Genomic DNA, 212,469 nt, shown 5'->3' with positions numbered 1-212,469 from the left:
TAATGGCAGTCAATAAGTGCTAGATAAAAGGTAGAAGAGAGAGACAGTAAATAACCTACTGTAAAAATGTTTTTAAAAATTGTCTTAATTGCGAAAAGAAGAATTCCATTTCACAGTTCTAACAGAGCAATAAGGAATTAGTCGTCTTTTGAATGGTTTCGTCTTGACGTGAAAATTATGTGGCTTAAAAAAAGTCTTTGTGAATTTTATTCTGTTTATTAGTTGATATGTTCAAAGAAAAAAATAATAGTAATGTTTTTTCTTGCAAGCTGTTTTTATTTGAAGAAGCATCATTAAATACCTACAAATAATAAATACTTGGCAGCATAACAACTGGAACCAAAACGGTGGTATCGTGACAACCCGACTGCAATGTATGATTTCCCGTAATGCCACTGCAAACCATAAAAATCATAAAATTCATGAATAAACAGTGTATACTGTCTTAACATTTGAACATAGTGCTTTAATGTAGGCCAAATGCTAAAAAATACAAATAATGTATATAAATTTTACTTGTGTATCAGCAAGTCAATATCCTATAGCATTACAGTGAAAAAAAAATGCCAAATGGAAATCATGCATAATAATAATGAATAATAAACAAAGTTAATGTACTTAATTTATGAATGTAGTCAATACCCTTCGGCATTTAGAGAAACATGCTCAGTTTTTAGCATTAACTAACAGATACAGATGAATGCATGAAAAAAGAAAGTGTTATGTCGTGCATGTTGTTGGGGAACTACCACCAAAGAGGCCGTGTGTTGATTCCGTATAGTTAGTTGAAATTTCCAGTATTAAAAACCTAAATACAACATGATCAAAGCAGATATCGGCATTATTGCAGTCTCCATTGAGTAAAAATCACTCATTTTTATCACTGGGAAATTTTACAGCATTGCTCCGGAATGAACGGATGCATGCTCATGCTTACGCAGTGTTCACTGGTTGTAAAGCTGCAGAAGGCAGCACGAAGCTGTCACCATAAAGTAAGCCCATCAAATTTAATTCCGAGAATGTGGGTAACCATGTGCATGTGTAGTGATCTGAGTCTGACGGAGTGCACGTTTGCGAATGCACTCGGCATATGTATAGTATTCTACTGCAGTTGTGTCCTGAGTGAAAATCATGGAGGACTTTGGTTTTGCTTGATTTGAATGAATACATTTGCATGATTAGCCGGCAGTACACTTTGGTTCAGCTCTCCAGAGAATGCAGTGTTCCCTATTGTTTGTCTGTACGTCATGCAGTGTATAGCAGATTATTGCGGGGACATTACTTTTTACTGTTTGCATTGCTTGTTTATGAATAAAGTCCTCATACATTGTTGAATGTCTCTGAGTTGCTGTAACTTGTTTGTCAGTCAACAGTAAAGTACAATAATACAACTAGAAGAAAATAAAGTCTCTCAATAAAGGCAGTTTCTTTTCTTCTACATACTCATTTACCATCACTGGAGCGGTGATTTGCAGGTCATGTAAAAAATGGATTCATCAGCAAATTATGAGAAAATAAAACTCTCTTACAAGGAAAACAAGTGCAAAGTACAAAGCTTGCAATCCGACTTGTCAAAGGTAATGAATCATTTGGGACAAATAACCCGAACATAAAAGACCACCCATTCATGCGTTACTAATGCTCACCACAAAATGTTCACCAAAATGGTCAGTCATATTTAACACACCCTGGGCAGTATTGGTGGTACTCCTAAGAATTAGATGAGAAATTGGCAAAAAATAAAAGGATCCAAATTTGGAGATAGATATATACACATTATACATACATTGACTTTATTGAAAGGCCTGCAGTAGAATATTCAAACCATTAAGAAGCAGTGGGATATTAATAAAACAATAGGCTCATTTATAAAACCTATTTAACCTAGCTCTATCATTCGCAAGATCTGAAATAATGCAACCTGTGTAACGTGCATACCCCCTTAACAATGCATGTCCTTTCAGTTCTCTTGCTGTGATGCCTGCTAGTATTGATATGGTTGATGTGAACAAAGCAAGGTAAAAATCTGGTGACCAGATGCAGTACAGACTATTAAATTGGCAGGTTTAAGTGTCATGTGGAGATAAAATGGAAAAAGTAGAATGGTGCCAAGAATCCCACAAGGAAATAACTGTTGGCAAGCCTGTTTAGTCAAAGCCAAAGAGTAGCTGCCACAGAAGTTTGATTAACAACGTGAGAAAGGGTGAGGAGCCAGTGGCCGTGAGCTTATTCATCGATGCAAGTGAGATGAATTAGCAATGAGGAGCAATAAAGACAAAACCAAACACTGAGCAGAGTTGAAAGGGAGGCTGGAGAAGCATGAAAACTGGAAAAACTGGAAGCTGATGAAAAATGCTGGTTGGGAAACAATCGTCGGCAGGGGGGAACGGAGGAGAAATTAACACTCTGATATCAGTCGGCGATGAGGGGGATGGAAATTTCTACAGAAACTCACGTGTGGAGACGTGAATGCTAAAAACAAATCTTTTGCAGATTCAATGCCCGTCACAGTTGTTTGGGTGCCCTCCCTAAATTGGATGAGCAGTGAGGTGGACGTGCTAACGAATGCGCCACCTTGCCACCCAAAGCAACTATTAACATTAAAAAAATATCCAGTTACAAAGGTTCTTCAAGGATACTCTGAGGTGTTGCGATGCTCATATTATGAATATATTTGATTTCCCTGTGCACACATACTGTAAGATTGCTTCTATTAGTTCTTGTTTAATCACTGATAGGATTTGTCATCATCATCCTAATAAAATTCCATCCGTGTGCACAAGCTTATGTTTGCATATTTAGATCGAGAAGTGATGTCAGCTTTTTTTCTGCGGCCCACCTACTTGTCATGCTTTATTACCTATAAAAGCCTTATAAAAGCTCAAGGCCTCACAGGCTTACAGTGTTTAAAATAGCTTTGCAGTCTGAAATTGTCTCATGTCATCTCCCAGCAAAGTCATGCATTTTTTTGCATCAATCTACCCGATTTACTTTTTAATGGACTGCATGTTTTCTGCAGAAATAGAACATCGAGGACAAACAACTGTATCTGCTATACAGGTAAGTGCTTCATAATTGCTTACACATGCATGCGCATGCAAACACGCACACATACGCACACACACACAAACCATACTTGTATTCCTGATGATCCGACTTGAGACCCGATAACAAAAATTTTCATCCGGTACGCTATATTTAAGTAAGCTTTGTCATCCATTTATTCATAAAATGCTTAAAATGTATGCAGATAGAAGGAGTGCCTATTAAAAATTCAGATACAACAACGTAATGTTTGTTTCCGTTTCTATCACAACATTGGGACCATTTGTAACAGCTCTGGGAAATGAGCCGGTGTTGCCTACACGTTAGACGAAGAAACCACCATGCTTCCAGTAACTCATAATAAAGCTGTTGTAGAAATGGAAATACGGTAGGACATTTAATGAGATTTACTGACATATTTTGTGAGAATTTCAAAGCATCACAACATCACTTTAGCAACAGTCAGCAATGGCTGAAACATCAGAAACAGGACAGCTGACCACAAACACAATTGCAACCTTCAACTAAATCTCATTATCTTCACCAGCAGGCTTTAGAGGGTTTCTCATCCGGACATTGTCAGACCAGGTGAAATAAAAAGAGGTGAGGCAAACACAATAACTTCGTAACGGCTGCCTTGACGTCAACAAATGTTCACCAACAAAGTGTCGTTCCTCATGGGGAAGTAAAGCATCTGAAATGTTCAACTCCAAATTTGGCATTGTGATATGCTGGGATATCAGGGTACAGATGCATGTATAATACTTCAAATTAATTTAATTTTATTTGATTGCAATTCATTTAATTTTAACAATGAACAAAAAAATTTAATATAAAGAAAATTGGAAAATTGACCGGTGTCACTCTACATGTTAGGGGTTAGAGAGGTCTATCTCTTCTTGAAATGAACTTTATTGACATAGGGCATTCATTTATTTCACTAGTCAATAACAACTTGACAGCAGTAAAGGGCATTCATTTATTTTACCAGGCAATAACAACTTGACAGCAGTGCTTTACTGACTGTATGTTTTGTATGTGTTTGACAATGCAGAGAATGATCACGTGTTATATTATATATATATATATCATATTAGTCAGAAGAATAAATTACTTCAGTATTTGGTATTGAAGTGACCATATACAACTGTGTACTGTATAACTATCATTACAAGGTGGCATTTTATTGTACCCAAACAAACGCTTAACAAAGTTTTAATTGTGGTGAAGGAATTGGGACAAAATTGGGACAAAAATTGTGTTTAAGTACATATGCATAATAGGTCCAGACCAGCATGAGAAATCAACTCTGGTCCATTTATATTGGACTAAACAGTGCAGGTATGACTACACACTAAGACAAGAATGCAGAACAAGAACTCATGAATTCCTGCTCCCCTTCAAAGTACACATAACCAAGAATGTTTGGAACACCTGGTTGTTGTTCATGCTCTTTGGGGCGTGACAACCATTCGCCGAAGGTAAAATCGAGTACTGTATTTCAACATGTTACTAACATTTGAAGTCAATTTTTAAAATAAAATAAAATCAAAATGTGTTTTCCTTTTGTCAGATCATTAGCGTGGAAGGAATACAAGAAAAAATCCTCTTCAGGTGTTTTCCTTTAAAGATTCCACTGAATAATACAATAGATTTGTCATTAAATTCATGAAATGTATCTCTTTCTTTGGTATTTGGGTTTTTGTTTATTCTATTCATAGCTGTAATTACTATTGATATGACATTTCCTTCTCTGCAAGTGGTAGCGCCTCATTTTTCCTATGTTGCTCTGCCACCTGAAAGAGCCGCTCCGATAATGTCACAGATATTAATGGGCTCTCAGCAGGAGAGCTGTGGAGATTAGATAGATGGATATAGAAGGAGGAAGAAGACAGAAATAAAAAGATGAAGATGGAGCAGATGCTCTGTGGCTTTGATTCCCTTCTCTCCAGAAGAATCATTTTGTCACTTCCTGCAATTTTGTTTCCACTCTTAATCCATTGGAATGTTTGATCCTGTTTACTTTTATAGCACACACTCACCCCACAATGGCCCAATTCTCTGTTATAAATCCTCCATTGCTGGAAGCAGTTTTCTTCACAGCTGTTTCCTCTTGCCAAAGGCTCCTTTCCTTTGACAGCACTGATGCATACAAGGCTACTCTATTGGGTGCACGTGTCCCTCAAGGTCAATTAATTAAAATCATTTTGAAATAATTGGCATGCATACGTCACAATGTCCCAAAGACATACTGTCTGGTGAAAAAAGTAGCAGCCATGGCCTTCACTAAGGCTGCCAGTGACCTTGGACATCTATTTTTAGTTTGGGGGAAGAGTGGAGAAGATAAAAAACAAAATGCACAAACACGGACACAGCATGGTTTATTTGTACCGCACGTCACAGCTCTGTACAGGTGTGGTTGAAACTAATGCATTCAAACATTGAAATACTAATACATAAAGTTATGCAAGTTAACAGATGGATTAGAAATCCTAATGTAGTGTGTAATGTGCTGCACATGTCACGCTCAACAGACTAATTACATAACATACACATTTTACATAAATGTGTGTGACATATTTATTCTTAGGCTGCATTCAGTCACAACTCAAATGAAATCAGATTTTTGCTCAACAGATCAGAACCACATTTGGGAGATAGTTTTATATTTGATTAGGACAGGATGCATCTCATCCTGAACCGCTCCAAAGATACAAATCCGTTTTGACTGTATGTGAAGTGTGAAGCGGTAAAGATTGGAGCATTTTGAATGAATTGAAAACACCAGTCCTTGGACAGAGGATGAAACACATTGCCTCTGTGGGGTGGTAGAGCCATAGAAGCAAAGCTTGAGGACATGTTTAGAAACCATTCAATTTATGAAAGTATTTCCTGTGCTGCTGCTGTCGCATTTATGTATGTATATGACGTCAAACAAGCACTACATTTGCTGGACAGCGCCTCCATTGCAACATTGTTGCTACAGGGGCCAAATCCCAATTGAACACTGATTTAGCAGGGTGGAAAACTCGGATTTGAGGGGGAATCTGATTGGAATCAGATATGCCTGCAGTCTGAACACAGCCAAAGAGCCAAGAAAGTATTGTGCCGCTGCATGCAAGTGGTAACTATAATAAATAATCCAACACTTTTATTGGAAAACTCGACAAATAATAATATTTAAAATGTCTGCGATTAATCTATTAACAATTAAAAGGCAGACATCAACAATATCACTGCCCATAATTTTTTTATTTCAAACACTTTATTATTTACATATGATATTAAGTCGGTCATAATAATTTTAAGGGGTGTGCAAGACCTATCCTTCATTTTGAATGTTATCATTCACTTTGCTTACCCTTTAATTTATTTCAGGACAAGCATAATTGTGACAAATTTATTGAGTACAGAAAGTGACCTCAACACGCACGCACGCACACACAGGCACTGAGTTTAAGTCCTTTCTATGTGTCAATGCTTCCCTCTAGTGGTTCACCAACGTTGATTATAAAAAAAAAAAAGAATCAAATTCATGTAATTCATCTTTATTGTTTGAAGTCACCAAAACCTTTCTGAATAACTACATCCAACAGCATTCATTGTCAATGAGACATCAACACCAAAGTGACGCCATGGCGTAAGAGCAAAACTACTGTTCATCCATGTCCATCTTAAATAAACGTATCTCGCCACAATCCGTGTAAAGCACAAACATTGCACATGAACTCATTACAGCATATAGCATCAAATCTCTTTCCTAAAACGAATAATTGTGTAAAGACCACAAACACACTTTCTTTAATAATTAAATCAAATAAATGGACAAAGACATGGAAATGGTTGCTCTTCAACTTGTCATATAGAAAACACTGGGTGATTGAATGCAAACATTCCTAGGGTTGTTGGTATTTTCTTCTTGGTTTATTTAGTTTAGTGTTACAATAAGGTGATACTTTGAAATATTCAAAGCTCACTCATAACCCTCCAATAAACGTTTATCCTCATCTTGAAGTGTAAAAGTCATGCGCAGGCCTGCGTTGTAACAAACTTTGTTAATGTCAAATTTCAATTGGCAAATATTTTAATGTAACTACTTATTACTTATTATCCGATGTGTGTGGTGCAAGTTGTAAAAGTTAGACAATTTATTGTTGAGATTATGATTCATGATTTAAGATAATGGATGCTATGGTTGTACATTTAATATAGGTGACTTTCTGTACATAAAACAATTTCCTTTAGTAACGGAATGCTAAACATTAGCATTTTTGCATTGATTCTGCTAAGTGCTAATTGCATTTGAAACTATTTAATACTGTAGGTTAATCTCTTCTGTTCTAGTTCTCTCTCCTGGACATTCCTTGCCATGCCTTGCAATCCAATATACTCTCTTTTAGTGTATACTTTTGGTATTCGATGACAAAATATTGTACATATGGGCTGTTTTATTTCGACTTTGCGAAAAAACTATGGCTATTATCTCCTTTGGTGACTATCTGGCTGATTAGGAGCTCTTTGCTTTACAGAGTACTGAGGATTCGATTCTCCTCAGAAATGGTAGGAGTCAATATTTTGACTATGACATTCTTGTACAAGTGATTGTATTAAGATGACTTTGTATGGCTCTTTGCCTTATCGTGAGAAAATGCAGAGAGGAGACATTACAAGCCTTTTCTGCTGTATGCTGGTCAGAACTCCACTCCATTTTTTCATAATATACAGTGCTCCCTCGCTAATTTGTGGTTCAGTTATTGCACTCTATTCACTCTATTGTGAATTTTCATTTATGAACATAACTTTGTGTTATTGCAGTTTGACCTCACTATTTTGGTGCATTTTCTTGCTATTTTTATACTTCTTTTTCAAGGGGAAATGTGTTTTACAAAAACCAAATCCATGAAAATTAGACAGCTTGTTGCCTATAATCAGCAAAAAAAAAAAAGAGAACCTCAACTTTGTGGAAATTTACTTATTGCAGGTGGGCTTGAAATCTATCACCCACGAAAAGTGAGGGAACACTGTAATCGTATATTATGTGGTCTTTAAGCTAGTGCTTAAGTAAACAATAGGATGAGATGTTGAAATGTGTTCATCCTTCACAAAGTCAAGGAGTTTCATTCAAAAAAATCCATCATAAACGCACTGAACAAAACAAATCAAACAACGCCAAGAAAAGAATCTCTCCAACACTACTTGCATAAATCTCTTCAATAAATCCTCTGCTATATACAAGGATACATTAAAATGATACATGTACAGCTTGTCCAGTACCAAAAGGTGACTTGAACACTTAGTGAAGGGACTAAATATCCAAGCCAAACAGTCTCCTCTTTCAGACAAAATAAACAACAAAAAATCAGATGTCCTTCCACAGTAGATATCTTTGAAATAAATACATTTTTCCCCCTCCCAAAACTTCTTGTATTTTGTCTTTTCAAAGCTGACCTCACACGGAAATGTTTTATCGATCAATCCTTGTAGTAGTAAAACAATTCTGAGTGAGATTTAAGTTTGCATCTGTTTGTCTGGTTGATAATTCATTAGCAAATGACATACAGAGAGCATTGTGGGTAATTCATGTTATCATTGTTCAGAGAAATGAAAGAGAATGAATATTTCAGTACAGAAATGCGGACCACAAAGCTGCCGTTGCTCTGTTTTACAGATTTTTTTTTGCCTTGAAATACAGTGAGTGAATAAAAACTCGCATTACAATAATCAATGCACAAATGTAAAGACAAGAGCACATATCTAAAACCAAAAATTGACACAATCAAGACCTATTTTTTTTTTCTGTTTTTCTTTTGATTTCTCTCACTTAAGTTTAAATACACAATAACCAGCGGCAGAAGGTTCACAAAGACATTTGGACTCAATTAAAAAAGAAAGAAAGAAACACAGTTTTATTCCAGCCAGGTTTTCTTGGCTGTATTGTGGACTTCAGAGTCAAGCCCTGGATGGTCCAGACGAGTGTGTCACTTCAGTGGATTAGACTACTGGTCTTTGCCAGTCCACGACTGGACTGGTGATGGAGCAGCATGATTGTGCTGTGTCATGCTGGCCATGTGACGTCTGTTGTGAGAGGCACTGCTTTACGCCATTCACGCTCCATATATGTAGTAGTGTCAGGGAGGGAGTTTCCTGAACCGTGTTCACCACACAGGAGTCAAGCTATTTCAATAGTGACCCCTGGTGGGCCCTGTGAGGTCAGGAGCTCAGGGAGCACAGAAATATGGCTGCAGATCTGCAACCAGGTTTTGGGAAACATGGAGCGAATCGGTTTTAGCAAAGGCTAGATGATAAAGGCCTTGAGGCTGCGGGTCCAGCAAGCAGAGCTTGGCAGATGAATAAAGGGACAAAGTGTGTGGGAGGATTTGAGTCCACTGGTGAAGAACAAATCCAGACAGGATCCAAAAAGAGAGAGCGGCCATATTTCCACCCACACAGACACCTGCAACCCAGAAAGTGACAGTGTAAGTCATTATTCTTTATTTTCAATCATTATTCTCATGACATATTGTAATCAGATTTTGGTGTAGGACAAAGACACATTCAAGTTAAACAACAAGAACTTAAGATTCACCTTCTCAATGACTGTTTGCCCAACATGAAGCAGGTCAGTGTGATTATAATCTTTGTGTTTGTAGTGCCATAAATAATCTAAATGTTATGCCAATAATTACTACAACTCAACTCGACGTTGTTGGGTTAATGGAGATTATTTGTATAATAAAAAATAACTACACAAGTTAGTGCTTATTTTTGTGTTATTTGTTGAGCCATGATACACCTAATTGCCAGTATAGTTGAACCTAATTAAAAAATCAATACAATACACTAACTGATCTATATTCATGAAAATGAAAATGGCACAGTGGGATCACAAAACTAAACAGCGGTATAAGTAATTATGACTTGCCATAACATTTGAAGAATGACAATAACATTTAATGCGTGGTATAAAATTATGTTATGAAAAGAAACAAGTTCCTTATACTGTACAACCATTGGGGCTCGTGTTTATGGAAATACAGCGATCCCGCATTTTTTTGTGGGAGATGCGTTCCAGATCACCAGGTGGTGAGTCCATCGGAAGGGGGAGCCATATTGTCTTTTCGGGTCCGTTCCATGGGTGCAGGCCACCAGGCACTTGCCATGAAACCCCACCATCAGGCTCCAGAGGGAGGCCACGGTGACCCGCGTCTGGGCAACGGCCAATATTTTTACCCGTCATTAGCTGTCTATGGCCATGCTATGTTTGGTACCTCAGCTCGGACCGGTTTGCCATGGGTAACCCTGCCAAGGGTGTGAAGATCCAACCATCTTAGCTCCTAGCATATCTGGGACATGCAAACCCTTCCACCACAATAAGGTGACAGCACAGAGAAGGAGAATTCTTGACTATGATTTGACAATTAGTCGATCTATCTGATAAGACAAAAAATATATATATTTATCGGATAATATAGTGTACAGTGTATATCAATTAGTCTAAATCTTGGTCTAAACTTAAAATTGTTTTATCTTGTTTTACCTGACATAAGGTACTTTGAGTAAAGTGGCTGTGTAAATTAATTTAATCAAGTGAGTGTAGCAAGTCTGAGTTAGAGGACCTTTCTCGTGCAATCTATTTTAAGACCTTAAGAAAAGACTGATGAGACATTTACATAATGACAATATCAACCAGACAGACACTTAATGAGAGCATATGGTTCCATCAAAAGCATCAACAAACAGTAAATAAATAAACCTGAACTAAGTCATTGTCACTCAGGAAACATGACAATGGTGACATGATCATACTCACAAAGCCACTGATTGTTTCCATATGGGGAGGGTAGTGAGGCTGGGGTGCTTCAGCAGATGGTTTCAAGGTGTCGTGAGCTCTGCTGGGGAGAAGTAGAAGAATTGATTAATTCACTGCGCTCACAATGCTCCTTGCATCAAAAACACAACAAAATGTGTGTCTTACGGGTGGATCATTCCATTGGCGTGGAAGATCTTCCGGCTCAGGAGGGTAGGACATCCAGGATGGACTACGGTATGAAGATGGAGGCGACATGACAAAGTAGTCTGAGTAGCCCGGGTGGTTAGCTGATATAGCATACACTGCTGTTATTGGGTTTCCTGTGACAAAAAGACACTCCATTTTATTCAGAAATAAAACCATTGTCACCATTCAAATATGTTTATCTGTGTCATTTTTAAGTAATAATTAATAATGAATTTTTAAGTCCATCCAAGAATAATCAACAGCAGAGGAACAAGAACGTACATATTGTTCAGGTGGATGTTTTTTTCCTCCACCTATCATCACTGGTATTTTCTGACATTTGTAATTATTGTATTTCAAATGTGATGCAGTTAACAAAATGACAGCATGCATTGTTTTTTTAAAATACTTGTTTTTCTTTTTCATACTTGTCTTACCTGAGTAGGTGCTGATGGACTGATCAACAGTAACAGCAGGGAAGGTGGTCCTAGATAGTGGCAGGTAGGGAGCGCCATTGTGCTCGTGGTCCTGCAGATCTGAGGCCTCAGACACCCGAGGCTTCAGGCTCACATCGGGAGTCGAACTGGAAAGGAGATGTTTACCTGATTTATTGCTGTGAGGTATCTATTGTGTTAGTTATAGTGGTAAATACGTACAATTATGATATTGTCTTTTTTTCCCTGATTGTCATGACTTGCATTAAGCAGCACAATTCATGCATCCGTCCATCCATCTAAAGCTTGTCCTCATTAAAGTCTTTACCAAGTGAAGCGTACTGTGCATGCTAGACATAAGGCCATTAGCAGAACAATTCAATCTCATTCCATCTTAAAATTGCACACAAACTGTTAATAAATTGTGTAAATTGTAAATACTGTCCGCAACTTCATGGAGCAGCACAGTAGTCAAATGTTATTTCGAGTGATTTCCTTTCCTACCTGCCTTCCTGATCCTAGAGGAATTCATTGGTTTATGGAATGGTTACAATTGAGATTATGAGCTCCACATGGCAATAAGTGAGCAGGCAATTAATATTAAGCAAAAGGCAGGGAATCACACAATGAGAGCGGTAACTGTATTTTTCCAGGCATTTCACCTACAGCCTGAAAAATTTAAAAATGCTTCTGTATCGATCGCTTAACCATAAAAAGTAGAAACTATAAAAATAAATAATATGAAATCTTATTTTCTTCAGCTTGTGACAACATAAGCAATATCTCATTTTTTCCACCAGATGGCAATCTGCACATTAAGCACTCCGAAATAGTGTTCATGTGCTCAGCAAGACTTCTAAAGGATGAAACTGCTTCTCCAAATGATGCACACTAACATATAATGGAGCGAGGTGTCTGCAATGGTGGGGGCAGGGAGGAAACCAATTTGAATGATGCTGCTTAATATTCTGCACCTTTTTTCCACTCTGCTCTATACGATACTGTATCGCATATGTATACCGAGCAACCCTTATTTCCTTGAGTAAAGTAATACCGTCTCAGTGAAGGTCCTGGCGGCGGTCCTGGTCTTGAAGGGACCAGCGGTGGGGGAGACCCAATGCCCATATCGGGGAGCTGTGTGAACCGGAAACCCTGCATATGCAAAAGTATCATTATTTGCATGACTTTTTAAGTACAAGTTCTGTTTTTCATAAACATATGTTCTTGTTGATTTATGACAGGAACATCTAGGCAAGCAGAAGAATATTTGGTGTAAATGTACTTGTTGGTAGTGCTCCATCGGTTGTTTTAATCTCAGTAAAGCCTTCACCTTGTTAATCAGCTGTTGGCAACACACTTACTGGTGGCAGAAAATGACATTTTCACGTGACCACGTTTGGATCCAAATATCCTGCCACCAATTCTTGCATTAGCCATAAAGTGTGAGTTCAGTTCCCTGCTCGGTAACAGTGCAAATAGGTGTCAGTCTCTCAATGTGCCCTCGATGCGATTGATTGACACCCAGTCTGGGATGTTATCTGCCTAATCCTAAAAGGGATAGGCTCCAGATCACCTGGATGAGAGACAGCTTTGAAAATGGATTGATTATACTGTACGTTCTCACCGGTTTTGGCAGGCTACACTGATGCAAATCCTCATAGCCCAGGCTTCTTTGCCTGCTTCCACAGGGATGGTTCATGGTCCCAGGGGCACTCGTCACCCCATCACTATAGTGGCTGGAGTGGGATGGATTATAGGCGCTGCGAACGTGGTGGTGGTGATGGTGCCGCCTACTCGGAAAAGAGGGAAATGTTTTAATCTCCTGGGTTTCAACTTGCGCTCCAGTATACTAAATGTTAAATTTAAATTTCAAATACTTTGCTCTCTGCATATATTTACACAAAAAAGTTCAAATCCAGCCTGAAGCCAATTTCATATTTTGTCTTCGCTGAAAAACTTCCAGACGTGCTACATGATTTGCATCACTATGGAGAACAAAAAACATTATGTAAAGCAAATTTACTTAGTAGGAGGGGAAGGTGGGTCATGATCCGGGGGAGCCAGGCTGAAGGCGTTGCCAAGCAACATATGCATCTGTGTGCGGACATCGTCAATGGATGGCTGAGAGCTGAGTGTGGAGGAGTCAGAGCCGCGGTGAGCTTTCACTCCCAGGCTACCATTTCCTGTGCCAGTAGAGCCACCTCCATATCCAAGAGAGCTCATAAGATGGTCAACATTGGTTTCTTCAAATGGCTCAGGTTCACCCTGCAAAGTGCAATGGGGGTGACGGGATCAGTATTCATGACACGCGAGATAAATGTTCTGCATTCATTATGTCAGCCTCTAAAAAGCACCAGTCTTTTCAATTACAAAACTTTGATTAGTTTTTCCAGTTAAAAATTGTAAATCAAACCACATCAACCAGGAAAGGTCTGGTATGTGTGTAAGGTCACGCAACAGCTTTAATCATTTACATCAGTGTTTCCCAACCTTTTTTCATTCACGGCACACCTTTTCATTTGAAAAAATCTCGAGGCACACCACCAACAAAAATCTGTTACACCGGCTTCTATATTAAAATCAGTTATATTACAACAAAAGACGTAAAGTTCTATTCCTATATATGTATGGAGAGTCGAATAATTGAATAAAAATAAATACTAAATATTCTTTAAATTGTATTTCTTTTGTAAATGAAAGTGACAGTTTTTGAAAAAGGATTTAGACTGTGTAAGGAATAAACTATTGAAAGTGATTGTGATCAAAATCCAAAAGAATCACTATGGCTTTGTTTACTGTTTTAGACTAGCTCTATAAAATATTGTGACATTAAAAACAAAGTCACTTTTAAAGACGCTCTGCTGTTCTGACAGCGTGTCACTGTTAGTAAAAGACACAGCAACTAGTGATGTGCATTCCAGTTCTTTTAAGTGAAGCGAATCTTTAGAATCAGTTCATTCAAAAGATCCATTCAAACGAATCGTTCAACGAATCGTCCCCCCACACGCACACACTGAACAGGAAGTTGCGTCACTGACTCGAGATTTGCATTTCCGGTTCATCGCGTGAACGGATCAGTGAGGGAACGGCAAACGAGTTAATGGGTGAACTGCCTTCCCGTGCATCAACGAATCAGTCAGTGAATGTGTTGCGTCTCCCTCCTGGCGTGAGTGAACTATGTAAGCCAGAATGTAGATTTATGATTCGCCAAGGAAAGAAAGAACCACTCACCGAAACACCACTTCTTTTATGCACGTTTTCTCCAAGCTAATGGCTTACTTTATTGCATGAAGGGATGCACCGTTATGCAACAACGGGGAGATTGTGCTTCTCTTTGGGTAACCTTGATTTTATAACACTTGCAGTAGTTTTTAAATAACCTGTATGCATATATACGTCTAAATATTGTTATCCAATATATCTACTGCAACTTCACATTGAATTCCTGGTTTGAAATCTACTTTTATTATTATTATTATTATTATTATTTTAATAAACATTTATGTTGAAACTTGTCTGGTGTTGTATTCCTTGGTTTTATATTCGCCAATTAAAACATAAAAATCAGACATTTGGTTAACTGCTTTATATGACAACATGTGTAGGTACACCTCATGGACACTTCAATATTACACCCGGTAAAAAAAAAAAAAAAAAAGAATAAATCAATAAAGGGTGAATTGCACAATAAAAGCTCATTCTCGCACGGGATCGAACCAAGCTCTTACTGAGCAAGAGCCCATGATAAACATTTATGTTAAAACTAGTCTGGTGTTTTATTCCTTGTTTTTATATTCACCAATTAAAACATAAAAATCAGACATTTGGTTAACTGCTTTATATGACAACATGTGTAGGTACACCTCATGGACACTTCAAAACTACACGAGGTAAAAAAAAAAAAGAATAAAAAAAGGGTTAATTGCACAATATAAGCAGTTTCTCACACCTGGTGTCGAACGCAGATCTTGCCGATCGAGAGCCCATGTCACTAACCAGTCAGCTGTATCAACATGACAGGCTATGGTCGTATGTACTGTTTTGTACTAGTGATGTGCATCACAGGCCAATAGGGAAAAAGCTTAAATGAAAGTGAAACGTGCCATTAGGGAAATATCATGGTCAAAGGTCACAGATGTCAAGCTCTAGTCCTCGAGGCCGCGTTCCAACATGTTTTCCAAGTGACCCTCGTTAAGCGCAGGTGCGTGAAAAGTTTTAGCTTCTTTCACGTTCAAAAGGAGCTAAAAGTTTTCACGCACCTGCACTTAACGAGGGAATCACACGGACACTCCATTAGGTACACCGCCATTTTCAAGTGTACCTAATAACAGGCCACTTTATTAGGGAAATATCATGGTCAAGGGTCACAAGTGTCAAGCTCTAGTCCTCGAGGCCGCGTTCCAACATGTTTTCCAAGTGACCCTCGTTAAGCGCAGGTGCGTGAAAAGTTTTAGCTTCTTTCACGTTCAAAAGGAGCTAAAAGTTTTCACGCACCTGCACTTAACGAGGGAATCACACGGACACTCCATTAGGTACACCGCCATTTTCAAGTGTACCTAATAACAGGCCACTTTATTAGGGAAATATCATGGTCAAAGGTCACAGGTGTCAAGCTCTAGTCCTCGGGGCCACATTCCAACATGTTTTCCAAAACTCACCTTGTGTATTTCCTAATAAAGTGGCCTGTTTTTAGGTACACTTGAAAATGGCGGTGTACCTAATGGAGTGTCCAAGTGATGTCACAGCTCAAACAGCCAATCAGGAGGTGGGGGTGAGGGCGGGTGTGGCACTTTTCACTTTCACTTAAGCTTTTTCCCTATTGGCCTGTGATGCACATCACTAGTACAAAACAGTGCATACAACCACACAGTGTTGAAACGGCCGACTGGTTAGTTACAAGGGCTCTTGCTTGGTAAGGTCTTGGTTCGATCCCAGATGCGAGAAAATGCTTTCATTGTGCAATCAACCCTTTATTTATTTATCCTTTTTTTTTTTTACCTCGTGTATTATACCTATTGAAGTATCCATGAGGTGTACCTACACATGCTGTCAAATAAAGCAGTTAACCAAATGTCTGATTTCTATGTTTTAATTGGCGAATATAAAACCAAGGAATAAAACACCAGACAAATTTCAACATAAATGTTTATTAAAATAATAATAATAATAAAAGTAAATTTCAAACCAGCAATCCAATGTGAAATTGTAGTAGATATATTGGATAACAATATTTAGGTGTATATATGCATACACGTTATTTTAAAACTACTACAAGTGTCATAAAATCAAGATGACCCAAAGAGAAGCATAATCTCCCCGTTGTTGCATAACGGCGCATCCCTTCATGCAATAAAGTTAGCCAGTAGCTTGGAGAAAACGTGCATAAAAGAAGTGGTGTTTCAGTGAGTGCTTCTTTCTTTCCTTGGCAAATCATAAATCTACATTCTGGCTTACACAGTTCACGCCAGGAGGGAGACGCAACACATTCACTGACTGATCCGTTGATGCACGGGAAGGCAGTTCACCCATTAACTCGTTCGCGAACGGAAAAGTCAGGATTCGTTCCCTCACTGATCCGTTCACGCGATTAACTGGAAATGCAAATCACTCACTCACTGACTCGTTCACTCACAGATCCGTTCAGTTGCTGAACGGAAAATGCAATTCACGACTCGTTCGTGAACGGGAAGTTACTTCATTTTCTTCTTCGTTTTGATTTACGGCGAAGTGGCACCAGCTTCGATGCGCATTACCGGCACCTACTGGTTGAAGTCATATGAACTGAAACTTTAGGAAGTGATTCGTTCACTCTCGTTCACTGAAAACAAAATCGTTCTTTTGAACGAATCGTTCACTCACGAGCCAACACTAACAGCAAGACACATAAACTGAGTATGTGCCGATGCCACAACATTAAATCTCAAGATTCTCCGATTTGCCACGCATGCACGATTAGCAAGTGGCTGACCTGTGGTTTGGCCATCCTGTTTACAATGCGCTCGGTATTTAAGTTTTGGACAATTTCCCACGCCACAGCTGAACATCTCTCACGGCACACCAGTGTGCCGCGGCGCACTGGTTGGGAAACACTGATTTACATGGTGGTGACAAGATTGCCTAGTTTTGAGGAGTAACGTGTTCTATATTATGTTTATGGACTTGTTTCTTGAGCCTTTCGCCACTTGGTCATGTGACAAAAAAATCATTTATATATATATATATATATATATATATATATATATATATATATATATATATATATATATATATATATATATATATATATATATATATATATATATATATATATATATAAATTAGATAAATATCTTTCCAATTTAAACAATATTTGTATCAATCAACATCATCCGATTCCTGATTGCTTATGATCCTTGTTTGTAAATTCAGGTTTAGAAAATGCAGTTTTGAAATGTGTGCACGGTTGATCATTTCTTTGTTACAGTGATTCTTATTATCCCTGGTATCTTCTTGGGGGTAATGGCCCCCAGTGCCTTGACCACGAGAGGTGCCAATGTTGCCTTTACTCTCCACATTTTACCTCTAGCTCTTAGTATTTATCCAGCCTTTTGTCTTACTTGTTTTCTAGATGTTGCCATCATTTGGTATTGCTACATCTATCACGACTATTTGTCCACCACGCCTACGTCAGGTTGGTTGACTATCGCCAGTTTGGATCTGAAAGTTCTACCGGATCTTAGCCTGCCTTTTTCTCAACCACCTTTGTGTATCCCGGAATATCGGTACCATATATGGATTAGAGCTCCCAGAATTGAGATGGAAGACATCTCAATTCAGGTAGCTCTAATCTGTGTCTTGCATAGCAGAAGCATATGAACCACAGAGTGAACTATTATGTTCATATATCACACACAGAGACCTAAATGCTCGCTGTTCTCCTTGGATAGCACTCAAATAGTGTGGCATATCCAAGTCTATGAACTCAGTCACACATCTGAACCCATGGATGAGCTGTAATCATATGCAGTCATTGACATTCAGCAAGGTCGCGCTGTTGCTATAGCCAAGAAGCAGCAGAAAATTATTTCAGTCACTCACTGCTGCTAGCCCCAATCTTTTTGATGTTCCTCTCTGGCTTCTGTTCTCTAGTTTCTGCCACATGACCTTTCAGGCTTTTTTATTTTTTTTTATTTTTTACTTTTTATTCTTTATTCATTTGGTTCCGATTTTCTCTCCAGGTTTATTCAAGTTAATTTAGTAATATGTGCTCAGAGAGTCACAGAGTCAGGGTGAGGTTTAAAGAAGGTTAGTAAGGATTAAAGTCATGTGAGAAGGTTAGTAAGGATTAAAGTCTGCTGTGAGAAGAATGTTATTTAGAGCAAAGTAGCTTTACTTCGCTGCCACCACCAGACTTTTCATCGTATCACACACTGTGTGTATGAGTCACTCATCGTCAGTGTGGTTTAAAGGTCAGACTTGAGTCTCTATAAATGTACCTTGTAACAGAAAGATTTTAAAATAGCGAGGCATTCAGGTGAAAATTCAAGTGAGTCACTGACATTTTTATACAATTAGGCCATTAATAAAACACCTGGATCACCTTTTATCTAAATAAAGTATGGACCTAGCTTCCTAGAATGACTCATGAGCTTTCTGCACACTCACATCGTAGCCGTTGTTACGGATGCCTCTTCTTGCTCTCTCTCGAAGAACCAGAAGGTCCATTTCTGTCTCCACGGGGCTGGGGCTGCTCAATGATTGCCTGCTCCAATAAGTGGGCTCCCTTGGGTGGGAGTACCTGACGGACACGTGGAGGTGGACAAATAAAGGTTAGGTGACTTGAAATGACAAAAAAGTATAAGCAAAAAGTAAAAGCAATTCAGAAGTGCAAATTACAACATTTTTCATAAGTTCATTCCACATTGTACTGGTTATAGCCCTTCTAACGTTGACAAATTTTTGTCAGCTTAACATTGTCCATGAAAATAATAATCTTGTAATTTAATACACAGAAAAATATATAATATATGACGTGTGTATCTGTTAAATACAGACGTTCAAAGATTGTGACAAACAGTAACTTCCTCATGAATTATGACACTATTTTACACACAACCCAAACTCTGCGTTGCGTGCATAAAATAGTTATTGTTGGTTTTTTTGTTTGTTTGTTTGTCTCAAATCTGCAACATGAGTAACATAAAACAACTACAGTCTGACGGTTGATGGACTCATGGAAGTCTTGCCAGAACTTCACATTATTATTAGTTCTTCACAATACCTCATCCTTACCTCTTATGACATCCAGCAAAGGAGGCTCTCTTTTCCTCTGCTGTCATTGGCTCTTTGACTCCGTTGTCATGCCGACTATGCCGGCTGTGACCATAGCCGTGGCTGCCACCCTCCGAAAGGGAGAACTCTCCGTAACCCTTCCTACGGCCTTTCTGGCGTAGTTTGTTTCTGTAGTGTTCAATGTCCGACTTTTGCTTCAACCCGCCATGATTGGCCTGTAGGGGATATGTTTGACTCTCAATAAACTAGTAACAATAGTGGCTCAAAGATGTAATTTATAAAACAAAATGTGCCCTAAACATGACAATTTGCACAAATATATTCAAATCATGTAGAAATTAACTATAGTATATAAATGTAACTTGTGTAATGCTAATAAAATGAGAGCAAAGGAGTCATCAGTGTCACTTGCTGTAGATAAGTGTAGGTGCGATGGCGGATGTGAGGCTGAAGAGTGAAAGATGATAGACTGGATGGGAGACTCATGACAGAAAGAAATTTAAGTGGAAGCAGAGTGTTTGCTGCAATAACAACTCAATTTGTCAGGAGTGCAAGGCATCCTGGCGAAGAGATGTGATGATGTTAAAGTTCAGGAAAGTACATAATGAAATCTTTTACCCAAATTCTATGGCAATTTCAAACACATAAATACATTTAAAGAGCAGGCTTGAAACATGGGCCAGATTGGTTCTAAATGTTCAAGTTTTTTTTTAGGAGTGGATTTATGTTCGTGTCACATACCCATTTCCACAGTGTACATGTGGGTACAACAATATATCAAAGTGTGTCTTTGGGGATTTCCAGATATTGGACAAGAAGGCCTCAATCACGATCTCAGTCTCTCTGCTCATTCATCCCTAAAATGTTCGATGGGGTTGAGGTCAGGGTTGTTGTGAATATTTGTGCATGTAGACTCACCTCGCCATTCACGATCACAGAGTCTTGGCTGTGGGAGGAGGATGAGGGGTAGGAGTAAGTTGGCTGAGCTGTCATGGGTTTGATGGTGATGAGCCGTAGAGAGCCTGTATGATCATCGTATGGGTCTGTGGAGGAGGAAGGATGAAGGTTAGCTGTCCCTTAAGGCATCTCTGATGCTACAGTCAGAAAGACAGAATATGTTGCCATATTATTAAACGCATCAATTTGTCTGTGTTTAATAATAGTTATGGCAGAGCATCAAAAATAATCATGTATGTTCGAAGTCTGCTTTATGCACACACTTGGCCAACTTCAAATAAAATATATACATATATATTTATTATTTATGCTTTTCTGATTTGTGCTTTCAAAAAAATCAATTAAATGACTGATCACGAGAAACTGATTCTGAGAATTTTGAGATAGACATTATCTTTTGTTACCATATACAACAAATGCCAACATTTTGAATTTGTCAAATGCGCAATGTTGAAAATGAATTACTATTCATACACAGACTTAATATTTACGGAATGAGCTTTTAATTCCAATAAAATATTTGGACATCCGAGTCGATCTGACCATTTAAATTCAACAGTGTTCCAGTGAACCGAGTCCACCATTTTATGTTATTTACGCTTTTTGGTATGCCAACGCACCACCCTTTCAAAAATGTCATTGACTGGTGCGCATCATTAATAATCGTACTATTTGTGCAGTAGCCGTGGGATTGATTCCCACACGGTGACTGCTTGTCACCAATGTGAGTGTGAAAAGCTGTCTGTCTCTATCTGCACTGTGATTGATTAAGTGACAACTAAGCCGGGGTAGAGTCTCCCTTTCATCCACAATCCGCTGGGACAGTTTGTAGCTTTTCCACAACCCTGAACAGAATAACTTGCTGGATGGTTGAAAGCGATGTGATGTGGTGTCTAGCTGAGGTCAATCTAGTCTTCACCATCCTAGATGACAATTCACAGTATATGGAACCATAGCTGTGTATGTTGTAAAATCTTTGACGTCATGGGCTTCGCAGCATTAACGGTAAAGTTTATGTGCATGTTATTGCAGGCATCAGCAGATGGACAACGTTGTAGTTTACTCGAACTCGGATGACTCATTGCCTGACATCATCGGGCAGACGGCTTCATTGTAGGGCTAAAACAGTCTGCCATCAACTCAACCTCAAACCCACACAACCACAATTCATCTTGGCTGCAACGCTACCATGCGTTTATTATTTGTAGCTCCTCTTGCGCTTTACTTCAGTGACGACTGAGGTTAGGAAAGGTGAGCAGAAGAAATTGTGAATCAGAACATCCACACAATTTGAACATATTGTGGAGTCTAATTTTCAAGTTTTTTGATGAACTAGGAGTACAAGGTGTAGAGTTCATCCAGCAACATTGCTGCACAATATTAGTTGGCTTGCACTGCAACAACGCTCTTGCTGTGCTCAGATTTTATTTCGACTTTATCCATCACTTCATCTTTGACAGCAATGTGTTTTGTTCACTAATACCCCTCACCCCATTTCCAACCCGACTATATCGTTACTTCTAACCATCCCATCTTCTCTGAGAAAATGAGACAGTTACTCATCCTCTACTCTCCTCTGTATTCATTCATTTGCTTGTGTAAACACAATAAATCACTGTGAAAACCAGAAGTGTTGAGGCATAAGTGATGAAAAACAACAGTGACTAGGAAAGGCCCAAACGTAACCTATTTGCCAGTCAAAATATTTTTCCTCCACATTGGCAGCTCCACACATCCGTGTACAACAAACAGTAACCTGACTATATTGTTTTGTTGTCGCGTGAATGCAATTAGTTTCATAAGCTTTGACAGTGACAATTAAATGCTTCATCTCATTAAGTCATAATTTGCCATCGAAGGCAGTTATTTGCACTCTCTGTCCAGAGAGAATGCATTTTTAAAGTCATGGTTGAAAATTAATTCCACCACATCAGCCGGCCAACTGGACATTTGCCCACTTTGCCCGATGGCCACTCCAGCACTGCCTGTAGGGCCGCATTATGGAATTAGACAACAGAATTGTATTATTACAGATAAAGTAATAATGTTTCCTTTGATATTACTGTCAGTGTGTGTCATCACCGGCAAGCTGCATGATTCAGCATCAGACTGAGTCACTGTATGCATAATTTTCTTTTGATCATATTCACTGCAGGAATTATCCTTTGGGCGAAATGTCATCGAATGAAGTGTAACAAATGTGTGGCATGAGATGGGTCAGTGTACCCAGTGATTACTATATACTTTAATTAGCAACCTACTGCCTTTGGCAGAAATACTGGAGCTAAAGACTTCCTCACCATCTGTCTCTTTTTAGCTTAATCTCCTTCATTTACTCATCAGCTTTCCACATCTCTGTTTCTTTCTCACCATTGGCGCTCCTTTTGTGCAGATCCTCCTTGCCATTCTTGCAACTGCCGCCAGTGGCTGTCTTTCGGGCCGAGGAGCACTTGCTGGTGTTCAGCTTCCCGGAGCTGTTACTCGACATTGAACCATCCTCGCTTGGCAACCGCCTGTAGTATCCATGGTAACAGAGAGGGTTGCGGAAGGCAGGGGAGGAGAGGGTTTTAGAGTCTCAGCATGTACGGTACACAAACAAGGCACATAATGATGGAAACACATTAGAAAAATGAGCCTTATAGGTCCTTTAAAATATTTGAACAGTTTAATGGACTAGTAGTTATAAAACGTGATCAATATTCAGCATTAATTATGCAGACCTCATAGACAGAGTCGAAACAGCAGAAAGTACAGTGCGAAAGCTATAAGAACAATTAATTTCACCAACAAGTTTTACTAGTCGGGTTACAGCCTTTTAATTATCCTTTTACGCAGAATTGTTTTTATGGCATTATTTTGAAGGCAAACAATTATTGAAAAGCTAAATGCAAACAAAAAAGGCCCAAAGTTCAGATGGTAATGTTTAAAAAATAATATTCACAATGCTGAAAAACTACGTACAAAAACATTTGAATACTATTACAGGAATTAAAAAGATTTAGAGAATATAGAATAGTTCTTCTGACATTTTTATTACTAAGAAAGCAAGTGTTGGTTGCATGAAAATGCAATATTGATGTGTATGTCTGTCTGTCTATCCTCGGTATGTACAGGCAGTACACAAATTATGAAGAAGCCTATGTACTGCTGTACTGTAAGTCAAAAATAGACCTTTTGTATTTGTTTATGTTCTTTTCCCTTAGAGATACCTGACATGTGAACCGTGCCCCAAAACACATACATGCACTCAAGCATGCACGCAGGCACACACGGACTCAAGCACGCACGCACGCACACACACACACACACACAGCCTTGAGCCATGTAAGCCACAGTGGGTACACAATGTGCCAGGCCCATCTCATCTACAGGTGGTGTGACGTGCACATATTCTGTAGATCAGATATCAGTAGACATCAGTGCCACAGGCGAGGCTAACACTTTGAGAAATACACACAAACACACACTGTGGTCTGTGTTGCGGTCGATACAAGTGGAGTTCCATTTTCAGTCACATGGTCAAAGGCAGCTGAAAGTGTGAAAGAAAAAATATACATGCATGGTCCATGCAAAATTTTCTTGGAGAATACTGGACAACATAGCAACTGAATCAATCATCATTTGTCTGTAAAGTTTATCCTTCCTTTTTATGTGCCTCATACAAACTAATGGAGAATAAAACTATTATGTTAACCTGATTGACAATTTCATTGAAATAATACAGTATGCACTGCTTTTCGCACAGGGGATCTAAGTATAATCATTATTTGAATCATTAATCTCTCCATTCCAACTGTAAGAATGACCATACCAAAATTGACATTTGACAACCTTTATTAATAGGAAACATCATCCATCCATCCGTCCGTCCGTCTATCCAAACCCACCAGCAGCTTCTCTTAGAGACTCTCTGAGATGACCAGCAATGAAATAAATGCAAATTAGATTCCAAAAGCTTTGGCAAATGATAATGTACAATTCTCTGTTGTTTTCCACGTTATCAATTTCTCATTATCAAGCGACAGGTAAACGACCTCACTCTGACTTCAGAGTTGTCGAGTGCTGTCATTGCAGTAATCATTGCCTCAATCTTTTCACGAGCAAATTTGGTGCCTGACCTCAAGGTAATGCATATGCACAACAATTGAGTATCCATTGCAAATGAGCAAATGCATCTCCTTGCGCAAACCTGTGGCCCCCTATGGCGAATGAAACGCGGTATGCCTGTTCTGCATTTAGGGAGGGACGAGCCTTTTTCAGCACATGTCCCTGTCTCTGCAGTTGCCAATTGACCCAGAAAAACCTAACATTAAATCCACAACAACGTGACGTTTTTGCTAGAGTATCTGAACTAACTTAGCATTTTAAATATGCATGTCCTTATGTCAGTCACATTGACCCAAATGATGTTCTTAGCATGTCCGGTGCCTCGTGTTCCTAATCCAACCTGTTATGTGCATCAATTAATCTGCCATGTTGAGTTCCGGCTCCCAATCTCCACTGTGATTATACTGTGAGAATGTTAGACAGCTAGACAAAAAAAGAAAGCCGTCTACAGATTGACTGACTGTGGATAATATTGTTTTATCATGAAAAACATACTGGATCTTCTTTGTTCCTCCATCAAATTTAATGTGACTGTAAGTAATTTCCATTTATAAAGAAGTCCCCAAATACCATCTTGATGATGTATCATACCATTCTGACTGCAGCATTTGCTTGAGGATTTGTAATTGCCTCTCTATATAGATGGTGGAAAATGTTTTCCCGACATGGTTTGGTAAAGCTGATTATGCCAGCCTTTTATACGGTCATCATTGTTCCACTCCCTTCATGGTGAAAGTCAGGGTTATAAATATACATGTGTTTTTTGTCCTCAAGGGGTGAAGCACGACTAATCTCACCCCGATGCATTTTCGTTTAGTGGTGTGTAAATATGAGACTGATTTGTGTGCATGTTCCTCAATTTGCATTTTTGTAAGGAGGCGAAAATGCATCTCATTTGTGGCTTCCTTTTGGAAAGAGCAATAGTAAAACAGGAACATGTAGCAAAGTTTTATCTCGCATTCCCTGAAGACGTTAAGCCGCTGAGGAGCGAATGTTTGCGAAGGTATTGAATGATGTGTTTTCGTCAGGGCTCGTTCAAGGTCGCAAAACTTCTCCCAATATTCTCTCGATGGTTGCCTGTAAATTTTCTGCATTCATACATAGTGCATTTCAGATTTAATGAAACACATCACAAACATTTATTACGTTAATTTTCATGACTGCTATCTATCTATCTATCTATCTATCTATCTATCTATCTATCTATCTATCTATCTATCTATCTATCTATCTATCTATCTATCTATCTATCTATCTATCTATCTATCTATCTATCTATCTATCTATCTATCTATCTATCTATCTATCTATCTGTTTGTTCCTGTCTCCAATTTCAATTAGATTCAAATCTTCAATTATCTAATCATGATATGCTTTTAGTATGTGAGAGGAAGCCAAAGTATCCATGCGAGCACAGATTGAACGCCACAAAAGAGCCCAAGGTAATTTTGTCCACCAACCTACACTCTGCTGCACTCTGTGTAGACAGTATTATAAAATTATAAAGTGTGGTAGTCTGTATAGTAAAAGAACATTTAAGTTACATGCAGACTCTTTGTAATATTTAGGCACGCGGTAATATTCTCTTGGGGGGGGGGGTGCATACACCAATTTATAACATGCCTTAAATACAAAAATACAGATACAATCACACAGGCTCAATGGGTTATTTGGTTATGCAGTTAAAGGAGACGAAAGGGGGATGACGGGTGGTGCTCAAGCCTTAAAACAAACTGAGCTTCTCTTTGCCAAACTGTAAATGGAAAAACTTCGCGGAGAACACACACAAAGACACTGTCGCAGTAACCACCTCAGAAAAGCTAATCATCTGACAACATTTAGATCCAGTACATGCATGTTTTCTGTTGTCTAAGTATCTGCAGACAGCCTCTTGTTAACACTTGACTTATTTTTAAATCACATCAATCTCTCTGATTTAGCTCAGCATACTGGAGGATTTGCCTAGTCTTAACAAACCCTGATGTCTGTTTCTGCTGAAAGGTTCTGGCGTCAGTAATTCTGTTGTTCGAACACAATAGCAGCTGTTTTTGCATAGCACATCAAGCTGAGAACAGTGCGTGTATCATAGGACAGTTGTTTACTTACCCTCCTTTGTGTATGTCAGCAGATGGTGGCCTCTTGTTGGCAGTGCCGTCCTGGTACACCTTCTTATCCAGTGACATTGACAGCGGGGCATCTCGCACAGGCAATCCCAGAACCAAAGTGTCCTTATTTAAAGAGATGGTCTCATCACCAGTGCGACCCATGTGCTTCTTGGCATAATCAAAGCCCTGAACAGGCTGACAAAAGAAAAGAAAAAAAACAAGAATCAAACACAACCTTTTAAACCATCTCAAAATTAATATTAGCATGGTGACAGACTAATTTCTTTTTTTGCGGGTCATAAAGCAAACAGAAAGCCAACAAAGCCAACATGCTGTGCAACAACAGCTCAACAACAGCCCTAAACTGATTCATGTTTTGATGGGCAAAGCATGACAAATCACAAGCATCCAGCTGATCAATGTCCTGTCAATTAGTGTTTCACACTAATGCATGTTAGATAGCAGCAAACTATCCAATGACCTTTTGTCATTACTCGCAAACGGGTTGGTTGACCTTGGTTGTAATTTCATGGATAAGATGTAATGAGAAGTTTGGTTCTTTTCATGAGTTCTACTACTGGCTTGAAAAACCAAGTACCGTGTTTTCCGCACTATAAGGCGCACCTAAAAACCTCAAATTTTCTCAAAAGCCGACAGTGCGCCTTATAATCCGGTGCGCCTTATATATGGACCAATATTGAGCCACTACGGCAGGCGTGTCCAAATATATGGACTTATATATGGACAAAGTTTTAGAATGGGCCATTCATTGAAGGTGCGCCTTATAATCCGGTGTGCCTTATATATGGACAAAGTTTTAAAATGGGCCATTTATTGAAGGTGCACCTTATAATCCGGTGCGCCATATAGAGCGGAAAATACGGTACGCCAAATTGAAAATGAAAAATGAAAGCTTTGTCGGTGTCACAAGTGACAGTAGACACATTTATGGAGGTAAATAAACTGAAGGTCATATAATTTTCTTGTTATTCAGATTTCTTTTTAATTATTACTGAAAGACTCAAATCATGCATCTCAACTTTTCTTATCTGTCCCAACATGCACTTATTTGCAAACGCTCAGGAACTATGCAGAAATGTGACATTTCTTCAAGAGCAGAGAGCACTCCACTCCATCCCTTGAGAGTTCACTCTAGCTCAAAAACTCTCTTGGGCATGACAAAAGGTCAAGCAAGGAGAAATAAAATAGATGTCACTGAACAGATCCAAGGTTTGTGATGAAATTTAAGCATTTGGAAGTGCTTCACATCGTTTGCTTCACTTGTGTGTAAAATCTGTCAAATCATAAATTGGCCGATGCACCAATGGCTTATCTGTGGCTTTTGGGACTGGCTCACAAGGCTCACCCTCCATGGATATACTGTATTTAAAAAAAAAAAAAAAAAAAAAAAAAAGACTCTTATGAACTAATGAATTCTGGTGTTTTTAGGACACCGAGGTGCCCCTGGGCGATTCATCGAGCCCACTATTTGCTCTGGTGCGTAACTCCTGCGTGCACTTCTCTGTTTGTGTAATTGTTTGTTCAATGTAACGTAGATTTAAATAAAATGATTGCACTTTTGACTATGCACAGCAGTATCTGTAGAGCACTGTGATTTTAAGCAAAAGCAATCTTGTAACCTACATTACTGGGTTAAGAAAAGCTCCAACAAAGAAAAGCTACTATTTCAAACTGGAGTCGAACTAATTGCAAAAAAAGTGAGGTAATACGACAAAATGCATACCTAAGTAGAACCTCAAAGTAAAGCATAATTTCCATGACAGAAAAGGGCAATTGGATGGAGTTTCTGTTCCCAAATGGCATGGCAGACATAATAAAATATTAGAAACAGCATGATGCTTTACAAATTTAGCACACTGGAAGTCAAGAATGAATGCATCAAGAGAACAAAGAGGAGAACACAGATTTTCCTAAAACCTCTAATGCGCAGACACATTCTTTGCACTGCTGCATTTCTCTGCCCTTACAGCAGTGAAAAAAGAAAAGGACCGTCAGATCATTTTTATGTTGCACAACAAAGCAGACGAATCCCAGATTTTTTTTTTTTGCCTTCCTTTTCTATTTCGAGCGACTCTAAAATGGGCTGCCTAATGTATTTGATGATGCATACTAAATCCTGAGAGCATGTGAGGTTAGGCAGCGTGGGCATCAGGCTGACAGCATTGTTAATAATTCATCCGTAATACACACCACTGTGCCATAAGCCAGCCTTAAAACACATGGCTAAGTGTCAGGGAAATTGATACACACTCATGTAGACACATGCACACATTGATGAGAGCACTCACAACGGCATGAATATACAGTTACGGTTTGAGTGTTTGCACTCGACTAGCTTAAGTGTTGTGTGATGACTTTTTTGTGTGAAAAATACATGGAGATTGCAGACATTCATTTGCTTGAGGTCTCTTGCTGTTCACAGGTCAATCTTTGAGTGTTTATGAAACAAACGAGCAGTGGGCAAAAAAAGGAGGGACAAGTGTGAAGTTAAATTTGTCCTATCAAGCAATGTTTCCATTAACATACAACATATTAAATGTATAACCACTATTTTCTTTTCTTAATAAATGAAAAATAAAACTGGATAATAATAAGCAGGTTCAACCCATTTTAGTTATCCAGTAAAACAGTTGCTTTAAACTGACAAACATGATTAATGAATGAAAAATTACTTAAATTAACTATTTAAAATCAGACAATTTTTGTTCAGTAGAATTATTCATTGATTCATGTATTCATTTTCCAAACTGCTTAGCCTCACGAGGATCACGGGCATGCTGGAGCCTATCCAGTCAATTGCAGGCCACATATAGACGAATAACCATGTATGTTTTTAGTATGTGGGAGGCACAAAAACCCGTGCAGGCCACGTTAGAACATTCAGTCCACTTAGAAAGGCCGAAGCCGTAATCAAACCCTGCACCACTTAACTGTAAGGCGGCAATTCTAACCAGTGCACCGTTGTGTTGCCCAGTAGAATTATAAAAATCAAATGAAAATAAAAACAACAACATCCTTACAGGCAAGCAATTTCTTAGACTTCTACATCTGGTAACATTAAGTAAGGCCCATTCGTTACATTCTATTTCCTGACTTTTTTGCTAGTCTTGTGATTTCATTGTGCCCTGCATAGAAGACAAACAGCGCCAGATGCATTTTAAATATGCATCTTGGAAAATTCCTCCATCATCAAGTTTCACTTTTAATTAACACAGTTAATTAATACAGTGAATTTATGATATTTCCTATCCAATACAGTACAAATTGGAGATCAACCAGCATCTCAGAATAGATTGCGGTCAACCTCATTGATTCCACTCTATTTTAAGATGTAGTGAAATATAGTAAAAAAAAAAAAAAAAAAAAAATAAACATTAGTATGATATGCTTTTGCACGGCCAACCTATTAAGCACTGAATACTGGCAATGATGAATACATCACTGAGTGAACGATGCGCACAGTAAAAGCTGTCATGCATTACACAGGATATGGATTGGTGGAAAAATATAATGGATGATCATAACCTTGAAGAAGACATCTGACATTTCATGCTGTGTTTTCCACTGAAAGCTCTGTCTCTTTTAGTCACGCTGTGCGCTTTTCTAAATTAACTTTACCTCCTTGTTTTTGAACACCTACTGGACCAGAAAAGATGGGCCAGCATTTCTGAAAGGCTTTATATTAAATGACGGAGCTACTGACCACACAGCGTCAGCACTGCTGCATGACATGTTCTTGCATTCCTTACTTGCACTTATCTTCAAGCCTAATTTAAACTCAGATAGCAGCTTGATGAGATGCAGCAGATGAGCTATTCCCCCGGCAGCTATATTGATTTAAGTTTAGCACGAGCAGGACCGAGAGCTGAAGCGCTCCGCAAAGTTACATGCAGTAAACACGTGGTCACACACTCTTCCTGTGACAAGCTTCTGTGTCAAATAACAAACTATAATAATAATAACTGTGTTGTCCCATATTTTGTTGGTACCTTAGATATCCCCATGACAACCTCCTTTCTGAAACCTCCAGAGCTGCAAAGAACATTTCGCATGCCATGTAGTATTCGGATTGGTAAATTAGCTGCTTAATCATTGTGTATGTATAATATGTATACAAATATATGCCATAGTGACCTTCAGCTACAATTGGTCGACTGATGTATACATGCTTGTGAGATCACTACACAACTTTCATTACAATGAAACGTAATTAAGGGTCAATGACAAATAAAAAACGTACAATTCAGACAGGCAGCAGCCGCATAGATATCAAATCATAGCGCCTTTACTGCCATATTGAAGGGGGACAACTCTGATGCCCCAATTATACAATTGCGCATGTGACTTGTATCATAGCTGCATGTCTGATGTTTGTATCAACTCAATCCGCGTCAAAATCGCTAAAGATTTGCGTCATAATGAATGGAGCCAAACACAAACACTAGCTACTGTGTATCTCTGGCTCTGGCAACTAGCTCCCAAGAAAAAGAACCATTCAAGATAATCCATCCAGCATTTGCCGCCAGGACTATTTATCACTATGAGGCATATGCAATAAACACATTCATTTTCTGATTCACCTTGTTATACCATGAAAAATATTAGTACTAGCCTGTTTCAATGATGAAGGAAGTGATGATTTCCCACAGTGAATTTTTTTCTGTGAAAAGATTATTACTCGTGCAAATAATCTGAATTTTTAATCAGCTGTCGGTATTTAATTTTCATTTGCCACTACTAGCTCTTCCTGTACCAAATATCTGTGTGGAATGATTATTTAATTTGAGCATGCAAGCTCCAGATCGAGAATGAACGATTAATACATCCGAAAATAAATTGCTATATTGCTCTGCAATGTATTGTAAAACACAAAAGGAGTTATATTAGTAGATGAACAATTGAGAATACTTTTACTTTAGAAATAACAATGCACTGATTTAGGACCACTAACTAGAATGATGTGAACCGTTAACTCTAATGATGCTCTGCGTTTGTGTGCGTGCGTGTGGCCGTTATCGTAGCCACCAAGTGCAACTTTTAGTGTAAATACTGACAGTCAATGTTATGCATGACAGTTTATTGCTTCCAATGTGGAGTGACAGACTGAGGGAGAAAAAGACACACCAAACTACCGTATTCCTTATTCTTACTGCAAATCATGCCAGCCTCGTCTCAGATTTCACTTTGGGTAATGAGGGTAAGATATACTGACATAATTACTATATTAGCTTGCACCATTATTACAAGAACAACTACTAACCTCTCTACCTGTAACTTTGTAAGCTTTTATCTTTCGCCTGCAGAAACTGTCATCCCTTCAGGGGCTGCTTAATTTATAATGAGTAATTAAAAGGACCTTCTAGGAAAAAGTCTTGAATCAGGGGCATTAGCTGAAGCCAAGGTAGAATAAAACAACTGTGTTGAAAGGAAAGGAAGAAGCGAAAGGGCTAATAGGTGCAAATCAGTCGAGGGTGGTGACACAAATTTGCATCATTATTTAGAGCCTAGTTATTAAGCTTCCATTTTGTTGTTCATGTTTATGAGCATCGTTAAAAAATGGCTGGCTGCAGTCAGAACTAAAGCCATTAGGCTACTTTTACAGATTCCGTGTTTAACCCAGCCTGTTGCCTCAAACCTGGTAACTTTAAATCTTAAGGAACAAATTTACAGCCCCATTACAGTCACTTTCACATTTCTTCACGGCCACTTAACATTGTCACATGTCCTGGTGATCTGTCATGGTCAGTGAGGGGGATGGACCAAGCCATGATAAAACAGCAGCCACATGCACAATTTCACCCAGAAGCAACAAAAGCAGCCCAACATAGCAGTACACTAATCATTCATTCATTCATCTTCCGTACCGCTTATCCTCACAAAGGTCGTGGGCAGTACACTAATCAAATGACCAAAACATTCACTCAGCCAGACAGTGTTCAACTAATCCTAAATCTCAGACAGTACCTGGTGGTGGTAACTTCCCTCTCGTCGATATGAGGTCTGAACAGCAAAAAGTTGAAGGGAAAAGGTCAGGAAGAGATTAAAATTTTTTATGACAGAATAAAACGGAAAATACAAGGTCAGGTGAAAGGGATGAAGGATAAACTTGAGTAGACCTGTTTTCTTTTGTTTATCTTGGTTTTGTTTTTGGCAGATTCTTGACATTGTTGTCAATTAAATAAATACTGCATCTGCTGATGTGGTGACATCCCCCGTCCCACACACACGCACACACATGCACACTACCACTACCACGAAACTTATCTCCGCCCAATGGCTGAAGAGCTGCCATATTAAACAGATGCGCCATTTTCAACAGAAGCACAATCATGTCAAAGTTAACATTAGTTTCTGACACCCGGCACATATTTGACTATTTGAACCAAACCCAGAAATTTCAACCAGAGTAGATGTGAGGTGTGCTGTCATTCTTCACCCTTTGTGCATTTTGATTAAAGAATCTCACCTACCTTTAATTTAGGCTTGTGAATTCTTTTATATTGTGAAAAACAATAATACACTTCTGTTTTTAAAAAAGTATCCAGCTATCTGTATTCATCCATCGACTCAGCCATTCATCCATATGTAGCTATCCGTATTTTTATGTGGTGGAAACATTAACTTAAATGTAAGTGTCAATATTGTGTCAGTTCCACCTTAAAAACAGTTTAGGCAGTCGTGCATTGGACTTCACATAGAAAAAAACAATATAGCCAAGTCAAACCAGTCAATAAAATCTATACAACCCACACCGTACATTTGAAATAAAGGATTTTTATTTAACCTCAAATGAACATGTTTGATTGCTATGATTTTAAAGGGCGAATATAACCCAAAGGTTCCCTTGCAGTGCAGTGATCCTTGCTCTTCTCCTCTCTGCTCATTAGTCTTTGCAACATGCATGATTAGCACCGACCAAGGGCTATTGGGCAGCGAGAAAAATAAATGAGCCAAGACCCACACAGATGGGATTCAATTTTCCTGTCCTGAAGGGACAACTTAACACAATCACTTCTCGGTGTGACGTGTCACAAATCCGGGTTATGCAATATTTATAAATTGGGTACTGAAGCATATTACAGCAGTGATGATAAAAAAATCTTTTATCATTATGAACCACCCCCAGAGTAGCTTCATCATTTTTACGAAAAAAGGGAACAATATGAAAATAACAGCTGGCATATGAAGATGAGCCTGACGTACCTTGGAGCGGCTTTTGAAGGTCCTGAAGGCCCCAGCTTTAAAGATGACCCTGTTTCTCTTACACAGAATGAAGACCACCATTCCGATTACCACCATCAGCAAGAACAGAGGTGTGAGGACAGCCATGAGCCACAAGTTGCTCTGCGGCATCTTCACCACAGCTGCACACAAAATAGAAGCCATCATTAGGGTTTGAAACTGGACTAACGTCAAACAGGAAAGGCAGCACCAGCAATTAGCTATTCAACTGATGACCAAGAACAGTTTAGAGCACTATGGTTTTTACCCAAGTGAAAGTGAACCATCCGTGGCTGTGTATCTACCATTGGCCCTACCTAAGAGTAGAAACATTTATACATTCGGACAGCACTGTGGCACGTATCTGCTTTACAGCTGGAGGGTTCTGGAGTTGAATCTCACCTAGGATATTTCAAGTTGGCCGTGTTTGTTCCAAGTACTGCATCACAGTCCAAAAACATGCACGGTAGATTAATTGGAAAATGGTCCAAAGCTTTGTGCACCACTGAGTATAACAATGTTGTGTAAATAAGTGTTTGTATGTTCTTGAAAAGTATTAGTAGTCCAATTAAAATACCTGGTATTACCTTGGCAAAGTATAAAACTGAAGTATTTTGCAAAACGTCAGATGTCCGAATACAGATACTTATCAGGACTTTGTGAAAGCAGTGTGAATGAGGCAAATGACATTCCTCACAAAGAGAAGGGCAGATTGTTGGTAAGGCTCCAGTTAGCTAATTATAGATTCTCGGAGAGTGAGGGGGAGAAAATAGGTGTGAGGGAACATGAAGTGCTCTTCAGATACTTCAGTATGAACAACATTCAGCAAACATGAACAACACAATCTCCCCTAAAAGCAAATCAAAAGCAACTTGAACAACTGCTGAAACTGTTGAGTTGTGATGCAAATGAGCCAAACAACATACTTTTGTTAGCTGGTAACATTTTCAGATGAGAAGTGCCTCAACAGTGAGCACCAAAAAAAAAAACCAGTGCAGTCTGTGCTTTTTGAATATCGAGGAAATGTTTTACTTCAGAACAACCCTATAAAAAAACCATACAAGAAGTTACACAATGCGTAGCTCTCATTGTTTATAATAACAACGGATGTCCAAATTTTAACAGCATAAAATACAGCAATTCAAAAAATGTATTTCTATTCATTAGTGCAAATGTTGAATACTACCATTAGTATACAATTAGTATACTTTATTTTCTTAGTACTACTCAAAACTATCCACAAATTCCAACACCCATGCACAGCATAGCATTGATTTTTCTGTGCCTGATGAACTGTTAAAACTGTCAAAACTTGCAATTAATTGTTCCCCAAACACTGTTGTTAGTCCGTATTGTTAGCTTTTAACGCTGCCTTAAAAATCTTATACACCGTAGAAGCTTTTTTCTCTATTGATTTAAAACATGTAAAATATGGACGTTGATCATTTTAACTGTTACTCATGTGTGTCTTTGATGAACTAGCTTCATTGCACTAACTTTGAAAAGTCCTTCTATACATAAACAGTACATACTCAGTACAAGGTCAAACATCCTTCAAAGCAATGAAGCCTGATAATCAACAACAAAATGGTGTTCTGATTTAATTGCGGTTGGCACACCCTCCATTCAATTCCGTGCCACCGAGACATCTTTCAGATTCTGTTATGAGTGTGCCCTTTCATTGAACCCTCTTTACTTCCAATACACACTGTGCCAATGCACATAGTTAGGGCAGGCTTAACTTTGTCCTTAATCATTTTTGAGTTCCTCCCCCCTCATCTCCATCTGTTTATGCTCATGTTAAATTAATGTACAGTATGGTCCTAACACAGCATCTCTCTGCTGTTGTTTTGTGTTTTCTACCAAACGACCCAAAATCCTGCCACTGGCTTCAAGTTAGAGACATTCTTCATTTGATGTACATTTCAGCAGAACTAAAGTATTTCTTCTGCGTTTCGTCTTATTTCAGCCTCTCAAATGTGAATAAGTATTGATTTGCTTTGTCCTCTGTGAAAGCAGATAAATTCCCTTTGCGTTTTTCAGTAAAACAAGACATTCATAGACATGAGCTAGTTCTTAACAGCTTGACATTTCTGTTTTTTTTCTGATGATTCAATTCAAACACCACACAGAACCCAATTGGAAATTTGAAATACTCTGAAGCCCACCGAATAATAAACGCATGAGACTAGGGTTGATTATTCTTAAATATACAGTATAGCTTTCACAACCAAAATTAGAATATGTGATCATTAGGATGTTAATAAGTCCAATTCAAATGTTTTAAACTGTCATATAAACGTGAATTTATCCATTAGCAAAACCTTAACCTTTGACTCACAGTCTTTTTCACTCAAGCGTAAAAGCCTCACACGTAACCCTTTAATGTTTATTTCTTAATTTGTCATAAATTTGCTACATTGTCAAGATGTAAATGGTTTACTCAACTTACATTTCATGTTTGGAAAAAATATGTGAAAATTGTTTTGCCTCTTGGAGGCATTATACTGCGTCTGTGTGTGTGTGAGTAGCGTGTTATACAGCTCAGTTTTGTGTTTTTAAAACATATATTGTATTGCAGTACTCCATAAGTACTGAAAAGTAATCAACTTTTATTATTTTAATCTAACAATACTACTACATTGTTTTCAACAGATAATTATTAACTATCAAAAAACTTTTTTAAAATAACCCTCTCAACTCTGAAATAAATAAAACCAAAACTTACGTTCAGCCTGCACTTGCACAAAGTAACCCAGAGTCAGTGCCATGGTCTGGGAATCCAAACTGCTCAGCGTCTTAGCGGCTGTGGTTCCAGTGATGGGTGCTCCATTCATTTGTGCGTAATACGTCATCTCCGCTGGGTTCTTGGGACCAGGCAGCCGACGCATGCTTACCATCTGAGAAAGGACAACAAAGGGAAAATCTTGCATTATTGTTTGTTATCTACAACATGGCCACACTGACAAAATCCATGTCTTTGTTTTAATTAGATTGAACAAGTCAACATTCAAAATGGGTTTTCTGTTTTAGGATAGCAATACTTGAAGAAGTCTCAACTCAGGTGCTTTGCTGGAAGCTGCTATTTATTTTCATGAGAAGCGAGAGAAAATTGTATATGTACACCACTGAATTGTATAAGTCTGGCAGTTCAATTTTGTCAACAGGCCCTGTGACATTTGCTGGATGTCCCTCTGTGCGCATCTCCCTCTTTTGTCTTTGTCGCTACGTAACTATAAAATCAGTCATCTGTGACTTCCCATAAAAGCTTGAGTGTGTGTAAAGCATAACACACCCAGGAGAAGACAATTCTTATCGTAATTTGCACAACATGCAGCTGACAAAATTTACAATGGACCTTTGAGGTCCATTTATCCACCAGCTTTGAAAGAGTGGCATAATTTCATCTAGCTGATTCACAATGTGATATATATATGTATATTTATGATGTACAGTATACTGTCAGTATTCTGACATACATTAATAATACAAATATTAATATAGTCATTACAACAAACATGGATCAAAATTTATTTACGGGGATGGGGGGGGCTTCCCCTTCCATCTATCTATAAAAAGCACTTGCCAAGTAATTATGAGTAATCAGTAGAAATCTTTATTTTGTCCATTATACAATATAGTATTTGATGTAGCTATTACAAAATTAACTTGAATATCAATATCAGCACTCACCTGTACGGTGTAGCCCCCAACAGTTGTTGCACGCTTGGACCGAAAGGTTTGAGAGCCCTGCCGACCAGCTACATGGAAGAGCTCAGCCAGCCGCTGTTCCATCAAGCTGGCAAAGCTGTGGTAGTTGGCCTCCAGAGAAGACTTGTCCACATCCTGGATCACTGAGTGCACACGCACAAGGATAAGGTGTGGGTTTAGGGAATAAAGGACACTCAAGATATTTATATAGTATATATCCAACAAGAGTTAAGTCTATGTACAGACACAAACACACTTCAGCATCATTCACACTGGGCCCTGATGTGATGTGAAGCGATCTTTCCCTCTGACCAACCTGTGAATTAAACATCAATAGCATTTTCGCTCAAATAGGGCAACTAAAGACACGCTGCGCACTGTAAAGTGTAAGCCAGCACGCAAGAAAGGCCTTGAGAGAGGTTGTTAGGACAAATCACTTTTTCACTCTGTCCCATTAGGTTATGCTGAGTAGGTTTTTATTTGGTTTTGCTCACGTTGCGTGTTAAAATGGCATGAACTGGTGAGGTTGTGCTCGGCCCACATTCAAGCAAGCTGACATCTCACCCACAGCATCTGCTGAGGCTGACTGCACCTTAAACACTTAAAGCCGTATACAAGAAATGGCTATTCAAGGTACTGAATGTTTGGCTTGTGTATGAAATACAATTTGCATGCACAAATATTTGGTTAATCCATTGAAAAATCAAGTTAAATATTCCGGGCTGGACAGAATATCTGTCTTGCAAAACATTGTAACTGCAATGTACATTATTGTTATACTCACAAAAACGTTTTGAAACAAGTCTGGGAGACGGGGCACTTACTGAACAAATAAAAACACAACCACACAGCCAAAACAAAATAAAGGACAACCACGATTAATGGAGTTATTGTCGGCATATTGACGGCTGTTGAATTTAAATTGTTTGTAGCGACCAGCTCTCAAGACACTTTGTAAATGGCAATTTTCTTTCTATAGTTTAATGTTCACTTAGCAATGTTTGGGTGATTTTCTTGGTCTTTTTAAATGAAAAAGAAAACATGTGTTTGTTGGTTTAGATAGAGAGAGATGATTTGATTTGGTCGAATATACAAATTGCAGAATTGTTTATCCCTGAAAAAAAATTGACAATATTGTATTGTGCTACACTCTCCTGGTTCAAACGGAATTTTCATAGGAGTTCGAATGTGACAGAACTAAACCCAATTTAACCAACATACAAAATGAATGCAACTAAAGAAAGAAGGCATAAAACAGAAAGGAAAGCCAGTAGAGTGTGACATAAAAAGTTGTATACAGCACAGTTTACCTGTTATAACCCAATAGCTCCTGGTTGCAGTGGACGTGTTGAGATTGTGGTATTCAAGGGCTGAAGTGAGAGGAAAAGCAGACAGTTAAACAACGTCAAGTAATTCTTGATAATAAAACTTGAAACTGGATTGTGTGGAATTGAGTCCAAAGCTATAAACTATAGTCGGTCGCAATCTTCAAATCTTTACCTGAATATTCCAGCAAGTTTTTGTACTGGGCTGAATGAGAGTAAATTCAGAAAAGGATCGGTATTTTTGAAAACAAAAACATCAGCATTTTATTCTGTTCTTTTTACTTTTGTGTTGGTGTAAATTCCCAATACAACTTTGAATTCAAACTCTCTTCTCTGCTCAATTACACACATCCTTATCATAGAAAAGAAGAATTCAAAGATTCTTGATCTTATTCTTGCTGTGCCCATTCAATTTACGGAATGGATTAAATTTATGAACCAATAATTCACTGTAATGTACAGCTCTCTTTGGAATATCAGTCAAAACTGCAAAATGTGTTTCTGCAAAGAAAGAAAGCCTCAGTTTTGTTTGTTTGTTTGTTTGTTTGTTTGTTTGTTTGTTTGTTTGTTTGTTTGTTTGTTTGTTTGTTTGTTTGTTTTACAGGCATATAACGGTAAACAATTAAACTTAGCATTTTTCTGGAATTTGTACTTACTGCAGTGTGGTGAAGCAGGACTGCCAACAACAATGTAACAGGTATTTAATCATAAACTAGGTCATGAATCATTCACTGCCCTGCAGTGGACTCAGTGCCTCTTAGCAGGCATCCTCCATATGCAGAAAAAGGCTGTCTGAGCCCAGCAGCATACCGGGAAAAAGAATGAGTAGAATACCAACTGTTATGTAATAAATATAAAATTTGCATAATTACAGCAGTCTTGCATGGGTCCAGTGCTCTGCTACAAAAACAAGCAGAAGTTGCCTCATCTTTTTGGCAACTACATTTTAATAGATTGACTCGTGTAAGAGACCATTTAGCCCCATATTTCAACTCCAGTAGTATCAGTACACTGCTAATAGTTACATATTTCTCAAATGGCAATTTCTCCTTCAAAGAATATGACTCCTCAAAGAATATCACTAGGTTTAGCGCATTTTCCCCCCTCAGGATTCAAGCGTTGCTCTTAACTTATGTTCTCCTTGGAATGTGGTGTGCAATAAAATATTAAAAGATAAAAGAAAACATGTAGTTTGCCTAAACTCTGTAAGATCCTTTTTGACATATACACATACATATAATATGATTATTCCACTAAATATACAGTGGAAGATAGAGGCTTGCACATCCGCCTCACAGTGAATACGATTGGCTGGCATTTCAGTTTGCACTTTTTCCATAAGAATTCCGAAGCTTTGTGCACAAATGATAGCTCAAATAATTACCAGCTCATTTTGATCCCTTACAGAGGGCCTCAAAGTTTTACAGCATTGACGTGACAGGAACCTAAGTGATTACAGGGCCCTAATTCAACAATAAGATTTTTTTTTAATTGATTTGGGAATTTCTTGTATGTATGTGGTAATCTGAATAATGACAATGCAGCAATGTGTGTTTACGTACGCTCAGCAATGACCAGAGGGGGGTAGAACAGAAAGTAGCCCACCAACTCAGCAGTGAGTTGGTTCAGGAGGCCGCTCGAAATGGTACCGTTGAGTTCGGTGTCCTGGTTCTTGACCACATACACCAGTGAGACAGATGGGGAGCCCGGTTCCTGGGCCACACTTTGGATCTGTAGATTACCATACAAATTGTCATTGTAAGGTATGTGACCTGCCATGAATGCACGTTACTGACATTTTGTCTTGGTCTCAATGAGCCACTTTATAATTTACAGAGTGAAAGTGAAACATTGTACAGAATGTCTATGTTGTCTATAAAGATTGCATAACAAAGCTTCGGTCATACTTCCCCCTAAATGGAACCTTTGTAGTGTTTAGGAAATAATGAAACTGAATCATCACAGTAAAGTGGGCTGTACTAGGAATTCCCATCAGATTGCGCCATGCATGTAAATATTTCAGAAGATGAATAATAAATGCTTCCTATATCCACCACTGCTGTCCTATGTATGTACTGTACTGCATATCCATGTCAACCAGGGGATAAGTGATAGCGGACAGAAGAAAGTGGAAAAAGAGCAAAGAACTTTGACTGGTTTTACGAAACAACAATACTATAGACCTGTATTGTCCAGTCAAATCAGAGAAGTTGCACAAAACTTTGCTTTGGTTTAGATTGTTATTGCCAGTAAATTACCGTATTTTTCGGACTAAAAGTTGCTCCGGAATAAACTGCACAAAATGCACAATAAAGTGATCCATCCAAACTATGAAAAAAAAAACGCGACTTATAAAACTACGGTAAGACAGATACTTGCACACTCACATAGTGATTAAGGGAAACCGGCATCAACAAAACTGTACCATTAGAAAATGTTCCATATGATGTTTCACGACATCAAATATCTGATTTGCATGCGACAGTCACGTCTGTGCGATATTAGGCTAAAACCATGCACTACCTCCACAGTGAGCTTGCTGTAGGTCTCAAGCACTTTGTCCTGAGCTTCGTCAAAGGCACTCTCCAGTCTCTGCTCAAGCATCTGGACGAAACTGCAAGAGTAGACGTTGTCTGTGGGGCCAACAAATCTCAAAACTGCAGAAAGAAGACGAGAAAGTGTTTGAGTATGTTGTATGGAAAATGTTATAATTTGGTGTGAACTTTTTCATGTTATGTAGTGAGACGCTGTTTCTTCGGCGTGTTAGAGTATGCGTGTTTGTGTGCACGTGCGTATAAAGAGAAGAAACCAAAAGGCTTGAAACTGAAGCAGGAGAAAGACATCAGACATAGACAAAAAAACAAGGTCACATGCAGCTAAAATATCTCGCCAAGTATCTCTTTGCTTGATATCCTGTTGTTAATCACACAGATTCTCTTTTTGATCCCCATCCCAGTAGATTCCATGCACAAGCTGCTGTTTGGCATGGACAAATGTGTTTTCTTAAGAAGCTGCTTGGTTAAATAGCCAATTTTACTTTGCTTTGAATCACGAGAGTTTTCATTGGATTTAGGGTATCAAAGACTGAAGGGGAACAGACATAATGAACAAATCCTATTTCTATCTCGGCTTTTCTCTTCCCCACTTCTCTCTCTCCTCTCTCCCTCTCTCTCTCTCGCACTTATATGAATTCATATAAATATGTATGCATGTGTATATATATATATATATGTGTGTGTATGTATATATATATATATATATATATATATATATATATATATACAATTAAGGAAAAAATTAAGGAAAGATTAAATAGTCCACACTGCCCAATTAAGAGTTTTCGCAAGTGTATGTTGCGTTAACACACACATTTTGGATTATAATAGGTGTGAAATCACCTGTTTTCAGCTGTAGGTGAATACTTGGAGTGGGCAGCCATGTTGCCACAGGAATCAGAACTGCTTTAACCAATGGTGTGTGCTGCCTGATGTCAGACAGCAGCCTGTCAAAGCCATAAACACTAAGTGCTTCAACCACAATAGAGGAAATATAGACGGTTTTGACACCAGTCACATAGTAAACCAGTGTCACGTTACGTGGGTTGCAGTCATCATGTTCCACCTGTAAAAAAAAAAAAGCAAATGTTTTTACAATTTGCATAATGATCAAAAACTCAGGTTCTGCATATTTTTCAGTTTGCACACCACATTTACAACAGAAAAGATAAAGAAAGTATTTCTACTGTCGTTTTCCTTTCATTATTAAAGACTTTAAAGACCGCAGGCAAACCCACAAATAAATCGAATCACTTCAACCCTCACAGCTACTGGCTATAGACATGCACGAGGCATGCCTAATGATCAGTTAGCCATTTTAATACTAGTTATACTGGGTTTAGTAAAATATTTTTACAAATGGCATAATTCCTGTGCGGTGTGCGTCTCTAATTCCTCAAACGCTTTCATTAAAATATCACCTAGACAGAAAAGCGTTTTTGCCAGTATTGTATATGTTTATTTCCATGTTCAAATGTGCTACTTGAGATTCTACTGCAAAATGTTTGGGGCCAACCTTTTTTTCACCAGCTATCACGTCAAAGTAATGAACATTTTTAATGATAACTAGTGAACTTGTCAAACATGAAGGTAACAGTAAAACTTGTATTTGATTTTTTTTTTTCTGTCTGTCGACTAATGCAGCTGTCGGTACCCTCTCCCCTTTCTTTTTGATTAACATGAACCGCCAGTAAAAAAGTCACACATAGCTTTGAAATCACAGCTTTAATTGTAACACCGATATCCCGCCTTTTGAGTGTGTTTAGGAAATATCGAGCCAATTGCCACGTAGTGTTTTCAAGAGGTGTAATGTTAAGTATGGTGGTTACTTTTGCCCTCGACACTGTTAGAGATTCCACAAATGCTGCCTTTACTTGTCTGTCTCATGCTGCAGGTCAGAGGAGACCTGCAGGCTGCAGCACTTTGGTTTGGCAGCTGGCCCTCAGCACTGCATGACAACTAATAGGTGGCGGAAGGGTGAGGAGAGGGCTTGTGTGCACCGCGATTCAGCCATGGGCACATTTCTCTCTCCACAACGCAAATACTGTGAATGTCCATCAGATATCAAAATAGTTTGATTGATTACATAGAGGCATATTTTTATTTTTTAATATTGATGATTAAAGAAAGCAAAAAAGCTCAGGCAGAAAGGGCAATTATCCCATCCATCCATCCATCCATCCATCCATCCATCCATCCATCCATCCATCCATCCATCCATCCATCCATCCATCCATCCATCCATCCATTCATCCATCCATCCATCCATCCATCCTCTGTACTGCTGACCTCTTTTTTTCTTAGATTTATAGACTTACTAGACAAAGATGTAGTTCTGGCGATTAACCTTCAGACCCAAGTGATTGACTTTCTAGTAGAAGTGAATATGTAAGACAGACTGACCTGTGCAAAAGCAGTAGAGTCATTCAGGGCTTTCTGCAGGGCGTGACTTAGTCCTTTCACTAGATTCTGTTTGAGGACAAGGTCGAGTCGGTTTTTCCGAACCTCAATGGACATAACTGTCAAAGAAGAAATTATTTTGTTATTATTTGCATATTTTGTTTTAACACACAGTCTGTAGCCAAATTTTATCTTTATTATCTCAAAGTTAGGCTTGAGTGCGTTGAGTATGAAATGCCAAAGTATTTTATGTACACTAGAAATTACAGTCACCAGCTTCAGTTTTTTTTTAATGTTCTGGGAAAACGTGTCCTTGTTTTGTGCATGTTTTAATTAATCTGAGTGGAGGTAATTACATCTTGGACCCATAGGTACACCAAGTCTGAGCAGCTGAAAGGGCATTGTACCTGTTCGTCATAACTTCATTATAATTTCTACCAGAAAATGGTTAAAACCTGTCTCCGTGGCGGATATTAATTGTTTGCCCACGGGGAAAATACTCTAATCTGACTTTTGAAAGAACTATATATTCAGCAACATATAATCCACATCTAACATGATCTTACTTGAGCGTGTAGATCACAGGTGTCAAACTCAAGGCCCGGGGGCCAGATACAGCCCGCCGCATCATTTTATGTGGCCCACGAAAACAAATTGTGCATCAAATTCGTGTTTCATTACTAGAATTGCAGATTGTCTTCACTTTTAATAATATCTATTTTTTTAAATATTTGACCAGTTTTTACTCATCTGATTTGAGAACGAGTTATTTGTCAGTTTGTTTTGTAGGTTTTATTGTATATAATATGAGGTGCTCATACATTTATTTGGGTTGACAGTCATAATGGCCCTCCGAAAGAAGCTATGACTACAATGCGGCCCGCGAAAAAAATGAGTTTGACACCCCTGGTGTAGATGCAAGACATTATGTGAAGCTTAGATTATTATACAAAATTAAATTCAGCGGTAAAAAATCAAGTTCTTTACCTGTTTTGACCCAGTACTTCTCAGTGATGTTGCATGGTAAAGGACCTTCTTCTGTAATAGTGCTGCTTGGCTGCTCTGGAGTTGCAGTTGCAAGTGGTGTAGTTTGGGCTGGGATCATCACTGTCGTTGGTGCAGTTGTTGGTGTAGTTGTTGCTAAGGTGGTAGTGGTGGTGGTGGCGTCGGTGATGGTCGTGGTAGGGGCGGTGGTTGTGTCTGGAGTAGTAGTTGCAGGTGTGGTTGTAGTTATTATTGTTGTGGGTGGAGCAGATGTGGTAGTGGTTGGGGTTGTTGTAGTAGTTGTGGTGGTACTAGTGGTGGTGGTAGTTGGAGGCTGAGTCAGAACTTCTGTGGTTGCTTCCTGGCTCGATGATGGCTGAATGATTACAGCGTCGGTGATATTTGAGGAAACTGTTGCAGTGACATCTGTGGTCACCGCTGGTGCCGTAACAGCAAGTGTGCTCACAGTAGAAACGGTCACTGAGGACTTTGTTGTTGTCAGGGTTTCCACCTGAACGCTATCGTCGGTCAAGTTGTTCAGGTTTGTGGCCAGTGAAGCCACGGTAGACACCAGAGTCGTATTCGCTCTCACAATGGTGCTTGAGGTGGTGGTGGTTGACAGAGTGCTTGTGGTTTTTTTTATAGCCGTTGCGTTACGAGGGGAAGTTCTGGTGCGCACCGGCATAGTGGTGTTCCATTGATGGGTGGAGAAAGGGCTGGTGACATTTGCTGGAAGTGTGATGTCATGGTCACCCACTGTGGACAACAGAGACTCAGGAACTGTGGGGAGATCCCAAGCTGGCAAGCTACCCATTGACACCTCTGTAGGCTGAACAGCATCTGCATCAAAAACAATTTTAAAATCTGCTTTATTTCAACATTTTTGAGATATCTCGTTTACAAGGAGCAAGTGTGCAATGCATAATGCAGCTTTGGTCCAGACCAGATGGCAAACAAAGTACACATGTGCACAGAGCCTAAATTAACTGCCGAAGCTGGTGTGCATGTAAAAATCACGAGGATCAGTCCTGAGGCTTTATTATTATAAGGATGCGGGAAATGCACCAAGATTAGCATATTTTACCCCCATGGGAAAGAAGCAATGCCACTTGAATAAAATGTAGATGAAAACATATGCAGGATACTCTCATCGAAAAACAAATAAATCTCATATTTGAGCAAAAAGAGAAGATGAAGATGTGCTTATCACCATAAAACAAATTTTTGACACTATAAAATCCACTTTCAAAGTGGAAGCCCCAGATGAATTGTAATGGAAAGGACTGAGGCATTTTATCTCTGAACACAAAATGCATGCCAATGGAAGGAAAAGAAAATGTTGGGAGGACAAGAAGGTTCCCTGCAAGGTTGGTTTGCACTCTGACTATCTTTTGTTAAGTGAACGCTGTTTGAATACAATTTGAGGTACTCAATGTCAGACAAAGTCAATCCAGTTTTTTATAATACAAAATTATTCTGAAGTGACAATCATTTATCAGACTCGAAGTCCATTTTGACCTTACTATTGGCTCGGGTTATATTTAATAGCAGTACTTGATTATTTTTTCAGTATTTAACAAAATAAGACAAGAAAATCATTAAATTCTCACAGTGATGAAAATGTTACAATTCCTCGACGTAACCGCCATTCGTCACTTTGTGTGAATTCAATTTCATCATTTTCATCTCAACCCCCAAGCAGTTACCATATAGAGCGGCCCTCAGTGACATGCTAGAGGGGTCGGGGTGTCGCAGGAGACAAAAGGGGAGCTTAGTCAGATTGTGTGACATCCAATTTCCTACTTGAGCATGATGCCCAATTTAGATTGTTTTGTGCTTGTACATTAAAGCCTGCGAGCCGACCTGTACTAGTGTGGACTCAACGGGTGGCAACAAAGGAGCAATGGCCGAACTAGTTCAAATAAAAAATGACATTTTTCCAACACCGCAGATGCGGTATATGAAGCTGCACCATGTCATAATTTATCCATCAAGCAAGCGAGACTAATATGTTTCGGATAGTTTGATCTCGGCACTCAAATGACAGTTGCTATATTTGAAAAAAATTTAAAACTTACCTAGACTGGAGATGTTGTTACTGTCTGAAGAGCCGTTGCTGACATCAATAAGAGAGATGACGTCTGGCTTCACTGTCTGAACGTCTAAATGATTCATGGCTGGAGTAGATGATAAAGATGTGGACGGGGAAGTTAAATTGGATGCTTTTGTTGTGGAGCTCAAAGAGGAGGAGACTTTGGAGGAGGAGGATGATGGAGAGGAGATTTTGGTCCAAGCGGCCTTAGACAGTAGTCCTAAAGGCTTTCTTTCTGCTGGTGGATCTGTTGTGTCGGCCACCATTGTGAGGACCGCCTGCTTTCCTCCATCCGCTTGCTTAAGCCAGGTAGGTGAGTCTCGGGGTGAGTTTGGCAGGCCTTCCACCTTTGTGTCTGCCCATTGACCTTCATCTGCTCTCATGATGCTTGTTTCTGGGAGGACCATGCTGTCTCCTCCGGCAGCCACTCTATGTTTTGATTCGTTCCACAGTGCTATTTTGGAGGGTTGTCTTGGGTCAGTCTCTTCCATCACGTCTTCCTCCCCAGTCCCCCAGGTGGTCAAGATGGACACCGTGGGATCCGATAGTAAGTCACGATGGTCAGTCACATCTGCAAGAAATACAGAAATGAGGGCAAAAAAAAATTGTTATTTTCAAAGGTTTGAGATTTAGGTTAGGACTGAAGCACAATTTTCTTTTAATCATGTGGGATGAAAAACAATTTTTTAGTTTGAGTTCTTCGGGAATCTCAACAAGACAACTGCCCTTGAGCACAGACAATCACAATTAAGCAATACGTGTTCATGCAACTCTTTTCTCTCCACTGCGTAATACACATTCATGTCAAATTGCTTTGAAGCTCTGAAAAGCAACTCTGGAAAAATAGTTAATAAGAATATCTAAACTAGGTCGCTTAGCTTTTGGAGGATAAAGCATGAGGAATTAATTTAGATGTTCCAGACCGAATGTATCATGCTGAGGGAATAATACATAGATAGGCTACACGAGCAGTAGATCCATACACACTCACACAAACACACACACACAAACACACCTAATTATGTACAGTAGATCGTAATCTGATATGTTGTTATGTTCATGCCGGTTTCATTTTCCTAGAAGATGCAGAAGCGCACAAGCTGTGCTTCAAAAGAAAAATGTTGGTGTCATATACACCCTCCCAATGAAGCAAGCCGATCCTTTATATGGGACACAGACTCATTTGCAATGGTAACATTCTCAAAATGTAATTTTTTTTCCAATATTAAATTATAAGTACAACACACAAGGTTGGGAGGGGTCTTGGTAAACTGAGGTGTAGGAGAGGGGGATGGAGGGTTGACAAGATTTTTATTCAGGCTTGTCGAGTCTGCCAAAAGATCTAGCAGATACTGTTGTAGTGGAAACCAAAAATCTTTCTTCTTTTGTTGTTATTTAATTGCAGAATGAATGTATACAAATATTTGTTTTTATCAGAATCCTTGCAGTCCATCCATACATGGGGCACATGAAATGGCAAAGAATATGATCATTTTTATAATTACGCCTTTGTGTGTGTGTGTGTATCCGTGTGTGTGTGCATGCGTGTGCATGCTTGCGTGTGTGTGTGTGCTGCCCTTCCCCACTGTCTGTACACCTGCTCCCGAGTGTGTCTCTTCTCACCTGCACCTTATTATCACTGCATATTTTACATCATGTCTCCTCGCCATTTTTTGTAACTACACATCATGTTCCAGCATTCCTTGTTTTACATCCAAGTGAGCTTTCAGCCCATTTTGATGATTAGCAATGTTGTTTGCCTCACGTTTTGGCTACCTCTGCCCATCCTCATTGACCATCCTTTTAATGTCATCCAACAGTGTCTTTGTTTTTAGCTGATTTTTGCTTCACATCTTGCATTTGGGTCCAAACTTTTATGCTCATTCAAAATACCCGCGATTGTACTGCATAAATTATTCCCTTGTATGACATGCCGAGTTCTGTAATGTGGTGGCCAAGCATTCAGTGTGTATATAATATACACATAAGTGAGTAAGTAATAAAATTAGTGTTCGGTAGATAATTTCTTTATCGTAACAGTCTTTGTTGGAAATAAATCTTAGTCTTTTGGAAATCCTGTTTGTTCCAGTTTAAATGATGCTACATGCATTGGAGAGATTAGCTGAGAGTGTGGTTTGCACTCTTGAATATTTTTTCCAAATCTTCTCTGCCAAGAGCAAACTGCTTATTTTTCTGTTGCCTTGAGGATTTGGATGACCCAAGTATGAAGAAACAAGACGTATTACGAGTAAGACATACAGCATATTTAACAGTTTGTTAATTTAGCAATCAGGAGGCGCATAAAAATCATACAAAGCCTGGCACTGCTTCCTCATGCCTGTCATCAGCCTGGTCACACACCGCTGTAGGATGGCATCCATTTTTCAACGAGCATTTGGCGCAAGTCAATCAAAAGGCTTGTGATGACAACATTTACAATATTTCATAATTGTCGAACAGAGTTAAGGTAAGGACTACCGGCAGGTCATTTCTTCCTCTGCACTCCCGAATTCTAATCTTAAAAAAACAAAACTCTTTGTGCAAGTATTGTCTGTGTAGGATAGCATTTGGTACCAGACAGTGGAGATATGGATTTACTACCGGCACTGATATTGCTGATAAGCCTTGTTTTTCCACCCCGCACCCTGACACTGCCTCCACCACGAGTTGTTTCTCTATTATTGCAACAATCCGGATAGCGTCCTCCATATCTTATCCACATTTTGACTCTGTGATCTAACTGCTGTGGGCAGAATCTCCACTATTTACTGAACATGGCGCTCATCCACGTTTAGGCTCCAGTGCATATGTTTCTGAAACCATTGCAAACAAGCTTGACAGCATCAGGCAGTCCTTCTGGCAACACTCTTGGCAGCCCTATGAGACCAAAACTTGACTGTAGCTTGACTGCAAATCAGTATTCAGCCGACAGTTCCAAAAGGGATGTTCCAACATTTATACAAGTATCTACTGCTTAGCCCACAAATGCCATGTTCCTCCCAAATTTGAGGAGAAATGACCAAATTTCCCAATGATAAAGGATTTTTATGGCCATGAAGTGTATACATGTGTTCTTGTTTGTTTGTTGAAATGAATGAATGACAGGATGAATGGAGTGATGAATGGAAACAGCAATGAATGCTTGGATGGAAAAAATGAGCCATATGCAAGAATGTTAGCGGCGGTTTCTCCCCCAACACTTCGCCAACTGCTCCGCCTGAGAGTAACATATGTGGCCCCAGAGCCAACCTGTGACAAAACGCTAGGAAATGAAGAACCTCCACTGAGAACAAATATGGACAGGATGGATAGTTTCATGGATGGATGGGTTGTAAATCCACGTTAAGTGCGAGGCCTGACCTGCTTTATTTGTTGGATACTACATTAGGGGGGGGATAAAATATTGCCATTGCAATGTCATATGTAATCTGGTACAATCTTCATGAACTTGCATTACATTTGACATGGTTGCACTCTATAAATCCATGCGTGTACACTATTACACACTGTTTAACTACCAATGTGAATGAGTTGTACATCTTGACTGCTGTATTGTATCCAAATTTGTTTTTTCATAATGAAGTGTGCAGTCACTCGAACTAAGTACACTATTTTAATTAAATACATAAAGCGATACAACCCTAATGATTGAAAATCAAGGCATATATTTGTTACCGCACATCAAACTATGGTTATTTCACATTTCAAATTGTGATAATTGTAAAACAGAATATCAATGGAATGCTTTTCTGCTAATTAGTCATTCCATGTGCTCTATGAAATTAATAACATTTGTGGTATTATATCTGTTCAATAATTTTGAACTTAATTACCTGTGGGTGATGATTCATTTTTACATATTAAACAATATTTTTGGGTAGAAGCATATTTTTGTATTTAATTATTTTATTCCTTCTATGATTTAGTGAAGTTTATTTGTGGAAAAATATGGTGTGGATTGAAAAAGGTTTTTGTTTTTAGCTCCAAACACGCTCTTAGGCTAAGTAGTAACAATATGACAAGTGTAACCTGCACCGCTGAATCCTGTGAAGCTTTACACCTTAGCAATGGCTACAGCATATTTCCTTGCCAGCTGACCTCATTGTCCATCTGTTGATGCCCGGTTGATGAATCTCTTTAAATGCCAATGCAACGCAGTAAATGTTTGCCAAGCTACTACAAGCTTCCTGTCCATTAATACTAACCCCTCCCAGATTTCTTTAGTGATGTAATAACATGGGCACTATTTTGGTTGACTGGTGCCCGTGAAAAAAAAAAAAAAGGGCATTACTTTATTTTTGTGCCAGCGCGCAAATTATTTTTGTCTACTTTAGCGTGTTTGGGGTCATTGCTCTCTGGAGCAGAATTGGTGTCAAGATTTTTGGCAACAAAGAGTACTCAAAATGCAAAGTACCCCAAAGATAAAGTGTCTTTTCACAAACACTCTCTATGCTAAATGAGTGTACTGCAGCATTAATTTCCTTGGACTGCAATGCAGGGCCCAGTAAAGAACCTAAGAACTCCACATATATTTTAACATAATTAGATGTGTCTCAGTATTTGTAAAAACAAATCTTTCTAGGGCAGAACTGAGGGTCATCTAATATTGCCTCGATGACACCAGAATCACCGGAACAGGAAAAACTAGAAACTATCCGAGAGTCGAATGAAATATCTGTTTTTGTAATATAACCTCGGAGCCTGAAAATCATTAATGTATGTAAGACAATTATTGTGTTTGAGTCCGTTCTCCTGGTTTTAAAGCTTGGCAATCAATAAGATGTTTGGTTAGACATTATAGGAGAAAAGACTCATCACTCATTACGAAGTAAAAATTCCAAAGCTAAACCAAAACAAGCGCTGTGTCAATGTCTTCTTTTACCAAGATAATAATACTTAAATCTACAGTTTCTACACCAATAGAGTAGTAATAACAGAGCAAGATATGTTGATAATATTTCCTCGTTGCGAAGCTGAATGAGCTAACCAAAATATTGGAAACATCACTCAGTCGCAGTAAAACAATAAAATGAAAAATCTGGCTCTTATATTTTTGTATTTAGCATTTTTACAGAATTTTAACATATCGTATCCACCAAATGTTGAAAAGTATGAGACATGTCAAATAGGAGGGATAAACAAAAATGAAGATACAGAAAATACGACTGTTATTAAGGCGATCCATTTGTATTCATCGAATAAATAAGATAAACACACAAACAGACAGGCTTGCACAGTCATGTGTCTTGCTTAGAGGCACTCAGTTGGTCAGCCAGTCGAGCAGCCAAAGCACAGATGCACGTCCACACACACATACACACACATAATTTGCATGTACAACACGCAAAAATCCTGAGACACCAGCAGAGTACCCTGTGAAGGATGACTACAAACTCACAAATAAAGACAAACACAACAACATCCACACATTTCAACCTCAATACCTGGCTTGACTTGGAATAAGGAGGAGGAAGGATGTATCGAGGAGGGTGTGGGTTTATCCGATTCTACTGGTACAGCAGGATCTTGGGGAAATTAGAATCATCCTTCGAGACAGCTTTGAAGTATATTTCAGACTGAGCAGGAAGCCAATTCTTTTTGTGCCACGTCACAGGACGCCATCCATCTTGTGTAATAGAACTCGAGACACTGGGACACTGCATTAATTAATAATCCCTCCTGCTTCTCCTTCATGCTGTTTTTTTTATTGTCGAAGAAATCTCTTTTACTCTGAAATCACTCTGTCATTGTCTGTCCTATTGGATGTGTAAAGATTTTTTGTCATAGGGAGATGCGCCTGAGTAGGTGTTTTTCTTTTTGGGTGCCTCTGCCACAGTAGCAGGCAGCCACCTTATGTGGCACAATGCTGAGTTGCTGCAGCAGCACATACAAATTGAACGGCGCACTGCAGTGCAGGTGTGAAAGGTCCTTAAGTCAACCCAGCAACACAACAAGAGTGTTGCTTTCATAAAATCTTGGTGTCCATGTACCGGTCTACCAAAATAAAGCCCCTAAGGAGTCTGTCAGTAAAAACGATGCATCATCTTAGAACCTGATTGGAAAACTTCCATGAGTTATTCAGACGTTTTACACTTTCTGTACAACACATGCAGAAAAGACAGGACGATTAAGTATAAGATGGTGAAAATGCATGGCCAATGTTGAGTGATAAGAGACATAACGCTCCACTCTTTAATGTGGGAATGAAATGTTTTATTTTGAATTTTGTCTTCTTTTGTTTTACTCATGTTGCAGAAGGAAGGAAGGTCTTTGTTAGCCAGTGCGCTCATCTCCCTCTGAAAACCATCCCTCAATATACTATGGAGAAATGCCGCATTGTCTTCTGCACTGTTTAATATTTAAACCGTGATCGACAGCTTTACAATCATGCGATTCCATTTTTGTACTCTGCTCTACTTTCCCTATGTATGCAATTACTGTTGATATGGTTCATGATTAAAAATCAATTCTGTGCAGTCTTACGTATGTCATTAGAGACCAAAACTAAATCACATATAGCATTTCTGTGATGGCATGCTACAATGACAATGAGTTGGCGTGTTAATACAGCACTTTGCATGATTAAGGATTATGAATTTGATGAAGTACTTTCCAATCTTTTCACCCACCAAATGCAAATTATTTTGTATTCACACAACACCAGAGCCACCATGTGTTTCAATCCATTCAGCCTGGAACAATTACATACGCACACACACCCACATGCTCGTTCACACACACAAACACACAAACACACAGTTTTGAATTCTGCACCCCATAAAAATTGTTAAAACCTAACAACAGAAATTGTGTTCCCCAGTGATGTATGTCTCACAAAGTATCACTACCTAAATTGGTATCAAAGAATCGTGCCAAAAAAGCAATTGGTATGGAATCAAAATTCCCCATCACTTCTAGTCAGATAGGATTTGGAATTTTTTTTAAAAAGGCAACTAAAATGTGTAGTAGGAAGTGAAGGGATGGAGCTCTGGAAAGTTTGAATAAACGGGCTGTGAGAACTGCAAGGTGGTTCGCACATTAAAAAAAAAAAGTTGCTAAAGATGGAGCTATTTTTAAAGGAGAACTGGCAGCAATAACTATGACGAAAAGCAGCATCGATTGGCTTTCACCTCCCGTTACTAGTGTATGAATTTTATTTCAGCGACAAGTAAACTGGAGGAACAAAAAAATACGTGAGCTTTCTCTGTTTATCGGGCAAATCTCTACAATGGGAATTTATCCAGCAAATGAATTGACGAATGCTTTAGAAAGACTTATGCTGGCTAATTGGCAGCATTCAGTATGGTGTGAGGGTAAAACTCTGCTGGGCCAAGATCTCCCTGCCTGTTCTCCACCTAATTGCTGTTGTTTTCACATTTTCTAATTCATCTGGAGCATTCTACTTATAAGCCAAGCTGTCTTTCATGTTGATGCTGTAGAAGTGATCCTGCCAGCTCTCTGAGAGAAATGCTGCAGTTTCTTTGCAAAAACATCACTGAGGCCAAAGGGGTAGAAGAAGGAAGTTTATGGCTATGGAGTGCTGGCAACTTATTGTTGCAGGTCTCCTAGCCTGCCTTGTAACTTTTGTCAAGATATTTCCCCCACGTGCATAGTTTATCAGTTGTAGGAAAATTTGTGGGCCCCTGTCACTCTGACGCGACTGAGTGATCTGGTTCTCTGTTTCGTGTGAAACACAAACAGCAGAGTTAAATTTCTCCTTGAGGAAGAATACATGACGAATTTAATCCTATTTTATTCCCCTCAAGTCCGCGGAGCCTTTGTTTTGTCATATTGTTTGGCATATAGTCATGTTTTGGTTTACAGTCACCTCCATCATGAGTGTTATGAGACGAATTTAAGTTGTGTCATGATGTAATTCTCCAGTTAAATGAACAATATGATTATTAGCCACGAGTAAAGAAAAGCCACTTTGTAAATGCAAATATACATATATATTGAAAGACCTACCCTGCCCTGTCCGCTACAGTAGTCATATGAATGCGATGCGAAAATAGCTCTTCATCTGAGATAATCTTACTGAGATGAATTCAACGCTGATATTTCAACTAATATGTCAGATTTTGAGTAAAGTTCTGTGGTCTAATCTTGACTAAGTGCTAATATTTGTATGTGTCAAATAGAAGTGAAAAACTGTGATTTGCTTGTCCCAAAATAAGAGTTGCTGCTTTTAGGAGTTCTCTGCTTGCAGTGAATATCACGAAAATGTCATTTGTTTTATTGATGTGATTCTATTTTCTTCTGTACTTAGGGTGAACTGGAATGGCACACACTTTTGGGAGATTAAGTTAAGTTTGGGAACACAGATCTGTCACTTGAATCAACTTCAGTACAGTTTTCTAGACTTTATAGTTGCAAAGTAACAAAATAGTTTCACCTCATAAGTGGAGGATGTGTTCATTTTGTGTAATGGGTCTAAACAGTGCCCTGTGATTGACTGGTGACCAGTGAATGGTGCCTTTTATTTGAAGTCAGATGTGATAGGATCTAGCTAATTTTGACTCTGCACAGTATTGGGAGCATAAAAATGGTTAGATATGTGTCGATAAATGTGATAGATTCCACGAGTCACAGCAGCTTACTCCCCAAAATTTTTTGGTGCTTACTAAACCGGCTTACTTTTATTTTATATTTCTCAGTCAGGGTCACAAGAGAGCTGGAATTTATCCTGGCTGACAAACTGCAAAGTGTTGGAGCAGCCTTGGTGTGGAAAATAGAACAATGGCAAACATTCCACCATGAAGCCTTGAAAGACATAATTTAATAAAGTAAAAAAATATATATATATCTGCCATCTTTTGTGCTGACAACCTCAAAGACAAATGAAGTCTAATTATTGGTACGTATCTTATATGTGTGTTCACCATTTGGGTGCAATACAAATGTAAATTATTTGAACTTCACACCCTGCTCCCAGAATTGCTGAATACCTTCACACATCCTCTAGGTAGTATTTCTGCTGATGCTGTGACACTACCTTTAAAGACAGAAAATTCAAGTAACACCCGCATAGTCTACATCAATCACTCTCACATAGACTGTTCCAATCATGTCGAATGAAATTCTATTTAGAACATTTGTATTCCATTTGAAATCAACTCATAATGCTTTATGATTTTAGACACCTGCCATGGACTTGGAAAGACAATGTGAATTTATTGAAAATAATTATTCACGGAGAAGAATTTCTCAAATGAGGACAGAACGCTGACAGAACTGTGCATTAACACACAGGCTGAATAATGTCATTGAAACATAACACGTGTGGCGGATTCACACACTGACATGACAGCATAATTACAAGGAATTTTTGCCATATTGATTTTGCATTAAAACACATGGATGGCAAAAGTGCTGCAGGATGCGCCATGTGACCTAGACAATCCAATGAGTGAGCGGCATTCACGGGATTGGCCTTGAGCGTTTGATGTGGCTTTGCCCTTATCGTGCCCTTATTGTGCCCGATAGCCGTGTGGGTCGATGTGTGAGCGGGTTTTAGAAGCAGGTAGCTACAGCGACGTTCCATTTGTTACAGCCCTACCCAACACAATCTTCTTTTTTTTTTTTATCAAAAAAGATTTAATTTTTTTACCATAAAATATTTTACCATCGCGCCAAGCATTAGGGAGCATCACCACCAAAGACTTCATAGTAAATCTGGCCCCACCAGATTTTAATAATCCCCTCTACAGGATCACATTAAATTTTGACACTCAGGTTACAGTTCTAGTTTTCACCAGATGCTGCATGGTTATTTATTTATTGATTTACAGTAAGTATAAAGAGGTCAGAAACCAGCAGAAGAATGACCTTCCCTCGATGAGAGCAATATTTGTGTTTCCACAGCAACGGTGTATTTGGTTCACCAGATAGACATAACGAGAATTATAAACTGTCATTTAGAAATTGATTCACTTAATTGCTACTGACAAAATGATTTTAGTTCAACTCATAAATGAAGTGGCACAAAATGCACGGTGAGGAAGGGAATTTAATTTTTAAATCGTTTGGCTGCCATTTAAACATAATATATTCATAATTGTGTTCATCTGCGGGCTGGACATTTTTTTATGATCCACATTGCCCCAGTTTTGAAGGCGCTTAGACTTATCTGCTATTTACATGCAGTGAATCGGCAGGATAATGACAAAAATCCAAGGATGAGCTCAAACTCAGATGAGCTGCTTCTATACATGGCGATGTGGCGGATGCACACGAGCAAAAGCAACCATATACGCTATAAACATGACTGTGTTAATCTGAATGTAAATTTAAAAACAATATAAGAGACAGAATGATGGCAACACATAATGTGCTTTTACTGAATATAATTGCATGCATTGGTTATTTTTACTGCTTGTTTTATTTGCCTCATTAATAGTTCTTCATAGTTTATATTCCCGAATTTATTGTACATTTAGTGGCATTCTGAAAAATGATGTATCCTAGTCTTGGTGATTGAACTACATAAATATCTTTTGTTTGGATTTGGATTCACTCATGAGCATTTTAGCATTGTTGCAAGGATTGACGGATCAAAAAAACATCACAAAGGTACATATGACCTATTCTTGTGTTTGAAAAAAAATCAACTGTGCTGGGTATATTAAATGTGAAATGGATTACTACTGTATTATGACTGTATTAAAAGGTCTGTTGTAAAACATGTACTGAATGAATTACTGTAATTTCCAGGCTATAAGCAGCACCTGAGTGTAAGATGCACCAGAATTAGGGGGGAATCCTGTTTTGGTCATATATAAATCGCACTGGACTATAAGACGCAGGTATTTTAAATGAACTGTCTTAATTTCTATTACCTGTATTACAAAAACAAATCCACTTACAATATCATAAAAAGGCATAGCTAAACCGTACTAAACACTAAGCTGCAGACTTCAAAACTTGTGCAAAAAAAGCAGCTTATAGTTTGAAAATTACAGCAATTCACTCAGCAGACTGATTGAATAAAGCTTAAAAATTACATCACAGTCGACTTCATCTTCAAACTATGTCACATTTTGAGTTATGGCAGGCTTAATAAGAATAAAAGCACTAACAGAATGAAAACTTTTAAGTGTTTTCTTATTCAAGCAAGCACTCTTTCCTGAGTTGATGAGTTTTAATGAGAATTCAAACGTGGGCGTCTTTGACCTTGCAAATGTGAACCTTGAAGTAAAACGTCTCTCAATGGAATTTTACTAACAGAAATGATTAAAAATCGAAATGTTCTCAATGCATAGAACAGTTAGCCTCACATTTTTTATGTCATGTTTTTATGATAACTAGGAAATATTTCTTCCTAAAACGATGTTACAAGTAATCAGTGTTTCTCAAAGTTTCAAAAACAGAGATTTATTACTATTGGTAGTAAAACGACTTGTACTACGAGTACATATATTACAAGTAAATAGTAACAAGCTTTATTTATTTATTTATTTATTTACTTACTTGTTTGTTTGTCTGTTTGTTGGGCCTAAAGGCACATCTATAATATTATTTGTACCAAACTGAGATACCCAAATCAATGTAGGTCAATAAGTACGACCAAGCCCTTTGTTCACCTCATTGTTGAGCCCCTGGGCCACTGTGTGTTTGTCAGCAGTCACAGCAATTGATGCGTAAAGGGACAGACAAGCATGTTTAAGCAAGAAAACCAAAAATCCAGGACACAAACACACACACATGCACATCTGTGATTCGGAGACCCCACAGACTATGAGTGAGTTATGGAAGGTGGTGAGCAGCTGCAGCAATACATAGCCAACTGAAGGAGATGAGCCCATGCAGCTCTAAATCCTTTTCTCCTCCAGTCACCCTTAAGCAGCCAAGATTGATTCCATTTTCATTTTGGGCTCTCACATCCCTTTCACTCCCTCCTCTCAGACTTGCTCAGATGCTGCAGTAGAATAAAATGCCCGATGTCCATCTGTTAATGTGTTAGGATGCCTAAGCTACCTCCTGCGGGAAAAAAAACGCATCCACATTCAGCAAATATTGCTAAAACATTGCATTTGCAGGGGTCCCTCTGTAAACGTTCCGACTTTGATCATTATGGAGTAGTACTCAGTTACACTTGAACTTAAATGTTTTAATGTGTTTAAATTGCTGGTCTGCAAATATCTACTATAATATCTTTATATTATACTGACTTTGCATCAGCGTAGGGTAGTGATAGGTGATGACTCATTCCAAATTTTGACAAATTATTATTTTGCAACGTAGGAATAGAACTGCATGGTATAATGAGTACCGTACTCCTCGTACCGTATTGCGAAATATCCTGGGAATTTACTGCTGAACTATGGAACATATGGAAACAAAAATAGCTGTTCTCGTGAAAACACAGATAGACAGGTAAAACTGTTGTGATCTGCTCATCTATCCCAAGAAAATTGGTCCAAATGCAAAAATAAGGAAACACACATTAAATGTTGATGTATAGCAACATAACTTTTCCCCAGCACTCACAAAATATAGTGTGAATGACTAGAACAAAGAAACTAAAAAATACATTTGAAGGAAAACTTCAAAACATCCCTCTGAAAAGGGCACAGATGGAGTCAATCCTTATGGGCAAAACGCTCAAAACATTTCTAAGGCAAATCACATGAAAAGCAAGAGGATGATGAGACAAAAGAAAAAAAACTCATCAATTTAACATGTTATTGCAAAAGTGAGTGATGAATTATGCTGCTGGCGGTGATGAGGATGATGTGGAGCCAGTTACCAAGCAAGTGTCCGTCTTTAGGTAAATCAAACGCATTCCACTGTGGTGCAGCCTCAGCATCATTAAAAGGCACAGTGTGTACTCTCCTCATCTGGTGTCCCTCTCAAAGTTAGTTAGTTACCTTCTTTGATTCTTTTATAATATTGTTTCAAAACATTAATCCTCCATCTGCTTTGAACATTTATTCCAACCTGCGTACGCAAATGTGATTTTCTGACCTTGAAAAATCCTTGAGGGTGTAGAGAGTATTTTTAAAACAATTTCTTTCGGTTCATATGAAAATGATTGGCATTATTATACATTTAGATGATCATCTTAGCCTTTACAATAATTGCATGTTAACATGTGATCTGACTGATGGAAAGTGAAAATTCACACACGCTGGTGAATTTAAATTGTTGGGATCATTAATTCAGCTGTTTGCATTTGTTGGGATAAATTTTATAAGACTGTGTTTTTGTTTACCTATTTCTCAACAAGAACCATTCAGCTTACATAATGATCATTATGTATTATCCGGTTTATTTATAGCTACGTACGTATGTACGTGCATACATACTTACATACTACGTACATACATACACATACATTCATACATACATACATACGTACATACATACATACATACATACAAAAAACATTCTGGAGGTCTAACCTGACTTAGCACTTTGTGAGGACGCAAGACTACCAACTTTACTTGGAAACTCTCAAACCAGAAAGTTTTTTTGTGGCAACTGTGTGAACATATATACTGCCCGGAATACATGTAATACTTTTATATACGCACCCCTATATCCTTTATCGTGCCTCTTGAGTGCATGTTCCCAATATTAGATCAATGATATTGACATTTCACCACTTCCTATATGTGATGCAGGGCATGTGATAACAAGCGTAGAAACACAAACACCTTTGCTGTATAATAACACAATAGGTGAACGAGAGTATACATTGTATGCATAACTTAATGTCACCCGCACATTTCCGCATGTGGGGCGACAAACTGTGGATTCATGCATTGCATGACACTAAATTGACTCTACACAATGTGCATATGCACACACGATTAAGTCTCTGAACAAGGAGAGATCATCCTGGTGCTTCTCATTTGAGACTGCAGGAATATAACTAACCTTCCTCAAACACATTAATGAGGAAACATGCAACCTCAAAACAGCCCCTACAGATAAGAAGGAAAACAAAGTGTGGCTAATGAGGATCACAAAATCAGTTCATCCTAGAAAACTCTGATCGGTATTAATTGTACGTGAGCCCTGCTTTGCATGCTGTAATTTATCTACAAATGAGTGGAATCGTTTTAATTCGATTACCTCTTCCTTTCTTTCGCTTTTAATCCTTTATTAGAAGTTCGCAGACACACAACTCCGGTACGGATTTACAGACTTTGTTCTTGTGGCAATATTCTCATTTTATTTTTACTTTTTGTGGGAGTGCACCATGGCAACAAAGAAATGGGAAAATCTGATATCTTTAGCTCATAATCTTCCGAACCTCTGGAAGGTATCAGATTCCTGCCAATGTGACAGCAGCTTCGACATCCAGATCAACTATACCCATTGTAATGTGACGTAATCAAAATACATTAAAATAAAAATGTTTTTTAAAAATAAATAATCTAAGATATAGCAAATGCACAGACCACTATAAATATGGTAATACTAGAGGTGTGGCAATGATTATGCAATGAGAATAAATGCTGATGGAACTGAGGTCTTAAGGTCATTTAAATTAATGTCAGGCCAACTAAACTCAGTGTATTTTTTTAAAAGAATTTCTATGCTTCTGTGTTGTCATTTAAACATAGCCATAGCAACTGTGTACCACTTGAAATATATTTGCAAAAAGTTGGATATAGATCTTGAATTACAGTGCAAATCCAGAGAGATATTTTGGTATATAAGGCCCACACAAAGACCGAGGAGTGTTTTCATCTGACCCATCTCGCACAGCAACCACAAGCTGCTTCCGAAGTTTCTGCCTGGCAACAGAGGAAAAAATAACAGTGCTGGCCGTTGATCAGTTCAGCTTAACTGCAGGCAAGAGTGGAGATACTTCATTAACAGCACATTTTCCTTGGGAGACTGACAAAACAATGAGATTGATGGTTGATGAGAAAACACACCTCATTCTTTTCTGTCCTTGTCAAGGGTGACAGCTCGGGGTGACAACATTCTATAGATTCTTTTATGTTTGTCTTTTATATAATCAGCCCACATTGAGGTCGGCTTCCCCACGCCCTCTCATCAGTCCGAGGAAGATTGTTACGAACCCCAGCAGTGCATAATCACGGCGGCACAGAGCAGAACAATCTGCAGCTGTACAGAGAGAAGTCAAATGAGTAACGGCTGCTGTAAGGCAGGGAGCATTGCAAGGTGCTGATGCAGTGCTTCAGCAACCTCCCATGGGATCACATGAAGGTCGGCCTTGGACTCATTCCACACAGCCATCATGTTAGATGTAAGACACTGACTTGCTCAAATATTCGGATATCGGAGCCCAACATTACATGAACAAGGGAATATTTGTTTTACTTCAGTATGTTAATGATTATTATCCACTCCCCACTGTTAATTTTGCTGCTAGGAAATAAGCAGCAAATAAGAAACCAGTGATAATAGTGATTACCAAATTTAAATAAAAATAATTATGTCACACCCTTGTTGAGTAACCTGAAATAAAAACAGCTTTATTCCACAAACACACCTCAACATTGTGTTATTCTGTCAAGCTACAGTCATTAATTCGCTCATTTATTTGACGTGTCCATCCAGTGATGCATTTTCAACTCAATTTTGAACACACAAAAACACACTTATGCGGCCTTTGCAAGCTCCTCGGTGCACGGCGGCCGGCATTCACTTGGTGAATGCTGCTCTAAAGAACCTTGATAATCTTGATATTTCATTGCATCCCACACAGATACAAGACATCCTGTGCCAGATTCAACAAAGCAGACGCACAACCTACAGAAAACAGCCTCTGCCTTGTCCCACTTTTTTCTTGGTATGTTCCACTTTTGCATCAGTGAGCACAGACCTGATGTGCTAACCCTACTCAACAATTACAGCAGCAATTATGTTTTTTTTTCTTTTCTCTATTTTGAATCTAGGTAAGCTTTACCTTTCCTAAATAGGACTGGCCTGTCTTGAGCCGCTGCTCACACACACCATGTACTTCTGAGCTTTTCACTGCCATAGTGATGATCATTACGGGGGCTTACTTGTTGTGCCCCAAGTTTAAAAACAATACCCAAGACATGAGCTGTATTTTCACTTGGATGGATGGATGGATGGATGGATGGATGGATGGATGGATGGATGGATGGATGGATGGATGGATGGATGGATGGATGGATGGATGGATGGATGGATGGATGGATGGATGGATATTGCTTTTTAATTGTAAATAAACGTTTTTTTTTTAATAAACTTTTGAAATAGGTCTGGACAAAAATGATGGTACTCCTAAGAAAAGAATGAAAATAATTTGATCATAGGGACAAGTTTAACCAGGGTGTGTCCTCTAATTAGCATCAAAGGTGTATCCAAATTCCTAATCGTTCAGTATTCTCATTCCTATTCCGTTCCTATTTGTGTTGGATCCAGAGGAAGCGAAGGGGAGCAGTGCCTCAGGGGATTAGAAATTGATAAAGCACGTTGAAGGTAAAGGCTGAAAAACCTTCTCCTACATTCGCACGTATTGTTCAGAAATTTAGAGTCCATGGCACACAATCTCCCTGGCTGTGGCTGCTGAAGGAAAAATTGAAGAGATGAACAATATAATGGGACCAAAAAGAACCCATAACAACCTCCAAAGAAATTAAAACTGCACGAGGGAACAGTTTTCGTTGATTATGGTAGCGCCATACGGACATAAGCGATGAACATCTGTGGAAGGAGCTGAAACATACTCTTTGGAGAACACACCCTTCAAACCTAATGCAACTGGAGCAATTAGCTCATGAAGAATGGGACAAAATAACCGCTGGGGATAAAACATATTTAAAAAATAAAAGTGACTGCTTCAAAAGTTTGAGCAACAAAATATTAAAAAAGGATGGCATCATTTTAGTCCAGGACTGTTTAGTGAATTTGTTTTTCCAATTTTTTATTTATTACTGAGATTCAAGTTACTATTTTATAACCACTGTGGGCTTTTCTTTTATTAACAGAGGTTGTGTATATTGTTATGTCAAATGACTCTACTCTATGTATGTTATAAAGAAATTATTTTGTCAGTGATGGTGACAGACATGATATATTCATATGTAATCTGTTAATAAACAGAACTAGAGCACATTTGTCAGACTCATAAATGGCTCACTGAAGTAGGTGTACTTCATGTTTCTTAATAAATCAATTTGTTCTTTTCTTTCTGGCAAAAGCTTTGTATTGCAATTGCAGCTTTTCTTAACTTTTAACAGCAACCCTAAACCTCTGTAGAGCTATTAGCAAATCGCTTTATAGCATTAATTTTACTCCAGTTGTAAAAAGTACTTAAATATTAGTTTGCCACGATTTCTCCATGACTTCTCAATTCAAATTCAATATGTTACCAAAATAATAACAACTAAATTGTGTTTCTCTAATAATGATTTCACAGTAACAACAGCTTTCTGAGAGAAACTTTATACAACTAACTAAAATATGTTTGACACCTCCTTACCGGGTTGGGGTGTTTGCATTTGTCGTCATTTGAGTCCTGGGCCAAATGAACTCGGTCCCACTCGGCTTTCCACTATTCCCTTTCATACAGTTGCCATTTTGCCTCTAGGGCGGAAAGCCCACCCCCTTTCACAGCAAAAGGTCGATTTCTTTATGTGATTGGCTAAGATACAGTGCATACATAACAAAATAATTAGACAACTTAATACGTAGTACTCATAATTGTAATAAAAATGTCTGGACACAGGATGGATTGGACTTGGCCAAGAAAGTGTGTCCTCAAACTGGGACAGCAGCAAAGTCAATTAGGCCCTACTTGCCAAGCTTTTGAGGAATAGCCAAATTAATAAATTTGAAGTTTCGACATGCCTCCAATGCCTTTCAGTCAGATATGTTCTTTAAGTCCACTAGACAGCACAGCAGATATAAGGCGCACCGGATTATAAGGCGCACCTTCAATGAATGGCCCATTTTAAAACTTTGTCCATATATAAATCTATATATTTGGACACGCCTGCTGTAGTGGCTCAATATTGGTCCATATATAAGGCACAATGGATTATAAGGCGCACTGTTGTCTTTTGAGAAAATTGGAGGTTTTTAGGTGCGCCTTATAGTGCGGAAAATACGGTACTTAAAGATTCTCGTAGCAACTCGTCATCTTTAAGCATTAAATGTGAATGCAGAGTGGTAACGTCAACTCATAGACAAGTCGACTAACAGTTCAACCCGTGCATATTCTGAACTTCAGACACTGCTCAGAGCTGCAGTGGCTCTGCAATCACATCAATACACTCAACCTTAGTCGGGACCTGAATAAACTGCTCTGCTTCTTCCTTGCCTCCTAATGCAGAGTGACATCTTTTTTTCTGACTCCACAAGAGTCAGTTGCTCAGAGCAGACTTCACACTTTTGATCAGATGAAAGGAAAGACACTTAAAGCTGCACTCAGATAGGCGCCAGACTAACTAGTGTGGCTCTACCACTGTAATTATTTTTTTCAATCCCTCGGGCATCATATCAAACGCTTTAGTGTCTGGGATCCAAACCTTTTCATACAATGAACCTGTTGTATCAGGTCTGACTTGTCCTTCTGCCTTATTGAGGATAACCTGTGCTAAAACAAATACAGTGGAATCACGACAAGTGTAATGAATCAGTACAATTTGGAATTCAACCTGCATCATGTTACTAGACGTCGCTTTGGAATTTTTCTGTATTTTCTGATGTCACCACAGAAGTTTATCAGTTATGGCTAAGAGGAAATATATGATGAGGACCGTGAAGTGATGTGAATTTACATTACACATTGCAGTCACGTAGTGCTGAGAGCCTACAATAAGTTAATGAGTTAGTAAATTAACAGCATAAATTCAAGGATGCAATAGTACTACATGCATCTCTGTACTGGCTCCTCAGCCCAATAATGATAAATCTTCAAGAATAATACATGAAGAGGAAGAAAATGCACCTCAGAAAATAGTTAGTGGCCAGAATCCATCAAAGAAGATAAGTGAAGCAGAAGAGGAAAATTTGCTTCCTAATGTATTTATTTGGCTTTATTTGATGTTTTTTGGGTGGCTTGGCTGGTTTGGCAGGATTTACTGCATAGAGCCGCAGGGAAAAAAAATGGTATCACGCTTGTTCTTCTCTTTAATCTTCATTTTCAAAGCATTGTAAAATTAAAGGTATTTGTTTGGACCAATACAGCAATAAAAGCGAAAACAGAGTTTCATTTAAAAGCTGATTGAGACATTTTCATAAAGCTTTTTTGATACAGACCAAAAACACTTTAAAATTTCTATCATAAATAGGTTGGCATTGTGCTGCCAAAAATGGTGTTTATGTAAAAGCATTTTGCGTTTTTTGTGTGTCAGTTAATTAATTGATATACCAATAGTGGCTTGGTGGTCTATTTTTTTTCCGCGGCTCCATTTTCTGTTGAATATTGTTATGCATACATTTTAAGGTGTGTTTTCATGCAAATTGAGTGATTAAAGAAGTGTGTAAAAAGAGTGGTGGTCGCAATTGATCTGGCTACCGTTAGAACTATAAAGTAGCCAGTAGCTATCATCTCTCACATAGTATATAGTATAACCTCTGATCGGCAAGTAGTGTTTTTGATATGGCCAGTCTTGAGGCTATACATTCTTCTCAGTCGAACACACTGACGAGCAACCCGTCAGCGAATGAAGTGTGAATAATCAATGACAGACGGGACTAACAAATGAATGCCGCTCACAGACACTCTGTTTGGCGAGTCTGTCCAACAGATACAATAATAGCATTCGTTCCGACTCACAATGTAAGCTGCATCAGACCTCAAAAATTATTCAACACACAACTTTGATGAGGTAAAATCTCTCATGATCACAAAGGGGCAGACGACACCATGGAAATGAATCACAGGAACTGCAATCAACTTGCTTTTTCTGCTTGTAATGGAATGAGAATGTGTAAGCTTGTATTGGAATGATGAATCTCACTGTGATTCATGTTCTAAAGTAGTATTAACATTAATTTTAATACATGCAGTGAGTCAGTTCAAAATGTGTACATGAATAGATTTAAAATAATAGAAATAATAATAATAATAATAATGATGATGATAATAATAATGATAATAATAGTAATAATAGTAATAATAAAGCTTTGATTAAAACCCAGCAAAGTTCCTCCACTCTATACTCAAATGTGTGTTCCAGCACCAGACAGTTACTGTAGAATGTATTCTTACTCATACTGACTGACACATAGAAAGACGGAGTGAGACCACTACTGACAGCAGATTTGTTCCCATGGTAACTCAGACCAAAAGTTCCCAGCTATTGATGGCTCACAAAGATCTCTGAAAATCTCATGAAAGAAAACATAGCATATCTGCAGTGCATGAGCCAGCCAGACACAAATACTACACTCATACACTTAAATCAAACAAATATAAAAAGATCTCTGAAAAGCCCATGAAACAAAACATGGTACATGCGCCAGCCAGACACAAATACACTCATACACTTAAATCCATACACCCCACAGCAAAAGGAGATTGAGGGGACCAGAAAGAACACAATGCCAAGTTTACTTCCAAACAAGACCTCTAAGTGTTGACTATTCTCTGACAAGAATGTAAAATGGGTAGCCACATTGCCTCCAGCAGTGGGATATAAAAGAGAATATGTTAAGAGCAAGTGGGCGGTTTTCTCAAATTTAACTGGAGTGGCTTGCCAAGTGTGACTTTCCAAGTTATTTGCCAAGCTCCTGAGTTTTCTGTATTCATTTAGGAATCTATTCTTAACATAATCATTGTTGGTTCTGCTCCTTATAAGGAGGAGGTGGGTGGGCATCCGATATGTCACAGGAGATGGTTTTCATCATTTGGAATAAATGTTAAAAAAAATAAAATTCAACAGCCTCTTATTGCCTGGGTGTTTTTTTTTTTTAACTGAAGCCTTGTAGGCAAAAATCACATACAAAATGTTTCAATTGCAAGCTATATGTGACTAACCCGAACCCAAATGTATATTTATCTAAAACTAAAAAATAATCCGTAAAATATCAATCACAAATTATACGACCCAGGGACATCCTGTTGCATATGAAACACAACCAAAATTGACCATTGAAAGGGTCAACTTAAAATGACAATTTAATGTCAAAGTGGCTTGTAATAAGATTTACATTTTGTCTCACGAAATGTTTATCTTTCTTTGGAATTACACTAAAGGAGGTGGGAACAAGTATTTCTCAACCTGTGTATCCACATTTTTTTTCAAAATGAATTATGTTTAGTGATGTCGTGAGATTTTTTTGAATGTAAAATATTTGCCTAGGCTCACTAAAAACACTTCATTATGAATTGTTGTTGTTTTTTTACAGGGGTGAAGAACTGGAGTGCTTCATAGTGAGAAGTACTATTTCAAATAAATTGACCCACATAGCACAAGCCCTTCTCAGCATGATGCAGTACAGCTCTACACCACTGCAAATTAACCATCCATCAATTTCCTATAGCATTTGTCCTGATTTGCAGGTGAGCTGGAGCCCATTCCAGTTGACTTTGGGTGAGAGGTGGGGCACACATTAATGGTTGCCATCCAGTTCCAATTGATTTACATTGATGGACAATTTCAGGTCTTCAATAACCTTTCATGCATATTTTGAGAATATGGGAACAAGCAATGGACACAGCCTCAAACACAACAGCTGTGAGGCAGACATGTGAAGCACATACAACAGGGCTGGCGCAAATTCAAACTACCAATAAATCAATAATAATCTATTAATGCCATGGGTGTACGACAATGACAGTCAAAATCAAGCATTATAATTTTTTTCATGCGAATTGTGAAAATGAATGTTAGTGCTGACAAAAAAACACTGTTTTAGAAATTTGATTATGCAAAATACAGTGTCCTCCCTACTGACCTTATATTTTGAATCTGTAGTCTTTCTTTCTGTCTTCTGAGAACACATTTTTTAAAAAGCAAGTCATTATAAACTTCAGTCTGCGTCTTATTTGATTTTTGCATAATGTAACACTGTGGTCCTCTGCAAGAGCTGAAGTCAGACATGCAGGTCTTTGCTGCTGTGGTACGCCTCGAGAAATTATAAATCACTGATCTGCGTCCACAATAAAACGTTCCCTATGGAAATGCTAGACAACCAAAAAAGTAGAAGCTCGATGTTCCGTTAATAAATAATAATTTGCAATAATAATAATTGGTTTTATTACTATCGTTAATGCTAAAGACTTCCCGAAAGACTGAAGAGCAATAGCGCAGTCAGTGATGTTCTGCTTGTGCGCCTACTGTGCGCTCACATCGTGCGTTTGGGGACGCTTGGAACAAGTGGTGTTCAATCGCACATGCTTTAAATAGAACTCAGACAGGGTGGAGGTTGTTTACATAAGCCATGCAGAAATACAGCGATATACAACTGTATAAAAAAAAAAAAAAAAAAAAGAGCAAACACTAGATCCATTTCTCAGATTTTGCTCTTTAGGTTATGTTTGAGTAAAATGATTATTTTATATAGACTGCTAACATCAAAACTCGCAAATCCTAAATATATATATATTGCCACTAGAGCATTTAGGTGCAGAAAAGAAATAATTGTGCAAATATCAAAAAGGTCTTGTAGGTTTGGTTTCTTATAATAAAGTGTCTATGATAACCAATAACTGTTTCAAACACATCATCATTCACCTTGCAGCGCTATACTTATATCCAAGAGCCAAAACAAGCTCTCCCACTCAACAACCTTCTAGTCCTCAAAAGAGCTTCAATAATTTGAAAGAGGACTTAAAGGACAGGAGCTGTCGATAATCGCGGCTACGCCAATATATTTATATATATATATATATATATTTATCTTATTAGCGATTAAAGGCGTAAATAAAGGACGTGTAAGCATAAAGCATCAACGTCTCACCATCAGCAGCCAACGAGCACTGGATTGTCAGCATCAGCACCGCACTGACTGCCACAAAGCACCGGGCCAGCATCCCGCCCAGCGCGCGCGTCCTCTTCTCCTGCCTCGGCGTCCACGCATCCAGGTTCCCCGCCACGAGACCCAGCGGGAAATGCTCTTTTGGATTTCTTTTCCGCCCGACCGCGCGGCCACCGCCGCCGCTTCTGGGAAGGAGCGCATGTTTGGGAGCCATCGGTCAACCAATTAATGCTGGATGGAGAACAGCTAACAGCGGCATCCGATCAAGCTCCTCCGGCTACGCACAAGCAGGGCTCTGCTCTCCATGGACCCTCTGCCGGGAGTTTGCTTTGGCTCGCTACCGGGAAACAAAGACTGATCTATTTCTTCCTTCACCCGTCACACTGTCTCTGTGTGTGAAGTCTGATATGCCTGCTGTGACCGCAAAGATGCTCGCCAACTCGTCAAGTTGGACCCAAAAATAGTCGTTGATGCTGCCTTCAAAATAAAACCAATCTCTCACTCGGGAAACGGAAACGCTTTATTTGTATGGCCTACAATATTGATTCTCAACGGGGACTAAAAAATAAAATAAAATATAGGGGGTCACACGAGTTTTTGAGGTTAAGAACATGTTAGCACAAGTAGTTATATTTTAAAATGTGCTAGTTACAAATTCACATATTTGTGTTTACTTTTGAGGAACGTATGTTCAGATTTTCGCTGAAAAAAACATTTAATATTTTTGTACTCAGTCTGTAAGCTCAAAAATGCCACAAGATGGCAACAAAGCCATTTTTTTAATAATTTTTTTTTTAAAAAAAGTAGAAATGGGTGTCAAGGAGCATTGTTGAAGTGATACAGCTTGACTGGGTGTATTCACAACTGCACTGTTGTCTCTATTTTTATTAAATGGACTATTGCTTTTATATTTTTAATAGTCTGTTATTTTTCTCTCTTTTAAAGTCCTGTTTGCACTGTAGCACTTTGAGACTCTGTGTCAAATGTAAAGTGCATTATAAATAAAATCTATTATTATTATTATCTACTCCACTCCCCATTAATCATTTTGCTGCTAGGAAATACCGTATTTGCCGGTGTATTGGTCGACCTTTTTCGATCCAAAATCGACCGAAAAAAATCGACCTCGACTTATACACCGAGTCATAAAATTTAACTTCGTATTCATCGCTTCAAATGTGATGGTAACCAAGGCCGTTTCTCATGCATCTCATTGTGCGTTGCACTTAGAAAATTTGAACCGGGCGGCGTGCGCGAGTGCGCGGCCCGCTGGAAGTCGAATGAGGCGCCGCCACCACCTCCGCGGTGCTTATAAACAGCCGATCCGCTCGGCGGGGGCTATTTTCGGCCACTTGGCTCGTGCGCACGGCCTCCCGGATGTGCCGGGCGGGTGCGCGAGCTCGCCGGCCGCTGGAAGTCGAATGAGACGCCGCGACCACCTCCGCGGTGCTTATAAACAGCCGATCCGCTCGGCGGGGGCTATTTTCGGCCACTTGGCTCGTGCGCACGGCCTCCCGGATGTGCCGGGCGGGTGCGCGAGCTCGCCGGCCGCTGGAAGTCCAATGAGGCGCCGCGATCTCCTCCGCGGTGCTTATAAAGTGCCGATCCGCTCGGCTTGGAGCTATTTCCGGCCTCCCGTTGGTGCCGGGTGGCGTGCGCGAGCTCGCCGGCCGCGATCTCCTCCGCGGTGCTTATAAACAGCCGCATGCGCACGGCCTCCCGGAATTTGAACACATTTCGTCAATAAATTTCGCATATTGAATTTTGAAGTTTAATATAATGCAACAATTGAGCTCGACTTATACAAAGGATATATCATAAAATCGTAAATTTCCGTCGAATTTTAGGGGGTCGACTTATACACCGAGTCGACCTGTACACCGGCAAATACGGTAATCAGCAAATAAGAAATCAGTGCCATTATGTGCCAAATACAAAAAAATAATTATGTCACACCCTTGTTGAAAAAGATGAGAAAATAGGTTTCTTCCAAAAACACACCTGAACATTGTGTTATTCTGTCAATGTAACGTTATGGTCATAGAGAAAGTGAAAAAGAGAAAAGAAAAAGGACGGACGGAGAGGGAGAGCGATAAAGTGAGCTGAAGGCAACATTTGTAATCAGACGTAACAAAGAAATTGAAACCAAAGATATGCTTTTTTTTTATTTCAAAGTGAACTTTGACATCATTTCATAATTTGACACTCACCAATAAGTCACCAAGAAGGAACCCGCTTTTTGTGACTAAGTACATAATAAGGCCTGGTCACACTAAAACTTAAAACTAGAGGGGGGGGGAGAGAATCGCACACATGAAACACGTGACAGCCAAACAAATTTCACTTTCCCAGTCCTCATAATGTTGTATATTGCACAGTGCAGTTGCTACATGTCAAACTAGTATAGAATTTAGGAACAGAAATCATAATCACAAAAAATGTACAATTTTCAACGGCAATGGTTTCAATTGACCAATTTTGTCAGCAAGCTGGACTAAATTCAACTATATCAATCAAATAGAGAACCGTGATACTGATTATATTTAAAAGAGTCTGAGGACTTAACTGGACATTTATGCAGCTCGATTCCCCCCAAATAATAAAACCAGTAAAAATATTCACACATCTATATTGAATTGGAGCTAGTAATTTAGACAAGTGCCAGCACAAAAGAAGAAAAATATCATGGGATTAATTTATTATTTAAGACTGTTATCCTAATTCGAAGAAAAAGAAAAAAAAAAAACCTTGATCTGTTCAATAGATATTTATGGCTGCTTGGCTCCGTTTGCCTGCAGGAACTGTTTGAACCTCTGGTGACTGCGAGGATTAGTCAAGGCTAAATAATCCATCCAAAAAGGGGAGAGATTATGGGACATCACCGAGGTGGTACACATTATCATCTCATGTGATTGCATTGATTTGACAGGGGATGCTTTGAGAATAATTGTCAATTTTTGTCAATGTGAAGCCCTTTGAGACTGCTTGTGATTTAGGGCTATACAAATAAACTTGACTTGACAGAAACAACGGAAAACTGAGACACAAAATAAGCGCCAGCAAAGAAGGAACATACACACGAGGACAAAATTATTAGGACCTTTCTGTTAATTTAATAAGAACCATTCACTTTGTTATAAATAAAACACCTATGGTAAATTAACCAATGAAAAAGAATGAATTGTGGCTCAAAAGAATTATGGAAAAAAAAATCATGAAATAGGTCTGGAATAAATGATGGTATTCTTAATTTTGTTGCACAAAGACAATTACTGCAATAAAGAAATTTCTGTAAATTCTGATTTTTGCACCTCTCAGCATCAGAATTTACGAAAATCTTGTTTAATTTTGTTTGGCCCACTGCAAACTGGTCTAGTTTCCGCAGGTTTGAAGGGTGCGTTATCTTCCTTCCGCAAATGTTAAATTAGATTTAAAGACCAAGTGTGAAGTAAACTTGCCCTAGCATATTTTAACAGCTAAAACCATTTCAAGCATACTTAGTTTTGTTTAACACAACACATCCAGGTTCTGACAACAGAAATGTTTACGTTTGGATATCTCAGGTAATCTTTGGCAATGACGTCATTTCAAGTAGGCAGCCATTGAAGTGAATTGTTGATTGTCCTGTTAACTGAGTTATTCTGTGAAATCCCTTGGTGCTGTAATTCAGTTTTGAATGGCCAAAAGGTAATGGGGTATATAAAGGGGCTAGTTTGCAATGTAAGACTCCACGCCACTGTGATGTGCGCTCTCAGTGCGAGCAGAATAAATAGAACAAGTAGCGAATGTAAAATTTAGAGCAAGGCACAGCATTGAATTTAGATGCAATCTAAAAATCTATAAAAGAAAATCCCATAAGAAAATACACATGGACGCGGGGAGGTAGGACGTCCTGACAATCGAAATAACCTTATGAGTATACGCACGGTGGTTAACACGTCACCTCAAAAATCAGGATTGCGGGGTTCGATTACGACGACGGCCTTCCTTTCTAAAGTTAGCATGTTATTTCCCCATACCGGCATATGTTTCTCCCACATTTCAAAAACATGCATGTTAGGCCGATTGCCCAATCCAAATTGTCCGTAGGTGTGATTGTGAGCATGAATGGCAACCAATTCAGGGTCGTACCCTGCCTACTGCCCGAAGCAAGCTGGGATAGTCTCCAGCACACCCGCAATCCTTGAGGATGAGGCGGTATAGAAGATGAGTGAATGAGTATACTTGCATAGATATAAGGAGGTAGAACATCCCGCGCAAGAAAACACAATGCTTAAAAGCTATCACAGAAAAACACACGGCAGAAGTATTTTGAGGCAATGAAAAAGTTTGAAATGTCACTTTCTGGGTTCGATTTCTTACTGGCTACACTTTCCATGTTGAGATTTGCCAATTTGGTCTTTTAATCATGTCACACTTCCGGGTTTGTCACTTGCCCAGGATCTCACTTCGGCAAAATGACTACTTTGTTGAATATACGAACGAGAAATGATGACAGTGATCCCTCGCTACTTCGCGTTTCGTTTATCGGGGCTTCACTACATCGCAGATTTTGTTTTCCAAATTAAAAAAACATTTAAAAGTCAAAATAAAACTTCTAAATTGAGGAAACATGTCTAACCTTTAGGACAATGTAGTATTGCTCCAAATGTTCGTTTACATTCCTTTAGAAGTCCGTTTTTGCATGTTAGCACGATCGCGAATTAGTATCTTTCCGCTGACTCGTTAGCCTGCCCAGAACTTCTTGTTGGTGACCGTACTTCAGAGATTTCACTTATCGCGGGTGGTTTTTGGAACCAACTATCCGCGATAAACGAGGGATTACTGTATTTCCTGCTTTAATTTTGTATTATGTTTATTTACTTTACTTGTGACATGAAAAGAGAACATTTGGCATTTTCTGAAACTATTTCACACTTGGTCTTTAAATCAAGCCACTTTAGATTAGTCCAATGTGTTGCACTTAGCCATTGTTGGGTGTTTCTTCAGCTTTAAAAAAAAGGTGAGCCATGATTTGTTTTTACTTGAGCCCTGAGCAATTCTGATATCATTTTCAGTCAAGAGTAAGTTCCCTTTAACGGCGCATAACTAAACATTTTGTCCACGTGTGTAGTTAGTTTCCTTTGTGAGTGGATGTGTCTGTGGGACAACACACAGGCACAAAATACACGCATACTAAATTCAAACTTGGAAGACACACACCACTGAACTGTTAAATCACTCATTTGATTTGGGATTGGTAACACAGTAGCAAATTAAAGTACATTTTATACAGGCAACAGAACAAAACAATTACAATAAATAGATGAGGGCAACTTCAACTTTGATTCATGGATAAAGCATTTTAGAAGAGCCCCTGACAAAACACGAGGCCTACCTATGATAAAAGCTGCATACAAGAACCATCTATGTTCTGATCACACACATTGATCAGGTATCTTATTATCCGACAGATTTCGCTGTTTCCGCAAATACATTCAGGTGTGACAGTAAAGCTTTGCATTTGTCTAAATTCAGGTCCTACGCTTGTGAGTACTGTGCAGTGTTCTTGATGAGCGCAATAAACATGCCCTGACTTGTAGTTTCTTAGGATACTGAGTACAAAATATTGTTTTCAAACTGACTGTGATGTCAAAGTTAGGGGTATGTCCTCTAAGAAGGAACTAGTACACGCATTTGCATGATATCAACGAGACATCCGCTGTCAGCCCGTCTGGGAAAAGGCACTAGTCGTACAGTACAAAGAATCGCAAATACAGCCCGATAAGGAAAAAGCCAAGTCACAAAACAAACTACAATAAAAATAAGTCAACACCACACTGGTTACACAAAGAGTTCATCTAAGCCTACATTTCAAGATGAAATACTGATGCTAAAAGGCCCACACATACACACACAAAACAAAAACAAATTAAAAAAAGAAAAAGCTCAACTATTACAGCAGTTTACAAATCACTTCAAAACATTATAGCCGGTATACAAGAGGCACTATATGTATGTGGGAGAGCATTTATACTCTATGATCAAAGTAAAAGCCACTTCTAGTCACCAGAACTACAATACAGATAAAATCGCAGGCTTAAATGAGATTAATCTTCTAAATTCACAGCTACAAAGTGGCAGATGATCAGTACATAGCAGCTTAATATCTATACATTCCAAATGCAATTTGCCAAATAGAGTTCAGAAAAATAAAACCTCAACCTTATTTCTAAAATAGATCTCTGACAATATTTATTTCAACGTCAAACTGCAACAATTTGCTGGAGGTGAAAGAACAAAGAACATTAACTGTGCCTCCGATGCATGATTGATGAACAATGTCTTTGGTGCTGATTGCCTTAAAAGACCAGCTGAACACTACTCCACACAAAAAAAATAAAACGATGAAACCATGAAAAGAATAGCAAGGCTATACATACTCCACCCTGAAGGAATGTAACAAAACTGACGAGCTTCAACCTAGGACAGGTTGGAGGTTAAAACATGTACTGATATACCTTTAACATCAAACAGCTCGGCAAGGATACTGTAAATAACTTGATTTTGTATTTCAAACACTGAAGCATTTAAAAAAAAAATTCTCTTTAAGGTCTCCCACTCCCAAACATCTAAAACAGCAAATCAAACTCATGGGAAAAACAAACACACATAGCAACCCAGAGACTATCTAGATTGTATTGCAGTTATAGTCAACAGTGACAATACTGTTATGAATTAAGTACTATAAGTGAGTAGAAATTGATTATCAAAATATCAAATCACTCTTTGTACACATAAAAAAATCATTCAGTCAAAGCCCTAAATGTGCAGCCTGTAGCTTAAGTAAAACCATACTCTGAGTTAGCAAGCAAACAGAACTTAAAACGATATTTAAACAAGACTCCTCCTATTTATCCCAAAAAAAAAAAAAGCCCACACTCATGAAGTGACATCTTGGACTCTGCTGTTAAGGCACTCGCAGCACTCAAAGAGAGCCTTCAATCCAAGCATGGCTTCGACATATGTGAGTGGTGTACACACGCTACAAGGCAACACAGATGAAAACTAAAAGTAGCGAGTGACAGATTCGTAAAGAAAACGTGATTATGTGCAAAGGACAAAGCCTTAAATTTTGTGAATATGTTTTGTCTCACGCTCTCTCAATAAACATAATTGAACCGCTGCCAGATATGATTTTACAGGAAGTCTTTCTGAGCGCAACAATTGAATACAATGACTAACCTTCAGATTAGAGAAGCAGTGAATTTAACTGTCCTCCAAAAACAAATTGAACATTATTTCGCCATCTTGCCAAATAGATAGCTTGCTTTCCTCTCCTCGTCACAAGGGTTTATTTTGTGCTCTACTGTAAGCTCTACTTTGCTGTGTCGCCCTTGGCCTTTGAGACCCATGGGGTGACCCATTGCTGGTGCTGCGGCCCTATTCGTTTCCTCAAATATAAGAGAACTGAGGATGGTGGCTGAGTTTGGTAGGACTCAGAGGGAAGCCTGTGTAGGCGGCTGGCGAAGCCATAAATGGGTGAGAAGGGGGCAGTGGTGGGGGGAAGGCGGGCTTGAACTGGTGGGGGTGGTGGACATAACCGGGTGGTTGATTTGGGTGGACTGTTGGCGAGGGGAGGAGCCTGTGATAGCCAGGATGCTGAGAGTGGCTGCCGAGGCCCATGGTCACCTGGTGAACTATAGCGCCCCCTTGGGCGTGGGAGAGGCTGTAGCCGTGTTGAAGGAGAGGAGCGGGATGAGAGGCCAACATAGGGTGGGGGGCTGCGGTAAGGGGTCCGCCAGGAGGGTAAGATAACAGGGTGTGTGTGGGGGGGGCGCCTAACTTGTGCTTGGGGCTGCTGTGAGGCGGGTGGGGGAAGCTGTGTGTGTGGACAGTTGGGGGGATAAACGCGTGAGGTCGCAGTGGACCATAGTTGCCGTTCCACTCTTTGATGTTGTGGTTTGAAACAAATGGCTGGACCTAAATTAAAAAAAAAAAATTCAAATCAGTATTGCCGGCATGAAGAGGAAATATTCTGCCAAGGAACAACAAGAATGAAACATTTCCAATACATACAATAAGTCTAGCTCCAGTGAACCCTTGCTATATCTTGGTTTGTCTTTTGCGAACCTCGTATATCAATATCTTTTAAGCACAGGTTTAATTTTACAGTATACGGTCAAATCCAAATTTAGATTTGCGCACCCTGAGTGAGTATCGTGTAGTAAACAAAACTCCTGACAGCATTAAGCTCCTGGATGTAGATGCATCAAGTGACAAACAGCTTGAAGCACGCATTGCCTCTGCTTTAGTTAGTAGCTTGATTGCTCCATGATAGTCTCCCATTTCTTCACAAGAAGAGTAAAAAAGGAATTAGGAGTACACTATTTCAATAGCTTTTCTATTTCTTTAATAAATAGATTTTTTTTAAGGTGTACGGGATATACATGGTAATACATGGTTTCTATTTGTCGCCTTTTCAACTTACCGTGGCTTGGTCTGTAACATAATTCCTGCAACTAACGACGGGGGTTCACAGCAATTTTTTGCCACTTAAGTGAAACAAAAGAAGGAAACAAGACCTGTCGAAGGCTCAGTGGGTGCTGCTGCTGCAGTTTTTGTTGCCACGACATAAGCGGCGCTGATTGGAGGAGGGGGATGGAGGAGTGATTGCTCCGCTGTCCAGTGATGTTGCAGCGCCCTTTGGATCGGGACCACGACTCTGACACTTGGATAGGGAATAATTCAGTCAGACAATTACATGTAGTATATGGCTCTAAAGGTGGAAATATTCTTTACACTGCAAGAACTGCTGATTTGAGTCTACATGACCATCAAGACTCAAGACAGGGGAAAATAAAAACAAAGGAAATTTTTCAAGCAATCATGCAAAGTAATACAGTATTCATACAAACCGTAATGATATTATAATTGGAGGGCACATTCCCATTTAGATTTCATAAGACTGATTTATTTGGTCCATTTATTTATCAGACAGCAGCCTTATGTGTGGAGTGAGAAAGTATTGATGCAAAGTTGTTTTACCTTGTGTTTTGGACAATGGAGCAAAAGTATTTAGTCAGTCAAGTTCTCTCACTTAAATAGAAGATAATCAAAATTTCTACCCATCCACCCTGGGAGGCCAGGGGCTGCTGCATATGGGCTAGGCTCCCACAAAAACACTCTTTCAAAAGAGGCAAATTGCGACCTGATTACACACCAGTGCCATTAGCCATTGTTTGCTGTATATCATGAACCTCTCCACACAAAGAGAAGCCTATTAGAGGGTGAAAAATGCATCCATCGTTCCCTCCAAGAGTTCATCCTCTTTATCAAACCTACTTCAATCCCATTACATATTTGTAGTAATGAATCTTGAATTGCAATATAAGGTGATATGTAATATAAAAAAAAAATGTGTTTATGTTGATGAATGCTACTCTGATGGAGGGAAAGTCACTCGTTCAGCAACATTAAACTTTGCTGGTTTGGATGCATCAAGAACGACAAAGATCACGTCTCTGCAATGATCACCTGTTGGGACCATTATGGTCCACTAGAGGGCGGTAAGGCCCTACTGGTCCCTTATAGCCTGCAGAGTAGACAGCCAAAACATGCAAGTGACAGAGCTGATGACTGGCATAACATTTTCTGCACGTTTAAAAACTGAAAGGAATCAAAGCTTTCTCTTTGGTTGCAATGCTAACAGGCTGCTGACTAAAATTACAGGACAAGAAGTAGTTGCTCTTTTTATTCATTTGACAGTTTTTTGTTTTTTTTAGGGATGAGTTTCTGGAGCCTCCTCCACTCTTGTGCTGCACCACTACCTGGCTTCTGGCATAATATAATATTTGATCAAAATAACTTAGCATTCTTAAAACATTTACAAGATGAAGTATTGTCAAGTATCTGTAACTTTGTACAATTGTTTGCGTGCACTCAAAAGTAACTGTTTTGTATTAATACTGGTGCTTTACATAAAAATGTGTGTTTTTTTTACATAAAAATATTTGCTTTAATTATGACTTAACTTTTGCTTTAGATTACGAAAGTGATTACAGCTTGTTCGGACTTGGTACAGATAAAATTGTCATCTATGTAGGAACTGAACTCCATTGTAAACTAACGACTCAGTGTAACCGTAGGTCCTAAAGTACAATTGCGCCGATTGACTTAATATACTATTTTCAATTATGTAACCGCCAGGAATCGGACAGTGGACCCTCCGGTTACTATAACGGTTTTACCTCTGAGCTATGGCCGCCCCATTCTAAAGTTTCTGTTAGTGTCAAGAAATCACATGTGAAGAACTCACTGAAATTGAATGAGTCTACACTGAAGCACTGGCCTGATGCCGGATCGTCGTTTCTTGTTTTTAATGACAGGCAGTGTACTGGCTTTGTTAAGCACTGAATGCGGCAGTACTTACCAGTTCTGTGGAAACGCTCCTGTGCTCTTTGAGTGTTGTTGTTTTGGACTCTCATTGGTGGAACCACCATTGTCCTGAGCTCTCGAGGACTCCTACCCTGCACTGCAGGGGAAGGCAATCGTGGCACAGCATCAAAAGTTGGGCGGCTGTTGTGGTTACTGTTGTCAAGAAAACAATAGGGACTGCTGCCACGGGGGGATGTTGAAGTGTTGGATGCAGGGGAGCCTTCTACAGTTTCACAGCCACTCTCGTGACCATCATCTTCAGACATACTGGACACAGAAGAACAACTTAGTGCGCTCAAATGTGTGTACTTGTAATCTTGTGGAGAATGAATACTTAATAACCACAAATGGATAGTAAACAAACAAACCTGTTGAGTCTTTTGCGGGGTGATGCAGATGGGCTGGAGGGCAAAGAATTGGATGCAAACGAACTGGTGCTGAGGCTACTGTCAGGACTGCTAAGGGAACACACTCTTTCCATAGTCACACTGGTGTTTCTGCATACCTCACATACACAATCCTCTTTACATCTACACAGAGAACAAAACAGGTTATCATTTTTGAGGCCACAATTCCAGTCTGTTGTGACATTCACAGGTCAATAGGCTTGGAACTACAAAAATGGCGACAACTGCCTTTTATTCCACAGCCAGGGTTAAATTGTTCTCCATGTTTCCGTTTCTTGGAATATATATTTTTATCTACCATTACGAATATTTAAAGATACTCACCCTCTTAGACAGCAGAGTTGTGGTTTGTCTTCTTCTACTTCTTCACCATCCAATGGTTCACTGTGGATGCTGATCACACTGGGCGTCGGGCTTGGTGTGTCACCCATGAGATGAGCGACATCTCGCCGCAGCTCTTTGTTGGGTTCATCCTCCTTGATGCAACTCACCCCCTCTTGTGAATCATCCTCATCCAAATTCAGATGTGTTTGCTGCTGTGTTTCCACCAGAGGGACCTTTCTCTGAGATTTACTCATTCCTAACACAGCCTGACCAACAACATTGGCCATTTTGGGCGATCGACAGTGAGATGTGTAGTTAATTGGGTGGGACAGGTTCCTTTCAAAACAAGAGGGAATGCACAAGTCGTTCAAGTTTAAGTTGGGTTTGAATGAAACGCCAGAGCAGAAGCATAATCAATACAGGACTTATGCTGGCGATATGGGAAGAAAATCTATCATGATGCAATGTGCAATTCATCAAAATTCAACTACGATAATTATATTCCTCAATTACAAAATTGATAATCATAAAAAAAAATCGCATTGTTTGTATATACAAGGAAACCATCCTTAAATTTCTAAAATTGCAACTTTTGTTTTTAAATTATTTATGCATTTTGTTTGGTCTAAAAAGGAACTTAATCAGAATCTTCACTCACCTGTTGTGATGCTGCTGCCGGTTTCTTTTATTAGCCGACTGAGGCCACACAACATGCGCGACGCCGATGTTGAGAGGCTGATCCGCAGAGACAGCTGGCATGTGATTGGTCAGCAGAGGCTGTTGCATCAAGGTACTATAACGTACTTTCCTGTGTTAGTGAAAAATAGAGTCATCATGAAGGCAAAGCAAAATACTTTTTAGTGATATGCTGCTGGAGCTATCAAACGCAGATTTATCAATACACAGAGCCCAAAAGAATTTCTTAACTGGTCATTCAGTAGTTTTCATTTCAGAAACGAGAAAAGCATTGCATTTTGCACTTGCGACAAACTTTGTTGCTATGTTACAGAACTGACCATTTCAGTATCATTCTGCTGTGCCAATGCATTACAAATAAATATCTTTGGTAACGTCTCTGATATGCAAATTTAGCTAGAAATCTATAAGGGAGAAACTTGCAACTAACCCCCACTCGCTGATTCTCGGGGCGCAAACTGTAGTGTCATTGGTAAGGGAAGCTGTTGGTGGTGCTGGGACAGGGTGAGTTGAGGGCACACCGACTGCAGCCATCTGTGGCCAGGCTGCTTGTACCAGGAGCTGCTGACCCCGGTTAGACCAAGCTGGCTGTAAGATGAAGAGCAAATCTCAACAATCACATCATTTATCTGGTAGAAGTCAGTAAAAAATGAACCTGTTGGTGTGTAAGTATTGTGCGTTGGAGGGACGTTACTGAATAGTTCCTATCTTACCTGTGTCATTACACTAGGCCTCACTTGGAGAGCCTGAAGAGGGGGAGCCTGGGGTACCATGGGAACTGAGTACCTGACTGACTGGTTATGGTTACCTAGAGAAGAGCAAAAAGAAAACATTCAAACAGTATATATTTGTATTTCCAAATGATCTATTAGGGCTGACACGGTTCATCGTATTGCTGTTTCAAATATAAACGAATACTTTTATTGACTGCATAAGCAATGATCAAAAGGCTCCAAATTTGCTTTTCAAGTGTACTCTGTGATTTGTTGGTGTGCTGCAGTCTGTCTGGTTATCCAAATACTGTAAATACAAGTTATCAAAGAAATACCAGCTTTACTCCGTATATCTATTTGTGCTCCTTCATTTGCGTCATCTGCTAGGCTTTACGTCAAACAGTCACATTCACATTCTTCAGATGAATGAGGCCACAGTTTGTTGGGACATGCTTGGATTTTTTTTTTTTTTACGCAAATCGTATTGAACAAAAGCTAATGTGCAAAACAGGGCTCAGGTTGCTGCTTTTATACTTTTGGTATTCCAAATAAAACATTAAAATGCTCTATTTGGGTCACCGGATGCATTCTTTTGGTTTAAACTTCAGCAAATATAATAATAATACTGATAACTACGATAATTATTTTTCACATTATTAATAATAAGATGATTTTAATAGTTGAATCTCTACCTTGAATGTTGGCTGGACAAAGGAGAATGGGAGGGAAGGAGTCGTTGCATCCAAACTGAGCATTTCTTGCTGTTAGAGCAATCCCTGGATGCAGCACTGAAGGAGCTGACTGCGTAATATGCTGTATCGCAAGAAAAAAAAAAAAAAAAAAAGAGTCCAGTAAACTGATGTCGGTGTTAATTTTGGTGACCGAATCAAATGATTAGCACAGACAAAATGCAAGACTTCACCTGAGTGTGAACTGGTATGTTGTTGTAGGCTAGAGGGAGACCAGAGGAAGTAGTGGGACCAACAGGTGGTCTGGAGAAATGGATGGTGTTCTGGTTGAGCGCATCAAAAACTGTACTGTTAGGGCGGCCGTGGCACATGTCCATGATGCGAAAAGACGACTGCACACTAAAGAGAATAAAGCATCGTCGTGATTGCCTGAAGTGGGTAATCTACACAACGATCCAAATATATTGTAACAATGAGAAATACCTTCACACATACTCAGTATAAGGGGAACAACACAACAATATCCAAAATTTGAACATGACACTGTCAGAGTCAGTTATCAAAGGCTTACTGGTTACTATGTGGCTGGTCCAACAGATGAGTCATGGTGAGGAATGGATGATTGAGGACATTGGAGGGAACAGTTCTGTCCTCTGCATCTATCAGCAGCATGCTTTTCAGTAGAGAGACAAACTCTTTCCTGTCGGTTTTCTCTGCCTGCATGTCACTGCTGTCAGGACTCAACACAAAGTTCACCTGAAATGAGAAAACAAGAAAAAATTCAAGGAAAATGCTTATGGCTATTTTGAGCGAGGATCTATTGTTAGAACCTTACTAGATCCCCTGCGAACGAACACATGGACATCTCTGTTTAAACTTACGTGTGCAATGTCATCTAAACAGCTGAAGATGTATTTTCTGGCTTCTTTGGATTTAAGTCCAGTCTCTTTCTCATGCTCTTCTGTTGTCTAGGAGAGGGGGACATAAAAAGATAAAATATAAATATTTGAATGAGAAAAAAAAATAATTACACAAGTGCCACCATTTCGAATGTCTGATTAAGTTTGTACTGCTGGGTCTAAATAATGCCAATTTGTAAATGCATATCAACCCAGACTGTCATTTTTTTAAAACTTCATGTGAAAAACAACAGTGAGACGAGTGATTCGTGTTTAGCGGTGCTGTATCCTGCTTTTGCTTTTTATGTGCTAATTTTAAAAACAAAGTTCAAATTCTGACTATAAAATGTGCAGTCCTTCTCAAATTGTGTCCTAATAAAGAAAATGGGGTGCAGTGCTTTGGGAAATGTGAGCTATTTTTGAAAAAGTATATTTGTTGTGAAGCTCAAATTTCGAGCAAGTAGACAGTTTTAATTAAAAATGTGACTAAATGATTCATCAATTATGTCAAATATTATGACAAATAATCATATCCCCTTTGTTGTGTTCATTATAGACCACGTTCTCTTTCTGAAGCAAACTGTATGTTCCTTGACTGAGATTGTGAAATGTGTGGCAGCCCTAAAAAGGAAACAGTTGATGTAATAACTTGGAAGACCAGGCTCGCTCAGATTCATCGCTTAAAAACACGCCTCCAACTATCAGCCAATTGGATAAAAGAGATGTCACAGCGCTCTTTGGCCTGAGTTCTGCAACTAGGTTAGAGGTTCTGAGGGGGGAGCTTGTCTATCATCACTGCATGGCCTAAAAAAAAAAAAAAAAAGTGTAATGGAATGGCGACCACACAGGGCGAAACCAGGCTGTTTTTTGGTCGAACCAGTAGAACAGAAAAGAGACATTTGAAAGCACAGAGTTAAGTTTGGTTGAAATCGACTATATGACAGCACTCTATGAGAACATGATACAAAGTGGAATTATGTACTTTAAGTCTCCAGGAAGGGTAAGGCGATTCTGATTCTTTACGGAAGAAACGAGTTGTCTTGGTGCCTTTGTTGAGCAGGTGTTCTGCAGGTAGGCCTTGGGTTTGAGAGATGTAGCGGATCTGAGAAAGTCCAAAAAAGAAAAAGAGAGAATGTTTATCATGACAAAAAACACCTGAATTGAAGTTTGGGGCGATATCATCAAAAATGACTAATAGTAGCCAATGTTAAAGACAAACAGACATAAAAATATTGCAATGTAAACAAAGATAAAAGTAAGCCAAGTACAAACACTGGTTTTCTGAATATGCTGTTTTTATCTTCACAACACACAATGAGTTCAAGGAACACTGGACTCAGACGCTCAAAAAATAACTGTGTCCCTACACACTTCATGATCAAGATCACGATTATAAGCATATTTTACTGTGGCCAGTGATAAGCAACGAGCCGTGGCTTGGGTTGGGGGGGGGGCAGCATACTTCGGCGCTCAAAGTACAAGTGTAAGCGGGTCCTGGCATGTTGGTGACTGATGAAAGGAAATAGATAGCCGTGACAGGGCACTTTAGCTGCAGAGTGGCTGCTCAGTTCTCTAAAATCAGCCACTGAGAGGATAGTCCTTTTAATGGTAAATGGACTGCACTTATATAGCGCTTTTATTTTCACCACATGATGCCCAAAAGCGCTTTACAATGCCTCACATTCACACACACATTCAAACATCAATGGGAGGCTGCTGGCACTTGTACTCTGACCCCCTAAGCTCCCTCAGTCGTCAAAGTTGGTCTTATGGGCATGCCAGGAGTTGCTTACACTTGCAGTGTGACCCCCTAAGTATGCTGCTCATACAAGACGCTGCCAGGTCCACATTGGGAGCCAATTGGGGTTCAGCGTCTTGCTCAGGGACACTTCGATATGGTCACCAGGGTTGAGGATCGAGCCCGCAACCTTAGAGTTGAGAGGTGAACACTGTACTACTGAGCCCGCTTTTAATATGTTGAAGTAGTCATAAGTAGAGATGTCCATATAAATATTTTTGTCAACTGAGAGCTTGCCTTTGGACATTTTAAGCAATAGTCTACCATGATTTCCAATGGGGAAATTGTGATCTTTTCCTTTCGTAACATCATGAATGAATGAATTCAGTAGTTAATTCATGAATTTGTTTCAGACACGTAAACAATAAATCAAAGTGTCATGGAAATTATGACTTTGTATAAGTCCTAGATACAAACAAAATACAATATACAAGATATAAATAGCAGAGTTTACACGTCTGAAAAGAAGTGGGAAGAAGTAGCACTTATTTAATCCCACTCCCTATGCAATATAAAACTTAACATTTTTAATGTAATATATAATATAATTATGTATAATCATATTTCAAAATCATATCATAAAATATAACGTGAATGTGTGTTAGTGAAGAATATCACCTGATCGTATTCCAAAGCACCAGGGTAGAGTGGCCAGCCCAAAAATAGCTCTGCTATAACACATCCCAATGACCACATATCAATCGCTTCACAAAATGGCAGGCCCAAAATAATCTCTGGAGCTCTGAAAAGAAAACACACAAAAAAAGCAGTCATTAACAGGTTACACCGCAGAGCTGCTCTCAACAGATCAAGTAGAGGGATCCACGAGGTCATCTGACAGAATCTATCAACAATGTTTGCATTGCATTACTTGTTGGTTATTGGTCAACTTGTAAGACAAGTATCTAAAGAACCTGCTCAGTGAGAGCGAAATGGATTCTTCGATGCCTCACAGTGCACATGTAAATGATTCACAATCAATTTCTAATTTCAATAAATAAGGTAATACTGGTCAAAAAAATTGCAAGTGCAGAGGTGCAATGCCCGATATGGAGTCAATATAACATACGTTATTAGGTGACAGAGTTTTGCCATATTTTTCTTCAAAATACTGTGAAAAGATGAAGATAATTCAATTTCAGAAACAAAATGACATGTACAGTACAGACATAGCTGTTGCTTTAGAGATTTTACAGCACAACCCACTGCAATCTTTTTTTCCAGGCTATTTGCCCTGGAAGAGAGAACAGACATTTCCTAACAATTCCTTAACAGGAAGAAGTTAAGATCATCCAATATATTAATGATGCATTCCATCAATGCACCATCGCACGTTCTAGCATTTATTGCTATTTAGACTAGCACGCTTGCTAATACAAATGATGAGTATCATATCAGTGTGGTTTGTATTGATAACTTCAAATATGAACACAGCTATTTATGTCCATGATTGTGTATGTTGCAGATGTATGACACTGATGCTTAATCATCTCCGTTTTGAGTTCTTTTCTGCCCTCTAGTGGCATTACACACAATTAAATTTTCTGGGGAGAGGTGTGGAATAATCAATTATTTGCAGCGTGGCTTGGTCCCTATCTCCACTGTCTTGAGCCACTGAAACTGTGCGCAGGAATGAACAAGAGGATATGGAGTGTCGGAAGCAAGAGGCAAAGAAGAGGAAAATTAAACTAGGACTCCAGTGTGACCCCCGTCTCCGTGTGTGTGTGTGCGTTGTTGGGTCGCTGGCTTCCCCTGTTGATGACATGCGACAACCGCGACCCCGTGGGCCACTCCAGCCTTGGGGGAATGTCTCCCCTGTGTCCACCCAAATATGGTTAGGTGGCAAGCAGGGACTCATAACAGTGTTTTAAGTTTGCAAATAAACATAAGTGAATATGAGGCTTTGGAAAGCTTTTTGGCAGCCCATCATTCAAGTGTCTACCGACGTGTGTACCATGACATTTTTTATGGACTGACTACGACTACGGCTTGATACCACTAATTTAAAGCAGCCATATTTATAAAAAAATAAAATAAAAATTAAAGGCTGCTCGCCAACGCTGCCTTAAGGCATACACGGGAAAACACCTGTCGACATGTGTGAAATGCCTCTATAATAGATATAATGGAAAGAACGGTAGCTTTCAATCAAGAGCCCTTTTACAAGCAAGATATGGGTTTGAGGGGAAATCCAGAAGGCTTCTTTACAGGACAAAAGCAAACTCGTAGGATTGAATAGTGGAAGCACTGTCAGCATGATTCAGACCTAAAACTCAGAGTAGACCTGTCCTAAAACATCACCTCTTGTGATCAGAGAGGATCTGTCGTCGCCTGCTATCTTCCTTTCCACCCGATATGCTTGGCTGAATTATTTACATAGCCCAGTGCTCCATTTACATTGTGTGAGTTGTCTTTACAACACTAATCCCCAAAAGATACTACCATCACTACTGCTATGGCATGTGAGGAAGACATAATTCACAAAAAAATTAACACATCGATTTGCGTTGTCCTCAAAAACAAGACAACAAACCTTTTGAAAGTACAAGCACCGATCTGAAAAACATAAAAATGCCAGTGGAGTTTACACAGCATGCCCGCGTGGCATTAGCTGTCGCTAACTCGTCGTGCAGCCACCAGATCATGGAATCATGTGACTCGTGTTGACGTGTCGAAGGTGTTCATATACGTGACTGCCCGACAGCTGCAATATGTCCCTGCCACGTTACGCCGACAGACTAACGTCGACATATCTTTTTATTGGTTAAGACAAGGGACTCTCGTTTTCCCGTGTTGAGCATTCCTAATGCGATGATCACAACAACTAGTCAATATAACGTCATCCTCAGTTAGACTTTGAATCATTTGGTTTTATTTGAGCTATGCCGGTCATAATTCATTGAAGGGACTCGCCCGCTTGTGTAGAGTGATATAGTTGCTAGGCAACGGTTGATCAACACTCACTGACGATGCATGTTGCAACAGCTCCAAAAATACTTTCACTCATAAGCGCAGTGATCTGATTAAATGACTTTTTTTGATTCATCAAATATAGAGCGTAAAAACATCCGGCTTCAAAGTAGGCTGTTCGGTAAGCAGCGCACACGTCACTATCGTAAGTCAGTATAACTTTCGGATCCACTACGCATGTTAATTTTACATTTTAGCTTTGCTATACACATTTTGTAAATAAATATCTATGGAAATCATATCTCTTATGAATACTCAATCTAGAAATTTGGGCCAACCATGGACTTCATTGCGTCACTCCAGTATGGTTGTACTGCAAAACATTCCACAGTATGCAATGTGGGTGTGTCTGGATGGGAGAACATTCAAAGTCCGCAAGCCTGTTGCGTAAATAAATGACAACAAAACACGGCACACACGAGGCGCCATCAGTCCTCGTCGCCACCCACGCCCTGTTTTTTTCCCTCATATGCAAAGACATTTTTGGAGCGTGGATGGCGTTGCACCATTGAAGCTGAATACCAAACATGTTTGATGATTTCGGCACTTTTGCGCACAAGAGCCAACTGGGCACAGCTATGGGCACATGCGCTCTTCATATACCAAATATGGCGGCACCCTGTAAACACCTTTGGGAGGCTCTCCTGGAGGAAAAATTAGTTGGCAAGATTACACCTGCCTATATGCTGTCAGGTCCCCATAATTTAAGGACAAGCCCAAAAAGGGACAAGGCGACAATATCTCTTTCATTTTGAGCTCACTTAAATCTGGCTCGGCGGTTGCCGTCTTAAATTGTCACATGATCCCAAACACGTGCTCAACGCAACTTTAAGCAGCAACGCCCATGGCACCGAGTGTGCTGAGAACATCGCCATCAGCTCTCGGGAGCCAACCACGCTTGGCGCCTGTCAAAATATGATCTGTGACCCCTGTGCAATCTGAGGCGAGCATGCACACAAGGTCGTCCATCATGGATCACTAATTACAAGTTTGCGCTAACCTTTGTCTTGGGAAGAAAACATTACAATAGATATCAGTTAACATCTTAAAATGTGTTTCTCGACTTTTAGTAAGATGGTTTGAGTTAGGTAGTATTTTAGTCTAACTTCAATTTCTTTAGTGTATTCTTTCAATTGAATGTCATGTTTTTAAAAAAGGAAACTATATTTGTGCAAGGGCACCTCGTAATAATGTATTATATAAGTTTAATAATCTTTTCTAATCTCCACTGATAGCGGTATTGTGACATAGTGCATTTGCCTGCTACGTTCAAGGACTTTCGGCAACCAGGCAAGTCATTTTACATATATGTAGTATGTGCTATTGACTTTTTATAGGTCATTGAGTAACCTGCGAGAAATATTCAGACTTTGGGGCTGGTACACAGTGGTACATACATGAGCACACACAGGCACACACAGGAATGTCATTTTTTTTTTTTTTCTTGGATCCAAATATGGGTTTTCACATACCAGCGTGCTCTTCAGCAGACTGCGCCCGAAGTGACCTCCCCCCTCACCAACCCCCAAAATTGTCCCCTTTTCACTGAGCAATGGTATTCGCGATGCTATCATTGCTCAACATGCAAGCGGAAACAAATTCAAGTGCCACAAAAAAGCTGCATATTATGCAACAAAAGCCTTAAGCTCACCCCTGTCTTAGATTTGTGAGTCTGGTTTTCACCGATACTGACAGTACACTTTCCAGTTTACATTTTTGACAAAACAAGTTGCTTCAAGCCTATATATTATGCAAAAATGTGTTTACTTCAAATATTGAGAATGCTTTTCTCTAAAGTCAACAAGTAATAACGTTCAGAAGAAAGCCAAATTATGGGTTTTGCCACCATGCACAAACACTGTAAAAGAATGTTGCACAAGAGGAAGCGATAGTTTACATGCTCCAAAACAATGTACTTGCTAAGACTTGTTGAGGAGAGCATAAGTGAATAGAACAGCTTGACTGTTGTACCGTGGTTGTAGCAGAAATACTTTACATATTACATAAACGGTACAGAAATATTGCACAAACCGGTACACTTTCTTTTAAATAGAAGATGAACTTTGACGTTAAGGAGAATATGCACAAGAAATGGATTCATAGTTTTGTTCCTCATAATCCATCATAATCTCCCTGTGTTATGCAAAAGTAAATACAAGGTGGGACTTGTTGAAAGCGGATGAGACTTGAGTACATAAATTCAGGCATATATTCAACAATGCAAACATACAAGACAGAGCAGGGGAGTAGCAACAGCAAAAGACCTAGCGAAACTGCAAAGTATTCAGTAATATTTGTGCAATGCATGTAGGTTCATATATTTCATTGATATTTCCAGAATACTGCAGTATGTACAATGTGCCTACATTTGCGCTGTCACCCACCTTCAATCAAAAACAGCTTTTATTGGCACAACAAAACATGACATTTCAATATTGTTCAAATTAGTCAACTCTTCTTTAGGTTCACTAGTACTGAACGACGAAGGAAAAAAATTGTAGATATTGCAATTTCAAATCGATTTGCTATTTTCTTGAAATTGAGCTTCAGTGCACTATTCACAATGTCCAGCGATAACATTTACAAAGATGAAAGAAAACGACAACATACCATCTAGTGTGCACCGAAGCACTTTTTTGGGTCTTTCCTGACTTTGCATTTCACTTCTTAGCAACTCCTCCCTTGCCTCCTCAGTGAAAGCTCTACCATTATTATTACTGAGGTAGTTTGTCACTACGGCGGAGAAGGTCCGCATCACACTGTTCGTTGCTGCTGCTGTGCCATACTTATATACATGATATGATTTAATGAAGTCGCATTGCTGCAGCGCCAGCTAGTTTAGTGCCTAGCAGTCTCAGTGCTAAGCGGCCATGGAAGAAAAGGCTTCTGGGGGTATGGGTGACAGTGTGACGTAGATGCTACGCTGGTTAGTGTGAATTTGTCATTAACAGCCGATGTTAAATGTGGGCGAAAAGTGCATGATGTTACCTGTAGTATCTGGACTGCAGGTAGGTTGAGCAGATTGCCTTTGAGGTGTGGCTGGCGGACCCAAAGTCAATAACCTTAACTCTGTATGGCTGCCTGGATGGGTCTATGAGCATGATGTTCTCAGGCTTCAGGTCAGCATGAATCAAACCCAGGGATTTCAGTTTCTTTAACGCTGTTGCTACCTACAAAAAAAAAAATGGCTCGACTTTTACTTTGAATTCCAAGCTGCGATTGCGCTCATGCATTCTTTTAAACTGGCTTAAGTGCGTCTGCATTACCTGCAGCAATATAGGCCTGATGATTTTGAGTGGCAGTGGGCTGAACTTGTTCTGCTTAAGGAAGTCATACAGGTTTTGTTCGAGCATCTCAAACACCAGACAGGTGTGATTGCGGTGCTGAAAGCACTCTAGTGCGCGCACCACATTGTGCTCATCTGCGTTCTCACTGCTCAACCGAGCAAGGATCTCCACCTGAAAACAAAATGGCATGATGTCAAGTCCACGTTAATACTTTTAGAAACTATCTATGTTCTCCTAAAATGTGTCGAAATAGTTACATACAATGAACACTCACCTCAATTTGTCCCTGACGTGCATACGACGGGTGGTTCTTCAGTATTTTGACAGCCACCACTTCGTTCGTTCCCCTCTTCCAGCACTTCACCACCTGACCAAAGGTGCCACGTCCGAGGAAATCCAACACTTCATAGCTGTGTTTCGCTGAGCAGAGAACCTCATGCTGAACTAACTGATAGTCCCCATCTCCTGTTCCTGATCTGTTTGTGGTAGCCATCGCCCCAGTAGTGACGTTAGACCTGATTTTTTTCCCATTGGATTCATTCCCAATGCCAACCGATTCTCCAACCTTGTCTTGAGAAGGCAGTGCCCCCTTACTTGCTCCTTTAGCAACATTATGATTCCCCGTTTGCAACATTATAGTAGGAGCCGGCAATGAAGGTAGCTCTGATGCCTCCTCCACTATCTGCATGGTTCCAACAGAGCTGTTATCCTGCCGCGGTTGTACAACTTCACCTCTCTTCTGTTTGCATCTCTGGATCACACCTGAGTCTAGGTTGACATGTCCACCGCCTCCTTCGCTTGTGCCCCTTTCTTCTTCAAATAGCCTCCTTTCCTGAGGACCTTTGTTCCCACAATGAGACCCCTGAGCTTTGATTCCAACAAGGCTTTCTTCTCTCCTCTCTACAGTTCGCGATCCCAATAGGTGGGGCCTACTCTCCTCACTCTCTTCAATTGTTGCTGCCCAGTGCAGTCTTTCCAAGTCATCAACTGTTGATGGGAATACGTTGTTCGGGTGGGCGATTCCGTAGTTGACTCCGATCACATAGGTTTTAGGTGGGGGTGATATGGGAAAGGCTTTGGTGGCGTTATTACTGTGATGGGCTTCCCCTGTGTGTTTGCTGTTACTGGTTCCTAAGGCACTTGTTTGAGCTGAGTGCAAGTGTGATGGCTGAATCAAGACATGTGAGGCCATACCTGAAAAGACAAACGTCAACAAAATCAGTCACATTGAGCCCATCAATTATTTTGGGGAGGGTAATGATTGTTTTGTAAAAGAATGCAAAGGCCTGGGACAACAAATAAAATCGCCGGCTTGATGTCAGAGCAGGTATGCCAATAAGAATTTTGATTCGTATCCTTTCTTGCTGTCAGGGTTAACCGGCAATCACGGTGCTGCTGTTTCATTTAGTAATATTAGGTTATTACCAGCTGCTGCAGCCAAAAATAGTCTGGTTATACTACTAAATTACGACTAAATGAAGTGCTTGGATGATCGATTACACATTTCACAAATGTTTGACTGGAGTTGTGTTAAAGCGAAGACCATCCGAGTTTGAACAGGCAAATTAAAAAGTAAGTAATCAGTAGTAGAGTGGTCGTCTCCCAACCCAGACGTTGGGGGTTCGATCCCAAGCCAACGTGACCGTGTCGAAGTGTCCTTGAGGAGGACATTCAACTCCTAATTGCTCCTGATGAAATGTCACCAGTGGGTAAATGAAGTGTGCAACACTTTGAGTACCTAAGGTAGAAAAGCGCTATACAAGTCGTCCATTTACCATTTACTCTTGAGGTCTGCAATATAAATATTCTAAAAACGTACATAACAGCATATCTTACTTTTTTTTAATCAATTTAGCTTTTCTTCTAGACAAGAAACTAATTTAATGTTATGCACAATATGAATTTAAAAAATGTTGATTCTTTTAAAAAAAATGCTCATTTGTTAAATATTTATTGTTTACGCAACATTTTTTCAGGCCGCTGCACAAAACTGCACAAAATTTGAAAGTTGCTCCTTAAATAAAGTGATTCACAAAATTGCTCTGTAAGTATATATATATTTAAGACTTGTAGTTTAATCCATAATTTCAATGTTATTTTAGCAAATGTTTTGACACTCGTCATTTGTACACTATTAAAAACTACAATTACACAAACCCGATCTAAAAGGGTGAGCCAACTTGGTCCTCTAAGAGGAAAGAGGAACGAGTGCACTGTAATAGAAGATGAGGGAAGCCTGTTGTAATGTTGCGGGTCAGTTGCACACCGAGTAGAACTGCAGAGCAAGCAGGATACAAGGAAACGGCACACCATAAGGCTGTATACAACAAATTAAACCAGAATAAACTTCAGATTCTCAACGATAAATCATGACAATAAAAATACTCAGCATAAACATAGTCATTTGGCTCTTCATAAAATAAATCTGGAGGGTTTTAATTAAAAACGATTTGACATTAGTCTTCTTGCAACTATGCAGTGCTAAAATTAAAATGACTTGCTGACCAATCACAGCAGCAGCAACACTGGAACACAGCACAAGTGCGTCATCATGGCAAATAGTATCCGCTGGTTGGGGACCACTAGTGTGTATCCATGCCGAGATATTTACAATAGAAAATGGGCAATCCAGCGCTCTTATTTGAAATTTAAAAGGCCCGAATAAGGGCATCTTGAGGTTTTTTCATGCGTTTACGTGGACTTCAAAAACTCGAATACTGACAATACTTGGGTTTTATAAGGGTTATTTACTGCAGGTAAACACAATCACTGCTTGAATTGAAATGCCTGCAGGGAGCCAGTGGCTTTTCCCAACGACTAAAAGAGTCACACACAGGCTCAGACAGGTAGATTGGGTGTGCTTCAAAAAACACCTGACTAAACAATAGACGTTGGCTTTTTGAATACAGTTTTAATGTATTCTCACATAGGGACAAACGATAGCTCTGCTGAATATAAAAAGTCAGATTTTTGTGATGAACGAAATGGGACCAAGATAAATCATTTCAAACTGTTTTCCATCCGAAGCCCTGTGAGACGTTTCTGTGAGGAAGGACTATATAAATAGATTTGACTTTTGCCGATGGCCTCTTAGTAGCCCTCCAAACCATTTTTTCCCTGATAGTTTTCATTTTAAAGGGATATCTAGCCAGTCTAGCTCTTGGCAATGTCACTGAGGTGCCATATTTTCTCAACCTGATGATGACTGTCTTCACTATGTTGCATTCTATATTTAATGCCTTGAAAATCTTTCCAATGACAATGTGATACCATGATGTTGTGATGTGATTCTGTTTGCCAAACCGGGACCCTAAGTTATGCTTTGTGCTTTAATATGCAACTTCAAAAATGTCAGGGAAAGCATATTATATAATCGGTCGCCATTTTTTATGATATGAAATAAATGTACTCCATTACTGTATAACTAAGATTGAACAGTTGCAAGATCTGAAAACAGAAAAACAATATAAAATGAAATAGCACTTACGTGTCCCCATGCTTAATAGGTTAGGAGAAAAGCCAGCTCTAATTCTCTTCATTTCTACTATGCTAGCTTTATGTTTAAAGATAGTGATAGTGCTGACTCATTAAAAGCTGCACACACCTCTCACTGTCTCAACTGCGACTGCATAAACAAGTTGCCACATAAACTAATGCTAATAAGTCCAAGCCGTATGTTTCTAAGTGACAATGTTGGACACTGACCCAGTTTTATTTTTTTGGTAATTAGAGAAAGCATTGATTTTGCAGGACATGGCCTCAATTTGCAGGACATGTTAATTGAGCCTCAAACCCTGTACGTTCACGCGCTTGGTCATCCTACACGAAAGTGTAGACGAGTCCAGCTCTTCTTACTACAGTCTGAGTAAAGCAACAGTAATCAATGCAATTTTACCTTTCTGGAAGGTAAACTGTGGAGAATAAATGTGACATGCGAGAAAAAAAAAATACTCCAACTGGTTTCAGAGAGCATAAAGAGTTGGATGTACAGTGGTACCTTTACTAACATGTTTTTGATGTATTAGAGGCTTTATGGTGCATGGTTTGAACAATCATTAATAGTTTCATTTGTCTGATGTTGATCTCAGAGTAACATTTTGTCTGAAGAACAAAGGATTTGACCAACTTCATGGAACAGATCCTTTCACTCTACACGGGAAGCGACACACGAGTGACGAATAAAACACAGTGCTTCCAAGGTGGCAACGACTTATTTTTAACTCCATCCACCTTCTACACCCACAGCTGCAGGTCTGGAAAAGTATAAATAGCGACCTGATGCAACAGACTAAGCAAGCAGTAATGCAAAGAAGCCATGTGGCTTCGAAGGATCAACTATTTCACCTTGTGTGTCCTTGCCATACAACCATGTCAACCATAACTTTGAGGACCACTTGCTTATTCCCTCATTCACACATGCATGCGCGCACACACACAAACCCTTGTCTGCTAAAGAGGTAGCCTGATCCCCCCACAGCTTGGTGACCAGATCCACTCCTGAAATGGAGAGCCACGTATCACAGCGAGTACTTGTAGAGATGAACACATGTCAAAGAATACCAGCTGCACACGCAGTTTGTTCGTGATCGATTTAGGAGACCATATGGAAAGGATGGTGTTTGTGTGTTTGAAGGGAGGAGGACGCAAACAGTCTGCACACCTGTTGAGACTCAGACGCGTGAAATAATAAAGTAAAATACTGTTCGAGTACAAGTGTTACTTCAATGAAAGCAGATTGAACCCTTTCGTATCTATGTACAGTATGCACTGTACTTTGAGTTACGTGAGCAGCTCGTGTTGCATAATACGAAGCTATTCTTTACAGTTCATTCCAAAGTTAGTTCGCGATCATTTTTGCTACAACAAAGTTGTTTGTCAGCTCGAACTACCCAAATAAATAAACATTAAAGTGGAAATCTTTAGCCGTATTTAGATGACGGCAAGAGGTTCGTGTCAAAGCTAGCCTGCTACCACAAACACAACGAACTTGGCTAAGCTTATTTGTTAGCAAACAAGCCAGGAATGGGCGAAGTCATTTCGGTGCACTAGTCCAAAGACAACATATCATGAATACGATACAGTTTTATTCACAGTAGATGACTTACCTTCAGTAAGACCCGTATACCGAATAAGTCATCGCGTGAAAGAGGCTCGCAGCGAGAAGCAACGCCACCGTCAAACCCTGCATCGGTGTTGCTGCTGCTACTACTGCCATCTTGTTCGACGTCGAGAACCGCTCACTGACTTTTTGCACATTTGAAGCTCCAAATAAAAACTAATAACTAGTAGTTACCAGGGCCGGCCATGACCGGTGATTTCTAGATACGTCCCGCGTTTCGTCGAATGTTGCTTTTAGGTCTGCTCAGGGTGAAAAATCGGCCTTTCTAAACTTCTGCATAATAATACGCCTTGTGGCTGACACACGTAGGGGCTGCTGCTGCTAGCTGTTGCTTCCTCGCATGTGTGGAATGTCGGGTAGGTCGGGTAAGGGGGAGGAGAGGTGTCGAAGTGAAATGTCAACCAGTGACAACTGAGCTAATTTGGTAATTCAACATTGAAACATCATTTATTCTCAATCGATCCCAAGCTTCTTGTGTTAATTCTAAGAGGGAAGCAGTGACGCAACAAATGCATTATTCAAAGAATCAAAAAAAACTACAATAAATAAAAGTAAATAAAAATAACTTAAGATCTATATTGTAAATTTACCAGTGGGAGAAGTATGCACAATCCACTTTGATGGAAGTAGTGATGTTTGTTTTAAAAACAAAAGCCCAAAGTAGTGAATCAAGTTGTGCGCTTATGAGTACAAATTTAAAGGAGTCAAGTTAAAATGCAATAGATTACCAATTGGAAGTGGTGCTCCGCAGGGGTTGGGTCTAAAACTATTTCTTATTTATAGTAAAGATACAATAAACACAGCGGAAATGTTAAAAGTTATAGTTTGCTGATGACACAATTATTATTTGCGCAAACGTAGATTATGACAAACTAATGAGAACAGTAAAAACAGAGCTCGTAAAACTTTGCGATTGTTTTATTAATGTCATTAACACTAATTATTTGGTAATTAATAAGGAGCAAAGAAATGTTTGGCCATAAATTGATTTAATTTATATAATATGACAATAGAAAAGATAGATGTAATGTTTTCCGTCTTTCCACATTTATCTTTCCACTTAAAACCAGCTTAAGTGGAAAAAAAGATTGTAACTCCAAACTTTGCAAAATAGTAGGTTTAACATACCGCATAATTCTGAAGAAAAAGTTAAATTAAATTTTAAATACATGGCTCAAGTTGGTTCACCACACAAATTCTGTGTATTTTTCTTCTGCCTAATGGACTGAGATAAAATAATTGGATGCAATGTGTTAAAGACAACCAAAATATAAAAACACACATCCTCAAGCATGATTCATTCGTGTTTCCTGAAATCCATGAGGCAAGAGAAGGCAGCTTTATTTAAATAGCGCATTTCATACACAGTCCAATACATGCTTCAGATAATAGAAGTACAACATTTAAAAGCACTGACTTTATTAAAATTACTAAAAGAATGTACAGTGCAAGAACAAGAGTTATAAAAAAAAATATTTTTGAAATGCTTTAAGGTGAAGTCAAATTAAAAAAAATCTTTTCGATAACATCTTCTGTGTCCTAACTAATCTAAACATGGGTATACTGATTTAATACGATGTTTGAGAAACTGGAATTAAGCAGTAAATTAAAAACGTATCCATCTCTTATCCATTTTGCCACTTGCTGTTGACTGAAAATGACAACAGTTGGCCAGAGCTCAGCTTGCAAACATCACTACCACACTCACAATACAGGTGCAATATAATCATAATGTCATGTTTAGACTAACGCCGCACGGTGACGCACTGGTTAGCATGTACGCCTCGCAGTTCAGAGGGTATGGGTTCGATTCTACCTCCGGCCCTCCCTGTGTGGAGTTTGCATGTTCTCCCTCTGCCTGCGTGTGTTTTCGCCGGATCGTCCAGTTTCCTCCCACATCCCAAAAACATGCATGGTAGGCTGATTGAGTACTCCAAATTGCCGATGGTTTTTTTGCCGGTCAGAACCCAATCTGCAGCATTCTGAATGAGCTGCAGCTGTTTGATGCTCTTTTGAGGGAGTCAAAAGACTGTTACACTAATGATCAACACAGTGCTGATCAGCAGAACAAAGATACTATGTAGTATAATAAATCTCATTGTCATTGATGTAAAATGTCACTTCTCTGGACAAGAGTAAATGGATTTCATTAGACGCCTGACACTTTCCTCTGGTATCAACACACACTGGTGCTTTTGTATTTCTAAAGCAAATTTTCTAGACTAAAGCTTTCTTTCATACACTTCTTTCGCAATTGTCTACAGTGTGGTAGGAGAAAGTTAGCAGCAACACGCACAGTTGAGAAGTAATTTTCTTCAGACTTACCACGACTAAAAGCACAACTACTTTTTAGTTCATATCTCTTGGACCAAACTATAAGAACTCAACCACAGCACTATAGAAAAACTCAGTGAGTGGACGTTCTCATCTATCCAATATTGGTTAATTCTATGGTATAGCTGCTGCACCAAATTTGTGAGTTTGCTTTTACATTTTTAAATGAATCTGCAAAACCACTGCAGCTCCGGTGACTCATTTGTGACGATCATGTGTTCTTTAAACCTCCCAAGACTCAAGAACTGGTCCAAAAATAACACACTGGACTTGACAGAGTTGATCTACATATAAGCTGGGCATAGGATGGAGCAGATTTTTTATATATTTTTTCAAAGTAGCGCTTGTGTGTTTTATATGCGGCATTTTCCTCTGAGCAATAAATTTATTGCTACCAGCCAGCACTGCTCATCATCATCCTCAGCTCCGTTTGTAGAACTTAAGTGTTCCCTTGAGTATCTACGTCACGCCACTGTCAAAGTGTTTATGTCTCTGTGCTGGCACAACTTTCTGATGAGAAGCACTTTTGGAGAATCTTTTGGTAGAATGGGGAGAAGACAAGCTTGTTGAAATTGACGAGACAACTTAAGCGAACAGAGAGTTCTTTTAGCTCCTTGGAGACGGGTGCAAGACCTCCAGGTATAGGAAGAGGGGTCTTGTGTTGACTGGACTCCAGAGTAGCCAGCAGGTAGCTCTGAACCCGGGAGTCTGAAAGAAATGGCAAGAAAAGACAAAAGAGGAGGGTCAATCCAATCTCGGCCAACAACAAAATTATCGTCGGCATCGCTTACTCATCAACTGACGGACTGTGTTGTCTGGGTGGGTGATGGCTGAGATTTGCCCCATCAGAGTGTTTTTTTGGTCGGTTGATAATGTAGTGTAGCCATGCTTGGTTAAACATTGATTTAGCTCCATGCACAGTTTCTCCCCAGTGGTCACAAGGGTCTCTTGAAGATTGAAAGACCTTGAAGAAGGAAATGTTTTTGTATGAAGAAACACAACATGGATATTGCTAAAAGGACACATTTCAAACTTGTTTATGCAGCAAAATTTCTTAATTTTTTAAGGAACACAGAGTGACCGGCCCAACAGTACCTACACACTTGAATGCATCACATATTGTCAGATCATATTGCTCACTTTTGATTGGCAAGCACAGAAAGGAATTGTTCATTTGTATATCATTGTGGCTGTAGTTTGCATCGCATGGCAGCACTACAAATTACAACTACAACATGCATACTGTTAAATTAACACATTCCAAAATTCCTACAGTAATTCCTCTTTTATTAATAGATTATTTTTGAAAGATGTAGATTATATATTCACAACTGAATGGAATAATAGCATAGTTACAAAGTACAACTACGGTAAATAGGTGTAAATGAATTACCGTATTTTCCGGACTACAAATCTTAGGTTTTTTTTCATAATTTGGCCGGGGGTGCGATTTATACTCTGGTGCGATTTATGTGTGAAATTATTAACACATTATTACACCATTTCACATGTTATTTTCACACTAAACCGCAACAGGGCGCTCTAGGTCTGTGGTGAAAATTGTGTGGATGAGTCTGACTTAAGCGACGTAGAAGAAGAGTTGTTTAAAAGTGACACCGAGGATGAAGATTTCATTGGATTTAGCGATTTGGAGTGCCACGGATGGTGTGGTAAACTTGTTAGCATGCTATTTATGCTACAGTTATCTGAATAACTCTTAATGTTATGTTAACATACCAGGCATGTTCTCAGTTCTTCGTTTATGTGTCATGTAACGTTAGCATACCGTACAATTATTCAGCCTGTTGTTGCCTCTATTCTATTTTTATTTTAAATTGCCTTTCAAGATGACATGTCTGTTCTTGGTGTTGGATTTTTTAAGTTGCTCCTTATAGTCCGGAAAATACGATACATAATTTGACAAAATTTGTCCATGTCATGATTTACACACTTTAACAAAACTGTTTGGAGGTATTTGTACTTACAGTGAGTGCATGTCAGCAAGCATGGCGTGAACAGTGTTTTTAAGCATCTCCATGAGACCCGGAAGGCCTGAAATGGCTTCTCCCGTGGTGGTGTAAACAATGAGTAATATTGATGAAAGCAAAACTAATTTTTCAGTCATCTGCTGCATTTCCTGGAATCGAGTCTGATCCATCAACATTGTCTAGGTAGCAAGAAAAAAAAAACCACAACTATAGCACAGTAGTCATTTTTTCCAGAGTCACAGACTGAAAACAATCTATCAAAAAGTTTACCTCGGGGAAGGGCTCTGAGAGGTGTTCCCATTTAAGTAGTCGCAAATATGCTTGATTATGGACATTAGCAGGGAGGATAGCAGGAGGCGCAGAAGAGGCAGCAGTAGAAGAAACCTGTTTCATGTTCTCCAATGTGTCCTTAAGCCACTTTTCTGTGTAGTCCAAAGCATCTGAAAAAGAGAGAAATGTGTTTTCCTACTACAAATTAGTTAAAGTCCCAATGATCGTCACACACACATCTGGGTGTGGTGAAATTTGTCCTCTGCATTTAACCCATCCCCGTGTGATTTTGATCCATCCCCTGGGAGAGGGGAGCAGCGAGCAGCAGTGCCTTCTGAGGCTCCTCATACCATATGTTGTCCTGTATCACTTTTTGTCAATTGATAAAAAGATAGTCGGTCAAGGAAGCCTCAGGTTGCTAAATAAAGAGGCATGAAAGCTTATGTGTATTTTAACTGCCACGAATTTGTGATGTGGCCGCATGGTGTGATTCTTTGATTCAAATTTTGAATCGCTCCAAAACCAGTGGCCGAGATTCTTTTAGATTTGAGTCAAAGACTAACAATGTTAAGTTGTGTATTGCTCTTACTAGGCTGTTTGTCCAGAAACTCCTGGAACTTGTTTCTCTCATACTCTACTGACTGCTGCATCAGATGAGGCCTGATGGAGCTTACAGCAAAGTTAGCCATGTCCAACTTCATCAGGTCCAACAGAGATAATATGGCCCTAAGAGAACAACGACAGAACAAAAAGTTAAACCTTAGTAATATTTCCAAGCTATATTGTTGTCTGGGGCCATTTAGTAGACTAGTACTTAAAACTCATCTCTACGATGGGATCATTCATCTATCAATTTTCTTTAACGCTTATTCAAGTTTGGTCAGGGGTAAATAGCCTGAACAATCATGCAGGAAGGCCCAAGATGAGATAGAAAGCCAAGAACCGCTCCAATGTAAAGCGGACATGCGAACCACTAGTCACTGGGACTAGTCCACCATGTTGCCCCAACAGAATCATATAAGAAGTCTTTAACAACACCAAAGGAATTCTCGGGGTGGAAAAAGGCTCGATGAATTCTGCTGTTGACTGTTGTTTTGCCTTGATTTCACCTTGAAAAGTTTACTTTTCTGTCACTTACTTGAGCAACGGGACAAATTCGGTGAGCTCCTTCAGTTTACTGACATCCTCATCCCTACAGGGGGCACAAAGCGATCCCATCATCTCAATAATGAAATTGGAAAGAGCACCAACGTCCAGTGCTTGTTTCTCCGCCTGCTGCTGGATTAGAGTCAGGTCAAGAACAGCTTCAATTTGGGACCGCAGGTGACTATGGCCCGGCAGCAAGAAAGATAGCAACGTCTGTGGATAAATAATGATTAATTAACTAAGGCTAAAAAAAATCTGTTACAACATTGATGATATCAACACAAGTGGCGATGCAACAATTTTCATAGGCAAAGAAAATGTGGCTTTTTACTTAAGATGGGGCACCATACCCTTCTCTCTCCTACTTTGTTGGGCTTGTTTTCATTTCTAATCTAATACTTTTACTTCAATACATTGTTTCTTTAGATCCAGAAATTATATTAGTGGATCCTGGGATGCAGCAGTTCACTCATTGATTTGCCTGGTGATAAAAGTTTGGTTTTGTTGTGTCTTGGACTTCACCTCTTTAATTTCACCCAGCTGTTGGATAACATGGCCATACTGCGGTGGATCTTCCTTTAACTGAGCTTCCAGATAATCCCAGAATGCCTGGTGAACAATCTCTTTGACTTTGCGCTCCAAACTGTACAACAGGGGCAGTGGAGGGGTTGTTATTCAAAGAACTGATACCATCTTTCCATCATGCAAAAACAACCTCACCTTCCTTCAGGAAGCTCTGGCGGTTTGACTTGAAAAGACTGGTTAACCATGATTTCGTGGGCCAAAACCATATTGGTGACTCCTTTTGCTGTTTCCATTAATTCTTCCGCAGACACAATCCTGGGTGGGCTGGCTATGAGGTAAGAAAAAGCCCCCCAAAAATTAAGACCATCAGGATGTATTACTAGAGGCAGATATTCTCAACGCATGTCATTTATTGAATCAGTCATAGAAAAATATCAAACAAACTCATTAAACAGATAATCAGTGGTGGCTCAGTTGGAATGGTGAGGTAGAAACGGAGGATAAGGAGAGACAGAAAGGATCCTAATCGAGTTCTTCCTAACCTTGTGGAGCGCTTCCTCTGTGTGGACTTGGTGTATTTGATCGGACACGCTTCGTCACGGACTGCTCAGAAGTATCCTTGTCTGCTCCACTCTCGATGTGGTCAGCCTCATTTGACATGCTCGGCTCTGCAGAATATCAAATGCAGTGACGACTTGAAATGTTTTCTTCAAATAACGATCACGTGGTTGTCACAAGCAGTATGGGTTATTTAGTTGATCAAGTGTTAGAATACACAAATAGAACATAGAATGCTTTTGTTGTCAACCTAAAGATGAACGATGGCGTTTAAATGCGTCACGTTCACACTAAATTGGAAGACCCAAACGACAAAATCTATTTACACTCGTTTCGATTGCAACGTCATTTACCTTTTTGGTCAGTTGTCTCTTGGAATTCTATGAGCCGTTCAATTTAGCTCGAGCTCCAATTTTATAGCAACAACACCACAGCGGAGATGCAGCCGTTCCTTCAAGTCTACTGCTGTGACAGAAATATGTATACGCTCAATGGGCGTACAACCTATTATGCACGAAGGGCTCTTCGTTTAATCGAAAAACAGATTTTAACGAGTGATGCGCAGGTTTGTGCCGAAGATTCTGGGCGTGTGTCGAGAAATCCCGGAAGTGAGGCGCGTATCGAGGCGTGATTCGTTATGGGCGTGTGACGTCACTAGGGCCATGCAACGACCCACGGAAACGGTTCAAATTATTTATGAGTGCAAATAATCCACGTGAATACCTGAATGGATGGAGAAGCAGTTGGAAAGCTTCAAACCTTCACGACACGTCCATGAGCATCATTCTGAAAAGTGTCACTTCCGGGTATTCTCGAGCCCCTCCCTCTTGTCTTGCATAGCTTGATCACACGCGTTGCATTATGGGATACGGAGTTCTCATGTCTTCACTTGTTGCAATTTACCGTATTTACACTTTAGGCTCATGTTAGTCCACTTGTAAATAATGAAACACACGCACTTGATTGTATGTAATGCCATATTTATTTCAGACACCTTCAATTTTGCATATTTTTGCTCATGTTGGTCAGAGCACAACATCGAGATACAATCTTGTCAAGGAATGTTTTGTCTTCACCTTGGCATGGCAACACAATTGATTGTTACTTTTGCTGACAACAGTTTTGTGTGGAAAGTTAAATTGTATTCTCTGGGGTCATCTGCCCCACTATTTGAGAAGCACTGGTTTAATGTAAATGCCTGAGTGTTTGTATATAGTTTGTACAGTGTATAGTTTGTTTCATTGAATTGTCAAATTGAATGCGATGTACATTTTTTTCTAAAGCCCAGATTATAATTTTAAAGTCATAATTTAGATCTATTCACACGTATTAAGTTAAAAATCTAGACAGTATAAATAATATATTCAGCACCCATTCAACCATTTCAGTATTTAAAGACGTTCGGATTTGTTTTTCCATTTTTATTTTCTATGATCCCGAATGATGCAACAACATCTACATATGGCAGAGATTGCAATTTTATATTGGTCACACATTAGGAGGGAATGAGTGGATCCTGGTGACAGTGTCAGGTACAGTGCTTCTGTTTCAAATCAGATAAAGTACATACCCAAGGGAATCTATTTAGAGTCCATTCCAATGAACCATTATCAACCACTGACAAGTTTAAACATATTCTAGATACATTTCAATAATATTACGATGATGTATTATAAGCTTGCTTTAATTTTGACAAACCTACAACAGATTAACGGCAGATTCTCCAAAGTACTTATTAAATATCTCAGGGTGCGCTTGGTAAAACTGCCTAAGTCGATGTTTCCTCTCCTTGGATGAAATTTTAGCATCCAGTTGAATGAAGTGAAGCAAAGACCAGAGTTCCTGATCAGTGGTTGTCTTACTCATGCCACTGTACGTTTTGTTGGAGACCTGTAAGCCTACAAAACAGACAGGGATTTTTTTTTCAGTCCCATAAGAAAAATATATACACATTTTCAGCAGTTTTAAATAAAATAGTTTTTTTGCATTGCATATTTAATCAATATTGTACACAAATTGGCATGAGGCCAAAGCCTCATAAATCACATTTTGGTAAATTTGATATTTTTTCAAAAACTTTTGTGTGGGTGTAACTTTTCAAATTATTACTTGCTCTTTTTCACAATGCAATGCTAGCGGTTGAAAACCAATAAATGCCATTTTTTGGGTCTCCTGAATAGTGATGATTTTGGAGATACGAGGATTCCGCTTGACACCATAGAAAATTGTTTTTTACCCCCAAACAAAGACTACTCGGGTCATGACTAGTAAATGTCAAATGAATATAAATTAAAATGACAACCCAAATCTACGTTTCTATAGGTTATAGGTTTTTTTTGGACAATTGCTATTGTCAAGATGTTTTGTTTGCATTAAAAATCAGGCATTCACCAGTAACATCTGGCTGTTTCGCCTGAACAAGGCCAGCCAGCTTATCGCTCACTTCTTTGTGCAGGGCTCCAGGTATCTGGGATAAAAAGAAGAAACGTGTGGATAAATGAAGTCTTGTTTGCAACAAAAGCTTTTTGACAGATGACATGAACAGAACTATCCAAAACAATGCATTTATCCTTTTCAGTGACATGCTCAAATGGAAACAGTCAATTTTACAGTTACAATAAGATATAACGCACAGTATTAGTAAATCTACAAACACCCACCTCAAATCACAACAATAACAAATAATCCTATCTTTTTTACGGATTAAATGTCATGTCGATTGAATGTCATGTTGCCAATATGGAGAATTCTGCATTGACCAACTGAGCATGGGGACCCACTTTACTGAAAGCATGTTCCTGCAGCGCTTCATCCACTTTTTAAGGTCTCGTTTTTCCCCAGATTTTTTAGGGTTCCTTGACTTGATTAATTTGCTTACATTGACAAACCTGCTTCTGAAACTTGGGTCTGATTGTCGAAATATTGATCAAATAATTAAAACTGGGATTTCCAAATATTGATCAAATAATTAAAACTGGGATTTCCAATGTGAATGTGATTTTATATAATATCCCAAATATCTGACTAAATCTTAAGCCATAATAATATGTGGTTCACATTGAAAATGAGCGTGAAAGAGCTTCCAAACTGCTGAAAGACGTTAATACCTTGAAGATCTCCTTCACGTTGCTGAGCATGAAGACTATCATCAGATCCTCTCTCTCTTTTGACAGAGCCTTGCTGTTCAGGATGGCCCTAGAGAAAGACTTCTTCACTGCAAGTTTGTTTTCCATCTGCAACATATTCATATAACATATTAGGGGTCTTGGCTAAAACTGACATGGTTATTATAAAAAAAATTAAATAAATTAAAAAAAAAAAAGACAGTTCTTTGCAAATTGAAGGTGCAGTCGCAATTCTTGCCCTGACAATTTTACTCTTAAAAGATTGACCACAACTACCACTGAAACAGTTGTAGAGTCTACCATTTGAGCATTAAAATTCAGAAACGTTACATTTACCATAAACAATGTTGTAACACATTCATGTAGTAATTTATCCAAAGCTGAAAACTTCAAATCTGTTCATTCTTGAGATGGATTTTCCTATTCTTTTCTTTGAACAACAAATTCAATGCCGCCTTTATCGACCATGTCAGATAGGGTTCTCAGATAAAATCCAATTGACAACTTATTACATTAGTACATTTTGAAAAGATGAGCGCCTTAAAAAATTAGGTTGGCAGCTCCAATCTTGCTATCAATGATGGATAAGGACTCAGCACTGGAAAAAAAGAGGCAAGTGTGAAGAAGAAAAATAAAATTAAATAAAATAAAAAAAAAACAAGAACCTTGGTATTAATATAAGTTTTTTATACAGCATGACAGACGAAAACTGGGTTTAGTGGGGAAAAAAAAGTTTCATTATTTTTCTCCACGGTCTTCACAAGCTCTTGATTATTTTTTCTTATTTTTGTCATTTGTTTTCTCTCATGTGGTATTTTTATTATACGTGCGGGTTTGTTGTAGATACATTTGTCATTGTGTTAAAATTTGGGCCCTTTCAGAAAGACCACAAAAATAATGCATATGAATTCTCAAAAAGCAAACCGTGAATAGCCGAGGGTTGTCTGTAATACACAGCATTTATGATCATCACCTCCTTGTCCAGTTTTATTTCATGTGCGTCAGCAGCCACTGTCATGAACGTAAGGATCTGACACAGCTCCTTTCTGCACCTTGGTGGCAGCAGCTTTAAGCACAACTGAAGAACTTCAAGTGCTTTACCCAATTTTGCATTCACTGTAAATGGACAAAAACATAACAGAAAGATGACACGAACATCTTGACTTCAAAATCAGGTTTGTTTTATGGTTAACTGTGTTCACTCAAGTCTCTACCTAGCAGATCGGTTATTGCTGAATATACATCAGTCATTTGCTCAGGAAGTAGTGGAGGTCTATCCGTGTTGCTGTAGTGTCCCACCAGTAAACCATACAGTAGCAGTTTGCAATAAGCTTTGCCACTTTCGGAGAGGCATTTATTACCTAGAGCCAGAAAGTTAAATCACAACTGTCATATATAATGGCACATGTAATCATACAAAACTCAGCAGCAATCATCCTGTCACCGCTTGTGCTAGTACTTCCCTGGTGCGTTGCCATCAGCTTGCTCAGTCTGATGATCTTGCGGGAACAAGAGAGGCAGCTCTCGGCTCAGCTTCACCACCGGTTGGTCAGGGAGGAAGTCCAGACAGTCCAGGGCTGCTCGGAGCCACTCGTCTTCTCTGCGTGAAGAAATGGCAAGATGATATGAATGTCACAAAGATTCATCTACAGTACAGTACTTTGTCCAAGCCACTTTCGTTTTGACTATATGATTGAAAGAGACAAAACGTACTGAGAGTCCCTGAAGGCCTTGAGGATCTGTCTGTCAAGGTGGTTGCTGCCGTAGATCAGATCAGGGTTATTATGAGTCATGGGGGGTGATGGAGCAGAGCATGAAGAAATCTGGCTCATCTGAAGCACACCCTCCAATATCGGGAGTTCCACAAGGTTTAATAACCTGAGAAGGGTTTGCTCCTGCCATACCTCATCTACCACTGTAGGGGAAGTACAATCAATGTCAAGCATACATTTTTGTATTCTAGTGTTCATGCATGTTGTTTTTAGTCTGTTTTTCTTGTGTTTGAACAGAAAGGGAGCAAAATGCTGAAATTTGGCATTTGCGTACTCCGGTTTTGCCATTTTGTATCAAAACTATTTTCTTGCTTGAACAGATTTTTAGAGTTTGCTTGTTCTCCCAGGTCAATGTGGGTTTCCCCCGGTTCAGAAAATGGATGGATGACTCATACCAGGAAAAATTGATTATCATAATCACAACCGCCGACAAATAACATTTAAATGTAACTTCTTACCTGTCTGTGGTAAATCAGAATGTGTTTGCACTCTATTGGGACTCAGACTGAAATTCTCCACTCTGGTCTCCATTGGCAAACTGGGACTTACGGGACTGCCTAACTGGAAGACTTTTGTGGATGTCTGGGAGAATTTGACAGGTGTAGGTATTAGACATTTTGGCCCAGAGGGAGTCATCTGCTCACCCTCTCTGCAAAAATAAAAACATTACACGGTTCAGGTATTGTTTTCATGAAATTAGCTCTGTGGATTGACGTCATACCTGTCTGAGGGAGAGCAAAGGAAGAGTTTCTGGATACTGCTTGCAAGCACACCCTTCTCCAAGTCTTCCACTGATGGAGCATCCTCATGAACAAACCTGGTGGACACAATTATACAACGTTCACATATTTACAGCTTGAACAACCTTTTGTTGTTTTAATCAGACTAACCTGTAAAGTGCACATTTGCTGTCCTGAAACTCAGCCTTCCTCTTGTCTTTGCCAAACACTTTAGTTCCTACTGCTTCAAACACATTGCAGTCCAACAGAGCTTGACACACATTCACCACTTTGTCCCGGCATGTTGTGGCACCTCGGATTTTTAAGAAAAATAAAGTCATGCTGTATTTGTAGCTAGCTGAGATTCAATTGGTAGGCTTTGTATTGGAAACAGTGTGTGTTTATTTGATCATACTAGGCCAGTGGTGTCAAACTCATTTTTTTCGCGGGCTGCATTGTAGTCATAGCTTCTTTCGGAGGGCCATTATAAACCCAAATAAATGTATGAGCACCTCATATTATATCCAGTAAAAGGTACAAAACAAACTGACAAATAACTCATTTTCAAATCAGACGAGTAAAAACTGGTCAAATATTAAAAAAAAATATTAAAAGTGAAGACAATTTGCCATTCTAGTAATGACACACAAATTTGATGCACAATATGTCTTCGCGGGCCTCATAAAAGGCTGTGGCGGGCCGTATCTGGCCCCCGGGCCTCGAGTTGGACACCTGTGTACTAGGCAGGCACTAATACGCCCTTTGACCTCATCAGTAAGACAATCTAGTGCATGGGTAGAATTCCTAGGGCAGTAGAACAGAAACTTTACCAGTGAGTGTACACTTGTTGACAACTCTGTGTGCTATTCGTCTGACTGAGATATGAAATTTCTCAGTTCTCTCGCACTTCTAACCTGGTCACTATATTGATGTGTATAATTTAGTAATTCAGGATATACACAACAACAGTGGTGCAGCATCCTACCCTCAAAGGACTTATCACTGCCAATGTAGTCTACCACAGCATCCACAGCCTCAGAGCCCAGGAAGCAATCGTTGTGGGACACAAGGTAAACTCGACAACGCCTTACTTTCAAAGAAGACCTGAGGTGGAAAACGAGGTTGCTCCCTAATGTAGGAGACTGGGGTGCCTTCACGATCAATCCTCGAACTTTGAGAGGGAGGAGAGAGTCATTGGCGACATTAGGAATTACTGTCCAATTAAAAAGTTAATTAAATAGCGTGTTGAGATATGGCAAATGTTAAGTAAAGAGCATCAAATAACAGTGGTTAAAAAATATACCTTGAGGACGATTGCGTAGTTTCTCAGCAAGTTTCAAGGCCGCAGCTCTTTCTTTAATTGAAGCCATGGTTCCAAACTTCGAGTCTAGGAAACACAGCAGGTGGCAAAGAAGAAATAATCAACGCCGCAAATAACCTCTTGTTGAATTATTGAATACGACCACTAGATGCCGCTAAAGACCAAGACAGTGCGCTTACCAAAGTCTCCAAATGTTCACTTTCATGGGACTGCCCATTAAAAGATTAATTTAAGGCTAATTTGTCGAGGTAAGTCATGGATATCAGCTTGTGCAAAGAAAATAGAAATTAAACTAAGATTGCTTTCTTATGACTTTAGTCGTTTAGTATGAGCTGGATAAAGATCCTTAAATTTAAGACTAGAATCCAAGCAAGCTTTATTTATTTACAATAGGTTAGCTAAGTTTAAATTAGGCTTATGGTGGTTTTGGTGGTTAAACTGCTTTGTTAATTTTTCTTTGAATTAAATGAATTCGTGACTAATGAAATTCAACATTGTTGTATTGTAATTTTAATTTAATGCATTAAGTTCACCCGGTCAAGTTAATAATGTTTTGGTTCATTTTTGAAGGTTATGACTGGTGACTGACAAGTTAGATGTACAATTGTTTCTTGTAGCAATAATATCTCTTAGGTATGTGGTGAATGTTCTGTTACTCTTGGCAAAATTCCACCTTCATTAGACAAAATGTAGTAATCCTCCAATTCTTCCTGTTTTTCTGTTTGAACTGAAACCATATGTTAATGTAATGTAAAAACAAAACAAGAAATGTCTGTGTACATTGTCTTATTTAACTGAAATCTTTACTGTAACCCTTGATCGAATTGAGATTGTTTGAGAGTTGACTCTTGTTAATTATATTTTGTATTGTATTGACATTATCCTAGCTGCAAATGAAAAAAAAAAAAGAAGCCCGGCGTACAGAAAGAGTATTAAATGAATATGAAAAAACACAGCATTTGCCATGCACCATTTATGGCTGAAGTGAGATTTCTTACGTATAAATTTCAGGAATTATGACTGACTTTGCCATTAAGAATCATTACTTGATAAAAATGTGCAATCTTAATAGATATGACATATTTTATGATAGACTTTCTTTTTATTGCTTATATTTGAGGATTAATACTTACTCAACTGTATCGGAGTTTTACCCCCTCCAGTCATATACACACATTACACACACACACACATAACCACGTGCATGCACACATTAAGATGCTGTATACAAAACACACAAAATACACAACACTTTAATATTCACTTGCACTTCCTCTTGCTTACCATGGGGTCAAAGTGTCATTTTATTACCCCAGGCTAGCTAGTTCTAACAGGGATCATTTAATCCCTCAACACGATTGATACCTGTGCAGGATAAATTGAGAGAAAAAAAATCTGTTCTATTAACAGGTCACTGGCTAAGGCTACTTCTCATGACATTTGCAGTTTGTCTGTGTGTGTGCGTGTGTGACACTTTACTATATAAACACATGCAGTTGTACAGGTCCATTTATAGAGCAAATTAAATCACTTACATAATTTAGAAAGCAATGACAGAAAAAAATGTCTCTTTATTGTTATTGCTTTGACCCCTATTATCGTCAATGGGGCTGGTTCATTTTAATCTCGATTGGTTATAAAATTGTACAGTGTAAATAGTCTACAATAAAGGAAAAAAATGGTAGTCTCATAGCCATTAGGTTAGATTATAATAACTGACCAACATTATAAGAACTGAAAATTCAGACCGAGTAATTGTCATTAGAGAATTTGACAGTATTGATTAAAGATGACCAAATAAGTGTATAACAAAAAAACATGGTGGTGATGTTTAATTAAATGCCAAAATCTATTCATCCATTCATTTTCTTCGCCACTTTTTCTGTTCAGGCTTTCAGGGATCTGGATCCTATTCCAGCTGACTTCGGGCTATTTGCAACTCACCAGTCAATCACAATACACATACTATGCTCTATGGACGTCAATGTGGGAACTATTACCATTTTAATTAACAGTTACAGTTAGAGGCAAGCTCTACGTCAATTATTACTGACCAGTGTGCCTTCGAAGATCACCAGGTATTGTTCCAAGTAATTATCCAATCTCACTCAATTATTTGCAAAAAATGTATCTTTATTCATCTCTCATTGCCAGTGATCAATAATATGAAGCAGAACAATTAAATTATCCATTCAATGGCAAATTGTAAATAATTAGCTTGTGTACGTTATCCACTTTTTGTAACATTGCAATGTGCTGTGGGCCTTTTATAATGAAAATTTTTTTTTTTTCCTTGGCTCAGGTTGTGAAAGTAGGCCAACATTAAAGCAACACAATGGACCACGGTACGGATTCTGGAGTTCCCTCACCCAGCACAATTGTAAGTTGTTGCTTCTCACATAGCCACCCACAACAGTGTTATCAAACAGGAGAATATCATTAAATATTCAAAACAACCTCCCGCTAATTAATGATTATTTGAGCATATGTGTTAATTTAGATGTGGGGACCAAGTCCTTCACATTAAGCAATACCAAAGAAGCAGCGCTCAGTTTCAAAAACTTTGGTTAGTACATCACTTCCTCTCATGTGATATCGCTTAATTGTTGTGTGGAGGTGCAACGATTAACCGGTTGCAACTACGGTAATCAATTATCAAATTTATTGATAATTAGTTTGGATAATCTATGAATCTTTTAGGGACCTTTTTTCATTTCAAACTGCTTTGTAATATGAATATTGTCTGACTTTTGTAATCCTCCAACAAAGCAGACTGATTATCTTTTTGTTGAATCAATAAATAAACCATTTATTTTGGAAAACAAGTATTATATATTTTCCATATTTGCTGCCATTTAATGGCGAAAACCGCTAACTGAATCACAATTAGTTTGTTTCTTTTCTGCACAGTCTATTTGAATTAATGTCATATTTTCTTGTGATTGGCTCCAAGTCAGCCCTATCATTCAGAAGCTACAAAATTGCATTGCTGAATAGGTTGCTGTTTCTTTTACAATCATCTGCAAATCTGATAAGCTATGTATCTCTGTAATCGCTGTATAATTAATTAATTATGCTCAATTAGATGGGGGTAGCAGTGACTCCACAGGAGAGGCCTCGGCTCAACACCCCCTGTCAATCAGAAAGTGGAGGAACTATGTTACTGCAGTTGCTGGAATTTAAAACACATCTGCTTGAGGCTGTACAGGAGCTGCACATTCGAAGGGTACAGTAGAGTATCGCACGGTCCTGTCCTTATGTATGTTTTTCTCACGGAAACAAGAGTTAGTAGAATGATTTTATGATGGTATGATTCCACAGTCGAACGGCATAAAGCTTGTCTATTTTGGAACTCCATCAAAATATTCCTGTGTGCTGCAAAAGTTTCACAAAAACCTTGGAAGTTCAACAAAATAACAAAATACCTACAACTAAAATTGGAAAAAAAATTGTTAACATAATAAAATTGGTTTGAAAATGCTTTAAAAAAAATTCATCTTTCGTTTATAAAACTAACTAACGTCTCCGATAAGGATATTTTTTCACATTTTTTGTTTGCCTGCTATTTGCATCAAACGGGATAAGCTGCCTTGTTAAGTTCATTCTTAATTGCGCAACTTAAAATAAAATAGCTTCATTTCATTGAAAAAAGGAAGAAAGTTGTGAGCATTTTGACCCGAAAGAGATCTACCGCTACCTTTGTCTTTTGGCTGTGTGAGCCACACTATTAGACACCAGTTCGAAGGTCAGACATGCTATTTGGCCCTTGACCAATAAGTAAAAAGTTAATTTGTTTGTCAATGGCTATTGGGGGTGGTCATCATCCCACCCTCAAGCAAACACATTCAACCTGACAGTACATTGTCCGAGTGCATAAAGGCTGGAAGAGCAAAAATGTGATGTTAACTTTTTTTTTTGCAATTTCAGTTTTATTGTTATGGTCACATTAACTGGAAAAATAAGTCGTCTCTTCCTCAGGCTGCTTCTATCACTAGAGGTTAAGGAGTACCATGTCATCATGGTCTTGGTACTCTGTTGCTATGGATTGGACAAGGCAGAAACAATATTAGGTTTCCTTGTAAATTAAAGCTTTACACGAAAGAACACGCTGCAAGAATGCATATATTTAACATACATAGTTTCATTTTAATTTGATCAAAATAAAAACAGTGTGCCAATTAAAAAAGCATTCTAAGGAAAAATCATCATCAACAAACTGGATCTTCAGATTGAGAAGGAAGGTGTCAGTTTTTTTTTTTTAAACTGCAACAAAACAAATTTACGAAATAAACATTGTTGTTATCATAATTTCCTAATACGGTCCAATCTGTTGCATGTTCTGTTTGGATTAGGACGACAGAACAAGTTCAGTAAAGCTTTAGTGTAGTTTCCACAAAACTTTAAGGCCTAATGATTATTTGTCAAAGGGAAAATAACAGCTTTATCTTGTGCCCTCCTTTTGCACCACTGAACTGGTAGGCTACCATAGTTTAATGGGATTTATATAATAAACAGAGTTCAGCTTCTCCCACATGCACATAAATAGTCTCATGGCCATCGAGAAAAATAAAATGACTTTTACCCACCTGCTTTCTGGGGGTTTCGAAGGAGGATAAGGACAGCTCACAACAAATACCTCCTCCCCTCTAATGTTAATCACTCTCAATGGTGTCCTTTCAATGAAATAGAAGAATGAAAGGGTGAAACTTGACTTGTATGTGATGCATTTGCGTAGTGTGACTGACTTTCTTCACGTTTTGAGTGGAACCACATTGTCAGTATGTTTTGTAAATTTCCATTTCAATATAAATTCGATTGTTTTCATCAGATGCAATATTTGTTTACTTTCTGCTTCTTTTCATCAATCTCCCCATGGTTCAGGAGGCAACAGCTCGGTTTGAGATTCAAATCAGCAAAGTGGTGCTGGAGAAACAGGAGATAGAGTGGGAGAAGGTACGGCTGGAGGGCAGTGGTTCTATCAGTATTCAAGCTTTATGTCATTACAAATGACCGCTTTCATCACTTGAGATATTTCACCCGATCATGACAGGACTCATTGCAGCGTCAAATAGAAACAGCTACAAAAGAGCATGCGGAGTCTCTCATCAATGTCAAAAAGCAGGTGCATCTCATCCTTACTTTCAAATGTTCGACTGTTACACATTGTTGTTGGAAAGAATATCGCTGCCTTTCTGATGTGATTTACAAAACCCAAAAAGTTTCACTGCAAGGAAGAGCTCGAACCCAAACTCCCAAGTGGGCTTGCATTTTCCCATCATTCCAGCCACAAGCCAGCCAATTTAATATGCACTAAAGCTGCTTCTCCTTCACGCTACACTGAGTTGCTTGACCTCTTGAAGTACAAAGTCACATCATAGGAAGAACCTCTAATTGTGTCCTTGAGGGGAAATTCAATTTACGTGCTTGAACATGATGCACACTCATAGTCCAATGTGCTTATCTCCATTTACAGAAGTTCTCAAACTTGTTCCTAAGCAATGTCATGATTCTTCCTAATCCTTTTCGAGCATTCTTTGTTACTGATTTTTTTCAGTTTGTTGGTTATTGTTTGTTTGTTTGTTGTACAGACTTAGATATGACACTATAAAGTGTTATATTTTTTAATCTTTTTATGTTTTAAATATGTTCGAAATAAAGATATTAAAAAAAGTCACAATTGCTGCCCACAAGGGGAAATTAGTCCTGATTTTCTTTTTAAAAAAAAATGTAAATTTGACCTATGACTAGCAGACATCTTAAATCTTGATGTTTTTCTCAAGTTACAGGCCAAAATAAGAAACATGGAGGAGGATAAGGTATGAGCATCTCTGTACTTGTGGATTTCCTTCAATTACTGTTTTAGTAGTAAATTTTCTCGTCTCACTTGCACCCTCTTGGCTATTGGAATGCATTCTTTTGCTCTCAGCTTTGGTTTTTATTTCTTTTTTGACACTCAGACGAATAATGTCACATTACAGGGGAAATACCAGTTCATTTCTGAGTTAAAAGAGAAGGAGATTAGCAACTTGAAAGAAGAGCTGAAGTCGCTCCAGGTATTGAACTTGTGCTCTCTGTCCATTTATCCTATTCGCACCCTCACATTTATTACTTCACTGTTCTCATTCATGCTTGAAAAAAATAATGATTTACTTTAGATCTTTTATGAAACAATAGTACTCTGCTAAGTCAAGGGCAGAAGGTCCGAGCCAATTTGGCTTCCAAAGTGTTTGTCCTCGGGCTCAACGCCATCGAGGTGACAAACAGCCATCCCCACGGACCGCTGCACTTTAACGACCAGCCGTCTTGCGTGTAGCTTTTTTTTTTTTTCTTCTTGATATTCTATCTGGGAGACATTAACTGGTTTGTTTTGCTAAGTTGAGGCCCAGCTGTCTTAATTCTTGTGACATGGTCTAGTGGTTCCCTCTTCATTTTCACATGCACCGTTGTTGTGATTAAATCATTTCAATCACTACCATCTTGACAAAATGCTAAAGTACAAGTTTCCTCAACTAAATAAAATAAAATTGTGAGTTTCATGTTTTTTTACATCAGTACTTGAACTCCAATGAAATGACTTTATGTAGAAGTGATTTACCAAAATAACTTTTGGATCTAATAAAAGAAAAAGTAAATATGTTTAAAAAACATTATGGCCCTTTTGATTGGTCATGATCTTACAATAAAACTTTGTGATTGCATATTTTTCCTAGAAACATGGATTATATTTTTTTGTTCCATAGCCATTTTAATACCGAGCTGCCCTTCCTAGAATAAATTAGCAACTTTAATTTCTTGGAGAAATGTAATTTATTGGACCTTTTAAAACTATAATAATCATTATGATCTGTTGTTGATGTTGTGGATTTTGGTGTGAGTTTATTCCTGTCTTTCAGCTGCTGAAGTACAACTTTGAAAAGAAATCCAATGAGCTGGTAAGGAGGTTTTTAACTTGTTCCAGTCGTTGACAGAAGATAGGTGGGAGTGAGAAAAATGAAATGACTGGGGGAATAGGAGGACTAGCTTTTAGATGGAGGAGCTCATCACCATTAACGGATAGGGAGAGTGTGACACTTGAACCGCCCTGACAATATTAAAATATTTTATAACAGGACCACGCTTGGTTGAACCCTCTTCCTATGCCAGTGGCACAGTCAGGGAGTTGAAGGAAGGCTGGTGTACTAGGAGAGCAGGGAGTGAAATGAGAGCGGAGGGAGTGAATTATTGAAGAACGAGTGATACAGACAATCTAAGTGTAATGGCACTTTGAAGAGCGCTAAAGCTCTGTGAGGCATGGACTTTGCTGATGCCTCCATCCCATGATAACACAGAGTGTGTTAAACCATAAGCCTCAACTGAATTGACTGAAGTATCTCGGAGTAGATTTGCACTTTCTACTTCTACTTTATTTCTTGTTGGCAAGAGTATGATGAGGAAGCAACACATTCTAACACCTCTTCTGGCAGCTTCAGTCAGAAGGGACGTTGATAATGATTCTAAGGGCTCCTAACTGGTAGCGATCCTAGAAATCTTTAAATCAAGTTATGGTATTGACCTGTTGGGGCCCTGGCTGGATTTTATAGCATTTTCATTGTTTCATAAGGATGTGTTTGTTTTACATGGTCATTAATGTATCTGCTGTATTTCTTTGACAGGAACAAAAGCAAGCTTTGCAGAATCGGTCAAAAGATAGTCACCTGATCCAAATAGGGGAAGTTGAAAAACGGTTTGGCACTCTATCCAGGCAGTGTGCAACACTCAAGAAGGCCCATGAGCAACTGGGGCAGAATGGTAGCTGATGGAAATTCTTATGTGAAAATGTAGCTTTAGAGATTGTTTGGTTTTCTACAAAACAGTGAAATTGAACTTAAAACTGCATCAACAACATGATGTGCAAATGGAATAACAATGCTAGCTCCGGAGTGTTCTGCAAAGTTAAAGACTCATTATACAGTCACCGTGGCCATGTTTTACTTGTGAGATTAACAAGATCCTGGAAACAATTAGCAGTTGTTGTTTTTTTTTTAAAATAAGATTCCTTTATTTGTCCCACACAACATCATGACAGTAGTAGCTTGTTAGTCCCTAAAGTATTGCTGGCAAAAAAAATACTGAGGAGGTAAGATCCTCCGTACACCGTCATGTCTGTAAAACTTTGTAACGACAACACATCAATTGCATTGATATCAAAAGTTTATTCTGATGACAACCATTGTGTTTGTGCGTGTGTTTGTTTTTTTCCTGACAGTTGATGAAGCCATGAAAAGAAATAAGAAACTAAAAGCTACAAATGAAAAACATGAAGCAACCATTCAGAAACTAATGAAGGTATTGGAGACTTACATTTTTTTAAAATAAAAAATCTTAAATAATCCTCACCTCTGGTACAATATAGGTGGGATCTGAGTCAGAGCAAAATCATCTTCTTAATTTGTGAATTTGAACCAATCGTGTTTGTCAGGAGTTGGAGGAAGTCTACATCAAACTGGTCAAGACAAAATTGTCATCAGTCCGACATGACACCTCCGCCATAATGACACACAAGGAGCAGCATCTCAACCAGCTGAGTTACAACCTGAGCATGGTAACCAATAACTCAAGAAGATAATAGTCTGTCAATCAATATGTGGGACACAAAGTAGAAGGAATAAGGAAAGGTATTTAACTTGTTACAAGCTAATGTTCATATGTTTAGGAAAAGGAAATGAACAAGAAACTACAGGAAGAGTATGCAGCTTTGCGTTCAGAGAAACAAGTGAGTGAATCATGACTAATCATGAACACAGTCTAGTTTGTGTCGAATTTTCATAACTTCCATGAACAAATACTTTTTTTACAAATTTGACAAGCAAGATAATTGTGTTCCAGTGCTTTACTAGATTTTTATTTTGTGTGACTGTCAAGGAAGCAATGACGTCCCTGCAGCACACTCAGCAGCTTTTGTTGAACCAGACACAGGCTGTGAATAGACTAGAGCTGCAGCTGCAGACACAAGAGGAGCAGTACAAGGTCAGAACTTATGGTGGACCTTATGTTCCCCGTTACCTTTACATTCCTCTCATGACTTAAGTTACTTGTGAATTGAGATGAAAACCGATCATCCATATTGATAAATGCATGATAATATCAATTTCCCTATGTGGATTTTCTTATAAAAGACCTCACGATTGACGATGAGGCAGCACAGACAGATCAGCTACCTCCCAGAAAGAAGGTTGTGGGTTTAAATTTAAGCTCTGTGTGCTATCTGCATGGGTTTTCTCAGATCTCTCTGTCTACTTCCCAAAGTGCAGTATATACACATATTATAGGCGAATTGAAAACTCAAAATTGTCTTGCTGTTAGTATGAGAGTGTCATCGTCGTAGAATGTGGATTTTGGCAGAAGGCTCTTCATGGGCTCCATTAAGTCAGTTTCTGCATCCATCATGTGAAGGACTGCATGCATCTTACGGGCCAATTTTAAAGGGAATGACGAGAGCCTCTTGGCTGCAAAGCAAGTTGGCTATGTTGACTAAGAGATTTTTCTAACTGTGCTGAGCAGTGTGCTTTGTAGAGGAGTGTCATTTCATCTATCCATCCATTTTCTATACCACGTGTCCCCACGGGGGTCACGGCGTGCTGAAGCCTATCCTAGCAGTCATCGGGCAGTAGACGGGGGGCACCCTGAACCGGTTGCCAGCCAATCGCAGAGCACTCAGAGACGAACAATCATCCGTACTCACACTCCTTAATCAGCCTACTGTGCATGTTTTTGCGATGTGGGAGGAAACCGGAGTGCCCGGAGAAAACCCACGCAGGCACAGGGAGAACATGCAAACTCCACACAGGGAGGGCCGCAGGTGGAATCAAACCCGCACCCTCTGAACTGTGTGGCGGACATGCTAACCAGTGTGCCGTCGTGCTGACCTCTCACATTTATTAATGAATGAAATTATTATAATCATCATTAAAATAGAACAAATTTGCAAGAGAAAGATATCGATTCACTTTCAGTTTACAGTTTCACACCCTCTTTTCTTGTGAAAATGCTTTGAGTGAGTACTTTTACTACAGGCCCTCAAGCAGGAACATGAAGCGATGCAAGAAAAAGTTGCTGAATTGATGGTGAGCTACATTAAACCATTCTGGACAAGTAGGAAAGAGATCATTATTATTGTCAGAGAAAGACACAGAGTTCCATTTTATTAAGTAGTTTAAAAGGAAAACATTTTGGTGATAATAGTTTGATAAACAAAAGAAAATGTTTTCTTTCACATGTAGAGTGAGCAGCAACATTTTCAAGCACTGAGAGAGGCACACGATGACCTTCAACAAAAATACAATGGACTGTCTGCACAAGTCAAAATGCAGGCTCAGAAAATACAGGAATTGGAGGTATGCATGGATTTTACCGGTATCATGAATGAATTATTTTCTATCGGCATTAATGTATTCAACAGAGAGGCTGACCTGAATGCATTTGTTAAAATCCATCCATTATCTACACCGCTTCATACTATTAAAGTAAAATATCAATTAAAATCAGCTAACCCTACTTTACTCTAATAACAGTACACATGGAAAAGTACCGAATTAGAAAAGTCTAGAGAGAAAATACTATAGAACAGAGAGTACCCCGAATATAGTGAGGAAAAATAGAAATGAGTAAATGAATGCTAGTGCAAAGAGGAGGGGCACCGAGATTAAAAGTATATTAATATATAGTATATTAAGTATTTGTAGTATTAGTAGTGTTATTTGTTTGTTTGCACGAGTGCTGTGGTTCGATTTTCTACTTTTGAAAGGCGCAGTAAATGTTCTCAAAATGACATCCTATATTATTTTGCTATTTTTAAAATCAATTCAGCTTTACTAAATGATCATACTATTTGTTCCAACATTTCATCCTGTGAACAAAACATGATTGTATATTTAGCAATACCGTGCCAAGACATTGTATTGCATAAAACGAAACTGGAAAATAAAATGGAAAATAAAATAGAAAATGGATGGATGGATGGAAAATAGAAAATAAGCTGATAATATTTTGTCTCAACTACTCAAAGAAAGAAAATACTCTCTATTTTGCAGGTCTTTTAGTTTCAAAGATTATTGCAGTTTGCAAATAACAAAGTGCATAGATGCCAAACCTAAACCATGTCAGAGACTGATTTTGACCTGTTGTGCATAAAATAGAATTTGATGGCATGACATTTTTCCAAATAACAGCCTCCAAGTGCACAACAGCTACTGTTGACAGGGTTGACAACATTGTTGGATTTTAAACTTTTGGATGTTTGTTTTTCTCTACACATGAGAATCTGTCTTTCTACTTAGATGTTCCCCAATCTAGCAGAGGGAACCAGAGAGAGACCTCTTGATGAACCCAAATCCAGCCTTACACGGCCTGTCTTTGGCAGCCTTCAGAGCTCGGCCGTTTCTCAGAGCAAAATCCTGGACTGTCTGGAAGATACAACTGCTAAGACTAAACTGGATGGTGAAATGGGAGGTCAGCCAACATAATATAAACAATGTGATGAGCATGCTTTATTATTTGTTCTTTTCAAGAATTTAGTTCTGTACAACATTTTAGGTCGGTTTGAGACATGCAAGAATTAAGGGTTAGGGGTCAGCGTTAGATAAAAGATAAAATACAGAAATTGTATTTTTTCCGGACAGACAGGCCGTATTTTTATCAAAACTTGAAGCCTTGTTGTTTGTACTTGCACATTGTGCTTTCCTAGGAACACCAGAGCTCTTTGGGAAGTGTGAAATTCAGCTCCAAGTTCAATGTGAGGAGCCCTTTTCCATTAGGTCACCCAAAAAGGTCCTGGGACTCTTGCGAACAATGGACAATGATGATACCGTTGTGAATAAACACAAACGCACCTCGAGCACAAGTGGACAGCTCTCCAATGAAGTGTCAGATGTGACTTGCACTACTTCTGCTAATGAGTTGACGATCAGTGAAAGTTTAGCGGATGGAATAAAAACATCAAACTCAGACAACATGTCAAGCCATTACCTACTAACCAACAACAGAAATAGCGTCCAGGGGAAGATAAGCGCAAGTGGACCAGACTGTCGTGGAATGGACAAAGTGAATAACGCAAGGAACAATAGAGATAAGGGGCACAGAAGTCAAAGTCAGCTGAGCAGTGCTGAAGATGTCCTGGAAGAGAGATGTACTGGAGAGCAGAGAGAGACTGTTTTTTTGCAAACAGCAGACAGTGGAACCAGTCAAGAACACGGCAAAATTGATGCACACAAAACAGAAACGACCAGAATAACAGCCCAGTTTAGGGATGGAGAGAAGAAGGGAGGACAAACAGAAACAGAGAAAGAGGCCCAGACAACTTGTGATCCAAAGATCACATCCCCATCGGACGTTGACTTTGTGGACATCAGTGAGAAAATAAGCATTGTCTGTGAGGCGGACTGCTATCAAAAGGACACAAAGAAAGCTACAGACCACAGCTCTGTTAGCATGAGAGAAGAGAAGCTACTTCACGACCTCAACAGTTCTCCAGACCAAAGTCTACATAATAAATCTATTTCAATTGTGCAAGAGGCTCAATGCTCAAGTCAAGTTGAGGTCCAAACCAATGCAGAGACAGTCAAGTCTTCACCAATTGCACCTTATCCACTAGTTGAGAAAATCACAGAAGTGACGAGATTGGAGGAATCAACAGTTAATGTTGGAACCACCTCTTCTGACCTTCTCAGTCTGTCAGCTGATTCAGTCAAAAATCAGGCAATGAGAGAACCTATTCGTACTACGAGCAACGTGATTCCCACAGATGAAATGAGTGGTACAAACACAAATGAGATGTTCAAGAAAACCATTGTTGACACCAAGGTTGGATGCCATAATATGGGTCCATCTGAGCCTGCAAATGGACTAATGGAGGTTTTTGAAAGCGATGCACACGTGGAGGCCTGTGAGACGACCCCTCAGGCAGAACCTGTCATTTGTGATGGCAATTTCAATAGTCCCATTTCTGACACAGACATTACAGAGGATTCTCATCAACCCAAAAGTTGTGAATTCCCTGAGGTTAGCACATCGAAATGCAAACTGCAGCCTGTTGTAAAAGATGTTTCCAACCCAGACATTGCAGTGGATTCAAACTCTGAAAGTGTCCTGTTAGGGTCGGAGCGACCAAAAAATGGTGAAACATCTGAGGTCGACACATCAACATGCCAAAAGGAGCCTGGCGTAAAAGAAGCCCTTGGTGATGTAAAGCAGTTTTCTTTGCCTAATTTAAAGACTTACAGGCTGTCGTTTGACTGGGGTGCCCCAATGAAACAGACGTTTCTCGCCACCATTACCTCTGACTCCAACCTGCAGCCAAATGTTCAGGTACGCATTCTAGAAACGGTCCAAATTTAGCAATTTGTTGTACTTAATTAAGTTTTTGGGAGGATATTGACAATAAAGCTGACTTTGACTTTGTATTCAAAACAATTGTTTGGATAACAATTAGGCATTAAATATATTTTTGTCGATGAGATGCAGGTTTGATTTTGGTGTCATTAACCATTTCGCCTTGGTGTGTCTTCAGAAGTCTCCTGTGTCTGAGCAAAATGCAAGTGCTTCTCATGAGATACTCACACAGTCTCACTGCACATTTCTTAAAAGCCAGCCCAGTAAAGGTAAAAACTGAAAAGAATTAGATTTTTGTCTGATAACAATATGTTTCACTGTTCTCACTGCTATATCTCACTTCATTCCTCTCAGAACCATTCAAAGCGTCTGACCTGTTGAAGGCCTCCAGCGTCTCTGCATCCACAGGATTTGGGAGGAAACATAAGATGGGAGAGTGGAACGTTTGCGGAGAGGGCGTCAGAGAAACAGTAGTAACAGATGTTAGTTACAGAAACTTGATACTCTCGTAGCGTTTTGTCTAAATAAGGCTACAACTTCTAACTCATAAACAACATTGAGCACCTACCTACTGCCAAAATTAGTTGTGAATTATCTATTGCACAAGGAAATACAGTAAATTGCCACAGTTGGATTTAAATGTGAGACGTGAGCTGCCTCAGATGACATTGCCGTATATATGCCGTATTTTTCTCTGTTTAATAAGTATCAATATATTGCTTTACAAGTTTCCCATAAGGTTGCTCAAATTTGAAACCGTTTTTCTAATAAGATTTTATGGAAGGGTGCCAAGGTCACAAAGGAAGGACGGCAAAATTTGTTGCCCACCTTGTAACAAGTTATCCATATTGTTATTCTTATCACGGGTAATTCAAAACTTAGCAATTCTAAGCATTCTTCATTGTATACAGTGAGATCACGGTTCACCTTTCGCTGCCTTGATTTTTTTGCAGATTTTTTTAGGGGGTGTCAGCATAGCTTACTTTTCATTTGTTTTTATTATTATTTATGTATTTTACAGTGTAGCAATGGTAAATGACACTTATATGGTGTTCAGAAACTCAGAATGTTGTTCAAATGTGCTGTTGAGTCATTCAGTTGAGTCGAATAAGGCAAATAGAAAACAGTTACATTCAGAAATTGTAAGGTGAGCGCTTAGCCACCGACCACATGACAAGGGTAATGAAAGAATGGCAAAAAAGTTTTTAAAAGTTAGTCTTAAAACGAATTACCTTAGGGTTAGAGTTCGGAAGATAAAGAAGACGATGACAACCTCAAAGACGAAGACAATGAAGAAGTAGAAGACGACAATAAAGAAGGGACTCATGGCCACCAATTTTTGTTTTGCACAACAAGGGTTGAAAGTCAAATTAAAATGCAGTATGCAATCATTAGATATGGGCAAGTCACTCGAACAGAGCAGATTGAGTACAGGCACTTTCGCATCAAAGGTTACATGTACAATAGCCGGACAGAAACCGGTGCCTGGCAAATCTCCTACCACATGATGACATGTAATGAGAATTACTTTATCAGCTTTTGTGGTTAGATAACAGAAGATAACTACATCTGGTCAAAACTTTACACTCCACTGAAAATGTGAAGCACTCAGTGGATCACTTTGGTTGAATGTTAAATCATGTTTATTGACTGATGCGTCGGTCCTCATACATCCTGTAGAAAACACGTTTCACACGCTGCAATGTACTCTTCTGTTACAATCACTATAAAATATCACTGTGGTTTATAAAATCCAGATGCAGGTTGTTGAGGGAGATATAGTGCAACACTTTGGATGTGTGAGGAACAAACTACTATGACAAAAACTGTAGTCAGCTCAATTCTTCATTCTACGTGGATTCTATATTATGGGAACTTCATATGAGCTCAGTCTAGGCCTGGTTTTTCTCTTCGAGCTGCCCAATCTCTGTTCATCAGTTAAAATTTCTCAAGAGGCCTAAATGAGTTGTCTTTTTTAGAGACTTCTGTTTTATACCACATGGGAATTCAAGATTCTCAATTGTGTGTGTGTGCGTGTGTGTAGGAAAGCAGAGTTCCATTGTCTGCCCCTTCTTGTCAAGTCTCCAACTCTTCCAGCACGTGGCATTCTGGGTATGTCTATTCCTATGTTAAACAATAGTAAAAGTCACATACCGCTGCTGTTAGTTGTAATCTAATGGAACGTGCTTTCATTCACAACATGTACGGCCCGTCACATCATTTTATGTAGCGAAGACAAATTGTGCATCAAATTGGAATTGCAAATTGTCTTTACTTTTAATAATATCTTTATTTTAAATATCTGACCAGTTTTTACTCAACTGATTTGAAAATGAATTATTTGTCAGTTTGTTTTGTAACTTTTACTGTATATAAGATGAGGTGCTCGTACATTTATTTGGGTTGACAGTCAGAATGGCCCTCCGAAAGAAGCTATGACTACAATGCAGCCTGCGAAAAAAATGAGTTTGACACCCCTGATGTATAGCCTGAAAGCTATTTCTACCGCTGAAAGTCATTTCTGCCATGTCTTGTTTATTTTTGTTTCCCCTCTTCATGCAAAATAGAATTCCTTTGCCCACTGTAGCTCCAAGATCCGATGCTGAGCTGGAACCTCTGTGCTCTCAGGAACAGTCATCATTCAGATCTCAGATATCAAAAATTGAAGAGTTCTTAAAATCAGAAACATTCCACCTGTCCAAGCGACCACGCACAGACCACTAAACCAACACAAGATGTTGGTAATGCCTTAGTGCTTAAAATATTTTCATGTATTAAAAATTAATTGGTAAAATATATGGTATTATTAACTCAATAGTGTTCCCTGGGTTAATACTCCATGTTGTTTGTCTGTTGCACTTTTATTGGTGGTTCAAAGATGACAAGGCAAGGGAAAAATATCATTCTTCTAAAAAATGTTCTGTATTTTTTTTGCAAAATAAATTACATACTATATTAGGGACAAATATGTATTTGCATTGTGAGTGTGTGTTTGCGTGCGTGTGTGCGTGTGTGTGTCATTGGTTAATGTTAGTCACGGTTCCATTAGAAGCTTGCCATTACTTTTACACAAATTGCTCGGAATAATAACCAGCAAATGCCAAGCTTTGTTGTTTGTTGTAATGGTGTTAATAGCTAATTAGCAGTGAGTCTTTAATGGCAAATGGGGTTGAATGTCTCAGAGGTGCTGTAACCAGTCACACCGTTAGTCTATGGTTAGGCAGGAGAAATAGAAAAAAACCTATTAACATGGATTTAGAGGTAGCAATTAGCTCAGCCTACTTTGTTACGATTAACAAACATCAATTAACACACATTAAGTCAAATTAAAACATTCTAATTAGCCTCTTGTTAACTTTATGTTCCCACTGAGCGAGTAACATATGGCCTCATGTTAGCACGAGCCATCCCACCACAGATAGTTAGTCACTAATTGCAGACAAATTGCTTGCCAGATATAATAGTGAGGAATTGGTAATAGCTGCATAGCAGCTAAGATTTTGCTTAACAAATACTCAAATGTGGTAATCACAAAGTAGAGTATTTAGGGAGACGATCAGAGATAAAATCCAAATTCCTACCCCCCAAAACCTTGGCATGCCACCAGACAGCATGGTTCTGTTTATTGCAAAAAGTTTTCACTCATCATTTCGTAGCCGTTTTAGTGAAACAATTGATGGCCGATGATGGAGACTGCCATGTTACTTTTGTCAACTATATTTTGGGAACTTTCTGGATGCCAATGTATCAGCTACCAGATCTAAAAATCCTTTTGCCGAAGTGAGACTCATTCTGCTCGCTCATTAAAATTAATGGTGCATATTTTGATGGTTACCACAACGTCTCCGCATGGTCCGTCTGTCTGCACTTATTGCTAATGAATACATCTGAATTTTAATGCTCTCATAAAGACATCTGGTGCATTTCAGTGGCTTTGTCCACCACTGCTGACCCTTATCGTTATTGGGTGGTAGGGGGGTGGGTTGGTGGGTGTAAGTGGGAGAGGTGTGGAATGTTAAGTAGTTAATATTTTCACACACAGTTTGCTCTCACATCTAATTTCTTTATATTCCTTTGTTTCTCTCACACACACACTTGCGCACACACACCATGGATTATGAAGTTGTGGTGCTTTGAAACAGTCAATTACCCTCTTGCTGGGGAGGATACCTGCAGTTAATTACTGCTGAGTTTTTTTATATGAAGAGTAAATAAGAAGACCACTGACATTCACATTCCATCAATGTGTCCCCTTGCACACACTTGTCTTTGTATTTTTTAAGTGCTGGTGCATAGCTGTATTGTGTTGCATACAGCAGAGGCACCATGCACCCTTAAAACTGAAAACTAAAATTTGGACTGACCCAGGCTGTTGACACAAGTTTGACACAACTCTGGATTGTTTTGCAAAAAACAACAGTTGTTTTGTCCAAAAATTGTTTATTTTGCACAAAGAAAGACCCAAAAATTGAGTTGCATCAAATCAATTTAGGTCCAATTTGTAACCTAAATTGGGTTGTTTTTAACCCAACATTTTTAAAGGTGTGGGGAAAAACATTGCATGTTTATTGTTCTAATGCTGTATCAAAAATATTAATTCACAAGATGATAATATCCTCATTGACATTGTCAATTCCCCCACAAGCATCCCTGTTAATACTTCTCGAATGGTACAATGTCAGATAATCAACGTTCTCATGTTTTTAACGGCATAATCTTAGATACTGCTCTTGCATTTGATATCATTATTTTGTGCAAATCGTCACAAAGTTGTGGCGGGTAGGTTTCATCTGGTACACAGTGACTCAATGGTTAGGTTCACATTTTCCCCGGAAATCGGCTTTCCAAAATCACGACATTCCTACTTCCTTAATATCACACCATACCCTTAACCATCCGCTAACCCAGTTCAAACCCCGCTTCATGGTCACTGTTACGACAACCGTTTGGTCCTCCAAAATATACAATGAATTTGTTCCAGACACATAAAAGGTACCCCTTTCATACAGATGCCTGCACAAAAATAGAGCAGTTAAACGTCACTTCTGATTTATTGCTTGATTTTATTGAAATTCTGTACATAAGAAGGGAGTGAAGCAGTATATTTGTCAATCCTCCAGTTAAATGGGTCTCGGCACTAAACCTTGTTGAATATCCTGGGGTTATAGGGCCGTGTTTTGTCATATTATACCTCTTGCCGCAAAATACATCACTGTAAATAAAATGGGGAAGTCGTATTAAACGGTGCAGTAGACGGAGTGCAACCCTGGCACTCTGAGTGGACTCAAGAGTCTTAAACTGAAGACATGCAGCTGCTCCTTTGGCTTGTAAAATACTTGAATTAGAAGATTATAGTTGAGGGAGTGTTGAATGTTGTTATATCTTTTGTCCCATCCGGTTTCTTAATAACTATCTGACACTGTTAATGAAACATTTTAAGTAAGTTGTTCCTTTGTACCACAATGTCAGGTAATGCACCTAAAATAATTTGTTTGATATAAAAGAAACCAGTGAAGTAAATAACGTTTCTATACTCATTAATATACTGAATTTACTTATAGAGAGTGTATTCAAAGGCAAAGTCTATTGACTTGACTTTATTTTGGCTTTCCCTGATGGCAAATCATTAATACTGGAGTTTTGTCATTCTTGATCAAATATATCGGGCCTGGAGAATCATTTACGGTAGAAAATTTGGCCAATTGATGTCTGATCCAGGCATTAGACTGGGAGTTGATACAATAGCTCCCAGGGGCACGTCTCACTACGCGGCCTGTGGGAAACCCAGGGAAGATTCAAATGGTGGAAAAAAAGTGAGTGAGTCATTATGGGCAATTACTCAATGCCTAGACTTAAATGACTAAAATGTTCATGCAGATGTATGTACATATACCAATATATATGATTTCATAGCACCGATAAAATATGTGTACCACAATTGCAAATGTCAATTACAGGTTGATCTAACTTTTCATGAGCCAGAACCTTATCCATCCATCCATCCATCCATCCATCCATCCATCCATCCATCCATCCATCCATCCATCCATCCATCCATCCATCCATCCATCCATCCATCCATCCATCCATCCATCCATCCATCCATCCATCCATCCATCCATCCATCCATCCATCCATCCATCCATCCATCCATCCATCCATCCATCCATCCATCCATCCATCCATCCATCCATTTCCTAAACATTGAATAGTCTTGAAATTGTAATTGATTTTCAAATATGTGATTATCATGACATCACGCAGTCACTCAGGTTGAGAAAAAAAATAGTACCAGTAAGTGGCGTGTCATTGCGCTTAAATTATCCTCCCAGGGGGATCACCATGATGGCAAACATACGTTTCTGATTTCCTGGGAAGGCTTTTACTTCTTATGGGTACACGATCCTCCCACAGATGGACACTGATACCTATATATCTGGAGGAACGTGCGTGTGTGTGTGCGCGTGCATGCGTGTGTGTCTCCACTGCAGCATGCATGAGTGGTTGCTCCTGAGAATGAAACCATTTGGTGATGGTGAAGAGGCCTTAAACTTTTAGGCCAGGGTCACCTAGACGTGCATGCACATGTAACTCAGTAGAGGTGTCTGCCTTGTTACTCATAGTCACAAACTCTTTCATTTAAAGGAGAGTTTATTAACCTGTTGATCCTTGGTCATGAGCTTTCCTGGTGTAGTATCTTCCCGTATGTATTCCTAAATGTTAATATTTAAATATCTTCACATTTACTGAGTTCAGGACCTCACACGTGCACATGCTCACTGGCCTCTCAATCGCTGACCCAAAACAACACGTCAAGCTCTAGTTCTGCCATAAAACGTAATTAGTTATTGCCTTTGAAATGTCAAAGACTTGAGACCTTTACTCTGCAGCAACACATTTATGATCTGTTTCTAAAGTTGAATCATGGCTTTGAACTCGCACATAACGACTGCAGTGATTGGTCTTATTTATTCCATTTTGTTTTCAATGGGCGCAACCCGTGTGGATGAAATAGTAGATAAACAGAGACTTCAGGTAAGGTAGGGGTCACAGGTTTACCTACATGTTGTAAACTGCATTAGATTCTTGATAATGATCCTTGGGGTAAACACAGACAAATTTGAGCCTTTCTAAAAAGTAGACGATTCACCAAGGAGAGAGTTTTGAGAAGGTTTGTAACACAATACTAGACAGAATAATGCTGGACACACAGGTGCTAGTTTATTATCATTCATGACTTGTGTGAATTACAAATCTTTTTTTTAATTGTTGCAAAATCGTGGCACGCTCACACCAAGTACACGTTGTCGATTACAAGGTAGATGGAGGCTGTAGGTATAGAGGTATAGGTATAGAAATAGGTATAGAAATCCCACAAAATTGAATTGATGACCGTGGTAGATCAACATTTTACCTCCCAGGCTTGACTCATTTATAATAGTGAGGTTGACTTCACCTCTTAATATGCCTGAAGTCATTTCTCATTATTTAATCTCTTTTGAGTTACTTGCTTACAGACTCATACTGTGAGTTGTTATGGTTGCATGTTACTCAACACAGCACTGGATATTTAGCTTTGGGTGGTGGTGGTGAGGGGGGGGGGGCAACATGCCTACACTATACTTCACTCACATGGTGGATAAATCTTTTTCTAAATTATATTATTGCGCCAAAACGCTGATATTAGTTATCACCTACAGAATTCTAGAAGAAGATTTGAATTACACATTGAGCATCAGTGACATCTCTGATGGTGCCATTGACTTGGAAATACGTCCTGTGTACGGCACTACTGAGTACTGCAGACAGATCTGTGATGTTGCACAAAAAGTAGACAAGAGAATGAAGAAAAGTAAAAGTGGTTAAGAGTGGAAAGAAAAGTAATGCTGCCAGTTCGTCAACATCAAAAAAGTTGACTTCACGTTACTAACTAATATTTGTTCAACAGCAGACCTGCTTACAAGTTGAGACAGATTTTTTTTGTATCTATTTTAATTTGTTTACACAAAACATTCTTGGCTATAAGAGATGGGGGACTTGAGTCATATGACTTGGACTCAAGTCTACTGAAGTTGCTGATTTTATGACTTCCGACTTGCTTGGCAAAAACCTTTTAAAAACTCCACTTCACTTCCACTTTGCATTCATAAGAGTCAACCTGATTATGACTGGAACTGCATAACTTGACAAGTCACTGAACCTTTTTTTCATGCCCAGTGCAAGAAATGGCCAATGAAAGCTGCTCCTCTGATTCACTTTAACTGAGTCGCTGGGTTCCAAGCATGGAATTGATATGTGCAAAATATGTTGATAAGCAACTGCAAGCACTCCCCGTGCCTGCATGGGTTTTCTCCGGGCGCTCCCCGTGCCTGCGTGGGTTTTCTTCGGGGACTCCGGTTACCTCCCACATCCCAAAAAAAGTTCAGGGTGTCCCCCGCCTACTGCCCGATGACTGCTGGGTTAGGGTCCGGCATGCCTGCGATCCCCGTGGGGACAAGCGGGACAGAAACTGGTTGGATGGATGGATGGATGGATGGATGGATGGATGGATGGATGGATGGATGGATGGATGGATGGATGGATGGATGGATGGATGGATGGATGGATGGATGGATGGATGGATTTCAGCTTCTTAACTTAAAATATGATCCGATTTATGTAGTCATTTATGATAGTGTACTGATTATCTTGGTGTAGAAACAAAATAATATTTTTGCTTTTACGTTGGCAAACATTCATGAACATTTCTGCTTAATTTATGATATGTCACAGACTAAACAAATAACTGAATCATAATTAATTTTTGCTTGAAATAATGTTTTTTCTAAAATAATGGGATGGAAATGTAAACATCGATTTAATGATCTTTTTTTTTATATTATATAAATAATAAATCGTTAGTTGCAGCCCAGGACAATGGAGCACCGTTGCGGGTGCCATTCAAGCGAGAACAGATATACAGTTTGGTGTGGAACCTTGATACCCTTATTTAAATAGTAAAAGTAAAATAATAATAATCATTTTTATAAAACATCATAAACAATGCTAATTGCACTGCTGTTCTGTTCTCCTTAAAATAATCAGTTTGGTTGTGTTTTTATTTTTCAATAATTATTTGGAGGGAGGCAATAAAGTGAATTGATGTTAATCTGTTTACTGATGATTGATGGTTTTCAGCCCAGCCTTTAATGACCTGTCAGACAGCAGGAAAAATGAGGTCACAGGTCATCTGATTCTGACCAGCAGAGGTCTTACTTCACCGCTGCCCACTGCCACTGTGGTCATCTCTCTATTTTGGTGTTTCTGTCTCACAGTGTTTGTTTTTTTTCATGTGCTTTTTCATGTCGGAAGTGAATCAGGCCGCCCTCCAAAACCAACAAGTGAACCTCGAAAATAGAAGATTTAGACGAGCAAGGGAGTTCTGATTCAAAGAAAACAGAGATACAAATGTCAAGAAAATCTCCTGCTTTGCTGTTTAGGCTGCTAATTATGTCTGGGTACAACAAAATGATTCTACAGGGCCCAATGAATGTTTTGATTTCAATGGCATCAGAATAGTATTGTGTGTTTGAGATCATTTTTTGAACTATGCAGCAGATCATCTAAATCATCAGCCTTTGACGACTGACACCTTGGCATCATCAGTCCCTGTCACCCCATTTGTTATTAAAGTGCTGGAATGTGTCTGGTACTTTATCATGGAGAGCAGTCAGCCAGCAGCAGGACATTCATTTTCACCCTTTTCAACACACGTCCTGACACAAAAACAGGTACGTACATACATACATACACACGCATGTAATATAAGAAAACACACACAAAGGTGACGATGGCTGAGCAATAAATTTGCATGTCTTTATTGTGGAGTGCTTTCAGTGTGTGTGCACATCCGTAAGTCGTTCATGAGTCCCCACGTATATTTTTTTCAAGAAAATATTTAAAATATTTATATCGCTCTCATTTTCTTTCAACCTAAATAGGCATGAAAATTCACAAAAAAATCAAATGCCTCTGTAGCGTCCCCTACAGTGGAAATACATAATCTAATCCTGGTAACTTTGTTTTAGAAAAATTGGGACGCATGAGTAGCACTCTAAGATGTATAAAAAAAGTTAAAAAAAAAGTATTATTTCAGCCATATGCCAAATTGAACAGGAAATGAGTGATGACTTTTTCAATGTCCACTTCTGGCCCATTTTTATACATTCACAGGGATTATTCTCTTATTCATTTGCCGTTGCCCAAGACATTTCAGGTTCAAACTTGGTCTTTACTATCTCAAGACCTGAGACATTAACAGAATTGAAAAAATTTGACAAACTAAAGGATGCTGTTAGCCAAGAAAACAATGCTGATTTTGAGGGTCGAAACGTACACTAAGAGTCAAGCCATTGTATCCGACTTTGTGTTATTCCCAGAAAATTATGTAAAGTTGCAAACTGGGTCAAATGGATCTTCGCCAGAACACTTGCAGCATCACCACATTTTTGTTCCTAGTGTTCTTGGCACAATTTGGATCTTCATACTTTAAATTCAAGCAGATCCACTAATGATCATTCAAGTACATGAGAACACAAAAACCTCCATCGAGACTGCATTCTCTGGATTTGTTTATCAGAAACCTGATGATTTTTTTTAATTGGACCTTTTTTAAAACCAAAGACTGATAAGATGGAATATTTTATTATGTGAAGAATGTTTCCTTTTATGACACACCTTTCGCTAACTCCACACTCACTCATTCTGGCCTTTCTCTGTCTGATAGCATGTCTCAGTTTTCTTGCCAACGCTGTTTGTTACAGTTGCTGTTTGGATGACTGACTCGCTCGTTATGTGTAGGTGACGAGGATGAGATGAAGGCTGAAATCAGTGTTAGATCACTGAGGCCTAAGAGGTCCTTCATCTGAGATTGTTTAGTTTACTTTATCAGTATTATGACTTATTGTGAGGGCGGATTCTGGATATTAACTGTCAGGAGGTTTTGCGGTTTATATTTTTATAAATGAGTATTGTTTTTTTCTGAGAATAGATGTACTATTGGATGGTCTTTCATCACAAGTGTCCTATAGTTATTAGTTACCTAGTAACATGATAGTCCTCCTGTTTTGTGTTCTTAGACGGCTGGTGTCAGGCGCAATGACTGAACATCCAATGGATTTGTTTCCTTTTAGAGACACCTGGAGTCGGAGTTGAATGACTCAGCTGGTAGAGTGGCTGAATCCCAGTTTGAATTTTCTGCTTTTCGTTCCTCAGCCCTTAAGTGACTTTAAAAAACAAAGATAAACTTGTGCTATGTGAGTAAAACTCTCCTTGTAAAATTTACTTACAATAGTGTCATTCCAAATTTACTATGCAAAATACTATGCAAGCTCTTACTTCTAATTTCTGAGTGGAAAAAAAACATGAAATACATATCTAAGTGATCAATTAAAAATATCACCCCAAATTTGTTTGTGTAAAATTTACTCTGACTACTTAACTCTTTTTTCAGTGTTTTTATTCTATGGCCCAATCGCGACCAAACTGCTTCATTTTCGATTAAAATGTACTTCTATGAAATTTACTTGTAACCTGTGCCCTGATCACATAGCTATAATACAGTTTAGGTGACTTTCTGCCACCTTATTGTCATCTGACAGTCTTGCTGCACGGGTGCAGACGGGTCAGCTAAAAAACAAGTGCAGTGAGCCCTGCATCGTCACAAAGATCAGGACGCGCCAGGATTCCAAATGCGCCGTCTACAAAGACAGAGGCCTCTGTGTTGACGAGAGTCGCTAAGGGTTTGAACACATATAAATCTATTGCTGTATGTCTGTATCACCTGTTGAACCCCCACCCGGGAGTGAAGGCATGTTGAGCTCAGCCTGTTTATACAATTAGTATAGAATGTCCTTATCGGACACATTGACGTTTGCCTTTGACGTTTCGTTTTACATTCATACAATCTAAAATGTCAACTGTTACTATGTTTCGTAAATATATTTGGCTCTGACTTTATCAGTTGGGTTTAACATCAGGCACTCGGAGCACGGGCATCTCAGTTGAAGAGGAGGTTTAGATATTTGAATGTTGAATTCCTGTCTGGGGCTTTACATTGTCTGAACGGGAAGATTTGGCACCATACTAAGGAAAGAGCTATGATTTGTTGCTCCAGTGTCTATCTGAAAATGTACTTTTGTGTACTGAACACTCAGTCGAATGCTCTGCCTTCGGTTGTCCACTAACAGTCGGAGATACTATCTCTGAAGAATTCTGTTTAACAGCCAGAACATAACTCAGTGCGCACAGTGCTGATAGCAAGCCAACTTATCTCCCTACACTTTTGCTTAATTCTCTTGGAAAATGCTTCACTTTCTGACTCGTACTACTGAATTTGTGGCAAGCTGGTGGTATGTGTATTACAGTTTCACATGTACTATATTATCAATCTTTTTTTAACCTTGATGAACAACAGTGTTCCATTCCTGACAGGCTTCCTTTTCACAATTTCTCTTAGATTGTACCCCTTATCTGCTTATTCAAAGCAATAAAATGTCAATGTTTATATTACGTTCAAGGTGACATGTGTTTTTACTCCAAAAGGCTTCAGAGAGATCCAGAACTTCAGTGTGCGTTCCAGTTAAGCACCTGTTGGGAGGGACTTTCTCTTCCTTCAATAGATATAAATGTTGAATTGAAACAAACTAGCTTTTTTGTTTTTTGCAATTTTGGATAACCCAATGCCTATCATGCCCATATATTATTATTGCTAAGCAATTGCAACACACACAATTATTATTGCTAAGCAATTGAGACACACACACACACACACACAAAGCTGCAATATATTTGTTTTCAAAACGGGAGGATCCAAGATGGACACTCACATTTTAACAATCACATTTAAACGTCACAAGGAAAGTGTGTTTTCTCTCAATGGAAACGTCAGCTCAGCACACTTCTTCTTTCTCTGGAACTAATTACCGCACTGTCATGTCTCAATTTGGTTTGAGCCCTTCTGAAGAAACATGTCCGGTAGGAGAAGGATCCCATTGTGGTGATGATGAGTGGATGTAGACTGCGGGTCTATGTTTCACTGGTTGAAAGTAATCCCAATAGTGTGTGAGTGCACATAAGTAGTTTGTTACATAGATGAGCAGAGATAAATGATGACTTCACCATCTGGAAATCCAGTCTCGCTCCCTCTCTCTTTGCAAGGAACTACTGACCCATGATTCAACTCGAGGAGGAACAGAGGGAGAGGATGAGGGAGGAACATAGTACTAAAAGTGCTTGTCATGAGGAGAAAAATCTGTGTGTTAAATGGCATTGTTGAACTGCCAATTAAAATGCTCGAAATAGAACATATACAATACATGTATGAGGTAATAAGAATTACTGAAATGTCAATGTGCAGTCATTCCTGTTCTGATCATAAAACTAGATTTTCATTTTCATTTTGGGATTAGTTGGCCCCATACACTAAAAATTGGCCGCAACGATCGAAAATACATATACACAATCCTACTGCACTCCCACAAAGTAACTGTACTAGTGTAAACACAAAATCAGAAACATGGGACAAACATAGAATAGTCATAGAATACAGTAAATCTCCCAATTGGTGAAGTTGATAACTTGAGCAATCCTTTACACCACTGCTCAACTGATGCATGTTGTGTTCAGCACCAGGCTCCGCCCATCAATGATCATCAACAAAACTGAAAGACAAGAAAACTAAATGTAAAGCAACACAGGCACTAAATATAATGCTTACCATTCGTTTGAATTGCATTATCTGTGTCACATCTGTGCAGTGTGGTAAGTTAAGTTTGCTGTTTTTTTTTTTTGTTTTTTTTTAGCAAGTGTAAAAATGAATGTTTTAACAATAATGAAGAGCACAGGCCTCCACCCCGGGCTGTTAATATATATTGCAACCTATTAATTACAAATGTTCATCTTATCCTGAAAGATGATTCGCACTGGTGCCATTATGATTCTAGTGGGTGGAGGCTGACATTGATTCCGTGGGGACTTAAATTGTGATAATACATTTTTGGATTTGAACCTTCATCATGGCCTTCACCAAAATGTCTGCCTTGCTCCTTGTACTATTTCGCTCCACTTATTGGAAGTGAGTCTTTTATTTTTGTATTTCCCCTACTACTGTATTTATTGTTGTACGCTGCCCACATAATGTATATGCTGTGAAAAAGGTCAATAAATCCAAAAATGTAATGGTGCCTACGCAATGTATAATGCAAGTATGATGTCACAACACTCGAGTCAGCACTTTAGTCAAGAGATTTTTGTGAGAGATTTTTGTTGTGAGATTTTGCACGAGCATGGGGAGAAATAAAATGTATTATTATTAAATACTCTGTTAAATACTTTTAAATACAAAGACAATTCAGAAAAATTTTAATTGACCCTGTTAGAAGTATTAAAGTTAAGCGAGATAACCGAAATATTAGACACATGATGCAGTACAGTTGTACGCCACTGTAAATCTATCCATTATAAATCACATTGTTTATATAATATTCCTCCAGTGTCAAACAAAACTAAGCATTGTTACCTTCAATCTAAATAATGCTCTTGTACTGTTTTTGCTATAGTCGATGTATTAAGCTAATAAGGCTGTCTAAAGCACTCTCTTATTATTTATTATACAACTGTCAAATGTTTCCCACACACAATGCTGCGTCAAATACACTATGTCATTAGTTCATAGTCGAACGCATCATTTGTTTTCAGCTGAGGTGACATTTGGACGCAAAGACATGTTTGTCTCTTTTGGCTCTGTGTTTTGCTGATAAATGATCCACTGATCTATCATGATAAGCCTTGTGATCTGTGATAGGTTTCAAACAAAGAAATAAACCAGCAGCACCAAACGCACATTCTCTCCGACTTGTCTCATCGTGTCTTTTTTCTTTTGTCCTGCGTGCACGACCGCCTCCACTCTCAATATTAACATAGCTGGCCATCCCAGAAGAGCACTCATGCATCTGACTGGTCAACCAATATTGCTGAAGATTGATAGTCACACTGCAGACAGTGGAACACATTCCTCCTCTCCAAACAACAAATTATCTTCAAATGAGAATTTACCGGTGTTATACGCACCAATTTTTGACTAGCCACGGACAACAAGCATCTTAAACAGGCCTTCCATAGGCCCACGTTGGGAATACATAATTGCACGAACATGCCCCCCCCCCCTTCCCATCCCTATAAGACACGTCTGGTGTTAATTGTTTTTTTTATTTCTAGCTTTTTTAATGTTGCAGATGTGCTTGAGTGCAAATTCTTATCCAATCTGTTCTGTCCAAGATTTTAACATATTAGTACTGATACACTAATGTTCAGTTTGTGAAATTTGTACTGCTGTGGGCAAAATAACAAGAGTGGTAATTTTAGTATGTGTGTGGAAAGCTTTGCTGAATAAAAGTGCCATTGTGCTAAAATTGACAGTGAAAATCGTGACTATAAAAAAACGATTTTTTTTCCAATGTGAAATATGTATTTTTTTTCAGTCTGTGTATTATATTTTATTATTTTATCATGATGTTGACATTCGTTCTGGAGAGGCCCCATCTCTTAATTAACACGATTCCAATAATTATCAAACCGAATACTTTTAACCAGAATACAGATCATTTCATGTTGAAGTTACACTGTACAATAAATATTGAAAATGCATATTCTTCATAATATTATAGTTGGGCACAATAGAAATGCCATACATTTTACGTAAGTATGTAAACAATCTTTCAAGTATTAAAACAAAATATAATGTAGGGATGAGATAATATAAGCTTTATGAGTCTCCCCATGGGGAAATTTGCAAATAAAGACACATGTGATAATACATTATAATTTAACAATACATTTTAGCATCATTTTATTTTACTGCAACCGTATCATGAAATATACACAATATTTTTGTAGACTGATTCAAAATATAATTGTATGTATTTTATATTCATCTCGTTTGTGATGTTACGTTTTTTAAGAAAATAAACTCAACTTGTCATAATGCATTTTTTTAATGATTGTATGCATAAAATAAATGACTCAAAGAAAATATATTGGTGTTTAAATATAGTGTCACCTCCTGACTCCGCCTACACATACACACAGATGGAGAGCATGGAGGGTAAAGAGGGCTACTCCTCCTCACTGGTCCACTCCTCTTCCTCCATTCACAGAGATCACTATTAGAGAAGACAACCTCTGTGCTTCTTGAATGGACCCAACACTCCTCCACGACAAAGCAAAGACCCCAGCCGGTTGAGTTCTTCTGTTTTTCTTTTCAACGTCGTAAAGTTGACCTCACCGCTGCATCACCATGAACTTGAGGAGTTTCCGCAGAGTGTGTGCTATTTTCAAACAAACGACGGGCTTCAACTGAGCCAGACTTTGGCTAGACTCCTATGCAACAAGGTGGATCTTTGGGTGCGAGAGGGCAGTGAGGCTTTTTAATCGATAAGGAAGCAACTTCCATCATTTTATTTTTTTGTTAATTTTGGACCACAATGGGTTCAGATGTACGTGACCTGAACTCCCTGCTACCTCCCGTTCCACCCGGGCCCAGTCCAAGCTGCCCGGCTCTGCCAGTCAACACGGCCCCACAGTGGGCTCCCGTCCTGGACTTCCACACTGCCACCTCCCCTTACTCATCTCTGGGACCCCCTCACACGTCCCTCGGGCCGCACTCCTTCATCAAGCAGGAGCCCAGCTGGGGGAGCGCGAGCGACCCCCACCACCTGGACTCGGATCCTCACTGCGGCCTCAGCGCCTTCACCGTCCACTTCTCGGGGCAGTTCACGGGCACGGGGGCCTGTCGGTACGGGGCCGCCTTCGGGGGACCCCCTCCTGCACCGGCCCCCTCCAGCCAGCCACCTTCAGTCGGTGCCCCGCATCATCACCAACCCCCCAGCAGGATGTTTAGTAACCCACCATACCTGACCAACTGCATGGACACACAGCCTGCCGCCCGCAACCAGACAGGTACATGCTCTACTGTACATTTTTACACGTGTATGTGCACGTGTGTTACCTGCTCTATACAGATTGTCTTCATGTGTAGCTCATTCTCTTAACATAACATCTGTGTGACCTATGACCTATGTTGAGCTGTTGCCTTCACGGCCTCCAATTCCTTGTTCACTTCAATCCCTCAATGTGTCACTGACTTTCTAGTCTATGATAAGCAAGATTCTGAAGAAATAGAATGAAACTCACATTTCTACAAATTACTTTTGACAGTTGCTTTATGGAGTTTAAAGATATGTACGCACCACGGTATAAGCGCTGTACTATTCCTAAAGAAGCAGTTGTTAAAAGTTAAAAGAAAGAAAAACATATATTGGGAAGATAAAGATGGATACATCATTTCGCACCACAACTGACATGATAGAATTTGAAACAAAAGGCTTCTGTTTCTTTTTATGTGGAATTGACCTGCTGCACTCACTCAGCACAATATTAGCTACACACACAAATACCTACACGATTCCATCAGTAAAAGTTGTGTCCAAAAATGCAATGCTTATTTTCCATTCATTTATCAAAGAGGTCATTAGTGGAGAGCTGCATTGCATCGGGCTGAAACCAGTTACTCGATTAAACTATTATATGAGAGAATAGTATTTAACTGAAATTACAACCGCAATAAAAACATTTAGGTAATTAAGAACCTCTCGGACAGTGATGGTAAACGCTGAGCGTTATTACTTTTGTAACGGCAGAATATGTGATGCAGCATATTTATTGCATCTTATTTGATTTTGCAAATGTGTCTGATGAAGTTCATGAGTTAGGAATGTCAGCACCAGGAAAGACATGGAATAATTGTACCTGATGCTCTGACATTATTTTGACCCGAAATTCTGTATCATGCATTTTTCATAATCTATATTAGATTTTTTTATTGTTTAAAAATACAACTATGTTTTGTTGAGCATTGCATTGCACACTAAAATGGATGTCGCTTCTGATTCAATTCTACTAGCGAGTATTTTGATTTATATAAGATTTATGTAAATTGTAAAAAGTTTGAAACACGTTGAGAAATCAGTCAAATGTAAAATGAACCGTAATCAGTAAAATGAAGGATCCCAATAAACACAATTTCTCGAGTATAAAATACAATGCAGTAATTCACGGCTTGAAATCTTACATTTTCCTGTATTTTACGAATAATTTTACAATAAATGATTATGATTTAAGTGCAAGCAATTTAAATAATGTAGTGAAAGATCGTGAATGTTTTCTCAAGCTGTTTCTTCCGCACAAGCATAGAAAGTCACAATCAATTTGGGAATTTGAGACAATTTTAGTGACTTAAAATATTAATTTATCAATCCATTCAAATGATCACTTTTGATGCCTTTTATCTTATCGTCCACTAAATCAACTGGATTTGATTTATTATTTTTAGATTTCAAAATGGGCTAAAATCATGGGCTAAAACAGACAAGTCAAATGTCAACAATGAGGATCACATTCGGTCGTGTTCATTCAGGATAATAGAACTGTTTATCCGTGCCCAGTAGATTAATTAGCAATAACATGCTTATCAAGCAGATAATTTAGGAATAACATTATAATCAAAGCACTGAGCTGACCTCTGACCTGGTTTATCTGGTCCCCGCTGTGGCTGGACAAGCACAGGCAAACAAACTAAGAGCAAGACTCAGGTCACACAGTAGAGCTGATAGCCGCGCAGGGTCACTCAGGGACCGAGGCGTCACCGCGAAAACTTCTACCTAGTGAAGAGGCACCCATGGCTGAGTCTAGTTCCATCTGGATGGACAATATGTCATTCGCGGTTTGGTGGGTAATTAAGCATATCAAAGGATTTTCAAATTAAAAGAGAAATTCAATTTTACATGGAAAAAACATACGCACTCATCAATGCAGGAACATACAAAGGAAGTAGAAAATAATAGGATGAGTTTTGTTTTTCCATTCCCACTCAATTTATCGCGCTACATTGCATTTAAACTTAACTCAGTGTGTGTTTGTGTGTGTGCATGTGTCTTGCGTGTGTGATTTATGGGGTTGAGTTCTGCCATTTAGTCAGTCATGTCATGAATCACATCTGAGTGTCAGACATTGATTCAGCGTGTGTGTTTATTTGATTACAGATTTGACAACTAAATAGTGATTATACTAATAATATTTTGAGGTGCAACTAATTGCTATTTAAACACAGCAACAACATGCTGATGGTGATTTAATTCTAAAATATAAAATACATTAATGTGACTTGAGTTTTGTGTTTGTGTGTTGCAGGTTACAGCACAGTCGCGTTCGATGGCGCCAGCAATTACGGTCACACGCCAACTCACCCCAGCTCGCAGTTCTCCAACCACTCCTTCAAACATGAAGACACTCTAAGTCATCAGAATTCCATCGGTATGTTTGATATGATGTAACATCGCACGAAATCAATGCGTCACAGTCTCAGGAGACTAAAACAGATTTAACTGAATATGTATTTATGTCTCGCGAGTGGGTGCACGACCGCATCTGTAAGACCGCTGACCTCACAGTGGGGACGTTTTCTGACGTCTTCGTGTTGACCTGGTTTGTCAGAAGAATAAATCAGCCACATCCTGACTCACAAACCCCCTGGGCTTCTCTTCTCATCCACTCTTTCATCCACCTACCCATCCCGTTAAAAATACTCGGTGTGTGTTAGTGGTGATAAGTGTTTTTTTTGTGTTGTGTTCCAATAAATTTTGGGACATCTTTGCAGCAGATATAAGCAGCATTTTTGGAGGTGGGAGAGAAATTGGAATGCAAGGAACTGTCAAGGGAGCAGTTGACTCTCGAGTAGCAAACACAGGGACAAAAAACGAGATTTGGGGATAAAGATTGGAAAAGGGGATGAATAGAAAAGGCCTTTAAGAAGACTAACATAATGGAACTCGATACCCATCCTTGCTTTCCATTGACCCTGGGAGCTCCACAGTGGAAAGCAATCCATAACATAACTTCATCCGACCATTTGTATGTTTTTTGAATCAAATATTCCAATAGAAGTAAAAAACGAATCCCTTCCTGGGTCAAATTGTTTTAATCATAACACCTTTATTAAATTGGATGGGTATTTTTCAATATCAAGAATATGTCAGGATGCTGTAGTGAAAACGTCGATGCAAATTTGAGTTATGCCACAGCCTGTACCTTAACTTTGCTAAGTGGTGACCTGCGATGTGAGCTTACTTCACATTTCTTCCGCTGTGGATTATTCTTCTTGCCATCTCATGTTCTTCTTTTCTCAACACAAGTGTTGAGGCTGATTATTATTTTGGAATTATTGTCAGATTTTTCTTTTTTTTGTATACATGCTTTTATGTAGTTATGCCAAGACAGGTAGTATGTTGATTTTCCAGTGCCTCAATTTTAAGGTTTTTCGAGATATGAGGTATCCCCCAGTAATTCTTCATTTCGTGGTGCAAATAGTGTCACAACAATTACCTTGAAAAAGTACTGCTTTTAAAAGTAACTTAGTTACTTCACTTCTATAACATTTTATTTAATTTAATTTTTATTTATTTCATTCTCTCTGTTTACTATGTTTTCATACAAGTGCTTTCTTTTCCCCATTAAAACATTTATTGGGGCGCTGGAATGCAATAATGGCATTTTAATTCAGTTAAATTTTGATTTAAAAAACGAGTAAATTTCTTGGAATAAAATTCTGAAGTCTATGCTGATGTTTAGCATTGCATTATCCGAGACACGTGAGCTTGAAAACAGGTTAAGAATTACGTGAATGCTGACAGAAACAATCACATGCATTATACAATATGTCTGTGTGTGCCTCATTATGTACATGTTTGTATGCATATGTATATTTTTGTGTATATGTGTAGCAGAGCAGCAGTATCCGATGCCTCCATCAATGTATGGATGCCACAACCCTTCAGACAGCTGTACCGGCAGTCAGGCTCTGCTGCTGAGGAATCCTTACAACAGGTACATACACACACATACTTTGTACACATTGATTACAAATAGTGTCATGATGCTGACCCCACATACAAAATCTATTTTTATGATACTACAACAGCAATTAAAGGTGGGATTTTTTTGCAACTATTGTTTCACTGTAATTCAGTGAACGATGACAGGATGCCGTTTGAACAGGATGTTCACCTTCAGGACAGGTCTCTGTGCCATTGAAGCTTTCCTCTCGATGTGGTTCAATTTCCTTTCCTGATGTTTGTGTATGCATGTCTAGACATATGATGGATGAGTTTGAAAAGTCTTTTTGATGTGTGAATTAAAACTCTTCAAAATTATAACAGAGGTTGAAAAATTTGCAGTGGATCTGAAATCACTCTGTAATTGGGCGATTCAGTTATTTGAAAACCACAGGGAGAACATGCAAACTCCACACAGGAAGGCCAGAAACAGAATCGAACCCTTACACCTCTAATCTGTGAGGTGGACATGCTAACCAGTGCACCACATACGTATACTGTATATGCCGTATTTTCCGCACTATAAGGCGCACCTAAAAACCTCCAATTTTCTCAAAAGCCGACAGTGCGCCTTATAATCCGGTGCGCCTTATATATGGACCAATATGGATTCGTGGATGAGGACTAATTTATTAAAGTAAGTTTATTTTGTGTGTTGTGTGATATTAACGTTTGAGCAACGTTGAGTTGTTGATATATCGTTATTGTTTTAACTATTTCGAGTGTTATTATATTGTGAGTGCATTAACGTTTGAGCCACGTTGAGTTATTTATTCTATGCGCCTTATAATCCGGTGCACCTTATTTATGGACAAAGTTTTAAAATGGGCCATTCATTGAAGGTGCGCCTTATAGTGCGGAAAATACGGTACATCAACTATGGAAATCATGCAATCAATTACAATTAAAAATGATCGACTGGCAGCCCATTACTTATGGGGACACTTCATAAATGCAGCATTAGATGTTTACCAGTTTGCGCTGCTTTTGTATGTTGTTGTTTCCCAAAAAAACATCTTTTACATTTTATGATAGTGTTTTCCTTCGAGACTGCCGAGCAGCAGTCGAGTCTCTGTGAATGCCACAGTGTGATGTGGGTCTGTGTGTGCGTGTGTTTGCTGGGAAGCAACGGCTTATTTTTATGACAAAGACGACCAGCAGACCTCCAAGTTTATGTTCCCCCCTGTTTCTCTTCCACAGAAACATGCATACGCCTGCACGCACACACATATGGGTTGACGTGGTTGTCTAATCTCACAGCCTGGTACAAGTTGCACTGTGTTTAATTGGCATGTTGTCAAGTTGGCCCACTTGATCCACATGAAATAAAACATGCTGATGTTGTATTAGTGTGATTTTATGTGGGGCTGTAAATACTGTATGTTGGTATAAGCATTTATTCTTTTTCTATAAATATTGTTTCTATCCGTCAATGCCAGAGATGTATAGTGACAGAACAATTATTTGCTCTTCCGTTGGATGGCAGAAGATGCAATTAACCTGTTTTTCCATGTTGCCATTTATAAGCAATAGCTTTTGTTCAACAAAGAGGGCCTAGATTTCACACTAAGCAGAGTTGTGAGTAAATCAAAATATGAATGATTCATCATTGCTTCAGGAATAATACTTTTTGGAATAATTTTGTTTAGGGAGACAAAAGTTGGGACATAGATTGATAGCAAGAATGAGGATATCAGATGAAATAAAATAAGATTTAGCTTACACACCAACCTTTGGTCAAACACATTGGTGCTGTTTTATTCCTTTTAATGAAATAATTAATTTTTCGGTTGCATTGTTGAAGCTTGTGTCCAGCCTCAATGTAAACTACAACTGTGCTGTTTGTGAGGCTCCACTAAATAGTAGCTGTGCTTTGAGCAGGGTGTCACTCCCACTCGTCTCTCCAGATTGTTTGCAGGCTGTAGGTGGCGTATATAAGAGGCTGTAAATCCAGCATGTGTGTGTGTACATAAACGTGAGCATGAAAGGTCACGGCCATGCCCCTTGGCTTTGTTTCATTCATGTTGCTGGTGAGTTCAATTGTCTTGAGCAGTATTTTTATCTTCTTTAACCTCAAATTGTGTGTGTTTCTGTGCCTCTATGTGTAAATGTGTTGACATTTGTCACCAGTGTTCCCAACATGAAGCGACATAACATCCCAAGGGGACACTCAGCTCATGAGTTTTATTTTCTACATCTTGTTTGTCCTCCACAGTGGTGAAAATGTTTATCAAATGACCTCTCAGTTGGAGTGTGTGGCTTGGAACCCTGTCAATACACTGGCATCCACCATGAAGAGGTAGGAACTCATCCATTGCTATCTTTACGAAGATGCAGCCAGTTGGGTGCAATTTTTAAAAAGAGAACATTTAGGGGCAGCAATGAAAGAGGACTACTAACTGCTTCTATGCAGTGAATTAGCAGTGTCTGCGGGAAGGCAACGTGCATATGGCAATGTTGGTTTAGCATATTTATGTGGCAGGGTGGAGGAGTGGTTAGCGGATAGCGGATATGGCTCACAGTACTGAGGATGGGAGTTTGAGTCCAGGTTTGCGTGCACTCCCTGTGCTTGCATGGGTTTTCTCTGAGTACATTCACCAAAAACATTCATTTAATTGTCACTGCAGACTTGGAAATTGTCCATGGGTGTCATTGGGAGTGTGAATTCTTCTTTTTTTGACTTCTCCAAAGTCAGCTGGGAAAGGCTCCAGATCACTGGCAACATAGTGGGGCTAAGCAGTATGGACAATTAATGGACGGATGGATATATATTGCCCAATACCGTATCTATCGATGTTTCTGTGACATTTTTAAAAATATATATTGTACTGATGATGGAATTTGTCCATAGCAAGAAACAGGTCAATTAATAGAAAATAAAATGTCAATCACCACTCATGTAATCTGTTGACCAACTTATTGTTTAATGTAGCAATCAGATCAGGGCCCTTTCATGTCAAAAGCAGTGCCTAGAGCACAGGTGTCAAACTCAAGACCTGGGGGCCAGATACGGCCCACCAAATTATTTTGTGGCCCGCGAAGACAAATTGTGCATCAAATTCGTGTGTCATTACTAGAATTGCAAATTGTGTTCACTTTTAACAATTTTTTTTAAATATTTGACCAGTTTTTACTCGTCTTATTTGCAAATGAGTTATTTGTCAGTTTGTTTTGTAGCTTTTACTGTATATGAGGTGCCCATACATTTATTTGCCATAATGGTCATAATGGCCCTCCAAAAGAAGCTATGTAACATCTAAAAGCTAACAAATTAGACAAATCCAAGAACAAATTAAAACTGAATTTAAAACAAAGTCCGCATCCAGTTGTGTAATCAGGTTTGTTGCCTTTCTACCCTCCTGCTTCTTCAAGGGAACTCTGACACACAAACAAAACATTAATTTATTAGATAAGAACCGTAGACCTGTTTTTGAAAGGCTACTACATCTATGTCCTCTCTTTGTGGACAAACTTGGAACCCAAATATGCAAGTAGAAACAAAACTTGGAGAAAAAATATGTATAACAAAATCCAATTTAAAAATCCATCCACATTGTACTACTGCAGTGTCATCATGACCTGCAAATGCTTTCGAATCAGTAGGCATCCACCCACCATAGTAAATGAACAAGTGTGTTTTGTATATGTGAATGCTTCTTATAAAGTTGTGTACGTGCATGGAACGCTAGTTTAGAAAAGTATGTGTCAAATAGGGTTGGTGATGAAAGTTTGATTACAATGTCTTGCTTTTCATTTGTGCCGCTCTATCAATGGGGGATACAGAGGCATGGGGGAGTAAGGTTGAAGAGGAAGAGATGAGAGGGAGGAAGAGGTGGGAGTCATTGGAAGAGAATGAGATAAAGAGAAACTGGTTGGAGGAAGAGGAAGCATTGGGGAGTTTTGCACAGTTTTAGTTTAGGTCACACAAACACACACAAACTGCATGGGATTTTCTCAATGTGTACGTGCATGAAACTTTGATGTTGTTGCATAAGCTGCTCAGCTGACACTGTTGCGATGAATTTAAGTGGAATATACTTTGCAATCTGTGTGCTTTTGGTGGTTGTGGTTTGCAGTAATGTCAAACTGCAATGTCCATTATTTTAATGGCCATAGTTTGGTTGAAGAAACATTTCTCTTCTGTTATTGTACTGGATACCTGAAACACTGTTCTGTCGCTGTATTTCAACAATGATAATAGTTTACACCACCTTTAGCAAAAATTCAATCACAATGGATAGTTAATTATTATGATGGTGGCATTTCATTGTCCAGCAGATGTAGCGACGAGATTCCGCTTGCTTACAGACAGAGGGATATATAAACACGTTTCTCAGTGGATGTTATCAGATGTTGAAGGTTACCCTTGCAGATGTGTCTCACAATGCAAGTGTTGTTCTACTCCTCCACACGGTTATCCAGAGAGAGGATGATCCCAGACTTATCAAACTTTTTTCCTCAGCCAAGAGATGAAACCCTGTTTTGATGCCCAACGGAACTGTGTGCATGGATGGAGTTTTGTTTCTTCGTGTATTTTTATTTATTTTTTTTAATTTGCCACTTGCGTCGTTGTGGGAGTGAACACAGCCGGCTCGCTTCAGGTCAATAGAAATAGAGTGGCTCCTCTCGTTCCTTTTTAAATTTAGCGCTGGAGAGCACATGACATGTCTGCATGGCAGAAGCATATATAAACTAACTTGCTGGAGTCCATGCAGATGCAAAGTACATTTACAAGGAATTACTAAAAGATCTCCACTTGCTGATGATATTAAGATGGCCAGCGTGATCGTAGATCGTTGCTGTGAAGTGGGCACTTGGACAACGGCTCAGGGGGTGATTTTAAAATTATTCTAAAGATGTTATCATGTTTGAATGAAATATTGGGACTTCCACCACGCATATTCACAGTTGTCAGAATCTGACAGCACCTTGATCAGATTCACCAAAATCGTATTACACCACCTGTGCCACAACTTGGACCTGCTGCACAGGGGGAATGTAAAAGAAAACATTCACCGTAACGCCCAGCAAAAACATGTCTGATAATTTTATTCATCATAATTTTCTCAGACATGCTTTGTCTGGTCCCTCAGGATTTATTTTCCCAGTTGACCTAACCAGAAACAAACGCTATGACAACTTAGCTCCTCGTCCCGAATACTCCCTAGTCTCACTGAAACACCAAAACGGTATGGTGATGGCTCAAGTAAGGCAGTTTTTGTTAATGTAATGATATGCGGTATCTATACAATGAGGCCTTTCTGTGTGGAATTCACATGCTATCCCTGTGTGGGTCTCATAGTCACATACCTCAGTACAAAGATTAGCTTCACTGAAGATTCTAAATTTGAGGGCCATTACTGTCTGTCGTTTTATTGTATGCTTAATTCTGTGATTACATTTTTGGATCCAGAATATATCAAAGAATTGTGAGATCTTGCAAAAGTTTTGTGTAGGTTTTTTCAACCTTGTTTTTTCTACCTTATTCTCTCAGGGGGACCATAGAAGGCAGACAGCACAGACCCAAATGTTGTGCACTCACATTGTGTGCTTTGTGTCTACTCCACATTTTTACCTCATTTGGCCCAAATAAATTTCTCCAAACAGCAACTTGACCCTGCTCAAATCTTGTCTCTTCTCTTTGTAGTCATGCAGGGGGCTACGACAGTGACCCAAGCGCGCCCATGGTGTACAGCTGCAGCACACAGTACCGCATACACACACATGGTGTCTTCAGAGGAATACAGGTATGTCTGTCTGCGGACTAAGCATTTAATGATTTAATTTCACTTCATGTCCCTTATGCGTGGTTCTAGGTAGCCTAAATCTAGCTTACTTTTTTTTTTTTTTTTTTTTTTTACCAAATTGGCAGATGTGCTGTGGCAGGAACGCCCAGTGCAGTGTCGCACGTCTACCAAATTTATAAACATGACTGGTACAAAAATGATGTGCCGTCTCCTTTCTGTCACCAAATTGTGGATAAATTGGGGGTTATGCTGAAATAGACTTTATGCCAAGCAAATGGTTGCCAGTTTACCAAAATAGAGACCTTTGACGCTTGTTATGATCTCAGTGCTATATGCTTTATGATGTTTCTTGTTTTTGACTTTGTGATGAGCTATAAATTATGCTTTGAGATATTTAGTAATCCCCTGTTTAGATTTAAGATTTTTGGTGTCATTTTTCCCTCTCGAGAATTCCGAACAAATCTAGACTGAGTCAAGTGGAGTAGTGGACCTTTTTCAACTATTTAGAATTTTGGGAGACTGGATTATCTAAAAACTGATTCCGTATGAATGATAAAGCTCGGCTCTCTGTTGTGCTAATTGCACAATGATCGCACAGCTAGAAATATATTTGTCATCTCTCTGTATTGAGTTTGAAGATCAATGAAGGTGAATATGAACCTAAAGTCTACAAATGATCATCTGCCATCTGAATCTCTTGCCGCTACTCTATCCTCCCAGAAGAGTCCTACTCTAGAAGTGATGTTAACTGTAAGTCGCTATCTGGTTTACTAATTCATCTTTTGGAATCACCAGTGAAATATAGCACCGTATTCCGTCACCTTCTGCACCATTTTGATTCACTCTCTGGATTTTGTGCAATCTTGCAATAGTCACAGGTTGAGATTTAGCCATAACAGTTTTTATCATGCAATTTACAGTTTGCACAGTACAGACAAAGAAGCATCGCAGAAATGACAAGAATGTATAACTGACTACTACATCTGGTCCTCTCCCCATTTCTGATACGGACTGTACAGCTCGAGCTTAGCTTGCAGGCAATTATTTCCAATCTGTGAAGATGCATTCAACAAAAGAACTGAAGTCAGCTGAATACCTCCAACTACTACCACATTTACACACAGATTCTAAAGAGTCCTCAGCAGATAGGAGTGTTTAGTCTGCTAAAACAAACCTGTTTACCCCCAACAGTCCATCTCAGACCCACGTCAACCAGGTACAGAATGTTTCCGTCCTGACTGACGCTGGTGCTGACTGTGAAGACTTAAATTATTTAACTGATTACTTTTTTTCACAGAGTAGGACTTTGTCTGTGTTGACCACAACAAAAAAAAATGCCTTTTTGTCTTTGAGCTTGCTTTCCTGGTTTAAGAGCCACAGCCACACTAGCCAGGATGCATATTAGTTTAATTTGGACTTCATGCATGTTTTCATTTCATACAATAGTGAATTGGATTTCTTGGAACATTATCAGCCAAGGTGGATTATTAATTTAAATATGTATTGTTTTTTTTTACCAAGTTGGTTAATTCTGGCAGTCAAACTGGTCAGAAGGAGCTGAGCAGGCATTTTTTGTTTGGACTGACTATACAGTGCGGTCCAGTATCTTGAACGTGTTGCATAAAAGACTTCCATGGGATGAGAGCCTGTGATGATGGTGCGATCAGTCTTACAGGAATCCACCAGTTCAACTATTCCTGTCATATTCAGCCGTTGTTTGATTCGCTTTATACCCTACGCGTGCTTAGTCTGAAGAATGACAAAGAGGTGTTTTAAAGCAGGCCAAGTGCATCAAAGTTAATGGAATCATTCTTCATGCTTGAAGGTCACCTGTTGTGACGATTTCAATGGGACAAACATTTAGAGGCAGGAAATTAACATGGGTATGTTACAAATGTAACCATCAACAGGTTTCACAAAGGAGATAGAGAAAATAGTTCAAATTCCTTCAAACCGTATAAAGATAAGGTCTCGCTTTATTTTCCTGATTGTTGTTGAACTTTATGGTATTTGCTGTGATTCTCTTCCACAGGGCATTTGCAGTGAGCAGCAGGGTTCTAATGGGGCGCTCTGTCTAAAAGGCGTGACTAACAGCTCCCAATGGGCTGCAGTCAAATCGGGGTCACCTTACAGCTAATTATTATCAAATGAAAATATAGAAAGAATATGACCATTTTATTTTAATGATCCCAAAAGAGCAAGGTTGATTAAATTACATGATTAGTCTCATTAACTGAATGGAATAAATATAAATCAGAATGTCTATAGATTATATTTTCCAGGCATGAGATATTTCATTTGTTTTGTTAATGTGTTTGTGTGTGTGTGCATGCAGGATGTAAGGCGGGTTCCCAGCATTGGTCCAGCAATAGTTCGATCAGAGAGCAGCGAGAAACGTCCATTCATGTGTCCACACCCAGGATGCAACAAGCGCTACTTTAAGCTGTCTCATCTGCAGATGCACGGCCGCAAACACACAGGTGCATACAATACAAGAGTGCATTGTTACTTCTTTTTGCCTTTTTGAATTTTATCAGACCCCTCGCCCACAAACGCACACACACTTCATTAAAGCAAAAATAACTCAGTGAAATGCAAGCAAGTTCAAACTAATAGAGTGCTTGCAATTTAATTGTTGTGAAATATAGGCAGGGGGAAAAAAGATGAAAGTGTGAAAATATTCATGTGTATATACTTCATTGCTTTATTTTTTACTACAAAGTGGTAAAAAGATACCCTTAAAAGTTAAAAGCACAACTCGATGAGTTTAAAAGGTGATTGTATTTTTGCCCAATCTTTACAGTCTGGTTTCGGTTTGATTTCTATTCCTAAAAATAATTTGCCATCAAAAATCAAATTTTTATCTTTATCATTATACAGTGCATATTACAAATTTAAGTTATGGTAGCATAATAAAGTTGACTTGAATTAGAGTGTTTTGAATAGCATTTCTAACTGTCAAACAATTTTACCCAGAGGGAAATAAGCATATAAAATTACACACTTGCATTTAAAATTTCATGCCTATTTTTTTTATAATCGAATGCTTTGTCTTTTTAAATGGGCAATATTATACAAATAAGCCAAGACACAGATGTGTACAATCATAGCAAAATATTAAATTTAAAGCTCCTTGCCATGACTTGTTTTCTCATCTTTTGTCTGTCACTTCTTTGCTGTCCTGTTCTTAAGCAAACATCTGGCATTGAGGAGTGTATTGCATCTGTTATTTATTGCCAAACAGACAAGTACAGGGAAATTTGTGCTCGTTCAATACCCTCTCTTTGTCTGCGTCTAGGGGAGAAACCTTACCACTGTGACGTTGCAGAATGTGGTCGGGGCTTCTCTCGCTCTGACCAGCTCAAAAGACACCAAAGAAGGCACACAGGTTTGATTATTGCCTGATTTTCACTTATTCCTTCTCTTTGGCCTCCCCATTTGCTCCAACCTTCTTGTTTGCATGATGGCCATGATGTGTAAATTGCACAGGTTTGTCCAAATGGTCTCCTAATGTCAAACATGTTGGAAGTCCCACCCAGAGGCCATATCCTTCCCCGCAGCTTGTTTTTTACCGAAAAAGCGGCTCTTTATATGCCCCCCCACCCCCATAAATCTTCTCTGTATTTTTTTTTTTTGGTCAAGTACATATACCTTTGCCCATGTGAGTTTAAGGTGAGAAATGTCAAAGCAAACACGCACACACACCCAACAATCATCCTACTTTTCGGTTTGCGGCTCTTGGCAAAAGTTAGGGGCAACCCTGATCTTGGCTGGCGTTACAAAAAAACTGGCAAAGCTTTGGACTGCCTTTCCTGCAAGTCTCCGCTCTACTTTATTTTTCTGTCTCCCTCTCTGTGCGCGTGTGCTGAATATTTCTCTCTTGTGTGTGTGTGTGAAACTCCCATCTGTGTGCATGCAAATTGTACATGTGTTTAGGAGTTAAACCCTTCCAATGCGAGACGTGTCAGAGAAAATTCTCTCGGTCTGATCACCTTAAGACACACACCCGGACTCATACAGGTAAAACAAGTGCGTAAACTTTTATTTTTTCTTTTATACCTCATCCATGTTCATGTTTACAGAATATAATAATTTATGATTTGGGCATAACAGATACATAGACTAACGCATGGATAAATAACAAAAGATATTTCAATAAAACTTTGTTTTCCCTAACCCTCTTTTTTTCTCCATGTGCACGTCTCCCACTCACCCTTCAGGCGAGAAGCCGTTCAACTGCCGTTGGCCAAACTGTCAGAAGAGGTTTGCCCGCAGTGATGAGTTGGTGCGGCACCACAACATGCACCAGAGAAACCTCACCAAGCTCCAACTGGCCATCTGAGTCTACGTTCACTCACTGTGGCAAAACGGTAGCGTCGGACTGATTGATTGTTAATACTTTTGTGTGCCAAAATCAATGCAGCAGAAACCGAGGTTGCCCAAGGACATTTCATTCTTTCCTTCTTACATGTGTGTCCACTCATGAAATTCCTGTGCCCATTCCTTTTGAGGGTTAAAGTAACCAGAGTGCACTCTGGTGAAGCTTCAAATTATTAGCTTCAGCCCTATCTGAACATGACTCACTGAGCAATTAATCAGATTTCACCGAAAAACCTTGGGAGTCATAAAAGCGCACTTTTCACCCGAATACTCCCCAAGAGCATTAAATGTGATTTAATGATGGTGGAAAAAGTTGCACCTCAGAAATAATTTAAGCCCGAGCAAGCAGACTTCCATCTAGTCCACATTACCAAAGTAACTCATCGTCATCTTATATTTCGGCATCCGTTTTTAGGGGGCTAATTGCTAATCAAATTTATTCATACTGGACCAACTCAAATTGATTGCAAAATCAATTCATTTGAAGTTAGAACAGAAGCCATGCATAACTTCTTGTACATTGTACATTTTTGCATGGGAAAATGGTCACATCGAAATTATTTTGTGGTAAGCAGAGTGTAATTTGTCACAATATCAGGAACAAATCAAATACAATAAAGTGTTTAGTGTCATCACCACTTGTAAATATCGCCTGTTAAACTATTTATTTTTATTTCATGGATTGATTCACTGGAACATAAGGGAGATTGCTATGTGCTCTTACCTTTTTTCAATGCTGTAAAAAAAAATGTCAAAGGTCATTTTTGTAAAAGTGAAACAGCTGAAACGTCGTGATCATTTGCATCTGACTTGGCAGGCAGTAATTTTAGTGTTTTGTCTGGGTCGCACAATGTCAACAAAAATTGTAGTTAGGTGTTCAGTCATGTGATGTAAACATTTTTTTAATTCAACTCTTGTGCGTCAACATTGCATTAGTCTCTTGTGTGTAGGGGTGTAAATAATAATGGAGTCGGCCTTTGTTTTACACACCGCATGTTCTCAAATGTCTGTTGGGTCACACTGGCTCTGTGACCAGGACATGGTCAAGATGTAAATAATTTTGCTTTGCCATGGGAACTGAGTTTTCCATGAGGGATACATGTGACTTTTTGGTGGGTGAGGGGGTGGGTTGTCTTTGAATGTATCCTGGAACTATTTTTGTTTCTTCTTTGACATGTAATAACAATGAAGCTGTAAAAAGTAAATGCCAGTGAAATATTATAACGAAGAGCTCGCTGTATAAATGTTTTCTGTTACATTGTATCCACCATTATTATTTATTCAGGTTTAAGTCATTTTCTATTAGCAATTAATGAAATGTGCACAAACTAACTGCTAAACAGCTCCATTGTCATGCTTTTCAACTTTGCCGATAAGACAACAAACCTTAACATTAAGATTTTTTTGTTCTGATTTAATTTACCCTAACCGCACACTGGTGTATCAAATATTCCATCTCTACAAAGAAAATGCAGTTTGATTGGCATATAAGCATTATCGAGTCATGCCCAAAATTATTCATACCCATGAACAATTTTAGGGATGACTGTATTCAACAAATGTTTGCAGTGGTGTAGAAGTATAACACAGGATAGTAGAGCAATGAATATTTTACCCCTTTTACTGTACGATGGAACAAATAAACTAAATACGGTGTGATCAGTTGTACGTCTACCACAGTAAATATCACAAGACAAATTATTTAAAAACTTTTTTTTTACTGTCTACCAAAACAGTGTTATCTGTATTGCATTTATGCAGCTCTTAATAAATCTCAAGGTGGGTGTAGGTGTACCTAATATAGCGTCCAGTGAGTGTATTCGCCTCTGTGCCAAAACTGATCCCCCCCGAAAATATTGTCATATACATTATCACACACGCATACTTAGTACAGTACAGTACCAACCACTTTCCTCTCTTTATCTCTGGCCAGATTCTTCATTACATTCCTCGACTCCCCATTGGGTGAAAAGGGCTGATAAAAAATGAACATGTTTTCTTTCAGTGTCTCTCAACTCTCTCACTCCCCTTGTGTTCCTTCCTCTCGTCTCCCCTCTCCGTCCTTGCTCGTACAAAACTTATTTTTTTCATTTCCTATAGCAGTATAAATTATGATGCTCAGCTTCACAATAATGTGATATTTGCAAGTTTTTACGGAGAAAATAAGAGCAGAAGAGAGACGGAGAGTGATGGAGGGCAAGATGGATAAAGACAGATCCAGCAATGTTTCTTTGGTGAACTTTTATCGCAAGTTTAGCCAAAGTGTTAGTGTAAATCAGACATGTCCAATTCCCTCTGTGGAATTCCCCTGAAACTCCCCAGGGCCTTTGTGCTATATCTCAGCTGTCGGACAAGGCCTCTATCTCCCATCTCACTCTGCTTTGTGTGTGTTTATGTGTGAGCTTCACTGTTTCATCTTGGTCCAGTCTCATTGCACAAGGCCTTTGAAGCCAGGTAGCTGCTCAGTGTAACTGTGACTTTGGCCACTTTTACATCCAGTTCCTCAATTGAACGGGGGCATGAAAAAAAATAAACGATAAGAGGGAGAATATACATTGCCAATTAGGCACATGAAGATCCACAGTATATTGTACTGTAAGTTTTTGAGAACTTTTATTTCAGACATTTAATTTTTAACCTTTGACCAAATCATATACTTAAGCGCAATCTGTGTTGAGTAATTGAAGTTTTTTGTAGTTTAAACAAGTTTTAAAAAAAATCAACTTTATCCTGTATATTTCTCAGAAAGTAAAGTACCTATAAAGAGTGTATATAATGTATGAACATGTTTATTGACTTTTATGTCAAGGAATTCTAACTCACTGTGATTGATTGACTACAAGCTCTGAAAATACTTTCTTCATCAATCCATTTTTGACACCACCTATCCTCACTGGGGAATGAGATTTGAGGTGAGATGCAGGGGACAGCAAGGAGTGGTCACCAGGGCACATGCTACCAACCATGCACACGCTTTGAGGAGTTTTCAATTTGTCCGCCGTTCAAGTGTTGAATGAATCCAGAGCACCCACAGGAAAAAAATACATGCATGGGCAATGTGTCAAGCAGAGACCACAGTTGAAAAAACACTTTTATTGAGCCAAGATACACCAATAACAATCAACAATCACAGCATACCACCAACCAAAATGCTTAAATATTAATAGATGCTATGTTGGCCCTGAAGTGCAAAACACAAAGACAAATAACAAAAATAAACTAGTCTAAAAACAACTACAAATAAAAACAATAATCATAACTATTCAAAACAACAATAACTAGATACAACAACAAAAATAACTCAACAAAAGCATAACAAGTACAACAGCAAATTAAAAAAAGCACAAAAATATATAATGAAACGAAACAACTAAATTAAATGCAACCGAAAATAAAAATTTAAAACACACACACACACACGCACAGACAAACACACACTGTCCTTTATTGATTTCGTGCTGCTTTATCAGAATACCGCAACCATGACAAAAAAACACAATTGCATTTGGTAAAAGGATATTTAGGACAAATGTTGACAACACACAAATAATAGTAAAATGAGGACAAATCTATTTGCTACCGGAAATTGTTTATCCTTTCTGGTTTCATTTGGTGAGGCTTATATTTTATTACTGTAAGAGACAACTTGATAATGCGCAAAGCAATGCAGACAAATTTTTGCACTTGACAATTTCTGAAAGAATCAACTTTTTCTGCTTTAATAAAGCATAACAAAAGTATTAATGAATTTAAAAACAGTCATAACGAGTAAACAGTAAAATAATGAATACTAAATGTGACACCATCATGTTTGCAACATGAAATTTATTATATTTTTTAATGTATACATTTTAATAAAATTGCATAATTTTGAAATGCACATAAAAAAATTACCAATGAGGCTACCATTAGTTAATACCATTATTATTTTAAGCTATTTAACGAAGAGCTTATTTAATTTACTTTATAAATATTTATTCATAATCGGTCAAACTTGTTAACGATGTGCTGAATGCAACAGAACGACCCCGTATAAGAACACGTTCATAAGTACTTTGAAGGAGTTCATGTAAAGTTAAACATACACAATGGTTTAATGCTTAATGATGTTAAACACTCCAATGCATTAAAATATATATATATATATTCCAAGCAAGGCAAGACAGCGGACGTTGAAGGCTGTCATTTAGTCTCTAGCGCCATCGTGTGGTTAATGTGTGTATGCTGTCATCACGGCGAACCAAAAGCGGGAAGACTATCAAGTTTGAATCCATCATCTATACACAAACAATTCGCAGTCACAAGAGCCTGGAAGTAGAACATTTGGACAATCTTTAGTCAATATATGTCCCCCAAAAATTATTCGATTATTAAAATACAAGGCGAATAATTTGATAATCGGTTTGTTGTTGATTAATCGATTAATTTTCACACCTCTATGTTAAATCTTACCTGATATGCAGTGTGCGCTGCTGCAAACACGAGCGTTGTTGATGCATTACATGCCCTCCTCCTTCTTTTAAGGCCTTGTGCAATTAGAAGTCGCCTTTGAGAAAGAAGTGGTCATCACTAGATGTTTAATTAAAATTGAATCACGTGACTAACCATGCAAAACTGTAATTTGTGTACGACATGTACAACTAAACGTTGTAAGTGCTCAACATGGAAACTAGAACACATAAACTAGTTTATTGTGGACAAATTACTTTATGACCACGTTTTGATTTTTCACAAACTTTCCACATTTCCAATGAGTCGGATTATAAATGGAAACTCATTCCTCGTCCTAAACCCTTTAACCTTCCTGCAGTGTCAGGCTTTACTAAAGGTGTCTCGGGAATGTGGTTCAACTTGGGTCCCGTGTACTGCTTTGCTATTTGGAGAGAAAACAGACGCGTTACATAACCGCTCCATTGAGCCTGCGGGAGCGAGACGGAATGCATTGACGTCACGAGGAAGGAAGGGCTCGCTCGCTCGCTCCCTCCCCCGCCGCTTTTATAGAAAGCCTTTTGAGCGTTTATTCTAAATCGTTGATATCCAGTTTGAGGTCCATGAAGTACTATGTCCTTTACCCTTACTAGAAAGGCAATTGTAAAATAACAAACAATTAACACTATGTATCTTTGTTAACGGGTTTTTTCCACGACATGTGCAACTTTTGACACATAGAAAACTAATTTAGTACAAAACTGCTGTGCTGTAGCCCTCTAGTAACACTGCTAGGCCTAAAAAGCAGGCATGTCACACACTAGTATACTCTGAATTATTATTGGCGAAGTGTTACTAACTAATAACAAGGCTTTACAGCTTTATTTTTTTTTTGTATTTCGTGCATTTTATACACATAGTGTTTCACATATTGTTATTAAAAGTCAACACTCAAATCCATTTACAAACGAATTTAAGACATTTAAAAGCAAAATATAAAAAGTAGTTCACTAAAATTTCAAAAGGAACGTTAAAGACACATTTGTTCCACTTTTGTGCCGTATTATACTACTAATGGGGATAAATTCACCCTTAAGAGGAATATTAAGAATATCTCATAAAAGTTCAAATGGCTTTATGGAAATCCGTTTCTGTAATTATTCTTTAAGTGTTCTATTAAGGTTTAATTTCATACTAGTAGGCCAAAAGTTACTGGTACTCGAAGAACACAGAACCCTGGCAGTCCAGTGTGCTCATATGTCTCTCTCTCTCTCTCTCTCTCTCTCTCTCTCTCTCTCTCTCTCTCTCTCTCTCTCTCTCTCTCTCTCTCTCTCTCTCTCTCGCTACCCAGTGTGCTCATGAGTGTCTCTCTCTCTCGCTCGCTCTCTCTCTCATTGGCTCTCCATTGCAGTGAGGAGGGAAATGTGTACACTGAGAGACAACATGGAGCTGGGAGAAGGAAGCGGAGGACCCGTCGTCGACGACGGTGTTAATTTTTAAGTTCGGCGGTGACAGCGAGTGGGACCCCCGCGGGTTGATCGTCGCGAGATGTTAGCATTGACGGTAAGTTTGATGGCGTCGTTATGAAATGTCCGCCGTAGCGTCCTTTGCTCGTGAAGCGTACGCTGGTCAAGCGGAAAAGGAGCCAGCCAGCCAGCCAGCAGGATGGCGGATTTGCCAAGTCGCGACTGCAGTTGTGGGCCGGCCAAGTAAACGAACAGCTGGCCGTGACACCCACAGTTGGCAGTTCCGTGGGCGACACCACGACCAGAAACAATTAATCCTGCGCGTAATAACGCGACGAGGCCTCAATTTCGCCCGCTGGCAGTTTGTCCACATGTAAACAGTGAGGTGAGGCCGTCGGATTGTGATGAGGATGGAGACAGATGATGCGAGCTTCGCGTGAGAAAGACAATCGCGCGAACAGAACAATGACGGACGGTGATGTCAGGTGGACTCGTTACCCTTTGGGTGATCGGGTGATGACATCATTCACGTAAACGTCACATTCGGACATTCTTGGTCAAACTAACATGGGAGCCTACACTTACACACTCAGGCAGGCTTCCACTTACAAGATCGATCAGACGTGCCATTTGTGCAGGGTGAGTGTAATTTGAGAAAGGCCGACAATGATCCCTCGTTCCACATAAGACAATGGAAAATATTGGACATGTTTACTACTTATACTCAACGCTTTTGTAAATTAATCAAATTGCGATCCCCCAATCTTGCGATTGCAATTTAATCTGATTCGTTTTCCAAGGTCTTCTACCCACTTATTTTTGAACAAACGCACGCAATAAATAAGTGTGTATTACAATAAGCAATACCAGATATATGGTTTGGTCTTACAATATTCAGCATAAATTAAAATTTCTGACATCTGATATTAAACCCTATATTAAATACACTGCTTCTTTATGGAAAATATCTAAACAAAATGAAAACTGTGTTTCTTATCTTTCTACTGCTAGGCAACCCCCTTGCAGTGAAGATTTTGATCCAGCAAGTCTCTCCTTACAACCTCCCAAGGGTCTGCATACATCTCACCCCTTTTTGATGTCAACATGGAGTGCGGCGAGAACATCCCAGCTCAAGATGAACATCTTAAATCAGACCGCTTGAATCTCAGCGGACTGTACCATGTGGGTCGGACCTTGGGGAGGGGCCACTATGCAGTGGTCAAACTGGCTCGACATGTCAACACAGGACAGTTGGTCGCTATCAAGATGATTGACAAGACCAAACTCGATGTCATGGCGACAAGCCACCTCTTACAGGAAGTCAGGTATAGACTGCTTCTGCTATCTTCTTATAAACCATGGATGGAAGATTATTTATTGTTTCGATGATTTTCAGATGTATGAAGCGGGTGCAACATCCCAACGTGGTTCGCCTTTATGAGGTCATCGACACACCCACCACCCTTTACCTGGTCATGGAACTGGCCGAGGGGGGCGACCTGTACGATTACATCCTTCGCCACGAGACGGGCGTTGCTGAGGGCACTGCCAAACGCCATTTTGCCCAGATTGTGCGCGCTGTAGCGTACTGCCACGAGCTCCACGTGGTGCACCGAGACCTGAAGCCAGAGAATGTGGTGTTCTTTCCTCAGCAGGGAGCAGTCAAACTGACAGACTTTGGCTTCAGTAACCTATTCAAACCTGGGACCATGTTGGCCACTAGTTGTGGATCCCTGGCATATTCGGCACCTGAGATTTTGTTGGGCGAAGAGTATCATGCTCCAGCTGTGGGTAAGACTCTTAAGTAGACTTTTCTTATGCACATTGCATTAATTGTGTCCTGCTTTTATCTCAGTTGGCATGGTCAAACAGCGGTTCAGGATGACAGAATGAGTAGTTGTACCAAAGTACTTTGAACTTCGGTTTTCTGGTTTGGTTCACAACCGTTACACTCTTACTCAGTCATATATTCTTTATCCTCTGCATGGAATGACTAATATCAGTGCTGCATTGATGAGCTGAGAAATGTCGAGAAGTTTTGGTGGTACCCACTGTATTTTTTACAAAGAACTGAACGATCACTGAGACTGCCTGCTGAGCACGAGGTAGAATTTCAGCGCTGCTCTGTGAATGAGGGGATAGCCACAAGGATGCCACATTTGCTTCAGGGAGCCAGAGAACAGTGGATAATTTGGTTGATTGCGTTGATCAAGAATCCTTCCATGACCCTTCTTCTGTATGTTCCTTCTCATTGCCCTTATGTCCTAAATCGGGATTACTCGTACTATTTGTCCTTTCATATTCATCTGCTTGTGTGGCTGTGGGTAACACGTACGTTATGTATGTGTGTGTGCATGCATGTGTCTGCAAAGGATTATATTGTGTATCTGGGTCAGTCCAAGCAAGCCAGCCAAGCGGGCACGTTCTGCAGTGGAGCCAAACACTGCAGTGTCTGCCTTCTCTGTATTTCTCATCGTGTGGGAACATTGTGTGGTGTTTGTCACACTTATTGAGAACAGGAAATAGATGTCCTTGGCGTTGTTTGGTGTAATGTCCTCTGAAGCCATTTAAGCAGGTTTTGGGTTCAGATTGGTCAGTCGGGTCTTTCTTCTGTGTAACGTAAATTATGTGCAAGTACTCGGGATTCATCCAGGGTTGGAAATTGATGGATGGATGTACGTTAGAACTAGGGGTGGGATGATACGGGTAACGCACGACTCAATACTGTATTGATATTTGGTCCACGATAATGATAATATCACGATATATGCGATATTCGATATATCGCAAGAAATTTCAGCAACAATATTTTATGATACGCTACTCAAAAAGATAAAAAAAATACCCATGAAAAATACCAATAAAAAGGAAAACGTCTCATGCATTTATTTCTATGCAAAAAAATAAAAAATAACTGCACAAAATAAACACTGCACATCTGGACACATTATGAACATGCGTTATGTAAACCACAACAGTGCTTAATGGCCTGTTTTAGTTTAACAAAAGCTAAACAAGATAATGGAAAAATTACATTAAATATTGGACCCATGCAACCAATTATGTGCAGAATTATGTTCACCCGTCCAGTTCCTGCGAAGTGGGAAGTGAGAATAGTTTGCTGTGATAGCGAACGAGGTGGCTTTGCAAATTCATAGTGTTGCTTTTATATTTTACCTTAGCAAAACATTTCTTGCATATTGCATATCTAGGATCAAAGGTTCTTCATATAGCCCTGAGTCACAAAAAGTATCTGCATCTTGTGTGCTTGTATTTGCATGAGGTCTGAGTAAATAGCATGGCTGTCTCCCCGCATAAAGATTCAGATTTTTTTCAATTTAAAGATTGTGAACGTGAGTGGCAGTGATTATTTTTCTCTTTGTCAGTCTTGTGATTGACATGTGATCAGTCCAATGTGTACCCTACCTTAGACTCAAGCCAACAATTTTCCTGCAAAAAAGTACAATTGAAAGAAAACTGATTATGATGATGAGGAAATGAAACAAGCTAGCAAACTTCTGTGCAAAAATAAACGCTTCCTGCAGTTACATAATTGCCCATTACTGTGTAACTCTCCACAGAGTTAAGTGCAATTTCAGAAGGTTGTCGTGTAGTTGATTTGTTTGTGCTTTCATGAACATTTCCATTTTTGTATTGTCATAATTGTTATGAGGCTGTTGTCGTGTAGTTGATTTGTTTGTGCTTTCATGAACATTTCCATTTTTGTATTGTCATAATTGTTATGAGGCTGTTCGGAACATGAGCACAAAATCTGTCAGTAAAAAAACAGCGATACTAATTTACAGCCATAAAATATTTATTGTGTTATTAGGGATGAGATTTCGCCCTAAAATCTTTGGTGGCTTAAATTTACTAAAGTGAACCTTTTGGAATTTCTTATATCCCTGCATAAATTGGCCATAAAATGTTGTCTAATCTCCATCTAAATAACAAGAATTATTTTATAATAATCTGCTTAACTAATACCGCACAACTTTCCTCATGGGGAATTGGTGAAAAACTCGAATGAGATGCTGTGACTTGACATCAAGACAGTCATCCACACCAGACATCCTAAATAAATTTTAATAATAAAACTTGATAACAATGGACAAAGTTGTCACAAAAAAAATCGCCCAACACCATATTTATGTCCTTCAATCTCTGTTTTATAATTTCCAAGGACCAATCCACCAACATTTTTTGTTTAGCTTCATCTTGCTGGTCTGACATGCAATAACTCATTTTGCTGCTCTAGGGCATGATGTAACAGGGAATCAAACATAGAAAACCATCGTAATCAACCCTTTTTAGAACATAGCAGATAAGAAACCCTTTGTCTGTTTTTAGATCATGCTGTGTGCTGCTCCTCTGTTTGTGTCAGCAAGGACACGCACATAAGCACTCCAATTCAGCCCGTGTTGAGAAATTAATTGGCCCCAAGGCATCCGAACCAATTTGCCTCTTTTTTAGCTTTATAATGCTAGCTCCTCGGGCTAATTGTCATCAAGTGTATTTCGGGGTTGAGTTAGAACTTCGTGCGGAGGGTCTGCTTCAGAAAAACATGTATGGAAAACTGCTTAATATTTAAAGCAAATGTCCTATCACTGTATTCGTAGTCCGAGTGGTCAATAGGCCAGTCATGGCGGCTATAGTATGTATGTGCGATATTTCCTAGTGAGCTGGGAAAAGTACAGTACTCGGTGGCTTCTCCACCCTGTTGCGTAATTGTTCTCTAAACAGAGACAAGTGTGACTGTGTACATTGTGCGCTGGTGACTGAGCGTGCTTGTTTGGACTGTGATGGTGGACAATGGCCGTATGTTGATACACATGGGAGTGCTGTGTGTGCAGGTTTATGGATCATCAGTTTTCTATTTTTATATCAATCCTTTAATACCAAATTAATGTACCATTAAAAACACTATACCATGAATTTGAGTTAAGAATGTTTGATAGGTATTCATTGTTAAATATTCACTCAAACCTCGAGTACATTTGATTTATGAAAGTTCATTTAACACAATGACCAAAATTATGAGCCACAGACCTGTCATTTGGATGCAGATGATGATCTGACAATGTGGCAAAGTAGCACCAGCTACTGCTGTGAAAGACTTGATTTTTTTTAAAGTATCGGTTACAAGTATCGGCTGCCACCACAATATCTGAAAAAGGCCCGCATCAGCCTGATACCGATCGTTACTCACCCCTCGATTATATTGGTTATCGTTGGCCATCGTGCATTAGATAGCGCCTGAAATCTCTCTGCTCTTCATTCTAAAAGGCTTAAAATTGCAACCTGCAGAGTGTTTGCAAAACACCGCTAAGCACATGGCCCAGTTCTGTGTTTTTCTGTCTTTTGATGTGCACTCGAACATATCATGTTGTTGTTACAGTGCATGTTACTTGTGGCTCATTGCATGGACAAGACGACAAAATGTTGTGACAGTCAACCTTTTAGTGTCATCATTTTTGGCATTTTTGAAAATGCTGAAATGAATCTTTTTATTTATTTCATTTCTTTTTCTCTGCCCAAGCCAAAGCACAAAAGTATTCAATTATCTTTCTGATCTGAAGCCTACCATCCAATTTAACCTTAATTTTATAAGCCTTTCATAAACCGAGCCTTTGCACAGGAAAAGACACGCTCGAGCGCTTCCTGCATTATACGGTTCAAATAAAGCAACCTTGAAAGGGCAATGTCATGACAACACACATTAGATCACGGCTGGGGTTTTTTTTTGTTGTTTTTTATTTTAAAAATGCCATTTTCACCCTTCATATAGTCTATCTGGCTTGACATGTGCAGTGAGCTTTCATTTGCAGAAAAAAAAAAGAGCTAAAGAAATTTCATTCTCAAAATAGCACTGTATCATGAGAGACGCACGCACGCATGCAACCAGGAGATGGAAGGGAAGGAAAGGGAGGGGGACCACAAGAGGAAATACATATTCAGTCAGTATCCGGAAACATGTGTCTGCGGGTGCACGTCAGAAGTCAAGAGAATCAAAAAGCTTAAAGTCATTTTCAGATTACTTTCATAGGTTTATAGCAGTAAGCCACACATTATTACTTTACTTTGCTATTTAATGGCTTCACTTCTTGTTTGTGAAGGCTTTTAAATTTCAATTATGTGTCGGACTCGCATTGAGTGTATGAATTGCGCAATAGAAATAAAGCTGCCTTGCTTTGCCTTGTGCCTGACAGCATGTCTATATTGATTCCATTTTGTGTGTTGCAGATATCTGGTCTCTTGGGGTGATCTTATATATGTTAGTGTGCGGGGTTCCTCCCTTCCAGGAGGCCAACGACAGTGAAACGCTGGTAATGATTTTGGATTGTCGTTACTCCATCCCCGATCACATCTCAGGAGACTGCAGAGAGTAAGTACGCATATGCAATGGTGATGTTACCCACGTCAATCAAATGTCCCGCTTTCACAGCCACTAAAAGAAAATGACTCTAATGCCATCACATCCTCATCGTTGCACTTCATTTATTAAATGCTATGTATTACTGAAGGCTTCTGAGCTTTTACTGCATAGATGTGAGTCACCCTGTGTTAAATAGCTAGTGACCGTAAAAGCATCTCATTAGTTTCAGCAAATAATTTTAGTGTTCTAGTTGGGCTGCACGCAGACATGCTTCATTAAACACTCGGCAGTCACTCGCCTCGAATTGCAGCATCGCAAGTTTTGGGTTTTCATTGACCCCCTTTTTTTTTTTTTTTTTTACATTTGATCTGCCATATCAAAGCAAGCACATGAATCGAGTGGTTACATAGGTTTTGACTCACTGGCACTGTCTGGGTGCAGCCCTGAGGCCTCCTCCTCTTGTCCTAAGACAGCTGCAATAGGCTCTGGCTCACCTTAATGTGGAGAAGCACTGTAGAAAATAGTAAGATTTATGTCCAACTTAACAAATGACATCTTAATGTAAGGCTTATAGGCAACATTGCATTAAGATGCATTCAGTTCTCATTTCAAATCATGACAAAGAAATCAGGACCTAAGTTAAATTAAGCAACTCCATAGTCCTTGTTCAGACTATACGTCTTCTTCAACATTTCAAAACATAAAAGGTGTGTGTTCAACGGAGTCGAAACGTACATTGTTGTCATAATACAGCACTGATGTGCAGTAGTAGCAGTAAGTTGCATGTTATTTATTTTTCCATGGAGTAAGCAACATTGTTGTCAGCTCAGTGCCTGGCTGTTTGACCACAAACACTGTGGGATATATCTGATTCAAAACAATCTGCACTCACATGGTCACATGATGGAGCATCTGAGCAGAACAGAACAACCTTTGGGATATTCTTAACATCTCATGAGTTTGCTTTTGTGGATTGCCCAAGAAAGTGGATGACACTCAGTTGTATTCATGGCACATGAACAGAATGTTTTATAGATAGAATGCAATTTAAATAAAGAGATGCTTTTAACCACCTTAAAAAAAAAATTCTTTCAGCTAAACATAATAGTTGAGTTCAAATTTTGTTCATGAGGTATAGCTTCATCTCGTGGACAAACAATACAATGATGTTATTTTGGGTGACTTACTGTTTCATAACAAAGTAAGAATTTATTGGCGTTTATTTGACAAACTCTGGCCGATGATTATTTTGGAAAGGTGCTGTATCAACTGACCGATAATTTGGATAAGCCCTCATGAAAATGTTGATGGATGACACCGGTGTTTCACTTTTTTGCACAGTATAATCTGATTGTGTTTGGTTTTTTTTTTGTCAGTCTGATCTCCAGGATGCTCCAGAAGGATCCATCAGTCCGAGCGTCGCTGCAAGAAATCGAGGCTCATCACTGGTTGCAGGGGTTGGACAATGTGCTGCTCAGCCCAGAGGCCCCTCCCCATTGGCTCTCAGGGGCACTCTCCTCTACCTCGCCGCTTTCCCGAATGGTCGAGTCCGGCGACCTGCTTGCTGCCAAACCGCAGTCTTTACCGGCGCCACGGCAGGTCAACCTCAGCTACTCACTTCACCCGCCACCGGTCGAGGAACCTCGCGCCACCAAGAACCTGCCGGCTCTCCTGCAGATCTGTGAGGAAGAGGAGGAGGAAGAGGAGGAAGAGGAAGAGGAGGCCAACCTGGCCAAAGAGTGTGAGGGTTTATTGTCTTTGTCTGTGACTGAGCTCCAGAAGGACACAGAGGTCACACAAGAAGTTGTGGACGATCGAGAGGAAAGTGAGGAGCAGGGCATGAGCCCAGAGGAGACGTTGGAGGATGAAGATGATAGTGCAGACATGGAGATAGAACACACGCAAAGCACATGCGTGATTTCATACCAACCGGTCGCTCACCTAGACAATCACGTGAGTCACGCGCCTGAGCCCCCCTCCTCATGTGAGGCTGAGGCCGCTTTGAGGGTGCCGTGCTGCCAGGGGTGGAGCGAGAAAGCCCCCCACCAAGAGACGGAGCCAAACAACAACTTCAATAAAGCCGCCTCCGCAACACCTAAGAAAGTAAAGACAAGCCGTAGAGGGAAGAAGGAACAGAGGATGGACACGGGCGCCAGGGAGGACTTTGTGACAGACAAATCTCAAGCACGCAATGCGACGGGGTCTTGGGACGAAGCCGCCAACGGCGCCAGGATGGAGCCGGCGGGGAAACGCCACAGCCTCAAACTGCGCGAGCGCCTCTTCCAGCTGCCCTTGTGTGAGAAAGCTCTGTCTTTCAACATCCCCACAAACAACAAAGCTAAGATTCTCCCACTGGCTCAGTACAACTGTTGCCATGTGCTCTAAATGACACCGCCTGAGACACGCACACTCCCAGCTGACTGAGCGTGGTCCCATGAGACATTCGAGTGCCCACTTGAGCCGAAAACACGACGTTAAGCTCCAGTTCGTCTCCAGCACAGTGGCTTGAGCATCGGCAGCCGCTTTGCGGCTTTGAGAGTGTAGCAAGCACACTGTACCTGCCCGTCCTGAAGAAGAGAAGAAGATGCTCCTTCATGAGGTTTCTACAATAAAGGCTTCACAGAAAAAAAGCACTTGTTTCTTCTTCTCCTTCCCTTTGCACAACCTGCTTCTCTGGTTACAAACCTCTTAATATAAGCTGAGAGACTGTTACAATATATTATGATATGCTATATGCTATAATATGCCTCAGACTGAGATGATTGTATCATTCTCTGTCCCCTTAACGTTCCGTCTGTGGACCACTCGCCCTATTAGTTTTTGTTGTCACGACTGGGATGCGACCAACACTTTTCAAGTGTGCCACTCGTCATGGGAACCACGTGACTTGCTGTGCATGCTCTTACCGTTATTTATCACCGTATACCTCAATATCGTGTCTTGGCTTTTGCAGGACACTTGCTGTTGTCTTGTTACCTTGATTGCACACAGTACGGCACAGTTCCTGGTAGCTTCCTACTGTACATCTAAGGAATATGAGTTACGTGTCACATATTGATAGAGGAGTCACAACATGTATATTTGGTGTACTATTTTCACATCCACTCATGTCTTATTTGAGGTGAAAATGATAAATGTAGATACATTTTGTACAGCGACAAGGGCCAAAGCTGTAGAATAAGCTACTGTACAGTACATATATGGTTTCCCCCCTCTAGCTTGCAGAGCGACTTATTCGTGTTCATTTTTTACAGTTTCGTGCCCAAACTGGGTATCCAACCTAATGGTTCCCGCTTATAGCGTGAAATCTGATTATCACTTGTATTTCAGCAAACAATGTAAGGGTAAGATTTGTACCAAGAACAGATTATATATAGAAGTAATTATTCCTACACTTGCAGCCTGCCTCTCCCTGGTGTGTTCTGTCTACTACTGCTTTGTAATTAGAGGACCTAGTCTCTCTGGAACCATGTACTTATTTTTCTGTATCTATTTATTAAAATTGATTAAATCAATGTCACCAATGTGCTCCGTGTCATTTGTGAAGAAGAAAAAGCAGCCTTATTTCTGTCTTTATTGTGATATATGTTCATTGTCATCTCAAGTTAACACATGCAGAACCTTTAATATAGTTGATGCCCACTGGGAGGTGGAGGTCGACCAACTTTATATTGTAAACAGCGAGGCGCCATAAGCTAATGTTTTGAAAGAATAAACCTCCCAAGTGTGATTGACCACATACAGGTCATGTATCTGTCAACATTGGAGAGTGAATGAATAGCACAATGTGCCAGAAGGCAAATTAGTGGTAATACTGCCAAATCAAGCAGTCGTTAGTGACACAATACAAAATATAAAAGTGACTCCACATTTTACACACACACAAAAAAAGGAAAAAAAAAAACACAATAGCAGAGCTCAAGTGGTCTTGGTTTTTTCTCATTGCGCTCAACAGCTAACAATCAAACTCAGCATTTTTTGTTTGTTTTTACGTGACACGGTACACAATATTACTTTTATTGGCAACATCAAGATTGACTTTTTGTAATATTTGGGGGCATTTTAGCAGTCCCCAAATTCATTGCATTTTTATTTTTTAAGGGGGCGAGATAAACATCAGTACCGAAACACAGAAACCATATTCTGTTATCCTTGTTACCAAAGAAGTACAGTGCTATACTTTCCTAAATCAAAATTTAGGTTGCAGTAAAGAGAGCACTGAGCAGCTATTAAGTAAACTGCTTCCTATTCACTTTGATATTTACCTATTGTCAATCACTGTAGATTATCGATAGCCTTGAACAGGACACCAAACCAAGATCTTGTCAAGAATATAATGTCAGCATAATAATAAATATTTTTGTCTCTTCCTGACTCCCTTTTAACCAACCCACTCAAACTCTTGAACTGTAAGTTTCTTTGAAAGCAACTCTTGTACAACAAACAATATATACATTCAGTTTGCAGGAATTTTTGCAACAAATATTGAACATTCTAAACGTTGTTTGAATTGCACTTTCAGTGTACGTGTGATAAAAAAGTGCAACTCAGAACGTGTATATTGTCGAAGCACCATGTGTGGTAATAGCAAGCCAAGAAGCTTGGTGGAATTAAAGCTGCCATTTGCAACCTTGGAGTTAAAGCTACCAACCAACACGGGGAGAAAGATTATCAGACAGCCTTTTCTTAATATAGGATCAGGAACACTTTTTAAAAAATAATATAGATTTAATCTAATGCTTCTAATATTCTTTTTCTAAAAGGCACACATTTCATGGAAGAGAGGATTGTTGTAATAATTAATTTAAAACATATATTGTATCTGTATGTCAATGTTATAAGCAAACCGTGTCTCACTATTAATGTTTTATTCTCAACAAATATGGGCTCCAACTTTGTTTTTGTACCATTTCAAAATTCCTCTTTCTGTGCTTACTTATATAAGTGATGTCTTTCGCTTTTATTTTTAATTTGAGTTTATTCAACTCATGACTACAAAAGTCTGAAGGATTTTTTTAAAACCGCATTGAAAAGCGTTTAAGACATTTTACTGTTGTGAATTTCAAATAAAATTCGTTTTTTTTTTTTTTTAAATTAATAAAATAAAGAGGTTGTGATTTGTCTCCAAAGTGTAAAATGGCACCTTTAAAAGTACATACGATGAGTACGTATACGGGCACAGCAACACTACTGAAGCTCAAAGATTGTTCTTTTTGGGTCCAGTGCCTCACTTTTTGAAACAAATTCAGGACTCATCAGAAGGCAGGTTCTGGAAGAGAAAACAATAATACATTTTACAGGCGAAAACTAAACTCATTCAAGACAATTAACAACACTGACTTTGCCTTTGTGCATCTCCATAATGAAATTTGAAAGATCCTAATTAAGATGGTGTGGAAGTAAACACTTTTCAAATGTAAGAGTTCACAAAGTTATGGTTTTAAGAATTACAGACATTTTATGCTGAGTATCTCTATTTTCAGGGTCTCAGTCACATCAACAAACATCATGGCATAACACGAGCAATAGCAATTTTTTCTCAGCTGACTCTTCTGTGAGGCAGCGGCCTTTCATGTGGTCTTCAGAGAGCTTTTTTGAAAGGGGAAATTAAGCCAAATGATGAGACCAAAGAAGACCTACATTTAGAAGTAAGTTTTGCCTTTTCATGTGTATCCTTGATTTCATTTTTCTCGCTCACCCTAATTTTTCTGCCTCACAGGCCTACCAAACTGTTGATTTAACCACACTTGGGGTTTTAAGTATAATGTGTCATAGATATATAATCTGATTTTTCTGCCAAATAATAGCCTCCTTCACTTGGACAAAGATGTCCTTGGGCTTTATACTCGAGTCACATGGCTTCCAAATGCCAACTTTGTAATCAACTGATCAATGCTACCAACTCCAGACTGTCTTGAAGTCACAAGGAATTGTGCTGACCTTCTGTCGTAACGCCTGCATGGATGTATACTGCATGCGGGCTTTCTTCTTTTTTATCCAATCCGGCTCATCTGGAATCAGGGCTGCCACAGTCACCTTAACTATGATGAGAACATGCTGCAAAAATATGAGAAAAATCAGTCGAACATGCACTCTGACAAATAAGTCATGGCATTGATCACTTTTAAAATGTAAGTCGACCCCCAAATTTTCTTTGTAATAATGTGTTCCGTGCAGCACTACTTGTTGTGTTCTGATTAATGTTGTGTCTCGACGAGTTGGGCTACAAAGAACATTTTGGGGCTTACTTCCTCTTTAAGTTTCTATTTAATTTGATTTAAATTCCACAATTCTCCAAACTGTGCAATGTAAATTCTTCAAATTGTGTACCGTATTTTCCACACTATAAGGCGCACCTAAAATTGAGAGAATTAAAAATTGGTCAAAATTGAAATTGATAAATGGTAGTGGTAAGAGGTAAGTATGAAATTGCTTTCCACTGGGTGTACAGTACATAATTATTTCAATACAAGTGTACTCTACATGTCCAATAAGTAGCGGTGATGCAACATGTTTGTCAACAGCATTTGAAATTGAAGGACTTTCCCAACATGCCAGGCTGCATTTGAAAATAGTTGTGGACTTCAGCTTTGATTAGATTAAAGTAGGCCTTCGTGTTCTATTGTTATTGTCACTTATTGTTTGTCTTCTCCCGTTATGTGTCTTACTTAGTATTCCAAACACATTGGAGTAATTCAGAATGAATATATACATTTGTTAAGTATTTTAAACACAATGGCCTTCGCCCCTAAAACATCTGGGAGTGTATACAGGTCATACCTCAGCCAAAATGGCCATCAGCATGATGTCGCTGCTGCTCATCTGTCCCTCGTGCTGCATCCTTTGCATCTGCGGTGACAGTGTTAGCAGCCAGCAGTTTGACACCACCGCGACGAAACTCAGGATCTCAAACGCAATCTGGAGGATGACACAATGACACCTGTCGTCTCTAGTCACAATTGCGCACGCTGCGTTATCCGCTGACCTGCCATACACCCATATTGGCCACGGGGGCAGAGAACGGCTTGCGGAAGAGCTTGCAGATCTTGTAGGCGTCGGAGCGGATCTCCGTTACGTTGTTGATGAGCAGCAGCACGGCCGTCAGAGGGTACACGCACGAGAAAAGACTCAGATAGCCAAACTGCACCAGGAGCTCAATGTACTCTGCAAAGAGGCCCTGGCGGCGGAAAACATGACCTCGTCAAAACTCCTTGCCTGCTTTCCTGCGTGTGGCTCCACCTTACGCCGTCACAACACCAAGACAACTTCTCAGAGAAAAGTATGTTGTCACACTAGTTGGCTTTGACATAAAAGCAGGGGCGTCACACCCATGGTGTCATCATCATCATTTCATATTTAAAAAGTGCACTCACGGGGAACACTGGCAGCGTGATTTGATTCCGAAATTTGTCCTCCTCTGGGTCATCTTCGTTCTCCGACCTGTGGGGAGCACTAACGAAGCGATCCACAAGGAAGGGGATCACCACTTCTGTCACTTGGTTCACCAACTGAGTCACGATCAGCAAAGACGCCAGGCGCTATGCATAAAATAGAAATTATTCATGCGGCCCACCAGACCAGATTTTGTTGTTGTTGTTCAATTTTATAGTTTATACTATTTTTTCCTGAGAAGGCTTTGCATTTATTGTACTTATGTGGCTGTTGAGTGTAGTAAAGCGGAGGCCAGCTGTCACCTTGCGAAGCAACGGCACATCCTGCTTGACAAATGCAATGTGGAAGAGGACTGCAAAGTAGTTGAAGAATGTGAACTAATGAAGGAGGAAATAAAACAGCAGAGTCAGCAGATATTTGGGCGATGTAATAACACTCATGACGAAGGGGGAAACTCACCACCAACACTTTGGCTGTCAGGTGGTTCTGGAAGGCAGATTCTTCTCTGTGGTTCTCTGAAGGCACATTTATTTTCGTTATATAAACCAAGGGCGACTGAACAAAATTAACTTGTTATCTGGGCTCAGAGGGGTGAACATCTTATCTTTGAAATAATGGTCACTCGAGGGCTTGGATGAGTTGAATACAGTTAGTCTTGTTGCACACTTACCAAATTCAGTCAAAGACTGGGCCACTGTTTTGTAACCAGTAGCCAGCACATTTGTGTAGACGATGTGAAGCACAGAGGGTGCGTAGAGTAACGTCTGAGACACCACCGAGTCCCATTCCTCGTGGATCCACATCACTTGGTTCTCCGCCCAGTAAAAACACAGCATACCCAGGAGCACCATCCCTGCACACGTATGTGAAACTAAAGTGATCAATAATATCTTATTTGTGTGACACATTCTCTGATGTAATTGTGTTCTGATCTGTAAGGCATCAATATGCAGTAGCTAAGGAACCATACACAGACAAACTCATTGAAGAAGCATCTTGAAAACTTTTAACCCAGTCAGGCGTCAAAAGTTGAGTCGTACCCAGAAACAGTCCAACCACCGGGACGGACACCAGAGCCATCCGCAAATCCCTCTGCCATTCGGGAAACAGTGGCTCCATACGACCGGTGACAGTGTTCATCCCAAGATCGCCGTGGAAACCAGGTCGAGGTTCCGCAAAGCGCTCGGCGAGGTGAAGGGTCCCCCAGCGGTAGGAATTGGAGGCGCTACGACGCTTCCACAGTTCCATGAACACGGTGGACCAGAGCATACTGAACACAGCTTGGATCATGTGACCACTGACGCTGAGTCCGGCGTCCTCCTCATGGATCTCGGCCTGTGAGCCGGCCACCGCCTCCACCGCTTCCTTCTGCACCTCACCTGGGAACAATACAAAACAGTTTCTCTTTGAAACCTAAAGAACACTGGTATGTGTCTACCTCATACTTACTGGAAAAGAAGGTAATGAAAAGGCCCAGAATAGCCGGTGGCAACAGAGACCAAGTGTAGAAATCGAGGAAGCTGAAGTAGAATCCCACTGTGCTTCCAAAATATGCATTGACTGAATCTGATAGTGAAGTCGACAAAGAAAGATATGAAATACGGATGGACACAGATATAGCACAAATCAAACACACCATTTCAAACACAAAGAAAGTAACAATGGTTACTGATCACTTTAACAGTGAGTGTCTGTGTGTGCATCCACCTACCCAATGGTTGTGACAACTGGTTCCCAGAGTACCAGGATTTACTGAGCTCTTTCAGTTTTGCCTTGTTATGAAGAGGGAACGTGTCCACAACCACGCCAGCGGAGATCATCTTATGCCCTGCAAAAGCACTCAGGGTTACTCATTTCATCAAAACAACACATGGAGTGAAAGTCCTGAACCTTGCAGCAACCAAGCCATTACCATGACATACAGTAAAACTGTACAGTAACATACACACTGACAGAGATGCTGAGGGAAGCATTTTCAAAATTGAAAGTGAGAAGCCAAGAACAGCTGAGATCAGCAACTCACAGACATGGTTTATAGTGCTAGCAAAAAAAAAAAAAAAACACCTGTCATAACAGTTTAGAATCATTTCTGGCTTTTGGGGGGGGAGGGGACTGGGTGATGTCAGTTCATCAAATATGATAAAGTTGTAAATAAAAGTCGATGTGTATTACAAACAATAACACCACATTCCGAAGCAAAATATGTGTATTAATTGACGATTACAGCAACTCTTGATACAACTCTTGTGCTATGTTGTTGCTGTTAAGTCTCATCAAAAGTAAAAGTAAAATGGGCAAAAATCCACAAAGTAGCAACCATGTATGCCCTTTATACAAACTATCAATATAAACTATGCATGTGTGGTGCAGGTATTATTTCTGTCCACCTGGGGGCCATCATTCTTACTTTCTTCACTCCATGATCTGTGACTTGGAATACATATATGTATGAACAAATGTTGGGCATGGGTTAACATCAGAGGAACATAAATCTTCAATATGGCGAAACATCCGCAAAATAAAATTAGACAGGTGTGATTTAAAAATTGGTGATATAGTGAAACAACAATTAATGAACCTCGAGAAGATGAAGCGTATTCCAATTGATGTGTATGACAGATATGAATAAATACTGATCATTGTCTACTATGATTTTTATTCTATTCTATTTTCCTGCAGGACTCACAGATGTTGTCTCGGTGCTGTAGGGCGTATTTGTCAGCCAAACCAGGTATCCTCACATCCCTCCGTGCACGCAGACCCTCCAACTCATACTTGACAATGTACTGTTTCTCGGCCACCGTCAGAAACATATCCATGTTGTCTGTCAAACAGGGTTAGGAAAGCCCTGTTAAGCATTATGCAGTAAAACATCTAACCCATGTCCACAAAAACTTAGAAACAAAAAAAAAACTCCCAAAAAACTAGAGCATACCTGTCAATCATTTGAGATTTGATCAAAAGACTCCAAATGCTTCCAAGGGAATTTAATGATAAAGAAAAATCAAATGTTTTCCATCTGATTCATTTAAGATTCATTTCATTTGATTCATTTCCTTGATCTTAACACATTCAAGAAAACAGATTTTTTTAAATGAAACATTTCCTTCTGACAAGCACAATTTCTCACAGCCATTTGTAGCTCATTAAATATAATTACCCAAGTAAACGTTTATTTTACGTTAATAATTATTATAATTAATATTTTTTTGTACTTTTTTTAAAATTGAATTTCAGTTGTTCTCAGGTGAAGTAGCTTACCCAATTTTAACAATTACTCTGAATATTTTATTACAAATTGTGTTAGATGTGTTGTATTACTATCACTTATTTTTACATTCTTCCATGAGTCATTGCACTGGTTTACCTGAGTGTCTAAAGTTCTCTCTGTTGTCGTATGAGAACGTCTCCATTTCACCGTTCTTAAACGTCTTACAGAGACCCAACTCCTCGGTAGCCTGTAGCAATGTGCATCGTGGGGCGGAGACCATGATGATGTCACCAGTGGCATCTTCACCTGGGTGGGCCAGCAATGCTGCACCTGGGAGAGTTGAGGAGAGTTATCCACACTCTCTTTTTGAAATCTATGCCCCAAAGTGGAAAGAACACAAGAGGAAACATGGTTGGCTTTTCTTTTTGTAATGAGGCGTAAACTGCTGTTCTGGATAAAAAATCCACCTTCTCCAATGAGTTTTGAGTTAACATGGTGGTGTGACATCCAACCAAGCAAACATTTTTGTTTGTTTTTCTCTTGTATATCCATGCACCTCAAATTTATGCAAGGGCTGGGATAGTTCCGATGCTGTATTTCAACCACAATGTGCTGAAACAAATATTAGGCTTCGTCAGGGCTTAGGTTTTATAATATGTAATATATTATATGTATGTAATAAATGTAAATAAACAAATAAATAAAATAAATAAATGTAAAGACGGACATCATGCTAACATGTACTTTTATTTTGTTTTTAACCCACATAGCATGCCCAAAATAATTCTACACAACACAACTCATATGTTTCTGTTTTATCAACACCATTATTATTTATATATTTTATTATTATAGCTTATAATAATTATAAAATGTTCCATAGTAATAATATTGAAATAGAGGGTGATAATAATAACAATAATAATAATAATAATAATAATAATAATAACAATAATATTACATGTTCATGCTCCTTCCAATGTATTTTTAAAAAAACATATTTTTAAAAAAACAACAAAGCTTTCCCTCTGGTCCTACATCAGTATTTTTAGATTCTTGATTGTATATTTGACCTTCATCTTCCTCAGTTAATGAATTGCCTCATTGTTTCATTCATGTACCTTTCCCAACCCACTTGTTTGGGTAGCTGTTTGGGACTTTTTCAGATTGGGGTACTTTTATCTAAAGATTGGATTTGAGCGGCCTCTCAAGTTGAAGCCAGTTTTTTCATTCATTCATTCATTCATTCATTCATTCATTCATTCATTCATTCATTCAGTCAGTCAGTCAGTCAGTCAGTCAGTCAGTCAGTCAGTCAGTCAGTCAGTCAGTCAGTCAGTCAGTTAGTCAGTCAGTCAGTCAGTCAGTCGAGTTGACATATGGTATAACTTCAGGAGCACATGGAAGTCATCAGGAGTTTCATTTTATGATGATCATTTTTGCATGTCTTTCCTTCTCCTACTACTAAGAGAGCACTTCATAATTAAACACCATGTTTGTGTGTACAAATTGATTGAGTGCATAAAGGACCTCACCTCCATCTTTTTGTGGCGTTCCAATCAGTTTGATGAGCCATCTTTTGGTCTCAGGTCGGACGTTCTTGCCAAGCTTCACCAGAACCAGTGGCTCAACCCACTCTGAAACACAGCAAGGGCAGCTAACCTTTGTCCATCCTGGCCCTGTTGTCGCAATACCCAGGGCCTTGTCACTCTGTAACTTCTCAGGGCGCTCTTCGGAGACAATTACCACACCTTCGTCAAATCCTGCCTTACTCATGATGGCACTGAGAAGAAAAATGTGGGAACAAAAAAAAGCAACAGCAATCTTCAAACAAATGTAGTCCCAGTAACATGTGCTGATTTGCCAAATACTTTCTTGGGAGGGAAAGAGCAAGAGAGACAGAGAAAAAGAGAGGGAGGGGAGAGAGAGGGATTATATTATTTTGTAATCGACATAGTGCCTCCTTATTGATGTAGAAGTAATTGTTGTTGTTGTCAAAGTCTTCATTTTAAGGATTCAGTTTGTGTATTTTTTTGAAAAGAATGGTGGAGTGGATGATTTAGAAATGCTGGAGATTCTGCCTACAGTTGTGACACTGCCTCCTGAAATCTGGATTCAGACAAAAAGCCTAATGTGGTTCTCGTGACATTGGTAGCAAGCTATATTTTTTGTTGTGCTTCAGCCGAGATGGAAGAACTGAGAGTGGTAAAAAATTTTACGTTTGGACTTTGTGTTTTTTGTTTTAATCGGGACTCTACTCGATGAACTGCCCATTAAAAAACAAAAATAGAAAAAATAAATGCACATTTCGCTTTCTGTTTGGTCATAGTCTTATGACCAACAAATAAACATGTTAATTATTATTATTATTTTTTACTTGTGGTTGAAGTACTTAGGAACACTACGGCAGTCATTTGGTGGTTGGAAATAGTGCAACCAACCCTTCTAACACAAACATAAAACTATTTGCTTTATAAACCCTCAACATAACAGGGAATTAGCGCAAAATATAATTATTTTTATTATTTTATAAATCATCGTGAGTGTAAATTCTGTGAAAATAAAATTTTCAATTATTTTAGCATAAAGCAACAACAACAAATTCCGTGTTGGGATTCTTTCCAAAAAAACATCAAGCTTATCTACGCAGCATTCCAAATGATGTCCCTCCTCTAGTGTTTATGACTTGTTAATAATCTTATTTAGCTCAATGAAAAGGCCTAAATATCAGCACAAAGTCTCAGTGTGATGCAGTGCAGCCAGTTGCGTAGCACTGCAGCAAACAACACACGTTTAGGCATTATCTTGCTCATTATCTCTGTGAAGGCAGGCTCTTTGACATAGTACTAGAGCTCATTTGATTATACAAGTGTACCAAATGAAATGAACAGCGAGTGTATTACATAATAATAACACAACAAGACAACTTTGGGATTTTATTGTGAGGCCCCATATGCAGCACTATACATTTATAGACAGGAAGTTGTTTTGTACACGTAGCAAACTGTAATGCATACTGAGAAGCCATAAAAGGGCAGTCAGAACAGATCGGGATAGCCATGCACTCATCTTATCTGGACAGGCAAGGAGGAGGAGAAAGTGACTTGAAGTGACAAAGAGGATGAATTGAGAATACAACACCTGGTAGGGTCTGGATGATGATGAGTGTCTGGTCTCCAGTCCTCCAGCAGGCCGCCAAGAGGCCCACCAAACTACAACACACCACACCCCCTCCTCCTGTTAGGGGACATGAAGAAAGGTTTCTCGAGTCAGCTTCAGTGAAAACACAGCAGAAATGACACCGGATGACTGCACACACTCACTCAGCTCAGAGACCTCGCAGATTTCTTGGTCTCTTCGTATGTGCAGTATGGCAAGAATGCAGTGAAACTTCCCTATACTGCAGGGTGTGGACTGTGGAGGCTTGTTTGGTTTATATTGGGCTCCTCCCTCAGGCCTGCTCGCTGCCTTACTGCTGCCGTCGTTGTAACCCTGGGTCCTACTGCTCAACCTGACTGCTTGACTGTGTCAGTGCAAATGCAGATTGCGTTTCGTAAAATAATCGAAACTGAGCCAATCAGACTGTCTGAATTTTTTTTTTTATTATTTTAAAAAATCAGATAGATGTTGCCACATATGGGCAAAAAAATCAGATCTGGGTAGCATTTGCCTGCAGTGTGAACCTTGTCTTAGTTGCACACTGCACAAATTTTGTTGTTAGATAGAAAAAAAAAAATCTCAAATATAACCATAGAAGGTCCCGTTTGAAGTTTGCCACAAATGTGGAAGGAGGTGCTCTCATCAGATGAGACCCAAAAAGAACTTTCTGGGCGTACGCAGCGGGAGTCCAATTCTAAAAACACATTCAAGTATATGCTCACAACTGGGATCGAACTTAGTTTTTTTTCCGAGCGAGAGCCCGTATCACAAACCAGTCGGCTATTTTGACTTGGTAACCCTGGGCCGTCTGCACTTTTTTGTACTAGTGATGTGCATTCCATTCTGAAGTGAAATGAATCTTTAGAATCGGTTCACTCAAAAGATTCGTTCAAACGAATCGTTCAACAAATCATCCCCCCCCACACACACACACTCAGATCCTTTTTTTTTTTTTTTTTTTTTATAAATCAAATAATCAAAAATCATGGTCAAAGCTTCACGGAAAGTGAAAAGTACCACACCCGCCCCCACCCCCACTTTCTGATTGGCTGTTTGATCTGTGACGTCAATCATTTTGGATGTTATTTTTATTTTTTATATTGTCTATACGTGGTCTGTTCAAGTTAGCACATCTGCCTTACAGATACAAAGTCGTGGGTTCATATCTGGACTCCAGGTTTCCTGTGTTCCAGTTTTCTCCCCTTTAGTTTTCTCCCCCTTGGCACATACTCAGTTTATGTTGTTATGTTATGTTACGTTACGTTACGTTACGTTATGTTGCTGTTCGTGTTGGCTCGTGAGTGAACGATTCGTTCAAAGCGATTTTGTTTTCAGTTCATATGACTTCAACCAGTAGGTGTCGGTATTGCCCATTGAAGCTGGTGCCACCTCGCCGGAAAACAAAACGAAGAAGAAAATGACGTAACTTCCTGTTCACCAACGAACGAATGTTTGAGTGAACAAGTCAGTGAGTGAGTGATTTGCATTTCCAGTTCATCGCAAGAACGGATCAGTGAGGGAACGAATCCTGACTTTCCCGTTCGTGAACGAGTCAATGGGTCAACTGCCTTCCTTCCCGTGCATCAACAGATCAGTCAGTGATCGTGTTGCGTCTCCCTCCTGGCGTGGACTATGTAAACCAGAATGTAGATTTACGTTTTGCCAAGGAAAGAAAGAAGCACTCACTGAAACACCACTTATTTTATGCACGTTTCCTCCAAACTAACGGCTAACTTTATTGCATGAAGGGATGCGCTGTTATGTAACAACGGGGAGATTATGCTTCTCTTTGGGTAATCTTGATTTTATAACACTTGTAGTAGTTTTTAAATAACGTGTATGCATATATACGCCTAAATATTGTTATCCAATATATCGACTGCAATTTCACATTGGATTGCTGGTTTGAAATGTACTTGTATCATTATTATTTTAATAAACATTTATGTTAAAACTTGTCTGGTGTTTTATTCCTTGTTTTTATATTCGCAAATTAAAACATAAAGACCAGACATTTGGTTAACTGCTTTATTTGACAGCATGTGTAGGTACACCTCATGGATACTTCAATAGGTACAATACACGAGGTAAAAAAAAAAAAAAAGGATAAATAAATAAAGGGTTAATTGCACAATAAAAGCATTTTCTCGCATCTGGGATCGAACCAAGACCTTACCAAGCAAGAGCCCTTGTAACTAACCAGTCAGCTGTTTCAACATGACAGGCTACACTCGTATGCACTGTTTTGTACTAGTGATGTGCATCACAGGCCGCTAGGGAAAAAGCTTAAGTGAAAGTGAAAAGTGCTACACCCGCCCTCACCCCCACCTCCTGATTGGCTGTTTGAGCTGTGACATCACTTGGACACTCCATTAGGTACACCGCCATTTTCAAGTGTACCTAATAACAGGCCACTTTATTAGGAAATACACAAGGTGAATTTTGGAAAACATGTTGGAATGTGGCCCCGAGGACTAGAGCTTGACACCTGTGACCTTTGACCATGATATTTCCCTAATAAAGTGGCCTGTTATTAGGTACACTTGAAAATGGCGGTGTACCTAATGGAGTGTCCGTGTGATTCTCTCGTTAAGTGCAGGTGCGTGAAAACTTTTAGCTCCTTTTGAACGTGAAAGAAGCTAAAACTTTTCACGCACCTGCGCTTAACGAGGGTCACTTGGAAAACATGTTGGAACGCGGCCTCGAGGACTAGAGCTTGACACTTGTGACCTTTGACCATGATATTTCCCTAATAAAGTGGCCTGTTATTAGGTACACTTGAAAATGGCGGTGTACCTAATGGAGTGTCCGTGTGATTCTCTCGTTAAGTGCAGGTGCGTGAAAACTTTTAGCTCCTTTTGAACGTGAAAGAAGCTAAAACTTTTCACGCACCTGCGCTTAACGAGGGTCACTTGGAAAACATGTTGGAACGCGGCCTCGAGGACTAGAGCTTGACACTTGTGACCTTTGACCATGATATTTCCCTAATAAAGTGGCCTGTTATTAGGTACACTTGAAAATGGCGGTGTACCTAATGGAGTGTCCGTGTGATTCCCTCGTTAAGTGCAGGTGCGTGAAAACTTTTAGCTCCTTTTGAACGTGAAAGAAGCTAAAACTTTTCACGCACCTGCGCTTAACGAGGGTCACTTGGAAAACATGTTGGAACGCGGCCTCGAGGACTAGAGCTTGACACTTGTGACCTTTGACCATGATATTTCCCTAATAAAGTGGCCTGTTATTAGGTACACTTGAAAATGGCGGTGTACCTAATGGAGTGTCCGTGTGATTCCCTCGTTAAGTGCAGGTGCGTGAAAACTTTTAGCTCCTTTTGAACGTGAAAGAAGCTAAAACTTTTCACGCACCTGCGCTTAACGAGGGTCACTTGGAAAACATGTTGGAACGCGGCCTCGAGGACTAGAGCTTGACACTTGTGACCTTTGACCATGATATTTCCCTAATAAAGTGGCCTGTTATTAGGTACACTTGAAAATGGCGGTGTACCTAATGGAGTGTCCAAGTGATGTCACAGCTCAAACAGCCAATCAGGAGGTGGGGGTGAGGGCGGGTGTAGCACTTTTCACTTTCACTTAAGCTTTTTCCCTAGCGGCCTGTGATGCACATCACTAGTACAAAACAGTGCATACGAGTGTAGCCTGTCATGTTGAAACAGCTGACTGGTTAGGGCTCTTGCTTGGTAAGGTCTTGGTTCGATCCCAGATGCGAGAAAATGCTTTTATTGTGCAATTAACCCTTTATTTATTTATCCTTTTTTTTTTTTACCTCGTGTATTGTACCTATTGAAGTATCCATGAGATGTACCTACACATGCTGTCAAATAAAGCAGTTAACCAAATGTCTGATCTTTATGTTTTAATTTGCGAATATAAAAACAAGGAATAAAACACCAGACAAGTTTTAACATAAATGTTTATTAAAATAATAATGATACAAGTACATTTCAAACCAGCAATCCAATGTGAAATTGCAGTCGATATATTGGATAACAATATTTAGGCGTATATATGCATACACGTTATTTAAAAACTACTACAAGTGTTATAAAATCAAGATTACCCAAAGAGAAGCATAATCTCCCCGTTGTTACATAACAGCGCATCCCTTCATGCAATAAAGTTAGCCGTTAGTTTGGAGGAAACGTGCATAAAATAAGTGGTGTTTCAGTGAGTGCTTCTTTCTTTCCTTGGCAAATCGTAAATCTACATTCTGGTTTACATAGTCCACGCCAGGAGGGAGACGCAACACGATCACTGACTGATCTGTTGATGCACGGGAAGGAAGGCAGTTGACCCATTGACTCGTTCACGAACGGGAAAGTCAGGATTCGTTCCCTCATTGATCCGTTCTTGCGATGAACTGGAAATGCAAATCACTCACTCACTGACTTGTTCACTCAAACATTCGTTCGTTGGTGAACAGGAAGTTACGTCATTTTCTTCTTCGTTTTGTTTTCCGGCGAGGTGGCACCAGCTTCAATGAGCAATACCGACACCTACTGGTTGAAGTCATATGAACTGAAAACAAAATCGTTTTGAACGAATCGTTCACTCACGAGCCAACACGAACAGCAACATAACGTAACGTAACGTAACGTAACGTAACAGAACATAACAACATAAACTGAGTATGTGCCGAGGGGGAGAAAACTAAAAGGGAGAAAACTGGAACACAGGAAACCTGGAGTCCAGATATGAACCCACGACTTTGTATCTGTAAGGCAGATATGCTAACTTGAACAGCCCACGTATAGACACTATAAAAAATAAAAATACTAACATCCAAAATGTAGACATTTATTTACAAATACATTTGCATAGAAATTTTAAATTGCAATATAAAATACAGGAGAACATTTTCTTTACAATATGTTGTCTGTGCCCCCACTTGTCTAAAAATGGCATTTTGATTAGTATTGTGTTTGTGGAGTGTGACTTATTCAGGAAAATTCACCTGATTTTTATCAGAGGCGGCCAATTTGCTATTTGCTGTAGACCAAAAATGACATTACAGTTGCCAGGTCTCAGGTCACAACCAACCATGGCTCAGCTTCAGAAAACTGGTGACAGTTCAGTTGACAACAAGTGGCATAATGGCCACCCCCTGAGATGGATAAAAACAAGTGGATTTTGACTGATTCACTCATATTCCACAAACGAAACAGTAATCAGAACACTGGGCTGCACAGAACATATTATTAGAAAAAAAAATTGGGGGTTGACTTCTCCTTTTCACAAATACTATGCATGGTTTTTCAAATATTTAGCACAATATCCAGTGCCTGAATCAAGCTGGCTAGTTGTTTTTTTCATCTTAATCAAATAAATGTAAAGATTTGTGTATTGTGTACTTTATTCCAACAGACATGTGCACAACCTCCATTGGTACACTCATCATCATGACATTGTGTTTGAAATCCATAAAGGGTTTTGTAATGAACATTTTAAAATTGCTAATACAATACCAATACAAATGAAGATAATATAATCAACTCTGTGAACACAGGTTGGATGAATTGTGTTTCAGCCACCTCATTATCACAGATTTGAGAGTTATTGCTGCACTGAATAGGTTTAGAGTGCAAAAGCTGTTATTCCACAAATATTTACATTTTTCATCCTTAAAATAGTCAAAATTGAAAAAAGCGTGAAGATAATGTGCATGTGATTTTCCATGTTATGCATCTATTCTGTAAAATGTGAGTCATTCTGCAAACTAGTGGATTTCCTTCCAGTGTATTTTCTCTGAATTCAAAATATATTACGCGTCAATGGTTTGTTCTGCATTGGTTATCAACAGTGCCCAGAGGGAACGCTTGAGGCTCCGCCAGCTATCAACACTTCCTGCTGCCCAGTCAGATGGTCGGTCCATCGTCATCCTCCTGGGAACTGTGGAGTCATTGCAAGCATTCGCTCAATGCACAGTTTGTTCTCAAATGACCAAATTCAACATGTAAAAAAAAAAAAAAAAAGATGCAAACAGACAGCTTTGACCCCAAAGTCCCACACAGCCGGAAGACTGACAAGCTGACCTCATTCCCTCACGTCATTCTTGCTCGGGCACGTATATTGACATCATCCATCGTTTTCGAAATTTGTGGAAAAACCGCTGCTCTCTACAGGATGATGTGCAGCTGGAACTATCTAAGAATCTGCTGTACAAAGCATCTTACAAAACATATTTTTATATTTTTTTGACATTGTAGTAGCTTCATTATTAACAAAAGAAGAAAGAAAATGGGGGGGTGTTAAGACTTACAAAAATACAGTGCCTATCCATTGAGGCCATACCATCAATAAGATTTTTACTCAAGAGAATCGTTTTACTTGCATTTAATCCAAACTGATGGACGAATCTTCTACTATTGGGAGAACATCCCAGGTTACACATACTTTGTTTGCCTCCTGCCCTTCGCCACCACGTTCCATCTTCCACGTTCACGCACTGTCTTTCACTTCCTTACTCCCTTTGCTCACTCTGAAGGATGATTTTAGGGAACCGCGTGTATTGAGGATGAGAAGAAAATGACAGCCTATGATTCTTTGTTGTTGTTCTTATTGTAGTCCCGAGTGGTTATTTATGATTGAACAAAGTCCGCAAAACTTGACGTGTCAGAGTAATGCTGTATCTGTATTGGGTTTCAATCAGCTCCCAGATACATCTCATGGTGGTCTAACTCGCAAGTGATCTGACATGGGAAGGTCAGTGTGGTTAGAAGAGCAGCAATGGCATGTGACTTGGTTTGGGCAGTGATGCCTTGCGACAGTGAGGAAAAGCACACAACACTCACACACACATGAAATAGGAATGCGATGCTGACAGGATGTGAAGGCAAGATGAAATATTGAGAAGATGAATGGATTAGCTGCAGAAGCAAAGCCGTAGCCTCCATTTTGGCTGAACTGGGTGTCTGGTTTGTTTAAGACCTAATAGGAGGGTGCTTGATCAGTACTTTGGCCTTCTCGAGGAGACCTTCGAGATTAGAATTTCTCAGCAGGGATGACTGTGTTGAAGGGGTGGTCCCAGAATGCGGTGCTGATTCCAAAACCTAGAAAGATAAACATTTGGATTAAAACAGTTGTTCTAAAACTCTTTACACCAAGTATCAGTTGAAAATTAAATTAGCTCTTCACGTAAAGACCATCATCCACAAATGAAAAATTCAGCAGAATTTTAAGGATGTGTTTTTAATATTGTAAATAAGCCACTGTCACATTATCTACTTCTTGAACCTTAAAACTGCATCTAAATACATAATATCTACTTAATGATACATTAAAATGTGTTTAGCATTAACAGGTCATTAAAAAATTTACCTAAATAAATTTTCATAAATAAAAAAACAATGAAAATGTTACTTAAAAGCTAAACCGTAAGTGGTCAGTGATTCTACTGGTTACCACTAGAGGGAGCCCGCATACCATACTTAGGGAACAAATCAAACTGAAAGCAGGCAAGTCCACTGAAGTCGGGTTGTGTGGTGCCTACCAGCTCTCTGGTGCTCAAAGTGGTGTTTGACGTGGTAGGCCTTCAAGCTGTACATGTACGAGCCTTTCTTGGGCGACCCATAGTGAAGGTAGTAGTGGATCATATCGTAGATGACGTAGCCACACAGTCCCCCAACAAACATGGACATGCCCACAATTTCTGGCAGCAGGTTATTGAGGATTGTGTAGAAAGTTCCAACCACAAAGGAGGCCAACCCGGGTGGGAAGACCAGCCGAGAGCCGTCGAATGGAGACTGAAGAGATGGGTCATAAAAGATTAAAGATGTGGATGTACATTCAAAAAGTCAACATATTGACAACTGTGGAAGTCAATATAAAATTTAGAGGATGTGCTTTGCCAACATCTACATATTACGTCCCCTGTGGTGGCAGCCATGTGACAACATTTAGAAATTCTGGGATTCTATCGACACAAAAGGCTCACCTTATTAAAAGGTGCTCCTTCGTTTTTTGAAAAAAGTAAAGGCTTTTAAGTGCGCCTTATGGTGCGGAAAATACGGTAAGTTATAGGGCGGGGTGTTGGAGACATGATACACAGGTGTTTGTTATTCATGGGTATTTACGGTACCTACATGTGATTAATACTAATGAAATATCCCATTTTAACTTTTGATGCCGCAATTTGTTTGTACCTTGTGATGCTGTCCATGGAGGAGAAAGTGTAGCGTGATGAGGTAGTAGTTATGAGCTGGTGGTTTCATGTGAAAGACAAAGCGATGAATACAGTACTCGATGAATGACCACAAGAACCAGCCCATCATGAAGAGCAGTGGGAAAGTGTACTTATGGACCATGACAGAGAAGTCTGTGGACACAGGCGCACAATATTAAAACGGAGGATGAACATGTACCTAAGGTCACATGTCAATGTTAGAGAATGAGTGGCATTTGTGAATTTTGAATAAACTTGTGTTACCTGAGGTGATAGGTATTTTGGTGGTACCCTTTGCCAGGTTGGTGTAACAGGACCAACTAAGATAACATACAAGAGGAAGCCAAACCACGGGCACCCAGTACCTGTTATGACAGAGAAAGTGTGAATCTGAGTATTTATCATCTAAAATTAAAAAAAAAGAAAGAAAAATGAAATCGTATCTGTTAACATATCCTTAATTATTTGAAAGTAGGAGCTGCCTGTCTTACCAGGAAGTCTTGGTGCTGGCCTCAAGGAAAGAGTTTCCAAAGAGTCTGATGGGTCTGTCAACTGGCTGATGTACCCAGGCGTCATATTTCTCTCCTAAGTGGCCTACCTGCCACGCCAAGGGCTTCCTCCAGTCCACCAAATCCTGCCAAGAGCAGAAGAATAGAGAGGAAGTGATTTCACTGAATCGCCAAGAGGTGGCAACAAAACATTAGGAATTGTTTCAGGACCAACTCAGCGACTTGGTGTGTGGAATAAGAAGTGGGGTTGTCCAAACTCCATCCATCCATCCATCCGTCCATCCGTCCATCCGTCCATCCGTCCATCCATCCATCCATCCATCCATCCATCCATCCATCCATCCATCCATCCATCCATCCATCCATCCATCCATCCATCCATCCATCCATCCATCCATCCATCCATCCATCCATCCATCCATCCATCCATCCATCCATCCATCCATCCATCCATGATGATTTGTAGTTCAAATGACACAGGTCATTGAAAACATGATGTCCATAAGAGGAGAGGCGTTAGGCAATAGCTTCTTGATTCAATTATCTTGTTTGAATAAAAGAAATATATAGAAATATTAGACCCCTCTGTTGTGATAGCACAGCTTATTTGAAAAAAAGAGTGGATGAGCTAAAGCAAGTCTCAATTCAAAGTTAATCGGCACCAATTTGAAATCAAGGCTTTGTTGATGATAAGCTTTCATAACGTTTAAGCCCACTGAGTGGCAAAGATTTGTAAGTCTTAAGGGAAGTAGCAAATGTTTATCTTTTTTTGTTAAGGTTTGTTCAAAATCACAAACTGTCGCAGACATTCGCTCGGCAACTTGAAACAGTTTTAATGGTCACAAGCATTTTTTCTTGTCGCAATGAAATTCTAAACATGTTCAACATTTCAAAAAACTAATCAAAGAATGGAAAAAAAAAACTTGGGTAATGTAAGCTCTTGCCAAATATTCATCCCTAATGACCTGACAAACCGGTTTTCTTTATGTCACACTGCATATGTGAGTGTTTTCATAAGTGAAACAGCTTCTTTTGTAAGAGGAAAGGTCAAATGTTTGATTTGTATTTGACAAGGTTAGGCTTTCCAAGCTGTTACATGACTTCATTTAGCTCACTGTCAAATGAGCCTGAATTTGATGTGTTGTACCTGTTTATTCCACAAGGAAGAACATTTGGTCATCAAAGGCAAGAAATGATCTACTCTTACTGGATGCAGAAAATGTCACTGTTTCAGGAAAAAGAAAACTAGGGAGCGTTGCCCTCTCCCCTCCGGCACTAACGTTATTGTACTCCTGAGTATTTCAGTAACCACTCGTAAATAATTATGCTGAATGACGGAAATGCCAGCCTTATGCATTGGTGCATAAGAACAATGATAACTATGCTGGGTTCTATGTCCAATAACAAATTTACATCATTAAGAAATAAAGTAAAAGACTTCTATGAAATTATAATGAATAAAGAAAAATTGAAAATCATATGGCAGCAAATTAGTAACCTAACTGGAGGAAGTAATTCTAGAGAACAGATTGAAGAGAGAGAGAGAGAGACAGAGAGAGAGTGCCAAACACTCCAGAGATTATCAAAAAAACAAATAGGGACCGTTATGGAGAAAGGCAAGGTGAATGACCTGATGAGCAGTTACCCTTTGTTCACTTAAATGCACCCTGTCACTGGCCACTTTGTACAACTTCATGCAGGCTGGTGTTATTATTTTAATGACGTCAGTTGGAAGGTGAAGCTTTGAGACAGTATAATATTGTACTTTTTTTGTTCATTTTTATGTGAGCTATTGATCAGGTCAAGAGTCATCCATTAACGGGACATAATGATGGATCAAAAAGAGAAAGCAGCTTTCATACGTTTTCGAAGTCCACAGAGCTGCAGAGGTTGTGTGGATGATTCTGGCCGTCATCTTTCTCTGTTGCCACAGCGTTTTTTTCTTCTGTCTGTTTACCGGAGTTCCTTCTCTCACGCAGATTCTGGAGAAAATAAAGGAAAAGAAAGAAAATGAAAAAAATTCTGCTCACATTGAAACCCAACAGCGCATCATGCCCTGCAGGGAGAATGTAGTGTCGCCTAAGTTTCCATTGTCACTGTGCCAAAACTAGTGGAGAGGTAAAGATTCAGATGAAAAATTAAAGGTCAGACTGAGTTTAAAACTTTTGGTATTCTGACTTATCCACTGACTGACTTATCTGACTATGGAGTGTATGCACAAACCCTAATAAGACCGTTCATGCATTTATATGGCATGATAAGCATGGCTTTCTGTGGTTTTACAAAAACAGTAGAATATATCTACGAACAACATTCCTCCTGCAAAAGTACACTCAGATTAGTTTTCCAGATAAAACACAAAGTTAACCTAAACTAAACATCACACCTTCGATGTTTGCCAATAATTTCACACTGCCCAATACCCTAAATAACAAAATTATTAGCGTTGCTATGATCTGAAAACTTGTGATATACTTCCATGGCAAGGAAGTATTTCCCGTTTCCTCACCTCTGTCATCATGTGTTTGTGAGTTAAAGATCCGCTCTGATTTTCAGATATCCATCGCCGTTTTGGTTTCTTTATTACTTTATTTAGATGTATTCTTTCACTGATTCTTCAAGATGTATTTGGTCAGAATGTTTGCCGTTTATTGTGATTTCGCCTCATAAGACAAACATCTTTCATAAATCTGACCTGCAGGCAACTGGAAACTGTTATACATAAAAACAGTGTTGTATTGAATGAGAATTAGTGATAGTAGTTTTTTGGTGAGATATTTTTTTTAATGCTGTTAATAAATGCATTTGTTTTCAAAAAGCTTTTTTTGAATATTCATGCTTTACTACCTACTAAAGGCCAAAACCTTTTATGCAATGACCTTTACATGTCGTTTGTATTACTTCACACAAACACTACATCCATCTGCTCCTGGTTGGGCCCCAACTCGGCCCGCAAGTCAAAAGGTTTGCCCACCCCTGTCCTAGACAGTGTATCAAGTGTGTGTCGTTGGACAAACAGGTGGATGCAGTTGTGAGGCAACAAGTGAAACCCCACAAACGAGTGGGCCATTGTCACATTGGAAATGACGGCAATCATTGTATTATGTTTCTTACTCTGCCCTTACCTATCAAAGTTTTTTTTTTGTTAATTCTTTTTTAACCTTGACTGCATTCCTCCGTGTGCGTGTGCGTGTGCATGTGCATGTGAGTGTGCTTGTGTTTGGTTAATGTTTGGTTAATAAGTAACTAAGAAAAGTACACCGCATACCGGTTCACTCAACATCGTACAGTAGATTTATGTTTCAAAGTTGAGGGGAAAAAACACAAAGGCTAATATTGGATGATAATGTTACTGGCAAGAAGAAGGTCAATGAGAAGGACTTATGGAGGGGGTGGAGGCAGGAACAACACTGGCTTTTTTGTGTCTGAGAAGTAGAAATCTAAAAGAAAACAAAGGAGCTAGTTACTGTAGAAGAGGGTTGTGATTATGAGGCCTCGTACCATCACAATGCTGACACTGCAGTGGGCCACCGAGGGCATTGGAGCAGAGAATTCTGAGCAGTCCATTTTATCAAAAGGAAAAGGAAACAGCATATCAAGTACGAATCATAACTGAACATCTGCACAACCAATAAATTTACACTATCAACTTCTTTTATCATCAATACCATATTTTTTATGTTCTTGTTATGCTTAATACAACATTATATCGGGGCTCTTCTTATTTTCTTTTAAGCTATACAATTGTCAACACAAATGACATGAGTTTTGCCATCAACACCATTGTGACAATTAGGGGTGCAGACAAAAATTGATTCTACAAAGAATCGCAATTCCTAATCGAAATTCCATAAAATCAATTCGAAAATGCTTATATTTACGCCCACTACTCGGCCACCATAGCGCACGGTTAGCTTGCTGTCTGAAAGAATCCAGTATGCAAGCACGGAGCAAAAGGTTCTGCCGTTTAAAAAATAAAACATTGCCACAAATGTGTCAGTAATTGAGCAGGATTCGTTACCTTTTCCTCTACCCCACATTGCCATCACAGTTGCACACCTTGAAGGTGCCCCATTAATAAATTACTTATTCGTGTAGCAGCTATGACTGCAATGGAAAAAATCATCCATCCATCCATTTTCTGAACCCTTATCCTCACAAAGGTCACGGGCATGCTGGAGCTATCCCAGCTGACTTCCGGCAGTCATCGGGGGAATTCCTGAACTGTTTGCCAGCCAATTGCGGGGCACACATAGACGAACAACCAGCCGCACTCACAATACCACCGACGAGCAATTTATAGTGCTCAATCAGCCTACCATGCATGTTTTTGAAATGTGGATGGAAACCGGAGTACCCAGCGGAAACTCAAACAGGCACGGGGAGAAGTTGCAAACGCCACACAGAAGGGCCGGAGAAGGAATCGAACGCTGCACCTCTGAACTGCGCGGTGGATGTGCTAATCAGTATACCACCCAGATACCCAATGGAAAAAATACATAACTGAAATTGTTAATTTGTACATGTCTGTAGTAGTCAGTCCTAACAACATGCAAATCCAGGACTATTCTAAAATCAAAACATGACCAATTGAAATTCTGTAGCAAGTTAAAACAAAACACTAGTATTGATATAAAACCTTATTTTCGAATAACTAGGCAGCGTCGTCCCAGAGCTTGCCTATGACAGGTTTTGTTCAAGATGTCCGTCGTGGAGCTAGGAAAACAAAGATGTGGAGTAATATTTAGTTCTTTATTTGCAAGATCTTGGGTTGTTTAACGGCAGTGCACTCCAGCAGATGAAACAACAAGGTCAGACTCCAGATCAGAAGGTTTTACACTGTCCGCAAGCAGGAACACGGAAGGGAAGAAAAGGAAGGGCGAGAGAAAAACATATCCTCATAAGGCAGACATTTGTTCTGTTATCACCTGAATGTCTTGTTATCTACTGAATGTTTTGTATCAATGTGTCATGACGTGAATGACGTTATGTGTAATGGAAAAGTTACCAAGCTGTGCGTGCCGTGTCTGTGCTCGGATGGAGCAACTATGTTTGTATATAGTAATACGAGTATTTAGACATTGCTGTTGCTCCCTCTTCACAGGCCAACTCGTTTTCAACTACTTGTAACTAGTTTTTTTTTAATTAAGTGGTTTTTAATACGTGTTAAAACAAACATTGCTATTGCATTAACATGAACGCCATCTTTATAAATCATGTCATGTTGTTTACATTGATCTAGCCCACGGCTGTAAAACAGCTGTTCTGATTCATGTGGCTAACCCTCACTCTTGTAAACAGCAAAGTGGAAAAGGTCATGTCACAGTGGATTCAATTTAAATGACATTTTAAAAAAAAGTATAAAATTTCAATTTATAATGCAGAATAATTATTTTGCTTGTTGCTGATACACATTACCACACCTCATGAAAATGGGTGAGGAAATATCATTGGTAAGATTTTGAAATGTTTGGAAATGATCACATTTCAAGCAATTCTCTTAAAATGATGCCTTCCTCACACTGAGTTGTATAAACACCTTATTCACCTTTGTACACCGTGCCCGTACTTCATGCAACAACTGCTAATCCTCACTCTTTTCCGAGGATGTATTTTAAATGTGATATATGGTAGTTTTGAGCATTGTGTCTTCTCTGCTGATTAATACACACAACCATAGGACTGTTCCCTCATTCATGAATGAATGTGACTCACTTGCACGTCCTTGTTTTTCGAAACGTCGCAGCTTTCAGAGTTAAGACAGGAATGAAACGGGATTGAGAGAACATCAGATTTGTCTGAATACTGCTCATTCAATAATTACAAGAGGATTTTGCGTCAAGGTATACAGGAATAACGCCATCATTGTTTATGGTATACAGATATAAAATAATTATATCAATGAGTCCGCTTACCTGCCTACCTATTGCTTTATTTAATCTTCTGACTGAAAGAATCTCTCACATTAATCTGAACACATGAAATTTAAAGCATATTTCGATGGAATAAAACATCAAAGAGGCTGTCATAGACTAAATGTCATTTTCAAATATCAGCAGCCATCCCTGATTATCTTTCAACACCAAGCGCACACGTTTGCTTGCTTTATTTAATCCTCTGACTGAACATATACAGTTGGGACAGTAAACAATGAAAGCATGACATTTCTTTTTTTTTTTTTTTTTTTTTTATATTGTTATTTTTTATGATCTGACTGAAGTTCTTTTGGGCATCTGACCTGTGTAACATTTACCCAAATGTGGGCAGTCAAAAAACATGTGATTTGGTGTGCACGTGAGTGAAAGATAATAAAAGCGCTTATGTCACATACCTGAAAGAACCAATCTGACCTGAATGACCAGTCTTCCAGATTCATAGCCTGGCTGCGCGTGTTTGCATGTGTACACACACACAAGAATCAGAGGCTGTCTGTAGCTAGCCAATTTCAGCAAGCAGTGTCAAGTTACCAGAGCCGCTACCATCAAGCGTCTCATTCGTCATTTCAACCAATTCCATTAAATCAAATAAAGTTGCTCATCTCCAGAATTTAAGAAAGAGAATTGAACAGGACTATAAGAGTTACAGGAAAAGAAAATGGTTCGAATTGTAAAACAATCGGCTTATTTGTATTATAAGAATATTCCTTGGATGGTATCAAATGTAATGTCATGCAGTTTCCTGTGACAACTACCCAGCCTTTGACAACAAATACAACAATATGGATCACGATACAATACAAGCTGCAGTCAGTACAATGTCGGAAAAAGGATTGGATAGTGAAGCCAATACCCACAGGATTTACACATTTCAAATAAATACAGAAACCTAAATCTCCTAGTCTCTCTCTTGAGCTTGATCAGGTGTTAACTGTGGCGAGAAGTAAAGCCATCTGAGGCCTTCACCTGAGAGCTAAGTGTCATGTCGGCAGTCTCTATGGTAGCAAAGGAAAACAATACCTTGGGTAATGTTGTATCACCATGGAGCAAACTCAGAGCTGCTCTTCAAAATTGCAAGAGACAACTCATACTGTTGGGAATAATATGAATGTTGAAGACGTGATCTAATCTGCAGGCTTCTTCCCCTTCACAGGGGTTGTAACAGCCAATCATCTTCTTCCATTTTGCCCTCCTGCTATGTGTGCAGTGATTATGGTAAATGCTAAAATCTAATCTACAATTCCAGTGGCAACTAATGTTACCAATAAATGTTTGGCTGTTGATTGTTGAAAATCACTAAATTCTTTCAGATATCACCAGACCCGGCAGTTTCTCTTGTCATTGTATTATGGCGGAGGACAATTGCATCATTGACAAGAATTCTACGCAGATGGGAGTCTGCATTCCACTCAATGACTTGCTCGCCTGCCAACATTCCATACACTTAATATATTAACACCCACCATGATCCCCTCAATGCTCGGCCCCGTGCTCCTACGTCGCAAATTTATTGCACTGTTTCATCTGTTGATGATCTCGTTTTTGTGATGAATATATTTGTATCAAAAATAAATCTCTTTTGTGATTTACTGAAATTGGTCTGATAGCATGCTTGCAGGGCTTTTCCATACTATGTCATTTGTTCAGGCATCCACAGAGTCACCCATTTGTAATTCTGGTTGCTTCACAATGTCTGTACTGTCATACTGCAGTGACTGCAGAAATGTTCTGAATGTCAAGGGGTGAATCGTAATTACAGGTAGAATTGCAGTGAGTGGTTTACGTACACTCATGTGCTCTGCGTTTGCAACTTGTATGACACGCAATGTGTTGAAAGTTTTTTTTCAATCTTAGAATATCGATCTTTGTTTTCAAATTTTAAAAGTGCAGGGACGTTAACTGAAAATGTCAAAAGACTAAGAGTTCCCGCTTTCTGTAGCAAATGAAGGTTTTACAATAACATTTTTTTTTTTATTAAATTTTGGTCTTTCGCTTATCCATCATCCACTCATCAGTTTTCTGAACGCTCAAGAATGGGACCAGTCATGCAAGCTCCACATAGGCTGGAACCGGGATTTGAACACGACTTCAAAACTGCGAGGCAGATGTCTGAACCAGAAACCATGTGTTGCACACTTATCACTTATTTAGGGGTAAATTCTTTCATTCACGCTTAACCCAGTTCCTTGGGCATCTATGTTATGCACTTTATAGGCATGCCAAGTCTCCCGTCTTTGCTTCTGACACACCCACCTGCGTCACCGTGTGAATACCCATGCCACCGCCAAAGAGGTGTGACCCATTGAAATCTGAGGATGCCTGCAAGTCTAGGATTGTGGCGTTCTCCTGAGACGTGATTCATGTCAAACTTTAAATGTGAAATTGGTTTGCGTATGGAGCCAGAAGTTACTGATCATCCTTTTTGACCCGCGTAGCTATCTCATGGGCTACTTTGAAGGAGCAAATGTAGGCTATTTGCATTCTGCGTTTAATAAAAATAATAAAAGTAATTCAATCTGTGGACTGTGCTCATGACTGAATGTATATTTGGAGCTGTTCCATTGTTGAAAAGCAAGTGAGCTTGGGTTGTCGTTTAAGCATTGCTTAGCAACGCTTTGTGCCGCACATGAGCACTTCACAACCGGTGTATGTCCAAGTAAAACAAATTATTCAAAATCCAACTCTGCCGTGCCAAATGAGACAGTCCTACTTGTTGCACTTTTTTTTTTTTTTTGCCCTTAAGATGATGGCCAAAACGCATCGTAGGAGAGCCGCCGGCAAGATGCGGTGATGGTTTGTCACAATAGGGTTACAATATTGATCAAATGAATACAAATGATCATTTTGGCCATTATAGATACAGCCCAAGCAGCAGTGGCCCCTCCCTGGGCGGGCGGTGTAAGCAGCATATTTATCCATTGTTACATTTGGCACTTGTCTCTTGTATTCTTGCACTCTTGTACGCTGCTGTGACAAGTAAATAAAGTTCTATCATCATCATCATCATACACCTAAATCTCGATTTCACTCGCTTCGATCCTACGCGACTTTCTGTCTAACGCAATTTGGTCATGGACCCCAATTTTCTTTGTCATATGTGATTTGTAACATTTTCAAGTACATTTTCAAGAAGTATTTTAAATGGATGGTATAAGGACCATCCATCTATCATGGGAAGTGCTGGAAAAAGTAGAAGAGTATTAAGACTAGCTGTTAAATTGTCTGGTAAACAGATTATGATTCAAAAACCTTCTCCTTGACCTTTTTTCAGTGGTGAATAACATGGAAGACGCGCTATGCAGATCCTCAACACAACCAGGTGCTCCTTTATTTGTGTCTGACAAGAGCGTGAGTTTCAGGTAACGTCCTAATCGGCTATTGTTCCTTTTTTGCGTGACAATCATGGCTCGCCTAAACTCAGCGTAGAGTGCACACACGCAGGATTTTTTATTGTAAATATTGAACCTGTTTAACATTTGCCAACCCCAACTGTTTTCCGAGCAGTTCAGAAAGGGGGTGGGAGGGTGTAAAAAACAAAAATCACTCCTAGCACACTCCACGCACAGGATAATCAGTAAGAATTAATGGGCCTGTTGACTTTGATCAGAATAGGTGGGGGGTATTTCAAAGTTTTTCGCTTTAGCTACGGATATAACAGTCACATTCAGAACTGACATTGGCTGTGTTTTGTAAATGTACTGAAATGTCTTCAGTACGATCATTTGGATTAGTTATGATCAGATGCACTAAAAATATTGGTTCGATTATGACTTGTGTGTTCATGCGTCGCACTTTTGGCCGGAACAAATCGGTCTGACAGGCGCAGATTGATAAAATATACCGAAAATAGCAAGAAAAAGCCGTAGCGACTTCTGTCAACAAAAAAATCACTCCGTCCATTCAAAAGACGAATTTACCTTAAAAGATGAACACCAAATGTTTTCCAACCTCGCTTTATTTTCATTACAAACTAAGTCTTTCTGGTTCTGAATGCAAACAATCATTGTTTATTATAAATGTCACGTTGTTGGCAGTGTAAACAGCACCCCCTTTTTCATTGTAAACCTGCCCTAGGGGACTTGCATGCAAAAACACATTGTGGGAGGCCCTGTGTGAGAAACAAACAATATTGAACCATTTCTCCAGAAATAACTATGTAATGAGTGTGTTGAGATCCTGTTTAGATAATGATCACCGTCATGAGACCAATGTCAAACCCTTCACTTCAAAAATATGTGGTGCAAATTGCATGTGCATCCTCTTTTTAAATTTAAACTCCACCCAGGTTTACCACAGACTATTTTCCTGACTGACTTCTGTCAGGAGGTTTTGCAGAATCCACAGCAAGGTGTACAGGGTCAGTTTCTCCCCCCTGGCCATACAACTGTTGAACCCATACATCAAATAATCCCTCCTCGAACAGCCACAAACTACAATCCCCTACTCTCCCATGAGATTTCTGTTGGACTAAAGATTTATCATTAATGCTACAATGCTGCTAAAACTATGCTGAGAGTGGAATATAATCACTTTATTGTTGTATTCATGCTCCACTATTTTCTATGCACCTATTCAGTTTATTTCATTCATTTGATACTGTGAGCTTTTGTCACATTTTGTTGAATATAACATGCAGTGATTGTGTTCTTTGAGTGACAATAAAGGCAGTCTATCCTGTTTCATATGATCCTCCTTGAGATGGTTCTGTTGCAGAAAGGCAGAATGTCTCAATGTTCTGAATCATTAGTTTTCCCCTTTTCCGTATTTTTTGAACATATTGGAAACAATTTGGAAAACAAAAAAAAGTCAATGATGGTTGCACGCAAACTGTGTTATGTGATATACTGAATTTGTAAGATTTCCTCTTTTGTGTATGTTGCAACACTTAAGTCAAATGTGGCTATATTCAAATACACATGTAATATTCCATCGAATGTCGACATCATCCTCCAGAACATTTGATGGTTTCAATTTACATGTCAATTTGGTCACAGTTAACTCATGAAAGTATCTGTTAAAATAAATTGACTCTTGAATAAGAAACAAAGAAACATTCACACGAACAGTTAGATAAAGTGTGCCAAAGAAATGTGGAATAATAAAGTGCTTTGCCAATTGTAGAGCAACTCAATTACGTTTATCCAATATTTGAATGTTTCAGTGACTCACTGTCATGACCAACATTGTACCATCAGCTATGCATCAGCTCCACTGCGGAGGTTCTCATTCTCAATGTGTCTTTGTCATCCTTAAAACAAAATTGTGAAACAATCTATTTCCTCAGCCACATTATGGGGTTCTCAGCAAAAAAGGTGAACTGCTTGGGCTAGACATTCTTCATTCCACAGCTGACACAACCATGAAATGCTGCTGTGATGAACACAAAAACTGTCATTTTGAATGGAGACAATATATTGTGTAGACTTTAAAAATCAAAACTCTGGACTCTATGGGGAAAATCTAACAAATAACATTAGCACTGAATAAATGAACACACCTAAATCTTGATTTTACGCAGACTTTGGGATCCAGAATTTGGGAATCGTGTTAACCCTGAAAGCACGTTGTATAGATTGTTCAGAAAGGCATGTTTTTAGGCAGCCGAAGGCGTCCTTTGTTACGTTAATTTAGGTCAGGCGTGTTGTTGGGCAGCTGAAGGGGTCTGTTTGGAAGTCTCTTGACATTTTTTAAAAAGAGAAGCAATAAGCAGATGATTGAGGCGGATTGAGTACGTCATTTTGATGCTATGTGAATTGGATGGAAGAGAGAATAAAGCAGCCACTTATTCTATTACTGTGTCTGGCCACGCTCTTTGATTAAAAGAGAATAAAACAGCTACTTATTCAACTACTGTGTCTGGCCACGCTCTTTGATTTAAGAGAATAAAACAGCCACTTATTCGACTACTGTGTCCGGCCACGCTCTTTGATTTGTGAGTGACTGTGTGGATGAGGCGCTTCCACAAATTTCTCCCTTTCCGAATGAAAAATGATCCTTGTTATCCGTAATACTGTAATAAAACAGTCAAGTTTGAAAGTGATTGGTTCATTCTGAACAAAGCCAAATAAGACAATGTGCACATATCTCAGTAGTTTCATTTGACCTCTCTGCCACAGCGTGTATTATTGTTTTTCAATAGAGTTGCACAGGTCACAGGTCAGGGAAATAGTTGGATGGTTACAAATCCCTGGCCCTTGAACAGTCATGTAGACTGTGTCTACTGATTGTTACTTGTTTAAAACTTAATAATGAAGCAATGTCTCAAATATCTCACAATCACATCAGCTAAAATGTGTGACACATGACACTTAATGACTAATGACTACTGTTACTTCAAAAGTCCGACCGTTATTGACATGACATGACATGACTTGCAGTGACAGAGGCAGTGTGCTGCATGGACACAAAAGCAGAAGCTAAAAGCTTGCAGCTGCAATTATATGAAACGGGTGGGAAATCCACAAAAAGAAAACTCAGCATGTAAATGCAAGTGCAACATTAGACGAGACAAACTTCAAATCTTTTTCATTAAATTTGTCACTAAATGGGAAAATACTCACTTCTAGTCAAGTCATCGGGAATATATAAAATAAGAAATAAAACAATAAGAAATATGACGTGATGAGAAGGAACGCCTGTTAATGTTTAAAACATTTTTAAAATTGTCATCAACGATAACAATCTCCTAGTCACTCGGCACCCACCCTCTATATGCAAAGTGCCTGGTATTGTTTCTAAAACACAACCAAAGAAACGATCAGTATACGATTAAGGCTACACTGAGCAGCACACTATGGGTTTCTATTTGTCCTCCTCTCACTGGGACAAGACAAACCAGTTTTTTTCTCTACTTTGCTCTTTATCTCTTTCCCACTGACACCCACCGCTGAATCATTTACACCGCTGACCCCCCCCCTTCCCACACACACAACCATCCCCCACCCGACAGGTTTACCCGCTCACCTATGCACTCCTCCCATCTGCTCATTGACGTTACGCGTGTTTTATATAGATCCCTCCCTGTGCTTCTCCATTAACAAACATCTCATCCCTCCCCTACAATCAATAAAAGGAGGAGAGTAGGTACACAATGCCTGATGCCCCACAGAAACGTGCGCTAAAGTCATTTGTCTAAAGTCAATGTCATTTAAAAAAAACATACAAGGATCTTAAGGCAGGGTTGTTTAAGGAGGCATTTGGCTAATCTGTAACAACTTTTATCAAGCTTTTAGGGTCTTATTGCATCCTGTCTTCCTGCTTGCCCTATTTTACTTTTACTTTTACTTTTACTAGCTTGTTGGCCACGAATATTCCTGCAATCCAATTGTGATTATTGCCCATAAAAAGCAAAATTGCTCAAAACTGAGTGGAAAAAAAAATCCTGAGGAACTTGTATTAACTAGCATGTAGCTTATTGTAGATTTAGTGACTAAATCTACTGTGCAGCTATTTAAATTAGAATGTAAGACCATGATTTTGAATACGACTTGTTTTTTTCCCCACAGAAACTTAATATTCAGAGTGGATGAATGCACATTACCGCTTTTACTCGATCAATCCTTGTCACTTGCAAGTGATATGTATTTGATTGAAATTCCATATTTAAAAATAAAGAGTTGATGAATTGGCATTTAAACTGCAAAGCAGAAATCCATTGAAACTCAACTGTTCGTCTGCCAGTCCCAGCCAAGTGATGCACTCCTTTTTGCCTCAACTGCTTCAACAGACTAATAACACAGCTCATTTTCAGATATAGCTTTATGTGTTCTTGAAGGTCATTTTTGACACAGATTGCTGAACTTAACTCCCCAGGCCAAAGTGAACCCCTGTCACGAAGAAGAGAAATAAAAATAGCAGTTTGCATTATTTTATTGCAATGTTTTTCCTTATTCCGATTTGTTTCAAGACTACAGTTAGTTAGACTTCCCTTTGATGGTTAATGTAGTTATTCTAATTGTGTTGTTTTATCACAGTAGATTGGTTTATTTACATTAAAAAAACAGAAGCCATTCATTTACAAATGTGATTGCACTTTAGTTTACATATTTAGATGTTCAGATATTAAGATGTGATAGACAGTTTTTGCATGATTTGAATGAGCAAAATAACATGCTTTCTCTCTCGAATACACTGTTATAATCATCTGTTTCAGATGTACTGTAATTATTTTCTGTATAAAAATTAGATTTGGTGTTCAAAAAGTCTTTTTTCAAACTTGAGTCTTGAAAAAGAGGGAGTCAGGGTCGTCTTATATTCGGGCCAATACGGTATTTCTGTTTGGGTGAATGCAGTCCATCTTGTAAATGGCTGGACCAATTGGTATAAGGCAGTGATGACATGACATGGAAGATCATCAGGTGTGCCACTGTAAATTGTTCAATTTCATTTACTTGATCTGAAAATTGACTTGGTGAATTTACCCACTACTCATGCTGCGACATATTGGTAGTGTGCAAAATATTAAAATGCTCTTTCCCTCGAGGTCAATTAAAATGCATTGCATATTCACGTCTCATTGCGAGTTCTTTCAACGAACGCAAAATATGCGCCCTGGGTCAATAAGGGTTGGGAAATACTGGTTTCGATAGTCATCGAAACCTGTATGTCCGTATGGCGCTTTAAGGACGCAGGGAAAAAGTTGGCCAATTACTTTGCTTAATTGTGAGCTACTCGGGGGAGCATGGCTGAAAAGGTACCATGCACCTGTCAGGCTTATACTGCGATTTTTTTTTTTTCCTGAGGCCACCGATGTCAGCCAAACTCGCTCTGAGACAGCTGCTGCTTACCTGAAGCTCGTCTGTGTCTTTGCCGCTGTGTCGGTCCAACTCTCCGATGTAGTATTGCTCCATCCATCGTCGGGCATTCTCCGAGTGTCGATGCGGGGGTCCCTCCAACTCCTGGCTCACGTCTTTTCCCGACCTGCTAAGGATCAGCGCTTCCCCTCCTGGGTGCATCCGCAAGAAGGCGGTCACGTCGTACACCCGGGACCCGAGCAGCACCCAACACGAGTCCTTAGTACAGTGTCGGGTCACCTCCCTCTCCGTATAGAACCGGGGGGATGTGGAAGGAGACATCTTCCAGTGCAGATGCAGAATCCACCTGTACCGGGGGGGAGGGGGGGTAAAACTTCAGGGAGTATTTAGAGGGAAAAATAACTCCGAGGGCCTGTTGTTTAGTGAGTTCAACTTGGCAGTTGACACCCAGACGCTGGAAGACAAACGTACGGAGGGAGGACAAAGTTGAGGGGCGGGGTCAGGGAGAGGTTCGCCGGCTCAGAAAAACGTAAATTCTGTACGCAGTACACCGATAAATGCGCCACTCGTTTATTTACATCCTCTTAAAGATTAAAATAATCATTGCATGTCTTCTATTGAAAAATATATTGTTTTTAAATGCAAAAAACAAACATATTACAAGTTATATTAGCAGCAAAGAAAAATAAATGCGTCTTTTTGTGATCCTAGTTTTCCCAACCGTCCATGAATGCACCGTGACACCGAACCACACCTGTCGCACAGGCGAACGCAACCAGCCTCACTCACACACTCCACAGCAGCTCGTCGGGTTTGACAGGAAGCTCCGACTCAGCCTTTATGGTATCAGCCATTGAACGACGAAACTTAAGGAAAATGCGCTCAGATGTTCAACATACACGACCAACGGACCTGAAAATTAACCTTTCCCCCAATATCACCCTCCAGGCCTTACGTAGATGCGAATAAAAAATGAAAAATAAACAACGCGTGAATCGGAATCCTGAAGGTGTCACGGGAAGAAAAAAAAAACTTCTTTCGCTGTGTCGCTCTGTAGACTTTATTGTTTACGCATTTGTCACCTTTATTATATTACTTATTATGTAAGTGTAGAAAGTTGTTTCCACGAGTCACCTATAGAAAAAGAAACGAGATTGAAATACATGGTTGGTTCCTGCAAGCGTATAGGAATGAATATACTGGATGGTGTTGTTTTTGGTTCTTTACTTAAGCGCACATCTTACGTGCCACAATTGCTGGGGCGTTTTGAGTGCGGTAATTGGTCTAACTGCACCTCCCGGCGGATTTTGGCGAACGCAGTTAAGGGGTACAAAGAAGATGAAGAAGTGAATATTACGCTCAAAGCGATTTTTAATATGAATATGTACCCCTCCGTGTACATTGAAGAAAAACTTGCTGCATGTGTAAAACGGTGGGATAGTATAGAATAGAGAATAGGTAGGACAGTGTAGATAAGGAGGACAGTGTAGAACAGTGATTGTCAACCGGTAGTCTGCTGCCCTCTTGTGGTCCATGGCGTTATTGCAGGTGGCAAAATTGGAAATGGAAAACAATTGTAACATTTTTAAAAATCAAATTGATTTATTATTTAGACCTGATTTATTTTCCAGCTAATTTTGTGAACCATTTACCCATCCAAATTATGTCAAATGTAGCTGAGATTCCCAATATAGACATACAGTTGCAAGTAAATAGCCTGTATAGGGCTATCCTCCTTCGGTGCAAAATAAAATAATATTCCGATGAATATTATTAGTCGATGAATAGCATCCTCACGTAGTTTATTTGGAGATCCAGTTGGCATTTGTGTGTATGCATGTGTGTGCATGTGCGTGCGTGTAAACAGTGAGCTATTTTTACAAGTGGCAGGCGAGCTAGTCAAGCGGCCCTTGGGTGCTAGTAGGTGTCCACGGTGGTGACACCTGGTCTGGGGACACTGAGTTGATCTCTCCTATCTCTGGGGTTGAGGTCACCGGGGTAATTAAAAAGCTCCTTTGTGTCCAGGCCCTGGAGGCAAATTAGAGCGACCTACAGACTGGGAATTAAGTCTCCATCATCAGATTTGTTGATGGCGTTTTCTCTCAGGTGGATGTGTTTGCGAGCACGCTCGTAGACTACAGTACAGCATGCTTTCCATCTCAGCTTCAAATTTTTGTGTCATTAATCCAAACAGAAAAGTCAAGCGAGTATATTTCTTAGTTGATTAACAGGGAAATAGACGATACCATATCCTTACAAATTACACTCTAGTCTCATTTCAAAATGATTTCATCCTGCTAGCCTTTAGGATAAACATACCACAGTCAAGGTCATTTTATTTATTACGCTCAACTAAATTAATTAACTAATCCCTCATGATCATGTCTGAATTTCCAATGTCCATATTGACTAATCAATTTATCTGTTGAAATGTAAATTTTGGCTGGTGTTACATTTCATTGTAAAACAATTTACCTCTCAAAAGGTTTTTCCGTCCATCCATCCATCCATCCATCCATCCATCCATCCATCCATCCATCCATCCATCCATCCATCCATCCATCCATCCATCCATCCATCCATCCATCCATCCATCCATCCATCCATCCATCCATCCATCCATCCATCCATCCATCCATCCATCCATCCATCCATCCATCCGTTTTCTCTACCGCTTGTCCCCACGGGAGTCGCTGGCGTGCTGGAGCCTATCCCAGCAGTCATCGGGCATTAGGCGGGGGACACCCTGAACCAGTTGCCAGCCAATCACAGGGCACACAGTGATGAACAACCATTCACACTCGCACTCACACCCATGAGCAATTTGGAGTGCTCAATTGGCCTACCAAGCATGTTTTAGGGATGTTCCTGGGGACAACCCACACAGGCACGGGGAGAACACGCAAACTCATGAATTCATTGTAAAATGTGGATGCTATAGCATTTTTTTTCATCAGAATAAAATGATGTTGAATAATCATCTCTCTGTGTTAACACATTTAAATTGCTGAGGGAGTACCTCCCTGTGCTTGCTCAATGATTGTTTGATAGATGTGTGTAACGTAGACAATGTGTAACGCCCTGATGCATCACTTTGTTCAGCAATGACATCAGACACCGAGTGACGCTTGCTTCCCTCAGCGCCCTCCTCCGTGTTGTCCATCTCAGCTGATCTTTTTCCCTCCATTTTGACATCCCATCCCATCTGTCATGTCCCATCCATGCATAACATTTTACCTTCTTTGCTCCCCTTTCATCTCCTCTCCTTCTTTTGCCTCATTCCCTAAATTACAACTGCTTCTAAAAATACCTCACCACAAAAAGACCTCTCCATCAGTTCGTGTCAGTGTTTGTAACATGAAGCTACCTGAAGTGCACACGCGTGTGCGATGTCACTGTGGTGATGTCAGAAGTAGGTGGACTTTTGGCTTCGAAGGGTGATTGGCTGATCTTCTCTCCTGTTCATGTGTGTATCTATAAGAAGGCTGCCGTCCCAAACTGATGACAGTATTCTATTGAATCAGGCCTTAACTTCATCATCATCATCATCATGGCCACTTTTGTCCATGTAAGTATGCGGACATATACGAGCTGATGTAAAACGTTTTATATGATTAGGAAGTTAGACTTGATACTTTTTCCAATTTGTGCTAGTTAATACCCGAATAAGTAATTTTCATCATTTGCAGTCCAATGTACATGTGATGTGTTTTTTCACATATGCCGTGTATGTAATTGGGCAATTGTTCGTGAGCACCATGATCAAATGTCAGTGCTGTAAGAGTGGAGGTTTAGGTTTCTGTTGGAGCAGGTGATTAAATCTACTGCCATTCACACTATCCATGCAAAAGGGAGGCCCATTCATGCGTTTGATATACATTTTGCATAACTTGCTTTCAGGGTGGTTTAACTTTGTTTCCACATAATGAGGTAATGTGATTTAAAAAAAAGATTAATCCTCAGTATGGAGTGACATCATGTTTCGTATTGTGGTTGCAATTTACAAACATTTACAATTATAAGTGGCTGGCGGTGCATTTTGTACCTGATCCTTCGGGGGGACTTAGTGTAAAACATTTCTTACACAATCACGTCACAGTTATAGAACTTGACAATGCAATGAAAAAATTCAAAAAAAAATCTAACAGCCCGCAGCTGTGCCACTTCCTGTGCAGTTTAGTCATATTTATCTTATAAGATAATCATAATATAAAACATTTTTTAGAAATACATAACACATGCAGATTTTTACAAGTTCAGACTTGCTCTGACAAACCAATCAGATCATGGGAAAATGCCCTTATGGGCCAGCTTGCAAATTTAAAATTTGATTGGACAAAGAAACAGCTTATAATTACTGATATAGTACTAAGTTGCTTTGGCGAGAACTACTAGTTCTGAAGGCCCTGGACAGGTTCCATTAACATGACAATACATTAGGGCTGAAATCTGGTAAGTTAAAGCTAATGTCTACATGCATTAAGGCAGTGCAGCCAAGAGGAAGAGGAAAGAGGTTTGGGGAAAAAATAAGGCCTTTTTTTTTTTTTATTAACAAATGACAGAATTATTATCATTATTTTATTGAACACATTAAAGTAATGTGTAATTATGTACCAAGGGCACAGGTTTTTTTTTGCATGCATGCATCTAGGCTCAAAAATGTATTGGATCATGTTAAAAAAGACAATTTTGTGTCCCTTAACACTTTGCCCTTTCTTCTTTCTGTGTTGACAGTGTGCATCTTGTTATGCGCACAGCAGCGTTCAGCCCCTGCACTTGTTTGGCAAAGGTCCAGATCGGGGCAACTATATGTCACTGTTTACTTACCGAGGTCCTCGCTATGCCCCACGACCACGCCTGCCTCGCCACGCTCCAAACATGACGCTGCGGCAGATCTGTCACATGCTGAAGCTGATGAAACAGGTCAGGAAAAGAGAAGCTGCTGCAGCCAGGTTAGGATCACTACAAGTCGGTGAATTCTATCTTGAATTATGGTGAATTATGGTCTATATTTAAAACCGATTTTTTATACATAACAACACGCACTGTATTGATGCACGCTTTTAAAACGTGCCGAGTGGTCACGGATCAAACATATGGCCCGGGCCAGAACCAGCCATTAAGAAGGTCTTTTTCAATAAAAGTAACCATTTTTGCAATCTTCCCCACTGGAGGGCGCCCTAATGACAATTCAAATGACGATTTACTACTTACCGTACTGGGCGGAATATAAGACGACCCTGATTATAAGACGACCCCCTCTTTTTCAAGACTCAAGTTTGAAAAAAGACTTTTTGAACTTTTTTCAGTCCATCTGAAACAAATGATTATAACAATATATTCGAGAGAAAAAGCATGTTATTTTGCCTCATTCAAATCTATGAGTAATACATGTTTTGTTGTTGTTGAGGCCAAGGGAGTGTACAGTAAATAATTAAATAGTGTCATGTCACCACAACAAACATTCAATCACACTTGCTTCTCTAATTTCTCAACCTCTGTGTCCGGTTTCTTGTTCTTTACAGGAAACAGTCATGTGCCGCCCCGACACCGGTCTCCTCCGGCACCAAGTTGGAGAGGAAATGTATCCCGAGCTGTATCAGACACAAGCGCAATGTAAAACGTGCTTGCTGATCCACTAGTCCTTAATGACCAACTTTACTCTCAGGAGAAACCTTTTTTTTGGGGGGGGGAAATCCTATTACTCTTATCCCTGAAAAGACTTTTTAAAATGACCATGCCCCGACAGCATGGGAAACAGTTCATGTAGAGCCAATTTAAAATCAACTTCCCTCAAGTATGCCAGAGATCGGGTCACATTTGTAATGGCTCTGCTTTGTTCGCAAACCATCATCCGATCAGATGCTCTTGTGTTCGAAACAGCAATCGATCTGCTGGTTTTTGGGTGAAAGCTAATGAAGAGAAAATCATTTGCCACTCTTTTCGCATGAAGTGTTGTGTTAAAACGTGTGTGAAATAAATAAAATAGGTTGACAAACTTCCTGCATTGTCAGTCTCACATTTTATCTTATTTAAATATAAACATAAATACACCAAATTGTTGCCTATTCAATTACCGTATTTTCTGGACTATAAGTCGCTCCGGAGTACAAGTCACACCAGTCATAAAATGCATACATAATAAAGAAGAAAAAGACATATATAAGTCGCACTGGAGTATAAATCGCACTTTTGGGGGAAATTCATTTCATAAAATCCAACACCAAGAACAGACATGTCATCTTGAAAGGCAATTTAAAATCAAAATAGAATAGAGGCAACAGGCTGAATAATTGTACGGTACACTAACGTTACGATACATAAACAACAAACTGAGAATGTGCTTGGTATGTTAACATAACATATTAAGAGTTATTCAAATAACTATAGCAACTAGTTTACCAAACCATCCATGTCACTCCAAATCACTAAATACAATGAAATCTTCATCCTCTGTGTCACTTATAAACTACTACGCTAACCCCGGAAGTAGAAGATGCGGCGCTTCCTCTTCTACATTGCTTTCGTCAGACTCATCGTCAGTTGCCGTTCCAATTATTCCACAGGCCTAAAGCGCTCTCATGTGGTTTAGGATGAAAATAACATAAGAAATGATACAATAATGTGTTAATAATTTAACACATAAGTCACTCCTGAGTATAAGTCGCACCGCTGGCCAAACTATGACAAAAACTGTGACTTATAGTCTGGAAAATACGGTAGATTTCACATTCAGTGGTACCTTGACATACGATTAGAATTTAAGTGTTCCATGTAACTGAATCTCCATCCACCCGTCCGTCCATCCATGATCTGAACAGATTCCAAGTGCAAGTGAGAAAGTTGAAAAAATTGATTGCTAATCAATAGAATACGCTACAAAATATAACATAATATAAAACCAAAATTTCATATTTATTTTGAACATTAATATATTATATTGTTTAGCCAGATCTATCACTTTTCATCCTTCACACAGCCACTGGAAGTTGAAATGTAATTCAGTCACGCTTTTTATTTTATGGCTCGAAGCTCAGAGTACCAGTGTGGTTGGACACCCAACGACGTGTGTGGTTGAGCATTGCTAGACGTGAGCAAGTAGTCACGTTGTCGAGAAGTAAGCCAAAGCTCCAGTTTCTTAAGTGAAGTTGATACATTGGTGTCAGACTCACTCACTGACAGCAACCACAACTAATGATTGATGACCCGTACAAACAAGCTTGTTCCGCATCAGATAACCTTGGCATGTGCATCGTGCAAGTACGTCACACCAAAAACACTTTGACAATGTCAAACTATGATAAATGCTTTCCATACAGTATTTTTTGTCAGAGTAACAATGAAATTGTTTGAACACGTATGCAACATAAGCTAAATTTTTGGAAACACCAGCAGAAGGGTAGTCAG

General features: G+C 39.2%; 10 protein-coding genes and 1 long non-coding RNA gene across 28 annotated transcripts; 5 read left to right on the top strand and 6 right to left on the bottom strand.

The window, feature by feature from the left end:
* Window positions 1–6,577: 6,577 nt before the first annotated feature.
* On the bottom strand, window positions 6,578–70,544 carry kiaa1549la (KIAA1549-like a). Of its 3 annotated transcripts, none has more exons than XM_088379296.1 (24): window positions 70,088–70,544; window positions 47,211–47,795; window positions 45,136–45,972; window positions 44,152–44,267; window positions 42,592–42,814; window positions 41,717–41,850; window positions 40,756–40,924; window positions 39,179–39,238; window positions 37,851–38,011; window positions 36,886–37,057; window positions 34,140–34,300; window positions 32,901–32,936; window positions 26,917–27,110; window positions 23,074–23,216; window positions 20,665–20,789; window positions 19,747–19,961; window positions 19,120–19,252; window positions 13,499–13,740; window positions 13,100–13,265; window positions 12,530–12,627; window positions 11,479–11,624; window positions 11,021–11,175; window positions 10,856–10,937; window positions 6,578–9,499 (listed from the first exon to the last, which is right to left on the bottom strand). In XM_088379296.1, the coding sequence occupies exons 1-23, from the start codon at window positions 70,317–70,319 to the stop codon at window positions 10,905–10,907; spliced, it is 4,536 nt and encodes a 1,511-aa protein (XP_088235422.1). In that variant the 5' UTR covers window positions 70,320–70,544; the 3' UTR covers window positions 6,578–9,499; window positions 10,856–10,904. The 3 variants fall into 3 exon arrangements, with proteins under 3 accessions (XP_088235422.1, XP_088235423.1, XP_088235424.1); XM_088379297.1 differs by having other exon boundaries at window positions 10,856–10,934; XM_088379298.1 differs by lacking the exon at window positions 32,901–32,936.
* A 1,700-nt stretch (window positions 70,545–72,244) lies between these two features.
* hipk3a (homeodomain interacting protein kinase 3a) lies at window positions 72,245–97,780 on the bottom strand. Its single transcript, XM_088378706.1, has 18 exons — window positions 97,410–97,780; window positions 92,579–93,498; window positions 92,284–92,475; window positions 92,006–92,187; window positions 86,666–86,789; window positions 85,232–85,351; window positions 84,232–84,318; window positions 83,922–84,106; window positions 83,584–83,749; window positions 83,354–83,474; window positions 82,662–82,756; window positions 82,379–82,536; window positions 81,911–82,060; window positions 81,253–81,588; window positions 80,890–81,051; window positions 80,517–80,788; window positions 78,670–78,815; window positions 72,245–78,067 (listed from the first exon to the last, which is right to left on the bottom strand). The coding sequence occupies exons 2-18, from the start codon at window positions 93,494–93,496 to the stop codon at window positions 77,540–77,542; spliced, it is 3,942 nt and encodes a 1,313-aa protein (XP_088234832.1). The 5' UTR covers window positions 93,497–93,498; window positions 97,410–97,780; the 3' UTR covers window positions 72,245–77,539.
* A 959-nt stretch (window positions 97,781–98,739) lies between these two features.
* tcp11l1 (t-complex 11, testis-specific-like 1) lies at window positions 98,740–105,062 on the bottom strand. 2 transcript variants are annotated; one of them, XM_088378145.1, is made up of 10 exons: window positions 104,968–105,062; window positions 104,229–104,354; window positions 103,882–104,014; window positions 103,684–103,804; window positions 103,154–103,374; window positions 102,605–102,741; window positions 102,016–102,185; window positions 101,743–101,924; window positions 100,549–100,721; window positions 98,740–100,465 (listed from the first exon to the last, which is right to left on the bottom strand). In XM_088378145.1, exons 2-10 carry the CDS (start codon window positions 104,344–104,346, stop codon window positions 100,242–100,244), a joined length of 1,479 nt encoding a protein of 492 aa, XP_088234271.1. In that variant the 5' UTR covers window positions 104,347–104,354; window positions 104,968–105,062; the 3' UTR covers window positions 98,740–100,241. The 2 variants fall into 2 exon arrangements, with proteins under 2 accessions (XP_088234271.1, XP_088234269.1); XM_088378143.1 differs by lacking the exon at window positions 104,968–105,062 and adding an exon at window positions 104,598–104,857.
* Window positions 105,063–105,704: 642 nt separating this feature from the next.
* LOC148396621 (DEP domain-containing protein 7-like) lies at window positions 105,705–111,315 on the bottom strand. Its single transcript, XM_088378142.1, has 12 exons — window positions 111,164–111,315; window positions 110,846–111,031; window positions 110,032–110,173; window positions 109,863–109,958; window positions 109,600–109,790; window positions 109,083–109,284; window positions 108,835–108,969; window positions 108,584–108,732; window positions 108,343–108,485; window positions 107,352–107,477; window positions 106,636–106,711; window positions 105,705–106,142 (listed from the first exon to the last, which is right to left on the bottom strand). The coding sequence occupies exons 1-12, from the start codon at window positions 111,228–111,230 to the stop codon at window positions 105,943–105,945; spliced, it is 1,713 nt and encodes a 570-aa protein (XP_088234268.1). The 5' UTR covers window positions 111,231–111,315; the 3' UTR covers window positions 105,705–105,942.
* On the top strand, window positions 110,604–127,490 carry ccdc73 (coiled-coil domain containing 73). 5 transcript variants are annotated; one of them, XM_088378137.1, is made up of 23 exons: window positions 110,604–110,692; window positions 110,805–110,930; window positions 113,072–113,259; window positions 113,484–113,561; window positions 114,267–114,407; window positions 116,063–116,134; window positions 116,232–116,303; window positions 116,962–116,997; window positions 117,160–117,234; window positions 118,075–118,113; window positions 118,834–118,969; window positions 119,427–119,506; window positions 119,640–119,762; window positions 119,874–119,933; window positions 120,083–120,187; window positions 121,234–121,284; window positions 121,441–121,554; window positions 122,497–122,668; window positions 122,904–124,522; window positions 124,725–124,815; window positions 124,901–125,028; window positions 126,591–126,658; window positions 127,114–127,490. In XM_088378137.1, the coding sequence occupies exons 4-23, from the start codon at window positions 113,517–113,519 to the stop codon at window positions 127,268–127,270; spliced, it is 3,384 nt and encodes a 1,127-aa protein (XP_088234263.1). In that variant the 5' UTR covers window positions 110,604–110,692; window positions 110,805–110,930; window positions 113,072–113,259; window positions 113,484–113,516; the 3' UTR covers window positions 127,271–127,490. The 5 variants fall into 5 exon arrangements, with proteins under 5 accessions (XP_088234263.1, XP_088234266.1, XP_088234265.1 ...); XM_088378140.1 differs by having other exon boundaries at window positions 110,631–110,930; window positions 116,968–116,997; XM_088378138.1 differs by lacking the exons at window positions 110,604–110,692; window positions 110,805–110,930 and adding an exon at window positions 111,360–111,429.
* A 6,761-nt stretch (window positions 127,491–134,251) lies between these two features.
* On the top strand, window positions 134,252–137,034 carry LOC148396619 (uncharacterized). The gene is made up of 3 exons (XR_015858971.1): window positions 134,252–134,316; window positions 135,718–135,840; window positions 136,186–137,034. It is a non-coding gene; the product is annotated as an uncharacterized LOC148396619 (long non-coding RNA).
* A 3,682-nt stretch (window positions 137,035–140,716) lies between these two features.
* Window positions 140,717–157,456, top strand: wt1a (WT1 transcription factor a). 6 transcript variants are annotated; one of them, XM_088378147.1, is made up of 9 exons: window positions 140,717–141,541; window positions 143,831–143,953; window positions 145,423–145,522; window positions 147,746–147,829; window positions 151,178–151,277; window positions 153,613–153,757; window positions 154,576–154,665; window positions 155,214–155,306; window positions 155,498–157,456. In XM_088378147.1, exons 1-9 carry the CDS (start codon window positions 141,067–141,069, stop codon window positions 155,617–155,619), a joined length of 1,332 nt encoding a protein of 443 aa, XP_088234273.1. In that variant the 5' UTR covers window positions 140,717–141,066; the 3' UTR covers window positions 155,620–157,456. The 6 variants fall into 6 exon arrangements, with proteins under 6 accessions (XP_088234273.1, XP_088234274.1, XP_088234272.1 ...); XM_088378148.1 differs by having other exon boundaries at window positions 145,420–145,522; window positions 155,214–155,297; XM_088378146.1 differs by having other exon boundaries at window positions 145,420–145,522.
* Window positions 157,457–161,459: 4,003 nt separating this feature from the next.
* snrkb (SNF related kinase b) lies at window positions 161,460–171,447 on the top strand. 2 transcript variants are annotated; one of them, XM_088378929.1, is made up of 5 exons: window positions 161,460–161,648; window positions 162,563–162,876; window positions 162,948–163,342; window positions 167,795–167,936; window positions 169,304–171,447. In XM_088378929.1, exons 2-5 carry the CDS (start codon window positions 162,656–162,658, stop codon window positions 170,310–170,312), a joined length of 1,767 nt encoding a protein of 588 aa, XP_088235055.1. In that variant the 5' UTR covers window positions 161,460–161,648; window positions 162,563–162,655; the 3' UTR covers window positions 170,313–171,447. The 2 variants fall into 2 exon arrangements, with proteins under 2 accessions (XP_088235055.1, XP_088235056.1); XM_088378930.1 differs by lacking the exon at window positions 161,460–161,648 and adding an exon at window positions 162,054–162,190.
* Window positions 171,448–171,487: 40 nt separating this feature from the next.
* On the bottom strand, window positions 171,488–182,012 carry ano10b (anoctamin 10b). 3 transcript variants are annotated; one of them, XM_088378927.1, is made up of 17 exons: window positions 181,854–182,012; window positions 181,672–181,767; window positions 180,282–180,313; window positions 180,066–180,167; window positions 178,687–178,860; window positions 178,006–178,143; window positions 177,031–177,147; window positions 176,769–176,885; window positions 176,360–176,698; window positions 175,990–176,172; window positions 175,779–175,834; window positions 175,622–175,696; window positions 175,301–175,465; window positions 174,913–175,104; window positions 174,708–174,845; window positions 173,868–173,984; window positions 171,488–173,196 (listed from the first exon to the last, which is right to left on the bottom strand). In XM_088378927.1, the coding sequence occupies exons 3-17, from the start codon at window positions 180,304–180,306 to the stop codon at window positions 173,173–173,175; spliced, it is 1,962 nt and encodes a 653-aa protein (XP_088235053.1). In that variant the 5' UTR covers window positions 180,307–180,313; window positions 181,672–181,767; window positions 181,854–182,012; the 3' UTR covers window positions 171,488–173,172. The 3 variants fall into 3 exon arrangements, with proteins under 3 accessions (XP_088235053.1, XP_088235051.1, XP_088235054.1); XM_088378925.1 differs by having other exon boundaries at window positions 180,066–180,313; XM_088378928.1 differs by lacking the exons at window positions 181,672–181,767; window positions 181,854–182,012 and having other exon boundaries at window positions 178,687–178,903; window positions 180,282–180,296.
* Window positions 182,013–186,486: 4,474 nt separating this feature from the next.
* On the bottom strand, window positions 186,487–205,510 carry fa2h (fatty acid 2-hydroxylase). 3 transcript variants are annotated; one of them, XR_015859107.1, is made up of 8 exons: window positions 205,096–205,510; window positions 192,236–192,355; window positions 190,356–190,498; window positions 190,129–190,229; window positions 189,845–190,017; window positions 189,193–189,445; window positions 188,631–188,752; window positions 186,487–187,592 (listed from the first exon to the last, which is right to left on the bottom strand). XR_015859107.1 is itself a non-coding variant. In XM_088379169.1 (8 exons), exons 1-7 carry the CDS (start codon window positions 205,381–205,383, stop codon window positions 188,685–188,687), a joined length of 1,146 nt encoding a protein of 381 aa, XP_088235295.1. In that variant the 5' UTR covers window positions 205,384–205,510; the 3' UTR covers window positions 186,487–187,592; window positions 188,657–188,684. The 3 variants fall into 3 exon arrangements, 2 of the variants coding, with proteins under 2 accessions (XP_088235295.1, XP_088235294.1); XM_088379169.1 differs by having other exon boundaries at window positions 188,657–188,752; XM_088379168.1 differs by having other exon boundaries at window positions 186,487–188,752; window positions 205,096–205,509.
* A 2,744-nt stretch (window positions 205,511–208,254) lies between these two features.
* Window positions 208,255–211,065, top strand: LOC148396614 (uncharacterized). The gene is made up of 3 exons (XM_088379578.1): window positions 208,255–208,630; window positions 209,797–210,014; window positions 210,588–211,065. Exons 1-3 carry the CDS (start codon window positions 208,613–208,615, stop codon window positions 210,694–210,696), a joined length of 345 nt encoding a protein of 114 aa, XP_088235704.1. The 5' UTR covers window positions 208,255–208,612; the 3' UTR covers window positions 210,697–211,065.
* Window positions 211,066–212,469: the final 1,404 nt, after the last annotated feature.

The sequence above is a fragment of the Syngnathus floridae genome, chromosome 6 (assembly GCF_059516105.1).
Source record: "Syngnathus floridae isolate MCC-2025c chromosome 6, RoL_Sflo_1.0, whole genome shotgun sequence".
NCBI classification, from domain to species: domain Eukaryota; kingdom Metazoa; phylum Chordata; class Actinopteri; order Syngnathiformes; family Syngnathidae; genus Syngnathus; species Syngnathus floridae.
This window is presented reverse-complemented; position numbering and strand designations above follow the sequence as displayed.

Coding starts and splice junctions, on each gene's coding strand:
- ccdc73 (XM_088378137.1), top strand. CDS start 113,517: ATGGACCACGGTACGGATTCTGGAGTTCCCTCACCCAGCACAATT. Junction 118,114..118,833: donor AAAAGAAATCCAATGAGCTG/GTAAGGAGGTTT, acceptor TTTCTTTGACAG/GAACAAAAGCAAGCTTTGCA. Junction 121,285..121,440: donor AAAAAGTTGCTGAATTGATG/GTGAGCTACATT, acceptor TTTCACATGTAG/AGTGAGCAGCAACATTTTCA.
- snrkb (XM_088378929.1), top strand. CDS start 162,656: ATGGAGTGCGGCGAGAACATCCCAGCTCAAGATGAACATCTTAAATCA. Junction 163,343..167,794: donor GTATCATGCTCCAGCTGTGG/GTAAGACTCTTA, acceptor TGTGTGTTGCAG/ATATCTGGTCTCTTGGGGTG. Junction 167,937..169,303: donor ATCTCAGGAGACTGCAGAGA/GTAAGTACGCAT, acceptor TTTTTTTGTCAG/TCTGATCTCCAGGATGCTCC.
- hipk3a (XM_088378706.1), bottom strand. CDS start 93,496: ATGGCCTCACATGTCTTGATTCAGCCATCACACTTGCACTCAGCTCAA. Junction 85,352..86,665: donor GTGCTTTGGAATACGATCAG/GTGATATTCTTC, acceptor GGACTTTCTCAG/ATCCGCTACATCTCTCAAAC. Junction 83,750..83,921: donor GACCAGCCACATAGTAACCA/GTAAGCCTTTGA, acceptor TATTCTCTTTAG/TGTGCAGTCGTCTTTTCGCA.
- wt1a (XM_088378146.1), top strand. CDS start 141,067: ATGGGTTCAGATGTACGTGACCTGAACTCCCTGCTACCTCCCGTTCCA. Junction 141,542..143,830: donor TGCCGCCCGCAACCAGACAG/GTACATGCTCTA, acceptor TGTGTGTTGCAG/GTTACAGCACAGTCGCGTTC. Junction 154,666..155,213: donor ACACCAAAGAAGGCACACAG/GTTTGATTATTG, acceptor ACATGTGTTTAG/GAGTTAAACCCTTCCAATGC.
- tcp11l1 (XM_088378145.1), bottom strand. CDS start 104,346: ATGTCAAATGAGGCTGACCACATCGAGAGTGGAGCAGACAAGGATACT. Junction 103,805..103,881: donor CCAGAGCTTCCTGAAGGAAG/GTGAGGTTGTTT, acceptor CCTGTTGTACAG/TTTGGAGCGCAAAGTCAAAG. Junction 102,742..103,153: donor GAATTTGTCCCGTTGCTCAA/GTAAGTGACAGA, acceptor TTGTTCTCTTAG/GGCCATATTATCTCTGTTGG.
- ano10b (XM_088378925.1), bottom strand. CDS start 180,306: ATGAGTAAGGCAGGATTTGACGAAGGTGTGGTAATTGTCTCCGAAGAG. Junction 177,148..178,005: donor ACAGCACCGAGACAACATCT/GTGAGTCCTGCA, acceptor GTGCTTTTGCAG/GGCATAAGATGATCTCCGCT. Junction 176,173..176,359: donor GGTGGTTGGACTGTTTCTGG/GTACGACTCAAC, acceptor ATACGTGTGCAG/GGATGGTGCTCCTGGGTATG.
- LOC148396621 (XM_088378142.1), bottom strand. CDS start 111,230: ATGGCTTCAATTAAAGAAAGAGCTGCGGCCTTGAAACTTGCTGAGAAA. Junction 110,174..110,845: donor CAGTGATAAGTCCTTTGAGG/GTAGGATGCTGC, acceptor TAAAAATCCGAG/GTGCCACAACATGCCGGGAC. Junction 106,712..107,351: donor ACGTGAAGGAGATCTTCAAG/GTATTAACGTCT, acceptor TTTTTATCCCAG/ATACCTGGAGCCCTGCACAA.
- fa2h (XM_088379169.1), bottom strand. CDS start 205,383: ATGTCTCCTTCCACATCCCCCCGGTTCTATACGGAGAGGGAGGTGACC. Junction 192,356..205,095: donor AAGACACAGACGAGCTTCAG/GTAAGCAGCAGC, acceptor TATTTTCTCCAG/AATCTGCGTGAGAGAAGGAA. Junction 190,499..192,235: donor GCTCTGTGGACTTCGAAAAC/GTATGAAAGCTG, acceptor TGCTCTTGGCAG/GATTTGGTGGACTGGAGGAA.
- kiaa1549la (XM_088379296.1), bottom strand. CDS start 70,319: ATGGCTCCCAAACATGCGCTCCTTCCCAGAAGCGGCGGCGGTGGCCGC. Junction 37,058..37,850: donor TTGGGGGCTACACCGTACAG/GTGAGTGCTGAT, acceptor GTCCTTTCTCAG/ATGGTAAGCATGCGTCGGCT. Junction 11,176..11,478: donor GTCCATCAGCACCTACTCAG/GTAAGACAAGTA, acceptor TTTTTGTCACAG/GAAACCCAATAACAGCAGTG.
- LOC148396614 (XM_088379578.1), top strand. Junction 210,015..210,587: donor AGAGAAGCTGCTGCAGCCAG/GTTAGGATCACT, acceptor TGTTCTTTACAG/GAAACAGTCATGTGCCGCCC.